The sequence below is a fragment of the Chlamydotis macqueenii genome, chromosome 18 (assembly GCF_036417535.1).
Source record: "Chlamydotis macqueenii isolate bChlMac1 chromosome 18, bChlMac1.mat, whole genome shotgun sequence".
NCBI classification, from domain to species: domain Eukaryota; kingdom Metazoa; phylum Chordata; class Aves; order Otidiformes; family Otididae; genus Chlamydotis; species Chlamydotis macqueenii.
In genome coordinates this window covers 1,732,555-2,018,426 of record NC_141573.1, presented here as the reverse complement: position 1 = coordinate 2,018,426, position 285,872 = coordinate 1,732,555, and the positions used below count along the sequence as shown (strand labels likewise).

Sequence of the window (285,872 nt, the reverse complement as noted above, 5' to 3'; positions counted from 1 at the left end):
CTGCGCTCCGTGCTGTCCGATCCTTCTCCTCTCCAGGATCAGCTCCCTTACTTGGAGCTTGGACCATGAGTCAGATCAGGAAACAGATCTGGGATTAGGAGGAAAGACTACCAAACCCAACCAAACAGAAAGTTGTTTGGGGTTTTTAGACAGCTCTGAGGTCCCTGTTCCAGGTGGGGACAGCCCCATCACAGCAGGCAGCCGAAGCGGCACGGGAGGCCAGCCTCACCGCTGAGCACGCTGCCTCGCGAAACCACGGCCTCCGTCTCCTCCATGCTGCTATGTTGCCAGGTTGCTGTTGTGGGAAGCGGCGGGGCCAGCAATTAGCTATTTGTATATGTTTTACAGATAAACACTGCACGTTCATCGGAGCACCCGCTGCCACAGACCTAGCGGGACCTTTAGCTCTGCCTGTGCGTACGAGGTAGATAAATTTAGAAGTGAGATAGTCTGTTTTGACTACCAATTAGGTGGCTCTGAAGACAGGAGGAGACGTAGGGGAGATGATTTTTCCCTCAGTGGCTGCTTGGCACTGTTACGCTAGCCTACGCACGCATGATTAATTGCCCCATCAGTCAAGTAGCTCTTTTTATTCTGGCCATTCACAATATTATTATTATGAGCTACTGTTTTTCCAAAGCCAATTACTGGAGGATTAAAACACAGCATCTGCCCTTGTATGTGTGTAGATGCATAAATAAGGAATCGGTAATCAAATAAAAGAAATACATTTAATTTTTTCTTTCCTTTTTTTTTTCCCCCTCTCTTTTTCCAGCCTTTCACATTCATATATAAAAGCCCTTGAAGGAAAAGGCTTGGATTTGAAAAAGCAATGGGAGAAAAGTTTGTAAGGGGAAAAATCAGTGGGACCCCATAGAACAAACATGTGTAAAGGCTTTGTTTCAAAGTGGACGAATGCGAAAGCCTGTTGGGGGTAATTTTTGGGCTTTGCCTATTTTTAAAGGGTTGAGGAGCAGTGGTAAAGTGAGAAAACAATTCTCCATAGGAAGCTGTAGCAGACTAAATGGAGCTTGTTGTTATTGGCAGAGGCATTGATGCTGAGGGCAGCAGCATCGTTACCGAAGCTGGAGGCAGCGGAGGTTTAAATAAATAAGGAGAGATCCATGAAGCAAGATAAAATGTGATCTAGCTGTGCAGGGTCCTCCCGTTCTCTGAAGCAAGGAGGTTTGGCGGAGTGTGAGTAAAGGGAGATGAATGAGGGTTATCAGATGGGAGACTCCGGAGAAAGGAGAGAATTATTTATCCTGGTTGGGGCATTATGAATTAGTCACAGTCTTCGTGAGGAATAGGGATTTTATCTGTCCATCTCTCCTGCACAGAGGCACACAACCGCATTGCCCCCAAAGACAGAATTAGAAAATGACGAAATCGGGAAGCTATTGGGCTCGCAACTGCTCGGTGCCCGAATCTGAAGCTCCCCTTGTTGAGGGAAGGCTTTCCATTTGGTTCCAGTGACTTAGGCTCAGGGAGAAAATCCAAAGCTTCCCACCTAGTTTTTCTCTTAGTAACAAGCTCGCATAAAGTTGTGGGGATTATTGCTGGCTAAGGCCAGCATTAACACAGGATTTGGCCCAACATCTCCCATGCAGCTAAGTAATATTTGTAACAATAAAAAGCCCCATGAAATATTTGCAAAACCGGTAGCCTGCAAGACTGTGCACAAAGTCAAGTCTTGCCTGGCAATCTGTGCAGGAAGGATGTGAAAGAACGTATTCCCTCATTCCAACCCGCGCCCAAGGAGAGGTTGGGGATGTCAAGGCCAGACGATAAGAGTTCACGCTGCCTGCATCGTGCGGCAAGATTACAACCAAACCTCGCAAAGAAACATTTTTGCAGAGCGCTGCTCGCTGGACCATCCTCCCACTCTCAGGGATCTGCGATGGTAAAATTCCCGACATAAAGTGTGAGAAAAGCAAGGAGGCAAGGACAGGAGATGTGATAGGAGGCACCAGCAAAGCCAAGCTCTCAGACCTCACGCCCCGACTGCGCTGGGATGAAAACACTGCAGCAGCTCAGTTGAAATGCATCCAGGCAAACATGTAGAAAATTCCCCTGTGATCACAATTTCCCCCGTCCGTAAGGGCAATACTGGTGCTTGGTTCAATGTCTGGTTCGTAGAGGTGGAGGTTAAGCAGGAAAAAGTGGTCGTAGTGCATCCATTGTAAATGTCATTTGTATGAGATGTTTGCATCCATCTGGAGATTTAGAAGTTTGAAAAGATGCCTCTACATTTTTGGCTTGGGGAACATTCCCTAAATTCTTTTTCCCTCACGTAAAGTTTGGGAAACAAGTAGAAAGAGTTAAGAAAATAATTCTTCTTATCCTGGTTTCCTCCTCCAGGCTTTGACACTGAAAATACATTTTGAAACAGTAAAAAGTAGAGACAAAATAGCAAAGAATGGCAGTCTCCTCTCCTTTTTCTGTTCCATTTTGGTGGGGGTTTTCTGTTTTGTTTTGGGTTTTTCAGCAATATTTCAAGTGGAAACCAAAATGAACTTTTTAGGAGCTGTATAGAAAAGTGAAAGTGCCTGCTCAGCGCTTTCAGAAGGGTGCTTTTTCTCATGGTTCTCTTTCCCAGGGCTCCTTTTGCTCTACTGACAGCTTGTGATGATTCAGTCGTACCAAAGAAACAAAGTACTCCCATCAGCGGACAGCCTTCTCCAGAGCCCATTAACCGTCCCGCGTCTCATATCTGCGTGACGCGTTGGCTGAACAGCAAAGCGGCCTTCCTTTTAGTGCTGTGCTGTGACTGCGGGGTTTCTAAGCTGCCGGTGAACCGTTCCACACTGTCATGCAGTGCTCAATGTGGGGGTTGTACCCACGCCTGAGTTAAATAAACTGCGTCCAGCTCTGGGGCCCCCAACAGAAGGAGGACATGGACCAGTTGGAGAGGGTCCAGAGGAGGCCACGAAGATGATGAGAGGGCTGGATCCCCTCTCCTGTGAGGCCAGGCTGAGAGAGCTGGGGCTGCTCAGCCTGGAGAAGAGGAGGCTCCGGGGAGACCTTAGAGCGGCCTTTGAATATTTAAAGGGGGCTACAGGAAAGATAGGGAGAAACTTTTGACAAGGGCAGGTAGTGATAGGACAAGGGGGAATGGCTTTAAACTGGAAGAGGGAAGATTTAGATTAGCTATAAGGAAGAAAGTCTTCACTACGAGGGTGGTGGGGCGCTGGCACAGGCTGCCCGGAGAAGCTGTGGGTGCCCCATCCCTGGCAGTGTTCAGGGCCAGCCTGGACGGGGCTCTGAGCGCCCTGGTCCAGTGGAAGGTGTCCCTGCCCAGGGCTGGGGGGTTGGGACGAGAGCTTTAAGGTCCCTTCCAACCCAAACCATCCTGTGATTCTATGAAACCAGTTACAGGTGAGATGCATCCCAAAAAACTACTTTGCCTCCCAGATCAACCAAGAACCGGGTACGGTTCTGCCACTGAAGGCCGACACAAACAAATCCATTTCTGGGTGCCCGAAACAAGTGAACAATGTTCGATGTCCAAGGAGAGGGACAGAGAGCTTTTCTCCCTCCCGAGGTTTTGTGCCCACATAGGCACGGTGACGGTTCAAACCAGAGCTCTCCGCCCCATAATGAGGGCAAACCCAGTACCGCACACCTGCTCCCCGCAGCCGAGTCAGCCGGGGCTGGGTGAATACTCAGGATTAAAGAGTCAGGAGCCTGTTTGTGATTTGTCTGTGTAAATAAGAGCAGCATTTGTGCACCGGAGGCTGTATAAAGGAGCCTTGGTTCAGCAGTAAAGGAGAAGTATTTTTACAGAAGCCAGTGAGAGAAGCTGGAGCCACCGATTTGGGATGATTACAATGGACAAAAAAAGTCAGACCTGGAACTGTTTATTTTAATTTAGCGCTTTTGGGGCCATGGCGAGCTGGTGGAGTGGGAAGATATTATTTTTATGGATTTAATCAGATGGACGGGATTTGTGGGCATTGCTGATTGAATGGAGAAAACTGAGAAAGCTATCTGCTTTGCCTTAAAGCTCTCCATTTCTTTTCTCTTTGCATTTGGGAGGCAGAAGAAAAGCAATTATACCACCTCACCTTGGCTAGGGAGGGCTAACAGGCCTTGAGAAATGGATACAAATAGACCCCATAAAGGTGTTTCACTCTGGAGGGGAGCCTTCAGTCTATCCCGGATTGAGCTGCTCATCGGAAGCAGCTCCGCCCCTGTTTACCCTGCTCCATGGCTTCAGGACTTTCAGAAGGATGCTCAGCGGATCTCGGTGCCCGGAATAGTCCGTGCAAAGCGTGTCTACTTTGTCCCTGGTGATTTTCATTGTTTACTGCCCCCCACACCAAAAAACAGCAACCGGGACCAAAAGAAAAAAAAAATCAAATTGCACATGGGTGAGCTGAGAATTTTTAAGGGTGTTTCTTTCCTTGGTGGTTTGGTTTGTTTGTAGCAGAGGGAATGGCAAACAAAGCAAGTGATGAAGAACAGCCCCGAAACTGCAGCTCCTGGAGTCTGCTCTGTGATGTCACAGAAAAAGCCATCGGGGTGTAAATATCCCACTCCGCACAGCCCGTGGTCCCCGTCGGGGCAAACGTGTCAACCTCACGTAGGAGGCAGGACTGAACAGCACGTTAGTTATGGTCCAAAAACATGATCTGCAAATATTTTCTATATCATAATTATACAAAATGAGTGGAAATTTCTCCCCCCTTCCCCAAGTCCGAAAAACATAGCCCATTATGAGCACAGAACCGTGCTGCCAAGTCTACAGGAACATAAATATCATTTAAGTCTTTTTGTACTGTGTAGTAGCTGGAAAGTGGAAAAATGATTGAGGGACAAGTGGTTTTTAAAATCCCCCCGAGGCCCGTAACTTACCTGTTTATTTCAAGAAGAGCTGCAACTGCCAAAAGGAAAGGAGTTACTTGAGTTGCTATCATGTTCTGTTTCCAGAGATTATTTCAAAATAAACACGGGTTGAATCTCTGCTTTTCTCTCTCGTTCAGCACACAGGGTGACTGCATGACCGAGGGCACGGGCTGCTCCAGCGCAGGCTCTCGTCCGCGGTGAGACCTGGGCGCAAGGGAGCTCTGGGTCACGGGCACGTCGCTACCAGGGCCCGCACCGCGGTGCTGTCTTCAGAGCCAGGAACAACCAAGGTGCTTCCCTCTGGCCTCAGGAGGGGCTCAACAATGACAGTATTTGGTGATGAGAAAAAGGCCGCGTTCAGAAACCCGGAGGGTGAGGAGCAGTAAGACAGGACCAGGCAGATAGCCGCACACATCAGTATGACTTCAGCTCCTAGGTATAAATTAAAATGATCCTCTTTTTACTGCATTGGAAGTGAAATTCTCAGGTCATTTAAAATCAGCTTTCAAAAATGAAAGGGAAAACTTGTAAAGTCATCAGGGTAGATAATACCTGACCTCACACAGATCAAAGAAAAATGACACTGGAAAGTGTATTGTAATTCTTTGATAGTCTTTGGGCAAGAAAGAGAAGAGAATTAGCTTAATCTTCTTGGTTTTTTTGTTGTGATTTATCCCCAGCTGGCAACTGAGCACCACGCAGCCGCTCACTCACTCTCCCCGGTGGGATGAGGGAGAGAATTGGAAGGGTAAAAGTGAGAAAATTTGTTGATTGATTTAAAGACAGTTTAATAGGTAAAGCAGAAGCTGCACATGCAAGCAAAGCAAAACAAGGAATTAATTCACTACTTCCCACCGGCAGGCAGGTGTGCAGCCAGCTCCACGAGAGCAGGGCTCCATCACGTGTAACGGTTCCTTGGGAAGACAAATGCTGTAACTCCAAACGTCTCCCCCTTCCTTCTTCTTCCCCCAGCTTTGTGTGCTGAGCATGGCGTCGTATTGTGTGGAATCCCCCTTTGGTCGGTGGGGTCAGCTGTCCCTGCCGTGTCCCTTCCCAACTTCTTGTGCACCACCAGCCACTCACTGGTGGGGTGGGGTGAAAAGCAGAAGAGGCCTTGACTCTGTGCAAGCCCTGCTCAGCAATAATGAGAACATCTCTGTATTATCAACTCTGTTTGCAGCACAGATCCAAAGCATAGCCCCACACTAGCTGCTGTGAAGGTAATCTATCTCAGCCAAACCAGCACATGTGTCAGTCTTTGTAGGAGCATCAATTCAGTGTTGAACGGTGAGAAAGTTCCACCAGGTTAAAAGAGGACAGGGCTAGCAGTTATTTAACAGCCAATTCCTTTTCCTTTATTGGTGCAAGTGATCCTGATGGAGTTGTGCGACCACACAGAGTGGCATCTGTCAGAAATGATGGTTAACAACAGGGAAAGTTACAGAGAAGGGACTGTGGGAAGTATGTCTGATACCAAATCGGGCGTTGAGCCAACCGTTAATGCTCCACTTCAAAGAAAAGATACGGCTGTATCACTGATCCATACTACCTGCGCCCGTTCTGTAACTCAGAGGACTGTGTATCTGCTGACTCTGCATCTTTCTGTCTGTTTGCGTTCAGATGCCACTCATTGCTGTGTTATTGAGCTATTTTTCCGTGGTCTTGCCCAACATAAGAAGGGCAGACGTATAGCGGGGTAGTGACCCTCCTGAGTACACTGCCATAGTCCGTGACAGCCATGGGAAGTCTGAACCCACCGATACAACGTACGACCCGGCCGTGAGCGGGATTTTGAGTGGATCCTGGTGCAGCGAGGGAGATGTAAAAGAAGGAGGAAAAAAAAAAAAAAGACTGCACAGAACATAGTGAATTACTGTAATGAAGTTTAATGTCAAATCACAGATGGACAAGGAGCTGCCAAATCAAATGCCATGTGCCCACTGTGAGGAGAAGAGGTTCTGCAATGCTATAAATAGCCTCAGGGAACGGCTCCCTGAAAACTCCCTGTGCCCAGAAAATCCACGGGTAACGCTGAGATCTCCGTGTTATTGCAGATGTTCTGTCTCCCATGTGCAAAGGCTTCTACCCGCACGGCTCCCCTGCCCTTGACTCCCCAGTTCTGCCAGTTTGTCCTCCGACTGTGAGGGCAGAGGAGGAATTATCCGTTGGTTTGTGTATGGCTGTGATAAAGACATGGTGCGGATGCGGTGCCCTTAAAGCAAAGGAAAACAAACCACACTGAAATGTGTCTGTACACACTAGAGCTGCTGTAAAGGTATAAAAATCCTGAAACTTCTGGGTGATCCTCACTCACACAGTGCACCCGTTCTGGGTCAGCACAGCCTGGCCGGACTGGCAGCAGTCTGCCCACGCAGACCCTGTTCTCACCAGGAAACCACGAGGCACCGCACGCAGGGGGTCTAGTGGCTGCCCCCAGAAAGCTGATTGTAATATACATAGAAAAAAGGATTTTACCGTGTCAAGGAAAGAAAACTGAACTTTGGTACCCCTCTTCTTCCAGGCAGGGAGGTTACTGGTGCAGGAAGGGCAGCAGCACTGGGCGCGATAGATCCTAATGCCGTCCTCTGCCCAGCTCCAAACTTTCCCTGTGACTTGAGTGACTAAATCTGCCTGGATTTTAGTTCATCCTCTCTCCAGTACAGGCAAAACAGCTCCCTTCTTCACAGAGTTAACACGTGGAGAAACATTTTAAAAGTTGCAAGGTTTTGTTTCAACATTTTTTCGTAAAAACAAATACATATGTTGGACCAGACTTGTTTAGAGCCACTGTATGACTGGTATCCATCACAGAGTACCTTTCTGTGAGTATCTGAGCAAATAGAAAATGACATTTTTCAAACACAGTCCAGGTGCCAGGCACAAATTACGAAATCTATCTAATATGGGTGATGATGACTGACACTGTAATTGCAGAAGATCCCTAGTTGTGAAAGAGATACTTGAGTTTTAAGAAAGCAAACATGATACCAGGAAAACAAAAGAGAAAAACATTCAGATTTAGCCACTTTCTTCTTCCTGAAATTACAGAGTAAGGTGTTCCAGATAAGCTGCCGCAATATTAAGAAAGCAAAGACCTAACTGGACGTTTGAAGTGTAATCACGTTTTCTTCTAGCCACACTTAACTCTATTGCCATTAAAAACCATCACCTGCAGATCGCTAGCGCGTCCAAATAACTTTCATCTGGCATCAACGGGAGCTGTAAAACAAGTTGATGCACAATTTGCACAGCCCAGGTGTCTGCAGTTTCCATTTACCCATCCACTCTGAACCCCCAGCCAGCTCCAGCTGACTGGCTTCGTACCTGCAGAGATGGCGGTAACGATATTCCGTTTAATAATCTCAACATCTTTGTGCCAACTGAGTTAAAGACTCACCAGATTCTCATCTAATGAACAAAATTAATGAATGACAAAAGATCCTTAAGAAAACAGAGGTACCAAGGAGAGGAATCCAGAGCCAGCTGAAGGCTTCTCCGCAGCTCAAGGAGATTTAAATTTTGCTGCCCTAGAAACAAGCCCAGGTTTTCCCAGCCTTCAGAAGGAAAAGGATGGATGGGAAAAAAAGGATCAGGACAACGAACTGGGGGATAGCTCCAAAACCTCAAGCTTCTTGCTGCCAAAAGAGTGAGAGAGACGGGGAGAGTGATAGTCTGTTTTCCCTTCGACCCGTCTGTTCGTAGCAGCTGTCTGGGCTTTCCAGGACTATCGAAAGGGTAAAGCAGAGAGCTGAGCCAGGGGTGATTTTCTTTCCAAGCAGTCTGTTGCCCTTGTCTGTGCCGAGAGCTGGTGATGGAGCGTGATGGAGCAGGCGGCGCTCCTCACAGCCCTGGCAAAGGGAGAGGAAAACTGACCTGGCTTGCGGCGGTCCAGGAGCAACACACCACCACTGGTCCCGTCACGGCCCTGCTTCTGCGCTAGCCTCAGCGTTCTTCAGTTTTGGTGGGCAGCAACTGTCAGAAAGCAAACTTTTCCATTTGTAGAGGACAGTTCACATCATGACTCTGAAAAGAGCCAGCAGAATTAGGCAGCCTTGGGTAAATGTTGAGTGAACAAAAGTAGAAATTGGTAACATTCTCAGCCAGGACAGAGACTTCTTCATCTCCTTCTATTGGAAACTCTCTTCATCTCAGCAGGGATTTGGCCTTTTTTCGGGCCATAGAATCTGCGCAGGACACTGGGATGAGTAAGTTACACAGTTGTTTCCCTCCAGTTCTGTTTTAATTATCCCCAGGCTCGTCGGCAGAAGTCGTGACAGAGTATTGGTGCTTCCATACAAGTTGTACTCAGCAGTTTTCTCACACCCCAGCTGCTGGAGTCATCTACGTACACAAGGGTCCAGGCATTCACTGAGAATGAAATAAGAGGTGTTTTTGAAGTTATCCTTGAAAGGCTAAAAAGAAAGTATTATCCCAGAGACAGATGAGTCAGGCACCATAAAAAAGAACTAAAAGATTTTCACTCTTTAATTCAGATCATCTCACGACACTTGTAGCTGGTTTGCAATCCTCAGTGCCCGAGTTTATAGACATTGCTGAAAATTCCTCCAATGGTTACCCTGTTCAACCTGGTTCCTTTTGGGATTTACAGGATCATCCCTTTTCTTTATCAGCAATCCCCATCCCCAAGTACTGCCAACCTTGGCCAAAGCTAGTTCTAAACGGGCTGCAGAAACGAGCTGATCTTCAAACTTCTGGGGGAAACCTGCTGCTGTACGTGCTAGGGGAAAGCTCGCACTGTCATTCACCTTTGGTCCCACCAGTCGCTACAGGAGGGCTGAAAGATCCAGGTCTGTCTAGCTCGTGTGTAGCCAAACAGCAGATGTTCACGGCAGTCAGCCTGGTAGGAGGTTAGATAGGTGCCATAGCCTGCTGAGCTCCATCTATCTCACCTGCGCCCAAAAGACACTGGAAGCCTGAAGCCTCTTTTTTAGGGCTAAAAATAAAATTTTGGCCTCCAGACTTTTCTATGAGCACATCCCTCTCTTGGGTTGTCCTGGACGTGCCACTGACTTGGAGCCTGCATTCCTGCTCAGCGTGGCTCTGTGCGTTTCAAAGGCAGTGGGAATTTTGTTTTGGAAACGCTGCCGGGAGTGCAAACAGGAAGCAGGAAGGACTTTGTCAGAGATGCAAGAATCTGGAGGGAGCGCAGTTTCCACTTTTTTGGATTCAGCCCATGAATTAGTTTTGCAACAATGGCAAGATATGAGTGGTGAGGTCAAGAGAAAAGCAAACACATAGCAGCCACAGAAAGTGACTTTCAAAATCGCCTGTTGGAACTCTGAGTCATTGAATGTGCTACACGCAGCCAGGATGCCTAGAAAAATAAAGACGGATGCTGAGCAGTCCCCGCAGCGCAGCTGTGTTAGTGACAGATGGGATTAAGTGGTAGGAGTGCTCGAAGTGGGATTTTTTTTTTTTTTATAAGCATATTGCCTTTGTTTATTGTAATTTTGATTTTTAGTTATTTCTGTTAAGGCATTTGGGGACCTCTTACCCTAGAGCATACAAATGAATGTTTATTGTTTCTGTTGTTGCTGTTATTTGATTTGGGCATGTTTCTGTGATTCAGCAGTAGCCTCAGGAGATCGCAGGGTGACGTGCTGCAACCCAGCTTGGTTGCTCAGCAGATCACAGGGGTAAGAAGCAGCAAAAGAGGATGACTTTTCTCCCTTTGCAGAAGGAACAGTAAGATCAAGGTTGTCATCCTGGCAGCAGTGATGCTCAGGTATGGGCTCAGAGGGTTCGTAGCCTGCAGGATGAGATCCTTCATCTGATTGCTGAAGCACCTTCCCAGGTGGACAGCAGCAGTAACCATGCACTGGAAGGGCTCAAAGGGGTTCTCCTCTCTTACCCTACAGATCCCCCAGCCCACCTTTCCGTCTGCTCCCTGGCCACGCTGCTGTAGGCCTTGATACGGTGTGTATTCCCCAGGACGTGCTGGAGCTTGTCTCCTGTTTCAGTAGCCCCAGATGTAGCTGGTTGTCAGGGACCAACCAGAGTGGGTGCACAGACAACCAGAGATGATGCTGGGGGTGTTGAAATTGCTGGTGTGTTGGTGCATCTGCCTGAACTTTTGGTTTCTCAATGAAAGCCTGACTCCGCAGAGCTCTCCACAAAAAAATTGACCGGCTCGTTTGTGTGCTTGTGCCTGTACTCTTTCATCCCTGCGCTTAGTTTGAGGCTCTCGGATTTGATATTCAGTGAGGCAATGTGGGGACTTTAACAGACAAAAGCAACGTCTTTCCTCAGGCTGGACTTGGAGTTAAAGAAACCTTGAGGGAAAAAACGATTAGAAGCTAAACAAGAAACTTCCTCATCTCTTCCAATCGTGTTTATCTTCTTACCCAACAACTGCACCAAAACATTCCCTTGGCCGGGTTTTTATAGCCGATAGATTAGAATTTTATCACACACAATTTAGCGAGATTGCTTAACTTTGGGAGGTGTAGCTGAGCCCTTGGCCTGCTCATTGGCTCAGGGGCGTCTTGCCATCGCCCGCCGCCCATCAGTCATCGCCAGCCACCAGTGTTTGCCTTTCAGGGATGCCGGAAGAATGGCAGGGAGATTAACAGAGGCACTCCTTGGTCTTTCAGAGTCAGTCAAATCCTTTCCCTTTCTGCCAGTCCTTTGTGATTGGCAAATTACAGAGTGAGCTTATCAAACACTGATAAACAATAGAGGACTTCCGCACTGGGGAAAAAATAAAATAACAGGCTTGGACAGGCCATTGCATTCCAGGTCTGTTTTTATTCTTCTCGGGGAAGATAGGTCTGTGTACCTTACGGGATTTCTCCAGTAGCATTGAGCGAGTGAGCTCAGGAGCGCAGCTGATGAGCAGATCTGTGAGGGAGTGCGCCTACTGGGAAGTGTCGCTCTGCTCGGGCGCCGAGGGGAGCCCACAGCCACGGCCTCCTCGTGCTGCGATGTGATGCGGAGGACTGCATCCTGCATCGCACCCAGCAGCCGTGTAGGCAGGGAGGAGAGGCCTTTTTCATCCTTCTGTTGCATGAACTGATTGAATTTGAGACTTTTTTCCAGCACTGGCACTTTACCAAGGCTCCTGAAAAGATGCAGTAATGGTTTTTTATCCTGTTCATAGCATACCTTGAGATGGGCTCATTTTTTAAGCCTGACAAGGTTTCTGTGTAGAATTCCCAGGCTCCGTTTGCTCTGGGGTCTGTCAAACCTTTCCTCTAGAGAAGATCAGGATTTGAGGCTGCTCTAGTGACATTATAGCAGGACTGTGGGTTTGTGCCCTTAGAAGACCTGTCTCTTTGCACAGATAGTGAAGATTTTAATTTTTTTTGCTTTCCAGTGGGATGCCAAGTATGAAGGGTTTTATCTAGCTGCTTGATATTCCCCGACAAGCAGAAAGACGTAAGTCTGTTATTGTCTACACTAGAAGTAGGGAAATTCTGCTTACCTGAGTGCGCCCATCACCGTACCCCGCACACCTTAGTCAGCATCACCATCCGCTTGCAGAATTCTGCTCTCAGTCCCCAGCCCTTTTGCTCTCCTCCTTGGCCGGAGGCTCTGCTCTCTGACTGTGGCACGCACTGGTCGTGTTGCTGCAGCAGCGAGGGAATTTCTTGACCATTTCTCAGTGTATTTCAAACTGTGAGGACTGTTCTTGGCTTCTGCCCTCTCTCCTAGGCCCAAACAAAATGTTTCTCAATGGTAAGCTGTCATTAGAGTTCAGAGAAGCAGAGAAAGCAGATCTGATTTCATATCTAATTCACTGTAAGATGAGAGGCAGGGAAGAGAGGAGTCCTTTTTAATTAGAAAAAGGGTTGCTGAGATACTTTAGCCAGCACAGTGTTTCTCTCCAGCGCAAGAGCTTTCATGCGTATAACCCAGCCCTCACTGTTCCAAAGAATGAAGCATTATAAATATTGCTCTCTGCTCTGTCTTTATTCCTGTTTCTCTTCCGAGTACCTTGGATCCCTGCCGTCCTCCAGATCGCCTGACAAGTGAGCGCTGAAGGGAAAGAGGAGCCCAGGGCCAAAGCCTCTCCTTCTGTCAGGTGCCAGTTACTGGAGGATGTGGAGAGAGGACAGAGGGACCGTTAGTTCCCACCAACATATCTTTTGCAGCGTGTGTTCCTATGTCGCACAACAAGCCTATTCAAGCATGGACTCCTTTTTTCCCAGATCGGCTTGGGACTGTGTGTACCTCTTGCAAAGTTTTGATGAAGCCAAGCAGCAGCCCGTGGGTATTTCTAAGCGTGGAAGGGCAAAATTAAACGAGTCCAAAAAGAGTCCAGCGCAGCAGAGAATGTTCTTTAAGGACTGATGTCTCTCATGGGGACAGTGAATGCCCGGTGTGGGTATCTGAGGCACATCCCATCCCATGTGTTACTGAAGAGCATTCATAGGCAGAGCAAAGCAGCCGGGGTGCCAGGGCTCTGCAGACCGCGTTCCTGTGCAAACACCGAAACGTCGCGGGCAGACTAACCGCCTGTCTTCAGGGTGAGGCCAGCCTTCATCGGTGCCAGGGCAGGCAAACCGTGGGCACCTGGGTCTTGTGTTGTGACACCAGTGTGTCTTCAATAAGCCTGCACTTAAGGGTCTGTCCACGGAAAAACAAACTAATAAAACGTACATTTGCAAGAAATTATCGCTGTTAAACCAGGCTACTTTTTCCTCCCACAAAACTGGGTCTCAATTAATGGAAATATTTATTTGGGTGACTTGCAGATTATGTCTCCGGCCAATTAGCTCCATCTCAATGTTCTATTTCTTGCCTTTGAATCAATAAACAGTTCAAGATTTCCTGGAGTCAGAAAATGAGCGGCAGTGCCAAGAACTGTGGGTGTATTAAAACCATACCTACAACAATAGCCTCGACGAGGGAGCTCTGCTAATCACTCCCTTGTTTGGCCGGGTGTCTGACAGAGGAGCTAGAAAGCTAAAAGTATATAACACCCCCAATGGAGGAAACCACAGCTTACAGAACCCATGAAAAACATTTACTAACCTCCAGGTACCCTTTGTTCTCTATCCCTCCTGACAAGCACTTTTCTTCAGCACTGCATACCTGGGATGCCTTCGCAATAAGATTTGATTGTGGGGCTTATAAGATGGATCAAGATGAGTGAGTCATTATCTGCCATTTATCTTTCATTTAAGGAGAGGGGGAAAAAATCACAAGAAAACAGGACATGGCGTTCTTTTCTATAATTTGGCCAAATTATTCCATGTTGCTTTCAAAACTGAACAAATCAGACCAAAACTCCTGTGTGTCCATGTGTGCCTGTGCACACAGCCACGTGTATGAGGGGTGCATGGGAAGAAGGAAGGAAAACCGCCTGGCATCTACCAGTTGGTGCTGGAGAGCGCGGCAAGGGCAGCACCTTTGCCCCACGCTAAGGGCCATACCTATGCTGGGAGGTCTGCCTCAGCTGAAACTGGATTAAAAAATGAGGAACAGCAACAAAAAATAGGTCTACCTTGCTCCGCGCTGACAGACCCAGGCTCCTCGGCAGCCCTACCCATGAAGCTGTTCCAACCTGGAACCTTTATGGCCACGTGAACATGGCACCTCTCCACGGGACGTATTAGTTTGGGCGAGGTGCCACGTTAATGCAGCTAGACGGCTGCTGGACTGGAGCTGGCTTGTATCTGGCCAGCTTGGAGAGCATGTAGGCATGCCCTTTCGCTCTGACATTGTTAGCTCAGTTACCACCCGGGCTGATAAATCTGAGGCTTGCATGCACCATGGAATGTTACACACCTGATCTAGACAGCTCCTTTAGAATAGTGACTGCAGGTCAGCAGGCTGCTGGGAACACACCAGGGTGACCCAAAAGCAAGGTGGGTTTGGAGGCCACATTCTCCTTTAGCTTCATGCATGGTCCTCCAAAAAGCCCTGTGCTGACATCTGTCAAGGCATCTCATTTTTGCAGGTCTGCTTAAATGAAAGCCAGCAACAGCCAGTGGTGGGGCAGCTCAGAGGGCTGGTGCTAACGGCATCTTGGGCTGGGATGTGATGTCTGCCATGGACCAGGAGTCCAAGATCTCTGCACACCAGACTGAGAGTGGACAAAGCCACTGTAGGTTAGGATGAACATACATTAGCTGAGCTGAGAACTTAGCACTGCAAAGGCGAGAGCTTCTGCAAATCAGGGATAGGTGTGTTACTGAGATCTAGTTGAGACCCAAAATATGAAATTAGGAGTTTTCTTGCAGGGATGGACTAAGAGAATCCAGGTGACCCCAGAAACACAGCAGCAGGGCAACATTACAGCTTGGCAACAGAGGAGTTAAGATGTACCAGAACAAATCTACTATATCACTGACTTGAGGCTGTCCTGCTTTATCATGCCTAGGAAAACAATATCCTTTAAAAAAATAAAAAATGCAGCAGCAAAGTCGGTCTTGCAGGGTGCTTCGGTCCACAAGCATGTGCTGGCTGGCTGCTGGCCTCTTCAGAGGCATTTCCCCATGCAGTAAGGTCAGCGTGTGTCATTTTCCACTTCCCACTGCCTCAAGCACCTCACCCCCACGCCGTGGCCGGAGCTGAGCTGCGTCCGTGGCCAGATCAATCACTGGTGGTTGCCAGGCATGTCCAGCATCCATCTTTGCCGTAATAGTGTGTCACAGCCATGCTGCCGGCCGCCAAGAGGAGAAACCCAAGATGGAGCACGGGAAGGTGATAGATGCGTGGGGGCCCGGCGCGTCCGTGGTACGCGGAGCTGGCGGCGCTGCGGTGGCGGCAGTCAGGATGGCCGGGGCTCTCATTTCTGCCAGGCCAGCTGCCGTTTTCAAGACGTAAATCACTACCATGCACCCTGTGGAAATCACTGCCAGTCACAGGAGATTTTGCAATCCGCAGAATGACTATATTTTAAATTCTTTGGGGGTTTTGTTTTGGTTTTTTTCCCTGGGAGTTGAAACTGAAATGGATTCTGTAAACAAAGCTGTTTTCTGTTTCTTCCCCTGTCACAGCTCTGCAGCCTCAGGCCGTGAGCAGATCGGATCGGCCGCGCTGAGCAAGAGATGAGCCGGTCAGCGCTTGGGTGGGCGGCCTCCCGCTAGAGTCCAGATGGGGGTGGGGATTAAATCAGCCTGTGAAAGGGCACCGAATTACTGTCCCCTCTTTTGGCACGGTGGGGCTGATAGTTACTTACAGCCTTCAGATACGATCGCTCCTGCTCAGGTCGCGGCCAGCCCTGGGCAATCCCGTTACGCTTCTGACAAGCCAGGGGTCCCAGCGTGGGTCCAGTTCTGAGCTGAAGCATTTTGCAGCCATTGAACGCCAGCGTGAGGGATGAGCCCGTGTGCAGAAGGCTATGGAGTCAGGCCTATCGTTTTTAGTTAGGAGCTGGCAGATCAGAGGAGGTGGCTGAGTCTGGCAAAGGCAGTTTGGATTGCTTCTGAAATCTTGTATTCCTTTTCCTTGCTTCACCTCTGTCTGCTGTAGAGACACACATCCTGACCTTTTTGTCCATTCACTCCTAGCAGTTTTGTCCAGATCCCAAAAATCAGGAGGGCCCCTTGGTGTGGAAGTGAGACGAGGAGGAGGAGGAGGAGGAAGGCTAGGGGAGCTCTCGCACATGCATCAAAACCGGGTTTTGTCCTCTTCCGTGCCGAAGCAAATGGATGAAAACCGGGCAGGCTGGAGCAGCCCGTCCAAGTTTTGGAGCATCGGCGCAGAAAGCCGAGCCAAGAAAGAACACATGGTGGTTGTGTGTTGCAGTGACACTTCAAGAAAAATCGCTTTGAGTCGTGAGCCTGATCACTTAACTGCAGCGGGCACCCTCCCAGATTTCCTGAGTCAAAAGTAAATTGCCTGAGGAAACGTCCCCCTCCTGCCCCTCGCCCCGGCACCGTTCCCCCAGCGCACACGTGCTCCCGCTGACTGCGCGCCCTATGTCTCAAAGCCATTTTACTGTGTTTACAAATTATGAAAATTCTGGTCAGTTAATTATGAAAATATTGGGAAGTCTGTGAGGCTGGCTCCCGGATGGAGCCGAAGCAGAGAGCAGGCTGGAAAGCCCTTGAAAAACGAGCCGCCTTCTCCCTGCTCCCGCTGCCAAGGGATGTTGTTGTTCTAGGGCACGACTCCGCCGCTCTGCAAAAGCCTCCTCACCAGCGGCAGCTCCCGAGGCCGGGCTGCGTGATTTACTCTGCCGGGCTCTCCGGCGTCAGCGGGAGGGAGCCGGACAAACAGAAGGGCGGCGGGGAGGATGCAGCCTGCTTTCTGTGAGCCCGGTGTAAATCTCCGCACTCGGGCCACAGCCGAATCTCCGGCTGTAGGATGCAGTGGGAGGGCTTCAGCTCACACCGGTGTAGTCACCGGTCCCAAATTAACTCCGGGCTCACCTAAATCGGGAGTATTTGTGTGCAATCAGACTGACTCTCATCCCCGAGAGGGGTTTTTGCTCTGGTCCAGTTCCCGTGACTCCACCAGGATAAATCTCGCTGTGCGCGTTGGTGTGAGCGTCGGGGGAATCGAGTTTGGTCTGCGTGGTTACTGCAGATCGTACCCCAGCGTGAGGGGAGGAATGGCAGCTCCTGCAGAGCCGGCTTCTGAAGCCAATGAAATTATTTTAGCAAAAAAAAATGACCCTTTACTCTGAACTCATTTTCTGTATTTAGCTGGTATAAATGAGAGGAAGAGAGATTTTCGTTCTCAGCCTGTTTTCAATACAACAGCATTTTTTTCATCAGCTGAGTAGCCAGGCAGTGATTTCAAAAGAATTACATCAGGGGACAAAGCTTACAGAGTTTTTCTGCCTCACTTCTTTTTTTATCTCCTCTAAAGAAAACAGGATTACTATTTTGTTTTTCAATATTAGTAGAGGGGAAAGAAACAGTGTAAATGTCTTATATCATTTCTTTACGTATACAGGTAAATAAAGGAGAATACTGTGTGTAAAGTGCAGCATATTCACAGTATGACAGAACTGATACATTTTCATTGCATTTGAGTTATATGTTGGGATGATACATTAAAATATAATGTGCAGTGCCACATACCTCGAAGAGTATGAATACTGATGGATTTTCTAATACGTAACACATGGTTTAGACACTTTTGAATATGTTAGAGATACATATGCTGTGTTCTTTACTAAGAAAAGAAAGAATTTGACTACAAATTTAGAATGTGTGTTACGTTTTGCTGGAACTGTAGGTATTCTAGCTGATTTATTTCACTAAGATAGTCTTTATATGTTAGATAGATACCAGTTCACGAATAGTGTTTGGATTTAGCGACGATAAACATGTATCTCAGCAGATCTGCGGTTCAATGTCACTCTCCAGGAAAGGCAGGGGTTGTCCTTGCGCCCCCTGAACTCTGCTGAAGGCGGCTCCCTCCCCTTGGTGCTCTGAGGAAATCGGGACGGCTCGTCTGCTGAATGGCAGCTCGATTGCAGGTTCCTGTTTAGAAATAACCAGAATTTAGGAGCCGGTGATGCAAATACAGCTGTGCTTAAATTTTGAAATAAAATTATTTTTCATCAAGTAATACAAATGTCCATGCAAAGAGACAATAGTCCTATTAAAAGGTATTTTAAGGTCTAGAGGGTTTCATAGACAACTAAATTACCTATCAAAAAGAATAATCATCTAATATGATGAGAACAGCTGACATTAACCTTTTCTAGGGAGAAAAAACTTAAGTAGTAAAAAAGTCATCCGCCTACAGTAATTTGGTTTACAGGGAAGTGCACTCGGAACTAGAGCTACGGTTTGGGAGACAAATTCCTGATCTAACTGACAGTGACTTCTGCTGCTGGAAGATGATGCTTGGGAGCAAATCCTTGCGATTCTAAGAACAGCCAATGCACACCACCCAAGAATTCATGGTCATCAGATGATATAATGATATAAGAAATCTTCCAAGTTAGTACATACAGTACATGCTGCAGTTAACGGAAACAGTTCATTTAGATTGCTTTAGAAACATTTTCTTTAGAGTTTCACTTACTTGCAGTATAGTTTGATTTTTTTTTTCAAATGGAAACTTATTTTGGACTTTTAAAGAAATCTCAAATTGAAATTTTCAATAATTTCTCTCTTTTCACAATGAGAAATTGATTCAGCTGATGTTTCCCATTAACATATCCAACCAATGTTAGACTGAACAGCTTCTGAACCACTTAATCCTTAAATAACTGTGACACCATGGGCAACCTGTGAACATTTCTGCTGAAGACCGATGGATCACGTTATGATAACTAAAACGTTAAACCACTGACGATCTTTTAGCCTGACAGAGTTAAAAGTAGAGTTCTGGCCTTCTTCTGTTCTTGTCAACAGCTCTGGAAAGCTCTTTCCATCAGTATTTTATAGAAAGCATAAGTGGCGTCTTCCTGCAAAAATTCCTTCCTCATCGTTTGTGAGGCTTGCTGGGCTGGGTGTATAGTATTTGCTGGCAGAATTGGTTATTAGGGGTTGCCTTTTTTTTTTTTGGTAATATATGTTTTTGCTGTGTTTTTGTAAAAGTGTCCAGATATTTTGTGGGTTGTTATTGTTATTATAAAGTATTACACTTGGGTGCATAATGTTCATTCCATTCCATGCACAGTTATCAATTTGCAATCTGTGTGGGATTAAGGGGAATTCTGCCTGCAAAGCCAGTTTAGCAGTGAATAAATCGACCTGGTGCTGTAATTGATGGCCAAACACTGCACGTTCCTGAACCTGGGTTGCAGTGGAGAGCACCTCCAGTATCACCGCGCTCCTGAAAGCGCTGTTCGGATACGGTGTCAAAAATACCAGCTTGGCCCCATTATTCGAAAGGTAAATTGATCCATATGATTGGAGTATTGCCCAGATATTTTTTTTTCAGACAATCATTTTGAAATTACCATTATCAATACACTAATGCATGTTGAAGGCTTGTTGGGTCTGACATAGGAAGTGATGTAATAAGGGAACGCTTAATACTCGCGGCCCTCAAACAGGAAACATTTTCCTCGAGGAATAGTATACTTGAAAACTGCAGATTACAATTTAATATTAACCAGATTTCTACATTAAACATGATTTCCGAGAACAATTTGATTTTTCTTTTTTTTCCCCTTTTTTCCCCTGCTTCTTCTCTAAATGATCAAAACTGCATCCAACCACAAGCGGCTCCTGGAATGAGCCCATGGCTGCCTGCAATTTAAATGTCAGCTTCGGCAATTGCAGAGTTACATCGGATCTCCCTTCCAGCCCTTGCCTGTCAATCTCGATCGGCTGTGGGTACCCACACGTGTCGGTGAGCCTCGTTTGGTCCGCCTTGCCTGGTTGGGTACGTTTTGCTTCAGGGGCGTGTGGGGGTGTCCCCCGGGTTTTGGTTGTATGGCCAGTTAATCCGTAGCACGTACCAGCTGATGAAGTAATGATAACACGGCAGCAATGAAATCCAGTTGTATTTTTGGAGACAAATGGCAGATTGCGTAATCCCCAGTGCAGCGTGAGGGACAGGATGAGGAGAATTAACAACTGCACAAATATTTCATTTTCTGGACTGACTGTCTACTTGATTCTTCAGCTGACCACTATATTTGTGTGTATTTGTTTATGGTCTGGGAGTCCTGTTCATGATGCCAGGCTGTTAACAAACACAGCAAACAAAAAAGTCATCTCTGTCTCAAAGAGCTTCCAACATGAGTGCCATCCTGCGCAACCCCCACTACCAACAAATGTGACTGACATCGCCGTTCCTGCCGTGTCTGGGTGGCTGTATGCTCCCAGGGAGAGGTGTCCTCACCGCTCCCTCAAAGGTCACTGCCAGGAAGCCCTTCAGGCCAAGCCAAACACAACTCATTTCACCATCGCCTTCCAAAGTCAAGGCAGGCCACACCACTGGTAGCAAGACATGTTTACCAGGTCTGCAGAAATGATGGGTCTAAAGATAGCACGTGTTGAAGTGGTCCTCACAGAGGGGAGGGCAACGGGATGGCATGGCCGGAAAGGTAATGCAGAAGCTCCTGGCCATAAACATTCTGACCTAACACAGTTTTTCTCTGCAGGTTTCTAATCACTTTCCAGAGGCTTGCTCCTTCAAAATAAAACGCTTCAAAGAGCCAAAGATTTCAAAACTAGGGAAATCTCTACAATATACCCACCTCCTGCATGCGAAGGGTATTTATGGAAGCAAAGGCAAAGAACAAGGAGAACATGGCTAGCTATGGAGAACTGCTTTTAAAAACTCACCTACTGAAAAATCCACTTTTTTCCAAAAAGGGTCTTCAGAGGTCAGAAACCACAAGGTGGCATTCTGCACTTTGCCTCTGGAATCTGCTGCTCTGCAGGCTGAGGAGCACAATGGTGGAGTGGGAAAGGAGAGGCACGCTTTTCTTGATGTGGACAAGAAAGGTCAGTCTCAAAGGTGAGCTCCCACACTTTGCGTTGGGAGTACTTGAAATGGGTCAACAAAAGATGGATAGCAGAGCGTTCCCTGAGCTGCTAAGGATAGGGAGGATCCACTAGAAATAGTCTCCTCCATGCTTTGAAGCGCAAGTGCTTTGTTCCTGGTTTGCAACGGTCTTCTCTGTTCTCATATGGAAGGATCAAGAATATTGTTTGCCAGCCAAGGCTGAAATGTAAACCAGGATCCCCAAAGAGCAGTTTGACAATGTAACACTAATCCATCCCGTTTCTGCTGATACGATGCACATGGAGAAGGAGGTTAACCACACTAGTGCCTCCTGCGGTGGGCAATCACTGTGATGTAAATTGCGACCTTCACACAATTGCTCGTTGGAAACATTTACATGGTGACTAAATCCCTCCCAGGTTGCATGATAGCACAAGCTTTGTTTCCTTAGGCTGTTGTTCCCCATTTGGCACACAGTTCAAAGCCATCCAGGGGCTCTGAAATCCGTGAAGGACAAGCTCGGACTACCCGCGTCCTGCCAGCAGAATTGACAAGCATGCAAGGAAACGGCTCCTTGGGCTGCCAAGTCGTGTAGCTTTTGAATGAACGAGCCTCCCCATGAAAGATCCTCGCTTTCTTGATCAGCACAATCCTGATCTGCCATGAAATTCTCTCACCTACGTTGGTCTTCAGAAAAGGAGCCCACACTGAGGCTCTGGCCAAGGACAACTCTTGTTCTGTGCCAAATTAAACCCATCCTGCAGCTCTTCTGCAGTGTGTGATACTGTAGGCACTGAGAGCTGGTAGAGGGCAGTGAGAAACCAGAGGTTAAAGATGTGTTGGAATCCCAAATACAGGTGGTGGTTGGTACCACGGAAGGGTAGTGGCCACTCTTGGCTGGCTTCTGGCCACAAAACGTTGTTAAGGACCTTTGAGGCAAGTGACTCCATTGCAAGCCACCAATGCCAGTCAGTCCTACTAGAAATGTACAGGAATATAGAAATAAATTGAAAAAGAAAGAAAAGGGCCACTTAGAGTGTTGTATTTCAAATTGTAGCCCTAGTGATCAAGAAAGAATAGTGGGTTTGAGACACTACGGTCAGAGCATCAGCTAAGATTCACCTGTGGTTCGGAGTTTACCAATGACAGGATAAATTTATTTCAGCCAATTACAATTCAAGATTTATTTTGAAATTCTGGTCGAAATCTGTACTATAATCCCAAATGATACATGGGAGTGTTCCCTGCCCTCCCCTCTCCAATTTAGTCCCCAAATTTGAAGGCTGAACACGTTTTGATCCATCTGTCCACAGATTTGATGCTCTCTTGTAGATGCAAGAATGAAACCTGAAATTCATAGAAGGAAATGAGAGTTTTCGTGGCTCCAGGGGACCTAGTGAGAATACTGCCCACATGTTGGGGCACACAAAAGACTCCCAGGAGAGCTTGGAAAAGTGGCTGATGCTGTTGGGTTTTTTTTTTCTCTAAATTTGATGCAATTTCATAATCCCGGTCTGTTCTGTTCTAGTTTTGGGTTTGTGGCTTTGGACAACCACCTATATGTGCCTATTTTCCTTCATTAGGTGTCAGGTAACAAGCTGTTCTGAAACGATGTGTACCAGCATGGGAACAGCAGGGTTACAAACCAGTGCCAGAAAGTTAGGACAAATTTCTTTATCCTTATCCTTGCAACAACATATTTGTTAAATTCAGCTAATTAGAGAAGGTTGATGGAACAAGTCCGCGAGTGTTGCAGTCTGGCTCAGCGGGTGCCGTGCATGTGTACTTTCTAGATTCAGAAGAGCTTGGGGAGTTTCTGTGTGTTTGATATGAGTCTCTCTTTATATTAAGCATTTCTTGAGCAAACACAAACCTCATGAGGGAAGTGCTTTTTTTAATTTTTCCTCTCCCCAGAACCTCAAGACAAAATTAAAAATGCCAGGACATGAAATATCACATTTGGCTCTCTTTCACCTAGTTACCAACAAAAATCCTGGTATCAGTTCCTCAGCTGGCATGAACTGCCGCCATTTCAACAGCATCCTTTGAACCATGCCAGTCCACCCAAATACAATCATGTTCCATGTGTATTTTTAGCCAATACTCTGTGGCATGTGTTACCGTCTTTCCAGAGCCATTTATAGTTGCTGCAGTATCATTTACTCCCATTTTCTCTAACGGTGTTTCCAAGAGAGCTGTAAAGGTACACTTTTCCTACAGGCACGGCATATAAATTAGAAAAGAAAGACGGAAGGAACATCAGACCTATAGATAAGTCACTATGCAGCAAAATAGTCAGGTTTCTGGGCAATTCCAGACCTTTCAATATCAGTTGTATTTGGCAACGCAGAGCTTAGGCATCCTGGCTTATTGTGGGGTAAGAAATTACTGCACACCAGCTCATGCGGAGTGAAAACCAGGGCGTGGCTTTGCTCACACGTGCCATGTTCCTTCGCGGTGTTTGTTCATGTGCTTCTGTTCTTGGAGTCATGAAGATGGGTACAGAAGATAGACGGGGAACCTGGTATTTGACACTATTATGCTACAATAACTCTACCAATGTCCGTGGAGAAGATTAATTAATATAATACATGGAAATTATCGAGTCACCTTTCTCATCACATTTTCTATTTTCTGCATCTTGTCATCTTCCTGATTCCAAGCTGGGTCTCAAAACGCTGCTAAAGGACACCGGTACAATTTTGTAACCACTCTGAACTCGCTTTCTGTCAGTATCAATGACTGCGCAAGGGAAGGAGCAACGGAGAACCAGCCTCATGAACTTTATTCAAGGTGACTGATTCTGTGGTTACTTAAATATGGATTTTAGTACGCCTTTGTGAGCGTGTAGCTTTTCACTGGATAACATGATCACAAAAGCCCAATCAATCAGGCTTATGGTTGTAATTATCAGAAACACATTTATGTAATGCAATAGAGAAAAGTTTAATCTTATGGTCTTAAATCTATGTATGGCTCTATATTCATCAAGAAAACATACTATAAGAAGGGGAAAATGATATTCCCTCCTCCCTCTTTAAAATCCCTGAAGGAAAAAGAAAGCAAATTTGTGAGGGAAACCTCAGCCCTAACGCAATCTTCAAATGATGGGAAATCCATGACTACAAAATCTGTGGAGAGTCAGAGGGACTTGCAGTTGGATGCTGTGTCCTGATTAGCTTGTGTGCTCGGAGAAAAAGCACAGTTTCTCAATACTAAATTTTGTTACGATGAACATAATTATTGTTTTCAGCAGATTAGTTGGTTATCACCAGTGGAAAGCGCTGAAATACTGATACCCCCAGCACTCCTGTCCAGAATGGAGCTGCTAAATCTAATTTCTCAGTCTGGGATTGCTCATTTTGCAAGTGATCCCAGCAGGAATTATCCAGATATATTTTATTTCTTTTTTTTTCCTTCCTAGGTATAATATGCTACTTTCTGGTCATGAGTGAAGATCCAAGAAATTGTCACTGCTTGCAGGGGAAATAAAAAAAAAAAAAAAAGGGAAAAAAAGAAAGAAAGCCTTCCTAATTCTAATAGTACTCTGGTGTCAATAACCCCATCCCAACTTTTAACGACTGAAAGATCCCGTGATTGCCCACAGCTGCATTACTCTGGGCTGGGTCCTCCTGCCAGGTGTTTGAAACTAAACAGGGCTTGCAGGAAATTAAATAGGCCAAGGTGGGCAAGGGGTGCAGTGCTCCAAGTCTGGCTCTGAGCAATGCTGCTCCTGGTTTGGGTGGTAAAGGGGTGTTTGTCCTCTGGAGCTCCAGTTTGTGCCATGGATAGAAGGTAAGAGGCTCTGTGTACTGTTCTGTTCTGTCTCCACATCACAATTCCACCTCTCTGATGAACTCCAGTTACTGTCTGTCCTGCAGGAGATGCTACCACAGCAGAGGTTTTCAGTTTTGGTGTGTGTTGGCTTGCAGCTGTGGTTTAACAGACACCTTGAGATGTGTGATGTGATTCTGGCTGTTCCTTCCAGCTTGCTCAGAGCCCTTCCCCAAACCCATCTCGGTCTGAACAAAAGCCGCTTGTTTGTTTTGGAGGAGCCTGTTTGGTGTGTGTGCTTGTGTTTTGAGGTGGCTGTACCTCAGGTGCTGCTTACAGCTTCCCACGTGAAGGTCCCCACCACCTGGATTGCACAGAAAATACTGGGGGAGGGGGGGGAAGTGCCTTTACACAAGAGAAGCTAAAGTTTCCCTAGCTGATTTTCAGGACCCAGTGGGACAAAGAGGAGTTTACTGATACCTGCAGTAAATGATTTCTGAACTGAACTTCTTAGTAAAATGTTTTGAGGACATTGAGGGGAAAGTCACTGCTTCAGTATAAATATCATTGACTTTGGAGCCAGCTGATTATTATTCATTGAGAAGTCAGGGGATGTCATCTCGAATAGCAATGTAACACTGACAAAAAAATTACCTGCTTTTTCCCCATTATGGTCAGATGCAATGTTTATGGTTTTTGTTCCTTTGTTCTCATCCTTTCTGAAAGTTAGTATCTGCATCTATGCCTGGTCTGGAAAAATTCTCTTTTTGCTGAAAACAGCCTTGGATGGTAAAGGATAATTCTGTCGTTGCTTGCTGCAGGAGGAGAGTCTTACTCTGAGGGCGCTCAGGGTTACTGCCTTTAATTCGCACAATGGGGGGAACATGAGTTTTGAGACTTGCCTGGGAGCTCGCCCACAGGCAGTGCCGCCGCTTGGACACGGAGCGGAGCGTTGGCACTGCTCGGAAAAGGTGGCCGTGCCATCTTGCATCGGTGACTGGTTTTTACAGTTTGATTGCATTTTCTTGTGCAGAGCATAGCTCTGCTGCTTGCCAAAGCAGATGGGTGACAGATTGGTCTGGGTGACCTTAGCGAACGGCATTGTTTATTCCTCCAAAGTTTCATGTAGTTTGGTGAAATGCTTCTCTTAACTACCTACGACAAAGCCAGAGCTCTTCCCCTCCTGCAGCTGTTCCTCTCCTGGCTCCATACAGTAAATCCCACCTACCACGTAGTTCAGCAGATGCTGATTTTTGTGAGACTCTCGGCAAGAGGCCGTTCACTGATGGAGAGCTGTAATGTAATGAATTTCAGAGATGCAAATGACAACTTGTTTTTGCTTCTTTTGTTTGCTTAGGGTATTTTTCCACTGTTTCTCTATTGATATATGAATCATCTGGTATTCTGTAGCATATTTTATCATTTGCTGACACTTACAAGGGAAGAAATAATTTCTTCTGAAAGTAGAATAGCTAAAATTATTCTTATTGTTTTATTGGCAAATAAAAATATAATTTATTAGCCAGTCAAGAGCAATAACCCTTAAGTGTACTACTTCGGTATAGCCTATTAAGAAATTTTTTTTTTATACTAATTTTGTCTGGACTTATATTACTTAATTTAATAAAAAAAAAAATGGGGCCTGGCTTTTCCAAAGTATTTAGGTGTCTGACCCCAAGTTATTTCAATAGAAATTGAGCAATTCAGTCCCTTTGAGGGTCTGGGCCTGAGCCCAAATTCTCTGCTGCTGTGCGCGCGTGCAGCTGCCTTGCTCTCAGTGAAGCCTGATCCGTTTGCTCGAGCGTGTGATGCTTTTTGAGGGAAAAGGGTGGATTTGGGCTCCAATGTATCCAGATTTGTACAAGGCTGTGGAATTCCCTCGGTAAGGAAGCGTGGGTGTGCAGCAAGGGGGTGATGGGGAGGCAAGAGAGGGCAAAGGGCTCAGGGAATTGTTTGTTCATGTGGTCCGGTCAAACCTCTGGTAGAAGCTGACAGCTGTGCAGGGGCGATCAATAAGGGATCTCCAGGGCGTTTGATTCTCTGGTTAAATATCCCTGTGTTGTGTAGCATGAGGACCAGTGCCTAGCTGTTCAGTAGAGTTATCTCTGTCTCTACCTGCTGCAAGTCAAACTCGTAATTTCTAAATAAACAGGCTGCCATCACCCTTTGTTCTCAATTTTAAGCCACTCAGGCTTGTCACACCAGTAAAACAGATTGTGAGAATATGTTGGATGGGAACTAACCCTGGTCTAAGATATTGAGGCTAGGAAAACAGCCATCTGTATGTCGGGAGTTAGAGCAGTGAGCTGTAGGTGAGCTCCGGTTGGGACTGGGCATAAACCTTCTGACCTAACACTGCCCAGCCACTGGAATTATTCCTGCTGCTCCCAGTTGACTCCTTCTCAGGCTGGTGCTGGCCAGTTCATTTGCTTGAATTCAACAGATTCTGGGAATGGTTTGCTCTGTTTAAGCTGAGGGGCATACAGCAATTGAATGCAGGCCAGAAGGGATTTTTTTTTTCTTTTCACTTTGTCTTTCTTGGTCTCCCTAAAAGTAAGAAAACAGTGAAAATAGTAAAACAAACAAGAAGAAATGATCTGCTGAGGTGGAGTTCTTCCTTTTTCCATCACAGAAATTTTTTAGCAAAACACCATGAAAATGTTTGACATCCATTTGTGGAATCTCTATTATTAGAATTAATAAAAGGACATGTCAAGCACACCTACCTTGCAAACCACTGATGGTTTTTTATTTGGTTGTTTTTTTTTTTTTCTCCTCCCTCTTTCAATGGCTTGGTGGGACTCATGAGTTTGGCTGTCTCCAGCCAGGTGGAGGTGGGAAAGTGGCGGTGATGATATCCTGGTTTGTTGCACAGGTAATGGGAGTGTAATGAATAACTCTGACAAGGGGGACCTTGCAAAACCTTCCCAGCTTCACTCAGGCATAGGAGGTAGGGCCTTTCATAAGGTCGTTGGGAAAAATGAAAAAGTGGGTTTGGATCTGGCAAACCTTCATGTTGATGCAGTGGTTGGGTGGTATCACGGTTTATCGATAGGCACAAAGTTCCACGTGGTGGGACCTCATGTGTGGTAAGTGCACTGCGTTACTCACGCAGATCAGATCTTTCATGGGGGATTATTTCTGCTCATCTCAGAGATAAGCAGAGCTGTCACACTACAGGATATTTATGATGTTCAAATTAAAAAGGCCTTATATACTTAATCTCCATCCCATTAAAACTGAAGAGCTTTTTTCAATTGTATCCATGTGTCCTGCAACAGCTCCTCAGACTCGGAGGGTGAGGTGTGTATTGACTTTCCCATCAAAATGTCATGTCTGAAGTAGCTCATAAAAGCTTTATATTCACAGACAGCCTAAAAGAAACACGATAAGAGGAAAAGCTACTGTCAAAAGCAACTCGGCAGTCCTCCTGTGGTAAATAAAGGAGGTAACTACAGGGAAAGAAAAGGAAATGTAAATAAATAGATGGAAAAAAAAAATAAAATAGCTCTTGACTTAATCATTTCGGTCTATAGAAACTTCAGAGGGTTCTTGAGTTGCCTTCTCCCAGCACTGCTCTCTTTGTCAGCACAGAAGGCTACCATGCCATATGTTTGTATGAAGAAAAAAAAAAGTTATAACCAAAGCTTTGTCTCAAAAATGGGCTATTTTTTTTTAGTGATTTATGGGGGGAAGATGGTGCAGCAATACGGGGACAAATCCATCCTTTTTGCGCACGCATGTGTGGGTGGAGCACGCTTCCCTCGCTGCAGCGCTGCTCGCGCAGAACAGCGACCTGGAATTCTCGCCACTTCCGAACCCAGGGATTCCTCCAGGCTTTTTTGAAACCTGACAAGCAACTGCCTCGCTACCCGGAGCACAGGTCTGCAACCCCAACGTGTGATAAATTAGACCTTTCACTCAAAGTTTTTCCTGGCAGGAGCACTAGAACAACCCTCTGAATAGCTACTACTGCTGAATTTTAAAATCTCTCTGGCTCTTTGCTCAGCCAAAACTTAAAGTTACAGTCAACTAGCGTTTGGCGAAGCGCGATGTCCTGTAACCTTATCTTTTTATAATAATCTTGTTTATTAGTATTATTCAGCACGTTATAGGGCCCCTCCATAGCGCCGAGGTGCCGTGCCTCCTGCAGCAGGATGTATAGCTTAGGTAATCACAACAGTTTTCAAACAGCTGTGAAACCAGCCTGGGCAGCGTGGTCCAGGGGCTGGAGAGCCCTGCTACCCCTCAGTCCAGTGCCCCGTGAGCAGTCTGCCTCTAATCCCCAGTCTCAAACACTGTGAAATAATCACACACTCCTTCAGGGACCTCACAGGGGAGCCCAGATTGTTTTCTTTAATGAAAGAGAAAATGAGAGTTAAACGCTGAAGTTCAGCATCTGCTTAACCCCTCAGATCATCACGAGTCCGTGCTCTTTCCCACCCAAATCCAATTCAGTTTAACGGCCGAACTTGGCCTGATGCATAGAATAAAAACCTAAATCTCAAACGTGCTTTAAACCGAGCGCTGCAAATAGTTTTCCACGTGTCCAGCCTGCAGATGCTGAGTCCAGGCCCCTGAGTTTCCACTAAAATGGCTAATAAAAGCCAACTAGCTAAAGGTGCTTGCAGTGATTTAGGAGTGAACAGCCCAGTTATCAGCTGTTCCAGGGATAAAACAGGGATCAGATTTTGCATCCTGGCAGTTAGAACTTTACAGACCAGAGTGAGGGCAAAGGACAAGATTTTGCTACCTTCTATTTCCCCAACCAGCTGATAGGAGACCTGCAAAGCTAACAACACAGGGGATTTCCTAGGATCCTGGCACCTCCACCTTAAACACCTGCAAACACCTTTAATCTGCTAATTGAGGGTGATTTGGTAGGTGCTCCAGAGGAGGAAGGAGATACTGCGGTTGACCGTGAGTCCAAAGTCTGCTGTCAGGCTGTAAGCCTGTAGGAAAGGATCTGCAGTGGCTCTTGCATTGGGAAGAGGGGTTGTTTCTGTTGGGATTTACAGCAAGTCTGGCTTGGGAAAGCAAAACTGGGTTGATTTTCCTGGGTAGCTGCTGCCTTTCTCGTAGCATTGTAGTGGAGTATCCATGCTTGGCACTTATTTTTCTTAAAATGAAAACTATTATCTTCAGCTCTGTGTTTGGACTGGACAAACCTTCCTTTTTTTTTCCTGACCTTTACCTCTATTTCAACTGGTTTTGCATCAAGCCACCAGTCTTGACTGAAATCTTTCCAAATCCGGGTGTCAGCTTAAATAATGGCATTGGGGAATTACTGTCTCCGTTACTGCTTTGTCAGATTTTCCTCACCCCGAGAGCACACATCCCCACGGGAGGAAGGAGGCAGCCCTTGGGTTTTGTGGAGACTTTGCCTCGAAACTGCATCAAGGTGTTGGTATCTTCTGAGCCACTGAAGGCAAGAAAGAGCTGATGCTTTGACTCACCAAGCCAGTTACTTCACTTTCTTCTTAGAAACTGATATGTTATCACTTCAATGATATTATTTATGAGGGTGTTTTCCTTATTTTTCAAGCATAGAAAAAAGTCTTGCCATGTTTTAGGAACAAAATGAGTATTTTACACACATACCAATAGCTCTCTGGAAAGCACTTAAATTTACAAGCTGTTCGTAAATTTACTGACAGTTGGCAACACTGCATCCAACACACAGGAACCCTTTTGGAAAATAGATCTATTGTAAATAATATATATTGCAGCTTAATCTGAGCGTGCTTTAGTTCAAAGTAGTTTTAACAAATGTGTTACCTAATATATTTTTTAAAAACCTATTTGACCTGGAAAGATGATTTCAGTATCTGAAAAATTTTATTTAAAAAAAAACCAAAATATTAGCCATCTCCTCTGAATGTTCCTCCACAGAACTCTCCTGAGGTTCCCTTTTTCTGGTATTAGAGCAGTTTGAGTGTTTTTCTATATCTTCTGCTGTAGTAACATGTGATAGCATCCCATACAGATGAGAATCTATTTGCCTTTCACTCGGGGCTGGTTCTGTAGAGCAATCACTGGTGTGTGTGTGGCTGCTTAGCTGTGTGCGTCGTTACGTGCTGTCTGGGTCGGAGGGAGCTTAGGTTTGTGTACATGCTGGGGTGGCACTTCATCAAGATAGTAAAAAATGTAATTCTGTTATACCTGATAAAGGGTTGTAATACTTGAATTACAGTGAATCTGATATAGAAAATGCGCTGCTGTTATCCTATATCCTTATTTCTGTGCCTGCAGTGGTGTTTACCTGAAAAACTGGTTTGAAATCACCTGCGTGTTAAGATTTTGTAGCAGAAAGAGCTGGTGCTGGAGAAGGAGGACAAGATCTTTCCCTACAAATTGCCTTCCACTTTGAATTCCACTTTAATTGGCAATTAAAAGCTATCAAAAAGTCTCCTGTGTGTTTTTATGAATCATACAAAAGAACATAGTCCATGTCCTCTTTGCTGGGGTAGAAAAGCCTTTTCTTGACAATGCTGCAAGTTCTTCTGACTCTGCCCTGAGTCTTGGAGCATGCTGAGGGTTTTCCTAAAGCCTCAGCCCATGGGGCTCAGTGGGAGACTAAACTTCTTCTTTCTGGTCCACGTTGGCTTGGGGGTTTTTTTTTGTGTGGTTTTTGGGTTTTTGGTTTTTTTTTTTTTTTTTGTGGAGGGGAGACAGGATGTCACCAACTGATAACACTGTCCCTATAGAAACACTTTTCTTTAATTAGTTCCCAATTTACAAATGCCAGTTATGTTTGAGGCTCATGACTTCTTCATCACTTCTCTGGTGGTAAAAATCCAAGTAAGCACTGTCTTTACCCCAGGCAGCCCCTAACAAGGGCAGTTCTGCAGGTACCCCTTCTCCCTGCAGCTGCTGCCTGCGCTCCCAGGCTGAGAGGCTCTGTGGGATCACAGGATGCTTTCCAAAGAGTGCAGGGAAGTGTTTGTAACAATTCCTTGTCAAGCTCTGAATGCAGAATGATGACTTTTTTTATCATCAGGCACATCCAGGTATTTGTTGCTCTGGAAATAGTGAATTGCTCATTTTGAAGAGGGGAAAAAATGACATCTCATCACTTTCTTAAGCAAACCGTGGGCAGCACAGTAAAGCAACAACATGAACAGTTGCTAAATAGTAGAGAAAATTACTTCAAAAAAAAAATCTTTAACAGCCACAAATGCCTTTAACTTCATCATTACCCATGCCTCCAACTGCCTTGGTGCCAGGCACCAAGCTCAGGGTTGCCAGCCCAGCCGGAGGGCTCTGGGGTCAGCCCCTCTGTGCTTGCCCCGTACAAATAGACAGGATCTGATCCGCAGCCTGCAGAGCTCGGAAACCCTGTGACTTATCCAGCCTTGTGCAGGGCCTGAAGTCAATGGGAGGCTTTCCGTGGATTTCATCAGGAGCTGCATCCATCCAGCAGTGAATTAGAAACAGAACCTACACCTCACGGCTCCCAGGCGTTTGCTGAAATCGCTGCTTTAGCAGGGCCAGAGGTGACCTAAGCGCCAGCCGGATTACACGATGGACAAAACAGTTTAATCCGGTTTCACTTGTGGTCAAAGACCGCAGGCTCTGCGGCCAGCCCAGCCTCCCTTCCCCGTGCCCGTGCCGTGATGCCTCTCACTCGCCGCCTCGCAGGAGAAGCGCAGCTTCCGCGGAACGCGGGGGGACGGATGCTCGGCAAGCTGCGTCCGACTTGTGGCAAGGCGCCGCATGGAAAGGGGTGGGAAACGTTGTACAGCTTTTGTCTAGCTGTAATGAAAATAAATGAGGGCTTCAATTTAAAGCAGTTACTAAAAATTTGTTCTTCCCTCTGCCCTAATTCCAAAACAGACTTGAGGCTAATTAGACAGAGGGGAGCATGCTGGTGCTGTGCTGTGCTAGTGTAAACAGCAGCCAGCTGAGTTTCATTACAGTAAGGAAATAAAATAAACAGAGAGCCAGCAAACAGTAGTTTGGGCATGGCTCATTACAGCACAATGCAGTTAATTTTTTTTTTTGTTGTCGAGGCAGTGGGATTGGGCTGGGTGTGAAGGGGACTCTCCATGTTTGTCCCGAATGTTTTACTCCCCAGTGCATCCCAGGGAAAAGCAAAGCTGCTGCTGCTCAGCTCCGGGCTCAGACACCCCTGCGGCCTGCGAATGGTGCTGGGCTGCAGAGCTGCCGTTATCCCCCTGCCCCGGGAAAGGCGCTCGAGGAAAGGTGGCATCCGCAGCGTGAGGTGAGACCTCGGGTCTGGGACGTGATGTGGCTCTGTGCTGCTCTTCGGATCAGTGAAAAGGGCCAAAGACAAGTCACAGTTTTTTTTTTCCTTTCCTTTCTCTTCTAATAATACTTTTGTGTTCAGAATTCCCTCACATGCTTCTCACGTGAAATCTTTAGTGTACAGCCACTGCTGTCTTCCACATTTTCTTGCTCCTGAGACCCCGAGCAGCTTCCTTGCGGAGGGGCTGGAAATGCCTGGGGAATATTGGAGAGCTGAACTGGAAAGCCGCAGGTGAGGAGCTAACTTTGTCCAAAGCGTTATCCTGCCTCGTGTGCACGATCTGGAAAATGCTCTCGTTCCCACTGGATTCCGAGTCGTGTTTCCAGAGCCTGGTCTGAGCTCGTCTGTGCTCAAGCTGTATCGATCTGGCCGAGCCCGTCCTTAAACGCAGCTCGGCCAGAGACCGCTAAGCCAGACTTTCCAGGGCGAAAGCAGTGCTGCTGCCGGAATCCGCGATGACATTAATCTATGAAAGCGGTCACCCACCCATAAAAGAAAAAAAGACAGCTTTTTTTTCTGCTGTGGAGGTTTATAAATTGAGTGTGTTTTTAAACAAAAGTCTGAGTATTACAATGCTGGATGCTGCCCTCCTTGTGTGGGCAGGGCCCAATTTATGACTTTGAAGCCTTTTTTTTTGAAGAATGCCCTGCATATAATAAAAATTAAAAAGCAGCGGGACTTGGGAAGGCTGTGTACTGGTGTTTGTGGGAGAATTTTAAGCCCAGTTTGTAAAATGGGGTTAGAAAAAAAAATATAAATTACTGATGGTGCGTCTATTTTCTCCCATCTAGTTAGAGCTAGCATCCCTCTGGGATTGGATACCTTAAGTTTAAGTTTTCAGTGGCAGCAGCAGAAAGGGATGAAAGCCCTTTCGGGCAGACGGGAGAGGACATGAACCAGTATCCTGCAGCCTCAGAGTGGGAGTGTCCAGTCTGGGCAATGGGCTCAAACCGCACAGCGGTGCGGCTCAGCAGGGCCCTGGCTTCCCAATGTCCGGATGCTTTTCCTCTTCCACAAACTTCAGGAGTTTCCGAGGCCTGCTTGGGAATACCTGCATGATGGTATTCCCAGTTACGGCTGGGAGACCTGTGCTGGATACCAGTCCAACGCAGCACCGAGCTCTTCCCAGCCGCGGCTCCATCCGACGCCTGCCATGTGGGTGCTCGGGGGGTGGCTGCAGAAACCTGCCAACCCCACCAGCGTGAAAATCGCCCTTTCCGTGGCGGTTCACGTGCGGTGGGGAGCGCGTCCGCGTGCCCCCGGCTGCAGCCGTTCACCCGGCACTCGGCAACCGGCGCTGGCACCGACACCTGGCCCCGGCTCAGGGCGATGTGTGGAGGGGCCAGTTGGCAGCTGACGCGCGCCAGCAAGGTGAGAGCCAAATCTCCCTCTGCTTCTCCCCCGCCTGAACCCGCAGTCGTGCCGTGGCGTGGACCCCATGGTGGGGAGCCCTCCAGATCCACACTGGCTGAACTGGGGGGCTGGCAGGGGAGAAGTGGGTGGGAAGGTGCTGTGGGGAAGTGTCTCCCAGCAGTGCAGCTCCAGTTTCAGCCTCATCTTCCCAAAGCGAGGAGGAGAGCGCGTGGGAGTTCTCTGGCAGGGACTGGGATGGAGAATCCTTCCTGGCGGGACGGGGCTGTGGAGCAGTTAATAGCTGCTGTTGTGAGCTGCTCTTTTATTTTCCTGTGTGTCATATTAATAAGGAGCACCTTGAAACAACAGCTCCAATTTATCCTCATCTCTTTCACCTCCTTTTACGAAAAGAAAAAGAAAAAATCAAGCATTTTCACCCCTGTTTGCTTTTCCAGTTTCTTTAATTTGGGTAATTGCTTAGTCAATTCTCAAAAATATATTTTCTGTCTTAAAAAAACAGCTGAAAATGACAGATCACCTTCCCTTCCATCCCGGCTTTGGCACGCGGGTCCCAGATTGTGCCTTCTCTCCCGGCGCCACACCAGCCTCCCGTACTTAATTAATTTCCCTTCGTTTGTGCAGCCTTGTGCTTAAAGAGACACTGTCCCATTTTGATGGTTTGGCTTTGGCGAGATTTCAAAAGTGTCACTTCTTAAATCTTTTTTTTTTTTTTTCTTAAATTTCTCAGTGTGCTGTATGGCAAAGAGTTGGCATTTTTAAGTTCCTGCCACTCCCACTCTTTCTCCCCCCTTCCCTGTCTCCCTGTTCTCTGGCACTCAAGATCCAGATCAGGCTGTTTGGAAAGAGCAGGATGCATGGAACCTCATTTCTTGGCTGTGCTTGTGGAAGGGCAGCACGATTTGCTCTAACCAGACTCCCAAGTGCTTGGATGTCCCAGAGCTACTGGAGCCCACCGGGTCTGGCTCTTCGTGTGACAATGCAGTTGGTCTAAGGCTGGTTTTCCTCTCTGGCAGCACGGTTATACCAGGCTCCTGTATTCCTGACCTCTGCCATCATTGATGATAGCAAAGGCTTTGATCCAAACACCCCAAAGCACGTGCGTGTTTGACTCTAGGGGCAAGCCTCATGCTTAGATTGGCTGTGGTGTTCAGGTTTAGAACATCCTTGTGGCTTGAGGAGGACTCTTTAAGAACAAGCTGATGTTTATTTTTTTCAAGCTCAAAGAGAACCTGCTGAGACCAAAGATGTTTTCTACTCTCTGCGCAAGGAGCCTCAAGAATTCAGAGATCTTCTAGCACCACATCCAGCTGTCTTGAACATCTAGGAATCACAGAATCATAGAATGGTTAGGGTTGGAAGGGACCTTCAAAGGTCATCTAGTCCAACCCCCCTGCAAGGAGCAGGGACATCCCTGACTAGGTGGCTCCCATGGACAAATGGACATTGCAGTTCCACTGCGTGGGCTCTGAGTCCCATGGAGACTAGGGACAAGTGTTTGCAAGCTCCAGTGTCCCATTTCCAGCAGAATAGACTGTCCACTTAAAAGAGCAGAACTTGGCAGGGGTCAAGCCTGGTGCCCAATGCTTGTAACCCCACTAAATTCAATCAAGCAAAATAGTCTCTAGTCAGAACTTATCTCCTCCAAAAATAAAACATACAGTAGAAGAAGAAACAAATTGCTTGACACCTCATTAGCAATTGTAAGTAGGCTCCATTTTCACTCCAGGGTCTCATTGGAGTGATTTGTGAGGCAGCTTTTCCCTGCCTCTGCCTATCCCCTTAATAGCCCGCATTTTGAAGGAGCTGGAGGCAACACAAGAACAACAGTGATTATTTGTGTTCTTCTGGGACACCCGTCCCACTGTCTGCTGCTGGAGTGCCCCTCTACCTGGTGTTGTTTCTGGAACCCGAAGCCACTTTCACGTTGCTTCTGTGCGTGTGTGGGGCTGATTGTTAGGAGGACGTGGTTGGCCTGGAACAAGATAACCAAAGCACGTGTGTCCTCTCAGAGCTAAAATGTCAATTAAGTAACCAGCTCACTGGATGCTCAATGGAGGAGTCCTGCTACTAAGCACAAATGCGTGGTGTTGGGTGGATGTTTTTGCTTCAGGGCTTGAGAAATGTTATTGGCTGACCGTGTTCTCATGCTACAGAAGAGCACAGCCCAAAAAGATGACAGAAAAGGAATAAAACACCCTCTTACATGGATCAATTTGTTCTTTCTTAATTAAACGTCCAGCCTCATCACAGTGTGATCCTACCACGCTTCCTCAACGGTTTTGCCTTCTCATCTTTGCTTGAAAAGCAATTTAACTTCAATTTCAAGACCTTCTTGTTTTGTTTTGTGGTTGGTGGGTTTTTTTGGTGGGGTTTTTTGTGGTTTTTTTTTTGGTTTTTTTTTTTTTTTCCTTCCCAAATCCACCATCCACCTACCCACCACAGCAGGACGTGTCTCTCAGGAAACCAGTTCCATGCTCAGTAATAATTTTTGCACTGTAAGCACATCAAAAAGGACTCTGACAAACACAGTAAGACTTTTGAGAGAGCCATTGGTTGTTGTGTTGGGATTTTTTTTTGATCTGCGTGCCCATTTTTCAAATCCACGCACACAAGCAGATAACTTATCGTGGGCAGCAGCAGCGCTGACCCTCAGAAATGAGCCAGGGGCAGGGATTTGGAAGCCCAGCCCCGAGGGGACGTTCCTGCTCTGAGGCAGCAGTCTAGGAGAAAGATTGCAATTGTTTCTGGGTTTTAACCTTTTTCTCAATTGCCAGGTAGCTGTCCTGCCAGGGAATAGAAATATGTTACTGAGTACTTTTGTCTTGATTTGACTTAAAGTCAAATGGATTAAACTGGGACTGAAAAAAAGAGGGGGAAAGAAATCTCATTTGTCTTCTAGTCTTTTCTTCTTTCACTGAATTCTCATTTTAAATTTTCCATACCATCTTTCAAAAGAAAAAAAAAAATTCCTCTACTTCCTACATCCCAAAATAAAAAGGTGCTTTTCTTGTTACAGTAGATACTGATGGTCTGTCAGTTAAACAATACACTTTTGTTTGAAGGACTAAAGTAATATTGAAATTGGTGTTTGTGATTACAGGTCATCATTCTCATGGAGCTATGAACTTGTAATGATCAAACTGTGATCTTGTTGCTCTTCAGCAACTTCTTAAGTTGTTTAAAGGTTTCTTTTTTAGCAGTGCATCCTGAGATTCTTCCCTGATAATTGATTTTTTTTTTTTCATTTCATTATACTGGATTTAATTCTTCCTCTCATCAAAACGTTCAAATGTTAGCCAGTTTAACCTTGCAAATAGGAAGGAATTTTGAATGTTTTTTTAAAAAAAAAAACCTAGAAAAAACAGGTGTTCATCTGTTTGAATTCCTTTTCCTTCATTCCTTTCATGTAACAATATTTCATCTTTTAGATGAGACTCCTAGCACTTGGCAATCTAAAAATGAGATGGAGCGTCTCACGTGTGTAAAGGACGATGAAATTAAAATGACCTCTAAAATTCTGTTTGAGAGGGGAAAACAGTAGTTATCAATTTTCTCCAACATTTTTTTTTTTTAATGGAAGAGGGAAGTGCAATTGATCCTGATAAAAGGGCGATTGTATGAGTAACTGGGTAAGAGAGCTGACCGAACAGCTACTCAGAGGCTGGGACAGCAGCAAAACCAGCGATGCTGTGAGTATATTATCCAGGGACCCAAGGCAAACGCGTGTCGTGTCGGATACACGCTGCTGAATGTAAATCCGTCGTGCTGAAATGCTGTGTATTTATTGTGCGAGCCAGAGCTGAGGACAGTTTCTGTTCGATGGGCTCCCGGCGGTGAATGGATGGCTTCATGCGGGTAAATGGACTGTCGGGAACAATGGCTGCACAGTACAGCTTCTCTCCCCGTCCCCAAAGGGCAGGAAAGCTCCGCAGCCAAAATAAAGTTGTATTTTTTTGTTAAGTCTAGTGAGATGGCAGGCTTGGGTAGAAAATCCAGAGGAATGGATACGGATAGTCTGACCTTAAAGAAGCCCACCTTTCTGAGCTAAACGCATCCGCGTTTTGGGCAGACCGGTTTCAAATTGAAGCGAGGTAAAGGTGCCTGCTCCGAGTGGCTGAGGCTACAGGACTGCACGAGTCCCTGTGGCTCTTCACCAGAATTGTCCTTAACTTTCCTTCCGTTGTAGCTCTGCACTCAATGGTGGGTTTATGTCCAGGCATTCAAAATGCTGCTCAGATGAAAATTCCTTTACATTTCAGATGCTCTTTCTCATTTAAACGTTGGGCTGGGTTTAATTTCATTCCAATTTTTAACAGATTCTCAAGCGGAAACATGCCGTGATGTCAGTCCTGAATGAAATCTTCTCACTGGAAATATTTTTAGAGGCAAAGTGCTTTCTCAAGAAGCGTTGAGGCAGAGCATCCCTGAGCCGGGTGTGTATACGGTGAGCATTGTGTTAAAACCTTTGAAGGGAAATAGAAAGCACATTGCAAACGGCCGGTGGTTTGATAGCTGCGGGAGAGAGAGGTTCCTGGAAGCAGCTTTTTGCAGTTAAGGATATAAGGGGCTGCGCTGTGTCATTTCCCAAAGATCTTTATTACTTAATAATCCCTTTCTGAAATAATTTCCTGGACGTATCTTTATCTAAGAGGAAAAATAAAATCTAAGAGCAATTTGGGGTTTTGCTTTCAAGGAACTGGTTTCTGAACGTGGTGTGCTAAGAGGGCTCTGTCAAAGGGATTTCTTCTCTTCTCAAACCACTGGGCTCATGTTCGCGGTGAGATAGACAGCGAACACCTCACCAGACAGTGAATTCCTGCATCGTGTGCAGGGCTTCCACCACGGCTCATTGTAACAGGGAAAGTTTTTTATTATGCTAACAAATTGCCAGTATATTTAGCAAATAATGTCAGACTACTTGTAATTTCTCAGTAAAATGGTTTGTTTACACCATTTGTCCAGAAAGCTGGGACGCTTAATTTATGACCTGGGATCCTCCCTGCCTCAAGACAAAACCTGCAGGACTGGCAGCGGGAATAATGACAGCTCTTCCTATTTCTGCTGTGCGTCCTTCAGCTGGATTTTGTCTTCTGCAAAATTAACACAAGCAAAACTCGATCTGTGAAAGCGCACAGAAAAAAAAGCCTGATTTGGATGCTCCTGGCTCGTGGGGTTTAACAGGCTTTCAGCTCTCGCATCCAGAGGTTTCACTGGCGCCGGCTGCTTCCGCGCCATCTCTGCTGGGGCTCTCACCCACTGGCAGTGACCTGGGACCAGTGAGTTTCCTCCCTCCCCCTCGCGCAGTAAGCTGGGTACGCCTCTCTCCTTTCTGCCTGGCTTTTAGAAAGGAGAGTTTCTGTTTGTTGACAGTCAGCAGCCCTGTTTTCTCCCTAGGTGTACAGCTGCTGAGGGGTTTCCGCACATCTGGGCGCCCAGTTGTGCTCTGTATCCCACGGGCTCGCCGGGGTTGAGGGAGGCGGAGGGAAGCTGGTGTGCCCATAAAACGGGGACGGAAAGCAGGCAGCTGATAACTGACTTCAGAGGAAAAACATGGCATTGATATATTACACATCTGGTCATGATGCAAATTTCAGTGGCAAAAATCAGTTTGGGGATTAAAAAACCACACCTTTTGGTTCTGTATGGTCTAAAAGCAATCTAGGGACTGCATGAGTTGTTATTAGGTGCCAATTAGTGTTAACTTGATGTTACTCAATGGGGCCCAGCTATTGGTAAGCTATTTCGGCGTGGGCTGACAGATTTGTTTGCCAAGTTGCTATCCTGCAGCCCGGAGAACGTACCCCACAGCGAGGCTGTATCCTCCCGGCTCCGTCACGCAAACGGGCTCACACAAACACCTCCAGCTCCAGGATGAGCCCAAGCGTGATGCTCAGCCCTGCCATCGCTGCTCCTGGACCACAGGGGAACTCACAGCATCCGGTTGCCATGCAAGAGACTGCGAAGGGTCCGTGAGCTCAAGGGAGAGGGACCTGAGCCCCCAGTTGCCTCCCAAGGTAACGTCATCGTAGAGTCCACTGCTGTAACTCACGGCTGCCTGACATGAGGCACGGGCAGGTACAAGCAGAGAGCTCTGTAGACTGGAAAATATGCACATCGCTGGGAATGCTTTTTGCTGCCAGCAGTTCGAGTTCCTGTTTGTGCCAGTCCAGCAGCCAGGCTGTGGTGGGACTTTTCGAGCTGTTCCTTTAAATCAAACATCGAGAAAGAGGGGTCAAGAAGAGAAATGAAGAAAGCAAACAAAGAAGGGCAGTTTCTAAGAAACCTGGGAGATTTATGGCCTCTCCACCTGATCCCATGCCAAGTTTATTTGATCTTCATCCACTGCTGCCGAAGGGGAGCGTCCGGATGGACCACGCTCCCACCTGACGTCTGCCCTGCTTGGTTTTTTCAAGCGTGGCTGAATCAGACCAGAAATTCAGGTCACACATGAGCTGGTGCTGCCTGTAAACATGCTGCTTCGCTAGTGATTTACTGAGCGTCGGGCTTCGCCCTGTCTGCTGTAGGAAAAGAAGAGACAGAAAAGCTGCAATGTGCAGGAGGATGTGAAGCGGATGGCTCTGGAATGGACATGGAGGCCCGCAGTGCCTTCAGCCTGTACTTTCAGAAATGAAGCACTCCCCAGCTGGGCCACTTGACCAGAGTGAATACGCTGCTTATAGAGGGATGCTGTGTAAGCAAACGCCACGTGGCTGAGCCAAGACAGACTGAGGACATCCTGGAGGTGGCTCTCCTTTGGTGGCATGCGATGCAAGGAGCAGACCACATTGCTTCAAACCAAAGTATGGTTGTACGACTTATCTCCAAAGCAGACTGGTTTTGTATAGTTACAGCCCCAGAAGCCTTCACCCTTCTGCTCCGTGTCCCAGAGGAGACACTTGTACTGAGCGGCTGGGGCAGCTGAAGCTGAGTGTGACGTTTCCAGCAGAGACATGAAAAAATCTGCCCGGAGTGCGGGGACCTGGCAAGGGAACGGGCTCGGGAGCTCGCCCAGAGCCATCGTATTCTTGATCAGGACGAGCTCTGTGTGTGCTACCAAAAACCCAAAACCTTGATGACGAGTGGTTTATGTTGTTTGAGTAAAGGACAGGGGCAAGTCCTACCTCTGTTTCAACTCTGTTTTCAGTTCTCAGCAGTCTGCGGTTCTTGCCGGCTCGTTTGGCTGAAGTTAGGGCTGACTCTACCAGGCAATATTTGTACTGAGTCTAAGAATGTCGCTGCTTGGCTTTCAGCTGTAATAATCCCATTTGTGTGTGTGTGTGTTTTGTGCCTATAACGCTTGCAGAACAAGAACAACTATCACAGGAGACTGTCTCAATTACAGTTATCACTTCAGTAAGGCACCGGGATCCAGTCCTCTTCAGGACCCTTCAGAGGTGATAGAGTTTGTTAAAAAAACTCTGGAGAAGAGTCCTGCTATTAAGAGTCATTACAGTTGTGTCAGCTGAGTTTTTGCATAACTGAAGTGGTGACGCAGGAAACTTCAGGGAAGATAGAAAATAAGGAAGCCCCAGAAGCCTTGCACTCAGAAACAGGCTGGGGAGGTTTGTGCGATACAGCACCCGCTTTCCGTTGCATAGCCAGGAGCCAGCAGTGCCTTCTCTACAATGATTCTTCAATTCAGAGCTGCTGTTTTCTGCCCAGGGCTTGATTCAATGTTGTACCCCTGTGTGAAAGAGCTGAGAGAATGCCTGTTTGTGTGTGCTGCTGTCTAAATATTTGCCTGTGATCTGCCCGACGATCCTGTACTCCAGGGAACCGAGGGGAGCTGCCCACTCCCCATACTCCAACCCTTTGCGAAAACCCACACAGCCGGTGTGGGACAGGCACATCGCCCAGGGTGACAAGTGCTGGAGGTAACGCTGTTCCCTCCATCATGGCCACAGGAGGGGCTTAACTGTCTTCTGGCTTCCAGAGGTGGTTCCTTCTCCCGTGACTGGAAAAAAATCCCTTAGCAAGCAGTGCTGAAGGTGAAGCAAACCATGGAGTGCCCACCCCGCTCCCTGGGGTCACAAGAGTGCCTGCAGCTTGCTTCGTAGCACTTCCAGAGCATCATGGTGGCAGCGGCATTTCATCGGTGGGAAGAGCAGAGCAAGGCAGACCTGGTCCTGTTCCTCTCCCATTCGTCCTATCCTCCACAATAAGAAGGGCTCCTCCATGCTGCAGGCTCAGGGTTTCTGTAGCAGATGTAGCTGCATGGCTCGCACATACGTAAGCGTGCTGCAGATGCTTTCACAGGCAGTTGGTTTGTTCGTTCTCCCTGGGGAGGCTGAGCAGGGAGCTGTGCTGATGCTTTGCTTCCCGGAAAAGAAAAAGCAAATCTCCAGTGAGCAAAGAGGAGACGGGAACCAGCATCCTGCGATGGCTTGGAAGGCTTTGCCCTCCAGAGAAAGTCTAAAACCTCTTGCCTCTGAGATACAAAGCTGAAAGATCTCTTGTTGGAGGAGACATCAGAGCCGTGGACAGGAGATGCCAGGAGAAGAGCTTTCTTGTGAAGGTGAAATCCTGGCAGAGGTGGTGCTGGCTGGCAGGGATGTGGGCTTTCTGGCTGCCACATGGGTGAAAAGCCCCTGAAGGGGAAGCTGAGCTGACCCAAGGTGGAAACAGCTCTTGCTCCCTGCTCTCTTGCACATGCACAGACAAATGCAGGTTCTCTCTCTCTCTTCCTGTCCTTGTTCTCTTGCTTTCTACACTCTGAAGTGGGACAGTCTGCAGCCCCCATTCACCTCCTCTCTCAGCTCCTGGTAGCCCAAAGGCTGCTGCCGACCCTTGATATGGAGCTGCAGAGCACAGGTGGGGTTTGGGCTGTCAGCGAGTCCCTCGAGGGCTGTCTCAGGTGGGACTGTGTCCCGTGGGGCTGTAACCTGTCCCTCCAGTCACCCGGCAGGACAAGCACCCCGGCTGCCAGTGGGAATGGGTGGGGGAATAAGTAGAAACTGAAGCCCTTTGAAAACCAGCCCTCCTGACATATAGCTAGTGGAAATATCCCTTCATCTGACCCTGAAGGACCACCCAGGGGTTACTTAATCCTACAGTCCATCTTCTGAAAACCCACTGTAACAAGGTGTGTTAACCTCTGAGGTAGATTTGCAATTGCGGCCAGGGCTAATGACTGCAAACTCATCTCCCTTGTGACCTTCCTCCTCACACACGGAGGCTTTCATAGGGCTCCTAATATATATCTTGCAGTTAAATGTCACTGGCATAAAGAGGAGGGACACCACCTCTCTAAAACAAAATAAATAGGTTGCATTGGCATCGTTTAGGTTTTTCCCCACCATTTTAAAATAAAATATTTTTTTGGAAAGCCTCTACCAGGATAATTCATGTCTTCATCAACAGAGCAAATTTGTCTTTAAGAAAGAGAGCACAGTGAGCAAGAAAAATATTGTGGTCCAGCAAATGACATAGGGGTTTGCAGGGTAATTACAGCACCTCTGGTCCTTGGGCTATTTGAGCGGAAAGGGGGATGCTTGTCGGAGTTCAACAACCTTAAGGTAGTTCCACTGAAATGCTTTTGCCTTGGTCTTTTCTTCTTGCTGGGACAGGACCGTGATTTGCCTTTTCACTTCTCCCCTCCCTGGTCTTGGAAGAAGCATCCTGAAGTGCAGCAAACATCTGATCTGCTCAAATTGTGGCACTTGGGTTAAGGAAGAACCAAAACCGGTTCCTTGTGGTGCATCAAAATGTCATCTTCGCTGGGTATTTCAGCTGCATTTTTACCTGCATCTAATTCCGCTCAAAAATCATTTGTGTTATGAAATCAGCCAGTTCTTGTCTCCCTGGACCAAAATTTCAGCGCCTTGGATGAATATTTCAGTTGGGGTAAATGTACCTCTGAAATGCTTGTGAACACTCTTAGAAATCTTATCTTGCTGCTGATGGCGGTGTTCTGCCCTGTGTGAAATTACACATACTTCCCATAATTTTTTCAAAGTTTTTTTTTTCAAGGCTTGTATTATGTTATCTTTACAATATCTAAAATGTGCTTGACCTGAAGCCTTTGGGCATATGCACAAATGTGACTTCAAGAGCAGTGTGTTCAGCTGTGTTTGCTTGTTTACACTCTCGTTGGAGTCTGAGCTCGGTAACATTAACTGTGGTTGGGGAAGAATAAGAGCAACCATTTCAGGAGGCACTGGCGAGGCCCCTGCCGCGTTGTATATCTGTTTCAGCCGCGCTCCGAGCTCTTTTGGTGTGGACCAAGCCAGCAAAACACAGATTTAAGCTAGGACACAAGCGTGTGTGTGTGTGCATCCCGTAGTTAACGACACGAGTTTAAAGGCGTAGCTGGAGTCATGTGAATGCAGCGTTGTCTGCAGAACGTGCCTAAGATTTCAGGAGCCAAGCGATGTGGGATTTTATAGATCCACATAAACACCTGAACACCAACTGGAAAGCCAGGCAGTGCTGGGATAATAGGAAGAATATGTTCTCTTCTATGGGCAGCTTTAAGGGAATAGGTGTCTTCCTCTGGTAGTTGGATCTCAGCAGCCTCTATAGCGAACATGTTCTAGTAAATAAATATTAGCAGGACAAATATCTGGAGGGAGGAGGTGTTGTCTTCCCTATTTCTGGCCAAATTCCAGTGGCCAAGGAGGTGTCTCTGCCCACCAGCTCCAGGATGCACATGTGATCCAGAAGCAAACTGAGCACACCCCTTTCCTTGATCCAACATGAAACAAATACAAAGGAGTGTCCCATCCCCTGGGTGATGCCTCTCTTGCAGTTGGTGGAACAGGTTTGCCCAAAGCGCTGTTGTCCCCATGTTATAAATGAGGAAAGCGGTGCGGGAAAGGCATCTGCCTCCTGCCTCAGCCAGTGGCTGGAGCTCAGTAGGACCCTAAATGTTTATGACCCTAATTAGCTCACATAAACCTCCCAAGGAGGAGACCTCACTGCTGCAACACACAGCTCATTATTTTGGAGCTCAGATGTTCACACCTAACCTGCTTCTCCTCTGCTGCAGCGGAGCCCGACGCCCCCCGTTCCTGCAGTGTGATGGGGATGACGCCCGCGCACCCACCCGATCTCACTGCCGCAGGGAGCTAGAAATGCCGGTTTGCGAGCAGCAGACTTGATCACGCTTTCTCTCTCTGTATTTTATTTTGCCACATCACCGCTCCCTACGAGGTGACCTTCAGGCTCTCTCTGCGACACCAGAGCCTTGACCCCAACCCTCCACCAGCTGGTACCCCAAGTCGCTCACAATAACGTCCGAGGTCTTTAACACACAGCCGTTCTCGGTTGGAAATATTTTGCACAGGAATCTCCGACAGAGTTTTGATGGCAGAGGTGGATCAGACCCCTTCTCTTTACCAGTAGTATTGGATTTTTAAGAACTGACCTGCTGCTAAATTTTGTGGAAGGAATGCAGTTGGAGGTAGGTTACCGCGAACCGTGGAGTCATCTTCTACTTATGCACAGAATGTGGCCAAGTATGAAAGGCGTTTCTAAGCCTTCTGCCAGCGGTGGCCCTCTGCTAAATATCCAGCCACATTTATGACACCTCTGCCCTGTGGGAATTGCCTGTCTGAGACCTTAAAGTCAATTTTCATCCAGCTATGATGCAAGTTTAATGCCTGCCAGAAGAAGAAATAATATTTGGAAATTAAGGATGGAGGGAGGGAATCTTCAGCTGATATAAACCTTATTGACTTCAAGAGAACCACACTGATCTACATCAGCTCTGCCGGTGGCCCAGGGTTTAAATAAACTGCAAAGGGCAGCTTAAATTCATTTTTAAGGAGGAAAGGGCTGTTGGGAATGTTGTGCTCTTATTTACATCGCTTTTACACTGCTTTGGGGTTCTGTCCCATTCTTTTGCTTCAAAAACTGAGGACCAGCAATGTTGTATTCTGGGGAATAGCAGCTCCCCAGTGTTTCTGTGCAATCCCAAAAAATGATGATACCTGCTGTCTTTCCACACCCTCACCCAACTGGAGTCAGCCTGTTGTGGTCACCGCCACTTTCCCTGAGCTTTATTCCCATTCTCTTCTGCAATATGAGGTTGGACCACAAGAAGCCGTCGTGCTGGAAGACAGAATAATCAGGGTGAGAGGAACTTCTCCGCATGCTGTAATGTGGCCTCAGGGTTTGTGGCGGACCATCATGCGCGGTCACCCATGGTGGCTTAGTCAACCCTTTGTGAGCAACTTTCAGGAATATGTGTTGGGTTGCCAGCAGATGCACCGGATGGCTGACGGATCTGTGGCAATGCTTTACTGGTGTGAAGCTGTCTGGTTTTTGTCTGACTTTCACTGATGCTGCGGACCAGGAGATCCCATGGACTTCAAGTCAGTGGCTGATCTGGAAAGAAGATTGCAAATACTTGCATTGCTTTAATCTGCTTATTCCTGAAACTTATGTCAAACCTTTCTGGAGCCAAATGGAAGGACAGATTTACACAAAACTCCTGCAACGCAATTGCAAAGAGCTCCCTGGCAGTAGCTGCTTGCTCCCTTCCCCCAGAGAAGAAATGTTTTATTCTGGAGCACAGTAAGGGCCCAGCAAAATGCAGATGTCAAACCTCCTTAGCTTTCACTGGCTCCAAAGAAGTTTAATCAGTGAAATAAAGTGAGGAGTTGTGAGTTCCTTGCAGTAAACAAGTGAAACGTTATTAAACACACACGTGTCTCTTTGAGGAGATGAATTGATTGTGTGTGTTTATTTTTATAGCATTATTTAACCGAGTAAGAAAAAAAGACTCAGAGCCGATGCCAAGATGATATAGCTGAAACAAAGCCCAAGAAAAGATTTTTCCACTGTGCTCATTTTTTTTCCTAATAACTGTCTCTCATATCTGCCAATCTTAGGTCAACAAACACAGGTTGATTGACAAGTTAAAATGTTTAGCTTAGCCTGCAACTCATATAAACCAATTTAAAATTTCTAGTGCGGGAGGGAGATGTAAGAGAAACAAACACTATCCCTTCCTTCCTAGCCTCTCTCTGGAGGGTCATCTAGCAATGTTTTTGTCATGGGCATCGGCTGACGGCGGGGGACGTCCCAGTGGTTGCGGTTCGGCAGGTGGGAGCTCCTCATCCCTCCGTGCTCACAGGCGTGGGTGGAGCAGGACGGTTTGAATGTGATGCGTTTCCATCCTCACTCTGAGATGCACCTCTATGAGGTTTCCTAAATAGTAGAACTGAAATGCTTCTGCATTGACAATGCTGCTTCCACCCTAATGGTCCTGCAATACTTTCATGGCGTGATGAAGTCTTTAAACAATATTTTACACGTGAGGAAATTCCAACAGGAGGAAACTGTGTTGGTCAAAAGCAAAAGTGTCTGGAAGGATGGTAACTCCCAGTCTCTTGTTATGAAGCAATGGGAAGAAAGAATGAACTGAAGCCAGCTACTGGAAATATTGCGTTTCAGCCATTCCTCTAAAATGGAGAACCAGACTTTCCTGGAGAAACTCTTTCTCCAGTCTCAAATGTAGCCATAGTGAAAGGAAACCTTCCTCGTCCTGTCCCTTACCCAAAGTAACGTGGATCTTGGTGGCTGAGGAGGTGACCTGGGACACGGCATGTGGCCTCCAGCAGGTCTTTGCATCACCCCGCTGCTTTCAGGAGATGGCTGCATGTCCTCAATCTCTCATTTTCAGCTTTTTACCTCAGGGAATTGTAAATAAATCTAATAAAATGTAAACTGTCCCAATAGAGATGGGAAATAGAGATCCCAGTCAGGACAGGGAAATAGAGCTGGAGCCTGGCGTGTTTTCCCACCCCATCGAGTTCTCACTAAAACTGCTTTCCCACCTTTCAGCATCCCCTCCAGCCTGTGGCCTGTTGCCTGCTCAGTACTTTTTCTCCTTGTGTTATTCTCTGAGGCCAAGGATTTGAAATCCCTCAGCAGCATTTAAACGAGCAGCACCCCGGACAAAGAGCTTTTGCAAGCCCTGGCATGACTTGCGATGGAAGCGAGCCCCGGATCCAAGCCCCAGAAGAAAACGTTGCTGCAGAGCAGATGCCATCTCGTTGACGAGACAGATATCAGGAGCTCAGCACGCTGATTTTTAAATTGATATCTTAAAGATTTCTTACAGCGGTTACTTGAGCGGCGCAGCATCCCCAGCTCCCTCTCGAGCCCCAGCTGCAGTGGGCTGCTCGGCTCAGGTCGTGTCCCCGTGGGTCCAGCTGCACAACCAGCCTGTCTGAACTGATCCTCTGAGCTTTTCCGACCACCTGGATGGCAAAAGCAACAGCCTCGTGTTTTGAAACAGCAGAGCAGTGAGTTCCCACCGCCCCTGCCATGTCTCAGCCCGCCGCTGAGGAGTGCGCTGGAGTTTTGCTCCTTTCCCTGTGACAACAGTGCTTTAGGAGCAGATTCTGATCTCTAAATCAACTTCATTACTGGGAGCTCTTCCTCCAGAATCTGAGCATCTCCATCTGCAGTTATAATCTTGAAGGGACCCATCTCTGCTTTTTTTAAAACTTACGTATCCACCTGCAAGTTTCCTGTGCTCCGACACGGAGACGTTAACCAGCTCCACCTCCCTCACGGTTGCATAGTCTGTGCCTGTTTCCTTATCTTCTGTAAATATTTAGCAGCAAAGTTGTGGGATTCTCAAGATGTTTCAAAGATAAATCTACGTCATAGTAGCCCTGTCTCCCAACTACATTCTCCTAAATTATATAGTAAAACAAATAACCCTTCCAACCAAGCTGGCTGGAAAACAATTGCTTGGCTTTGATGGTGTGAGTACAAATGCCGCTGCAGTTGACACCTTTGGTGATTGATGTTTTTTGATGCTATAGGTTTGTTTTGCTGCCTCACTGTTTGTTTTCCCACTGGGCTGACTTGGACGGGGAATGCCGTTCCTCCCCATGGAAGTGCATATTTGGGCAGCCGTGGACTTTGGGATCAAAGCAGCGAAAGATGCAGACGCAGCAGTTCGTCTGAGAGGTCAGGTGCCCTAGGCCTGGCCAGGGAAGGCAGAGGGAGGCCTCTCCTCCTTACAAATGTTGGTAAGGACATCCCAGAGTTGAAAGAGTAATGCACTTTGGATCAAAGAACTCTGATAAGAAGACTAATTAGTTAAGTTGGCCCTTTTAAAAAAAAAAAAAATTATCTATTAGTAAACTTCGGTGCAGTCAGGGTTGGGGATGCCAAGTCAAGCCAGAGACACTTTTTCTGCTCAACTTCCACGCTGCTTTTGCCGGTATGAAAGGTGCAAACTGTGGGACTCGATGTCTGCTGGAACTGTCTTCTCCATGATGTTCCTGCAGTAAGCCATTATAAATTTCATCTTACCTGTCTTTCAGCTGGAGAAAAGTGGTTACATAGCTTTGTGTGTTTGGGTCTTTTGTTCTTTAGCTCCTCAGAACCATTTAATGTGGGTCTGGATTCGGCGTGCGCGTGCCTCTGGCCAGATGCTTTGGTTTGCTCCTTGCTGCCATCTAACTTCTGAGCTCCCCATAGTGGAAGCTGCTCTGACAGCCTGGATTTTGCACGGCTTGGAAGCAAGGGAATAGGGAACTACAGAACTGGAATTAACCAGCTGATACTCAGCCAACCACCCAAGGAACCGGTCACATCGCTGGTGCTCACGTCAGTAAAGTTTCCAGACCTGATGTAGATTTTTCCTATCATTTTTTTTCTGAAAGGATATTGTTCATTTGCTCTAGAAGAGTTCGCCCTGATACAGAGGCCCCTAAAAAAGGTCCAAACAGGGGGAGAATCTGGGGGCGTATGTGGGAAGAAGGATTTACCGAGGTTTTTTGCCGCTCCCGTAGGCGTGTTGGGCAGGCATTGTGGTTTCTTCAGCCAAGCCAATGCAAGCAAGCGGTATACCATGGGTCACTTCATGGTATGCAATGAATCAGGCTTGCAGTGGACTGAGGCACGGCTTGGACAGGTCAGAGCCTACACCTACGGCCCGCTCCAGCCGCCGGCACTTTGGAGACCTTCGCGCGCACGCACGCCCTCGCACCACACACACACTGACAACCTTGTTTCTCTCGCCGCAGTCTGGTCAGGATGTACAAGTAATTGTTAGGATGTGACAGAAAACTGGTTTGAGCTGCGAGGGAGCTGCAGCTGTGTTAGAAACGCCGCTAAACAAAAGCGGACTGTCTCCTTCTGGGTGGATTTCCAGAGAAGGGCTTGCTTTTCATTTCCTTTGGATCTAACTTTTCGAGCTAACTTTTCCTTAACAAAGACCAGCTTTAAAATAAAGATGTATTACCATAGTATGGATGTTAAAATTACCGAGAATAAAAATTACTGAACGTATTGACAGCTAGATTTTGATATTTTTATTAAGGTCTGTCTCTGCTGTAAAAATGATCATTGTTGCTTGTGCCGCAGTTATAGAAAGCCTTTCAAGAACTGCCCCAGGTAGGCTTCTTTCATATGATTTTTGTGCCTATAAATCAAAGATATTATTGGAGTAAAAGCTGCATAAAGCAGAGCTGGCTGGTAATGACAAAATATCTTTAATGGGGTGGATTTTTTTTTTGAGGGGGGGTTTAAGCATCAAGGATGAAGATGTCTGCATACCGCAGCTTTTTGAGCTGTAGGACACCAAAAAGGAAATGAATTAGCAGTCGCAGAGTTATTGGGTGATGTTCAGCATAGTTTTAAAATCCTTAAGAGTGCTGTTAAATTCTTTCACTGTGCATGACACTGCTGCTGGGCTGGAAACCAGTGCTCTCCCTGCCTTCCCGTGCCCAGTTGCTCACGGCGAGCAGAGGGGAATGTCTTAGCAGCGTGGCGAGAGCATTGTCGTCGCTGCTTAATTCATTTGGTTTGAGGTTTACATCCTGCCTAACAAACATCTTGTTTGTGGCCTGACAACAGGAGTTGTTTAAAGCCATTTTCTTCTGCCAGCTGCTTTGTGGTCAGCTGGAGGGAACCCAGCCAGACAGCTACCCTGTAATCAGATCGCTTTCTGGTTGGGACGGCGGAGGAGATAGCGGCAGGCAGATCCCGTAAGCTGGTGCGTTTCAGAAAGCTCTTTGTTAAACAACTGTCTTCTGCCTTCATCCCAAGACAGCTCCATCGCTGTTCATTTCCTCTCCCTATTAAAGTGCTTATCTGCAGCAAGACACGAGCAGCTGGATAGAGACGGAGCGAAAATTGGAAAAGCTGGAGGCATTGCTCTTGTCTGAGGAGGCGGCAGCCAAGAGCCATGGCCCTGCAGAGCTGGAGCGTGGCCGGGGCCGCCCCGTGCAGGTGCGCGTTGCCCTCCTTGCAGCTGGGTCACAAACGGGACGGTCAAACAGATTGCGTGTCCTCTGGCACGGGAGGGACTGACTAGCACGAAAATTAACACTCAGCCTACAGCTTTCACTCAAAGCCCCCAGCCGTGGGCTGCCAGCGGGCAACCTCAGGCTTCCAGCGAAAAATGGAAGAGGAAACGGTCTTGTTTTTCTAACATTCAACATCAGAAAAAAAATTAGGAGAATCATCAGCTGCTGATGACTTTGCTTTGTTTTGTTCCAAGTTCTTTCACTAGCGTACGTTATGGAAATACCCACTCTGCCCTAAAGAACAAACCATCTAAATATGCAAGAGAGGAGGCTGCTCCAAGGACCAGTGTTTTTATTACAGCAACACGGGAGAGGAGTTTCCTGAATCACACAGCTGCTTTTATCTTTACCTTGAGTGTCTTGTCTACAAACAAGAGTCTGCAAAAGGCAAATTCCGACACCATCAAGCTTTTCAGCATTCACATTGATTTTCAAGTTTTTAAGCACATAGGAAAGCCAGGATGCGCACGGGGAAAATTCAGCCGTTTCTTGAGCTCGCCCAGGAGTTTCGAATCGGATTAATCCCCTTATCTGATCCGCACACTTTTTCTTGTGCCAGTAGTGGAGCAACAGGGGCTCTCAGCTTTGGAGCTGCCAATCTTTTTTATGAAATAGAAGTGCTATTTTTAATATTTTGTTACTTTCTAAGTGCATTGAGTGAGATTAAGCAAAATTAGCACCTTGCAGTTGTGAACTCCAATTTCACTGCAATGATTGCTATTCCCCTTCAGGATTCATTCCTTTCCCGGGTCAAGAGTGCACAGTAGCACTCTGGAAGTAATGGATTAAAGTGCTGATAGGAGATATTTCTCCTTTTATCTTCTCGAGAATCTGTCTGATGACTATTTTGGCCTGTTTAAAGATTGGCTCCAATTTCCTTAGCGCAGAGATTGTCCTGAATTTTACACATTTATTCTGTTGAGCTTAACGCCATTAGTTGCTTGAGAAGTGTTAAATGCTTGCAAACATTTTTAGCCGTGTCTCTACTTCTCCTTAACTGCATAGAGGTGAATTTCTGGGAATGCCATGACTGATTAAAAGGTATGCAATGCAAGTACGTTGGATTCCAGGCTTATACGAATCTTTAGTCTTGAAGCTATAGCACAGACAACCATCTCTGGTACTTGCTATGCAGCACTGAAAGCACAAAGTGAGGAAACAGAGCTTGAAAATAACCAAACCTCTGCAAGATAACTGTACAGTGGTTGAAACTTCTGGTTTCAAATACAAACTAAAAACAGAGGTTGGCAAAATACTGAGTGATTTCCTTCCCCTAGCACTAACTGAGACTTAGATGGCACACTTTGAGACCATTTGGACAGAAAATAATATTCACCAGTATATTTGTTCAAGGAACGCTACTCTTAGCGTTTTCAGAAATCAAATGCAATCCATCAGCTTAAAGGGAGATGGCGGCATTGTTTTGAATGTTCCTTTATCAATTTGCGCCGAGGGAAGTAGCCCCATGCTGTTATCTGCCCCTGTTTTCTTTTGATTCAAGGAGCCTGTTTGTGGATTATGTTGTGTTGCATTTTTGGCTTGCCAGGATACTACCATGGCTTCAGAAAGGTTTTCTTATAAGAACTGCCCAGTTTCTATTATTTGGGCTTGGTGCAAGGCCAGTGGTTGTTAGACATCTGCCTGCTGAGGCTGCTCGGGGGGACAAGGTCAGCGCGGCTCGGGGAGGCTCGAGGGCGCCCAGACTGAGCTACGGATCAGTTGGTGCCATTTGTACAGCTCGAGTCCCCTGCCCAGTTCATTTAATTATCATTCAAACTGGGACAGCCATTGTGTATAAATCATGGGAATTACAGTCCTTGCAAAGGCAGAGACAAAACATTGACAACTGCGAGCAAAACCAGCCTTATTCCACCTACAGTTCTGGGATGTACGCCTCCCCTCCTTCCCCAGCGTAGGCATGCCTCAAAACCAGAGACCTCAATTCCATCTTTTATTTAATCCACCAAGCATTTATAGTCGACTGTGTTCACAGTCATGCCGTGCTGAAGCCCATGGAAGCCAATGGAGGAACTGAGGATTGATTCCCTTCCGGCTGAGATCAGATCCTGAACAAAAACCGATGCCTACCCATAGCTTCTGCTCTCTGCAGCTGTCTTCCAAGCAGTTTCATCCACACACTGCAGGTCTTCCCATTTTCTTCCAGTTTGCTTTACAATTTGTCTTTTCACTTCACTATATTTGGTTTAGCCAGGAGCTTTCCCCACTGGTCTCCCTCCTTCTGCTGCTACAAAGCACGCGGCACAAAATTATTTTGTTTGAGACAATGCACTGGTTTTGTCAGCAAGTGTCCAATTAACATGTTCAGTGTCAAGGGAGAGGACTTGGGCAAGCAATTTTGATCAACAGGTAGCGAAAAAAAAACTAAGTAGGAGAATTTGTCCTATCGCTATCAGAAGTATAATGTTCATGCCGGCTGCGTGATTCTCTTTCCATCCACCTGGCAAGAAGCATTAAAGTTTCCCTCTAGGGCTGGCAAGGGACTCTTTTTCCATAGCACCGTTTGACCGTGGAGCAGCTGGCAGGGGGAGTTTGAAGAGTGATGTGGCTGTATCCTCTCTTTCAGACAGTCAAACATGTCTTCTCCAGCAGCAACTTTGGCAGGGAGTCCTCAAAGATGGGAAGCTGCAGGAGTGACCTACCACAGTGCTAAATCCCAGGTTTCTTCAGGAAAGCAACAAATTCAGGGAATTCCTGTTTAGAAACTACACATGCATACAAATTCGTTCCTTTTTGATATGCATTTCTGTTTGCAAACAGCAAGATCTTGAGCAAAATCGCTGCAGACTGGCATTGGCAACCTCCGCTAATGGAATCGTAAACAGTGGAGTAGGAAAAGGTCCCGTGGGCCGTCCCGCCTGAGCTCTGCGCTTTCCAGAGCGACTCAGTCATGCTCTGTGTAATCGCTCTTTGCTGGATCTCTGCAGTGATAAATTCTTGTGCATCCCCTGGGGAATATTATCCTGTTACCCCAAACTGCTCTTACTGTGAGCATATGTTTTGTAATTTCTAGCCTTGGCCTGACTCTCTTTTTCGCTCTTTCCTGTCTCACCATCAGCTCAGATGACAAATGATTCGCTGTAGCTATTACTATCCTGTAATTTATTTGTAGGAGTTAATGCTGTCTTCATCAGCCACCTTTTCTTAAATGATGCAAAAATCACTGCCTCCAAAATCTTTCTATCCTGACATATGTTAAATAAAACTTCAGTAAGACTTAAAAAAAAATTATGCTCGGATGGCAAACCAGGTGTGAATTAGTTGTTTTCAACATAATTTACACGACCAAACTAATGAAGAAAACAATTAATATGCTGACTAACACCACAACTGTCTGTTGGAAGTAATTGTGAAAATATCCTGAAACCCCAAATTCCAGGGTTATTCCAATACCGGAGTCGGATTTCTGTTGTGCCCGTTATTCAGCCGTGGTGAAGCCCACCTCCGTGACTCGCCACGCACCGCGGGTGGTTGCCATTTGAGGAGTGAAACCAGCCGTGCAACCAGCGGAGCGGGGAAATTCGCTCTGCAAGGGGTTAAATGCAAACCGATTGATGGAAAAGGCTGAGCCTAAAAGGCAAGCTGAATTCGGAATGGCAAAGTCAAGATGAGGTGACAACAAAGTGAGTAACCACATTGTCTTATTTTCCTTTCCTTTCACCTCATAGACATTATTTCCTTATTGCAGCAAGAATTTTTGTCTTTCTCCAGGTTTTTTTTTGTGAGGACCATAAACACATTACAAAGACATATGAAAACAATAATAACAAAATTTTGTTCCAAGAAGTCTTAACCATCCAAACCAGAAGCAGAAGCAGTGCCCTGTGGATCAGGTGATCACCACACACTGAGAAGGAAGGAGCAAATGGTCGAATCATACACATCGCATGCAATCTGGAGATGTTTCTTCCACTTTCTCAGTCAAACATCTATTAAAAAAATTAATATTGTAACAAAACCAGAGTCGGTTATGAACAATTCACAGACACTAAAAGAAAAAAAAAATCCTGAATTGTGAACAAATATTAACGGCAACAAATAAATCAACAAGCACCTAATTATTTATGTCTTCTCACTATAACAGCACATTAATCTGCCACGAAATAGTCATGGATGAATCACAGAATGTCCAACTTTCCAAATGCATATTGGATTCTTTAAAACTGGACCACAGATATGAAGAAAAAAAAAAAAGAGATTACTGGAAATGGTGAAATAAATTGTCCCGTGATAGTTTGTTTACACAGAACATTTTCTCTAGCTATAGTGAATGTAGCTATGGGGCAGGAGAAGGGTGGGAGAGAGCTTCTCTTATGGAAACTGAGGAGCTAAGAGCCATATTGAGTTGGGCTCACTCAATAGCCCAAGGAGGAAGACCAGCCTCTCTGGAGGGTCAAATAGCAGGAGTTTGGAGACAGCAACTTCACCTTTAGCCCAAGCATGGATGTGATTGTATCCTCCCTTCCCTCTTAATGGCTTAAACATCTTGCCACCCTCTTGAATTGGCAGTAGGGGGGGTATTTTGGTTTGAATACAAGGCTCATTCTTAAGACTTCTGGCTCTGCCACTGGTTTACTGGGTCCTTGGGCAAACCACTGGATCTCTCTGTACCTTCGGTAAGGCATGTCAAACACAAATAATTCCAGCGCTTTCGTCCTGTCATCCTTGGTCACAATGAAAAACCATGGGAAGGGGTTGAACTCATGGGGGTTAACACTTGGCCCCATTAAGAACAGTTGGTGCAAGCCTTATTGAAGTTAAACAGCAATAACCGTTCTGATGTTTCCTCTCCTGGAAAGCAGAAGGCTAGGCCAGTGCTGTGCAAAAGGCAGGAAGTAACTGGAGATGAGGGGGAAATATAATGGCAAAACTTTCCTAATATGATCCAGTGCTTCTCAAAATCCCTAAAGACGTGGTTCAAGTTTTACGCAAATGTTGTGAGATGCTTTTATTTTCTTTGAAAAGGAGTTTGCCAGCCCTCTGCGAGAGCCGCTCGTGACGGAGACAACGACACATGAGGCGAAACAGAAGTGTGAATACCTCTGCCGCCCTCGGGTTTGTATTTTCTCTTTCGCCCTTCTGTTCTCACCTAGGGAAAGATGAACATCTGCATTCAGAGCGCTCGCAGGACGCTGCTGCTTTGCCGACTGGCAGGAAGCGCCAATGTGGAGCGGGTGTAACCTTCTTCTCCTGCTTGCCCTCCGAAAGCACATGAAACACATCGGCCCTTGTTGCTTCCATAAGCTGAAAGGAGTTTGTGATTCCAAGTCTACTCTGCTCACAGCACGACATGCCCTGGGTCAGCCCCAGCAATAATGTTTTTAAACAATATTAGGTTATTCTTGGCAATCGATGATGACATTTTCTACCAATCGGGATATGAGAAAAACTTCTAATAATAAGAAGTGATAGAATAACAGAACTGGAGACCAAAATATTCTCAAAGGCAGAGGCTGGTTACGCTGTGGGGGCAGAGGGAAGCTGAGACAAGTCCCGGCTATGATTTGTCTTAAGAGTTTAACCTAAACATACTGTTAATTCCACACTTGGGGAGTCCAAGTCTAATTACTCTGTACTCAAGACCCGCACAGTAGTAGGCGAGGCAAATGCTGTGTTCGTATTTTTCTCTGCTCGTATGTGTGATCAAAAAATTAGGTACTTAACATAGAAATTGAAAGAATTTGCAAATCTGACACATGAATAACTTACTAAATTCTAAATCTGGGTTACTTTTCTGTATTGATGCCTCCACGTGGACTAGACTCACCTTTTCCTGGTGTGCCTAACATAATTTTTGAAGCGTGTGCTAACACAGAAATTAACTTTTTCCCCTCCTTCATACGCTGTTGAGGTGCTTTGTACAGTGCATGCAACAAGCCTGGTGGTAATGGCAATTCTCTTTGATGCCTACGGTGATAATATAACCCCAAAAATGTGCTCAGCAAAATTAAGGAGCGATGAAAGAAGTACGACTGGGGACAATGACTGCAAAGATGTGCGAGTTCGGGGTTTGATGCGCGCTTCCAATGTCCTTATATCCCCAATGGAAATCAGAGGGACGGTTCCAAGTTTGAAGGGCATCATACAAAGAAGTATAAAAAATACACAGTGGAGGTGAATATAGGGAACATACAGGAAAATAGGACTTAGAAGGAAAGAGCTGTGACAGAAAGCAAAAAGGACGTGACAAAAGAAACAAGGATGGTTGTACGCATAAAGATCTTCCAAACTAGGTCAGCCCTTAGGTCTACCTCGTCCAGTAACTTGGCTGCAGCTCTGTAATGGTGAAAAAATACTGAGTCTGAATGAGTCTGACAGTGTGGAGCACCCTGCCTCACTCTCTCAGCCACAGGTGTCTCAACATCAAGTGGATGTTGCTGTCACATAGAGGAGTTATAGGCAAAACGCACCAAGGCACTTGATGCTGAAAGTCTTTCAGAGGCACTGGTATCTCTGCCCTGGGCTCTTCTTTGAATTGTGATTTCAGTGGCTTTGTCTCCTTCAGATTGAACAATAATAAGCTATTCCTAAGGCACATCTTCAAAGAATTATTTCAGCAGCTGCTAGACAAATAACAAGACAAACCGGGACTGGGAAAAGGCACCATCTCAACGTTTCCTGCTGCTACTGCTCTACCAGCTCGCACGGTTCAGTTCCACTGCAGTCCCTTCAGGATTATTTTTTATGATGCAAACTGAACGCGACCCTCCCAATGAAAGCATTGTCTGTTTCTTCAGGGCAATTCCCAACAGACTTGTTTTACTAGAGTTTCACTTTTTTTTTTTTTTGTATTCATAAATACATCATACTCCATATCCCATCCTACTGAACTTACAACTCAGTTCTATTCAACTGTCCTCCATGAGTCCTTACTGGATGGGGTCTTACTCTGCGTTGTATTCAAGCCCCTCCTCATACACATGGTATGGAAGTCTCTGTGGGAACAAGAGCATCCTACAGCAGGAGCATGTTACCAGAACCAGCTTCTCTGCTAATATAAGAGATTGAATCGTGCCATAGGGATGAAATCCAGGTTAACAATTGTTTCTGCTCTGCCCTCACCCTCAGACTCTTTTATTTCACTCTGAGGCACACCAAGCTAGACCTTTTGCTCCGTGATGTTTCTTTGAGTAGTTTACATGCTTCCAGAGGCTGTCTTCAGAGAGTGTCCTTCAGGACCTTCCAACATAGCTGGGCTGACAGCTCTCCAACACTCAGCATTTGTAGCATCACATTACACGTGGCACTGCTGGAAAGGCTGAGGAAGGCATTGGCAACCCGGAAAGTCCTGCCCTGCACGACAGCTCCAGGATGGCCCAAGCAGCTCAGCAACGAGCCATGCAAACCAGCCAGGCAGTTCCCAACCTCCGCGTTTGGCTGCAGCTATGGACACAACACACCACCATTCCCTAAACTCCTCTTTTCCATCTCACAAGCTCCGATATGTTTTTTTCCCAGCCTCCTCCCCACCCTGGGACTGACTGATTGATAGTAGCAGTTGATCTTCATGCTTGCTCTCCCCCTCAGATGGGTGAGCAGCTGTCATTTCCAGAGAGGAAGCCTCCTTTCTTTTTTTCTCCCCATCCATCAACTCGAAAGCAATGCTGAGAGCAAATGGAGTCTCCCAGCTGGTTTGATTTATTTGGTTTAATGTTCCACCATGACCCCTTGGCTTGGCCTGGCCTTTCATCCAAGCACTGTAGGGGCCTAAGGCTACTTAACTTCCGTGATTAGATGAGTTCAGTGTATTCCAGCCTGTTTGGCCAAAATCCAAGCAATTCAGTTAACTACTGCCTCCATTTTGAAGAGGTTGAACTAAGGCATAGGGAGAGACATCCCAAGAAATTCTGCACAGCCCAAAAGCACATGGGGAGTCTGATGGAGCCACAGCATTCCCGAGTTTGCAGAGACTTATGCCAACTAACTCTTCGTTCTTTCCCGGAAAGACAAAGCCCTTCAGCAGTGCCAGCCATCCTGAATTTGCCACCCATGGAGGAGGAGAGCAGGTGGATCTTCTTCCTCTTCCCATCTCTCATGGCCTTTTCCCCATTGCATTTACTCTCAAATGTTTATTCAAAGAAAAACTCAATTTTCTGTGATGGCTGCCATGGTGGTTGACATGCAATATGTCAGGCAGAGAAGAAATAGCCCAAGAAACAACAAAAAAATTTCCAAATTTTCAAATGGATTAGTTTTCTTGTTCTGTGACACCTCTCCCTTTCTACTCTCGGGCTCTCTTTTGAGCAGAGTCCTAGATCATAAATTCATCAACTGGCAAAATGAGAAGGAGACACTTTCCTCCAGCGAAGGGACCTCCCTGGGCCAACTGCCTTAGCTCTGCCTTTTTATGTCAGAAATATCTGCTAATCCAGATAAATTGCCCAGTTTTTCTCCCCGCCGCTTGGGATCTGACAAGGACCTGACTGAACGAAGTGTTTTAATTCGGGTACAACAGTGGCCAAAAGTGGCATGTGAAAGTATTAGGAAGTGGCACACGTGGCGCTGGTCTACACACAGTGGCTTTTGTTCTGGTATAATTATGTTGGCTAAGGCTGTGATATTTTACCCATACAGTTATAGCAGCGTATCCTGTAGTGCGGACAGCATAAGGGTGCCTTATACCATCGAAGCTCAGTCCCTTTTCTCGTACAGGAATAAGCTGTATGAATATACGTGTTTTTATATTAGTAGAGCTTCACCCACATCAGGGAAATTATACAGTTTTAGCCATCCAAAGAAAAATAAACTTTTACATAGAAAATCCTTAAAGAGGTAGGCAGCGATAACCAAAATACTTCTTGACTGCCCAGGCTGACACAGCCAGATGGAGCTTAAAGATATTGAAGGAAGGGCTTTCCTATAAAGTCCAGAAATTGCTTGTGTATTTGACATCCCAAAACAGTCACGTCTGCCCTCTTTATGTCTAGGCCAGTGTAAAAGGCTCAGATTTGATACCCTAGGATTACAACGATAGGTTCCAACTGTGCTTCACAGTTTCAGTCCATCAGGTTGTCCAAAAGAAGAATTGTGAAAGCTTAGAAATAACCAGTATGGACAGAAACACGTTGCTGCTCTCTTTCTCCCCTGTAGCTCATCATGGTGGATGCTCTCAGAAGGACCACTAAGGCTTTGCAGAGCACGCTGACGCATTTCCACCCCTGAGCTGTCCTACAAGAGTCATCTACCAGCAATGACCATTTCCAGCCCCTGTCACCTATGTGCTCTTTGAAGATGTTTGCACCTTCACTAAAATAATTAATAAAAGGCTTTCAGAGATCATCACACATGGATCAGCACCTTCCTCCAGAAAAATGAAATAGCGTGCAGCAAGTTAGAGACATTATCTGATCCCATGAAGATGGCACAGTAGCTTTTCCTATCCATGGAAATGTTTCTGTTACTTCCACTTCAGAGTACTTGCATGGTCAAAGTTAAGCATATGTGTGAGTGTTTGGATAATGAGAGCCACGTGGGGTCTGATTTGAATACCGTGAAAGAACACCAATAGGCTATTCAATATTTAATTACACCTACTCCATTTCACACTCCAGTGCAGATTTTGTTGGTCTCGAAAGTAAATGATATTCTGTGTTTTAGACTTTCTGGATCCTCAGAGAACAGTTTGTCCTTCTAAACACTATCTGAAGCCGTTTCTGTCAAGAAGCATGAGTTTTGCCTGTGTCTTTCAAACACTTCTAGACCCTATGTTAATGTATGACCTAGCTCAAATGACTCCCTGAGATATTTCACGCAATTGCAATGTAATTAATAAAGGCAAATAAAATAACGTATTCAAAGAAATCTAATGAAACCAGTGCAGAGCATTTCAGGCGAAACAGCACCTTCCACAAAGCAAGGCCAGGTTTAAAAAGCTCAGAAACATTGCTATAGATGTTGGGAGAAAGATGGAAGGGCTGTTTCTCATCTCTTTCTTTGTTTTGTTTTTTTTTTATCAGCTGATTTTTAAAACACCTTTCCTGTACATAAACCGTCAGCACATGAGTTGGTTGTTTGGTCAGTGAGAAAACCGACCATGGCAGTCGGTCGTGGTGATGTATTTGACTAACGGAGGATACATTTCTCTACCTCTCTGTATCTTTGTCTTAGACAAGAAAGAGGAAAAACGTTCTGACTTCCAGACAGCCATGAAAACTAAATAAACATGCATGTAAATGAGAGGTTATTTGGAAAAGGGATTGTGGATATTGGCAAGAAGAACAGCACAACTTAAGATTTTTCTTTTTTTTTTTCCTCTCCCTCTCTTAATTTTTTTCCTCTTTTTTCCCCTCTCTCTCTTTTTAAGGCCAAAGGAGATTTTTTTAAGGCAAGAATTTATTTTTAGACCACATTGTTATGGCAAAATGGGGAAATGACCTTTTCATTTAGTCAGGAGGCATCGTGTGATTGGCAAGTGAAGAGATATGGGATATGTTCCATCCACATCTTAGGTCCTGCAGGGAGGTTTCTTGTCCCCATTGTCTTTGCTAATCTTCTAGATGGAGAGCCTACACCATCCAAGACTTTAAGGCTTGATATACAGACAGAATTAATGCCCGTCCTTGTCTTTCACCATCCAACAGTTTTTGTAAAGGGAAACCATGAGCTGAATGTTGATACCAGGCAAAGGCTCAGTCTGTTAGAATTTACAATTGAGAGTGAGATTAAACCCTTCACTCCCTGGGCCACAAGCCCTTTAAAATCCTCGTTCCAGCTGAACTGCTTAATTTCACACGTGAAATGAGTGTGGAACTTTCTCCTCATCCTCAAGGGGATAAAGGTGGCAGTTATTTACTTGATACCTAAATCCAGGTGAGCCAATGCCTTGCAGGAAATACCAGCACGTATAAATTAAGCCATGCATAACAGCTGTGGGTCTACAGGGGCTTTGGGAGAGAGATGTTGGTTTGTTATGCTCCCGAGGAGCCAGGGCTATGGGCACACCCAGCTCACTTCAAGTGCCTGCCATGTATCTACTTGAGCTGGAAGAAGTCCTTAGTGTGAGGCTACAGCTGGTAGGTGATGATGAGATTTTGTGTGTGTTTCTATTCTTTTACCCATAATAATAACTTCCCCTTAATCAGGCTCTTCCATGCTTGGTCTTTGAAAGAGCATCTGCAAGGATTTGAAAATGAAGTTATTCTCTTATGAGGGCTGTAGCTGCTGCTTCTAAGTTATTTATTTTCTTTTCATTTTATACTTTGACCAACTTTAACTGGCTTTTCTTTCTCCTTTTAACATCTGTGTACTTTCTGAATATAATCTCCAAAAGGTTTAATTCTAACTTTTCTTACAAATATACATATCCATATACTATCTGGCTCCTGCCCTGTCCCAACTTTCACACCATTTGAGTGTGGTGGGTGTGATAGCCCCACTGCTTCTGGAGCTTCTGTGGCCTGGAAGGGATCCCTGGATCTCTCTGGCAGGTGACCCATCTCATTTCATCTCGAGTGCCTCTCTTCTCCCTTGTCTGTAACTCTTAGCTTGCATTTTCCCCCTGCTGCTGAGTGTGACCAGTGTTCCATCCCTGGAAAGCCTCTTGGGGTGCTAGGCCAAGTTTTGTTAAAAGTGTGTTTGTACGTACATATGTGTGCGCATCTGTGTGCGTACGTGTGTGTAAGTCCCGGAGCAGGTATACATCTATCATTTCCGAAGGCAGTAGAAGATGCTTGTCAGAGGAGCTGATTTATTGCAGCACTTAATGAGATTCTTGTCAGAACCTGGTTTACTGGTGTAAATGCAAATGTCAGGTCAGTATAAATCACGGAGGTAGGGGACAGAGAAAGAAATGCTCCACTTCTCCCTAAGAGATAAACCAGCTCTGTGGTTAAAGTGGTCTCCTCCTCGATCTGCTGTGTGAGATAAGCTCACGTACAGCACCATTAAGTGCCCTCTCCAGCCTTAATTGCTGATGAACTGGAGGGGCAGGGCCCCAGCTGCGCAGATGTGAGGGGTTCGTCCCCCCAGGATGTGACAACCTCCCATCCCTGGACCCTCACCCAGCTGTGAGCTCCCTTCACTCCCACGTAACCGATATCCCTGATAGTCTCCTTTCTCCCTCCAGCCTCCGAGCTGAGGGTACATCGCACGCGGGTCTGCAGGCAAGCTCCCAGTCGGGTGCAGAGCAGCTTGGAAGCAGAAGCTGCTGTGAGCATTGCGTGGTGCTGCAGCAAGGAAATCCTGTGAGGGCTGCTGGGCTCAGGGGTGGGCAGAGCCCTCTCTGTGAGCAGCTCAGGTTCTTGTGCGTCGTGTCAGATGCAAAATGCCCTGTGTCCAGCACAGGCTGTGGCTGAGGATTTTCCCTCTGCCACAGGGAAAAAGTGGGGACTGCTGGGGATGCGGCCAGCAAACAAGGGTGAGGTTGCGGTTGCGTGTGTTAAATGTCTGCCCTGTTGTGCTCGCTTTGCGTGCTTGAGGTGGAAGCAGTCTTCCCATTTATACCCTGCCTTGCTCCCTAGTGCTAAACCATCACCTGCCTGGCCAGCAGCAAAAGCACCAGATCTCAGCAGCTGCTCCCCCACCGTTCCCTCCCTGAAGAAATGGGAGATGAACGCAGGTCTTCATCCCCTCCATCCCTGCTCCGGAGGACCCCACAGAACTGTGGCCATGTTCCTGAGCTGCTGGAAGGGGCTTTGCCCAGAGGGTCTCAGCCGAGGCCAGCTTTCTCCACAGCCACCTTGCTGTCTTGAAAGCGTGCGGGTTCCTCCCGAAGCTCAGGGCTCTCCTGGCTCTGCCGTCCAGCTGCTTGTCTGCATCGCCGGCCAGGCTGCTGCTTGCTTTTCCTTTCGAGGACGGCTGGGGAGAGGGTCAGGGAAGGCCAGACAGTGGTACTCTGCTTTCCTGCCTTAAAGCACGCAGCTTTCTTCCAAAATCGGTAGCATAGGCAGCTAGTAAAATCTATTAAAGATGCTGTTGGATGTACAAGCTGGCTCTTTTTTTTGTCCAGAATCATAAAAGCTCTTAAAGAGATCCAAACCGGAAAAACCAGGCACCAAATAGTGAAAACAAGGAAGGGGGAATAAAACTGGCACAAGGGTCCTGAATTTTTCCATGACTGATTTGAGCATTGCAAGCCACTGGCATGGAAAAGCAACACCCGTACCATCACAATAGCAATAAATAAAACGAGGAGAGGAGAGCCTCAGCTCCACTGTGGTCCAGCGGCCCCGGTGCCGAGGCCAGGCTGGTATCGGGCGCCCTGGCACTGCCTCTTTAGCAACCGGAGCAGCGGCACAACAATCGAGCTGGGATTGGGAACGGAGAGCAGTAGTTAATTAAGCCTGCGTCTTTTATTCTCCGGAGGCAATTCAGCCCGGCTTGAATAAGCTGGAGTGCCAGGACCTGGTGGGAATATCTCTCCCGGCGCAGGAGAAGCCAGTCCCATGGCCGCTCTATTAGCATAACAATATTGCCCAGGATGCACTTGCCGTGATGTAATGCCAAGAGTGAGCGAGGGGAGATGAAAGTTTTTTCCCGTGCAGGAGCTGGGAGCGTTTGCCGCTGACTGGGGCTGTGTCAGTGCATGAAATTTCTTTTCTTTCCCCCTCTTTCTCTCCTTATGGGATGTTTGCTAATTGAAGCAGCTCTGGAAAACAATAAGTTGTTACAGCCCCTTCCCCCCACCTTCTCTTTTAAATTCACATTATTCTGACTTACTGGCAAGGCAGGAGCCTTTTCTGCTCCTTAGAAAGTGGCCTCTGATTATTTGCATTTCCATGTGCAAATTGGGACGGATGGAGAAGAGGAGCACCATGTGTTGGGATGGGCAGATGGGAGGAGAGGGGACCTTTTTCTCCAGGAACAGATTTTTGACAACGAGGGTGTTGCATGGGGAACCAAAAAGTCTCATTTCCCTCTTCCTTCTCCAAGTAAACAATTTGTCCTGGGATGGTTCTGCCTTCAGCAGTGGACATCCAATTCTTTTTAGTGGGGAAAGCTCAGTGTTTGGAGATTCCTACAGGAGCAAAGTGAGGATTTCTCTTGCCCTGTATGTGAGCAGGTAACACCAAGGATGTGCTGGTTTATTGGCGTTTGCATATGTCCCTGCACCTGCTGTTCTGCTTGCTTTTGGCCACTGCTTGATCTGGTGAGGTGCAGAGATCAGCTCCATCAGGGATGGAGCACTGGCATGGATGCATAATTGGGGAGTTCTAGTGTTGTATGTATTGAACGATTTATTTTGTGTGTGAGTATTGAAAAAGCCCCTATCCTTTTTTTTCTTTCTGGGTAAGCCATCTATTGCAGCAAAGCAATGAGTTTGAATCAGGCTCCTGCTGATGGCTCTGCCTCTCTCGGCCCCCCCAGCTCATCCTGCTTGTCCCAGTTATTTCGGCATGGCTCTAGAATGGGAATGTCTCTGCCCGCGTGGGGGTGCTGGGCTGGTTCTTGTAGCCTCTGGACACTAGAGGCCTCTAGACACTCTGGTATGATTAATGCTAGTGGTGGCAGTCCTGTGTCATTAACATTCACTTGGAGCAAATGAGCGGAACTGATGATGTTCAGCTGATTTTTTTTTTTTTTTTTTTTGTCTCCTCTCCAAAGGTTGTCCATTAGCCAGTGCAGTTTCCATTAAGGTACAAGGTGAGCAGGCAGGTTACAGGACAGGAGCTGGGGAAGCTGGCTCAGCAGAGGTTCACATCCATCTCTGACCTCTCCATGCGTGTACAGGCGCACATGCAGCAGGCTTCATCTGGGGGTTGCTGTGTCTCTGGACACAGATCAAAAATCTGCTTTAAGAAAAAGTTATGAAACATGAAAAGGAGCATTTTATGTCTGTGCTATGGAAAAACATTAAAACCTGGACTGGCCCACCCAGTGTCGTGTTTCTGTCCTCTAACTCCTCAAGCCCATGCAAGGGCAAGGACTTCAAGGACAGTGCTGCCTAGAGCAGATGGGGTGGATTCCCCTCACCATTGGCTTTGCTTTTCATCCCAGCACTTCTTCTGGAGACTTCAGGATGAATTCCCTTAAAGACAGGAAAAGATTTCCCTCTTTTGAACTCCCAGCTGTGTTTTCTAGGAAGCCCTTCACGCTGCTGCCTGGCTGGGCTGGGGGAATCTGCTCCAAAGGGAAGTTTGCTGTCCCAGCACTGTCTGCTCCTTGGTTTTTGTCTCAATTGCCCTCCTCCCCCAGCATCCGAGCAGTCTGGCTTGGGCACACAGGAAGCTTGCAGACAGAGTGTTTCCCCAAGGGCTGAGGTTGCTGCTGGGAGCAATCTCTCTGCTACCCTTGATCAATGCAGATTGCCTGGCAATGATTCCTGTATTGCCTGATTTACAAGAGCCGATGTGTTTTCCAAAAGTGCTGTCCTACTGAGAACCCCAAACTGGCCTAGGACCTACCTGGGTAGTTTTGGTGCAGCAGCAATTCTGGTCACAGATGGATCTTTAAGCTGCCAGTCAAAGGTTGTTCTGGGACAGCCCTGTTCTTGATGTGTTAGTTACACAACTGGTGAGAGAGATTTGGGTGATGTGGGAGCCCTCAGGGAACTTCAGAGCTAACTAACTCCCTGTTAGTGATACTCCAGCAAACACAGCCACTGAGTTGTAGGGGAACCAGCCTGGTAAACTGAGGCACTGATAGGGACAGGAATTAAATGGTGGTGAGGTGTCTAAAGATGCAGGTGAAGAGCATCCCGCAGCCCAGCTGGCGCCAGTGCCTGTGGGGAGGGCTGAGCCTCTGCGCAGGCTGGGAGGTGAAGGGCACGAGCCCCTCCGACAGCCCCGAGCAAAACCACGCTGCTGCCTTTGGCCCCTGTGTCCTGAGAGGCTGTAAATGCCAGTTGCCAATAACTGCTGCAATTGGTGTGCAGCATGCTCCTGGCATTTCCTTTAGCAGAGGTCAGGGTGCTGTTGGGCTCCCGGCACCCCGAGAAGGATGGGCTGTAGCACCAAGGCTCAGAGCTGCTCTTCAAGACTCTGCCCTGCTCCTTTAAGTAGTAGCCAGAAAGTTTCTAAATATCATCATCTTACCAAAAGAGGGGGCAGGAAAAAAAGTGTTTTTGGCATGAGAACAATTTCTCCATTACCTCAATTAGTTCAAATGATCTGGAAAGGTTCTCTCTGGAGAAATCAAGCGAAAGCACGGCCAGAGAAGGGGCCGGTGGCCGGTTGGTTGCTGTAGGTGTTGATATGAGCATTAGTCAGCAATGTAGATTGCAGTGAAGTCAGTCAATATTGCTGTTGCTGCTGTCTGGCTACAGTCATAAATTAATTAATTATATCACTGCAGTAATTGGAGGCCCAATTCTCTCTAGGATTCTGGCTTTGGCACCTCCCTGCCTGTTTCTGAGGCTGTCCATCAATTCAGTGAGGTCTGGGTTTTTCAGGAAATAATGATCTCAGTAATACTCTAAAGTCTCTCCATAAAAAGGAAAGCTTTTTTTTTTTTTGCCCATCTTCATTCTTTTCCCTACTGCAGGCAGAGGAGGGAGAGCAGCAAGTTTGGGAAAGAAGCAGAAGAACAAGGATGAAATGTCCTGTTCCAGTGTTTTGGTGTGGTCCCTCTGCAAACAGGAATCAAAAGTATTCTCAGAGCCCCTGAAACAGTGATAGGGTTCTGTGGAGAGGCAGATTAATCGCTGTCAGTGCTCTGAACCAGCTCTGTTCCTACAGTAGGGCTGCCACAAACCCAAGCACTAGGTTGGGGTGAGATTGAGATAACCAAATACACCGAGAAAATTCATGGGCTGGCTCCCGCGCTGGTGTAAATCAGTGTCCCTGCACTGGCTCTGGTGGAGCAATGCCAAATTCCGCCAGCTGAGGGTCTGGATTGCATATTGTACCTATTAAAATGGTGTTTAGGATATCTTGGCAAAAGTAGGTATTTTTGCAACCCACTTCTAACTGGGCAGTGCTGTGTAGGGATGAAATCCAGTTACACTGGTGAGGAAAAAAAAAGAGTAAGGCTAAAAAAGTTATGCCATGAGCCTGTGGAGCAGAGCTTTTTTTGTATGACTACTTTATTATAAGGTATCTGGTAAAGGTTGCTGGACACACAGGGGTTCACACTGAACCACAGCGAAGGAGAGGGAGGAGCACCCTTATTTCCAGCACTTGTTATTGATTGCGAGCTTCCCAGCACGCCGTGTTATGATTGGAAGTCCCTGCTCTGAAAATAAGCAATAGTGGAAAGATTTTTGGCTTTCCCCATAAAAATAAGACTTATTTCTGGTCTTCATAATTATTCATAATGGTCCCAAAAATCTGAATTCCAGGTCCAAGGCTCACAAAGGTGTAGACTACTGGAGAGCATCGGATGTGCAAGCTCAGGATTCACTGCTCTGTTGTGAAAAATATCACTTACACTGCATTCATTTTCTTATTAAAGTTGGCAACTTTGATAAGAAAACTATATATAGCTTTATAAGGCATCTCTGAAACGTTTTCATCTTGCCTCCAAATGTGTGACATTGCTCAAGGCTGACATTACCAATGCATACAGCTGGCATTTTTTGAGTTTAAAAAAAAAAAGCAAGCCACTGTTTGGAATCACCAGTCATGTGTAGGAGAACATGCCATGTGTGCAGATGTTCAAGGGAGCCTTGTTTGGGGGACACTTGGGACTGAGCACATCTGGGGCTGGATATAAAGGCTTTTGTCATGTCTGGCAGTCAAATACAAAAAACTCTGGATCCCCCTGAGGTAAAGCCCAACTTGGTCACGGGTGAGCTGGGCTGGGAGAGGGGACCTGTCCTCTTCCCTTGCTTCCACATCCCAATCCCCATTTTGCAGCGAGTCACAGCGTGATTCGGTGTTTTTGGAAAGTAGACCTTCAAGGTGTGCAAGACCCTAGGAGCTATGGAATATTTTTGTATGCCTATAAACCTCTCAATTGGTTCCGTAAAGGAGGAAAATGCTCTTATTCTGGACATTGCCCAAGGCGTAATGCTTTTCTGCCGCTGCAGCAAGAAGCACTTTTAGCATTTGACTGATTTCAGAGGCAAGGGAAAGGAAGGCGTAGGGTTTTGTACCTGAACTCCGGTAAATTGTAACCAGCCATTTATGTAGGAGATCTCCTATAAAAAGGAGAGGAAGATTTTTTTTTTCATAGGATTCAACAAAAGACTTCAGGATAGCATCTGTGGGCTATTGATCTGTAGAGAAACAGGAGGGAGGATAGAGACAAGCTTTCACATGGTGATTGGGAAGCTGGTTTCAGGGACTGTGTGAGCATGTGGGAGCTGGTCCCACCAGACCCCCAATGGGGACAGCGGGAATGCCACCCTCCCAGCTCCTCTGGCACATGCAGCATCACTTGCCTGGGACCCTGGGGCTTGGGAAACCCTTGTGCCATGGCAGGCTTCCCAGCTCCAGCATGGATTCCCCTGGCAGGCTTCCCAGCTCCAGCATGGATGGCCCTGGCTGGGGGAATCGGTGGCCTCGCTTAGGGCTATTATTAAACTCTGGGTAATTGAGTAGGGATTCCTGGCTGTGCCCAGCTGGATGGTTTCAGGCAGAGCGAGCAGAAGGGAAGGGAGCATCCCACTGACACCAGCCTTTTGAAGTCCCTCTTCCTCCCCTGGGACCCCTGTTCCTCTGCCTGGTGTGGCCTCAGGCCTTTCCCCGAGCCATTTTTCGGATCGTTTTAACTGCTGGGAGAGGCAGGAGGGAGGCAGAGCCGGCAAGGATGACTCCAGGGCATAAGGCATTCCTCCAGCTTAGCTAGTGTTTCCAGGCCTTCCAGTGAAAAGCCTCAATTAACCAATAATCAGCCAAGCATGGCAACCCCAGAAGCAATAAGCCCTTCTTCTGGCTCCAGGGCCAAAGGCTAAAGTCTGCTGGAGGAGCTAAATCAGTCATCTAATTGGGATTTCTGTCTGTCCTTATCCCGCTCTGCGTGCTCACAAGAATGAGATCAGTGACAAATTCCCAGTTTTTCCCCCACCATCACCTTTCCTTAGCAACCCTGCCTAATGAGTGCTGTAACGCAGGAGGACCAGTCCGACCCTGGGTGCGAGGGTGGAATCTAGGCTTGAACTGTCTTCTCATCCAAACTGCTGCAGTCCCATGAGTTTGGCCAAATTGCACTGTTTAACACCAAGGAAGGGTTCAGTTCTCATCCTGCTCCAGGTAGGACATAGAGGGGATTTTATGGTGGGCTGCCCTTAGCATTTCTGCACTTTTGGCACATGGAAAGGGAGGGTGGCGCTGACATCTGCTCAGTATGTGTGGCAAGGTTTTGGTAACCTCTGCAGTCTTGGTTGTCCTCAGCCCACCTTTTGTTGTGGGAGTGCTCAACAGAAAAACAGAAACTGCTTTTCTTGGGTTTATTTTGCTTTAAAGGCAAAAGTGGAAATAGAGTGCCAGCATCTAACCCTCTCAAAAAAAAAAAAATTCTGCAAATGTCAGAGCAAGTATCTTCATGTTGGAGAGGATGTTTCATTCCAGACTCAGCGAGACTGTGTGTGTTTGAGAGCTGTCACAAGCAGAAGGAGACTGGATTTCCCTGCCCTGTGCCGCAGGTAGGCAGGAGGAGAGGATGCAGGGGCCAGAGTTGAAATTCTCCGTTCCTTGGAGGCATGAAAAATCCTGAACTGTAGGATGGGGAGTGACCCTCAGAGGTCATCCAGCCCGCTTCCCATGCCCTAAGGTAAAATTGGTGATAACTAAGCTGGTTCCTGATCAATTCTTGCCCAAAGTGTCATGAAGGTTGCTTGTGGGGTTGAACCCAAAGACTTGCAGCGCATCAGCTGTGCTGAGGATGGGGTGTCCTGCCGTGCTCTCCCTTGAGAGCTGTTACCAGGTCAAAGCAGCCTTTTTTTTTTTATGGTTGAAACTGCATCAAAAGGAATTGAACTCAGAGTTCTTAGAATAGCCTGTGGCATCTTCAGGCTTTGGGAAAAGTGACTGCTTTATCTCTGAGCTGATCAGGAAGAATGTCATCATCCTTGCTGGCTGTTTTTACTTAAATGGTAAAACATTTTTTAAAAATCTTTAGGAATCACAATGTATTGTCCAAAAGCTGAGAAGACTGAAGAAATTTGGGATTAAAAATACAGCATATTTTCTAGGACAGGAAAGATGTAATAAACATTAATGTGATCAAATCCCTAGCTTTCCATTTAAAGATTAAATTAATGCACCAGATTGGGAATAGCAATTCCCTATTTGCTATGCAAAAATACATAACACGTTTTCACTCTAAAAGCACTTAAAATTCTGTATTTAAACATATAGAAGTATAAATAAGCATAAACAGTAAAAAGCAGCGTTGCAGGCAAGCAGGGGAAGCACAGTGTCTTTTCTTTGAGAGACAACAGTAATTCTGGGAATAGATAACAGCCAGACCCTGGAGATGGGGGTGTGCACACTTCATCCCGTGTGCCCTAGAAAAGCGTTACCATCTCCCTGCCACGCAGATCCGTGTGAGCCCGGGGCGGGAAGGGCACTGTGTCCTGCTGGGACGGGGCTCTGCATCCACCCTGCCCTGCAGCACCCAGACAAAATCTGCCCCAGCGATATTTGTTAATTCAGTTACTAACACGGTTCTCTGTACCAGGCACTGGATTTGGTGACTGTTCCCATCTCTGACCCTGTGTCCCATCTGTCCGTATCAGCTTTGTACCCACAGACATTGGCTTATACCACGCTTTGCGTGATGGATGTTAAATACCCTGTCGGGCTAACAACAGAAATAGTGTTCCGCTGAAGGGCAGAGGAGGTGAACTAGATCCTGGTGCTTCCTGGTGAGGTAGATTGTACATGATGCTTTGGAAAACTGGGAGTGGTCCCTGATGTCAGTGGCGTTTATCTCCAGCTGAGCCTGATGTGGCTCCCGTGCATCTCGCTCATCTCAGCAAAGAGCCGTTTCCCCACCCTCTGAAAGTGGCTGCCTTGTCTGAAAGACCCCCTCAAGGTGAGGCCCATTCCCGCATCCCTCAGCTTCCCCCGGTCCCCTCTCCCCATCCCAGGCCTGATAAGACCCAGCCCTGCGGCCGCCGCCGGCAGCTACCGGCCTTCCCCAGGGCAGCTCCGCGCGCACGGCTTCTGAAGGGGGCTTTCTTAGTATTATTATTTTGTGGTCAAAAGGTTGCATACGCTATTTTTTTTCTGATGCAGAGGCTTAGAAAGAGTGGAAAGCAAAATATTTTGATAATTATTCAGGCCAGCGGGTTACATAAAAGGTTCCATAGCCCTCTGCATCAAACCTTAACAGTTCAAACCACAAATTCTGTTTTTGTAGCCATAAAACATTCAGGGAAAAAAAAAAAAGAAAAAAGATTTAAAAAAAAATAAAATAATAAAATCCATTTTCCATTTGCTTGAAACTTATAAAATTTTATGTGGTGAAAAATGACAGTTTACTCCCAGGAAGAAACTGCCCAGAGAGGCTTGTTTCATAGGCAGGGTGGGATCAAGAACTAGGCCTGGACTTGTGTCCTTAGTCACACAAAGTAAATGTTGAAAGATGCCACGGAGCAGCAGGCGAAAGCTGCAGCAGCGTGCGTCGTCCCAGTCTTGCTGGGGAGGGGTTGTTACTGGTGTGGAGATGGACTGGGGGCACGCAGGGCTGCTGTGTGTCCCACGGCTTGCATGGTGCTCTCAGTTTTGATCGGTGGTGCAGGGGTCTGAAAGCAAGGGGTGAAACCCTGGGGGGTGTTTGGGACCTTCAGCTTCCTCAGCCCCTTTGGTTTCAGGCTGTGATCCAGCACTTGCCAAACTGAAGCCGCACACTGAGCTGCTCAGCCAGACGAGCCGTAGGAACAAGGGCATCGCCGTAAGCATCCACGCCTGTGTGCTGATCCCAGCGTCAGCGCTTGGAAAAAGCATCTCTGGCTTGCGTTGCCATGGTTTAATTCTCTTCTTGAAGCAGAAACCTCAGTGGAGCTGTTGAGGTTTTCCTGGGCTTTGGGTGAAGCGTAAGCAGGACCAGACCCCACCATCGTGGCTGGGGACGAGGTGCTGCAATGGTGATGGAAAGCGCAAGAGCTCATCAGCTCTAGGAATTCAGTCTGAATTCCTAGCTGTGCGAAGTCAAACCCGTGTGGTCTGGGAGTCAGGTTCTCAAAGCACGGAGCAGACCTCCCTCTCCAGCCCCATGGCTTGGAGCGGTGCAGCTCTGGGCGTGAGCTGAGGAGCTTTTGCCCTTTGGTCACAGCGAGAGGTGGCATTGCCGCGCGGCACAGCCGGGAAGCAAAGACCCCGAGCGGAGCAGCTGGGTTGGTGTTAGGGTGTGCAGCCGCATCTTCTGGATGCCTACCCCCTGCCATAGTTGAAATAGATCTTTCACGCTACCTTTCCCACAAAGATGCTGCCCCAAGGATCTGCTATGAGATGTTTTTAGTTCACTGCTTATTTTCCAGCTCCATATGAAGGCGCAGGGACCAATATGTTCTGAGTTTCCTTTGCTGGAAAGGTTCAGCTGGGCAGTGTTGAAACCTCCCAAACCTCCAGCAAAGCCAGTGGTCTCTCTGAATGACCCAATGCTACAGACTTTCTGGAAATCACAGAAAATAGCGGATGCAGGGCATGCGCAGCCAGCCTGCCCCAGGGCCACGCTGTCCCCTCGCGCGCCTTGAAACCCCGGGCACTGACAGCGCACTGCTGAAATCCGACGCAAAGTATGGAAGGAGTTGAGTTCCGTGTAGAAATCTGTATCATCAGGTGTCTCGTTGTTAAATGAACATGAAGCTGTATATACAAAGAGTCCCAGTTATGTAATTACTCTTGCTTTCTACATGAAAGATATCCTCAAAATTATTGAGAAGAAGATGTACTTTCTCTATGGGTTTTCTACCCTGGAACATTAAAAAGTCATCTCATCTCCCGAAAATACAGGATGAAGAAATATGTTAAAAATGTCCCAATAGTCAGCCACAAAAACACAGGTTATTACCAGCTAAAAAACAACATTATTCCCCCTGCGTGTTAGAATTTGACACTTCTGGGTACTGGCAGCATTTTTCAAAAGAAAATTAAAAAATAGCTACACATAAATGAAAAAGGTCTCTTTACTTTTCCTTTTCCATTTGCAAAAGGAAAAAACAAAAAACTCACTTTATGTTCTTTTTACTTGGGGAACATTAAAAAGTCATCTAATCTCCTGAAACTAGCACCAATTAATGAGCAAACATGGGATCTGGGAAGAGAAATAAAGCTGGACCCTGGACTTTCTGTAGGGCAATTCACAGGCGTGAGACGTTTAAAGCCGTAACTGCGTTTTACTTGGTTCTGTCGGGTTTGTAATTAGCAACCTGAGAGGAAATCTATGCAGCAGTGAAACATGGGCCTTCCTTTTTTTTTTTTTTTTTTTTTTTTAAATACTTCAGCATTAGTGGTTTTCTTGGTGATGGGGATGCGTTAAACTGCGTTTGGAAGCTGAAGCTTGCCGTGTAGAGCCGGACCACAGTCTGCCTCTGTGGTCATTCCTGAATGATCTAGTCACTCCTCTACCAAAGCTCCTCAATTTTTTTTTTTTTTTTTTTTTTTTTTTTTTTTTTTTTTTTTTTTTTTTTTTTTTTTTTTTTTTTTTTTGGAGCTTTGTGCAACCCAATGAGCCTCCAACATTTTTGAATACCAACTTTGTACCTGGGAGATTAACTATTGACGTGACAGCATACTTTTTGAGACAAGCAGGCTTTAGTAAGGCCCCCACCAGAAGATAAGCAGCCAACATCGAGCTCTGCAAGGTCGCTTCGTCTTGCCGGCGTTTCAGACACAGATGGGGACCAATCTCCTCAAAGAGGCTATGCAACTCATGGGGAAGTCACAGAAGCTACGTGGTGCCTCCCAATGCCCCAACTGCTGAAAAAAATGCATGTTTTGCATTAACTGGAGCCCTGCACGTGCTAAGGGCGTCATCCCCAGGTGTGTCTACTGCTGTAGTCTCACACAGCAGGCCTATCATGCGAGAAACTGCATCCAGCTCGTTGTCTGCCGGGATGGGATGGAGTTTCCTAGCTGAGCAAAGACAGGAAAAGACATTCTCAGAAACAGTCCTGTGAAAGTTTGAAATAAGAAGGGCGTCCAGGAGAACGTCTACACCATGGACTGAATTGACCGACTGTGGTTGTGCAGCCTCAGCTGAAGGAGTTGTTATTTTCATGTCTGGTAATAAATAGAATAATGGACAAAAAGCCTAACTCCTTGCATGAAGTCTGAGTAAATGAGCCTGGTACAGGATTTGTGGTTTGGGACCTTCTCCCAAGCTGTGAATCAACACTCAAAGCAGATCCAGGGCCACTTGCATGGCTGTGAGGACTCACGGGGTCTTCTCTGTTCTGCCTCCACAAAATACCCTTCACTCGCTCGCAGATGCCCGTAGGGTGGTTGTTACCACGGGGTGGTCATCACCTTGACCTCCTCCTCCTCCGTAGGCGAGAACACGCACGACGTGCAAGAGCTGGGCTCCACCGCCGGCTCATCCCTCTGGATTTTGTTGTAATCTGATAAAGCCTCACTGTTCTCTGTTTGTTTTAAATCCTTGCTGGAAAGCCTCTTTCATAGTAACTCAGCCTCTGACAACAAGCACTTAGAAGAGCTGTCCTCCCAGTTTTGAGCTGTCAGCCGTAAGTCGGTGGCGGTACCGTTAACATAATCCAGGTGTCTTCACTCTCATTTCCAGACGTTAACCGCTGGGCAAGCTGCTCTCCCTGCAGACAAGCCGCAAGACAAAGTAGCTGCTCGAAGCAGCGTGATGGTACTTTGGGAAAAAAAAAATCATCCTTTGCAACATAGCGAAAGAAAAAGCAGTCCTCTGTCACTGGTGTTGGTGATCAGTCTCTTCTTCAGTCTTGGGACTATACTGGCATCCTTCTATAGATGACATGATGTGATACGATATAATATAATTGAATTGATATAATGTGATAGTTACTGATGCTCTAATATTGTGGTTACGCTGAGGGATATGAATATAGAATTTGACCTCTTTCCCTGCATCACAGCTTCTCTGAAAATATACTCCTCTTTTTTGTTACTGGTTTTTAATTCTCTCTGCCTTCAATGTGTAGTTAGTCTGCTAAGAAGCCCAGGTTTTCTCCTGAGCCAGCCCCGACTGTGCACAGAAGTCGCTGCTCCAGCTCCGTCACTGGCACAGGGCAGTCTGCATCGTTCTCCGCTTGGGGAGACGAGTAAGTTGCAGTGGAAAACTTTGATTTGTTTAATTTGTTTGTTTAATCATTCCCTTTCAAAGGTGGTTGGGGTTTGTTTGTTTTTTGTTTTTTTTTTTTTGAAGGGGGAGCAAGCTGCTTGCTCTGAGTGATCTGTTATATTTAGTTATTACTTTTATCTCTAAATTCCCAATCTATGATGTGCATACTAAATGAGATTGCCAGCCTAATGAGCTTCTGAAATTTAATTGAGTGCTATAGATATTACTAAATCTTTGCAGAAATCAGACCAAACTAAGATTGAGACAGAAATCATGAGATCATTCAGAAAATCTGTCCTTTCTCATTACCCCCTGTAGGTTTTTTTCCATTAGATATTATGTGGGCTTTAAAACCATCTGCTTCATTATTGACGAGAAAATTGAATTATTTTAATCTGTGTATTATTTTAAGGCTTTGACAAGCAGTCAAACCACCATGCTAATCCCTAATCCCCGGATAATCATCACCCAGCAATTTTAAACTGCGGTCTCAGAGAATTACAGGAGGAGCCAGGACTAAAGCAATCAGAGTCTGCACATCGGAGGACTTGCGTCGTTATTAGCATTGCTGGCATTATTATTAGCATTACTAGCATTACTGTTATTATTTGAAGTACACCTCTGGCCTGTCTCACAAAAACCTCTTCCCCATCTGCTCTGCAGAGAAAGTTTCAGGGAAGAGGCAAAGTCAATCACCCAAAGCAGAACAATATTAATTATTCCTTTAAAAAAAAAAAAATCACATCGTTTGCCACACATTTGAACTCACAGAAAGTATTGCATAACCCCTAACCGCCAAGCGAGCTAGGAATACTGTATCCCTTTATTCTCCAAGTTTAATAGTTATAATTAGAAACTTTCCTATATGGTTTCTATATCTACATGTAATTCTAAAAAAAATCCCTCTTGTCTTTCCCAATAAACGGAAGCATTCTTACAACAATTGAAGTGAGAAATTGAGACGCTGGGTTTTGAAGAGGGCTTTTTTTGTTAATTTTTTAAAATTTTTTTCTCCAGCTTGGAGTGTTCTCGCTGAGCATCGGTTTTGTCTTCGCGGCATTGCTGTCCACACGTGGGGAGCTGCTGGAGGAGCTGGTTCTGGAGAGCAGCGCACACGGGGAGCCAACGCACGGCAAAGCCCTGGTAAATTGTCACGTGCAATGAAAAAAGTGGAGAAATGGCCCTCATGATGGCAAAATAAGGCCTGATTTGGGGGAAAAAACAAATTTCCCAGGGGAAAGTCAGCCTCCTGAAAGCCAGACTATTGGGAAAGAGCAGGAGAAAGAGAGCCGTGGCCTTGCATGGCCCAGGGACACGGCAGCAGCAGCAGCAGGGGTGATGCAGCCTGGTTTCACATCTCCCAACGGAGGAGTTACACGGGCGGGAGATGTCTTTTAGCTCTGCTTAAAATAGCTTTAGGCGTATCGAGTCTCCTGGGATGAGGCATCTCACCTACCTCTCCCTAAAAAGGAAACCTCTCTCCTTGCTTAAAATCACTGAGGATGGTGAAGGTAAAAAATTATTTCTTGGACTTCTTCCTAAGCCAGAGGGACTCTGGTTATTAATGCCAAGGTACCAGAGCGCGTTCCTCATTTCAGCCGTAACTGCAGTGTAGCCTTATGGTTGCACACACCTTCCTGTGCACGTTAATACTTCAGAATTCTTTCTTTATAATCCTTTTTTTTTTTTTTAAATTGCAGCTTATTTTTCTTCCCTCTTGCTCTGCATGTCAAAAGATGATTGATACACGTAGAAGCGGGCCTTAAAAACACGAGTCGTTGCCCGAGGTTCTTCCTATAATCAAAGCACGTGCCCACCCACAGCTAATTAGACATCAGCCTGATGTCAGCTGATTGATTTAAGAGCAGTCCTGCAGCCCACCCGAAAAGGACACGGAGCCTTTGGTGGTGGGCGGTGGGAGAGCAGCACCTGAAGGAGGGGATGTTCTGCCTTTAGAGGTTTATTTCGTAAACCCTCTTTGTTTATATTTCTGTAAGGAAGATGCAAAGCAGTTTTTCCTCTTTAGTGTTTGTGTTAAACAAAAGGAGCTGGTTAGCAGGAAAGAAACGGTTGGAGTGCATTCCGGACAAATTTAGGAGGTTTAAGCTGTTGAAGATGTTACAAACAGTGGAGCATGCCACCATGACAAAACAACGCCTGGCCTCAGCCCCGGGCACTGGGGTGAGACTGGCTTTTTTGCTGGGTCCAGACTCACACTTTGCAGTAAGCTAGAATACATTTGGCTACGATTTAGATATAATTTTTCAAAATCCTTTGCATTTTTTTTCTTTTCCTTTATTTTTCCTCCTTCTTTTCCCTCCCCCTTCAATCCCCACCACCCTCCCCACTCTGGATTTATGTGTCAGGAACCCTCCAAGTTGTCCTGATGGATTAAGCAGAGACAAGTTGTATCAAGTAAATTAAAAATGAAATAGTTACAGCTGTTGGAACAGTCTCGGGGCCAGAAGAGGTAAAAGAGCTTCAGTCCTCAAGGGGCCTGGAAGTAATCTGTGAAGCACCAACTGCTGAAATAAAGACAGCCTGGGCGAGGGCTGGCGTCCTGAAGGATGGAGAGAGCATCCAGCGCCGTTGGGCTTGAGCGTGGTTTAAGGGAAACCAAGGGAGCAGCTACCCTCCAAGTGTCCCTGGGTCCCATAGCCAGGAGGGGCGAGCAGGACAGTGAACAGGGCATTTTGGGACAAGCAGTCTCAGGGATTTCATTTCTGTTCTTGTGAGTCTCTGCCATCAGTCATCGAACCATGGGGGGGTTAAAGCTGGGAGTTGTCTCGTGGTTTCCCAGGCACAAAGCAACGCTGGGAGCCCTGCGGAGCTGAAGGCACGCAGACTAAGGAGTAAGGAACCCGCCTTTCACCCCACCGAACGTCACCCAGGCTGACGGAACTTCGGGGCATTCCTTCACGGGTGGTGATGCTGCAGCTGACGCGGGTGAAGGTACCGGAGTTCTCCGTTCTGCTCAGCCTCATCGTCCTCTCTTTTGCCAAACTGCCTTGCTCCTTGGCTGCCTTTTCCCTTCCCAGCTCTCTGCTTTTTATAATCTGTTTATATGCTGTCTACGCTACTGTCTTGCTCTGGTTTTTGTGGGTATTTAGTTGTTTTGTTTTTTTTTTTTTTTTAGAGTAGCGTTGAGCCGAGCAGGGCAGTTCAATGAACCGGGGGCAGCAGCAGCTGCCGTAATACAAACACCCGCTCCCACGGCGCAGGGACGGCAGTGTCTCACCCGAGGGCCTGGTCCTGTTGGAGTCAGCTACCCACAAAGTCACAGCCTCTCCCTATGGATAATAAATCAGAGTCGTAATTTACCTCTTGGGAATTTGAAAGTTGTACAGAATGACCCTTTTTTAAGTCAAATAAAAGCACTCTGGAGTGCCTTGCTGCGGCGGGTGCTGGTGAGCCTTCCCCTGGACAGGCATGCTCGTAGAGAAGATGTTTGGGCCAGTCCTGGAGTTAATGGAGCAGAGACGACAGGGACGGCTGGGAATAATACACGGAGGAGTTTTTCATCCCAACTCCTCTTCAAGCAGTGCCCGTGAGGTGTCTCTGCTGTGCGCACAGCCACTCTCTGCTCCTAGCACCAGCGACAAGTTCTGCCTCTGAATTACTGCGCTCAAACGATGTTGAAGGTGGAATTTGTCTGCAGATGGGAGAAGCAGCAGAGCACAGTCCATGACGCAATATTCCCCTCAACCCAACAGCAGCTGGGGGAGGAGGAGGAGGAGGACACATCTCCAGCAGCAGAATCTGTGCAGCTTCACATTTCTCAGCTATAAACCTTTCAATGGCTGGAAGTAAATCCTTCAGCTTTCTGCTAGAGCTCAGCCTCTGCAGCTGCAAATTTACTCGGTGGGCAGAGAATCAGGCCAAAAGAAGTAAATGTGAGCGATGTGGCTGATAGCGCTGGAACATTATGCAAGCTCCCACGCGGCTGCGGCGGAGGGCAATTCCCTGGCTGCTGATTCCCTGCTGGAGATCTCCTACCAGGAGCTGGAGCCATCCTTCCCGGGATGCTGGGAAGGGTGGGGGATGCGCTGGCAGGAGGCAGAAGGTGTTTTTGGAGGAGGGGTCTGCAGAGCTCAGCTCTCGAGCAGTGGTTTTGGGATCCAGGGTGCTTCTGTGCCCCGCTCTGGTTTGTCATGCCACACACCCCTTGTCTCAGGTACAGGAGTACTATAAATCTATTTGAGATGACTGGAGTTGGGCTGGGTTTCGTAGTGATTAAGGACCAGCCAGTGTGTGGCACAGGCAACATCTCAGCAGTCGTGTTCACTGTGAGACTGTCAGAGCGAAGGCTTGAAAGCTTAAACACCTCATCACATAGCCAATGAGCATTTCTCCACGTGCATTACCCCCGAACCGTCCCCAATTAACACATGGTGCATTAAATAACTGCTCTGGGACGAGCCTCGCGGTTTCACCGTGCTCGGGCAGCTCCACCACAGAGCCCAAAGCCGCCGAGGGAAGCAGACAATGGGGACGTGGGTTTGCCCGGAGGGACTTGGCAGCAGCCGCGGGTGCGAAGGGTGGGGAGCAATCCCAGGTCACACATGCCAATGATGTGGAAAATCACTGGGGTTGCCCGGGTTAGGAGAGAGGAAGAGCTCTCTCTGCACAGCAGCCAGTGCTCCCGCAGCGCAGAGCGCAGCATCGCGGGCTGGGCGTTAAGGGGCTGTCCCTTAGGAGACCACCCCTGCCAGCCCATTTCAAAGGTTGGGTGGAAACCTCTATTTGTCTCTCTTCTCCATGCAAAAGCCAGTGAGATGATCTGTTTACCACTGCTTTCCAAGACATAGCCGTGGGAGGAAGGGTCCCCCAGCAGCGCCGGCCAGAAGCCAAGCGAGGCACATCAAGGCTGGCGGGAGGAACTGCCAGCAGTTGCTGCCACTTTTAGTACTCAACACATTGGAGAGCAAATTCCTCCCCCCCCAGCCTCCTGGTTCACCTGGCCGCTCCACCCCGCGCGTTGGAGACTGGTTTCCATTAACACCGTACAGCTAACACCGGAGGGACCAGGAGCACGCGGAGCGTGTGCACGCATGTTGCCTGCTAGTGAAGACAAGATGCTAGCTTGGCCTCTTTGCACGCACAAACACACACTTAAGGGAAGATTATTTCTTCCTTTAACCCTTAGGATGCCCAGCTCTCAAGCTTTAGAAAACTGCAGCTATCTGATGCCAGATGAGGCTCTTTCTGTTTAGCATTCCTTATTTTTTTTTTTTTTTATATTTAATTGATGGGTTATCCTTTTATTGCCGCTTTCATCTCCAGAGCAAAAGGTTAGCCAGCGCACAGAGCGGCACAGGAGAGAAGGGACTGGTTGACCAGTTGCAGCATCTCAGGAAGGCAAGATTACCTCTGCATTGCAAACGGCCAGGGTGTAACTGGGACAGGGGATGGTGGGGGGGGTGGCGGGGGTGGGGGTGGTGCGCGTTTTTCTTGGTTTATAAAGCTCCAGCTTTTGGAGTCATATAGATCTCACCTTTCACTTAAACCTGAGCTGTTTTTAATGCTCTCGTTACACAGAGATGAGAAACTGTGATCTGAAATACTCTTTAAGTTTTGAAAAAAATGAAAACCAGACGTGTAGGATCCTCATTGTCAAATAAACCTCTATTGTTTTCATTCATTTAGCCAAAAGAAAACCAATTTATTGAAAGACTGTGCTGGTAACACTGAAGGTGCTAGATTGCTCCTGGACGCGAAGAAACACCAGCGCTGTCTCAGGGACTGGCTGTTCCCATCCAGTGCTGCGGCAGGTCGGGCTCCGTAAGGCGGAATACGGTGGTGCCGCAGTGCTACCATTGCCGGCTGCTTTCCTGGGTACATCCACGCGCGTGCACCTTAGGGCTCCCAGGTACCCAGCAATAGCCCGGTCATGGGTGTCCTGAGCTGGCTGAGATCAACGCCATTATTTGTAGCAGTGGTGTTGCTGTTATCACAGCGCTTATTGCATCGACAGCTCCGTCCCCGTCACTGAGCGCGAACCCTCCATGCTGATGCTTAGAGACTTGAAATGAAATTGTGAGGATGCCCAAAAGAGTACAAGCTGACTAATGCTTTTCCTCCCCCTTACACATTGATGTTGCTTAATACTTTTGAACTCTTGCAGTAGTTCAGCTTTGTGTGATTTTTTTTTTTTTTTTTTTTTCTTTTTTTAGATCTTTTCTTGTACAGGGATCTCGTGGGCTGGGGTGGGGATGGTTTTGTTTTGTTTTGGCTTTGCTTTGATTTTGTAATGTAAAGTAACTTCTTGCCACTGTATTATAAAGGAGTCCAATCACCTTGCAGGCGCATTGAGAACACACAGAGTCTTCCTTTCTCATTTGAAAAGGACGCTGCGTGTGGTTGGGGTCTTTTCTGTTCATTTTCAATGCAGCAAAGTGAGCTTTGGATCCAGCTCCACCACGCAGTCACTTTTCCATTAAAAGAACTGGGGAGGTGGCATCTGTTCTGAATGCTGGGGCACTGAGACAGTGCTGGGCTTCAAAAATAAGCTTCCCTCTGCCTCGTTGGGGAATGACAGTGTGGAGTGTCTAGGCCTGGCCTTGAATTCCTTACAGTGTCTGTGCCACCGCCAGCACCCCAGGAGGCAATGCCCCCGAAAGGGGACGGTCCCCATAACCACTGCAGTGTGGGTCCCTCAGTGAAGGACCGTCCCTCTCCCAGCACACCCCCGGACTTCAGCCGCAGCACAGTAACTGGTTTTTGCAGCAGGACGCCCGGCGATGCCACAGACGTTACTCACGGCTGCATCCTGGAGCCCAGACGAGAACATTCATTTCACACCGCAGACTTCTTTTTTTATTCCCCCTCCCATGCTTTCTTTTATCGAGTTTCAATATAATAAACAAAGGGGATGATATTATTTCACTGGCAGAGACTCCCACTAATGCACAAACATTTTTCAATACTGGCACTCGGAGGGACTTTTTCACCGTCCAGTGGCCAGTCAGGCCCACATCAGCCCTAATGGCTCAGGGAGATGGAAACTCAGATCCCTTCTCACCTTGAAGAAAAGCTGCAATTCATATACTGCTTATACACACCCCCCTTTTTTTTTTTTATTTTATTGCTAGCACAGCAAAATGACTCATCACAGTGGTATCAAAGGAAACTTTTCCAAGCTGTTGACATACGGCACAGGGACATCTCGTACAACTCAGCATTTAATCGTCCCAAACCATGGCAGCGTCCGCAAGAGCGGGGCCCGGGCTTGCTCCGTGTGCACGCTTTGGGTCTCATAATGATTCTGGGCAAGCTGCTTCTCTCCTCTGGGCTTCTGCTGCCCTTTCAGACGGCCCAGTTAGATATAAACTCTTCCAGCTGAAAGCCATGAATTTAAGCCTCAGTCTTGGCTTGTGCTAAAGATGTTTCCAATAGACTACATCTAAATTGGTATCTAATTAAGCAGGACAAAGGGTCAGCCCCATCGCTCTTTCTGTCCTGTTGGCTTTTGCCACAGGTGCCCTCAACATGCTGGCCCCTGAGCTCCAACAGCCCCTTGCCTGGGTACAAATGCAGGCCATATTTCATGTATTTGATATGCTTATTCTGTAACGCTAGCTGTTGTTCATCTAACGACAGAGCATCAGCAGTGGGTAAAGCAGCCAAGCACTTTATTTTTTTTTTTTTTTTTTCAGAGTCAGCTTCTGAGCACTCCTGTCTGGAGCTGAACAGATACTGAAATTGTTAAAGGGAGCCTCTGTACAACTGATTTATGAACACTGAGGGTTTTGGGTTTTTGGTTATTTCTGTTGTCTTTTTTTTCCCCCACAACCCTGCAGTATGAGATCCAGAAGTACCTGCCAACTTTGACGGCGATGACAAACTGGAGTCCCCATCCCACCAGTACACCCACAGGGTATCACTGGGAGAGCACACTCAGAGAGGGACACGCGTGAAGTGATGTCACTAACGACCAAGCAAACCCAGGGGAAAAAAACAAACCCAGCACAACACAGCTGGGTAACTCCGCCAGGCAAAGCTCCCTACCCAGAACAAGCCAAGTTTCACTTCTGGCCAAAATTCCTGCGCTAACACTAACCGCTGCTTGATTAACTGATTTTTTCCTGAGATCACGATGCAAGTCATCGTCAGAGAAAGGGCTCAGGCAAGGCTGCCGCAGCGCCGATTCCCGGCTGACCGCGTGAGTCCGTCAGGGATCCAAGCCACCGCCCGCCCGTCAGGCCTGTCACCTGCAGCCCGCTCCCCCAGCGGAAAAAACACACCATTTTCCAAAGGTGAGGGAGTCTTGGGTTACTAGGAACACAAATCATTACAAGTAAAACTGCATTCCCAATTTATTGTATTTGTTTTATTTATAATTTTATTACTTATTCCACATTTTCCATGTGTTTCACATCATTCTTATCCATGCAGGCCTTTACATGGAAACTTGGGCTCTTCTCCACCGCCTCACGTGTCGAAAGCCTTATAAACAGCCTGGCTTCATTGTTTGCTCCGCAGGTTTCCATCCCACGAGCGTACGACTTAAGCTGTGCCCGGTACAAGGCTGAATGTTTTCACACTGTGGGACAGGACAGGGTGAGAAGGGAAGAAAAGCAACTATTAACGGGATAAGCTGCTGCAAATAAAGACCATCAAGTCGTTCAACTGGAGTTCTATCAGTTTGAGACCCCTCTGATTTGGGTTGCGTGGTTTTTTGGTGTGGTTTTTTTTTTTTTTTTTTCAGGTTAGGGTTTTAAGTCATCAAAGAGAGAGATTTTTTCCATGCACCGCAGCCCAGGCTGAAGACTGGTCAACGTGTTGCCCATGCACACCCAGCTTTCCCAGCAAACCAAAAAAACGCAGTTCACGGAACGTGGAGGAAACTCCTCCCGATGCTGCGGGTTCCATCCCTGCTCTGCACCTCTGGAGGGTTGTACCACACATCCGTGCGCACAGGTAACTCAGGACTTTCCTCTCTCCTGGATGTGTAAGCAAGCATTCTCTTTCATGCTCACGGACTGCAATCTGTGAGCAGATCAGGAGAGTTCAGCACTGCTGCTTTTAGCTGCACTTTCCAGGGTTTTTGTCAACAGCAACATGAGCTCAATTTGTGAACAGCCTTGGAAAAAATCTGGTGCAGCATCTCTACTGCTTAAATTCGGCACTGCCAGGCTAACAAGTTGTCATTCTGCTCTGCAGCACGTTTACACTCTCTCATCTATTTTTCATCAGTCTTGCACCCTTCCTGACGCCCTTATCAATTCGTGAGCGCGTTCATTCTGGTTCAGCGCAGTCCCACGAGTATGGAGTCACACATGAACCTGAATAATCTCTCGGATAGCAACACGATGCTCAGTTCCTGCAGAAAAACTCAACAAGTTTATTCTAGATTCTACAGTTAAGGTGACTTTTTTGTATCGTGAACTCAAGAAACAATGCACTGTTTGATGGCAGAGGAGGGGCAAGGAGATTGGATTAAAACATCTGGCGAGGTAATTAGATTCACTAAAAAGTTTACACTCCAAACTGCCGCTACATAATTGATGGGACTATTGTGATGTGTCACTTACACTTACTGGCGCGCGGCAGCCGCTCTCGCCTCGCCGCGCCCTGCGCTAACCTTCGGGGCTGACCTGCTGCGGTCCCCCTATTAAAGCCGCAATTAGGGGGTGACTCTTAATAGCGAGGTCTTGCTTCAGAGTGGGGAAAAATGTTTCTGTAGCTCACACGCGACAATTAAAGATAATTTAAAATGTAAGTAATTGCACTGGGTTTCTGGAAACTACTGTAGAGGTCTTGTCCCAGGCATCTGACAGGCATGGTGGTGTATTTTGACAAGTTTTGCACAGATTTCCATTAAATACCAACTAGCAGCTCTATTTTCTTTGGAGTCATTGGTCAGGAAATGGAGATTGTGAAAGGTCAGGCTTGGAAGACTTGGGAAGGGATGGAGGTGTTATTCGTGTTCTGATCCACGGGGATCCAGTTCCAACGTAAATCTTTCAGTCACTTGATTCTTGCTTTCTGCGTAGTCTTTGCACAGGAGAAAGGTAAGGACTGATCCACAGCGAAGAGCTTCTGTTGAGTTGTTTTCACTCCTGCAGAGATGCCAGGCAAGGTGGGACCTACAAAATGTTCATCTGCTCTCTGGAAACCTATAGAAACCTGGCGACTCAGGGTTGAGAGACCTGGCAATCACCAAAATTGTTGGTGGGATCTCCATCCCACCACAAGCATTGCACTAAACCTCTCAGCTAGCAAAACTAGATTTGAATCGGCAACTGCTCCGAGGCTTCTGCAAGGTCAGCAAAGTGTGAACATCACGCAGAATGCACCCAGATACTTTCAGAGGTTCAGCAGTCCCTGAAAGAGTTTTGTACCACGAGAACAAACTGTCAGATGAGTTTGGATTCTGCCACATGGTCCTAGCGATAATAAGCCATCTGCGTGCATCGTGCTGCGTGTGACATTTCCCCTCTCAATTTTGTCTCCATCACTTTTCTTCCAAGTCCTCTCTGATTTGACCTACATTTAAGCAACCCAACAAATGCCAGCAGTGCAGATAGCAGAGTTAAATATGCACTTGGTTACCGACACGCTAACGAAGAGTCATTCCGTCTATATGAGAGTGGAAAATAAGCACGTGAAAACAGGATGAGCCATAAAATGGCAAAGGACCCATCAGGAATATCACCACCTTCTGCCACATCTGACAGATTTAGGCTCCTATCTCAGTTAGTGGGACTTTTGCTCCTAAATCATTTGGGTAGGGTTTTAAAAGATGTTTGGTATCACAAGATGCAGCAAGAAAACTTTTAAATTTGAAAATTACACTTTTATTTCTTTTTTCAAAGCTAGATATCTAAATTGTGTTCAAAAGCTGGAGCATATACGTCTGTATTCTAGATGTATTCAGCTTGTGTGTGCTGGAGAATTAAATTAAATGTCTGTATAAGCAGATGCAGGGTCAGGATGTCTGAAAGCTTTACTCCTTGTATAATTTCATAGAGGACAAAATACATATAGGAAATAATCGCTAGGACAGACTTGCCCTCGTTATTGCTTTCAAGTGGCTGTCTTTCTGTCTGTAATGCATTGGTAACACCACGGCAGCTCACCACAAAACCAACATTGTGGGACGTCATAAAAACCAGAAAATGAAATTAAATATAAAAAAAAAGAAAGAAATGAAACACGTCTCTCAGGCAAATGCAGTGAAATGCAAGATTAAACTGCACAACTACAAAAAAAAAATTGCATCAAACTTTAAAATCATTTCTCTTCCTTCCTAAAATGAAATGATCCCAAATAAGAATATGCCTGAGGCCCTGGTCTTTGTATTTATTCAACTGTGGTGTTTTTAATGAGGGACTCAAAGATAAATTACTCCCGAAATGTAAAGAGAGCCGCAGTTCTTGTTTTATCATGACTTGAGTGTCACTTATGCGATGGCCAAATCCTTACGGATGAGCCAGAATGACAGGAACTGGTTTGGGGCTTGGGTTTTGTAACCCAGAATGGCTTCCTCTTTTTTTTTTTTTTTTAATGGAAGAGTCACCAATGTGCTCAGACACAACCCAACACATGGCAGAGTGACCCAGACAGAGGGAAAAGGTCCTGCGCCCTCCATAGAGCCGCGGCTGAGTGCGCCTGACAAATGCCACCGCGTGGCATCGAGCGGAGACAGGCGCTGCAAAAAGCATTCCTGGGCGCGTTCCCGGTGCCTCTCCGAGCTGCCGGAGGAGGTTTATGTTAACATCACACGGCTGTCTTCAGCCGCGTTTGTTAGCACAGCCCATTTGGAGATCTGGCCATCTTGGGCTGCATGGGGAACGGGGGTGGGGGGGGGCGGGAAGGCAAAAAAAAAAAAAGGAAAAAATATATCTAGGTATTTAACACCAGCATCTTCACTGGTAATGCTACCAAACGCAGCCTCCTCTGCCCTTGTCCACGCGAAACCTTTGTACAACACTTGGAAGGCAGCTTTTAAAAATGGTTTTGAAAACATAACACATAGGAAAATAACACACTACAGAAACTTGGCAATCAGCTTGCCTCAAGTAGCCAAGCTGGGCATGGAAAAAAACCCTCGACAATAAAAGGTCATTTCTAGCCAAGTTTTAAGGGAGTATACAATACATACCTTTTTTTTTCTCTGCTCTTTGCCTTAGTTATTGGCCAACTTGGCTAGGAGCTGATGGAAAACACTGAAATGGAATTATTCTAATTGCTTCTTTTCTCTTTTTGACCAGGCAAAATTCCTTATAAGCAATAATTTAATTATGGCAAAAGAGCAGCACAGACACAGTTTTAAGGCTGTATCATCAAAAAAACCCCTCTTTTCTACACCTTACATTAAACTAAGGCTAGTTTGTGAGCGCCAATGATCTACTCTACTGGTAGTTATGATTTTTTTTTAATTGTTTATTATAAAGTATGTCATAAAGCGGAAAATTACTGGTGCCAATCACATTTCCAAGCAGGCTCATTCAGAACCCCGTGCCGTAAGTCAATTAGGATAATAAACCCGCTGGAGTGAGGACAGGGGGCTTGCTTGGAATGAGCGTTTCCATCCTGGCACGCTGTAGCGCGGGGATCAAACGGGAGACGTTGAACAAGGGGCTGCTGAAGCCACCCTTCCGGCTCGCCCGTTGTGTGGCAGCTCTCCCCCGAGATGGCTCCAGTCTGTTCCAACACGTTCCCACCACCTCCTTCCTTGCCCCCAGGTATTCCAGGTGGAGGGTTGATTGAGAGCAAGCCCCGTGCTGACGTAGGTTGCGTATTTAACATCCTGCTCTGTTTCATACCTTCGTGTGCCTTGGGTTTATTTTCTTTTTTTTGGAAGGGTAGAGTTTAAAAAAAAATCAGTTTAAAAAAACAGGATTTTTTTTTTTCCCCCTGAGAGCTTAACTGGAGGCATCCTCCTCTGCTTTTGAAGGATGTGGGGTTTCTGTCTGGAGGATCAGAGTTGGTCTGAGATGTTTGACCTAGAAACACGGGTAATTCCAGCTTGCATCAGCCCAGGCGCATGCGTGGCCTGGACGAGATATTTCAGAAAAAGGTGCATGAGCAGCTCATGAACAGCAGTCTCTGTGGGGTGAAATACCCTGATGATGCTGGGATGTTCTGATGCAAGGACACTGACTCTGGGTGTAAGTATCGGTTTTGAAAAGCTGACCTACACGAGAAAGAAAAGGATGCAGGCGTGGCAATAAAAGGGAAAAATAAACCCCAAACAGGTTAGAAGATGAAAAGCAAAAAAAAAAAAAAAAACAGGGAGCACAAGCCTGAGATCCACAGGAGGTTTATAAGCTGCAGGTTTGGGCTGTGTTTTAATAAGAACAACAGTTTCCTCTCTGCCACTTGTCAATTAAATACGGCAATTCCTTTTCAAATAGAGCTGACCTTACATTTGCTCAGACTCTCTTGGAAACATCCTTCCAAGTTGAAGAATTTATTTTTTTTATTAAGTGAAGGTTTTGCCAGATGCATTTACCTCTTTGCAATTTTTTTTTTTGTTGTTTCACAAAATAAGAATCTAAAGTTAAAAAAAAAATATGTATTCCGTTTCTATTTATGCCACTGGAAAATGGGAGGAAGCTGCAGCAATGGAAAAAGCAAAATATTTTCAGTTTGGAGAGACCGATTTTTTAACAGAAAAAATTCATGGCCAAATAAATTGTGCAAAGAGAAGGGTATTTTCCCCCCAGTAATATTTCATAGCAGAGCACTACAAGGCGCCTCCAACCCCATGTTGGTTGCAACACGTACGCAGCGAGCGACTGGGCACGGGCTGTGAGCGGGGAGCGTGGCCCAGCTGGCTGTCACGGCTGCTGTGTGCCAACCCACAGGCAGGCGTCTCCAGCCCGGGAATTTGGCACCGGGCGACGCGCCGCAGCGACGAACAGCCAGCCCTCCGGGCAGACTTCGTTGCGAGCTGTTTACTGGTGCTACTGGGGGGCTTCGCAGCCCAACAAGCCTTGCCAAGCTCAACATGGGTAAGGAGGGTGGGGCCGTCTCTGATTATACCCCTTGGGAAGGACCTACATGACCTAACATATCTAGCACATAAGAAGTCCATTCCACGCCGTTTAGATGGCGTTTGGAGGCTGGCACTGGTTCCCACCACAATACCATCTTTTCTGTCCTTGGTCACTGCTATTCCCTTGTCTCTTTTCCTCAGCCTAGCCCAGACACTACCCACTCACTCATCTTTTGGGTTGGCAGGACATAAAGTCTCACTCAAGTGTGAGACCCTCAGAGCATCAGCAGCACATCCCACCTGGCCAAAGAATCTGGAGGCTTCTAGTGTGTACAAGTCATTGTCATCATCTCAAGCAACATTAGAAGGAAATTGCTTTAGGGCACTGGCATTACTGTTTGAGAGTATGTGTTGACAGTGCAATGGCTGCGCCATTTTTATGAACCTCAGGCTGGGTTAGATTTGAATGCAAGATCACCAGCTTTAGCACACACACGTTGGCCAGCTGAGCTGAAAAATGAAGGTCTCAGCATCACTAGGAACTGGCGGTTGCTGAAAAGTTACTGCCCATCTTTGTGCACAGTCTTTGCCAGCGACAAATGAAAAATGATAGGCATTAGTTGAGAACAAGATGTAATTAAATGCCTACATAGCACTGTAATTACAAAGAGGTAGGTGATTAAATACCATTCCTAATCTGGACCTAAACCTGTTAGCAGGAGACAATAGATTGCAAATAGATACACACTTTAGCCAATGAGTTACACAATCTTACACTCCCACAGTTACCAAGAACCTGCACATCTCCAGGTCTGGCTGGTGCTCGCCTGGCCTGATGGCATCACCAGGAGGGTGCTTACTTATCCCAGACAGTGAAAGTAGCATAGACTGGAAGTTTGCCATGCAGGAATGAGACTGACCCACGCGTCATCCAAAAGCCCTCTTCCACATATGTCATTGCAAGACGTGTCACTGGATTTAGCACTTACAGACGAACTTGCAAGCAGGCATCAGGATTTTACTAAAAATTAGGTGTGCATTAGCAAGGAGATGGCTGGATCATTTTCTCCCAGCTTTTCCTCCTTGACAGCTCACAAGATGCTAAGTCTGCACCTTCTTCACCCCAGGGATGAGCCTGGATTCAACGTGAGGAAAGCAAGATAAAGTGAGAAGGGAAGCTCCATTTTTCTTCTCCTCGATGAGTCCCACCACCAGTGATTTACAGCTAGCACCTTTCACTTCAAGAACCTGATGCCAACATGACCTTCTGCAGTAGCTTTTTGCCCTGGACACCAAAATCATACGCTATATATGGAAATGGAAAGTCTGTCATGCTGGGTGATCAGCACAGGGGCAACTATTTGTGTTTTACGACCTCAGCCTCCAGCATCCCAGTGGTGGCAAAGTCCATGGGAAATCTGAAGTCTGGATGGAGGAAAAAGGCAACAGACAGATGTCGTTATCATAATGAAAGTTAGCTCTCCTGTCCTTTTCCAGTTAGGGGCTATCTCATACTGGTGAAAGTTAGGGATGGTGGCCTTTTCAGGGTCGAGCTGTCATAGAGGAGCCAGGGTAGAAAAGCAATGAGAACATCCCTGTGGGGAAGGTATCATGACAGAGGGAGGTCCCCCGTGCAGGTAAAGATGAGGTGGACAGCACCAGCTCCCCTCTGAGGGTGTTCCCCATTCCTCACCTTGCAGGCAGCCCCACCAGCTCCTGGCTGCTGAGTCACCGTGATGCATAACCTCATCATCCTCTTAGCAGAAAGCTACTTCTGTCTCCCAAATACACACAGGAGAAGCCTTGGTCAGGCAGAATGCAAAATGGCTGTGTGGCCTCCCTAAAGGAAGCAAACGCAAGGAGGTGATCGTCAGCCCACTCTTACCATCTGATGGGGCTTAAACCCAATTTTGTCCCAAAGCTCTGGACAAACAGCAGTGCTCAAACCACAGGGTAACATGCTTAGAAAGGCTGGCTTAGATCCTAGTCTAGCTGAAAGCAACTTGAGACCTGGCCAGCCCAAGCTGAGTGTTTTGTTGTTGTTTTTTAAAAATGATATTCATTAAGACCAGGAGTCGGGCAAAGTTCCCCTCTTTTCATCAGGCCAATGCGCTCTTCTGCAATTGCTAATATTGAAAGAAAGAGATGGAGGGAAAAAGAAACCTCAGAAAATAAAACTTATTTGGCTTTGCTGATTAAAACCAGTTTGTGTTTCATTGTGAAAGGCTGCGTTTGCTCAAGGTTTATTCAGTTCTGGTCTCTTCCATCCACATAAGGTTTGTTTTAATGACCGCGGAGTTATATGAATCTATTAATTTTTTTTCCTGAAGGTTTCATAATAACAATGCCTGTTTTTTTCATATAGCACTTTACAGCCACGCGTCTGGAAATGCATTGCAAATGGGCAATTAGTGTCAGCCCTATTTTGAAGATGGAGAAACTCAAGCAGAGTCCAAGCAGGACAATTCCTAAATAGCAATGCCAAAAACAGGCATTTGTCTTGATCTTGAAAATATTGCAGCTAGAGCCTGAAAAAACTCTCGAAGACAGCTCAGCAAGGACAAATGCAAAGCATTTCATTGAGTGGAAGGAGAATGACTGACACGGGAATGACCGCTGATCACCGGGCAAGCCTAGCGAAGCTCACGTTGCAGTTAAGCAGGAGTTACCAGTCATGTTCCCTCATGAGAAAGGCAACCACTGGAGCAGGAGGTATAAATAGGTTTATGGCCCACAAAGCCCTTCAGAGATGCACTCTCCTGCCACCAGCTCTGGGATGCTGACCCAGCTCTCAGCACCCATCGCCTTGGAGGAGTGTGGTGGCCCAGGACAGACAGACAAGTGAACGATAGCAAGGGTGGATTGACACACATGGGTGCTTTAACCTAATGAAGAGGAGGAGGAAGAGGACTGTCTCACTAATGGCAGACTTCAAAGAGGCCACTGCACCACTTACCTCCCAAATCCAGCGCTGGGGGAACCCCCTCCAACGAAGGGCTGACGGTCACCAGTTTAGAGGCTTCTATTTTTTGACAAGGTTTTGTTTCTTTTCTCCCTCCAAATGTTTTAATGGGAAAATCTGGAAAGGCTAAAGCTCAGAGTAGAAAAACAGTGAGATAGTATTATTTGAGGCAAATCTCTAACGTTAACTGAGCTATGTGGGAGGCAAGAGAAAATGTTATATGCAGGGGAATATTAAATTATTAATATTATGTCTAGGTTGAGATTAATAAGATTCCAGAGACACACAATAGCCGCCTGCTGCCTCCTCAGGTATGGAAGTGTGGAGGCGTGCATTTAATGAGCGGACTTACACGAGGAGGACTGCCGCCGGCAGGGAAAGAGGTCCTGGGGCAGGACAGGCTGCCTTGTGCCGCAGGGCTGACTCCAGCCTAGCAGGGAAGAGCAGCAGTTGCACAACAGGTCCTTGTGCAGGGAGCTGGGCAAGCACGTGTGGTCCCACCAGCACTCACGGGGAGTGGGAGCAGGCTGAGCCAGGCTGTCCTCCCACCCTCCTGCGTGGATGGTGCAACTGCAACCTTGTCTTCCTTTCTTTTCTCCTCCAAGAGGAAAGGATGATGAAGAGATCTGCTACCAAATCTGGGCACCACCAGAGATGCTAACACCAAACCTGCGCCCTTCCCTGATGCACTCGGCTGGATGGGCTCCTGCAAACGAGGGGTTGTGGTTGTGCTCAGCCACAGCTGCCAATTTGCTGCCAGAAATATAATGGAAATACATTCAACCCTTCTGAGAGCTGCTGGATGAAACTCCATCACCTCTGCAAAAGTTCTGAACAGTCTTACCCCAGGGCACTGCGCAGACTCCCAACCTTTGTGGTCCAGCCCACGCAGGGCTGCAGCATCCCAGGATGCTCCTGAGCCACTGCTGGTGGATGGGCCACCCGAGAGGAGCACCCACAAGGCACATAGAAGTAATTGAGGCAGTGCCGGGGGCGTGGGCTGGGTGATGGTAGACAGCCGGGAGGAGCTGCTTGCAGGTAGGGGACGTGGGAGCGGGGCAACATTCGAGCTGGCTGGAGAGCCACCGCCGTATTTCACTTTCCTGCCGATCCCCAGAACCCTGCCTATAGATCATCCTGCCGGAGCAACACGTGGATCTAATTCTCTAATGCCAGGCCTCGCTGCGCCGTTATCCACATAAATCCCGAAGCCCTGACACCAGCCTTTTCATCATTTAACTGGAGTTTGTGGGGAAGAGGGAGTGGAGGGAGCGTCGGCTTGGAGGGGGAGATGGGTCTCGGCAGCAGGCACAGCCCCTCTTTCCTTGTGGCCTTTATCCTCCTTAATAATCCTCTATTTCATCTATCAGCTGATAACATGTGGGTCCCATTTCCCCCCCGCCCTCCCCACATCCGAACTAGATGGCAGACAAAGCCGTCCCGTGAGCTGAGGCATGTTTGCAACTGCTCTTGATTAAAAAAAGAAAAAAAAAAAAACCCCTTTCAATGTAACGAACGCAGGCTCAGGAGGGCTCCCATGCCATCGCAAAGTGTGCCGGTGACTTTGCTTTCAGGCTTCCTGGTGCATAGTCTTGGAGCTGATTCTCTCCTGCCAGCTTCTCACCTGGGGTTCACTGGTACAAGGGAAAATCTGCCTCTTAATGACTCTCCCAGCTCACTTGATCTACTTAAACAAATGTCAAATGCATTAAACAATTTCAGTGGCATTAGGAATAATTCCAGGCATTTGGGGGTAGGAGATTTTGAGAGGCAAAGAGTGTTTCATCCAAAATATTTTTCTATGTAAAAAATGAGAAAGTTTTTTGTTTAAAACCCAGAAAATCTGCAATTTAAAAATCAGAATGGAGGGATTAATGAAGCAAAAAATTCTCCCTCTTTTCCTTTTGGGGTGGGAATTAATAGAAGTTACTTGGGGTGTGGGGGTGGGATGCAGCAGAAAGAAAAAATGCCTGTTCAAGTGAAGCAACCAGGAAAGTATCAACCAAGCTGGGGACATTGTCACTGTCAGACATTTCTGCCTGCTATTCGCAATACGTTAATGTAAACAGTCTGAAATGGACCCTTAAGAAAATTTCTCGTTGTTCAGAATTTCCATCCTACCTGTTGTCAGCGTTGCTGGCAGGGAGTGTCATCCTCCAGGTTTACAACAAAGGAAGATGTTGAAATCCCACGGTTTGAAATAAGTTGGAAACTTGAGGAGGGGAGCAAAAGCAAGAGAGAAAGAGGACTCGCATCTCCCAAGACCTGGACAAACATTTAATGACCAAGAGCTCCCAACACTTCTAGGCAGCAATCAGTTTCTGTGAATCCTTGAGGTTTCTCCTTCCTGAAAAAACAGAGAAAGACGATTAATTCAGCACAGAGCTCAGGACCAGTTTTGTCCTGAAATCATCTCCCAGCACCATCGCGCATTCATTTATCTACCAATCCGTTTGAGCGGATGATGGTCTAAATTTCCATCCTTCCCCTTGCATTGCCACCCATCAACTGTGAATCTGGTCCTCCGCAGGTTTTCTGTGGTCCCAGCTGCTTTGCTGCCCCCTCCCAGCTTTGGGCTCAAACCGAGGGGGAGGGTGCTGCCACCCAGCCCTGTCCCAGGCTCTGGGGCTCATCCCCACGCCTTGGGTAGGTGCCTGTGCCCCCTCTGGAAGAGTAGCCCCTGCTAAGCCCTGCGGTGTGGAATGATCCTGCACCAGGCTGGGAAATCTCAGTTAATTCAATTAGAGAGCAGGCACTGCTCTTTGAAGCTGCCACACACAGGAGCTTACGAGAAGTGAAGAACGAAGGAAAATTTAGAAAAATACCGAAGAAGAAAAGATACAGAAGGGAAAGAGATGGCGAATGGCAAGAAGGGAGTTAATGAGAGCCAGAAACGCAAGTTGGAGAAATGTTGATTTTATTTAGCATTAATTGCAGGAAAGAGCCTATAAAGTGTGGTAAAAAATTATTAAGTACCACGATGCAATGCCAGCTTTGTGCCAGCCTTCCCAACGAGGCAGGTGTATTATTCCTAGTTCCCTAGGTATAAATAAATAATTGCTTTTCCACATCTTTTTTATGATGGCATTTCATTATTTTTTACTGCCATATTGTTATGGCTCCAATTCCTCCTGAACAGATTTGGAGATCAGCCGGTGGAGGAACGCGCGTACGTGTGTGCGTCCGGACGCGTACGTGGGTTGGCACATGTGAGCCGTGGGAGCTGGGGAAGCAGTGAGGTGTCCCAGACCACAGCATCCCGAGGGAACACGCAAAGCCTGGTCCCCCTGCCCATAGGATGAAATAAGTTCTCGTCTGTGCCCCAAGCTCTGACAACGATGTCCGGATGACTAGAGACAGGAAAATTACGGCCACAGTTACGAGACGATGTGCATCACGTCAGGGAACCGCTCAGCAAATTCAGAGGGAACATCTGTAACAAACGGGTCATCCAAGCCACCTTTCCTGAGAGAGCGGCTGCTCTGGGACAGGACATTTTGGAGGAGACCACTGCGGTTCAAGCTCCAGTATCATCTCAGCCTGTTTATCTTGATGTCAGGGACAGGTTTTCCTGGGATATCCCATCCATCTATGACTCCTGTTTGCATGTATTGAGATGAAAAAAAAAGGAAAATGAAGCCTGTATTCCACTCCACTTCTAATTTTCCACTCATGCTTTGCCCATATGCTCTCCCCAGCATTGTCACACGCAGGCTCGGATACTGCCTCAAGCTCAGAACAATGAGGGCAGGTCACATTTTTCTGAGCAATGTTTATACCAGCACTTCTGGGCTTGTTTTATCGAGTCGCTTACTTCTCAGAAGGAGACTCAGCAGGGAGATAAGCGCTGGATGTGTTTTCCTAGCAACGTCTCCTGCTTCAGATGCGGCCACCAAAGACGTTTGGGGGAACGGTAATGCCTCAGTCCAAGCTCTGACCTGGAACCGTGGGCTCTGCGAATTCGCATAAATCTTCAGCTCACGTCCAAATCACTGCAAGGTTCAGTGAAAACAGCAAAACTGCCAGTGAATCTAACCTAAGCTTTAATCCGGCTCCGGCGTGATTTATGACCTCAGGCGGAAACCATGAAACACGGTGGCTTCAGCCCCAAACCGGAGGATGGTCACCCCAGTGACCACCCCAGCCCCGAGGTGGTGGTGTTCAGTGCTGAAGAGTTGGGACAGCCTGAAGCTCAGATGAAATTGAAGAGCACAAACACACCCCAACAAAGTCTTCAAACCCCGTTCATCGTGTGTTGGATAAATGGAGCTGACACACAAATCAAGCCAGTGTCCTGCTCAAGTCAGAGTCAGGAAATTAAACAAATCAAAGAATAATAAGGGCAAGCAAGCAATAAAGTTACTTTTTCTGATTGAAAAGCAGCAATTCACCAGCTTCACCATTTGTGAACAGTGCTTCCCTAACTGCAGAATTCTGTAATAGTGCTGTGGTATTTTTGGTCATTTACAATGGCTTTTTAATATTTATTCCCCTATCAAAATATTATCATAGACAGTAGGAGTCAGAATTATTTTTTCCCACCTAAAAAAGAGGAAAGAAAGAGGGCTTCAGTCTCAGTGACCCAATTTTCTGGGGAAGAAGAGGTGTCACATCAGCAGGGAAAGATGCTTCTGGTGTTCTCTGCTGGCAAAGTGTCCCCCAGCCAAAAGCAGAAATTGTTATCTCTACAGAGCATTAACGAGGCAACTTCCTCTCCTTTCCCTGACCCTCATTATCTATCTACGTATTACCTTAGAAAAACTAACCACAGTAACAATTAGCATAGGATCCCAGGTGACATGACCAAGACGACACTTGACTGGTCTCCAAATCAACACTGCCTATCAGCAGTAACCTCCAAATAATCACTCTCCATCAACCAGCCCCTGAGTCTGGAGTCTCTTTCATAGTTTTACTGAGAAATAGGTGGATGGGAGGGGAAGGATGAGTGAGGGAGGGGATTTCTGCATCGTTGCTCTATTGAAAGGCAGCCACGAAGAGCTGCTCGGCTCCGAGCCCGCAGTTTATAGCCCACGTTGATGTGTGCTCATCGCTCTAACATCTGCATCCCATCCCGGTGCCCACTTTGTCTTTTTTCCGACATGCTGAGAGCATCCCCCGCCATGTGCATGTAAATCTCCGAAGGGAAACACTGCATCATCGTTTTTGAGCAGAAAGGCGATCCCAGGCAGTACGTTATAGCAACACCTGCAACGCGCCGCGGCTTTTCCAGCCCAGACTGTGCCATTACCGTGGCACAGGGCTTCCACTGCCTCCCGGGGCCCGCAGACGCCCTGAGCTAATAAACCGCAACGCAGACGGTTTACAACACCCCATAGGCTTTTGGGACACGGGGCAACGAGAAATGGGTCACCTAGCCAGCGACTTTGGGGGACTGGGGAAGGTGATGCTGTGCGTGCAACAGCCCCGCGCTGCAGCCGGGCCAGGCTCCGCGTGGCGGGGGGCTGGTGGAAAGGGCACACGCCACATCAAGACAGAGATGCCAAGAGCAATCGGGGTGCTGGGGAATGGGACAAACTGAATTTCTGCTTCCTGAACAGCACCCAGAATCACAAGCGCTCTCATTGCTACTTCCAAGCGTTTTGGTCACAGTTTTCTTCCATTTCTTTATGCCGAAGGTGAGCAACCACTGTTGTGACAGCAAAGCTGAAAAAATCAAGACTAACTGGACATGCTCAGGAAAACATCATGGGTTTAATTTGCTGCAGAAGTAAGAAATTAGTCACTTGACCTTTACACCACATCAGTTTCTTCAGGCAGACAAAACCGAAGGCAGTCTCCTGATTTTCCATAGCTATTTCTCATCCCTGAGATAGCAAGTGTGACTTCGAAACAGATGTCACAAAAAAGCCACCCGACCCCAGCTCCCTCTGTTAAAGCCCAACGCGCCTGTCCTAGTCTGATCAAGCTTTTTCTTGAGGGGGATGTCGGCAAAAACAGAATCCAGAGGGCTCGCTCCCTCCCTCTCTTTCAGTGCAAAGAGAGAGTCCCAGCTCTTCTCATAGGAAAAAACAAGCTTGCACCGAAAGGTTTCTGCAGGACCTACCTCGTAAACAAAATGAGATTAGTAACAAAGTTTTTGCCTTTTTTTTTTTTTTTTTTTAAATTTCAAGTGAAAGAAAGAGTGCAACAAGGAACCAGGAGTCTGTCTGCCATGGAATATTCCTGCAGTACTTGGGGCTGTGGTTTATTTTACTAGTGGTGACTAGTTCAAGCCACATTTAGTCAATAAATATGAGATATGAGGTCACTCCGCCATTGAGCTGTTACCCTGTCTACATATTTCACAGCTGGGTAGTAACCTTTTAACTAGCGTCTACCTCGGTGGGGAGTCTCCATAAAAAAAGAGCCAGGATCCATTGGTCGTGGTGGGGGATCAAGGCATAGGAGCACCATGGAGATTTCTGAGCAGGCTGATTGGGAGAAAGGGAATAGTCAGGGCTTCACTTTTCATGTTCTTTCCCCAATTTCCAGTGACACAGCACCCAGCAGAGGAGCCCTTCGAGCTGGCCCTGCATCACCATGCAGATAACAGGCGACGAAGCAGCACATCCCATATGCTGAGTTTTACAGAGAGTTTCTCCATCTTTCATATGGAAATGGGCCAAAAGATTAATTTTCTCCAGTTTCCAGATTTACAGAACAGATCTGAGTCAAATATTTCCAAGGGGTTAGTCTCTCCTTATATCCATGTCTTAGAGGACTTAACAGAAAGATTAACTGAAAGATTAATACGCCTTCATGTGAGTCCATAGGTTCTCCTCACTGCCTTTGATTTGCTTTGCTTTGGGATGAGGAGGACGTTTCCCTGGTTTCTCAGCTGGTAACTTGGGGCTAAGCCAGGTTAAGATGGAGCATCCCTAAGTCCACCATGAAACCGTGTGAACATCAGCACAATATTGCAATGAGAGCGAACGTTCTGTGATGGTCCCAAGTACAACCGGGAAGAGAAGCTGCATCCCTAGCCCTGCCCCTGCCCTGATTTGAAACCTCCAAGGTTTCAAGTAAGTGGATCTTCCGCCGCCATTCCTGTAATCCTGCTTTGTTTCCGTCCCACTCCATCGTTGGCATGGTCCCGCCAAGGGTTCAGTCCCAGAGATGGTGGCAGCAATCCATAAGAAAGCAGTGAGCATGAGAAGGGACCCAGGCCAAGCAACCTGGCCTGGCTCCAGAAAGGTGTTCAGGCATTGAACAGAAATGAAACGGATCAGTGGAGATGGTGAGAAGTGGGCAGGGAAGAGAAAGCAAACCCAAAAAATAAAAGAGGCCACGTTAGGGAAGCCGGCCGTGGACCAGACCATGGAGCTGTACGGCTTTACACCAGCTCTGCCCATCGCGCTGGTGTACGTGCGCTGCAGACGAACGGAGGCCCGGGACCTCAGCTGGCCTCATCCTTCCCTGCAAACTCCCATATCTGCAACGCAATCGCCAACAGCAAACCCAGGGAAGGGGGGGAGGTGGCATGCCCGCCCTGCCGAGCAAGGTGCTAGGAAGCCCTTTCCAAGCATTGCACACAGTCTCCAAGAGGCGAGCCAGGAAAGCAGGAGCTCGGCGCTGCTGGCAGGGCCACGGCGATGGCTGGGTTGAGCGCCTGGCTCCTGCCCTCCGGCACACTGGGAATCCCAGCCTGGCTCTCCCTCCCTGATGTCACGGCCGAGGCTCGGCACCAGCAGACGCGGCTCCGGCGCCGGGAGAGGAGGCCGGCTCCTCCCAGCTCAGCTGGAGCCTCCAAAATCAGAACCTCTTCTGTCAGCTGCCTTTTATAGGGCTATAAAACCACGAGTTCGCGTACAAGCCTGTCAGATGTTGGCCGGCATCAGCCTCTGCCACCTTCATCACCACCTTCCCGCCTCCCGCACGCACACAGTCTCAGCTCCCTCCATCATCTCCATCTCCAAAACCACCACTTGAGGACCAGTACCCCTCGGATGGACAAGCAGACGTAGAAAGATGGACTTGCAGCAACGCCAGCACAGATGGACGTGGCAAAACAGGGTATGAGCGAGGTAATGAAATGCCCTTTACCTGGAGCCTCCCCATCCTAACGATGCTCGGTGACATAAACATCCTCACGAGGCTGCGGCTGGAGACCCACCCACCAAATCCTCCCCACCGCCCACCACAGCAGCCCCCCAGCAGGTTGGGACGAGGCAGTGGTGCCACACACCATTATCAGACACCGCGAATAACGCGTACACTTGTAATGCTGGGCCCAGCGACAAGAATAACATGAAATAACACTGCACCCACCCACTGAGAACACCAAGTGTGTCACACTCCTCTGTGTCATGTGTTTAAAAATATCTCTACCGACAGCCTTTTTTCCCCCCTCCCCTTTTCTGTTCGTATTTATTTATATTTTTTGAACGCCTAACTTGGCCAGGTGGAAAAAGTTTGCATCAGAGCCGAAGCAGAGGATGGTGACGGGTGTCTGCTTGTTTTACGTTAAATGGGAGGAAAAGGAGAAAAAAAAATAAAAGTTTGCAATTACATGTTCTCTGCGGAGAGGTGTGGCCATTGGCACAGAGAGAGGTTTCAGCCTAAACCGCACGGACAGATGCTCTGGGAGGTGGCTTTCGTGGCCAGTGGAAATACACAAACAGGGGCAGCCTGCAGCCGAGATTTTATGGGAGCGAAGGGATTAGAAGCTCATTGAACGGCTGAGGAAGAATTTGGTTCTCCTAAGGGCTTCCGCTTTGTGTTAGTCGCTTGGCCCACATCTGCGTAAGAAGCTGCCAGCCCCGGGTGACAGCGCCCGCGTCCCCGTCCCGGCTCCCGCTGCAGCGGGGATGGCGGCTGTGGCCATCCCGAGCAGCAGGTCCCCATCGAGGGGCAAAGCCGCCCGAGCCTCAACTGGCCAAAACCGGCAGCACACCGCGGCCCCTATCCTGCCTAAACACTTTCCCTACCCTCTCACTGCCTGCAATCTTTCCCCCCCCCCCCACAAAAAAAAAAAATGTTGAGGTTATATTTAAATCTCCAATACACATAGTTAGCTTTCAACCCAAAGCATCCTCAAATGGAGGCATCTGGGAGCAAGGCGTATTTGGAGAGCAGCCAAAAGCAAACAAGTCAAATAATGGGTCAAATCACAGGCGTAAGGGGAATTTTGCCAGCTGAGAATCGGGGCTTTAAGGCAAGGCTGAAGGAATTGGCAGTCTGGGGAACAATGGAAGTACAGGAGACAGAAAAAAACCCAACTTGTTGGTAAAATAAAGGCTCTCTACGTTACCCTTGTCTGGCCTACCAGCCTTGCCAAAATGACTTTAAATTAAACCGAGGACGATTGCACTTGTAACAGGTACATCTTCACGCTGAAGACAGGATGAGCCAGCACCGCAAGCGCCTGCAGCTGGGGAGGCTTCATTTCTTTCCCCTTGAAATTCCTGGTGCCCTCTGGGGCAAACGGTTCCTTTCTAAACCAGCACAGAGTGGCTTGTGTCTCTCGATGTTGTATTTAATTGTCTTTTATAAACCTTCCCAGAATTAGTCAACCATTTTTTGTCTCTTCCTTTTGCACAGGTCTCTAGATTCCCAGAAATTCTGGACCTTCCTCCTTCCCAATCCCACATTGCAGCCATTTGGGGTTCACCCCATCACACAACCACTCCTGCAAACATTGATCTCCCAGGTACCAGAACGTCCTTTCTACTGCTGCTGCTGCTGCCCATCACAAGAAAACGTACTTGAAATGAAGGGCTGAAACAGCCCCAGCTTAAAGTATTAAATTGTGCTATGTTAGGTTTTGAGGTTTGTTTGGGTTTTTAATCAGACAAAAGCACAACCACACAACAGCCATCTAAAAGCACTTCAGTGATGCTGAAGCCCTCACGTCACCACACGGGACGTGCCAAGCCACGGAAGGTCTGATACGGCCATAGCTGCTCTCCCCATGGAAACCTGCTGGCAGAAAACCCATCCCCAACCCTCCGGAGCGGTGGCTGGAGCTCAGCTCACCAGAACACTTCAGTTCCCAAAGTCGACACCACTCTGTCTTGCCCAACGAGGCGTAAAAGCATCAAGAGCTCATCAGTGCTGCTCCTGTCATCTCTTCAGCCTAATTTAATCCTGGAGAGAAATGGATTTGGAGCTATTTTTTATTCTTTTTCCAGGATGGGAAAAGGATAAAAACAATGCCATGGGACACTCTGAGCTTAAAGTCTCTCCCCTTAATTTTTTTTTTTTTCCCTTCTTGCTTTCTTCCACAATAGCAGGCTGAGGCACCAAGTCAAATTGCTGGCCTCACGCACGGCTGCTGCAGGGTAGGAAAAACGCAATTGAGCGGTGCCTACAATTGCCGTGTTGTGGCTTTCGGGAGGCTCAGCTGCCGAGCTAATTTGGGGCAGTTTCCTGTTTTTCTAGAGCAGATAGAAGAGAGAAGGGAGATGCAGCTCAGCTGAGCGGCTCGAGCTTGCGGCTCTTGCGCTGCCGGGATGAAAAGCTCAGAGCAGCAGACCAGGAGCCTCAGCTCAAGCCTGTGGTTAATACCGAGCCCAAAGCAGCTCGTCTACCGTGCGGCAAGAGATACACGAGGCAGAAGCTGGCTCTTGCAACTGGAAGCCAAAGGATGGGGCTCAATTTGATTGCTCGGCAGCAGTTTGGTTTTGCAGCAGGGACCATGGCTGATCGGGCGGCTGGCAGCTCGCGCGAGCCCCTTCCAGCTCTGAGCGGTCACCGCTGACATCCCTCCGGCTCGGGAACCACTGCATCTGCAACGCGTAAGCCTGATACACCAGCATTAATTAACTTTGTCATTATTCTCCAAGTACAACGACGACATATCTTAACTAATTCCTCAAAGTCTCCGCAAAACATGCGCTAAACCAAGGGTGTATGCCTGTAAATACGTGTGCACACACCGCACATACGCACCAGCACTATATATTACCAGTCTAGAACATACTCAGACGTTGAGTGCGTTGTAAGGACAGCGATTGCCAGGGCACTACTGTATTTTAAGGAGCCAGCTGACAGGAACGCTCACTTGGCCCCGTGCTGAGCGGCAGAGCCGTGCCCAGCTCCTCAGACAGGCGTTAAAGCCCGTACCAGGCTCGGTGACAGCCATTCTCCAGCCAGTATTAACCAGGGGTGCTCATAGTTGCCCCCAAAATCTCCAAATCAAGGAAATGCCGCTTATAAACAAGCTGCTTTGGGGGAGCCTGCCTAAAGGGGCCTCGCTCAAACCTCCGCCCCACCTCCCTTCACCCAGCGCATCTGTGCAAATAAACAGGAGCCGCTTCAAGCGGCGGCCGCCCCTTCTGCGCGAGGCACGGGCTCACGCCTGCCCAGTAACAGTGAGAAGGCGGCGGGTGCCGCAGCCCCTTGTTCAAACATCTGCTGTCCCGAACAGGAACAGCCAAGTACGGCACATGCTGGTTCCCGACGCAGACAGCGATGGATGTATCTTAAAAATGCTTTTCATCATCCTCACCGGGGAAGGAGTTCACCACTGCCGGTCGGTCCCATCGCTAGCACAACATCCACCACCGCAGATTATGTGACACTGCAGCCGGCAACTTCAAAAAGGACAGGATTATTGTCTAATTGGATTTCTGGTCTCAATTAGGGCAGAAGGGAAACCAAATGCAAAGCTGACATGGAAAGCTTCAAACATCTGTAACAACAAGTGGCTAACGTACAACGGGCCCTCCTCGGAGCACGCAAGGGTGCAGAGGCTCCTGGCGAGGTGTGCAGGGACTCACCTGCTCCTACGTGAGCCCACGGATGCTTCAGATCAGTAGGGACCGGTTACCATCAAACGTCACCTCCCTTCCCCGCAGCCTCGTGACAGGGATGGTACCCGGAGGAGCGGGTTCAGCCAGACTCTGACTCCTTCCCCCGTCCAGACGCAGGCTCAGCGGTGGGAGACAAGCAGGAGCAAAGGGAGCAGTACCCCCGCAGCTCGTCTGAGAAACCTCAGGAAACTCAAATCGGTTTCACCTTGAAATCAAACAGAGATTAGGGCTTAACAAGCAGCTCAAGCAAAGTAATGGCCCAGGCCACATGTTGCAGATCAGATGCCATGTGAGGCTAATTATTGCAGCCCAAAGGTTAGAATGGCTGCTCAAGCATTTCCACATGGGCTTCGAGAGCCAGCCCGGGAAGCACCAACAAATAAATGAGTGAGTCAGTACAGAGGTACCAACAGCTGATGGCCAGGGACATCCCGCTGTGAGCAGGGACAGATAGAGCCCGGGCAGGGGTGAGCCGAGCCACCCCTGCATCACCGCAGCTACCGGTGTGGCCGTGCCACGCCACACCATGCCCCCCAGCACCGTCCATCAAAGGATCCCAGAGACCTTTAGGCTAAAGCCAGGCTCATCCTGCTCCTTTCTGTCCCTAAGGCAAAGCTGAATTGGCAGCAACCCCAGCTGCTGCATGCACAGGGCACATGCCCCCCCATTCCTCTTTGCTTCCCTCCCAGCGCAGGAGATGGGAGATGAGACTGGGACGTGTCCCAGATCACCCAGTTAACTGGCACTGGGCTCTGCCGACCAAAACGCCGGTGATGGCATCACCATCTCTCGCACAAGACGGCATCCGCTGAGCTGGGAGGCAAACAGCTTCCTTACAGTTGCTAAAATCCAACAGCAACTTCTAGCTTTCAAAACCCGTGCTCCTGGGAAATAAACCTTGGGAACTGCCATGCTCCCCACTCCGACTCTCCCTCTGCGAGCTGCTGGACCCTCGCTCCCGGGACCCCCACCCTGGCCGAGGCCACGCGCTGCATGAGGCCAAAAACCGAGGACGGATCTGCTCCATCAGTCCCACTCTGACCCTTCAGGCTGGGCTCCTCAAACACACAAGCACCCTCCGCATCCCCGCAGCAACACGGGGCAGCTCTCCCTCCCTGCTCCGCAAAGGGCGGTGTGCCCGGAGCCAGGGAACGAGCCCGCTTGTCCTTCCCACGGGAAGAGGCTCCGGGAGCCTGGGGCTCGCTCTGCTTTCCCCTCTGCACAGGGGAACCGGAGGTTTGCACAGCATTAACCTTTTCCTTCAGGGTTCCAGCTTACAGTGTCTAACTCTATCTTGCCAGCTGATAAAAAATTGGGGGTTGCATGCATTTGCATGGCACGTTTACATCCCCACGGGGCTAAATCCTGCTTTGTGAACGTGCCACAGATGCAGCAACCCAGTGGCTCCACGCAATCCCAATCCTACCTCGGCATCACAAGACTGAGGGCCATGCTTCCAGGGAAGGAGTAGAAATTACATCAACATTTGGGGCACAAACTCCTCCATCACGCTGCATACTGTGCTGATACAATGGAAAAATGCATGATGCTGCTCCCCCCCCCCACCCCAAAAAAAAAGGCCTGTTTTTCTCTGAGCCGTTCACCAGCATCCTCAGTCTCCCGGCCACGGTGCTGTGGCCAAGGGGTGCCCGGGCTCGGTGCCGCTGCAGCCGGGGGGAGCCTGGCCGTGGCACGCCGTGCGACCGCGTCTTATTTATGACACCAGTTCTAATGATCGGCTGCGGCCACGGAGGAACTCCCAGCAATTTCCACCCTCAGTAGACACAGGTTTTCAGCACCGGCTATTTTTGCTGCCCACAAGTATTTTTGTTCAGCTGGTTCAAAATCAGGGCTGTAAATGGAGCAGGCTGGATGCTGAGTGGGTGCGAGCAGCTCCTGCTCCATCGGAGTCCAAGGGAGATGCTGCCGCTCTCACCCACGCGGCATGAGATTACTGCCTGGCCCGACTCCAGAGGGGCTTCCAAGCTGGTTTTTCCTTTCTGCTGAGCAATCTGGAATTTTATTTTCCTCTGCTATGCGTTCTCCTCGGTGGCAAATGAGGGGGCTGAGTGTTCAGCACAACGTTGTCAATGCTGCTGCTGGAAGAGGGGCTGGAAGCAAGGCTCAGGTTTTGGAGAGCATCAGCGGCAGGACTGGGAAACGAGCCCCCGGCAGCCAGCAGCACTCTGTCCTATATGGAGGCTAAAAACAAAATGAAATCTCACAGAGGTGGCACAAATAGCAAACAGAGTGGAAAGAACAAATGCTGAGGAGAAAAAATAAAACAAACCACAAGAGCTGCAAGCAAAGTGGTTCTAGAAAATGGAGGCAGCTTAAGTGATTCAGAGAGTCTTGTCTGAGTGTCAGAGGTTCAATACCATTGCCTCCAATTTAAATCATTTTTAAAAGAAGTGCAAAAGAAAGGTGATGAAAGGGCCCTAACGTTGTTCCCTGGTCGGAAAAACACAGCCCACTTGTGCACTGTGGTAAAGTTTTGCATTTTGGCTAGACATCGCGTGCAGGGCTATGCTGGAGCCTCTGCTTATTTTTAAAAGTTGAAGTCACCAGTGATCCATGGAGGGAGAAAATGCTTTTGCCTTTGAGGAAGATATTGTAGGAGCAGCATCTTCCAGAGTAAGGGTGCACAGCTGCGCCTGGGGGGTCCAAGGGGGCCATTGCATGCATGCGGGCCTCCTAGTCGAAGAACGCGTGGCTGAAGACCAGACCTTGGACTGCCACCTCCTCCTGGCTAAGGCCTGCCATAGATCATGGGATGGTTTGGGTTGGAAGGGACCTTGAAGAACATGTAGTCCAGCCCACCCTGGGCTGGGGCGTCTTTCACCAGACCAGGTCACTCAAAGCCCCGTCCAGCCTGACCTTGAGCACTTCCAATGGTAAGGCATCCACAACTTCCCTGGGCAACCTGTTCCAGTGCATCGGCACTATCCTTGCAGAAAATTTTTTCCTTATATCCCACCTAAACCAAATCATAACCACCTCTCTCTGTGTTCCCGCTTTGGAGCGGTGCTCGAGGACACTGGAACTGCTGACAATGGCAGAGGTTTCCTCCTCCAGCGTGGAGAGCTGCAGCTCAGCCGCACCACTGCGGGGACTGGAGCATATGGACACTGGGATGGGGATGCATGGCCACATGCCACAGCTCTCACAGCACCCTGAGCTTGGGTAAAATCACTCAGTGGCAAGGCTATCCCCGCATCCCTGAGCACGCAGGATCCGAGCAACCCCAATCCTCACTCCCAGAGGCGCAGGCAGCGGGTTTTGACGTACCCACCCTGGCTGCCGGCCTCGCCCGGGATTCCTAGTAGGCAAGGCTGAACCCTGCGCCTTTTCCAAGATAAATACACTGGGCTTTAGGCAGTTTACTCTATGGAGGCCCTTTGCCGCGGCCCGTCTGCTCTGACCAGACGCTGGAAGAGCCGTGGCACCGCGTGCCAGCCCATCCCAAGCAAGCAGCGCGTCGGCCTTGGAAGCGTGGTCCTCCTTTTTTCCGCAGTATTCATGCACCCAGACATTCTGTGCACCAAGGTGGGCTTGATAACCTCACCCGAGAGCAGATCACTCCCGTCCCTGCATCGCATCACGGGTTTTAAGCTCAGAGGAGCTGTGACCATCGTCCATCTCCTTCGTAACCCAGGCCAGAGACTTTCGCTGCTGTGTCAAAACAATAACTTCTGGTTAAGCCTGCCAAAACACTTCTGTGTGGATGTTCTCTCTGTCTTTTAAAGGAGAGAAATGCACAATAAACACCCTGCCATTACAACAGCCTCGGGGATTTGGGGTGTCCGTGCGGGTATGGGCTTGTACTGAAAGATAAGTTTAACAATTGTGTGATTGCTCCTGCTTTTTTTTTTTTTTAAACTCCCCTCCTGCTTATGCAGTGAGTTACTAATATCCTGATTGGAACCAGATTTGCATGAATTAGAAGTCGAAATTGGAGCAGCAACTGCTGTGCAGAGGATGTAAAGGGAATAAAATGAATGGGGTATTAACCTTCAACCACTGAATATTAATCAGTGTTTCACAAAAAAGAAAATACAGAGGCTGCCACACTAAATATTTTTAGCATTTATTGACGGGCTTGATTTCCTCTCTCTTCTAGACCTTTTGCTTCCAATCACAGACCATAAAAAAAATCACATAGGAGATGGGAAGGGGGAAAGAGGGGGAAGGGGTGAAGAAAATACAAAGATCATCCGCTGGATGATACTTGTGCGTTATGCAACCCATCTAACAGACAGGGCACCTTATCCCACAAGCGATCGGTTCAAAGGCTCGTTTCTCCAGGTCCCAAACCAAACAGAAACCTACCCTGAAGCACAGCGAAGCCTTCGGAAATGAATGCACGATAAAGAAATAAACTTCTTAAAAGCTAAAATTCCCATGTGCTGAAAGGTAAAATGCAGTTGAAAATCAGCCTAATAAACGAATCAGCTCATTAAATGAAGATTTTTTTTTTTTTTCCTCCAGTGCAGTTCATCAAAGAGTCCCATGGAAAACAAAATTGAAAAGCTTACCAAAATGCCCCATCAAACGGTGACATCTCCATCACTTTGGCCTGAGAGCGATGGCCAGAGCACGGCCGGGTGCTGCATCCCCCAGATTCTCACTCAGTTCAGCTCGTCAACCTTCCACTGGAAAACAGATAAATTGGGATTTGTATTAGCAGCGATGGCCATGTTTCTCCTTGGGGTGCTACGGGGTGCCGGGGTGGGTTGGGCTGCAGGGAGGGGTGGGTGGGCAGGTGGGTGCGATGGGTGGTGGGGGACCGATGCTGGGACCAGGGGCTCCTCGGGAGGTGGGGGCTCGCTGGGCAGACAGCGCAGCCCCTCTTTTCCCGCCGGTGCCAAACAGCTGGCAGCGAAACCATGTCAGATTGTATTGACCAAACCATGTCATCCCGGCGTTTTCTCACAAACAACATCGAAAATAACAACAAAAATAAACCCCACACAAATGGAAAACTACAGAAACTCTTCTGTTGCCATTTCTCCCCTGCAAAATTTGGCACGGGGGGATTCCAAAGCTAGCTATCCCTTGGAATCTCTTTTCAGCAGAGACAATTCCCTCCGTGCCCAGCACTGCTGCCCTTCTCCTCAATGCACCTTCGTGAAACAGAATGCATTTGTTTTCATTGACTTCTTATCGAGTTACCTGGATTTGTTTCAATCCTCAGAACGTATTAGAGAGAGGGAGAGAGAGAAAACAGTGGTAGGTTTTCAGGAAATAGCAAGTTCTTTTTCACTGAGATAGAAATCATTTGGCAAGCCACAGTGAAATACTTCTAGGTTCCAGAAGAAAGCAAGGGAGGGGGGAAAGCAAGCAAGGAAAGGGAAGATGCTAATGAACTGCAGAGGAGAGAAAAATAAAGTTTAAAAGAAAATGAAAACAAAAGGGAAAAAAAAAAACCTCAATGCTGGTCCTACATCCGCATCCAGCTGATCCGTAGGGGAAACGGCAGCGTGTCTCTAAGTCATCAGATAAGGATCAGCCCTCCTTCCTGGGGAATGGCTGAGGATAGGTGGCGTTACAGTCCCAGAAATAGCCGGCATTTAGAGCCTTTTTGCCAAAAAACCCTAGGGACCATGGCAGCAAAAATTTTAGGGGCATGCTTCCCTTCTGCCTTAGTAAGAGGAGAGCCCAGCAGGTATCTGTGTCGGCATAACCAGCAACAAACGGGCCTGACTTCAGCACACGCTTAAGTGCCTTCCTGTTAAACGGCGATAGCTGTTGAGTTGTGTGAGACTCTTTCATCTAGGGCTCTGAAATCTCCCAACACACCAAAACTGCCTTTGCTTTAATTCCTGTCTTCCTGCAGCCAAGCATTAGACCAACGCAACCAAGAGTCAGGTCCAACTTAGGCGGGGATCAGTCCCAGAAGGCAGCTGGAGAAGGGGAAGTACCACAGCGTTTTTCCCAGGAGAGGCCTGGGACAGCCCAACATCTCCTCAGCCGCCTCCCAGCCCAGCACTAAGGACCAACCTTGCGCACACACCTTGGCTGATGTGCGTTTTCCAGCTCCAAGCTAAGTAGCAGAGCTGAGTTATTCCAGATTCTCAGCCTTTAGCCCTCTCTGCCTTCTTTCCTGGGGAAGAAAAGGGAATTTTTTTTTTTTTGCTTTTCTGCTTTCTTTGCACTCTCTCGGAAACAGGGCTGCATTCTAATTAGTTTGCATTTACAGGCTGCATAATGGAAAGCGATCCCTCCCCTAACCTTTATCATCTGTTTCTTATCTTCAGAGCTGCACAGTCTCCTTAACTCTTCGTGCACGGGGAGACACTTCTGCTCTGAGGAGAGCAGCAGCGAAACGGGAAGGAGGAAAAAGCAGCGGCCCCAACACACACGTGGATCGTGGGGGGAATGGGGACACGGCTCTCTCCTCCCACCCCCGGTTCTGCTGGTGCACCGTCCCCGGGAGATGAATGGGAAGATGCTGGCTGCCCTCTTCACATGGGTTGTGTGGCCGTGCCACCACAGGTACCACGGCAGCTCCTGCTTACCCTCGCTCAGCATCTCTGCACCGGCCATCAGCAGGACCGTGCAATGCATGCGGGGGCCCCAGGGGATGTCCTGGGTGGAGGAGAGGAGAACAGAAGTTACCATCTCTCAGATGCGCTTCGAATTCATCTCAGCAGCAGGAGGGAGCCTGCAGTCAACTCAGTCAACTCCCCTTGCAGTCGCTAACGCTGGTCCAGCCAAAGCCAGCGGTATCGCTCCCAGAGCAGTTTGGCAAGTGATGAGCGTTTCTGCAGAGCTAAAAGCTTAATCGCTTGTTTAGATCTTAAATAAGCTGTACGCCTGAAAAAAACATCTTTCCGCAGCAAGTGTCTTCGGTCAGACGTTTGTATATATAGCCCCTACGAGCCGCACGTTAATTGTAGGTTGCTATAAAAAAGTTTTTTCCCCTTGCACATTTTAAATCTGTCAGTGTTGATTTCCATCACATGCCACTAATGCAAAACGTCCTGGGGACTCTCTCGGCACAGAGCAGGGCTCATCCCGAGCAGTTCCTCCTGCGCTGGGAGGGGAGAAACCTCCTTTGAAGTCCTCCCGGTGATTCATGTCCCAGTCCTTCCTCTCCCCTCCCCAGGAGAGGTTTCCCGGCGCTGACCTGACCTCCTCTCCTCTCCACCTCCGCGGCAGACGCGGGGAAGATCAAGCGACCTTCCCAAATCCCAGGTCAAGGCGGAAAGCCCTCCCGCCCCGCTGAGCTTTCTGCAGCACAGCGACCCGGTTCTTCCAGTCCTGTACCAGAGCTGGATTGGATTTAAACGCACAGAGAGACAATCTGCTCCAGCCTTACAGATACTCTTCTTCTTTTTCATCTGGGAGGGATCTATTAGGATCTTTTTTCAGCACCAAGTTCAGGGAGTTTCATCAGTGATTACAGTGGTGAGACAAACAAAAGCCTTATTTGTTGGCTTCCGCAGATCTCCATGCTGCATCTTGCTTTGACAATAGAAGAGCGGCAGCTGGATTTTTATTTTTTAAAATTTTTTTTACTGTTTCTCTTTCTTCTTCTTTTTTTTTTTAAACAGTCTATTGCTTTTTAACCATTATCCTGTGCACGTGGTTCAGCTTTCTACAAAAACAAAACAAAACAAAAAATCCCTAGGTGTGAGAAGATTAAAGATTTTGAGATCTGGACATTTTCAAATCAGAAACACATGTTTAAAATAAATCGGGCTGGCGGACAGCCACCACTTTTAAAAGCCAGAGAGCTGTTGCATTAAGAGGATGCCCCAAAAGCCTGAGGAGAACAAGAGCATCAACCGTTCCCTCTACCCCACAGGCACAGCCAGGACCAGGACAACTCCACGGGGTTTTATCACGCATCTCCATGGTCTGTGCTGTCTCCTACCCACGTGAACATCACAAGCATTTTTCAACCAGCCCTCACGATTGCTGTGTGCACACTCTGTCCATCCATCCCTGAAACTTCAGCATGCTCAGTTTCCTCTGTGAAGACCTCAAAGCCCAACCTCTTTTCTGCATGTCCCACATCAGCTCCCACCAACATCTCCAGGGGAAATTCCAAGGACAAAAGTGACAAAAGCTGTGGTCTCACCTGAATTCATCAGGCAAACAAGACAACCACCCTACAAAGGTCAAGGGAATGGCCAGAGCCCTCTCTGCTCCCATAAAAAAAAAGAACCCATCCCTGCAGGGACATCAGGAAGAAGCAGCCAAAGCTGGAGAACAGCATTGATGGATCAAGGTCTCCTGGCTCTGCCAGGGAGCTGCAAATAGTCAGGAGGAGACAGGTACAAGCTGCCTCTTGTATCCCTTCCCAGCTGCTTTCTGCCTGCAATATCCGAGGTGTGCATCAGGACTCGGACTAGCTCATCTCCCAGCTGAGACCCAGACCATAAAACCATACAGCTAACAAACTAGAATTCGAGCCCAGTCCTCAGTTTAGGTCAAACATGCATGATCTCACAAGAAGCAACTGCTGTACAGTACTGAGGACCCTGAGCTGTCTGGAATTTTGCTGGCATGAGTGATGGGTAGAACATAGCACGACTGAAATGCCTGCCCAAGAGGGTCCATCACAGCTGGAATGGAGCTGCACACTGCCAGAGCACACAAAATAACCAGGTTTCTTCCCATATGACAAGGTAGATGCATTTCCAATCAACAGGAGAACATCCCAGGAAGAGCACCTGGCACTTTGCTCACCACCGCCCAATTTTCTTACTCCTGGCATTTTCCTAGTTTTTAGTGGGAGAAACATCCAGAGCAGGACTCTGGGTTTTGGGAACCTAATCAGTGAGGAGAAAAAAAAAGAATTAATGGAACCACCTCGCCATGATGTTCAGAACCTGGTTTACATGGAATAATATTCTTCGTCCTACAGTTGTTTATAGGGCATTTAACTCTTCCCTTTTCATAGGGGGGTTTCTGAAATCTGTTTTATTAGGGGAAAAAGATTTGAGTGTAGTAGGCAAAGTGCCAGTAGCCATGGTAACCTCGGATTTTTCCATCTTCATTACAAGTTCAAGTAAAACCTTCATATAAAATCTAAATGAAAGGGTACATTATAAGTCCATTTTGAAATGTTTGCCTGGAAGTAAAACTTTGGACTGCATCCTTTTTTCTCCGCTGAACATTCTGGTTCTATGCGGAACACATTTTTCAAGTCAGATTTTTGTTTTCTTTCAAATTTTATTCCGTTTGCTCATACAGGGTGGGTCGTCTAGTGGTTAGAGCAAGGCATCAAGGCAACTGGTTTCCAGTCTCAGTCTGTTCCTGATCGGTCAGGGAGTGTTCCCAATTTTATCCAGGTGACTTGGGCAAACTCTGTCAGCTCTAGGATGCTTTTTTTTTTTTTCTTTCTTACCTATAAAATAGTGACAATAATTACTGTCCTGAGGTTGCACCAGGATTCACTCATTAGCGTTGACAAAGAAGTCGCTCCGCAGAAGAGTAGCTCATCTCTTTCACCTCATTTTCTGCTGGGTCTGGAAGCCAGACTGAAACTTAAGGAGAGGCAGCAGTTAGAGGATGCCATGAATTGTTTTCTTTTCAGACTTGATTAGGAAATATGAAATTAGACAGCCTGGTGTAGATACCGACACAATGTTGTTCCAGGAGATACTTGTCATCCTTAGACAATCCTTTGGTGCCACTTGAGCAGATTAATTCCTGCACCGTATCATCTTAAAGTGCTCCGGTTTCATCCAGTCTTGGGAGGTGGCAAATTCTGCAGCTGCCTCTCATTTCTAGGCACCATCTCACCTGGGGCCAGAAAGCTACGATCGTTGCAAAGACTTCCTTCTCAAACAGACCCTCCCGTGTACAGAGCCGAGCAGCTTCTCCAAGGCAAAATCAGGAGAAATCTCCTCTCCAGCCCGTGCAATGCAGCGCATCCCTGGAGATCCTGTGGAGCACCTGATCCTTTGGTTTTCTGTGGGAAACATCTTGAGAACTTGTCCATGGCTACAGAAACATATGAAACAACCGTAGGGAAGAACTTCTAGGAAAGCTTTGTGCCAATCCCCGCGTATCTCAGCCCATAGAGCTGGCTTGGGCTCAGCCCCTGTGCAGTGGGCTGAGGGTCAGTCAAACTGGCATTTCAGTGCTTTGTCCTGGCCCTGGGCGAGCTGCAAATCTGGCTGAAAATGTCGGGGGCACGACTCCCACCCACCTATGCACAAAACAGCACTTTCCTCCTCAAAAAGGATTTTATCCAACGGGTCCCCTGCTATATGCGTTACAGAGGGCGCAGCACCTGCCCACGGTGGGGCACCTCGTACCCTAAAGGACCACCGGGTACGGCTCAGAGGGGCCGGGGCACGCTGGCACAGACGCCAGCAGCCAAGGCGAGCGGGAGGCACGCCATGCTGTGTGCCAAGAGCCGCGTACGGCAGAACGAGCCAAAGCGAGCCGGCACGGCCGCCCCTCGGGCACCCCTCGCCGGGCAGGGAGAGGGCACAACCCAGCCTTCAGTGCTTTTTGTCCTTCCTAACGATGCTGGAAAATGTTTTCCACATCTGCCATTAGGCTGAAAGGAGACCCCGCTCCTGTTGAATCCGATTTCCCTCCCGCTCTGTCACACGTCAAACCCCAACCTGCTGCCTCCTGGCCGCGTGCGTTTCGGGGAGGGCAGGAGGGGGCTTGCACGCGGCACGGGGGCTTTTTCTTTTTTCGATACATCCTTCCTTCCTCTCTTCGCAATCAATTAGTGGGCAAAGACTTCCGAAAAAGCTCTTTCCTCCCTAACCTTTCGCAGCCTGTTGCGATAATGACTCTGGAGAGCTCGACCCGGGCCTTTGCGTGGGGTTCGTTACCTTCCCGGGGCAGCGGAAGGTGACCTTCATCACTCCCTCCTCTTCCTTCCCTACCCCTGCAGCTCGGATGGTCTCAGGGAGGAGGAGGAGGGGTTGGAGCTGCCCCACTCCCAGCAGATAGAGTTTCTCTCCAATGTCATTTTTACAGTCAGAAGTCAGAGGGTGGCTCTAGAGATAACAGAGACCCCAGGGGGGTGCAGGGGGGCTGCCCATAAGAATAATGATTATAATTACGCATGCCTCGAATCAAGACATCAAGAGATGGAGGGAAAGGGGGCTTTCTGGTTTCAATTTGTAATTTTTTTCTCCCTCTCTCACAAGGCAAGCTGCTTTTCACACATCAAGCTCCAAGCTGCTGCAGCTTCCCCCCAAAAAACACAGCTGACAGCTGCAGCGACTCATCCTGCCCTCAGCAGCGGGGTTTTTTGGGTCCCTCCGTGATGCAAGCACGCAGGTAAGAGGTGCTGGCAGAAACTGTCCCTGCCACCCGCAGCCACGTTCACAGCCTGCCTGCCTGGGGACGGGGCACTGCGGGCTTCTCAAGCCACACCTCGTACAGGAGCATCCCAGCCCCACGGGGCAGCTCTGTGCTGGCTCCCGCACCGGGGGGAAGGATGGGAAGGACCACGGACACGGCCTGGGACCAGCACATCCCGCTCAGCACTTACACAAGGTCTTCCCCACAGCCCTGAGAGCACTCTCCAAATCTGGCAAGTGCCTCTCCCAATGCACCCCCATCACCACCGCCCTCATCCTCCACTGCTTCCAATATCCCGTTCCCAGGCGCTGCGGTCCCGCAGGTGACACTACAGTGGTTTACTGGCTCACGTCACCGTCCCCACAGAGGAAGCTTCCCGGATAATTTTCCCTTCTGTCACCAGCAGAATAAGTGAGGGAGCCACCTCCACAGCCGCACTGCTGCCCATGGAGCAGCTGCATGTGGGGAGATACAGCAAACACAGAAAAATAGCTGCCAAAAGCCATGACTGGGACCATGCAACCCACCGAACACAACGCTGTAAACATATCACCCCGGTGCAGTCACAGCCATGCAGTTCCCTCTTCAAATGCAAAGTAACTCAGGGAGGGAAAAAAAAAAAAAAAAAAAAAGGCTTTTTTTTTAAAAAAGGAACTGCCAGACTCAGGTGATGCAGAAGATGATGTTCTCCTCACCATCACCTGTACCAGGAGGATGCAAGCAGCCACCTGTGCCTCAGCTCCTCCGTGGCTCGGCATCGCCCCGTTTGCTGCCCACCACAAAGGCGCTGCACGTAACATCGCCCGCGGATGGCACGGCACCTAATGGAAACCATCCCGTCCAAACCCAGCCGAGAGCGACTGGAACCACTTTGAGGCGAGAAGCCTATTACTGAGTTACAAACCTCCCCATCCTCCACAGGAGCCTTTCACAGGGCCAGCCAGAAAAATAATAACCCAAAGCCACGTGGTGAGAGGGAGAGAATACGGTGTCTCCAGGTAACAAATATTTGCTTCTTTCGCTATTGTTCCAGCCATGGAGTGGATTTATTAAAAAAATCCAGAATTTGATTTCATTTGAATTAAACGTGAATGTGCCCCCTTGCTTCCCACTGTGTGTTGCTTAATATTTTTTAAGCTACAAAGTCACAGCTGAGTGCGTACGACACAGAAGGCTGGGCTCTCGCCGGCTAAAATCGCCCGGCTTCACCGGCACCGTGGGTTAGCAGTGATTTACATTAAGTACAGATGGTCCATATGGTACGTACGCGCCGGCAGAGCGGCAGCACGAACAGGTCTCGGCGCAGACAGATTTCCTCCTCCACCATCCCCCAAAACGCCGGCGTCTCGGTGTCCCTCAGCACATGGATTGCATCCCCACCGCTCCTTCGCGTCGGCTCTGCGCAGGGAGGGTAATAGGACAAATCAAACTTTTGGGCCACTACCATGAAACCAAGCCTTTTCCTCCTTATCATCTCTACTTCCAAAAAAATTCCCCAATTTTTGTTCCTGATAACTTTTCCCCTCCTTGAGGCAGAGGGGCTGTGGGAAGCTGTTGCCTGCCCCCCTGGACCACGCTGCCTGCCCTCCTTGGATTCCCAGAAAACACCTGAAATTTGCAAAATTCCACATTTTCACATAAAATTTCCACATTTCGCTTCCTCATCTACTCTGCTTGAACTGGCTCCACCGGCCTCCCACCCCACTCCAGCAACACCCTTTGGAGGGACAGGATTTCCTTTCACGTAACCATGCAGATTAAAAATTAAAAAATTTAACGGCAGCTGGTCATTAATAAGGCCATCACGGATCCTTGCAGGGTCATGGATCTGCCTGGGACTGAGATAACAGCTACAGCTCAGGAAAACTTCGTAACCTTAGAACAAAAAGTCCATCACTACACAGTCTTTTAGCATCATCGCTTTTCTTCTTCTCCCACAAAATCTCATCTCTGGCCACCAGAAGCAGAAGAGAAAGTCAAGAGACAAGCAGAGGACACGGTTCCTCCTGCTTTGCCCCCTCCTTCGCGCAAAATCTAATAAAGATTATTAAATTACATGTCTTTTCCTCCCATTGAAATCACCGCGCGCTGCTCGCATATTAGAGCTCAGGAAATAAGGCACGACAACTTCCCTCGTGAAACTTAAGAAGGCAGAGCAGGGGTCTGGAGCGACAGGCCTGCAGGACCGGGCTGCTCTAATTAAGAAATCACCCTGCTGAGCAGAACCTAATCTAAATAAAATAGAAAAAGGAACTTAGTTCAAAACGCTGCCTTGCGCTCGCCCCCCTTCCCGCCAGCCCACCTTCCCCCCCGTGAGGAACCCATCCAAGTCACAGGGAGTTTTTCTCCTCCGCTCTTTCTTGGAGGGTGAGGTAGGCTCACACAGAGCCCTGTGTGTGCTTGGGGTGGCCACCTTCCAAAGGAAAAATACACCCGCCATGCATGGCAAAAGGCTGCTATTTTTTTTTTTATTGGTGATTTTTTTTTTTTTTTAATGATACTTGACCTGCTGTTTGCTAAGGAGAGGTGAAAAAAAAAAAAACTACCCTCTGATGATTACATTGTTGGTATGGCTGGTCAAAACTGGTTTGGGACAGAAAATTGGAGGTTAGGTTACACTTCCCCCTCCCCTGAAAAAGTTTCTGCCTTTTGTGGAAAAATGTTGAAAAAATGAATAGTAAAACTAAAAAAACCATTATTTTTTTATTATAGAATTTAAAACCAAAATATTTAAGCCAAAAATCTCAGTTGATCTGATCATTCACCATCTCTTCTAAAAGAATGTCCTTACGTTCCCGTTTACCCCAACAGATCTGACTCCTCAGAAGACATAAATCCCCCATGAGCCAATACCCACCAGCGTCAAGGATCATCATCCCACCAGTCCCCCAGCCTGGAGCAGAGACTCCACCATCATCTCCTGCTTGTCCAGGTCTCCTCCAACCCCATTCTCCTCTTCTCCCCACCACCCCATTCCCCACGCCTCCGTGGTTTCTCTCCACTCTCCGATTTGGAGGTGGTGTCCCACTGCGCTTCAGCCGCTCGGCCCATCAGCTCCTCACATTCACGGATTTCACGAGCGTGAAGTTACCATGTGAATCACTATTTAAGAGCTCAGGCACAGGAAGATTTATAGCGATAAACAGAGGAGCACAGACATTCCCGTGTATGTTTTTAAAAAGCACTTACCTGCTTAAAAGGGAAAGTGCTGCTACTTGAAGGTTTCCTGGCCAGACCTGAAAAGTAAATCAAACAAACACTATTTGCATTTATTCATAATTCCCAGCAGATTGTTGTTCTAGGAGCTTTCGCCTTCAGTGGAGTTAGTCTGACTCGTGCCAGCACAGGACCACATTGGCTGAAGATGTCTCCTAAAGACGTCAGGGATGGGACAAGGCCAGAACACCAAAACCAAACACCCCAAGTCCATACAGTGCAGGGAGGCCCCAGCTGAACAGCCACGTGGATTGAGAAACCTGAACTAGAGGACATCTCCCTTCCTTCTCCACATGATCTGATGCAATGCTGTCAAATGTCATAGATGCAAGTAGACACAAGGGCTGCCATTGCCAGCATGTCATTTAACCTCTGAAAGATCCAGAGCTATGAAACAAAGAGGAGGTCAGAGACCCATGCAGCTCTCCCATGCATCACATGTGCAGCACTGTGTCCAGCCTTGGTCCCGCCTCGTACAAGATGGCATGGACATACTGGCTTGAGTCCAGCAGAAGAGACCAAGATGGTGGAGAGCTGAGGACAACCAGAGAGAACTGGGTTTGATCAGCCTCAGAAAGAAAGAGGGTGAATTTTATTGCTGTCTTCAACTGCCTGACTTGAGGGTACAGAGAAGATGGAGCCAGGCTGCTCTTGCACAGGACAAGAGACGGTGGTCACACGCAGGGACACAGAGCATTAGGACAAATTGTTCTCACCATCAGGGTGGTCAGATACTGGAACCCAGCGAGGCTGTGGGATCTCCATCCTTGGAGATCTTCAGACCTCGACAGGACATGCATCAAGCAACCCAACGTGGTTGGCCCTGCTTTGAGCGGGGCTGGACTAGAGACCCGCAGAGGTCCTTTCCAACCAAAATTATCTGCAGTTCTGCGTCTCTCCGCACGCACATCCCCCCAGTGCTCCCAAGTGTCCTTCCAGCCCACACTTGCTCCCAAGCCTGTGAAGGGGTGCTGCGCGCTCCCAGACCCTCCCAGACAGATTACTCTCGCAATTTCTTTTCAAACAGTAAAACCATTTCTCCATAACTCGGCTAAACCATTAACACTCCTGTTTCCGTTTCTTTTATGATAGCCCCGGGCTACTGCCAGCCCGGTTCCCCTCGCCACCCAGCCCACTCCGCAGCAACTCCAGCTCTCTCACAGAGCTGCGTGTTCTCCAATGGAAAAAAAAAAAAAAAATACACTACAGAAGAACAACGTTGGCGTTCTCAGCCAACAGAAAACGACAACAAGCCAGCACAAGTCCTCAGGTCCACACTGCACCCACTCCACATGCCAGACATGGGTCCAACGCCATGGAGCTGCTAGGGGTGCAAGACGGCTGATCAGGAGGACAGCAGGGCTCTGGGCTGGTTATCCATGGTGTCTGTGCCCGTTCTTCATCCCCTAGGCTATAACGGGGAAAAATAGGGACTGGAGGGGAGTCTGCTGGGTTTTCTCCCTTCCAGGGTCTCTCCCATTTTCCACGGGGCTTTGCACAAGTCCCGCAGCTGCTCCTCTGGCTCGGTTTCTTCCCTATAAACCAGAAAAAAAAAGTTGTTTTAACTTTACCGGGCATTGTGAGAATGAAACCCACGTGCAAAGTATCCGGTGAGGGATGGCCACTGCTGTATACAGGGACAAATAAACTCCTGCCAAGGTCTGCTCCTCGATGGGGAGCTGTTATCGTCCTCCCCCTGAGCGCACCTGGAAGCTGCGATACCCCGTGACACTGGTCTGAGATCGCTTTGCTGCTTCTATGAGGTGCGATGCGGTAACCAGCTGAGATGCACTGCGTGCGGGAAGGCGCACCGCACGGATAACGCATTCCTGCCCTGAGGAGCTTACGGCCCGAGTAGATTTTAAGTTCGGGAGTGTGATGACAGACGATTTCTCAGCCTAGTGCTGCATGTGGTATTTTATCAGATGTGGTGTCTGAGGCCCCCTTTGCATCTGTTTCTTTCTCTTTTTTTTTAATAAAACCAAGAGGAGACTTTCCCCTAACATTTATCAGTGACAAACTCATGGGAAATATTTTTTCCCTCCACTTCTGATTCATTCACCACGAATTTCTGTTCACTTCAGTGCTCAGAACAGATCCTTGATACTCAGGGCAGTGCAGATCCAGCGTGATTCCCTGGGATGCTCCAGTAACCACAGTTCCATCGCTACCATCTATGCAGGGTCAACGCTTGCCGCACAGACCCTGCCCTTCTTCCCACCTCACCATCACCAGCAGCATCACAATCACCACAATCAGCATCATTCTTATTGAACAGATGGGAAACTGAGTCCATAGTCACCCCCCTGCTCTCCTAACGAGCGCACACGTCTCTAAGCCCTTAACCTCACCCCGCGTCACAGAAACAGGCAGCACAAGAAAGCGCAGCGCTGGGAGGCATCACCACTGTGTAAACGCCAAGTAACACAAGCCAGAAGAAAAGAAAAGAAAAAAATATTCCAAATCTTCAAGGAGACACGTAAAAATTCCTGACGTCCTAAATGTTCTTTGCAATTTCACGTTTTCTTAGCCAAAAACATACGCACAGCCCAAAACTACAATAATCATAAATTTTGTGCTTGATATTACCTAAAAGCTCAGTATTTGCACAGCACATAGTATGCTCTGTTGTGTACCTGTAAACAGACAACAGCTGTTGATTTTACATTGTTAACCACGGGCGCTATTTTACTCATACCTTTTGTGAATGCCTGCTAAACTTCAAGAAATGAGTCAAAACCTCTAATAAAACAGAGCATGCCAGAGAGGAAAGCTCAGCCACCACCATTCCTCCCCCTGGACCACTGCAGCTCCGCTCCTCCGACCCTACGGCAACGCTGCTGAGACCCTGTACAGCTATACAGTCTCCTTACCTTCAAACAAGTTAAACTCTCAGCAGCAAAAAAAAAAAAAAAAAATATTTACTTTCAGTTTCAGCTTGGAGAAAGAAGGTGTGAAGAGTTTTCATATGGCCTGAACACATTATAGCCAGGCCAGGAACAGAGGGAGGGCACGTACGCTGTACTTACATACACGCATGCACGTACCTACGCATCCGAGGGTTTATGCGAAGCCATTGCGAAGTCACGCTTTTCACGTCTATGCTCTTTGTGGTGAGGGTCCCACAGCTCATCTGCAGACCACGGAGATCCAGCCTCCCCAGAGCAGCACGGGGCCATCACGACGACCACGTCCTTACCGTGCTATGGGCACGCTCATGCTCACGGGTGAATCTGCAGCCCCGAGAACGTTGCAGCGAGCTGGGCAAGCGCGACAAGCAGGTTCATGGCCAACACTCACACGCTCCTTGGTGATCAAGCACCCAAGGCGCTCACGTGGCCCAGCTCCAAGGACAAGTTGCCCCAAAGCCCACATTTAGGGCCTGCTTTCCTCTGCCTCTGCCCTTGAGTTTGCTTTCTGCAACGCCGGAGTTTCCTGGAGAGCAGGAACCACCGAGCCACAGCCCCGGCATCCCACCGTGCTGCAGCGGGGACGAGCGACAAGCTCCAATCTCATCTTTCATCCTGCTTGGTTTATAAGCCGTCAGCCCGTTTCGGGAGGCAGCGGTGGTGAGCGGGCACACACAAGGAATGGAGAAGATGATGGGTTTCAGCAAGAGCCCAAGGACACCTTTTCTGAGGCTTCATTCATAGCGGCGGGCACGGTACAACAGCCCAGCAATTGTTCTCTCGAATGTCACCTTCCCGGGGAGGCCTCAGTGCTGACACCACCCCCCCCGGCCCCCCGGCCACGGATGGGAGGGAGCACTCCATTATCTTTCTAAGCATTATTTTTTTTAACCGCACTATCCTGCAAATATCTCTGGAGAAATTCCACCAGGCACAGACAGGGATTATTTCCCCCTCCCATCTTTTTCACCTCTCCCCCCTGCATTATCCCTTTCTCTCCTTCTCCCTCTCCCTTCCCTTCTCCTCGCGGCTGGAACAATTTGGCTCTGTTCGCCCGCATTCCTGCGGGCCCGCTCCTCGGGCCGCCCGCGCCGGGCTCGCTCCGCGCACAGGGGACGCACAAGGTCTGCATTCAGGGAAGCGAATCTCGCGTACGCAGGGATTGTTGTGCCATCAACTCAATACCTGCGCGGGGAAAACAAAGGCGCTTCAGAGCGGCGACCTTCCACGCCTTGACCATTCCCCCAGCCCAGAGGAACCTAATAGATAACGAAGGCCGAAAGAAAAAGCACAAACATAATTAAAACTAGCCAAGCGATTTCTGGAGGTATTACGGATGATGATAGCCCAGAGGATAATAGTATTCCCGCTATTATTAACATCCACTGGCACAAATGGATAAGCGGTTTGTTTGGGTTTTGCAAGCTCCTCAGCGTTATTATTTTGGAGGGGGAGGAAAAGGTTCCTCCTTGGAAGGGAAACCTGGGTGCAGCTGGAGCCGGGAGTGGTGCCAGGCTGGGCTCCGCCGTGTTTTCTCCGTGCAGAGCTGCGGCCATGGGACGGGCATCCCGGGGGCACAGCTGACACCTCCTCCCTCCGGACCGCCGGGACCCGCGGGCTGGGCGTGCCCGGGCGGCGTCGAGGCTCCGCAGTGCCAGCTTGGGAACCCAAACCCATCAGGCGCAGCTCGGTGCTCTGTCCCGCGAGCCTGTTAAGTGAAAGGCACGGGTAACTCCTCTGCTTCAGCCGGTTTCTTCTTGCCCGCGGTGTCGTTCCTGCTGACGCAACCCCGGCCGAGGCAGAGTGAGGTTGAACGGAGCTGAACAGGTGCAAGGGATTAACGTCCCGGACGATCCTTTTGTCAATGTGAAACCATTTCAGGCTCTCGTTAATGAAGTCCAGAAGCAGGCCATTCATCTCTCTGCCCACAACAACGCTCTTCATCAGGCCAATTGATTCCCAAACCCGGGCTCACAGCATAGGAACCAGCATGCCCCCATCCCCACCAGCACATGCTGTAGGATGGGATGTCCCCGAGCACCACGTCACGGTGGCCGGGCAGATGCCAGCCCTAGCCTTCAGATGCTTTGCCAGCCCCCTTCCCACCTATATTACAGGCACGTTCTGTAGGGTTTAACTATTCACCCAAAGAAATACCGTCAGTTCCTCGGGGAAAGGGCTGACCCCCCAATTCTGGCCCACCGTACCTGCTCAAGCAAGCCAGGACCACGTGCCATGACCAAGCAGACCTCAGCTCTCACAAGCTGGGAGCTGGACTCAATGACCCTTATGGGTCCCTTCCATCTTGAGATACTCGATGATTCTAATTTGGGGCTTTCCCCCCATCACTGCTGCCGAGACTTCACATCGCTTTGAGCCTGGATTTGTTCGTCCTGTGATGCAAAGCAGCAGGTTGGGGAACGAGGTGGGAAAAACACCAGCGAGATCAAGCAGAAAAGGCTCCCCAGGCTGGGCCAAACGGGTCATTTCAGCAGGGTGGCTCGAAGCCAGACAACCACAACCACCCAGTCAAGGCCAGAAAATGGTGTCGGGAGCATCATGGCGGTGGAATTTTCCTGAGAAATCACAGAGACGTTTGCAAAGAGTTTTTCACCCCGGTATGTTGCTAGATAGAGCCAAATTCCATCCTATTCCTGTTGCGTAATATAATTAATAGTAACACAAGCTCTGCCATTATGCAAGAAAAGTGGGGGCACTTTCTGTTCCAGTTTCACCTCCCCTTCATCACGGTTTTCTTGCGTCGGAGTTAACACTGTTTCCTCGCTCTGCACTCAGTGTAACCTCATTAAGCAAAAGCATAAAGTCTGTGTTATTTATTTATTCCACATGATAAAACCAGGATATTACTCACTGCGATAACAGGAGTTAATTTTCAGTGAAGCCTCTCTTGGCAAACTTTTAATACAATGAATAACAGCCCTATCAGATCCGAGATAAAAGGCCGTCACCTCATAACCTCGTTTCAGCCTTTGGCCCAGTAACGCTACGCTTCAAGGTGCTGTAATTATATTCTGCTGATGTTTTTCTTAATTGTTACTCATAAAACCCAAAGGAAAACATGAAATTAGTTCAATGTTATTTAGCAGGAGCTTTGTCCAAAGCCAGAGCCCGCGTCAGGCCGGAATGGCTGAGTTAAACTCCACTTTCAACGCACCTCTCTGCTGGTCCTGGAGTTTGAAACTAGGTGGGTGGCGGTTGAGGTGAGTGGGATAAATATTGTCACCCATCTCCTTCTCAGTATTGCCACCCAGCCTGCGTGGGGGAGTGCAAGCAGGGCTGGGGGCAGCCCTTGGCCACGCGAACCCCCAAGGCTGCCCTCGGAATGGGTATCTGCATCCTTCTACGGACGGGAGGAACATGGAGGAGCAACCTGACAGCTCTTCATTTGAGCAATTTCTATTAAAATAAAAGAGGACGAAGCCATTACAATTTGGGGAAAAACTATCAGATGGTCAACAAATTAGAATTACCACTTCGACCCGCTCCAGCTGAAGTCTCATCGCAGCGCTTGACCCCAAACCCGAGCCTCTCCTCCCACGCGAGGCTGCTTTAGTCTCGCAGTGTCCAGCGCTGCTTCTGGGGCGAGCAGGAGCAATTCGGGCAGCGCAGTTAACAGTTTCTGAAAGGCTGGATCGGCCGCTTTGACCTCAGCTCACTTCTCCAGGCTTTACATTGCACCAGTGTAAGCAAGTAGAGAAACGGCCACAGGATTCAAGGGCAACGGGTTTATTTTAAAATTAGAAGAGGCTTCGAATAAGCTATTCCATGAATTTATTTTGCAAGTTTACCTTTTTCTTTTTGAATATCTAGGACAGCAACGCAGGGCAAACCTACGCCAGGGATGGCATGAAGCACGCTATTAAACCAGGGAAGCCTTCGCGAGGTGTCAGAGCCATGATAAGTCCTGTTTAAACTTTACCCAGAGCTAAACAGCGAGTGTCAACACGAGCCGCTGCCCAAACTCTCTGATCAGGCCAGGCAAACATCCAATCAGAAGTATAAATCAAAGCCGAGACACATCCAAGTGAGACTGGAGTGTTTAACTCTACAATTCCCATCTGACCAGGACTTTCCCAGCAGGTTACCCACAGCCAGGTCTCTCCCAAGACATTTATTTATATAAGAAACCCATCTGTATGCATTATGTTTGTGTTTATTTTCTCCTGGTAGGCACAGACACAAAGCAAATGCTCCGCAGGGTACACGGCGTACCAGCCCTGCGGCATCCGCGGGGACGGCCGGCAGATGCTGTATTTGCTTTTCCTCCCGCCCCATCGCCCCACCACCAACCCCACCGGCCCCGGGAACCGGCTCCTGTCGAACGACCCAAAAATGCAAATTACAGGAAAAAAAACACGCTCCTGATCTCATCAAGTGGGAAAGGAGAGGGAGGGTGACGCGTTAGCATGGAGCTCATCAGGCTCCCTCCACATCCCTCTTCCTCCCCCTAAAGCAGGGGTATGGCAGGGAGGTGTGCTCTGGGGTCTTTAAAGACCCCAGAACTCCCCTTTCTTAAACCTCCATCCCAGCCCCCCGTTATGTACAGGACCAGGCACCTACTGCCAAGGACGGCACGACATTCCGGCTGCACACACACCTTTGGGAGCCGTTGGCCACCGCCGTCGCCAACGGCTTGCTTCCAGGAGTGGATTTTGCCATTTTTCTCTCCCCATCCCGGCGCCGGGAGGAGAGGGGGGGACCCGCTCCCACAGCCACCCACACCGTCACCCCGCAGCCCCTGTCCCCACCCCGTGCCAGCATACCTTCACACACAAGCACATTTCGGGCTGGCAGTCCGTCTGCTGAGCTCACTGAGCTTCGGATTAGGCCTTCAAGTGATGTAACTGATAATTAAAAACCCATGTCGATATTCTGAGAACTCTTTTTTTTTTCCCCTCCAGATTGGAGAAAAGAAAGGTTAAAAACCTCCATCTGTTATGGTAAATTTTTTTCCATATTTCTCTGTCCTTTCCCTTGTTAAAGGGAAGTGGGGAGGGGAGAATGTTCATTTGAAGCTTGCAACATGTTTTATTAATTGATGGCAAATAGTCCTAAGATAAAGTGCACAATAAATTTTTTAATGAGAACATATGGTGGGGAAAACTGATAGGAGCGAGCCTTTGAAGATTTCCTTGTGAGCGCAGTTACAAGGGGAGCAGGCAGAGATCTGCACAGGGGAGCCCGAACTCCTCAGAGGGGGCCAGGGCGAGGGGCAGGCGGGGCGATCGCTGCCGTCGCCGGCCGGGTACCAAGGGCTCCGGCCAGACGTGGTCCTTGAAGCGACGCCCCAAAACTTGATGGTTTACAGCCCATCTGGACATGAAAGTGTTGAGCACTCTAAACTCTCCGTGACTTTGATCCGTGCCGAGTGCCCTGGTGCCAGCGGATCCAGGGATGCTCCTTGGCACCGGCTGGTGAGGAGCAGGCTTGAGCTGAACTGAAACGAGCTGGTCATAAAGAGCAAGTGGCTCAGGAGTTCCTGCGTGCTTGGCCACTTTAATCAAACAAGAGCGAGCTTGCACATGGATGCAAGCTTACCTCGGTCCGCTGTAAGGCTAGCGGAGCCCATCCTGGAATGACTTTGGTAAAATCAGGAAGAAAAAAATCTGATGTTTTCGCACTGCTTCCTGCTAAACCCCACAGATGACCTTTTGCTCCTCCAGAACCTATTCTCTGCAAAGCCATGCTACGCGGAGACGATGCATCAAGGACCTGGAACACCTGAGCCGTGCCCCGTGCCCGCCATCCTGCACAGCATCCCCTGCCCCTACTCACTCCCCTCGCCCTAAAACCGCCGCTAAACAGCGGCCGCTTCGGGCTCTGTCCTGAGAAAGGCAGCAAAGCCCGAGCCAAAAGGAAATGCCCAAAAGCACATCGGGAGCTGTCTACCGTGAAGTGTTTTTCCTTCATAATGTAATTCATTTATTTTAGATTTATTAGCAGCACCCAGCTGTGCTGCAGACACATTCACAAAGACGACGGGGGGGGCGGTATTTAAAGCACCATCTCTGACAAAAATAAATAAATAAAAATTGCCTCCCAGGAGCAACCTGATCCCCAAGCAGCCATACCCACATTAAATACGGGATTCTTCCAGAGATGAAGGGATTTAGGAGCACAGGCTCCCAGCTGATTTTTAGAGGACTTGTGCTCCCTCCAGCATCTCCGAATATCCCATCCTAACACACATCCATAAACAGTTCAAACCAAACACACCCCAGCCCTTCATCCCCCCGCTCCCCGAGGAGCCTGAGAACGCGCCCAAGTCTTGCAGGGTACGATGAGAACTAGCTCACGTAGCCCAGCACTCCCCACCACTCACCAGCATGTTTCGGCGCTCATGAACGAGTTCACCATCAGTGAAGCCTGACCCCTGCCCAGTGAGGTTCACTGCACGTGTTTTGGGAAGGAATTTCACCATGTGCCAGCAGCAGGGCACGGCCCTGGGTGATCCAAGACGTTGAGCATCCCCTCAAACCCCAGCGCAGGGTGCAGATGCACACACAGCCCCGAGGATCCGGGCTCAGGCTAGTGCCGCAGGGCTGGAGGCCATGCAAAGCAGATACTACAAGCAAGATGTGTCCCCAAACTTTATCAAACAGTCACTTTAAATTATCACTAAATCCCTTATTAAATGGAAATTTTAAAATAATGACATGAAAAGGGCGTCTGGCTTTCATATTGTTCATGTTCGCTCAGGAAGGTGGCTCTCCTCCACCAAAATTTAGCTTTCAGGTAGGAAAAGTCAGAATTCACGTGGTTCTGGGAGCTGGAGCTTTAAGGAAAATATCCTCAGCGTGGGGAGCCCGGTGCTTTTCCAGCCTGTCAATATTTCTTGGCCCCGTTCGATTCAGTCATGAGACCTGGCCGGGGCACCTCGGGTCAGCAGCTGGAAGTGCCAATTTGCATCTGTAACCCATTAACCACAGGCAGATACGGATATTGAAAGAACTTTGATTTAAAAACATAGGGCCCAAAAATAAGATGCCTTGCACCTGGCCTTCACAGCTTTTTGCCGCTCATTTGGGATTCCTGCCTAACGCTTTTAAGACCCTGATGAGATGGACAAACTTCTGGACCAAGAACACACCAGAGGCTTATAAACAAAGATATTTTTCAGTAGCGCACGATAGAGAGTGCTTCCAATTTCCACGCGACCAGCCCTATAGCCCTTCAGGGGAGTGGGGAAAACCAGATCTTTTGAGGATATAACCCCAAAACAGCCATCAACCCCCACCCGCCCTGGGTGCTCCCGCACGCTCCTGCCCTGGGCAGCGCAGGAGGACCCCCTGCTTCCCAGCCCTGGCTGATCCCGGTGGATTCCGGCAGGATTCCTTTCATTCCTCATGTGGACTTTCACCACTCAAACCAAACACGGGAGCAGAGCTGCCGGGTGGTGCGGGCAGGCGGCGGCGCCCACGGGAGGACGGGCAGGCTGGGCCAAGGCAACCGACTTTCCCACGCTTTCCGTGAGCCCTTTGTATCGGTGTTGTCGCAAGGGATGTCAAGGACTTCCTAACAGTGCCAAAGGTGTCTCTCTGGCCTGGCGGGGGGTGACACTGGGGAGGTTTTGCCTTCCTACATGGCGGCCCTCCTGGACACAGCGGCCGGATCCGGGGCAGCGCTGGGACCCGACACGCGGGAACACCTCGGTGCCATCCTCAGGAGCAAAATACTCCAAAAGAGCCCCAGAGCCAGCAGCACCCCATTATCATCCAACCCACTGGCACCAGCTCCTGCAAAACAGCCCCGGGGCAGAGAAAAAGGGCTGACAAAAAGGGAGGGGAAACAGCCAAAAAAAACCTGGTTGGACATCAAAAGGGGCTCAGTCCCCGGGAACGCCGCAGTACAGCCCCAGGGAGGAGCTAAGTGCCCAAAGACCTGGCACCTGCTTTAGGAGAAGGCTTTTCAGGAGGCCAGGATCGCTCTCGGTTTAACACAATATTCTGGGAGCAGCAGGGACGTCTCCCTGAGCCAGCCCCAGCAACCGGCACCCATCCTCCTCCTCCTCATCCTCCTCCATCACACCCCATCCTCCTCCTCTGCACACACAGCCCCTTCCCGTGACTGCACTCCCTTCTCCCTGGCTCATTCCTAGCGGGATTTCCAGCTTTCTGTGGCGGGTTTGGAAGGAGAAGATGTTTTGTCATTTTGCAAGTCAAAACTAAACACGCCTGGCCGGGGCAGGAGGATGGTGAGGGTTTGAGGAGGGGCACTTCTTGGAGGAAGGGAGGGTTATTTGCTGGGAGAGCCCTGTGCCCGTCGCTGCCCTTCCTCCCTGCCAGTTCCCCGCTCTTCACCAAAAGGCACAGATGGACACGTACGCGCACAACATTCACCGTTGTTCATGCACCCACTTCCAACAGCCTGCTCGTTAGCCCTGCCAGTTAAAAAAGTCCTGAGATGCAGGCAGGATAGAAAAAAAATATATTTTTTCCTATTGCAGCTCCTAAAATTAAGATATACAGAAAACAAAGGAAAACAAAAAAGGTAATCAACGGCATAAAACATTGCAATATTTATCTTAAACACCAGTGGAGCAAAAGGCAATCAGTAGCAAACTGAGCTCTTGCCTATAACTCTTGAAAACTGGCCAGTTCCGTTAACACAGTGAAGGCAATGTGCAAGTGTATGTATATATATATATATTTTTTTTTTTTTTACATTTATATATATATAATTTTTCCCACAGACCTTTGGACTAAGTGGAAAGTTGGGCCAGGAATCCTATGAGAAGAGCACAGGATTTCCCAGGAGATTTCCATCACTTCCTCCCTACCCTCCGGCTGGAAAGCCGGTGCTGTGAGAACTGTCCTTCTCCGGGCATTTTGGCCCATCCTCTTCCAGTGCCGAACAACCTGCGGCCAAACTGATGGGAAACATCAGATTATCTCTGTGTTTTTTATTTAAATAAATAAATAAATAAATATTGCTCAAGATTTAGATAAAAGTTCAGACTTGAGAAGGGATTTTCAAAGTGGGACTCTGCGATCAGACACGTGCAATAAATAATAGTAAATAATAATAAATAATAAAGCTCTCAGAGCCTGAGGTTGCTCCAAAGCAACACTGGGACACCCAAGCTGAAACGTCAAGCCACCAACACAACCCAGACTGGGTGTCCTCTGGCTTTGGAGCATGCCTTGTTGATATTTCTTCAACAATGGGGCATCCACCTTTGGCACTAAAATATTCTGTCGAAGGGAGAAAGAGTAGGATCGGCAGGATGCAGGCTTTCAAGAAAAACTCTTTCTCCCCTTCATGGCTCGATTCTCCCCAGCACCAAGGGGGCCAGGCCATTTCACCTGCATTCTTTGGGACAGAAATACTATATGACGTGAAACTTCTCCACTAAAAAAAAAAAATATATATATTTTCATTGGTTTTTAAGCTGGGCTAAAAATACTTTTCCTTATAGGCTGGTGTATCAAAGAAGAAACCATAAATCTTACCTAATTTTAAGAAAGCGAGGCTCTGTAAAGAAAATGGAAATGCAACATGCAGCCCTGTCGTATTTGGTTACTGTCCCCATCAGCAGCCTGTCCAAAGGGAGCCCCAGGAGGCCAACAATTCGCCCTACGCCAGAGAAATATTAATTTGTGACTTCAGAACCTCAGGCAGACTAGGAAATATGACGGATTTAATTTTTTGCAGATCTACAATAACGAACCACTTTCTCTTCACAGTCACCGGCAGAAACCTGCAGAAAACGCCTTGCCCATCTGCTCCCTCCCCACGGAGCAATGCAGTATCTGTAATGCTTTTTTACTGTCTAGAGATTAGATGGCAGGTCCTTGGGAATCGCTTTGCACCCTTACATGCATGAAAGAGGACAGGCAACAGCATCAAAAAATTTCAGTTTCCAAAGAGACAGAAAATAAGGATTAGGTACCAGGCTGAAAAGAAAGCTGAAAACAAAATGTTTGGGTGTCCCTCACCTCCATACATCCAGCACTACTACACAAATAAAACCCACCAAAACTACTCAACCTTGCAGCATGGACAAGGTTTCCCCAGATACGGTGTTTCCACCACCGCTTTTGCCCTGGTTAGCACCAAATGTCCAACTTATTTCTCTACAGTAGCTTTTTCTGGACCGCACTGTTCCCAAGCAGACACCAAATCCAGCCATACAGTCCCATCACCACCCAACGCCCACCTAGGGATTTACTGCGTACAAGTCCTTCCAATGGACAAAACACAAATCTTAGGGGGAAAAGCTCAGGAAGCATCTCAGAACCTGTACTGGGGCTTTTTCTGACTTCAGAACCTGGAGGTCTCACCTTTGTGAGGAAAAAGCAATGCGTACGCCCATCTCGGCACACAAAACCAGCCCTGTGCGCTCGACGGCCATAACTCACCCATGTTTCGGACAGTAATTAGCGCCGTGTGTCCCCCCCATCCCTGCCCGCGCTCAAGGAGGTCTCAGGTCAGTGGGGAGGAGGTGGGAAGGGAAAGGAGGGGTGTTTAGAGTGAATTTCAGACTTTCGCATCCCCTCTCCAGATGTGCCGGGTAAGCAGCCGGGAGTGGAATCTGACTCCGGAGGAAGGGATTTAAGACATGATTTAGCAGTTTACCTCCAACGTTTGTCCTGAATTTTTTACGGAGCGGTTCGAAGTCAAGCTGAGAAGTTTCTCAAGCCCTTGTCCAAGCCGGCGGGGCCGCCGTGCCGGTGCCAACCCTCTCCCTGTACCTCCCCACAGATTCTAGGAACTTCACCCAAGCAAGGGAGGAATTTTTCTGCAAACTGCCTACCTCGCCCTGTGCTTTTTGGCCGGGGCTGCGTAATACCGTTTGGCCTGTCCTGGCAGCCAAGTGCCAAGGTATATATGTACGTACCGACCAAAATGAATGGAGCTGCTGAATTAAGTGTTGGAGCAAAACCCTGCAGGACAATAAAATCCATTGATGGTGGAGCGGAGTCCAAGCCTCCGTTGCTCCGAGCCAGGGCTCCCACAGCAGAGCCCTCTTGGTCTGAGCCACCCCTGCTGTGGGATGGTCACCAGCCTCCCGGCCGGATTCCTCCTGAGGAAAAGCCACTTCTCTCTGGAAACACGATGGGCAGGCCTCTGCTGCCAGCTCAATGCGGGTTGAAGTCTTCTTTTGGGGCACCTACCACCTAGCTTGTAGCCCTCTCAAGGGCTGCCCAAACCAACGCACGCTGGAAGAGGGAGTCCACACACAGACAACGTCCTCCTGGTCACTCGGTCCACACAGATTGAGACAAGGCATGGTTGAGCATGCGTTGGTCTAAGCCAGGTCCAGCACGTGCCCTGGAAGCCCACGTGACTCGAAGCAGCAGTGCCTGCATGTCCCTTCGCTTCCCAATGTTTTCATTCTGCCGTGCAAAACAAAGAGTGAAAGCGGCTTCCAGCTGCCACGCCAAGTTTGGGAGGGAGAACTCGCACTGCGACCTGTAAACGGGGCAAATTCGATATGGACAGCCATCGACAAGGGAGAAATATTTTTCAAAAACTAGGATGTCAATTTTACAGTTGCTGTCTGGCACTTTTCTGACCATAACCACACTTTAAACACTAGTTTATGATGCAAACAGCCAGCAACCTACTGCTGGAAGCTTGCGGAATGAGCTACCCACTTCGCAGAGATAGCAACGGCCCAGGTAGACGCGGGCAAGCCAGCTCACTTGAAGGCTGAGCCAGGACAAGACGACTTGCTTGGCGCTGGGATGCAAACCACAGCTCTAAGCCATTGATGCTGGCCATCTGCATGTGAAAAAGCAAACACATAAATAAAAATTACTGTGAATGGCAGAAAACGACACTGGAGAATGTTCCCACTGGCTTGGCTTCTCCTTCACCCTGGAAGCAGAGCCGCACCACAGCCAGCACGCGGCCAGAGCCAGCCTGCAGTAGCTCGCCCACCGCCGTGCCCAGGCGTGCAGGCTGGGCTGCAAACCCTCTCCCACCCACGCTTGTTGGAACAAGGGAAAGGCTGTACGCTTGCAGCTTTGAAAAATTATTAATAAAAATGCCAATGGGTTGGTAAGAGATTAAAAAAAAAAAAAATTGGTTTTGAATGACACAAACCCTCCTGTATTGCAAAAACTCATCCACCACGGGTCAAGTTTTGGCAGCAGCGGAGTTTGCTTTCTGCAGAGGACTAATCCATGGTCTGCCCAGGTTTTGGGTGGGGATGGAGGTCGGAAAACTGATGAGGCTGCCTCAGGGATGGACCTCAAGAGCTCGTTTCAGCTCTCTCCCGTGGCAGCTTGTTTCTGCTGTTGAAGGCAGGGGAGGTTCACGCTCAATGGCTGCACCCTTGCCATAAAACTGGTTCCTGGGGTCACTGGTAGTGACACCCCAGTACACACACGGGGTACAAAGCGCAGCAAACGAGACGGGTCAGGTTCTGCGCCGCACTCCCCACGCGCACACGGCCGCTCTCCAGCAGCTCTTGAACACATTAACAGCCCCACTCTGTTTGCTGGATCTTAAAAAAAAAAAAAAAAAAAACAGATGAGCCAAGAAGCGTGCTGGATACCCCGCCTGAAAGCTGCCACCTATCTTATTTTCACTTCTTTTTCTCAAGGACAGTTATGCAGTTTCCCTCTGTGTCTGTGGATCTGTCAGTCTGAAAATCTCAAAAGTGATTTAGATAAACCGACCCTTTGGCCAGTTTCAAGCCCGTTTGGGAAAGGATGGAGCTCCTAAGGGATGGAGCTCTGTGGCAGAAGATGGTTAGGGGAGGAGAAGCCCATGGATGCGGTGACGGAGAAAGGACTGTGCTGTGGACACACGTCACATAGATGCACCAGACGCAAGAGAGAAAATTTACCCAGAGAAAGCTTTTGTGAACACGCCAGTAACGGGAAAAGCTTTCACCCACCTGCCCTGCTAACCGAATAAGGGTTTCTCCCACCTCCACTCCACCTTTGGGACAGGATTTACAGGACGGGAGCAATTTAGCATTAGCACTCCGGAGGCAGATGCGCGATAGCTGCACACCAGCACCGGAGCGCGGTCTCCTGCCGCACCCAGCACCCGGCTCTTCCGAAAAGCCCAGCCGTGACCTCTTCCACTTGCTGTTTGCCGCATTCCTGCAGCCTGTGCCCATGCTGCTGTGAAGGCTGGGACCCTCCAGCAGGAAAAGGATGCACAAATAGCCGTAAACGCCAGCAAGGTCCCACCGTGCCATTGATATGGGCTCACCAGCCCCTATGATTTTCTCCACCTCAGCAAACCCCACCACTGAAAGCAAACCCTACTGATCACCCTGCAGTTACCAGCAGATCTCTGTAACGCAATTCACCCTTCTGAAGATCGTAATTAAAAAAAAAAAAAAAAAAAAAAAAAAAAAAGAGAGAGACAGGTGGCACACCCTTAAATAGAGAGGTTTTCACAATGGTTAAACATTGGCCTGGGGCCAGACCGCAGCTCTGAACGGCTCAGGGGCAGGAGGAAGGGATGTAGGATCCCAACTCCAAATTTCACAACTGGCCCCATGCGTGCACGGGGAGCAGCCCAAACCCCCGCGTTCAGGAGGCTGAAGTCAGATCTCGATCTGAATTTGGTGGCTTGGGCCAGTTTCAAGAATCACAAATTACCTCCACTTATTATTATTATTAATAATAAAGTGTTATTTTATGCAGGAGCTTTGAGGTTCATTGTGATACGCAGACAAGCGGTTAGACCGGGGCGAAAGGCGCAGCTGGCAGGAGCAGGTGGGATTTGCATTGTCTCCAGCGGCTCCCAGCGCCGGGGCCGAACTCTGCCTGAACTCCGGGATGGGAATGTGCCACGTGCAGGTCTCGGCACTACCAGAGCTCCACGCGAGCCCCTGGCCCAGTGCTGCACGCGTTCTCCCCTCCCGGTTGCACAAAAGCCACTCAGCCTCTTGCACCTTCACCGTGAGCTCCACCGGCCGGGCTGGTCCCCAGCGGTGGCCACAAGCCCAGGGCTGGCTCTTGTTCTGCCAGGGAAGACACCTCACCAGCCTGAAGCAGGGCAAGGGCAGACGTCAAATCAGTTCGACACAACCCGCGCTAGCTCAGGTCTGCGTGTGGTCATTTCGTTGCACTTTGGGGAAAAAAATTGTGAATATGGTTGTCTAGTTCTTGTACCGCCCTGGTTTTGGAGTTTGCTTAGTAGCAGAAGAATGAAAATTGCAAAACAAAGATGTTTCTTCAACCCACAAAAGGAGGAGGGGGGCTGGAGCATGTCTCTCCAACCTGGCTTCCGACAGATTTCCAAGAGAGCTCAGCCTATGCTGCTGCAAACGTTCACACTGAGCCGAACCGAGCCAGCAACGCTCTCTGTGTTCCCTAGAAAACCAGCGTTGCCACTGACGCCAACTGCTCCACCAGCTCAGAACCCGGCCCCAGCCCCTCAGCGGACAGTTTTGCTTCTCCTCTGTCTTTCCTCGCAACACAAAGCCTCCCCCCGCCATCTCCGGCACGCGCAGCCGGGCGGGTGTCACCATCCCAGCCGCCCTCCGGCTGAGGCTGCTGGAAGAGCTGATTGCGTTCCTCAATCATGTTTGCAAACGAGCGCTCCTTTCCCGCCGGCCGGGCGAGCACGGGCACTTTATCCCCGCAAACCCTTGTCTTCGGCCAACGACACCAAACACCGAGCAGCCCTCGCTGCAGCCGCTCAACGTCGTCAGACTCAAGGAGCGCGTAATTAATATTGAAAGGTGTGATTGCAGCCAAGCAGGCTGGCTAATCAGCCACTGATTTCACTCTAATGTCCTAGATCATTTAGAAATATAATCTGGAGGCGGCAGGAGGGACAGGGGAGCAGTAACTGGAATTACCGTGGAAATGCAGTATCCCTTTCCACTTCTAAACACTGCACAATTACCGCGGTGACTTGGTTACCTCCTCACTCATCAGGCCAAGGCCAAAGTCCTAAGCTAAAGCACGTGGTGTATTTTTTCCTCCAGCCCGTTTCTGCACTGGGTTAAATGTGGCTCTGCAATACTGAGACACTTTCCAGGCTACTGCATTAGCAGCTGGTTTGGGGAAAAAAAAAAAAACTTCAGGGTCAGTTTGGTACCTCTGCCTCCCTTAAGCCATAAAACACAAACACCCATTTTCTGTTCCTACCCTGGGATAACACAGACCCATCCTACCCGCATGAACATCGGCGGATGGAGGTGATGCAGCCCTCGGCACAAGAGGAGGACACGCTATGGGTTGGAGATTTCTTGATCACAGATTACTGACTCCGTGGATCTTGTAAGGGATGGATTACTGCAACTACTTTCTGTTCAGAGATTCCACAACAAAACAGCTTCTTTAAAATTCTGTACAAATCAAACCCCGTGCTCCGCGTACAGGATATCTCGTAAGTAGATACGCTATGCTAATAGTTGGGGTCCTGTTTTGATGAGTTGGAGACACAAGGAACCATCCAGTGGATCTGGCCTCAGGGAAACATCAGCAGCCCATTGAAACTCAGAGCCTTGAGGTCACCTTAGCTGGGACCTCAGCAGAGTAGGTGGCTCTCAGGAATGACTCACTACACCGCTGAAACCCACTGCTGCCTCCCTCCATCACTCTGGTCTTCCTTATCCCCAGCAACATCTTTCACTAAACGGGTCACCCCGTGGCCCGCCAAGGGCACGGTCACTTAGCAAAGCACTGTAAACCTCCTCGGCCAAGCTCGCCATTTGCATGCCAGAACAATGCGGTGGAAAGCTGACACCGTGCTGAGAATTTCATCCTCTCTGCTCTGCAGACCTGTGAACCCATCACCAGGCACGGTGTGCCGGGACAGAAAACACTCCCCACGCCACAGCCACAGGCGTTGTCCCACCTTGTGCAAAGGAGGCCAGGACCTCGCACTACAAACAACAATGCTCTCCCTCCCCTTTTTAATTAAACGAAACAATCCCTCTGCAAAAATGTTTCTGGTTTTCCAAGCCGTGAGGGTTTCCACACCTTCCCCCTCCCGCCGTCGGAGGGGAGGACAGCCCCGGGATGTCAGCACGGTGAGAAAGCACGCGGACCTGCCCTCTCTTCACATGGGAACCATCTCCAGCGAGCCCGCATCCCGCGCAACGGCTGTTTGTTTTGGATGCGGAGCCCGGTGCGCTGGGTTAGATGTGAGTCAAACTGACCTTTCCTGTTTTCTGAGTCAACGGCCTCAGGTCGGGCACGTCAGGCGCAAGATGTTGAAAATTAATCAGCATCTGGGGCTGACAGGGAATGGCTCGGTTGGAGAAATGGCATGTGGTGGGAACAACCAGCCTCATTTTCTCAGCTGAAGAGAGGAACCCTGATGCTCTGCTAAAAACAAGTTCCCCTAAAACAGTCCAATAATTTCTGATCTTTGCCTCAAGTGCCTTACGCAGGCAGAGAGCTATCCTCACACATGGACACACACCAGTCACCTGGCTCCTGGCTTTTTCTTTCACAAATGCTGCCAGACCAGTAAGACTGGATTTGATTTTCTTTGGGGGATTATTTTTTTTTTCCTATCCCAAAATATATCCCTCCTAACACCCTGTAGGTGTTATCTGTGTAGTTTCAGGTAATTTTGGAGGCTTGTCACCTTCTCAGGGACTGTCTCAGACAAACAGACCTCTTGGAAATGACGTGGTTTGGAGACCAAACCTGGACCATTAGACCCCAAAAGATCTAGGATCTGATTCCGGACCTGAAAATCAGTCTTTGAGCCAACTTAGGACAAATGATATGACAAAGGACAAGCAAATAACTAATAAAAAGCCTAGAAGGAGTTGTATGGGCAGCAGAAGATGGGAGCCCACCTTCCTACAGACACTCCTCCGCATTTGTAGATTCTCTGAGGTCTAGTATAGGGAAAGCTTACATTGCCATAATTTTTCTGAGCAGTATTTTACTGTATCTTCACAAATTATCAAAATACCCAATCTCTTCAGCATCCTCTTTGTCAAATTTGGCTGAAATTGGAGCAGGAGTTCAGAAGGAGGACGCAGGACACTGATGAGGGAGGAGACGCACACATACATACACAGAGTCTGTTTGGTGGCAGCTCAGGCGCACAAAGGGGATGCGAAGAATCCTCACTAATAGGAGCACAGATTGGGGGGGAGGGTGAAAAAAAAAAAACAAACCCCACAGCTGTTTTATACAGAGCAAACATTCCCCACTGCCAGGCCTGGGGCGGGTGGTGCGAGGACGGTCTCGTCCCGGCACTGGCAGAGCAGCGCTGTCCCGGACATAGCTGATCCAAAATCCTCCTTTGTTTCTCAACTTGGCTCTTTAAGTTTTCTTTGCTTTTTTTTTTTTCTTCCCTCCTTTTTCTTTCTTCTTCCTTTTTTTTTTTTTTTAAGGTAACAATACCTCCTTTCAGGCACTGCCAAAGCCCTGCTCAAGCCCACTCAGATAAGAGCTGGCAGGGAAGGTAACTGCCATCAATATTTTGGTGGATGTTAACTACCTGAGGACAGGCTGGGTGGGGGATCACACCAGGCCGTTGCAAGCACCTGGGCTATGTTTAAAAACACCACATAAAAAAGTCCTTTCCCTCCCCGGATCTCCCAGTATTCCCAGTAAAGTCTCTCCAGGCTGTAAAAGACAGCGCTTGGCCCGCCGGGACTAGGTCGACAGTCGCGCTCCAACGAAGGTAGGTTTTCACGATGCTTCTTCTGCGGCCGTTTCATTTACTCCACTAAAATATTATTCTTCAGCCAGAGTTTATTTTGGATAAGTGCGGCAAGGAGAAGTTGTAGCCCTAAATTCTCCAGTGCAGGTTTCAGAATTAAAAGTTAAAAAATAAAATAAAAATAAAGTAAAAATTTGGGATATCTTTTGGGTTTCCCAGAGGCTATCGTTCCCTCACCCAGGCGATGGGAAAGCAGCATTTCATCTGCCTTCTCTGAAGGCAGCACCTGTTTTCATCCTTTTCTTCAAAGTCAAAAATCGTTTTGTACGTTACGAGTAGGAACCCAGGATTACGATAAAGAGTGGTTTCAGACTGACAGCAAATTAAACTGCAAGCCAAGGTATATATACACCGTTCGGAGACGGATTTATAATAGGTTTTTTCCTAAAACCAGAAAATATAATGATATTCTGTCATGGAGTCTGAGACTTTCTGTGTTATTATTAAGACACAGCAAACATTTCTAGGTAAAAAAAAAAACAGGAGCTGGATGGTGTTATTCTCAGAATAAGCTTTCCCCACTTAGCAGCAGGATGATTTTTTTTTCTCATGTTCATGCAAAAAAAAGTACGATTTTGCCAAGCTAAATGGCCAGTGCATATTTCCAATCTGTCACAGATAGGAGAGGCAGGTAGAGAGACAGACGCAGAAAAAACAGCACTCCCTGCCCTCCCCATTTCTGTTTTTCTATCATATTATGTTAAAATTAATATAGCAAAGCAGAGTAAGTGTTATGCTATTTTTTTCCTTTAACTGTAAGCACGCTGTTCCTGCGACTGCCGTTCCTTCTTCTTTGGTACATACAGAAAGCAAATGAAAATAGAAAGAAAATTGAATTAATGATACGCGTCTGTAAAGTTTCATTGTTAAATTAAAAAAAAAAAAAAGCAAACAAACCAATTCTGTTTACGGAGTAAATAGCGATTTAGAGAGAAATAAAAACGGCTGTTGGGCTGTCCTGCCCATTGGAGGCTCCAGGTCGGGATGGGTCCAGATGGAAACCCAGACCTGGGTCCAGCCCCAGGGCCGGTATCAAAAACCAGCCTTTCGTTTCAGCGCCTTTCGAACGAGGTCCACAGTCCCCACCCCGGCCCCTTTGGCCATCCGCCCCGGGATAAAGCCCTTAATTATCTGCAGGGGGTAAAAAAGGGAGGAGATGGGCGAAGCAACCAGGAATGTCTCAGGGATGCGGGGCTGGCAGGGGCATCCCGCCAGCCCCCAGGTACCACCAGCCAAAATGGGTGCCTCAAAAACACCTTGAAAGGCCTTTCCCATGGGAAAAGGAGCCCGGGAGCTGCTCCATGGGACAAGAGCATCTGTGGGGAGCAGCAAAATGACGTCCCACGCTCAGCAGCATCCTTGGGGCTAGGAAAGCGCCCAGGGCTCGCTCCCGGCCACATCCTGCTCCTAACTGACGGAGACACGGCCGCATCCAACGGCAGAGAGACCAGGGCAATAAAACACCCGAATTTAAGCGGAGTAGACCCACACGGCGGCGGTTCCAGCATCCCCCGCGGTGGGCATCCATCGGGCCTCGCACAAACCCAGATCCCAAGGGGCGAGGGAGCAGGGCGGCCCTGAGCGGACCCTTCACCCTTCCCCACTTCCAGCAGCCCCCAGGGAGAAATCCAGCACGAAACTCAAAAAAACTTTTAATCGAAATTCTTCGACACATCTTAAGATTTATGTTAGGTGTAAAATAAAATATTTATCCAGCGCTGGGGCACGCAGCTACGCACTGGGCAGCGAGGCGCAGAGATACACATTTTCAGTGTACGCAAGTGCATGCATACGTGAGTCTGTGTTTAGATCTATATAAAACTCAAACAAATCCCTGTTTATTACTCAGTAGAGAAAACTGCAGGTTTTTTACATAAATAATCCCAGTGTAAATAAACTCCCCACCCTGAGCAAACCAAAAGTGATCCCATAGCAGATTTCTCTATTTTTCAAATAAATCATCGTTCCACCCGAACATGGGCCTGGCAGCTAGAATTTCCAGCTCACTCAGGAGCAGCGGTGGGATGGGAGCTGGAAACAACCCAAACAAACAATTTTACAAGTTCCAGAAGCCGAACGTCCCCCCCTCGGCATCCACCATCCCCCTCTTTTTTTTTTTTTTTTTTTTTTAAATTTCTTTTTTTTTTTTTAATTTGAAGGGCGGGCGGGGTGGGCGCTGCCGCGGTCGCTGGCCCATAGGAAAGCGGTGACCCAGGGACATCTGCAAGCCATTAGGACGCAGACTTCAGGTAGCTCCCAGAAACACGTGCTGTCCACATTACACCCTCCAAGTATATTTCCACAACTTTACTTCTCCAAATAAACAGTCGGGCTCTCCCTGCGTTAGCGAGGAGCTGCACAAACAGGTAGAGAGAATGGCAGTTTTATTCCCCCTTCCAGTTCTGATGGATTTCTTGTAAGCTGTTGCCGGGCTGTGTAATTTGAACTATTGCTTGGAAAACATCATCGGGCCGGTTTAAAATTACGGCCATTTATTTATCTGTATGTGACTACGAAACATCATGTCCGATTTGCACGGCGCGCGAGCTCGCTTCCACGCCATACCCGAATTGCGTTTACAGGAGCGTGCTGTACAGAACAAATGCTCAAAAATAAAACTAAAAAAAAATTATATATTAAACCAGAATCCACCAGAGCTTGTAACAGGGTCGAGAGAATTTTTTTTTTTAATTTATAAGCACGTTTTATACCTTCCAAAGCAATCCTACCGGTCTTGCTAGCCTTCGTGATGCCACACACATCCCTGCACAGAGACACAAGCGGTGGCGGCTGAAGCCACAGGGAACACGGGCAGCGATACCGATGGCAGGGCACTCATTTGTTTATAAGGAAAAAAAAAAAAAAAAAAAAAAAAGGAAAAGTAGATGATGATGCTGACCGCTTGCTGCCAGCATCCCCTCTATGGCATTTGTCCTTTTCTGGAAAGCTCAGTATTGTCATCAATGAAAACTACGTCTTTTTGTCCTCATCACTGGAGCTTCACTTTTGGCTTTGATCGCTTTACCCTGAGCGATTGGAACCAGATTGATTTATCTCAGCAGCTGACGGGGAAGCACCTCCAGCTCCGCCTGACGTCCGCTCCGAGGGGACGGCCGGGGATGCTGCGGTGGGAAACCAGGCAAGTCCCCAGCCACCAGCACAGCCCTGGCCTCGCTGAGCAGGCCAAAAGCATTCACACAGGTTATAGGTGCGTTTTGAGGGGAGGAAAAAAAAATTAATATTAATAATTCTCCTCTTTTTCTCCTAGGAGAAAAACCCGGCGCTTTTGGGAGGGTGTTTCCATTCCACTTTAACTGAGCCTGATAAATTTTCCATTTACCTAAGTTTGCAGAGCTTCGAGCCAAACACGCTGTGAGCAAATAAATAAATAAATAAACCAACCCCAAAACCTATCGCTTTCATCTCCAGAAAAGAGCATTTGTGAAGCACAAGGTTGCGCGCAGTGGTTCCCAACTGTGGGAGAAGGAGCAGAAAGGATCGGCGGGGTGATGTCTATTTACCACGGCCGAGCCCGCGCCGGAGCCAGGGAGCGTTCAAACTGCTCCGGCGCTGCTCAGCTCCGAGATCCGGGCTCCAAAATGCGAGTGAGAATAAATCCGTGACTGGATTTTCCTGCGGGGGAGCAGCTCGGCAAACTGGGCAGCTGCTGATCAGCGCCAGTATTTCTTATTAGCAAAGTTTAAAATCCTGTCTTTCCCCCTCCTTTTCTCAGATTCTCATACTTTCAGCATTTCAAAAACTTTTTTTCCAGGGGGGAAAAGCCTTTCGCTGATCCAAAAGACCACAACGCCTCCACCGCCATCCCTGAGACTCAGCCCAACCCCGCGCCCCCCGGCAGGACCTGCCCCCGGGGGCTGCGCGCTCCCAGGATTATTTTTTAAGTGGTAAATCTCGACGCGATTTAAAGCGATGCTATTTCACCAGCCACAATGAGCGTGCAGTTATTTAATAGCTAAAACAGAGAGACGTGGTTGAATTAACACTGCACCCAGATCAGCCCCTGTAAATAATCAGAATAATTTCACTGCAGCGCTGAGTTTATTCTTCCAAACCCTCTGAATTTCTTTCACTATGTTCTATACAGCAAGCCCAGCAAGTCAGTGAATTAAAGCATCGTAAAAGCACATATCCTTCGAGCAAGCATCTTGGAGCCTTCAAGCTCCCTGCTACCTTACACACCAAAAAAAAAAGGGGGAAAAATTGCCAGTCCTCCAGCTTTCTCACTCATTCCCAGGTCGGCATTTGCCAAGCTCAAATCAACGCGCTGCGTTGGCTCCAGCTCAGCCCATAGCCGGTTTTGAGGGCGGTATATTGTCACAGCAGGCCAGAGAAATAGATAGAGCTTTAAAAATTAATACAATTATGTAAACACTCCACAGCAAGGAATTCTTCGCTAAATTTACAAAATGAACGACAATTCCACCCCCAGTATACCACCACTCAGCTACCGCTCGCTCCTTATTTTTTTTCAACTGTACGGTGACCTTCCGCTAAGGACGTGTCAGAGCGTGCCTGAGAAGCGTTGGGGCTTTTGAAAAAATAAATAGATAGAGCGGGAAAAGGAGGCCATGGCAGATGTGACCAACAGCCTGGGCACGACGTCACCTCTGGGCCAGCGCAAATCCGCTGCAGCATCCGGGGCCACCTCAGAAGGGGCTCAACACCGACCTTGTGTCCCGGGGACCGCGGCCGGCGTGTGGCTCTTGGGTCACCCTACGACTCGAAGCGCAAGCTCCGTTCCTGCCGCAGGAACGCTGGAAAGAAATACTTGTCGCTGAACGTGGTGACACCCAAGCTGGAAAGATGCAGGATGCCTGCTCTCGAGACCCGATCACGACAGAAAAAAAGGTGATGGAGAAAAAGTCAGCTGTGACCACGGGGACGAGCCTTCCCGGCTCGTGGCCCTTGTTCACCAGCAAGGAAAAACCCTGAGTGCGCAAATATTTTGTGCTCGGTGGGATGCAGCACAACTCTCGTTTTTAATAAAATGTCATGTTTAGGAGGGAGTGATTTTTATAGGAAAGCGTGATAATTACACCACAACTAACTGCACCGCAGCAGCCCCAAGACTTGCCGGCCAAAGGCCACCATCCGAAAAACCAGAGCAGCCAGTCCCAGACAAATCCAAAGGCGTGAGAGTTTCGTGCCATCGATCAATGAGCGATACGGTTTTGATACCCAAATTACAAGACCTGGTGCAGGAACGCCTTTGTTTTCAGAGAACACTCTAACCCAAACCTGGCCATTTTGCCCCCATTTCACCCCGTGGCAAACGCGAGCAGTGAGGCAGCGCCAGCTTCTCCTCGGGTTTCTCGCCGACCGGGGGAGACCGAGTTGTGCCGGCGCTCGGAAGCGCTGCGTGAGGTCAGAGGGGACGGGTGACATCACAGCCTGCGCCCGTCCCGTGGCCGGGGGTCCCGGCGAGGCACGCGGGCTGGAGGAAGGCACAAACTTAACCAGGCTCAAACAGGGAGCTGGACCAACTCGCCCCAGCTCCCAGCAAACGTCAGCAAAAGCGAACTGATTTCAGCACAACAGACCAGATGCATGCGCATCAACATCGCGTTTGTGAGGCTCGAGAGAAAATCCTCCCAAAATACCCCAGGCGGGTGCTGCTCCCTCCGCTGCCGAAACTCCTGCCTCCTCCAGTCTCTGCCCAGAGCCTTGCAAAGATTTGTTTCCTAAAAACCAGTGATTTGCTCTAGCACAAGGCAGAAACAAACATCAAACGAGGGCTATAATCCACGTACTTCTGCTAAAAATCTTCCCTCGTATTTGAGCTTGCCGCCTGCAATGCAACAATATTAAGAAAAGAAAACTTCCAGCCTGATGCAACACAGCTTGTCACTTTAAGGGAAACTTCTAACCTTGCAAAAACGACTGTGATTAATCAACTTGTCCTTAGTGTCTCAACAGTCCGTAGAACAGGAATTAAAAATAATAATTCAGAAATTATAAAATTACACGCGATAACGTAACTGGAAAGCTCTCTTCCATTTCCCTTTTGTTTATTGTTCAAACTTGTCAAACCACTTTCTTTTGTTAAAACAGATTCTTCTGTAGTGAAAAGGCAGAGTCCCTTTCAGCAGACGGACTTTCAGAATGAAAAATGTTCTAATTATTACACTTTTCATTAAATCAATTATCCTCCCAAATTGTTTCTGTGTGTTTATCTCTGCCAATCAGCAGTAAAGCCACGGAACAATCTGTTGCCACCGTATTTTTCTCCTCCAGGTACGTTTGGTCAGATTTTTGCTACAGCAGCTCCAGCTGAGATAAGAACAATCCACTGCCTGAGTTTTCTTTGATGTTCCTGTAACAAATACATACATTAAAAGAGATTTGTCGAGCTAAATTCCACTCATGCGCTAGCCCAGAGCTGAAATTGCCAAAGGAAAATATTTTACAATTATCTCCTTTAACGTTTGCTGCAAGTTTACCTTTTTCACTGCAAATAACGACACAAAATTCAGCATATCTTCTCTTGGACTACTGTACGCTTAGCAAAGCGAAGATACGGAACGCTGTGAAAACCGTCTTCGGCGTCGCAGGCATGAGAAACCCCAAACGCTCCTGAAGAAAAATCACCCTCTGCTCTCAGTCCCCCTGTTCTTGCAGACAAAGGCTCTGGAAAGAGGACACTTACCTTCAAACTCACTCAAAGAAAACTACTTTCCAAAAGTTTGCAAGTAAAAAAAAAAAAAAAAAAGAAAAAAGAAAAAATCTCAGGGAAAGATAGCGAAAGACAAGCAGGGTCTACCAGGGAGATTGCTTTCAAATGCATTTATTCAGAGCTCCTTCCCCCGCTGCCTTTTTCTTTTTTTTTTCTTTTTTTAAAACTTTTTTCATGTGTCATTTCCAATACCTTGAAAACGCACTTATTAACGTAAGGGGGGACAGGAGCGACAGGGGACCCACAGCAGGGCACGGCCGCTGCCCCGAGGACTGTCCGGCCGGACACGGCAAACCAAAGCAGCCGACTCCAGCCGCTCCCGCAAAGCTCCAACTTTACCGCTCGAGTCGAACTGAAAAATCACGTACGGCGTATTTTGTAAAGGGAGAACCGCTGGAAGGTCTCTGCCCCCCGAAACACGCTCGGGGAGGGACGCAGCTCGCCTCGCGCGCTGGGGCTGCCTTCGCACGCACCAGCGCTGAAATTTCGGTTCACACCAAATCCCCCCTTCTCCTTTAAACCCCAAAAGATGAGATCTGCTTTATTCCCGAACTAGAGAATGACTTCTCTCCCGCCAGCATCCCTGATATTTCATTCTCACGCGCACGGAAAAGCCGCTCGCTAATACAAACGCAGACGCTGCGCGGTTCGCTATAAAGGGAAATACTTGGATTTATCCAGAGATAACCCTGCAAAGCTCCCAACGCTTATTTGCTTGCTTTATTGGTTTTTTGTTTTGTTTTGTTTTGATGATAAGAATTGGCCAACTCGGTAAAACTTTGGGGGGAATGAAACCCCCATTTTCCGCTCGCAGAGCTCCAGCTCCGGCTGTCCCCACCCGCGGAGCGGAGCGCGGCCGTCACCCCGCAGAGGGGCAGCCTGGGCTGGACGGGACGGGGCCAGCGGGCTGGGGAAAAAAAAAAAAAAAAAAGGTAGGAAAGCGAAATTTTGAGAAAAGAGAGGAATACCGGGATTATCGCACAGCGGGACAGGCGCGGGGGGACGCGCTGGAGCGCACCCCCCCACGGGAGAAAAAAAAACGGATTTGGGGGTATTTCAGGTTCCACGCCCCCCCACTCCGTGACTGCCCCCACGCATAGCCCAGGGAGGGGAGGGGCGGTGCCGCGGAGGGGCGGGCGCGGATATCCCCCCCTCCCCCCCCCCCCCAGCCCCGCGGGCGCGCAGCGCTCCCCGCCCCCGCGCGGCGCCGCGCCGTTCCTGGGCCTTTGGCGCCCCCTCTGGACGGCGGCGCGCACCGCCCGCGGCGTCCCGGCCGCCGCCGCGCTCCTGCACCGCCGCTCCGCGCCCGCGGAGGTGGGGGAGGCGGCGGGAGCCGCCCGGCCTCCGGGAAACCCGCAGCGGGTCCCCCACCCCGCGCTCATTCCGCAGCTCCTGGAAAAGCAGAAAACACCTCGGCGGGCGCAACAGCGCCGAGAGGCGCGGGGTCCGCCACTGCCACCGCTCCGCACCCGCGCAAAAGGCTCGCAAGCCTGGGGTGGCCCCGTCCATCCGTCCGCCCTCCCGCAGCCGCCACCCCCCGCACCCGCACCCCCGCCTCCGCGGCGCTGAGCGACGCTACGCGCCCCTCGGCCCCGCCCAGGCGGCGGCGGAGCAGCCAATGGCGTGCGCGCCAGCCCCCGGGGGCCGGCCGCCCATTGGCGGAGCGCTGCCGAGCCGAAATCGCCGCGCAGAGTATTTATTCCCGCGGCGCGGCGCGGGCCGCAGAGCCGCGCTGGAGACCGGCGGGGCGAGCCCGGCCCCACGCCGCCCGCCCACGGCCACCCCGGCCCCGCGCTGCCCGCCCGGCCTCCCGCCACCGCCGCTCCGGTTTTGTTTTTAATTCCTCCTCGTCCTTTTTCTCCTGCAACTTGCAGAACTTTCCTCCTCCTCGCCCTGATTTTTTTTTTTTTTTTCACTTAGAGGGGTAGGGTAAAAGAATAATAAACTTTTGCAAACTTTTTTCCAGCTTTCTCCCCAGCCAGGTTTCACGCTGGTGGAGACTTCGTCTCTCCTAGTTTTACTTTTTTTTTAACCCTTCCCGACCCCCTTCACCACCTGATTTTTTTTTTCTTTTAAATTTTTTTCACCCCGTTTCCCCCCTCTGCCACTTTCTCGCATGAATCTCCTAGACCCCTTCATGAAAATGACAGAAGAACAGGACAAATGCATCTCCGACGCCCCCAGCCCCAGCATGTCGGATGACTCCGCCGGGTCCCCCTGTCCCTCTGGATCCGGCTCGGACACGGAGAACACCAGACCCCAAGAAAACACTTTCCCCAAGGCTGACCCGGACCTGAAGAAGGAGAGCGACGAGGACAAATTCCCGGTGTGCATCCGAGAGGCGGTGAGCCAAGTGCTCAAGGGCTACGACTGGACCCTGGTCCCCATGCCGGTCCGCGTGAACGGATCCAGCAAAAACAAACCCCACGTGAAGAGACCCATGAACGCCTTCATGGTGTGGGCGCAGGCGGCCCGCAGGAAACTGGCCGACCAGTACCCGCACCTGCACAACGCCGAGCTCAGCAAAACCCTGGGCAAGCTCTGGAGGTGGGTGCGGTGCCCGGGATGCGGGGGGATGCGGGGTGGGGGGGCTGCAAAGTCTCCTCTCGAGCCTGTACCAGCGCTCAGAGGAGGGGGAAGAGGAGGGAGAGGATGTTTTCCAGCTTGGAAAACTCCCGGAAAACTTTCGCATGTGCTGGCAAACTTGTTTGGTGGAGAAGCCAGAGTAGTGGGGGGGAAAGTTGGGGGGGGGGTGCTGCCCTGGCGTTGGTTGGTTTGTGCTCCCGACGGAGCAGAGGATGGTTTGCGGGATTGCATCAGCTCGGCCCGGGAGAGAAGGAAAAGGAGGGATGCGGGGCGGGGGGGGGTGGGGGGGGCAGAAGCCGGGCGGTGGCGGTGCCAAGCCCCTCGGGGAGCGAGGGGGGGGTGCGATGAGTGGTGAGTGGCTGGGTGCCCTCCGGCTTCCAAAATAAGGCAGGGAGGGGAGAAAACCAGAAGGAAAGTGAGTCACCTGGCCGCCTCGTACCCTGGGACTGCAGAAGGCAGCGGGAAGGGGGGGCGAATCCTAAATTTGCGGCTGGGTTTGTGGCAGGAGAAAGCAGGGAGCAAAGCTGGCCCTGGCAGGCAGCGAGGGGGCCGGCACCGAAAGCCCCCCGGAGACGGGACGTATGGCCCTTGCAGGGGTGGCGGGGGGGGACAAGGGCCAGACTGCCACCGCTCTTGTTCAGCCACCAAAGCAATCGGGGGGGGGGGGAGGGGGGCAAGAGAGGGGTGACAACCAGTGTGTGCCCCAGACAGGGGGCTCAACACTGGGGGGAGGCTTTGAGGGGATCCAGGGGAGAGGTTTGGGCTGGTGGCAATGCCAAAGTGGAGGGACCTGCTAATGCCCCCACCCCATGCCATGAGCTTCAGCCCGCTCACCCTCCATGTCCCCCCCAGGCTGCTGAACGAGAGCGAGAAGCGTCCCTTTGTGGAAGAGGCTGAGCGGCTGCGGGTGCAGCACAAGAAGGACCACCCCGACTACAAGTACCAGCCACGGCGGAGAAAGTCGGTGAAGAACGGGCAGTCGGAGCAGGAGGAGGGCTCCGAACAAACCCACATCTCCCCCAACGCCATCTTCAAGGCGCTGCAGGCAGACTCCCCGCAGTCGTCCTCCAGCATCAGCGAGGTGCACTCGCCCGGGGAGCACTCGGGTAGGTGCTCGCGGCCCCGCGGGGCGTTACGGGTGGGATAAGGCATGCTAAGAAAAGTTGCATCCCAAGCCAGGCTGAAATTGGGATTGGGTGAGGTGGGGCAGGGGGGAAGCAGAGACACCCAGACGCACAGCGAGAAGGGGGCGGCTGCGCCGGGAGAGGAGCAGAGCTGCCCCCCGGCCTCGCCTGTAGCACGGGCACATGAACGCTCGCCCACGTGCGCCAGCCCCTGCAGCCACTTCCACCCCCTCTGCCCATGAGAAACGCGAACCCGTACTTTAAAATAAAGAAAGAAAGTAATAAACCAAAAAGATGGCCCCGCTCTCGCGGCTCATCTCCAAGGCTCAGTTATTTTACCCGGCGCACTAGATCGGCGCCGATAGCACCCGCGTCTGCGCTCCTCGCACCTGGAGGTGTTTGCGTTACCCTACGCAACCGCTTTCAGAAGCGGCGCGCTCTTATCCGGCCGCCCCGCCGGTTAGCTATTAACGGTGTTATCACGTCTCGCCTCAGGGAGCGACACCCCCTTCACGCCGCCCGCGCTCTTCCCTTCCTTCCGCAGGGCAATCGCAGGGCCCCCCCACGCCCCCCACCACCCCCAAGACGGACGCGCAGCCGGGCAAGCAGGACCTGAAGCGGGAGGGCCGCCCTTTGCAAGAAGGCGGCCGGCAGCCGCCCCACATCGACTTCCGAGACGTGGACATCGGCGAGCTCAGCAGCGACGTCATCTCCAACATCGAGACTTTTGACGTCAACGAGTTCGACCAGTACCTCCCTCCCAACGGCCACCCGGGCGTCCCGGCCACCCACGGGCAGCCCGGCCAGGTCACCTACACCGGCAGCTACGGCATCAGCAGCACGTCGGGCTCGCAAGCCGGGGCCGGCCACGTCTGGATGTCAAAGCAGCAGCCGCAGCCGCCGCCGCAGCCCCCGGCGCAGCCGCCAGCGCAGCACGGGCTGCCGGCGCTGAGCGGGGAGCAGGGCCAGGCGCAGCAGCGGACGCACATCAAGACAGAGCAGCTCAGCCCCAGCCACTACAGCGAGCAGCAGCAGCACTCCCCGCAGCAGCTCAACTACGGCTCCTTCAACCTCCAGCACTACAGCTCGTCCTACCCCACCATCACCCGCTCCCAGTACGACTACACCGACCACCAGAACTCCAGCTCCTACTACAGCCACGCCGCCGGCCAGAGCGGCGGCCTCTACTCCACCTTCACCTACATGAACCCCACGCAGCGCCCCATGTACACCCCCATTGCAGACACTTCTGGGGTCCCCTCCATCCCCCAGACCCACAGCCCGCAGCACTGGGAACAGCCCGTCTACACACAGCTCACCAGACCCTAAAGCCATTTTAAAAATGAGAAGGAAAAAAAAAAATTTTAAAGAAAATCAAAAAGGCACGAAAGCAGCAACAAGAAAAACGGAGGACTTCCTCAGACTTTGCCCTTCTTTGACATTAAAACAATAAATAAAAAAAAAAGACTAAAATTAAAGCTAGCAGGGAGGAGAGAGCGCCTCGAGCCTTCTGCACTACAGCATCCTCCGGGAAGCGGCCAGAGCGCTCTGAGAACTGGCAAAACTCGGTACAGACTTTCCCAGGACTGGACTTTAACTCTGCTTCCAGGGCGCGGCGGGGAGATGAGATTTCTAACCAACCAGCTCAGCTGTCTGCTCTCTGGACTTTTGTAATGATTTTTTTTTTTTTTAGCAGAAATTAAAAAAAAAAAAAAAAACAAAAAAAAAAAACAAAAAAGAAAAAATGGGGGAAAAAAAAGAGAACTCAGAGTCCTCTGTGAGGAATACTCTCTATTTTAAATATTTTCTAGTATGTACTGTGTATGATTCGTTACCAATTTGAGGGGATTTATACATATTTTTTAGAGATTTTTTTAAAATGCTCTTATTTTTCCAACAGCTAAAAAAATGACACTTAGTGGAGCAGCCCTAGGTTTTCTTGCAGTCAGAGGTATTTTTGTATAGATAAGCGTCTTTTTCTCTAAAAACGAAAAAGCAAACCAGCGTGCTTCTAACTCGGAACAAAGCTCTGTTACGTGGCCGGCGTCGGGCGCAGCGAGCCAGCTCTGCAGCGCGGAGACGCCAGCTGAGATTGCGGGGGACGAGCACGGGAGAGGCTTTATTTTTCTAACTAATAGCAAAACCAGCCAGGAGGAGATTTTAACTTTATTTTTCAATAGCCTTGAGCCTTAAGAAAGAAAAACAAAGATTTTTTTTAAAAAAAGGACAGCGAAAAGTGCTGTTTGAAGCCTTAAGAGCAGCCCTGTGATAATCACTTGTCCCCAGCCTGCCCGTCCCGGGGGCTGCGCTCGACCCCTCCAGCCGCCCCCCATTGACCCCCCAGGCCTGATGCAGAACCCATTCGGGGGCCCCTCTCTGCTTGTGGGACATCACAGATACTTTAAATTATTTATTTTGTCAGAAGAGCGGTTTTTAATCACAATTTCTTTTTTTTTCTTTTTTTTTTTCCTATCTCCCTTCTATTTTAAGTCCTTTCAAAAGCGATTGCGTTTGTTGGAGCATTATTTGGAAGGTAACCGTGCCTGTTAAATTATGGTCTGAACTGTAACCAGTCCTTTATTTATCTCTCTAATTCTTTTTTATTATTATTATTATTATTATTCTTTTTTTTTTTTTGGAATCTGTGTCCTGGGTTTGTACAAACTTGTGCTCTTCCTTTTTTTTTTTTTTTCTTTTGTCTTAAGGATAAACTGGAAAAAAAAAAATTGTACAAACTAAAGATTGCAAATGTAGCGTATCACTGAATCATTTGCCTTGTTTTCTGCCTCAGCTCTCTGGGACACACGAGCTCGCGCGAGGACGAGACCCCACGCCCCGGCCGTGCCGCGGGGGCGGCACCCTTTTAGCCTTCCACCCCCAAAACTGGTTTGAGGTGGGGACACTGACTTTGGTGAAGCTGTGGCTGAACAGTTAAGGATTGCTTTTTAAAAAAGACAGCAAACTTTTTTTATTTAAAAAAATGATATATTTGTTAACATTTTTTTTTTTAGGGATTCAGTAGAAGAAAAAAATCTTAAAGCACTCTTATAATATGGCATCTTTCTATTTCTGTATAAAAGCAGATCTTTTTAAAGTATTTCTGTAACTTAAAAGACCTGTCATTTAAATCATATTTTGTCTTTAGGTAAGTTTGTTTTGTTTTGTTTTGTTTGCCAGATCCTTCTCTTTGTGAAACTTACCGTTTTGGTTTTTTTTTTTTTGTATATTATTGTTTGCAATAAATATACATTGTATTAAAAGTTCAACACTCTGCTGCTGCCCGATTTCTTAACGGCCTTCAGGCAAAGGCAGCGCCGCGCCGAAGCCCCAGGGTGGTTTTGGCTTTGCTGGGGGGTTTGGGGGTCTTTCCCCCCACCCTTTCATCAGCGCAGGTCCTGGGCCCAGCCGTCAGAGACAAACAGGAGGGAGGGGATGGGTGGGATGTGAGGGGAGCAGCAGGGTGCAGAGATGGGAAAAAAAACCCCATAATTTGGGGTCCCAGGCCACAATTTGGGGTCCCCAAGCCGCGCTGGCACTGGCGGGTTGTCTGCAGCGAGCTGCCCCGGTTGGGGAGGATGCTGACTCGGGGGAGAGGAGCTGCCAGGGGGGTTTTGGCTTTCAGGTTCCTCTCCCAAAAAACGTGGAAATTCTGCTGAAATCTGCCATACAACCAAGCGGGACATGTATCATCCCCAGAGAGCTGCGGTGCTGCTCACCCCTGAGTGCTGCTCCCCTACGGCCCCAGAGACACAGCGTGAGCACCCAGCACGGAAAGACCCCCGACCAGCCAGGCGCTGCTTTCCCTATCAAACCCATCCCAGATAAATCACTGCTCCAAACTCCCAGTCTCCCTAAGCACCCGTGGCTTTGCCACCTCACCCCACCTCAACCTGCGGCATCACTTGCCCGTGCCCCTGCCTTGGGGCACAGCTGCACTGAGCTTTGCAAGTCCTCTGCCCCACTGGCTTCCAACGCAGAGAAGCGTGCACCCATCGCTGGCATCATTGCAGAGGTTGCTGGTGACAGCAACGACTCTGTGTGTGTCCCCTCCCCTCCAAGGGCACCGTTATTCACGTACGAAAGCTTCGCAAAGACGTCATAACTTGACCCAAACTCAGTGCGGAAGACGCAGTTAGCACGGGGTGCAGCCGAGAGCACCACGGGACACCTCAGAGCACAGAGGCCGATCGGATAAAGCGTCACTTTGCCGACAGTTTATTCTCTCCAGACTCTTTCCCCAGCAGCGAGACCCGCACCCCGGAGCGGCCGGGCACAGGCACCTCGGGGCAGGGACCGCCCCGCAGAGCACGGAGAGCTCATCGCAGCAGTGCGAAATCCTCTGCGCCGTTGTGAAATATTTACTCTCACTACAAGTAACGCTTAAGCCAATTAACTGAAAGGGATTCATTTGCTTTGTGCATTAGCTCGGGTCAGCGTCGCTCTTCACCTGCGCCATCGGCCACGGCGGCTGGTGGGAACGCTTTGGTCCCAGCCGTTTTTCCGCAGCGCGTGGCGCGTTTCCCCTGCCCCGATCAGACTTTGCCCGCTGCGGGTTTTGGCTTGGCTGCTCCTTTGGAGAGCAGAACAAACGCAGCTACCGGCGCTACGGCGAAGAAGTGCCCGAGAGCCCCGGAGCGAGCTTGGCGGGCCCACGGCCCGCACGGCACAGCCAAGAGCCGCAACCGGCTGCGGACAAACAATTCAGCAAACCGGTTAATGCCTTTCTGATGCTCGTGTGAGTGGGTTGGGCTGTTACCCAGCCAAAAAGCTGGAAAACATCCCCAAAACAGGACAGCCTTTGCCTGCCTGCCGCTCCGGGGGTCTGCGCCAGCACGGACCCTCGACGTCCTCCCCAGTTGGCACTGGGAACAGCGAGAACTGGAGGGTGGAAGCGGGGCACAGCCAGGACGATGGCGAGCAGGCAGCACTGCAGCAAGCTGCAGCTCAGCCCCGGCTGCTCGCAGGGCCTGCGGCGGCATTTCCGTCCCGACACCGCCGCGCTCGCTCCCCTCTCGCCCCCTCCATCCGCCAGCTCCACCTTCCAGCCAGAAGAATCCCAGGGACACCGTCCTCGCGAGAAACCAAAAGAGCAAAGCTCACGACCCAACCCCGGACCTGTAATTTCTCCACTGTTTACTCATGGTGTGGGCTTTAACGCTCTTGGCCTCCGCTGGGGAAAGCCAAGCTGGACGCGGATCCCAGGGCGGCTCCCAGCTTCCTGCCCACCCGCTGCCAGGGCCGTGCCGGGGGGACACCGGGAGAGAGGAAAATGCTGGAAAAGCTGCAAAGCTTCAGGGCGCTTTGTGCTAGAAAGCAGAGTGGGAAGGGTGGGAGGATAAAAGAAAAAAAAAAAAAGAAAAAAATTAATGGAAGGGAACTCTGACAATGCTGCAGGGCAGGTTTGAGCGGGTGCAGATAAGAGCGGGCGCAGGGACAGATGCGCAGCGGGGCGGCTGCAATGCTGCACGGCGGGTTGGGGAGCGCCGGCTGTGAGCCGGGCAGGGTGGGGGGCACCGGCCGAGTCCCCCTAGAAAGCCACGGGGTTGGGACGGCAGTGGGCAGGGGCAGGCTGAGCCCTTTCACAGTGCCCAGTTTGCTTTTTTCATCAGTTCACAAAATTAAAGAAAAAATAAAATAAAATAAAATAAAATAGGGAGAAAGTTTCAAAGCAGCCTGGGGAGCCCCACGGCACAGCCCCTCTCCTCCGCCCGGGTCCCTGTAACGCCCCGTGGTGCCGGGCTCAGCGCCCGGCCGGCCGCAGCCGCACGCAGCTCTGCGTGCCAGCCGCCCGCAGCGGTGTCAGCCGCGCAGCAACGCAGCCCCGATTTGCATTTCCTCAGCCAGCTGTTCATGTTGACATCCTATTAAAGCCAGGGCTTTCTCCAAGAGAGGAGGCGAGATCGCAGCCAGCTGTGCGCCGGGATCCTGGGATCAGCTGCGGCTCCGGCCCAGCTGTGACATTTGGGACACATCACAGCGGAGCCGGGCTCGCTGTGAGGCCAGCAAGATTTCTCCTTGGGTTTCTCTTTTCCTTTTTCAGGGCCCGGTTCCAGGGACAGGTGGTTAAATGAGATGAAGATTTATACCGCAAAGCGAAAAGGGCAACCTGGGTTCCCCTGCATCTCGGCATCACCGCGCTCGGCAGCTGGGATTCCCCAGCCCCTGGCAGGGAACTGCCGCCACCACAGGAGAGGTGTCTGAGGAAGGGGGGACAAACGCCCCCCTTTTCTCTGCTGACACCAGCAAAATTAGACCAAGATGCTTGGATCCGACGCTGTAAAGACAAACCCATCTGGAGAAAGTAGGGGGAGAGGAGAGCTTAGAGACACAAAGTCCAAGCAAATCAGAGAGGATATTGGGAAAAAAAAAAATCCTCAAAACACATCTCCAGAACAAGCCTCCTGCCTTTCGGGCTCTCTGATCAGAACGGCGGTGGCCGGAGGACGCGGGTGCAGTTCATCATCGAGTGGCCATGTGCGGCTCAAGCAGCAAAGCCCGGTGTTGCCCACCCGTCCCAGCAAACCCAAAAATTCCCAGGAAGCCACTCCAGCCGCCCACCCCAGCGTGGGCGCAGACATGCCGTAAGCGCTACCGTAACAGAAACAATCCATCCTGCGGCGCCTCGGGGCCGTGAAACACTCGGTTGTTGGCTCCTTGGGTCAGAGCCGCCCTCCTCACTGCGTGTTTGTATGAGGACCGCTCTAACGGGGCGCTGAGCCGCCAATGGGGTCCCGAAGTGCCATTGCCGTACGAACGCTAATCACGCCAGCGCCGGTACACCAGCGGCCCCCGCGCCGAAGGCTCGTAAAGCAGGCGAGACTCTACTGAAAGTCAACGGGAGCTCGGCCCACACGCCGGGAGCTGGATCGGCGCGGCTCGGCCAACCCTGCGGCTGGGAAATTCCAGTTTAATGCTGCACATGTGTGTGTGCGCGTGTACACGCGTGCACACAGAGGCTGAGACCGTGAGCGGCGGGCAGCTTGAGCCTTGAGACGCTGGGGTTTTGTTTGTAGAGCTGGGGTGGGGGAGGGCAGCTATTCCTTCCTTAGAACAGAGTCACGTCTATAAGAGGCGCAATAAAATTATTTTGAAATAAGAAATAACAGCAACTATATGAAGGGCAGGGAAACAGGCCTCCAAATTCACATTTCTAATTAATTACCTGCCGGGGACCTGCTCTCAGTTTTCAGTGACTAAAACATTTTACAGGGGAAAAAAAAAAAGTCTGAGGGCTCAGTCTGTGCAGCTTACGAGCGCGGCACCCGCAGCGCTCCGGGAGCAGAGACGCAGTAACACGGCTCCTCAGCCCGACAGAGAGTGGCGGACCCGGCTCCACGGGCTGCCCAAGCCAGACAGATGAAGTTATTCAGCCTGGAAATCAGTAAATTTTTAACAGGGTCGCAGCTCCGACTTGAGGAAACCCACCGGGCGAATAACGCGTGGCCGTCCCGAGACGGCCGTGTGCAGAAAACACCCACGCGGAGTCAGAGCTGCGGAGGTACCGACGGGAGCCACCAGCACGGCGGCAACCTGGCCCCGTCCCCCGCAGCAGGTCAGCTCCAACCCCTGGACCTGGCATCACCTCCATCATCCATTCTCCTTAAAAATCCCATCGGGATCTCCGCCCTACATGCCCCAGATCCATGGTCCAACTTCCCAGCGTTTCAGGGGGCTGGTTTAGTCCCGGCCTGGAGTATCTTCCAATATAAAGAGAAATTTCTCACTACTGGCAAGGATTTAACCCCCAGCACTGGATGTGACTGCTCCGACACGGTCCCCCGGCTCAGCGTGGGAAGGACAGCCTCTTTCCACCCAGCAGCCCTCCCAGGTCCCCAGCGCACCCCGAGATGCGTCGGAGGGGAAGAGATGGGGAGAAAATAAGGCTTTACCTTGGATTTTCCTTCCCCCAACATGGGGATTAATTACACGCATTGTCTGGGCGCAAACCAACTATCACCAAGCAAAGTCTCACTCCATAAATTTTAAACTGCTAATAATAAGGCTGGACAGGAGTTTCAAAGCTCCGGTAGAGAGTTTACAATTAACCTACTCCTGTCAGCTGGAAAATCACCTTACAGTGTGATTCCAGTTCATGTCTGACTCACTTTGAGCTAGAAATGGCTTTTGAAACCCAGCAAACGCACCGCGCAGAGCCAGGAGGAAGGCGCGAGGGGCAGAGCTTCAGCCCAGGTCTGACATTAAGTTTTCCCGACGCTGGGGCAGATTTTTGCCAGGTGCCCCCGCAGCGCTGCCAGCCCAGCCTTTGGGAGCTGGAAACCAGCCTCCTCCAAGTTCTGAAGCTCTTTGGACTCATCTCAGTCAAGTTTTTATCGTCGGCTCCAAGGGGACAAAAACCTGGCTCAACACACCTTTGGTTTAGCACTTGCAATGCAAGTGAGGAAGATGAGGATGTAAATTTTGAAGCCCCAAGCTACCAGAGATGCATAGGGGAAGACAACCCAACGCCGTTGTGCCACGGAGCATAAGACGTGCCCACCACACCCAGCCCCATTGCCTTTCCAAGCTGTCCAAACTGGGAGGTGAAATCCATGAGTTGGAGCCACCATCCCAGCGGTCCCCTCCCGACGGAGCCACGCTAACCAGGTGACACATGGACATCACAACAGTGTGATGACGGGTTACAGCCCTACAACTCAGCTGCATTGGATGCCCTCTCCTCCCTCTTTCACCAGCTCACTCAGCTTTTTAAAGATTTAAAAAAAAAAAAATGTGCTATGAAGAAACTTTAGGGGAGCTTTGTCATCCCAGACAGCCTAGTTGGAGCCTACAACTTCACAGACCAAGACTTTGAGCCCTAGTCTTTGGCCACAGCCACACGGTGAAGCTTCAAAAAGGTCCCATCCGAAATATCTTTTAAAAAATACCCCGACAGTGAATTGCATTAGTGAGGAGTAAGTTGGGGGGGGGAGGAGACACCCAGTCATTTTCTGTGATTAAAAGGCAAATTTTATTCCTCTAGAAACTTGGAAGCAAATGTGGCGTTGCTATGGTTTCACACCCACCGGCTGGAAATGACAATATTAGCAGGGTGACCTGGTAATTAGAAACTGTGCCCCCAGGTCAGACCGCGGAGAAAATAAAGAGAGATTACGGAGCCCTAAAGACGCAGCATAATGCTGCGGGCTCCTGAGCTCCCTACCTTTTATAACCGGCCCATTTAAATGCAGATGATGACTTTCCACCTGGGGCTGCTAATCTGTCTCACAGCCAGATCAAACAATGCGGCATCTCTCCGCACTGTGGGGCCGGGCTGCTGTCGAGCCGGGTCTGTCATCGGGTCTGTCAGTCTGGCCATCCCCCTGTTCTCAGGGTAAAACCCAGAGGTTTTTTTTTTCATTCGCAGATGATTATTTTTTCACCCTGGATGTTTACGTCCTCCTCTCCCTCCTCCAAACCCCAACGATTTGGAGCAAACCAGGCTCAGGATTTCCTCTCAGCGATGCAATGTAAAACAAGAGGGAGCAATCAAGCTCATTAGCGTTGGGCTGGCATGCACTCAATGTAGGGAGGGAAGGATTATGCACTGGTACTGAGATACCAGGAGGGTGATTTCGAGGAAGCAGGTGGCTCCTCTCAGCCCAGCATCTCTATGACGGCATGAGGAAGACTCAAGGGCCCAGAGTCATTCCCAGCCCAGCAGATCCTACTGGCCTCAACTGGGTGGGCAGATGCATGTCACCCTGAAGAGTTTCTAGGGAGAAACTCTTCAGCAGGGCTTGTTGTGAAAGGACAAGGGGTAATGGTTTTAAAATAGAATGTAGATTGTTTAAAATTAGGGTGGTGGAGCACTGGCCCAGGTTGCCCAGAGAGGCGGTGGAGGCCCCATCCCTGGAAACATTCAAGGTCAGATTGGACGGGGCTCTGAGCAACCTGATCTGGTTGGAGATGTCCCTGCTCCTTGCGGGGGGGTTGCACTGGGTGGGCTTTACAGGTCCCTTCCCACCCAAACCATTCCATGATTCTATGATTCTATTCCTGCAGAAGCTTCCTGCCCCAGCACCTGGGCAATCCCACCACTCCAGCCCTTCCCCAATGAGATGTCTCACAGGAACAAGCAGCATCAGTGTCGACAGCATTTGGAGACCACATCTCATGCTGAAGGACAGAGAAGACCAACCCTGTGCATCTGAAGCAGGGTAGAGTAAGCGTGGTTCACCCCTGTCACGCTCAGCAGAAGGTTGCTGAGCCCAGGGTCTGGTGAGGAAAAAAGCAGCCCAGGTGTTTTCGGCTGCGTTTCCTTTGGTGGCAGCTGCTGGGTGGGGACTGTCCTCACCCAGGGCTTGCACAGTACACAAGGATGTGAGAAACAAACAAGGCAGCAGTCATTCCTGTAAGCTGGACATTAAAAACACATCCCCCCCTTTTAAACACCGACAAGGCGGGTAATGCCGGTATCATTAAAGCCAGATGACATCAACACCAGCAGACAGTGAAAGGTTTAAGCTCCTTAGACTCTGGCACCTGCCTCTGTAACGCTCTTCATTTTCACTGGGAGCGCATTTCAGTGATGGCTGGTAACCACCCCATGATGCCAGACCTAATGCCTGAAGACCCAGTTTGTCCTACCATGAGCCTGTGACAGACCCTGGTGCAAAATGTGGGGTTTCTAGGTCCTACTCCCTTCCTCAGATGAGTGGACATTCTCACAGTCACCATCTCTGTTGCTTTATGGACCTGGAAACCCAAGCTCAGACAGGTCCACCCATCACCAGTTTCAAACATTCCCTATTCCAGAGTCACCCCAACCATCTCAAAGCAGGAAAGAAAAAACAGAAAATAATGCCCAGAAGACTTGGGAGGACACAGTGGATGATGCTGTCTTCCTCCTTTATCCTACTCTTTGGAAAATGCTCTGCAAACCTAGGAAGGAAAAGCCAACGGAGCATCCTGGAAAGGAATCCCGTTGCCCTTGGGAAGATCAGCCTCCAAATGCAGCTGTGGGCAAAAACCTTCACTTCCAGCTGCCTTTTCTTCAGCTGTGAAACAGCGATTGCTCCTTGGAGCTATGCTAGAGCAATAAAACCAGTAGGACAAGTGAGCGCTGGAGCACAAGGCGCTGGGAACACGAGAAAAGCAAGACTGGGTCCCCCAGGCCTTCCCACGCACACCTCCGGCATCCAGGCAAACCTGAGCTCCTCCGCGCCTCGGTTCCTCCCCGCTTGCCCACCCGAGACCCAGCTGCACAGCCCTGCAAGAACAACTGTCACTTGGCACTGGGAAATCGGAGAGACCTGATTTTGCAGGAGACCATTGCAGATAGGTGACAGAAATCAGTTCTGCAGTGCTGCTTACTCCTGCGGGCAGCGGGAGCCACCGGGGCCCAGCACACGCATCTCTTACCGCTGAGAAAATATCCCAATAAAAAGCCAAAACTGAGCCTTATTAGCTTCATACTTGCCTTCCTCAGCCCCTCTGCTGCCTCCTGTCCCCTTTTCCTCGCCCCCAGTCCTCCTCCCTTTCCAAACTGTCATGGTTTATTTTGTTTGGGTGGATTTTCTTTTTCTTCCCTCCCCCGCCCCTCGCAAACAGATAGTTTTCCCATGGAGACCCAGCCCGCTCCCTGCCTATTAGCATCCTTGTGCATAATTAGAACCCAGGGCATTGTCATGCAAAGCAGCCTGGGATGACAACACTTCAGCCTGGACGACGCAGAAATGCTGCGAGGAAGTTTCTCACACTGGTTTTAGCCAAGGCAAACTGGGCTGCACGGGTTTGAGATTTTAATTAATCAACGGGTGCTGGGCTCCCTTCGCGGCCCCGCTGCCGCGTGAGGAAAGAGCCCCAGGCACCCACGGGCTCCCCTGCACCCATCCAACCATGGGCTTCACGTTTCTGTGCAATACTTTTAGCTCATTAAAATAAATTAAAAACCCCACCCCAGGCAGCCACGAAATCATTTTTCCCTCCGGCCATAAGGGACGACAGGGCTTAATCCACAACTCCATCACAGCAATGTCTCTGATGGGCTCTGTCCTCACTGCTCTCCCCAACAGCTCACGTGCAACCAAAAAGGCTCAAAAACCTTTTTCTGCTCCCAGGTCAACCTTTTCAGGGGTCATCTTCTGGCTCACCCCAGCTGGATACTGGTGGCATTCCTCGGGAGAGTTCACGCAGCACAACGGCATCATGATGGTTGGGGGAAGGATACGGGTGAGCCGGCCCAGGGTAACCCAACGGAGAAGATGGGCTCGATGATGAGCCCTGCTCAGCCAAACCCACCCGCTCCTGGAACCTTCCCCTTCTCGGCTGCCACCTCCCCTGTCCCTGGGCAGCGGATGTGAGCCGGTGGGTGCCTGTAAAAGGCACAAGGACAGAGGAACCACATTTTCCCAAGGGCCAGAAATGCCATAAATTAGGAGGAGCAGATTTCCCAAATACCTTCTGCAGAGCCAGGAGAAAACATCCCCATCTACCTACCCCACTGGGAACAGCCGTGTTCACCATATGGCAGAGCAAAAGATCAGCTCGTAAAGGGAGAATAAAAATAAAATTCTAAGCAGGGTCTAAGAAATACCCAAGTCCTGTTTCCACTTCATAACGGGCAAAGTCCCACTCCGTCACAGTGGGCTCTGCATGCCACGTGCAGCGGTCACTTTTACAAAGAGTTTAAGATCCTCCAGTTGCAGGATTTTGCTCCGAGGTAGAACGTTTAGAAGCATTTTATCACCCACCAAGACGTTCCCTGCAAAAACCGCGCCACGTCCGCTCCTTCCCGCCCCCCACCTCGCTGTAAAGGGTTGCTCTCCAGCACTTTGCAGGCAAACCCAACCTGCTTGCGGCTGCTGAGTTTTTAAACTTCCACCACCTCCAGGTTTGTTGCAGCTGGAGGGGGCTTTGCCCCACGGCACTGGGACCCCCTTGGCCAGTGGAGCCAAGAGCACCTGCATCGTTCCTGCCTCCCCAGCATGGTTTTGGCAGGTACCTCATGCACATCCCTTGCTGCCCCTCCTCAAACAGCAGCACGGGCAGGCACGCAGCCTCCCTGCCGCCAGCTCGCTGCTTGGGGTCCCCAAACAGCATGTCCCTGCGAGATTGATGGCCACCGCAGCGGCAGAGGCCGGAGGGGCTCCCCGCCAGACCCATCGAACAGAAAACCCGAAATCCTGCCTCCTGAAGCATAATTAACTTGCCCTTGTAGCTCCAGCGAGCTCTTGGCTCGCAGCGGGGCTGGGGGGGATGCAGTGTTGCAGCAGAGGCTGATCGGAGGCAGGGAAATGCATCCCAAACTGGGTTTCCCTTCTGCTTCCTCCGGATCCAATAAAAAGCCCCCAACAAGCGCCACCAAAAGGCGAAGAAGCGGCCGAGTTCAGAGCGGCTCTGGGCAGTGCGGTTGGGTAATTGAAATGTGCTGAAACCATTCGGGACACTCCTGGGAAGGTCAGGGATTAACCGGCCCGGCGGGTCCCATCCTTCCTCGAAGCAGCACCTTGCAAGTGCTTTCCGCCCCAAACTCCAGCTCCTCCACCAGCTGACGTGGATTTTGGCACCAAGGTCTCAACGCTTTTTCATACCCCTGACGTGCTTTGCCAGCATTTTCTGTAACAGTAACAAGAACGCTTTTGACACAGAAATTTCAAGAGAAAAATCTGTGGGAAACGGGGGCTGCGGGGAAGGACGGCATCTGCTTTGAACCGCTTTCAGTGATTATTTTTGCCATTTTTTGCCCTCCCTCACACAGATTCCTGCTCACTGAAGGACAGGGCTGCAAGCACCATGGGAAGCTTCCCAACGCGCAGCAATCAAGACCTTGCTCTGCCTGAGCATCCCAGAGCTTTCCACCCTTCCACAGCCCTGACGCAGGATCCTGCTGCGGCAGGTTGACTCACAGCGGCTGCGGTCTCCAGGGAGGCGGCTGGGACGTTTCTGAGGTGCCCTGGGTTTAACCGTTAACCTCCGAGCTCTGCTTTTTGGCTTCACCCTGGGAATTCGCCCTCCCTCAAAGCAGAGCCCGAAGCGGCGGCATTTAAACCATGGCTGCAGAAGGGAGCGGGCGGCGTGAGTCAGCGGGAGGAGGAAGGGGATGTCTCCTGACTGCATCCCTGGAGAATGCCAACACCCGACGCCTCCGGCTGGCCAACCGCCTCCCCCAGAGCCGTGCTGGTCACAAAACTAGTGATTTCGGCCAAAAATATATCTGATGGCCACCCTGTACATCAGCGGGTCGTTAGAGGATCTGGTACTCATTAACAGTCCCGCAGGGCTGCGTGCCTGCGTAACCTCTCCCTGCATGACCCTTCCCTGAAGGGAAATAGCGGAAAAAACTGCGGTGAAAGAGCCAGAGGTAGTACAAACACCCATGTGTGCCTCCCCATGTCCTCTCCTGCTCCCACCCACCCTAAAACAGCGAGAGCTTGGCCAAGGGGACACTGTGACTGCCCTAATCCCGACTGGTGAACGCTGCGGCGGATGGTGGGCGCGCATGTCGGACACCGCACTAGAGCAGGGCCGGGGAGACCACTTCAGCCTCGATGTGCCCAAAAACCAAGGTGGGTGCGCTTCGAAGGCGGCATCGTCTTGCTCGGCCATTTCCAGGGGCTTTTTGCTCTGCTCGCCACACACAGGCAGCCACCGAAGAGCCCACCGTGCCGGCGGGCCGCAGGAAACCCCCACCTCCGCGGATGCTGGGGGCCGGGGAGGTCAGGCATCACTCCCGGCTGGAGCTCCCTGGAGTGTTTGCTCTGCCTGCCCCCGGACCTTGCCACAGCAAGGCAGGCAGAGCCGGCAGCCGGGGCTGACCCGGCCGGTGACCCATAACCGGCCTGCCCAAGTCCCTGATTGCAACCTTCTGGAGGGGCCGGCGGGTTTAACGCGCTCCGCTGGGATGGGGAGCATGCCGAGGGGAGCCGCCGGCAGCGCTTCCCGGCCAGGTCGGGATGGTTTGGCTGGCAAGAACCTCCTGCAAACCCGAGCGGAGGGCAGTAGGGCGGTGTCCGGGTGCACATCTCAGAGGGTTTTCCGAGTGTGAGCTCAGCCAAGGTGGCAGCCCAGCCCCGGCAGGGGAGGACGAGGGCATCGCCAGCAGCTGGGCAACGATGGAGTGGGACACAGCCACACTGGGGGCTCGGGTCGCGCCTCTGCAGGGACGGACGCTGCAGGCAAGCCAGCAGCAGAGCCCCAGAGCAAACTCAGGCACCTGCTCCTCCAGGTCTTCACCAGACCACTGCTGCAGGGAGCTGGTGACCGGGAAAGCACCCTGGAAGTGTCTCCAGTTCACCGGGATGCTTTTCCAGTTCCCTGACAGGAGAAGAGATCACTGAGCCCTTTCCCAGCTCTTGTTATTTTAGCAGCTCTGTGCCAGCAAGTTCTTTGGTTTTCCTCCTGCCTGGGAAAGGATTTTGCAGGACAAGAGCTCACTGGGGTAGATCACACATGGCCATCCCACCACAGGACAGAAAGGGACTGGAAGGTAGAGTAGAACAATGCAAATTCCCCATATGCCCCTACTTCAGCTCTCTTCTCTATCCATTTTGGAAAGAAAACAAAATAACCCAGAGAAATTAAGTATTCCTTAGAGTTAAACCTCCAGCACACTTCAACTTCCAGCAGTTCAGAACATGACAACTCTTCGTTTAGACTTTCTCCTAATTCATATTTTATACCGGCCTCTCATAATCCATACTCCATCCATCTTCCTCCTTATTTGTTTTCTCTCTCCCCCTCCTTTTTTTTTCTTTTAACCTGTTTAATCTTTTTAAGTTCAAGGATTTGAAAAGCAAATACTATAAAAGATGAAAGGTGCGTTGGAGGAAATCAACTTTGATAAGAGGCTTTTATGGCTTGTAAACCTTATTCCGGCCCTTTGGCTTGAAAGGCAACACTAATTTTAAGAGCCTTATGCAAGCCTCACGTTGAGCTTAAAAAAAAAAATAAAATAAAATAAAATTGTACCAGCCTGGAAATGATGGGCACCTGGCTAAGGGTCTTCTCATCACAACGTGCTGAAGGCTTAATGAAAATTGGACAACCAACAGCAGGACAGCTCTGGGCTTTTCACGTTATTGTTTGCAAGAAAACAAGCAACAGTCAAAGGAATATTTTGAAGGAGAAAAAATAAACAAATAAAACATCCTCAATATTATGATTAGAAGCAAAAACCTAAATAAATGCCGCTGTGATACTGTCCTTAACGGCAAGGCTGCACAACACCACGCTGCACCCCCGACCAACCCCTCCGGAGCACGCAGCCAACGAGCGGCACGTCTCCCCGCCGCAGCCCCGTGCCGCAGGACCCCTGCCCGGGTGGACGCAGCACCCAAAGCGTTAAACAGCCTCGTCTCCGCTTCACGGGCCGGGCCGCAGCTCTCCCCATCGCCAGGACCCGGGTGCAATTAGATCACGGCTTGGCAGAGCTGCTCCCACTCGGGGCGGAAACGCGGAGAGCGCGGGTTGCGTAAGAGGAGAGTGTTTGGAGACGGAGATGTGTTGTTTGACAGTGTAAACACAGGACTGCATCAGTTGTTTGAACGCAGGCCACAAGACTGGAAGGGAAACGTCGGAGCCAGTGGAGCCCAGCTCAGGCCAACGCCTCTGCGCGGCAGACGTCCCGTTCCACTACCCAGCGCTCAGGTCGGGAGCCAAGAGCCACCACCCTCTCCTCCGGCCAGCCCTCGGCGCTGGGTACCACCAGCGATGCCGTTACCCCCCTTTATCGCTGGGTGACACGAAACGGAGTCGTTCCGACCCCATCCCCGGAGGCGACCAGCCACCACGCGAGTCAAAGGCCGGATGTCAGACCACGATTTACAGTCGCTCGCCTACTCCTCTCACCAGCAGGACAGCCTGCTCCTGCACCAGGTCCCGGCTGCAAACCTCTCCAAAATGGCTTGCTGCTGGGAGCTACCTAATTACGCCGGGAGAGCTTGCGGCTGCAATCATCATTACCTATAATGCTGCTTACACGGAGACAGGCTTGGCGCTAATTAGCATCACGTGGGAGGCGCATGCAAAGCATTATTATGAGGCAAATTAGCTGCAATCCTGACGAGAAATACCTACTACCAGGAGACCCGGGGACACTGCTCTTCCCAGAGGGGCAGGGAGGTTCAGCCGTGTCCGAGCATCACCGTGCTGGAGAAGGACCAGCCCGTTCGGCGCGGTGAGCGGAACTGGCTGAGCATCAGACGATCATCTTTCAGATACAGGGATGGAGACTCTTGTTAGTGACATTTACATGGATTCCCGCAGTCTCCGGAGCAGGCTATCCCCATGAGCCCGTACCACACGCGGTGCTGTGCTCCTGGCCATGTGCAGGTCTGGGCACATGGGACCATTCTGGGTCCCACCTCAGCTCAGGGTTTTCAGGCAAGTAATTAGTGTTAATACCACAACAAAAATATCCTCCTGCAGACATGTGCTCTTTCTGCATATCCCCAGAGCTGGAGAGGGGTTTGCTGATCAGCTGCTCTGAATTTTTAGTCTGAATTTGCATCAAGGGGATGCAAAATTACTCCCCACAAAAGGGGAGTAATAAAAGTTCTGCTCAGCCACCACAGTTTTTCCAACAAGCTGGGTCAAGTACTGCATTTTTGGGACTGCGTGGTGCAAGAAAGCACAAAATAAACAGGATCCTTTATCAGTGCAGAGCTAAGACCTCAAGTCCTCGATGTGGCAGTTCGGGGACAGTGCCACAAGCTCCAGCGTGCCGGCAGAGGAACGGCTCGATGGACCCAAACTGATGGGATCCATGGGGATTTTGGACATAAGCTCTGCTGCTGAGCAGCACGTTCAGCACGAGGAGGCTGAAATCCTGCTCTCCTCGACAGGGTACTGGAGGTACAAATGGGAAGCAACAAATAGTTTTAAACTTAAATATTTTCCAGTCTGAATAAGCAAAATGGATAAAGGGTGTGAGAAAACGTGGCAGGCAGAGAACGCAGACTTAGAGAGCTTAAGGGATTTATCCCAGCCGCTGAGTGGGGAGTGAAAGCTGGATTTCTGCATCCCGGCTCAATTTGATCCCAAACTCCCTCACACGCTGCTTCCCTGGCCGTCAGGAACCATTCCCACCCACAGGTGAATCCAACTGCAATTTTAATCCATCCCCTTGCAAGCACCAAACGGAATATCGTGACGAACACTGCACGGCGCCACTGCAAAGCCTCTGCTCGCCCCAGGGAGGAACAGGGAGCACCGGCGGCGTTGAGCTGCTGGAAGGGACACACAGTCCCTTCCTGAAGAACGGGCTTTTGGAGCTCAGTCTTGCCCATGGGGTTCTTGCATTTATTTCCTTTTTTTTTTTTACTGAAAAGCAAAAATGTTTGTAAATACTGTAACTGAGTATTTTTCACAACTGAAAAGTGCTTCCAGCAGAACCTGCTTTCACAACCAATCTTACATCTCCCGCAGATCTGCAAAGCCAGGAGGCATCTCGTTAGCATGCTGGACTGAAGCGGCACAGTGGGCTAGAAATTACAACAGAGAAACCCGCTCGGCTTTGTTCCATTATCCAGGCTGAAAACATGCCTGTAAATAATAACCATAATGAAAGTCGGGGGAAAATGGCTGAGGAGTTTCTCATAACCATATGGAGCAGAGTTGTGTTGGGAAAGACTTTCCATCTCAAGCCAGATATCAGGTGTTCACTAAGAATCTTTACCAGACCCAGGCTCAATTTTCAAGGTTTGTTTTGGTTTTGGGTTTGGATTTTTGGGAGGGTTTGGGGTTTTTTTGGCTAATTTTCACCTGGCAGGCCCTTTGAGTGAGTCAGGAGGTTGAGCTCAGAGCCATGCTCAGGGGGCTGAGGAGGAGGAAGAAACAGGTCACAGCACACGCCTTCTCCAACTCAAGGACCAGGACGGGATGCTGACACTTCGCTGCCACTTTCCACATCCCTCTTCCAACCAAGATGCCAAAACTCCAGGAGCCAACAAGCCACCCAGAGATGAGGTGGGAGAAAAGCATCCTCCACTTAAGCGATGCAAAACCTCAAACCTTTAATATACTAAAAAACTCTGTGGCCAATACGACGCCTTTGTACCCAAAATGCCATCCCACGGGGACTCCCGCCTGCCCCGCAGCAGTCCGGCTCTCCCTGCTCCGCAGCGCCAGCCATCAGCTAACATCACACAGGAGAAGGGGAGGCAGGCGCTGCAGCTGTTTTATTAAGCAGCCCCACACTGCAAATGCAATTTGCTAACCGTCGTTACAACGCGCCGGCAACATTTGGCCACCAGACTTGCCTCCTTCTTTGTTTTCAGAGGACGAAGGATTGCTCAACAGCTGTTGTGTAGGCCTGGTTAGCCAAAAAAAAAAAAAAATTATACCCTACCCTAAGCACATCTCCAGGGAGACCAAGTGGTTTTTCCACTTATTTATACACCACCAGTAGCACCAAGGGATTCTGACCAAGATCAAGCCCTCGGCATTCCAGCCCCACACGGAGGGAGAGGAGCCACCCAGCCCCATGGGAACGCAGGCTGTGGGGCAGGGAGCAAGGGGGAGGACGGACCATCATCGGGAGGTGCAGCACAGAGAAGCTAAAGAAGTCTCTTGGTGCCATGATGGGTGGCCACGGCTCAGCTGGACCTAAATTTCCAAAATCTGTGCCCAAAGCAGGAGAACATTTCCCCAGCTCAAAGGGCTGTTTCCAGTAAAAATGAGCATCCAGGAGGAGCAGCTGCCTGCACCTCCCCAGCTGCGGTCACGCTTCCCGGACCCGTCCGTTCAGCGGTGCAGGAAGCCATTGGGGCCAAACCAAGGAATGAGGTAAGGAGCCCAACAGCCTGGGAATCGCAGCACAGGCACTTGGATCACACGTGCATCCTGCACGAATCCTCAGCTGACACCAGCCCCATAGTCCAAGAGTTGGTTTGACTCATTTGAGACCTGGAAGGGACCCAGCAGCAGGAAAGCGCACACACAAGTTGTGCGACGGGACGGGCAAAGCTCCTTTGAACTTCACGAGCCCTCAAAACTTTCTGCTTCAAATATTGGGAGGAAGATCTTAATTATAGCTATTTTTCTTATATCTGAAGCAATTTACGTGCCCTTCCTACTTAAAGATTAAGTTGGAGAAACACAGCTGCCTACATACCTGCCTTCCAAGGGTCTTCATACCCCACAGCCCCACCAAACCAACACACTGGCCCCAGGAGACATTTCACCCAACAGATCAATGCCTTTTTGGGTAGGAAAAGAATCAGAAATGGGTCTCAGAATTTACTGTTTTCCATTGTGGCAAGAGAGGATGGCACGAGAACAAGTATCCCCACGCTTCTGCAAGAGCATCGCATCACAGAAACGTCATGGTTGTCACCTTAGTCAATAAACCAAATAACGAACTGAATACCTCCAGTGAGCTTCCAAACAGCTCTTCCCTAGGCTTGGGGAAGAGATTTGCATGTTCTGCAGATCAAACGCATGGCTCACAAGCACTTCCACTAACAGAGCCATGTCCAACACCTTCCTTCCTCTGCCAAGGACAGCTGGAGCTGCCTCACTCGGCAGAGAAGCCCGTCCACAAGTCACCGCGTGCACCCCCTGCTCGTCCTTCAGGACCCGGGCAGGTTTGCCCATCTGGCCCTGTTTCCTTCCCAGAAGCCAGCGCAGCGGCGCAGACACCACGCAGCGATCCAGCCCCTTGTTCCTATGCTCACTCCGAAGACAGCATGTGCCGAAGGTACCTCGTATCAACATCAACACCCACGTAATGGCAAAAAAAAAAATGTACAAGAAACTTCAAAGATTTTTATGAAGGAAATAACGAGCCTTTTCTCCTAAATTAAAATCCTTTTCTTCCCTTTCCCAGCACAGCAGGACTCGCACTACATCCCCAAGTCTGATAAATAAAGAGAGCTTTCAGGCCAAAAATGCTATGTATTTATGCAGGTATCGTGAGCAACCTTTAAAGTGTTCTTTTAATTAGCAGAAGTTTCCAAAGCCCAAATTTACATCCCAGCTTTCTTCATGTAGGTGCACTGTTGCCAAATTAGCAGCGGGAGCACCACGCTGATTTTTTTTTTTTTTACAGTACGTCCCAGAGGTGGTGAGTCTCCGCAAGCCTCCATGGGCTCCCAGCAGGACATAGTGCAGACCATGGCTTCACGTGGCGAGAAAGACAGGGATGAGGAGAAAGCAACCCCATCTTGTAGCAATCTTCCCTTCCCAGTCATTAATTGCATCCTGCTGGTGCAGCCCCCTCGCAGTCTGGTCCTAAAGCATGTCAAACACACTTCCCTCCTCCCAGCGCGTGTTAAAGAGGTTTTAACTTCTTCACTCCTGAGCCCAGAAGTCTGCTGAGTCAGAAAGAAGCTGGAGAAGAGGTCCAGGGGAGCAGCACTCAGAGGTCAACAGCCAGCGTGAACCTCAAGTGCCTAACTTCCTTCTTTTGCAAAACAAAAAATGGGGAGGCGAAGGGGGGCAGATGCCTTTGCTGGGATGAACACTGGTGGGAACCCACTCCTGCTTCTCAGCTTTGGGAGGATATGGTCCCGGTTGGGGGTCGTCTAAGATGAAAGAGCATTTGACATTTTCAGACCAAAGGGTCCTATTTTTATTTTATTTTTGAGGGCCACATGCAGTCAAATGCCTTTAATGGTGCTAGAAACAGATGGGCCACCGGTTTCTTTGCTCATAGAGGGCACCGGTCATAAAAATATCACTGAAAAATAAGGAGCAAAACCTTTTGTTTTTCTCATGTACTGTTTCTGCTCCGTTCTTGCTCCTGCAGACTGGCACTGAACAAGGAAAGTGGCTGGAGCGGTCAGCAACCGCCTAAGCCCAAGGTGTCTCCGAGGAAAGAATGACACCATGGAGGAGTCAGGAGATAGGAAATCAAGACAAACTGGGTTCAGTTCCCAGTTTTAAGACTTTTGCAATGTGCAGACTGCCTGGACCAGACTCTCTCCCCAGAAGTCTCCAGAGGAGCTGAAATGGCAGAGAGATCCGAACAACAACAGCTTTTTTTCCCCAAGACTACCTCCAGCCATCCCTGTTAAGAGGGAGGACTTAACCCTGCTCAGTATTCAAGATTGTTGAGCAAAACCAGAAGCAGCAACAGGTCAGTGCTGCTCTTCTGCACAGGAATCAGACTGCCAGCTCTTCACATGAGGGAATAGTTCTTATTTTCAATAAGAAACCAAATGAACATTTTCAAACCTTTTAAGCTTCTTGATTTTTGCGATTTCACCTCTCGGGATTGCTTTTCCCATTTTTCCTTCACTGGGATAACAGAAGGGAAAAAGGAATGGAGAAGTAACAGGAAAGCCACAGGGAAAGGCGAGGGATAGAGGAGAAACCATTTTCACAGCTGAAAACTAGAAAATTCAGTCTAAACTTTTCTCCACAAAAAGCAATTAGTTAGATTTTGGAAAAGGGAGGATCAAGCTTTGGCTGAAAAATTCCAACTAGGTCAGTTAAAATAACCTGCAAACCTTTTCCTCAGGGATGATCCCCAAGGTCCCGCAGTCACGCACCCGCGCAGCCCCGCGGGAGGGCGGCCCGAAAGCTCCGGCTCCACATGGACCAGGCACATCATCGTGTTTGGAAACGCGCAAGACCTCTCTTCTCTCTCCCTGCCTTCCTCCCGGAGCATTGTGTTACTACCATTTCTACACGAAGCGTGCAGCCAAAGCAAACACAGATTCCTGGAGCCAGCTCTCAGGAGAGCAGCTATGCAAAGCTGGCAGCCCGCGTCCTTCGAGAGCCCCTCTGCCATCATCCCCGTAGCCCACATGCACAGAAGCTCTCCCTCAGGAGCTGGGTTCTTGCTTGCACATAAACCCATCAGCCAGGCTCGCGCTCCCACAGCTGGAAATGCAAATCCAGCTCCTCCAGCACCAACACCCCCAGCCTCCCTCTGCCCCAGCTGCAGACCCTCATGGCATCGATGGAAATCTTAGTTCTTGCAACCTTAAGCTTCAATCTGTTATGAGCTCCCCAAACCCAAATATTACTTCCTCCTTCACTTTGTACCCAAAGGTTCTCTGTAATGGGCAGAAAACATCTGTGTTCTGTCCCAAAGATAAATTTCAGGGTAATACACTTGTGGCATGAAGTCCTCCTCAGACCTCTGGCCAAGCGAGTCATTTCCCGTCGTTTCTCCAGTGCACCAGAAGCCACTTGCCCAGCTCTCCAAAACAGACATCACAGCCTGGTTGCCCCCACTAGACTATGTTCCCATCCCAGATGCACGCAGGTTATCACACAGAGCTTCAGCTTCCCCTGAACCAGCCCTTTCTGAGAGCCCTTTCCGTCAGCCCGCTAAGGATGCACAGTGAAATTCCCAGGCAGAATAAAAAGCAAGATGGGGAAAAAAAAAAAAAAAAAAAAAAGCTCATGTATAGTTGGGATTGGGAAACCTTGGGTGGAGACAGCTCTTTGGAGTTACAGGCTTTGCCCTCAGCCTGCCTGTTCGTCCGTATGGATGGGTGCCCCCGGCCCTCGAAGGGCGGTCACAGGCTGGTGGGCAGATGGCTGCCTGGAAGGCTCCCGACGTCCCCCAAGGACAGTAACGTGCTGCCTCTCCCAAAGGACACCACCACCCCGTACGCACAGTCCCAGCAAGCTGGGCTGGGGACCTGCTGCCCCCCTGCCCGCAGGAAGGGAGCTGGGGAGGCACGCGGCGTTCGCCTGCGGGAACACATAGCACAGCCAGAATGAAAAATAACCCTTCTGTCAAAAAAAAAAAAAATTAAAATTGGGAAAAACTAATTAAAAATGGCTAAAAAGACCCCACCAAAGCACATTTTTAGCAACAGCTCCAGGGCTCCACACAAGGACCACCTTTCAGTCCCCAGGTTGGCACCCTCTGCCCCGGGGCTGGGCAACCACCACCCGGCCAGCACAGGCATCCTGCGTGGGCACGCATTTCTACCTGCGTGATTAGGACAACTATAGACGGATGTTTTTGCATTACCTTTGCAAAAACAATTTTGAAAACAAACCAGTTTAAGTTTTTCCCCCTGGAAGGACAGAAGGAAGATGGCCAGAAGCTGAGGCAGCATACGATGGAGCCACATGAGCAGAGAGAAACCAGCTCCTTCATCCCGACGCTTTTTCTACCGTTGTGGGAAACCGACTGATTTTCATCCGAAAAGTGAGGTGTAACCGAGCATTTCGGTTTCCAGCCCTGCTCTGACAGCGTCTGCAGAAAACAGTCGTAACAAGCGCTCCTTCCCGGGAACAGAAATAGGTTTTGGTCCAAGAGCTATTTGTATTCCCTCAAAAAAATATTTTTACAAAAACCATTTGCACCGTCTCTGACACTTCCTCTCACCAACAAGGTATTGAGAGAACAGATCCGCCCATGGTTTGAGGAGGAATTTGGGAAACAGCCATCTTTGGCAGAGGCAGAAAGCCCAAAGGGACGGAAAGCCACCACGCCAAGGGGGCAGCTATCACCCGGGGCTCCTTGAGCTCCTGAAAAGCAGCGATGAGCCCAGGCAGCCCGCAGCAGGGGGACGGGAGTAGCCTGGCTCAGGTAGAAAGCCAGTTTCCCCACACCACATCTGGGGGAAAACAGGGCTGAGAAAGAAGAGCCGTCTGCTCCACATTTCAGCCTGGGTTGCCAGTCCCACCACCACCTCCACACCGAGACCCCCCCAGACCAGCCCCAGGGCGCAGAGCACTGCAGCCCAAGTACACACAGTGGACGTGTCTCCAATCCACAGGGTCCCAAACTGTCCAGAGTATTAACGAAAGACCGAAAGGCACATTTGTAAGATGCCACAGGACAAAGCGATGGGGAGGACCAGGTCTCTCCGTCCTGAGCAAGCAGAGGACGCCCCAAAGCATGCGATGAATACAACGCTCGTGGTGTAACTCTGCGCTCCGGTTACCGTTCAGATGCCCTGGAGTCATCAGTGCACTTAATGACAAGTCACACCTTTCAGCTCACCTTTCTGCTTCCAGCGCTGCTCGCGTTCAACAATGACTTAGGTACCGAGGAGTGCCAGAGCCTGGTCCTATCCTGCCCCATACCTTGCGCACCCCAGACCAGGTAAAACTCCCCCCCAGGACAGAATGGTTAACGTGCTCTTTCCCCTTCCAGCACCTCGAGCAGCAGGGCAGAGGAAGGGCGCAGCTCCCCGTGCCCTCCCCTGCGAGAAATAAACGCTAAGAACAACTGGCCGGAGATGATGCAGGACCAGGGTCCGTGGTTTGGGCTTTGCAGGAAGAGCTCTGCCAGGCAGGGGTGAGTGTTGGGGTGCAAGGATGGAGTGGGTGCACTGGCAGGAAGGATGGATGAGGGGCTGTCTCACTGCAAATCGGTAGCAGGCTGCTAAAGCCCCCTCGCCAGCAAGAGCTAATCTCCTGGAAACCTCTTCCTGATGGTGCACAGCAGCTGCCTCCAGATCCTTCGCTGCAGCCAAGCAGATGCTCCACAGCATGGTGGGGAGCAATTTCATATCAATTCCTTTAGGGAAAAACCCAAGACTGGGATCCTCTTTAATGCTCCCCGCTTGGAAGTCCTTCCCTTACATGCTCTGCTGTGTTGTGCAGTTACAACATGGAAGAGAAAATACTCATTTGCTGCAGAAGCTCCTGGATCTTTGTGCCCTTCCCTGGGCACAGGGACCCCGTCAGCTCTGCAGATCAGGGGTTGCTCTGTGATGCTCTCTCAAAACACTGCCTGGTCTTCACCAGGAGGCAGCGTGGTGCTGGTGGATGGCGAGGTCAGAGGGATCACTCAAAATCCCAGTCCTTCAGCCACCTCACCTTAGCTTCCCACTCTTCCCTGCATATCTTCTGCTCTATCAACAGCCTAGCATCAATTTTCCAGGCCAGAACCTGCTCTCCTGGCCAGATTTCAGCTGGATCCAACCACCACAAAGGGCTCGTTCAAGCAGCAGCTTCCTGCCAGGCTCAGCAATGGCAAAGTCTGGGTGGGCAACTGGCACAACACCCAAAAAAACCCACCAAAAAACAACCCGGGGATCCACAGTACCATCGTACAGCCATCCTCCAAGACTCCCCCGACCCACGCAGCCAAGTGAGCTGAACCACGCGGTGGTTTGGAGACGTAGACTGATGGACACCAGGAAGTTAGGAAAGCAACCTGCCAAATACCACACGCTGGAAAAGCTCGGCGGTTTCAGTTGCCTCCACTGACGCTTTGCCAAGGACACCCTCTTTTCCCTTCCGTCCGTGGTATTTCACACCGAGCTGCAGATCTGGAAGCCAAACTGGAACCGCCTTAGCTTGCCTGGTTTGGGGTTGACTGCTCAAGATTTCCCAGCCCCCTCGCAGCTACGCTGAACAGCTTTCCTGAATTCTCGTAAATGTTTTTGCCATCCTGGTCTGAATTAAGGGCTTACAGAAAAACCTGAGTGTGGGTGCTGAGACTCAGAGTTGGCCACGACTCTGCTTTGAGCTAGTCCTGGTGGCTCTTGAAGTTGGAAGACTAAAAAGAAAAGAAAAAAAGGAAGCTGATGGAGCCAAGCAGGGAGAGATGAATCATGCCACTTTGGGTAAGTTGGGGTTGATGGGGCAGAAAGAGAAAAGAAAAAAAAAAGAAAAAAGAAAAAAAAAAAAAGGGATGTAGTTTAGTACGAGGTCACATCTCCAGCCAAAAAAATAACATACACTAACAGACGCATACCAAAATCCGTAATACATCAAATCCCTTTCAGCAACGCACTTGGGGGAAAATAAGAATTGCTCAGAAGCTGAGGTCTGAACGAGGTGTTAATCCATCTTCAGCCTGAAGCCTCCACCGCAGCCTCACCTGGGAAGCCAGACCCCCCGGGGGCATTGCTGCTCCCAAGCCTTTCTGGTCAGGGAGATCCTGGGGTGGGCTTGTCCTGCAGAAAACCCACCTCCCTTTGGAGGAGGAGAGACCCAGGAAGAACAAATCCCATGCCACAGCCATGCACAAGCGTGGCAGGGGGTGAACGTCACCATGGGAGATGATGGGGGGCACGGGACTGCCCCGCCAGCACGACGAGGACAAGGAGGGCTGACACCCCCTCCCCCTGGGCTCTGCCGGGATACAGCCACACTGCAGAGCACCAAGTTCATCCTCAGCCTAAATTCTCGCCTAACCTTTGCCTGCCCAGTGGCCATGCCAGGAGCCATCCCGGTGGTACCTCAGGATGCTCCTGCAGCCCCAGCGCCTGCCGTTCCCTTTCCCCTTCCCTCCACAGGCAGACCCTCGGTTTTTCCCCGCAGCGGGGGACGGCAGCCCATTAGACAAGGCCTGATTGCTCCTCCTCACCTCCCCCGTGACACAATCCAGTGCGCATACAAGGCAGAACAAAACAGTGACAATTGGTGACAAATGGACTGCACAGCATCCCGTGGCCTCGTCGCCACGGAGACCCTGGCCAAGCACAGGCGGCCGCGATTCGGGGACGGCGGAGGGGGCACAGGTGCTGGGAAACCGGTATGGACCCATCTGCTAATTGAACCCACCAGAGCTGAGGAGGGCAGAGCCGCCACGGGCGCACCCCACGGCAGCACCCAGCCCCGGCGCAGGAGAGGGGCCTGCAACCCGTCAGCTCTGCCCCTCCTGGGCCGTCCCCCTCTAATAAGGGTAATTTTCCAGAAGTATTTTCTCAGGTCAGAGCAGCCGTTTGACAACAAACAGAGACGGTGGAAAGGGTTTAACTGTCGCTCACGCTGGCCCAGCAAGCATCACCAAGCACATTTTCAATGCTAAATAACAGCTCTGTGCCGGACACTGTAGCACAATTCCTGCTTTGCCAAGGAAGGAACCGGGGCCAAGAGAGGGAGAATGACACTTGCTCTCAAGCCTTTTGCTGGCACAGCCAGAAATCTCTTCCGGGAACATCTTGGAGCGACTCAATGCCTTTTACTTTCAATGCAAGCGATGTAAATGCCCCGCAGCCAGCGTGGAAACACTTCACGCTCACCCAGGGCTGCAGACATCCTCCAATACTCAAAGTGTCCACAAAACTGGACATGCAGTTTCAAAAACTCAGCCTCCCCCCTCCAAGGCAGCAGCAAACATTGCCCTGGGTTGGGCTTGCTGGAGTTGTTTCTCGACAAATACCTGCAGCAGCCACCCAAAACAGCGACAGCCCCTGGAAAACGACTTTGCTTCTTCCCCGCACTGCCTCTGACAGAACTGCACACCTGCAGCTTCATCCTCTCCAGTCCCCGCTTCGCCATGGTCGCGCTCAGGAGAGGTGCCAGACGCGAAGCCGAGCATCCTTGCGTGGGCTACGTGCATTTCGGCTACGCGTCCTCCCCAGGACTCCCCGCTCCCCATCCCGCCGGGCCGTGCAGGTGGGCAAGAAAGAGTTAAAGCTGCAGCTGCCAGCCCCGGGTGCGGAGTTATGCTCAAACTGTTCCCACTGCCGCATGAAGTCAGCTGTCATTAGGGAACAAAGGCACCCCGGAGCAGCTCGAGTTGTGTCACACTCGGGAGGCGCAGAGACTGCTCCCTGATTAGGATTTCTAAATCAGTCCCATCGAGGCCCGGAGAATAAAGCCGCAGAACAATGAGCGGGGGCACATTCACACAAGCAACAGCCCACTCCGGCCCCCGCCGCCCTCCCCACCCCCTCGCACGCTTCTCCTCCCGCCCGAGCCCTCCAACACTTCACCTCCACGTCCCGCGGAGGACCACAGCATCCCTAGTCCAGAGGCGGCGGGCAGATCGCCTGCTGCTCCAGGGCCTGGCTCTCCATCCCCGCTCACCCTCCGCTTGGGGCATCTTCTGAGTCATCAGAGCAGAGCATCTCCTCAGTGGGGACTTCTGCCCCAGGAGCTGTCAGCCCTGTGGCCCGAGGTGCCCACCTTGGGGCAACGCATCAAGGCCGCGGGAGGTGGCAATGGCCGGAGCATCCATCGGGGCTCCCCTCAGCCGCTGACCATGGTAGTGGTGGCCACTGCAGCCACCTGCCCCGAGCCCGTCCCTACCAGCTCACCATCCCCAAGGACAGCCAGCCCCACCACGCCCCAGTGCTGCCAGCTGGGTTTAGCGTGGACCGGCAGACTGGCTGCTGCAAGCAGATCAATTTTTCTTTAGAAATAAGACGCTTTCCACACATAGAGCAAACCGCACCTGCAGCAAGACCTAACTACCCGCAAGGACAGGTCACCTCACTCAGTCCCGGGCTGTTGCACCATCGCCCCTTCGTTACAGAGGGGCTGACGCTTCCCAGATCCCCTCGCACTGACCCGGAGCATCACTCGCACCCTCATCCCTGTGCTTGCCCCACAGAGGTTTTTTCCTACTAACCAAGACGCTGCACATAGAAACAGATTGGAGGCTGCAGACCCGGTTGCTAAATTCATCTCAACTAAGGCAGACTTCCTCCACAAGCATGCAAGTTCTCACACTGCAGGCAGGCAGGAGACGTTGGTTTGGCTGGTGGGGTCTGTGAAAACCGTTTTCCTGGAGAAAGCAGGAATTCCAGCACAAAATGACGCAGCACAACTCAAAACCTGAAGGGAAACCAAGACGGTTGTGAATTTGGGACACTAAAAACACAGAGGCAGGAATTAAATGGTAGTAAATGCTGTTCTTGGCTCCAAATCCAACTCTGCTCATGACTTCGGCTTTACCGACTAAGAGCTCTCTGCCTCAGTTCTTCCCATGCGGAAGGAGGAGGTGGCCCTGTAAGCAGTCACTTCCCACAAGCACAAGTCCTTAACATCACGGTTTTCACAAGCAGCGACAAACACGGTGGGACTGTCCTCCCTCTGCGCCTGGCTTGTCCGGAGCCATGACCAGCTGGGGTACCTGGGGATCTCCACCAAGGTGGGGTTGGGGGTCAGGTTGTGTTCCTGCTCCCTTGGGGTCTCCAGGTGGAGAAGGACAAGCCGGCCAGCCCACAGCCCATGCCTGCCCGTGAACCATCAACCCAGAGCCAAGCCCATTCCCTCCACCCCAACCAAGCAACCCTTCCTTGGAGAGGTCCTGTCATCTCCATGCAGAGATGCTCGCATCGCACCGAGCCAAAGCAACAGCTCCTTTATCCCCCACTCCAGTTTTGGATTTGGGAAAACACAGGGGGATGGGAGACGGAAAAGGGTCAAGAATTTGCTTTGCTCCCCTGCCCCAAGGTTGGATCTTCAAAACCACAGGGAAAGGCCGGCGGGCAGCGGGAGGCTGGCAGCCAGCAGGTGCAATGAATAAATATCCCGGCAGAAATCAATATGGAGAGAGGGGGAAGGGAAGGAATATAGATATCGGGCATCCCGCCCCCCGCCTCCAGCCCCCCGGCAGGACACGCACGCAGACACACACACACTAATCCGGTGGATTTGGCCGTCATATGACATGCCCTGTCCGTCCGAGGGAGGGGATTTCAGGCACGCCTCTCCTTTCACGCCAGAAAAGGATTTTCATCTCTCGAGAGCACAATGAGGGGGGAAGGAAGGAGGAAAAAAAAAAAAAAAAAAAAAATAGAGAAAAAAAAAGCCAATCAAGCCAGGATCAGCTGTGGGCTGGGCTGCTGCAGGTCTGCGTGTCCCAGAGGGGGGTGCGGGGAGACATATTGGGCCGTGTGGGAAACCCACAGTCTCAGCTTCTCACACATTGTTCTCCAGCCCCGCTCCCCCCAGCCCCCAGCCAAAGCCGTTAATGCCACAAAAGATACTTCGCCCATTGTGCCGGGGACAGCTGAGAGGATAGAGTTAGCCTTCCACAGCTTTCCTGCCTCCCTCTCCCGCTGGAGAGGGGAAGAGGGGACAGAGCAATCAAAATGGAGAGTTTGATGCACGCCATACAAAGGAATTAAATCCACTTAGGCCCCCTTTCTCGCTAATCTCGGACTGTGGGGGGTTAAATATGGTTACATTTTCATTAGGTACTAATAGCAAAAGGGCAGCTAATGGTAGCACAGACCGCCGCATTGTCATGCAGATGGCTCCCAAAAGGGCTACCCAGCACCGCGATGGCATGCTCAGAGCGGGAAATGGTGTCACTCGGCATTGTCGGCGCTGAATTCCGTCAATGGGAAAAGTCATGTTTCCTCTGCTGAAAGGAAACAAGTTAAAGCACCCGGCGCGGGGCGGAGGTGCCAGGGACCCTCTTGCAAAACACGACCGCCACGGTGTGGAGCGATGCTGGGGGCAACTGGTTTTAGGTGGTCACTCACCGCACCATGAACTCGGTGGTCGTAAGCCATTAGAGCTGAAATATCACTGCCCCGTCACCCTTCATTTGGGACTCGGGGTGCGTGGGGCGGGTCCTCGCTGTGGGGCCACGGCGAGCTGCACCACCCACCCGCCACGCACTCGCAGTGAGTTTGGTCAAGGCAACAGGAGACCAAAAAGCGGTTTTCACCCTTTATCTGTTTAAGCACTTTGTTTGCTGCTAACTCGGCCTCACCACGGCTTTCTCTGCGCCCAACTTCCACTGAGCTGGAAACTGCAGATTGAAAAGGGCCCGGGGTGGGGGGAAGCGCCCTGCGAGTCCGAATCTCTGCCCGCATGACCCGGCTGCCCACGCAGCCGCTCGAGCTGCCTGTGATCACCGCCGCGATGTCAGTTCCCCCTTTTCATCCTCTCCCACGCCATCCCCAGCAGCTCGCCTGGCAGATAGAGCCATTCTTCTCCCTTCACCCCCCTCCCGTCACAAGTCGCGTCAAAGGACAGGGCTCAGATCGGCCCCCGCGCAGGCAGGGTGCTTGGCCATGGTGCACGCAGTGCTGGGGGTGTATCTCCAGGACAAGCAGCTTTCCCAGCAAAGGGCAGGCTCTACAGTCAGTGCAACGGGTGTCACCCCTTTGAGAGCCCCATGAAAGCGCCAGCACCCATAGGGTCACAGATTTCCAAACTTTCACCTTGCTAGACAGCCAGCCCCTACCATCCCTCATAGCATCAGGCGCTTGGCGATGGTGTCCAGGATGAAGATGAGTCATTTCAGCCACCAGCAGCTCCCAGTAGATCCTGGACCACTCAGGACAGTACTGCCTTGGAAGTGCCCACCAGAAACAGGAGAAAATCACTCATTTGGGTCCCTCAGCTAAATGTCTACACTAACACAGAGAAGTCAGGACCCACGCTGCCCTTGTACAGGATCCCATCTTATTTAACGCTGGCTCACTAATGCAATATGGACAAAAGTACCTGTCAGGGTGTATCTCATAAGGTGAGAGCACCCTCTGATACCTTTTTTTTTTTCTCAGGGCTTTAGAAGAGAGACCCACAACCCATACAAGTCAGTGAAGCTATGTCCCTTCCCCCAAACCAACTGGCACAAAGGTAAAAATCCATCACTCAGGAACACGCAGCAGCTGCAGTGAAAGCCAAGTTAAACAAGAACAAGGTCAGCATCGAGATGGTGCAGCCAGTAACTGCAAAGAGAAGGAAACTGGTAACACAGGCACCTACACCCCGGCCCCTCGCCAGCCAGCACAGCATCCCGGGGGGCTCAGAGGCTGGAGACCTGACTTCTCATCCCAGTTCTCCCACGGAGCAGTGCCGCGGCCATGAGCACATCCCTTCACCTCCCTGTGCCTCCTTCCCCTCCCCATCTGCACAGACCTCGTGCTCCTCGGGGCAGGCACCATCGCTTTCTCTCCGTTTGGAAAACGCATCTTGGGGAAGGGGCTGGAGGACCCGCAGCCTCTCTGCCAGGACTTTGAAACGCCACTCAGAGGAACAACCAGGAAAGGGCACGTTTCAATTACCAGAACTATTTCACTGGCCTACACAGCACTGTCAGAAGCCACTTGCCTGATGTGACTCGCTTTGCCCAGCGCCTGTCCTGTCACAGGCTCATACAGACCAAGGACAGACAAATTATCCATCTGCACAACACTCAAGTGCAGATTTCCTAACATGCTCCAACACCACGTCTATCTCGCCTGACTGCCAGAGACCAAAGCTGAGCCAAATCTCCTGCAAGCGTTGCTGAGTTTTGCAAGCTTTGAGTCCTCGGAGAGTCGCATTTTCATGCTTCTCTGTGTAACCTTGAGAGCCAGAGCTTGGGTTTTTATGAAAGCTGAGATTCTCAATGCTCTGGAGCCAAAGCTTTCAGGGAGAAAGCAGAAAGCGAGAGCAGGGGAACCCATGAAGATTGGCTTTCTGTGATTGGCACATCACACCTAGATTCGCTGATGTCCAGTAGACCTGAGCTGAAATAAGGTTGTACCCTTCCCTTCAGGGAGAGGTCAAATAGGACCTTCTCTTCTACCTTCATCCATATACACACAAGTTGCTGGAATGGGATGTATTTTGTACCAAATTTTCTTGACACTGCCCAGAAAGACTTAAAGGTTCTTGTTGGTGAGACAGACAGAGGGATGGACAGCACGTTTCAACCCTGCCTCCCCAGGAAAGCCCTCTGTGGAATAGCACGTTGTGCAACACCCACGATAACATCTTGACAGCTTGCACCGACATTTTTCTGGTTTTGGGGAGAGCTGTGGTGTTGCAATCCAGGCTGAGGGTTAAGAGCTGGAGTTCTGGAAAGCTCATCTCTACGAGGAGCGTCACAGAGAGGCATCACACGTCCAAGCGGCGCCCAGGCGGCTGGAGGGGCAGGAGCCTTCGCCGAGAGCAAAGCCCTGCAGCTCCGCTGGACCCTCTCCAACAGCTTACGCAGCTGATGATCTGTTCTGGCCCAAAATATTTATTGTTTCCCAGCAAAGTTGTACTAGAAGCACAACAACAAAAATATAATACAACAACACTCAAAGGTTAACACGTGTTATTTTTCACTATTGCGCCTCAGGACTTTCCAGCACGAATGTTAGCCAGGGCAACTCATTTGCTTCCTTCAACCTGATAGACCAAAAAAAAGGGGGGGGGGGGGGGGGCAGAAATCAAATCTCACCAGCAACAGGAACCACTTTCAAGGGGACGCTGCTTTCCGAAACCCAGCCGTGTCCAAAAGTTACAACCGGTCTTGGCAATTACGAGAAGTAAAACATTAAGAAGCATGAGGCAAAGTGCATTTGCATGCTAAAAGCTCCCCTTCAGCGAGGTTGAGAGGCTGTATCCAACAAAGCAGAGAACTTCCCTCTCCAAAAAGACATTAAACCCTGGTGTCATGTTCCCCTCCTGGCTTGCACCCCAAAGAGCGGAGGGTGCAGAGCTGGTGACGGGCATAGTCACAGCACCCTTGCACCAAACATCTTGGATCTGGACCCAGATGGATGCCTAAACTTGCTGGACAAGCCAGGCTGGAAGGGTTAATCCATGCTCAGTCATCCCCATCGAAGCACAGCCCCTGGGGCTCCGAGGGGAGGGAGGCGTTGGGAGGCTTCCTTGAACTGGAGGATTTGCTGGAAAACGGTGTTCCTGCAAACCAGCCTAGTTCCGCAGTCGCTGTTGCGAAAACAGGTTTGAGTTTGATTCAGAGGCCACAGGTGGGCAAGTTACCTGAAGGCCACGAGGAGGAAACTCCTACATCCGCTCCGAAAGTGCAAACCTTCGGTCGGCCAGGGAGGGAGGGGAACAGGAGAGCCTCCTCGGGTAGGGTTTCACCTGCAAACACAGCCTCACGCTCAAAACATGAGCTGAGGAGAGGCTCCGAGCCAAACCCTGGGCTGGGGAATGGGAGGGGGAAACTGAAAACCCCAGATTAGAGCTTTTTGAACCCCTAACAAGGGGCAGCTAGAGAGCAAGGGCTCTCCTTCTTGGTGACTCTGCAGAAATCAGGAGTCCGTCCCACCACCATTTCCCCATCCCAATCTCATCCATCACCACACCATGGGTCCTTGATGCTGTCATCCTGCCCTGCGCTGCCCTGTCTGTGCTCCTCCTCTTCTCCAAACCTCTCCCCCACAAACAGGGTTGCCCATGGGTTTAACTGGGAAGCAATCCAGTCTCAAAGGCACTGTAGGGATGAGGTATCTGGCTGATAAAGCCAGCAAGCCCTTTCTCTTTGTACTTGAGAAAGTAGTCAGGCACAGGACAGTGACCCTGGACATCCAACCTCCTAGTTTCAGGTATTGCAGAGCAGCAGTCAAGACCAAATGCATTAAAATCACCCAACAGCTCATTTTGAGAAGGCATCAAATCTCAGATTTCACAGCAGAAGTGGAGTTAAGTCAATAGTCGTGCTACCAACCTTGGCTCCAGGACACCTCACCAGTAGGGTGAGGCCTCCTTAGGTGTTTCTCTGCCTGCCAAGGCCCAGCCACACACAGTAACACTCTCCAAAATGGGCAACCTCTTAAAATGACACATGCAGAAAACTCTTAGCATAAAGAGATTCCTTCCTCGACTTCAGCTGCCAAATTATTTTCTGTTAGCAAAGCAGTGGATGGGAGCAAGTTGGGAATGAAGAGGGGAGACAACCCTCCAGAGACCAGCTTGGAAGACAGACAACAGAGCTGCAAAGTCTTCTGGTGTTGGAATGGGCAGGAACAACAACGCAATATGTAACACCAAAAACGCACACGTATATATTTTTATCAAGCAAGGGCATTTCTGCAATCAACACAAAAGAAGGGCTTTCCCAGAGGAAAGCTCATTAGAAATCCTCACCAGTCCAGTACCTTTCCCCTCAATAAAATTTAAAGAAAAAAAGCAGGGCATGTTCTTTTGAAGGTTGTTTTCTTTCATCCTTCCTCCACCCCCCGTTGATCTCCTCTTCGGCATTTGCGGCTGGCCTGTTACCTCCGGCTGAGAGAGCAGGCTGCAAGCCAGGAGAACCCGCTCCAGCAGCACTCCTGCCAGGGCCCCCGGACGCATCCCACGGCAGTCCAGCCCTCCTCCCGCTGCCTCCGTCCTGCCTTGCCCCAGCCCTGGTCCATCACCTCGGGGACATCTGGAGCCCCTGCCAGGCGAGAGGCCCTGGGAAATCAAGTCCACCCCAAACACAGCTCAAGTCTACTGCACGGCAATGGGGAGCAGCAGTGCTGGGACAGCTTGCCCCGGGGAAGACTTGGTAGGGATGGAGATTTCTGTCCAGGGAACACAAAGGAGAAGGCTTGGGAGGGTTTAGGTGGCTTTTTTTTTGTTTGCTTGGTTTTTTTGTGAGGTTTTCTTTTTTTTGTTTGTTTGTTTTTGGTTTTTTTTTTTAATTCTTTTTCTAAGGCTGTAGCTGTTGGTCCTCTACAAGGCACATGGTGCTCCATCACAACCTAAACTCTCGCTGACCCCCATGAATGAGAAATGAGGTGGGGTGGATGCTCAGATGGTTACTGTTGAAATCTCTGTCAATGCAGAGGTACAGAGAGTCTTTGCTTGCTCGCTGGGCTGAATTTTCACCCAGTCAGGCTCATCTGACAGCCAATCGCATCGTGGAGCCGCACCCTAGAGCTGGGTACCAACAGGAGGTGTTGGAGATGGATTCACCAGACAGGTGATGGGGTCTACAAAGCCTCTTCCATCCTACCTCCCCATTTAGCCCTGCCAGCAGTTGTGCCTTGACCCAGTTCATTCCCAGCTGTGATGCAGCCATGCCCCAGATCCAGGCGACCACATCCAGCCCTGCCCAGCCCCAGGAATCAGAAGCTGTGGGGGCTGATGAGTGAAATAACGCCTTCTCCTCACAAGGGCTCACCACCTAAAAGTCCCAGCACCAGCCCAGAGAGGGCATCCTTCATTTGTGTCACAGCAACACCAGCAGGACTCAGTCAGGCTGGGGATCCCGAAGTAGGCTCTGTAAAAACACACAGGAGCCATCAGCCTTTCCTACCTTCCCTGCACGAGAGCCGGAGCGGGCAAAGCCAAACTCATCGTGTCCTTCGCGGCTTTTACTGCTTTGAATGATGGGGCAAGGCGGGAAGCAGCTCGGAGCCAGGACAAGAGAGAACGACAATCCCTGCCCCCAGAGCGCTTATAAACCCCAGAGACAAGACGTAACACGAGGAGGAAGCAGGCAGGAGGCCGGAGGGGATGCCATAAAAATGGGATGTTTGAGAATGTCTTTGCTGTGGGCATAAATCACCGCTGATCTCTCCACCGATCTCGGAGGAACAGAGCAAGTCCTCGCCCAAAGCAAACCCACCGCCCCACAGCTTGTACTGGGGCAGCACAGCAAAAGCCATCCCTGGTGTAAACGAGATGGGCAAAAACAGGTGTTTGAGCCCCGGGTACCAGATGGGCGCGGAGCAAAGGGACTCAACCGTGCCTGGCCAGAGGGTGCAGTGGCAGAGCCGGGGATGGGCTCCCAGTCTCCCAAAGCTTTGATGAAGAGACCCTTCCTCTCCTGCACCCACCGCTACCTGTCAAGGAGGGTAAAATCCTCCTTACACCAGTAAGGCTTAAATAAATCCAGCTGCTCCCCTCAAAGCTCATTCCTCACTCTTCATCCCACCTTCCCCACTCCGCAGACAAATCTAGGTTGGCAAAGAATGGATTTTTTTTTTCTCTTCCCTAAGAAGGAAAGAGAGGAAGGGTTCGGGGGACTGGGCATCTTATTTCAAATAAACAAAGAAAATTTATTGCCGGACACATCCCTAAACCCTCGGCCCGGGCCGGCAAGCTGCAGCTGCGATGTAATAAGCACATAAATAAAGTTTACAGCTAAACCGGCCTGACCCAGCATTGCCCCGCGGTGCAGAAGCAGTGTCTTGTCATTAGTATGCAGAACACATCGCCGTGATGTCTGCTCATTTGTTCTCAGCCCACTCAGCTCTATAAATCTCTACAAAAGGGCAAGGCAGGGCTGCGGGGGAGAAGGGGGAGCAAGGCCGGGAGGGCCAGGGGGATGGGAATCGCCTACCGTCCCGCGGCCAGCCGGATGGGCTCGCCGGACCGAGAGCAATAGGGGCTTCACACTAATTCCTTCCTTCCATCCCTCCAAGCGAGGGCCACCAGAGCCCATCTGAGGAACGGGCAGCTGGGAATTGCCTGCACTTGCCTGCCAGAACAGAGGGAAATGGAATATAACCAGAATTTTTGTGTCAGCAGAGGTCCAAGTGCCACCTCGCTGGCTGCTCCCAGCTGCGGCAAAATCAGCGTTGAGATGGACACAAGCATAGCTTGTAAAAACAATTTTAAAAATTCAACAATATTTCCCTTTTTTGCATTGCTTTAAGCCATCGTCCAGCATTTCAGACCCTCCCTCCCTGCCCTTCCACCTGCAGCCAGCATCTGCCCACACCCCACACAGCACAGCCCTCCCCAAAATACACCTAGCACCCCCCCACCAGCAGCACCGGGTTGCAGGGCTGCCCCAGCCCCTGGGCTGCACACGAGGGACGTGGCACAGGCACCAAGAGAACGGGACGGTTTGGGGAAAACGCCTGCCCCAACGGTAGCACCAGGATCAGCACCGACAGCATCTCCCCTCCTCCAGCGCCCTGATCCAACGGCAGATGCCATCTCCCACGGGTTGTGGGAGAAGAGACCAAGCTCTCCGATTCACCGTCCCGCGTTATCCTGCCAGAAAGTAGCTGCATCGCCTCAGTGCTTCGCACTGCACAAAGCTGTTTTCTGTACCGGGAAGTATTAGCTACCCTGCTCTGTCATCAGCCTTGTTGGGATCTCCCCTACATGTTTGAAGAAAGCAAAACATGATTTATTGTCTAACAAAAAAAAAAAACAAAAACAAAAAAAAAAAACAAAAAAACACTGAGGCAAAGCAGCCACACAGCAGATCAAACATCAGCAGAGCACAAAATAAGGTATCGCGGGTGGAAGGCGCCAAGTTGGGGGGAAAAGTGTTGTCTTCAGGGGAATTTGATGGCTCAAGAATTGGAATTTAATTAGGTACAAATTTCAGGGAAATGAGGCAGTGTCCCCACATAAATCTCTGATGGAAATGGCAATTTCCCTTCCACAGCACTTGGCAAAGGCAGCCAAGGACTTCTCAAGAGACAGGAAAGCTTCAGGCTTTGAGCTGGCACAGCTGAGCCCTGCCAAACCACCAGACTCCTCAATTCGCCTCTTTCTGCAAAAAGCGCTCGTTACCGCACCCCGAGAGCGCACAGCACCCGGACCAGAAGCTCCTTACAGGAGGTCTTTGTACGCTTGTCCACCACAGTACAGTCACAATGCTCCACAGGTGACACAACAAACGAACACCAATGCAACGCAGTGCTTGCAGCGGCTTTCAGGGGTTTTCACGCAGAAAAACTTCGGAGCATTACCAAAGTATTTGAGTATTACACCCAAAAAATCCAGAACATCTGGGAGCTCAAGCACTTCCTCATGGGCAACACCTAGGGCAAATTCTGGGGAACTTGGCAAAGCAGCTGAGAAAAAAAACAGACGTAGAACCCATTCCCACTGACAGAGCCCCATCATGCAGCGCCGGGCCGCGAGCAACCTCTCCCAGGGCACGGCCTGGCCAACATCCTGTCAGGGAGAAGAACACTCGGTGTAACACCAAGTCTCCCACTCTCCACGTGGGAACGATCCACCACAGCCCTGACTGAGACACACACCCTGAACGTACAACCAATTATCTACCTGAAAAAAAGCAAAGGGACTTCCCTTCCCAGCTGGCCCCTCAGCCTGGGCTTGGCATCAGGGAAGCTCAGCACGAGGTTGTGAAACAGAAAAGCGGCTTAAGAGACACCAGAGCAGAGTCCAGGCTGGCTCAGTCGCTGATGGGTCCCACCTCAGCTGGCACACCTCCCTGCCAAGTCTGCGCAACTGGGAGATTATCCACAGACTTCCCGGTCAGAAAGGTGAAGTCAGCGACCAGTTGAACTTCTGATTCCCTCAGAGCTCGGCTCCTGCTCATTTCCAGTGCCTCCCAGTGCAAATGCAACCTGTGGGCTGAAGCCACTTTTAAGATGGATAAAGCCTCCTGAGAAAACCACATTGCCAGTGAATGCTTAGCACAGCAGCCCGCTACTTATTCAAAAGGCAAGATTTGAGTTGGAACCATGCACTTGGTCCCATCACACACTTTCTGTCCAGCAGCCACTGCTCGGGACGTGCTGGGCTTTGCAAAGAACTGGCAGAGGAGCTGGTCCAGGCTGCAGCTCCCTCAGCCATCGCCGCCTCCAGCCCTCAGCAGCAGCTCATCCGCATCGTGCGCCCGAGTCTCCTCCCTAGCGCGCGGGGTGTTCACCATTTGGAGGTCTCGGAGCGAAAGTGCCAGGCAAGTTAAGGAGATGGCTCATCTCTGTCCAGTTTTTGTCGGCCAGAGCAAACTCAGATGAGTTATTACAGGCATGGAATAACGCAAACCCAAACCCATGTTCCCTCCTACTTTTCTGCATATGGGTACTTAGAAAAACCTGAACTTTAGAAATCACAATTTTCCTAGTATGCACCAAGAAAATCAAAGCTATGTTCCCTTTTGGATTCCAAATACTTAATTTTTGTTACCTTTTAAACAAATACGTTTGCAGATACACTAAGTTCTCACACTTTGGAATTCTTTCAACATTTGAACAGAGATGAGATGTGGTGCTTCAGCCTGCAAGGCTCTGCAACAGCCTCCAAAACAAGAAGGAAATAAGGCATGTCCTGGGATAGGAGACTGAAGAATACGATTTGAACTGCAACCTCAGAGCTATAGATGATTTGCAAATTTAAGCCCAGGTGTTGTAATCCTGTTACCTGGCTGCCTCGCATGCATAGGGTGCCATTAGGTTTCCTTTCTAAGCAGCTGAATCAGCAAATCCCATTGGTTCCCACAGCCCTCACTGCAGGTCAGCGAGGAAGAGCTGGAATCCAGCACAGCTGCTCAGGATCAGGGTGAAGCCTGAGAACATTTCTGATGTCAGAAGCAACCAGGAGATGCTGGAAGGTTCCACAGAGAGACAAAAAACTGATTAAACTACTAGATATTTTGCGTCCCGTTACACTGGAGGACCTCACTTCATAACCTCACAGAAGGCGTCAAACACATTCTTGTTCAGAAGCGAGATCGTAGTTAAACACGGCAAGACCCACTGAACCTCCGCCGGTGGCAAGGCAGGTGACCTCCCTTACCGTCGGTGGGAAACCAGCACATCCGGCCTCTGATGCGTCTCTGCGATATGCCAGCTTGTCAGGTGATAACTGACACGCAATAAATCTGGTTTTTAACTCAGCTAATTACCAGCATTGCGCCCATGAGTAATACGATAGCATTTAAGGTGTGGCACATTTTCCATTACAGAGCCTCGGTTGCATGAGTTCCACGCAAAGTGTTTTCTGCTGGATGCAGCTCTGACAGGAGTCAGAGCCACGCTCCAGCCAAAGCTTTCTAACCCTAAGCCACCCCTCCAAACTGCGACAGCCTTCAGCAGAGGGGCTCTGTCTGCAGGGTAACACCGAGTCGCCTCGGTATACGCATCGCAGCGATGCTGTAGTTGACCTTGGACTCATTTCATCCCTCCCCAAATCCTTTGTACACCACCATGGCACTTGCATCAACAGTGCTGGCAACACCAGATGGATTGGAGGGTACCATGCCTAAAAAAATAAGGAAGGAAATAATGCAACCCGGCCAAAAGACTTAAGAAAAATGAAGTTCGAGGAACCGCACGCTCAAGCTCCCAGCTGCAGACTGCTCCGAAAGCGTGGGTCAGTTCAATGCAGCAGCAAACTGGAGGTTTTGGTAAAGGGAAAAACAGAGCCCCAACCGGAGGACATTCTCTGGGAGAGAGGACAGAGCAGCTTCTGAGAACACTTCAGATACAACAGCAAACTCAAAACATAACCTCGGTAATCCAGACCTCACACAGCTCGCACAACGTGTTGTGTTTTCAACTGAGCAGAACCACTGAACCAAACCTGTTTCTCATTCGAAGAGGCTGCTTTTCCACAACACCCTTTCGCAGGAGCACGGGGGCTCAGCAGAACCTGCACCAAGGCTCAGTACAGGGAAGTATTTGCTCAACAACAAGCCAGACGAAAAAAGCCCATATGGCCAAAAACTTCCATGAAGGGTTTTGCATGAACACATGGACAGGGCACAAGGAACAGTGGGAAAGCCCCACAGCTACAGTCCTGGAAGCCTACGCTCAGCTCCCTGATCCAACCCAAGGTCAACGGGAAGGAAACGCCAATAGACCAGCCCTGGTCTTACAGGAGGAGCAGCAGCCTGGGACCGCGGGTGTGAACCAGACAGGGTCGGAGCGAAGTCTGAGCTGCTGTCCCACAGGAGCCAGGAAAGCCCAGCCACTCCCACCACACTCCAACCACATATCAAAAATGCCGTTTTCAGCCCAATCTGCAAACATTTTGGAGTTGTTGGGAGCTCCGAGGCCGGAGCATAACACAGTTAGCGTCTCCTCACAGAGCTACAGTGCTTTACTCATCACATTGGAGCCTTTCACCTCCAGGACAACCCAGTGCAGCCACTGCCACCCAGATTTAGCCTGGGCTGCCTGAAACTGTGCTCCTGCTCTCCTGTAGATGAGTCCAATGCATCGTTACCCATGCACCGAGCCCCGTCTCTCCCCTGCTACCCCCTGCTTTTCAGCTGACAGCTTTGAGTCAGAAAAAAAAAAAAAATTAAAAAAAAAGATCCCTGCAGATTCTCATCTTCTTTCTCTAGTCTCCTCAAGCCATTGTTTTGCAGTACAAGTATTTCAGCTCTCACTGTACCAGGGAACAGGATTAAACAGGTCACTGCGGAATCAGATTACAGACTTTTACCTTTTTAACTTTTCTTCTCAGCACGTAGGCTGGCGAACTGACACCCGGCGAGGGAGCAGGCAAGGGACAGGCATGGGTGGAGGTGGCAGCGAAACGTCAGCGATTCGGAGAGATGTGCCAAGTCCTCGGACGTTCTCACGGTTCCGGGACCTAAAACAAAGAACCAGACGGGTTAAAATTAAAGGCTGCAGAAAGTAAGAGTTTTACCCAACCCGTGCAACAAATGGAGTAAAAATATCAAAAAGTGTCCTGCCAGAACTTTGTCCTAAAGGGTGTAATTTTACTCGCAATTCAGAATTGCATTTTCCCCTCTCAGCTCCAGGCCATTGCTGCAGCCAAAAAGCCCTTGGTACACAGCAGCGCGTGGCCTGTTTGTGCAGAGTTCTGGTATTTGGGGAGGTCTGGGACCTTACAGTGGGCCATCGTGGCCAGACCCCAAATCATGACATGAGTCCCATGGTTTCAGTGGTACAAATTTCCTTTTAACATGGGTTCCCTCGACCAGTGAGTACGTCTGTCCCGCCTCAGGCTCTCTTCTAATTTCTCCGCGTCTCAGCATCCTGCAACGCCTGCACCGAGCCCAGCAACTAGGGCTGAACACCACACACAGCAGGACAGTCCCAGGCTTCACTGGGAGACACCGAGAAATGGAGATGAAAAGCCCATTCCAAAGGATAACCACTCTGGTAAAAGCGTGTGTTGAGCTTGTTATGTCTGTTTGTAAATTAGAGCTATTAATGCTCGTTATGATCTTTTGTGATAGCACGAGATAGCTCCTGTTCACTTTCTCTATCGCAAACTGAGAACAATGCTGCCTGTTCCCACACCGCCTGCTCAGGAGCATCATGCAGATTAGTTAACAAATGTCCAAAGCATCTTAAATATGATTATTATTCACAACACCTATTTAAACTGAACCTTTGCACGGTAGTTAGCACTGTTCTACTATATATTGACTCTAAACAGGAACAGTATTCAACTTTCAGTGTAACATTTTTCCCCCCCCATAAGATACGCAAGTTACTGATTTTATTAAAGTAAGCCTCAAAACACAAAGAGCAAAAAGATTAAATGACTTGCCCAAATTTATACAAGATGGCCACGGTAGGGAACAATACAAACTTATTTGCCAAAGAATTAAACCAGTGCCCTAACCAACAAACCATTCTTCCCCTATTAACGCCTCAAATGACAGGGGAAAAGTAATTAATTACCAAATAAGATTATTTAACCAGCTTGGCTTTTTTTCTTGTTCACCAATTACCTTTGCATTTCTTAACCTTGCGACCCACCACCTCAGTATTCCAAGTCACAGGAATCCCCCAGGTGACACAAGACAGCCATCTCTACACCAGCACTGTGCCCCGCCTGAAGCCACCAACGCTGTCACGCACAGGGCACATGGGTCCTTAGGTGGACACAAAAGGCAATTCCCACCCTACACCTATATCCCAGCAGCACAAGTTGCCCATGAGCCCCGCAGAGCAGTTGGTAGCGATGGAGCACCAGGAAGTCTCCAGCCACAAGGCAGGCAAGGATGTGGTGTGAAACAACCACCATGAAACGCCCAAGACTTACGAGTTCAAACCACAAGGACAACTCTAGAACATGACCAAGAACTACCTACAGCAAATCCTGAGAAGCCAAGATGCCAAATTATTTAATTCCATTTCTCTGCTGCAGGGCGTTGCTCATGAGCAACATTACAGCATCCAGGGCGTGCCTCCCTCCCTTCCCAGCATCATGTCCATCTTGCAGGGGCTACAAACTTGAGGGGAAACACTGCTCCCTCACAAATCACAGGCTGCAAAAAAACGAAATCAGGGCAGATTTCCCTCAAATAACATCAACATTTAATGTCAATTTGGGGTCTAATCCCGAGGGGCATGTTGTACGATTTGATTTCTCACAAGTTCTGAAGAAGGTTCCGACACATGATTTCAGCTCTGAGTCATCGCCATTTGACCAACTCAACGAGTCTTTCCCAGTCAGAGGGGTAACGAAGGCAAACTGATGTAAATTGCACACCAGAAAAACAAAGCCACTAAGCTTAATCCCCAGTTGAGGAACCATGAGCTAAAACTCACGTTTCTTTAGTAGCGTTCTCACCGTATGTACAGTATATATACACTGAGTTTGTGATGGTTTCATCACATCCAAATAGGAGAAGCCTTGACTATTAATTCCCAGAGCTATACCGTCATTTCAAGTCATGTGGTTATTTTATGAGTCTTTCCTACACAGCACAGCCTCTGCAAGTCAACCACAGGCTTCCTCCTTCCCACCCCTCAGTGACACCCATGAACAGACAGAAACAAGAGAAACCAGCAGTTTTGAGCAGACACCAGAAGAGTAGACGCCTGTCATCCCAGATGAACTTCTGAAATGGAGGACATCAGCAAACCAATGACTGCAGCCATCTGCCACAAGTCCTGCTGCCAGGGCCACCCCTGGGCCAAGCCAGAGCCCTCCAACAGCCTTTGCCTCATCCAGGGCCCTGCACGGCTCAAGCACTGCTTCAGACGTTTCAGCACATCCCAAAACAGCCCAGAACATCTTTATTAATAAAGTTCCCAAGATAAAGACTAACGCAATCCCTTTCACAGGCTTCTGCAGGGTAATTACAAGTCTATCGCTTCTGAGTTAATTACACACAGCTAAAGACGTTCTTAAGCGTAGATGGAAAAAACCATCATACTGGAAACAAGTCCTTTCTGCCCTTGGCTGGCTGATAGCTAAAATATTTCCAGAGAAAAGGAAAGGTGGGCAGTCTCCCTTTAACTGGTGAGTATGGCGTTGTGCAACAGTTCTACTTTTGGAAAAGGGAGCGGGGAACTGGGATCAAGCACATCTCGCAGGGAAAGTACCACCTGAACCAGGAGACCTTTGAGACTCCACTCTTTGTATTTGGGCTCTCGACACAATGCTACAAGGCAGGCAGGGCTCTGAGAAGTCAGCAGCGATGAGCCGAGGGCTCTTGGAAGAAAATCCGTGGTCCTCCGTCATGCCAGCCCAGGAGTGGAGCCGTGTTAGATCAGAGCATCGTTTTCTCTAGAGCCTCACAAATTAGGCACTGGGGTGTCCCAAATGGTCATCTGAAGGCAGCCAGTGGCAAAAGCTGATTTTCTTTTAATGGTGACAGGGTCGGCTAGCACGTACAGGGAGCTATTAAGCAGTAACAAGTCTCAGCCCCTATCAATCTCAACTTCATTTTCAAGTGATAAGCAAAGATAAAAAGACATCATCACACGAACTCTGCGTGCAGCCCACCTCTTTCTTGTTTTGCAAGGGGGCAGGGGGTGGGCACCACTTGCATCCCTCCAAATTTCCAAAGACAGACAGTTTCCAAATAACATGTTCAGTACACGCACCCAAGGGCACGAGGAACATCACCTCCCCCCTTCCATCGCCGCTCTGTTATTTTAAGCAGATAATTTTGGAAAAAGCAAACGCAAGAAGCAGAAGGAGCTATGTCAAGCTGCAACAATTAATAAATGCCAAACAGATGCACACCATCCTCCATGGGATGATGTATGCGACAGGCTGGGGCAAACCCCAGCGAATGCATTTCCGAGCTCAGCGCCCGAGGGCTAGAACAGGTAACGACAGAGAGGAGGGGAAGGGAAGGAAAAAAAAAAAAAAAAAAAAGAAAAAAAAAAATCACAATTATAAAAAGTAACTGTCAGAGAAAACACTGAAAACAAGCAGGCGAGAGAAGTGACAGCACGGATGAACAACAGTGGCGGTGAAAGCAGTGGCAGATGCGGAGATGCTGTCAGGAGGCTGGGAAGGGCCGTGTTCCTGGAGAATGATAGCCGCGGCTAACGGTCCATCGCTGCAGCCCTACCACGGGCACGGGGCGTGATTTATCCCCCAGGACAGACCCCAGCCTCCCTGGGAGATGGTTGTCCATAGCTGCCGTGGCCAGCCATGGAAAGACTCGCTGCTTGCTTTCATTAAAGACTCCAAAGGAAGCAGAATTTCCTCTCCCCCTTCTCACAAGCTGATCCAGCATTTAATTAAGCTCCAAATAAAAACCCCACACACTTTTATTTCCCAGTGTAAAATTGGCCGATGGCTGCGTCCAGCCCTGGGTCTCTGTCTGTCTTTCCTGGCATTGGGAGCATTTGTGTATCCAGTGCCTTCTTGGAAAGGTGCATCACCTCATCTCTTACCACTCACCCCATTTAGGTGCTGCTTCTGTACTAAGTCAATCCCTAAAATATTTGCCATCAATATATCAGATATGTAAATTAGTATTTAAGTTCTGATACCAATTAAAGACTTAATCTCCAGCCATGCAGCCAAGACAACGCTGCCAAGGAGCAGTCGTTCCCAGCCTACGGTTCACGGTTGGTCCCTGCTACAGAAAAAGTCACCTTGTTCCAACAATCCCTGCTGAAAATCCCAGCTACTCCCTACGTGCAGCCACAGGGAAACCCCAGCTTTCCGCGTCTCGATCCAGCACTGATCTCGGCTGAGGTCAGTCCATCACCATCGCTGAAGGTCTGACCTGGCCGCGGCTGGGGCTTTCCCTCCACCAGCTCACCTCTCCAGGCAGGGAAGAGCTCCTACAGCAGCTCTGGGACATTTTTGCCTGTGACTACCCACGCTTGTCGACCAGGCCGGAGGAATGCAGCATGGTCAGTCCTGTTTGCTCCTGGAAACGTCTGGCTTCACTCTTAAACGCAGAACTGAAACCATTTGCAAGTCACTTGCTGACCCTCCACACCCATTCTGCAGTACAGGACGCCAATAATTATTTACCCAGCAATATATTAAATAGAGAGACAAAAAAAAAAAAAAAAAAAAAAAAAGGCTTTTAGGACAAGCAAGCAGAAATACTTATCATTTCCTTCAATCTAGGGTTGGGTTTTTGAGAGTCATTCACTTCCAGGTGACTGACAGCAGCGTTTTATGATGAAATACTGTTTGCAAAAACATCTTGCCTAAAAACGGTTCCACCAGAGCTAACAAATTCCATCAGCTAATCCGATGTTGCCACCCACAAGACGTATTGCTCATGGATACAGGCGTACAAGCCCCAGGACGCGGCATCAGTGGCGGGGTGGGGTGGGAAGCTGATCTAAATGATCTGCGCCAAGACTCTGCATCTTTGCAACGAGGAAAACCGAACACCAGTTTTATTGCAGCCTTCCCCTTGAGAGTCAGGAATCTTACCATGAATTACAACGCACAAGCAAGCAGTGTTTGGTCCATTCTTGGTCTCAAGCACCTTTGGGTGCCCTGGCTGCAAGCCCTCTGGGTGCCCAGTGGCACTGGGTACGCTCTCCTCCATGAGCTGGTTGCACTCAAACACCGCGCGCAAGACAAGCCCGAGCACGTTGTTTTCTCTTTGCGACGCGTTAGGACTCCGAGAAGCACTTATTTGGAGAGTGCCTTTATTGGAACTGCCCGGGACAACGATAACGCAAGTGCACAGAAAGGTTTACTCATTCCCCAAGTGCAGAAGTAGCATTAAATACATTTTTCAACCCGTGCTGGCGGGAGGGAGGCAACGTTCCCATTCCGCACAAGGGGAAACAGGGATACAGAGAGATGAAGTGATCAACCCAGGGTTTCTGAAGACCATCAGTAGCAGAGCAAAAATCAGGAGTCTCTGCATTCCCAGTGCACCACTAAAGTCTGCTACAACATTATATTTTTAAGACGGAAGCCCAAGAATATTTCAAAACTTAGATTAGCTTCAGAAAGCAGCACACAAGGACATCCCTGAAGTTAATGATCTATTTGACGGGCTTAGATTAAAGTTTAAGGAGATTATTTGAGAATTCTCAAATAACAGCAGGTCAGTAAAAAGCCCGCTCTAGCCCAACTGAAGTGACCCATAAGCCCAGTCCTACCACAACCAACATTTCCGAGGTTTGGTATTGTCTTCTTCACTCTTTAAAAAGCCCCTGGAATATTTAGAAAGTGCTCATCAAAAATGAGCGGAGAAGCACGGAAATAAAATGCAAACCCCTTCACCCCAGTGTCCCAAACACCGTCAGCTCCTCAGAGAGGAGCATCTCGCACCGGGCAGAGGAGTCATCCCCTCCTTGCTTCCCTCAGCAGCTAAAGGAGAGAGCTGGGAGCCTACATCCCATCCTGAAATAAAGGTCCAGGGCTGGGAGATTGACTTATCCCCTTAGATCAGCCTCTTCATTTCCAGATGACTAAATCAGTTGTGACACGTGTGGCCCAAGAGACATTCAAGCAGCCTCACGCAGAAGGCTTCCCAGATGTGGCTGCACTAACCTGGGTGATACAGGCAGTCAATTCAGAGGCCACCCGTTCTCATTAGGAAGCCCTTGGGCTGTCTGCACCAGCCAGGTCCCACCGTGCTCACACCCTGCCTCGGCACGCGCTGCGCTCAGTCCCTGCGAGACTCTCGGGCACAATAAGTTAAAAAAAAAAAAAAAATTGAAAAAAAAAAGTCAAAAACCCACACAAGGTAGAGATTTTCAAAAACACAAGGCAGGGAAGGTAATTAAACCAGCTGAGGTGTTCCCTGCACCTCGGGCTAGCATTGGGGAAAAAAAAAAAAAAAAAGAAAAAAACCCACATGCGCACAGGCAGAAAAAGGCAATAGCCCATAATATGCACCCTGGTGCTTCTCGGAGGCTTTTATCTAAACGTTGCCAGGGTGATGTGTACATAAGCCTGTCCTTGCTCTGAACCGCAATCACCAGCTTGACAGAAAACACCCAACTGGGATCCGCGGACAGGTAATCGTCAGGAGGCGTTTGGTTGGGGCTGTAACCCGGGACATCCCGCCGGCACCCGACAGCTCCCGCTCCCCCCGGCCCACGGGGATGCTGAAAACCACGGGAAGGAAGAGGCTGTGGGACAGCAGGGCTGATGCCACTCGGCTTTGCACAGACCCAAACCCATCCACGCTTGGGAGGAGAGGGGCACAGGAGGGCATGGCAGGGTGCACGGGCAGGGAAGGAATTTGGGGTTTTTTAAAAAGGAGTCTTTCCTAGTTCACAACATCAAACTCTTTTAGGAGGTGAGGAATCTCCCAGGAGCTCGTCCCAGGTGCTACTGGCAGGGACCGTAACTGCAGTGAGAGGTGGGACCAAGCCCTCTGGAGAGGAGAAGTTTGTGGGGTGGAGTTACTCCCGCAGAGAACAAGCCCCCACCAACTGCTGAAGGAGTAACGCACCCTTTCCCATGAAAGGGATGGAGCAACACGCTTGGAAAGCCACCAAGGCAGAACCAGATCAGTACTACACTGAAAAAAAAAAAAAAAAAAAAAAACAACCTAAAAAAAAAAAGCCAACAACAACAACAAAAATCCCACCCTTGACAACCTCCCCCCGTTTCGCACATGATGCTGGCTGCAGGAGGCAGATGGAGGGACCCAGCAAGCGCAGCCTCACCACTCCAGGATTTTCTGAAGCACTGTTGTTGAAACTGGCAACTTAACCAAAAAAAAAAAAATCCTCCAGTACAATTTAGAAAGAAACATTATTTCCAATTTAATGAGAAAAATATTTTAATTACAGTATTTAGCAAGTTATGACTATGCCAAAACATTCTCCTGGGAAGGCTGCGCATATTTTCCCTGAACTTCAAGCAAGGGAGAACGGAAGAGGGAAGGGGAGAAAGCACAGGAGGAAAACCGCAGAGAGGAAGACAAGCAGCTAGGAAAAGCTTTTGCAAAAGCAACAGCAATTTTTTCAAACGCCCGGTCAGCCAGTAGCTGATGTAAAACGAAGATGGACCAGGTACCAGCATTTCGGTGGCTCTGTTGTTACCAGCCTAAGGTTCCTCCAAAGCAGCAAGGTCTCTCCCTTTTGGGGACACCTTGGTCTTGCTCAGTGACCATCAGTCCCACTGCCACCGGACACCATAAGAACAGGACCAGTGTCAGGGAGGCAGCTTGATAGGCAGAATTGCCGTATCTGGCAGATGATTCATCGGTCCACAGGTTCTTGGGTCTTTGAATCACATCTGCTCATAAATACCAGAGGGTTTTTTCACACCTAATATTATTACAGCGAACAGCCAAAGGAGGACTCATTTCAGCTGCCTTAGAAAAATATTTCCTCCTCTTTTTGGCTTTCACAGGGTTACAGGAAGGGACCGGCAGCAGAGGCTCCCCAACAAACAATCATTCTGTCTGTTGGGACTTTGGGTTTCAGCTACTCCTGAAGTAATTAAAAGGTTAAATAATGAATGGGAGAAAGAAAAAGAGGACTAAAATAAAACCAGAGTCATTGTTTACTTCCCGGTGTTGGTTTTTAGATGATATCTAGCTCCTAACCAGGAACTCAAACAGCAGGGACTCACTTTGATAAAACACATCCTTCCTCTGTACCGCGGGCACTTGGGGAGCTTGCGATCCCCGCTCCCCTGGAATGAGAGGGACTGGGATTTTCCAGTCATGCAGGGATGCCGAGCACCCCGCCTCGGGCTGCCGGATCCCAGGACTTGCCAACAGGACGCTTGGAAAAATCACTGGCTGCCGGCTCGCTCACGGAGCTGAGACAATTCCCTTTTCTCCTCGTGAACCCCAAACCGTCAGAGCTCAAATTAAAACAGGAGCTGGGGTCACACTGGGGGGGGGGGGGGGGGGGTGGCACACACAGGGCTGCCTCCAGAGGCCAGGGGTGCAGGTTTGGGAGACCCAACTTGGGCCACGCGCCGCAGCCCGTCGAGGTGATTCACGCCATCGACGCGCGGGGCGAGTGCCGGCCCCGCGCTAAGCCACCTGTGTCATCTGTCAGTCCTCGAGAATACACTGTCAACCACAGCTTCAAATTTCCTGAAACTGGAGATAATTGTTGGTTTTGGCCCGGCTCTGAAACGTGCACAGTGCGCCAGGCTCAAAGGCTTCTTGGGAACGCGTGATTTAGTAGGAGACAAAAAAAACCCCGACTCCAGCAAAACTCCAGGCTGGAAGGAGGCTTCAGTATACCTCGACAAGCTGCATTATTGCTTTTTAAATGTTCCTCCTAAACCACGTCTCCCTCCTGCTTCAAACGCCCGCTGCCGTTAGACCAAAGCGCCAGACCAGAACCGGGAGCCACGACACAAAGCAGAGCCGTTGCTGCCGCCAGCGAAATCACGCATCGCCTCGCGCGCCTGCAGCCCGGCCTGCCTTTTCCCAGCTCTCACCCATCCCAGGCAAGCACTGGGTTTTGGAAACCAGCGCGTATATGTGGGGAAAACCTCGGGAACAGGGGCAGCTACAGCTTCAGCATCGCCGAACGCCCATTTGGGAAAACCTCCCAGGCAGAAGCCAGGTGCCCAAAGGATGGGACTGGGTCGCTCGACTTGGAGGACAAAAAAACCCAAAGGCGTTACAGAAAAAGTTTTTGCTTTTCTAAGAAGCTCCAAGGCAGCCAGCACTCGTGTGGTCAGCTCCACGCTGGATGTACACGGCCGCAAGAAAGATGCCTAATGCTCTCACGGGAGCTCAAAGCTGCAACAGAAAATGAGCCTCAGAGCCGGGTCTGCTTCCAGCGTGGTGGATTAAAACACGGCTCCGGCCTTTTGGTTTTTATTTCTTTTGTATTTACCAGGGAGCGCGGCTCTGTTCCGCAGGCTGGGTAGGCGCAGCTCCCTGCGAAGTCGGACCCAGACGGGCTGGGATGAAGCAAGCACGGCATTTCCCAGAAGAAAGCGAGTCATCCCACTGCACAGAGCCTTCCCCACGGGAGACGGCCCGCTTGCACCCCTTTGCTCAGCCCATCTTGGCAAAACGGAGACCCTAAGCCTCCCTCTTTCACTGCTGGCCACGCAACCTGGGAGATGCTCCCTTCGTTACGCGCCGCATCCAAGGGAAATATTTCGATGGCCCTTTCCCCAGACTGGTAGCACATCCAAGGTTTGCAGCACACCTCCACCCCGGCACTGGGTGATGGAGGTACCCATCCGTGCCACCGCTACCGGCACCATCTGCCGATCCAGCCCCCGGGAAGGTGGCACAGGGACACCATCACGTCCCTTCGCCATGGCCAGGCTCCGGGGACGGCGCAGAACTCCCTGCCAAAGCCCCGGAGCGCGAAGGAGTTAAAGCGGCCTCATTGCTGAGGGATTTCTCCGTAATCTGTACACATGTCATGGGGATCAGGACTGTGGGTGGTAGTGCTAGTCTGTGGCAGTCGTTCAGGCCCACGGCCCAGCACCTGACTTGCTCAGAAAGCCCTCTTATCCCAGCACTTTTCAAATTTAATTAAGAGGGACCTGTGACGGGCTTAACGCCGCCGCTGTGCCAGCCCGAAAGCGCTGGCCGGAGTTTTTGCACAAAAGGCAGGAGGGAGCGGTGACACAGCCGAGGGATCGCTCAGCCGGCACCGGGAGCCTCAGAAGGGCTTTGCGGTTTCACCCAAACCACAAAGCAACAGCAGGGAAGAGAGAGGGGAAGAAAAAAAAAAAAAAAAAAGAAAGAAAAAAAAAAAAAAGGAAAAAAGTGAAGGTGATGCTGAGAGCAAGGGGTCAGATTCTTTTCTGCAGAGGTAATAGTGGAACCAGAAGGAAATGCAGGTTAATAAAAAAACAGGCTCTGTTAGTTAAAGTTTGCCAGCCTGAGAGCACTGAGCATCTGCAGCACCCGGGGACGCAGCCAGAGCCCCCGCGTCGAGCCAGGTCCCACCCGCACGCGGCCGGCGAGGAGGGTGCTGCCGGAGGAAAGCAGGCAGAGCTGCCAGCAGCACCTGCTCCGCGGGGCAGAGAGGTTGGGCAGGGGAACAGGGAACGTCCACAGCGCTCTTGCGATGGGAAAGCTGCCGGTCACGGCAGTCCATCGCCCCTGAAGGAGGATGGCGCTCATCCCTCCTCGCCTCGGAAATGCATCCGTCCTGGGTGCCATTTGAGGAGGAGGCAGTCACGGAGCACAGCCACAGGCACTAATTTAATGTTTTTCAGGACAATTTGTCCCAGGAAAGTTAACTCCACTTAGGGCAGGGCCCATCGGTTTGGCAGCGTAACGGTGAGAATACCAGAGCACCGGTCCAGGAGGAAGATCCCCGGCTAACACAAACAAACTAAATAGAGACTCATTTCCTAAAATTAGTCCTAGGCCAAGATCCCAGGTGGAAGTTATGTCATTAACTGCTAATACAATTACCTGGATGACAGCAGCTATACGCCTCGACTTGAAATCTGAAGTCTTGGTTTGAGATTGGGACTGAAGGGTTTGGGTCCCCCCCTCCTATTTTTGGCTATTTGGCAAACTGGCTGAGAGCAGGAAATTCGGAAGAGAAACAGTTTCAGTGTCAATACTTCGCTGAGTCTATTTACCATGGGCTATTTGTGTTAGATAATCACACAGAAGTGTCTCACCTCCTCCACTCGTCAAGTGCCAAATGATGTCATGGAAGCGGCATCCAGAGCAGGAGCCAAAATGAACCAAGGTAACCTGGGCCCGGCAGGAACACCGCTCCGGAGCGCCCACAAACGCACCAAAACCAGCTCCCCTTCTCCTCCCTGGGCTGCCCATCGCCAGCACGGGGCCACGGAGGGGGAGCACAGCCCCTCACCCACCCCAGACAGACCCAGCTTGGAAAGAAGCCCAGGGCTGAAGTGCCACCATCCGAGCGCCTGAGCAAGTCCGGAGCCGACAAACACGACCGCACACAGGTAACTTTGTGAGTTGGGTCCTCTGCCTTCAGACGAGCCCAACCACGGTCACTAGTTCCCAATTTTTAAACTAGTCATGGCTCCGGCTGAGCTCTGTCTCCCTTTAACGCCTCTCAGCCAGCGACAGCCATCAGCACCCAACAGCCTCCGTAAAGCTAAAATTGTCAGATTCCTCCTGGCCGAGTCCCAGCCTTCTGCTCCGGGTGGGACTGTCACACCCTGCCTGTCTGTAATGGCATTTTCTCCACACTGTGCACAACTGCAGAGGGCTACGCTACATCTGTGTGGGACCCTCAGGACACCCCGGTGAGGCTCCTCACTCCCCATGAGGACCACCAAGAGCATCCTCCAAGCCAAAATACAGCCCCAAGTACCAGCAGGTTTCCAGTGCCTGCAGCTCTGTCTTGCATCTCAACCCACTCCTCCAATTTCTGAGCGCCAAGCCCCAGCTAAACCCCCTGACCCAAGCACGTCAGTGAGCACCGCGACTCGGCAGCACCTTAGCAGGGGGTGGCAGCAGGGGTGCGAGCCATGCGTGGGTGAGTAAGTGGCCACCTCCAAGCCATGACGAGCCACAGCATCTCGCCCAGGGCCACTCGGCTCCATTAGCTTTCACTCACTCCCACAGGAGGCAGCCACAGAAAAAAAAAAAAAAAAAAAAAAAAAATTAAAAAAATAAATAAAAAAACCCACAAAAACATACTCCTCGCTGCTGGGAGCATCCGAGGGGATGAACCGAAGGTGCCCGAGCGCAGACAGCAGCGTAGGTCCGTTCGGGTGGCTTCCGCCACGACCGGTCCCACACCCACTGGGGTCACCCACGGGGTGCTCCCACCCAGCTCTCCGCATTCCTGCGCCCTGGGAGCCGCTCGGATGCGGCCAGACGCAGGCCCTGGCACCGCGCTCCCAGCAGCCAGCCCCGCCTGCGCCACGAAATCCCTTAATCGGGGCGAGCAGCAGGGAACCGGGACAGAGCGTAACCGGCTGTCGCTGAACAACCGCCACTCCTGCCCACCCACGTCACACAAGCCCCGTGGGGCGCCAGCCTCTCCCGACAGCACCCCGGCTCCGGATTGACACCTCTGGCCCCATGGCAAGCAGGAAGGAAGAGCGGGATGGCAGCAGGAATGTCAATACACCCCGCACGTGTCCAAACACGTTTCCTCCGGGCGCGTCGCGGGGCCAGGGAGCTGCTGCCCAGCTGGGGGAACTGGGATGAGGATCGTTCTTGGGAAGAGCTCCCAAATCCCAGCCCAACCCACCAGCGAGGCTGCGGCCAGTGGGGCAGGGCAGGCACAGAGCAGCTGGGGGTCCGGGGCACCCGTGGGAGCACCCTGGACGGATTTCCAGACCCTTGCAGGGGAGGGGACCCACGCAAACCGAGGACAACCCACAAGCTGGCATCCCCTCCAGCTCCGTTCAGCTCTCCGCAGGCAGGCTCCAAAAACACATGCACAGGGGCCGCAGGGACAGGCCTGCAGGATCTTTCCTTGGCAGACCTCAAAAAGAACGATCTCACCATTTTATCCCACTATGTAAAAAAAAAAAAAAGCAAAGGGGGAGGCGAGGGGGCACATCGGGCGATTAAATATCCACGGCAGAGGATGACAGGAACACAGGGACCAAGGAGAAAAGAAGAAAAAAAAAAATTCTGCTTTTTATTATTAAACTATTATCTCAAATTTCTAATAAGCAGGTTGAAGTTTAAATTACAAGATCTCTAACAAAGTCAGGACCCAAACAGTTCAGGAGCCTTCAGATAACAATCGCCTTGCCCCAGCTCAGTTTCAAGTCATTTCTCCAGGCAGACAAAGCTCCCATTCAGCGCGGGGCAGAGGGACCCCGGGGGTTTTGTTACCCGCAGCGCTGCGGCCCCGAAGAGGCAGCGGCAGGGAGAGGAGCGGGCCCTGCTTTCCCAGTGATGCCGACAGCAACGCACCTGCGGCGGGACGGCACGGCGAGCCCACCACGGGACAACCGAGCCCAGCCCTGGCAGAGCCACCCGAGCCCAGCGCAGCCTTGCAGGTCTCCCAGATTTGGGGTAAAAAATAAAAAAGAGGGGACCCCTGTCAGAGCTGGTCCACACAGGGTGGAAACCACTGGAGAAGCCAGCTGTGGTCCCCGGGAAGGATAACGGCAGAGCCAAGTGATGTCCCACAGCTCACTAGTGATGGGACTAAACCTCAAAGCATGCCTTCTCCTGGTAATCCGGCAGGAAGGATACACCCAGCCTCTGATAAATGAGAGCTCTGCTGAAATTTAAGGGGAAGAGACATTTGATAGCCATTTGGGGAAGGTGAAACTAGGCGAGGAGAGCAAACCCTTCACCAGGTGATAAGCAGAGAGCTCCTGGAGCAAGGAGCAGTGCAGGCTCCATCTCCAGCACCAGAGCATTCCTCCCACAAGGCATCCTTAGTGCCTACTTCAAAAGCATCCTGAACTGGAAAAAGCCAACATTAAACAAACCCCCCAAGGGCAGGGGCTCCCAAACAGACTGAAGGACCTGCTGACGACCATCTGATTTCTTCTAGCTCCTGTGCCACCGGACCTCTGGGGCCCAGATGCCTGGCTGATACAGGGTGCTTTGCAAGTGTGGACACCCCAGCCCCCCTTTCACCTGTGGGTTTGGGGATGCTAACCCATTTTCAAGTCAAGCTCACTGGAAATGGCACCACAGGAGCCTTCAGAAGCTCCCTGCCCTGGTCCCACCAGCTGCTGGCCAGGTCTCTGGCCCACCTCCCCCAGGAGGTACCACTGCCTGGAGAGGCAACAGCTCTCAGCTAATTGGGGTTAATTAAACAGCTGCAATAGCACACTGCACCATGCCATGACAACCAGCTTGCGGGGAGCTGGCTGAGGGTCCCAGACACAGGCCTGGGGTTTGCATCCCCTGGGGACCAGCTGGCCAGCACAGCGCTTGCAGGAGATGGCAAGCAGAGCCACACCACCAGCCCCATCCTCAGCACAGGGAGGCAGGATTTGCCTGAAAATCTCACCTCTTCCATGGATTCGCCTGAAGACATCACCTCTTCCATCCCTCCCCTTGCCCCCAGCCTGCTCCCTTCTCATGGCAATGGAGGGCGGGGAGAATTGTCCTCCCCACACTGCCTTTCCCCATGGGTCTTCCCCTCTCTGCCAGCTCCCCCTCTTCTCCCCCTGGCTCGGCATTGAGGCCGATAATTACCGCTGAATAGCCTTCCAGATTCCCATGCTCGTCAGCCTGCCCTCCCCTCCCACCCGCCTCCGCCAGCGAGGAAGGAAGGATTAGCCACCGCTGACCGCAAAGCGGCCCGAGCTGGGGGCCGCGGGGCCGGCAGGGCCTTCGCCCCGGCTCAACGTGAGCGAGCAAGCTCCAGAGGATGATGTGCACCCACCAGCCCAGGAATTTCTGCTGCTCATCATCAGTGGAGGGCTGGATGCAGGAAACGAAGCTGGAGACCTTTCTGCTGAGCACAGGGACTCCAAGACACAGCTCCCCCCCCAATTTACATCCTCTCGTGCAAACCGTCGTGTACAAAATGCTCACAGCACCACTAACGGCTCTCCTCTTCTTCCGAGCGGAGTTGAGACAGCAATTCCACCCATTTTACCCAGCAAAGACACAGCAAAGCTGAGAACAAATCAACATTTCCTAAACCCTCTCTTCTGCTGGAGCCAGGAATGGAGACTCCTCCACATTTGGACCCTGTGGCGAGGGGCATGCCCCGGGCAGCTCCTGGAGATGACAGTCCCTCACACAGCCCCACCTCACCATGCCAGCCAAAAAAAAAAAAAGGGGGGATGAATGCCCTCAACAGGCACCTGAGGTGATTTCACTGGTGACACATCGAGCGCAGCACCTCGCACCCGTGCCCACGCACCCGCCACGGCTGAGAGCAGCCGAGGAGGGGGGAGGAACGCAGTTTAACTCCTGCACTACCAACAACCTGTACATCACACCAAAAACCTTCCCCTGCGCCTTCCCAGCCCAGCCTCCCTTGGCAACTCCTCTAATTAATTCAGGAGAAAATTAATTACAGCGGGATTTTCAGAAGCATGGCATCTAATGATCGACTCCCTGTGCTCCAAACCAGATAATCCCAGGCTCCTACGCGCGCTGCCAGACCTGGCCCTCCCGCCTCCCCCTGCCCACCCGGGCACAATGCCGCGCTCTAAATTGGGCAGGGAGAGAGCCGCTTGGCAAGAGCCAGTCCGAGGACTAAGGTCAGGCCTTGAAAAACAACAAAACTGCCTAAAGAAAAACCCAGCGTTAATCCCGTCATGCTTCCGCCAAAGATTCCCCTTTTCAAGTGTTTTCTTCCTGGTAAACAAAGTTCTCTCCGTTGGGCTGTGAATTTCAGGACACGGTTGCTTGGTAATACTGGGCTGAAAACCAGGAGGCTCGTCCTCCCCCTGCGCTCTCCCCAGAGCTCGCAGGACAGCATAGGGGTTATTAAAAACAAAAATTAAAAAGGCTATGGAAACCCAGAGGCAGGACAGAGCTGATTTACGCCGCAGTTACTCCTGCCTCGAGTGCAGTTCTGCATCCTGTAATTTGGATTTGCACGCAGTGGAGGTGCTCTCCCCATCCCTTCCCGGGAGCCAGCTCTGCCCATCTCCCCGCGCTCTTGGGGAAGCTCCCAAAAGCTCCTGACGCCAAGGGCGCAAAACCCAGGCTCCGCACGCCCCGCCCGAAGCAAGGGCTGCCCCAGGGTACAGCGCCGGACCCTACCCACAGGTCTGCCCTCCTCACCCACCTCCCGGAGCGATGCCGCGGGAAATCCCCGGGCTCTCCTGCCCTCCCTGCCTGTATTTCCACAACCTCGGCTTTCCTCAGGGTCAGCTGCACCATCTTGACGCCCTCCACATCCGCACTGGCACCCAGCCGTCACCCTTCCCCTGAAAGCCACCTGCTCTGGACCGTGCCAGCCGTGCAACAGCTCTGGGGCTCAACTCTTCCCCTGCCCCTGAGGCAGCTCCTCCTCCAAGCATCCTCCACCTCGCATGGGGGAGGGCAAGCTGGGGCACCAGGCCAGAGTGGGCAACGAAGGAAGAGCACGAGATGGAAGCACTGGAGCCATCCTGCTCCGTCCCTGAACATCCTCCACCTTCCTTGCGAGAAAGCCGCGAAACGCAGGTGAGAGAGTCCCTGAGGGCACCGCACTGCGATGCTCCATTGCAGCCATCGGTGAACGCAGGCTTGCACAAGCCTTGCTTTGCACAAACAGTGAGCAAAATACTCCCTCTGCCTGCCCTACTTAAACCTCAGAGACTGTTTCAGGACGCATGGATGCTCTTGGGCTCGGTACCACAAACGAGAGGCCCCTCCATGCCACGGGCTCCCAGCAGCACAGGCGCTGCGTCCGAAACGGCTCCTGACAGCCTGCCCGTAGCCAACAATAACCCTCAGCTTGGCCTGAAACAGGTCAGGAGCCTTTCAGTCCGCGGGCTGGCACAGCCTCTGCTTCCAAGGTCCAGATCCCACCGACTTCAATATAGCTCGGCGCCTTGGTACATCTTGCCCCAACCTCACAGCACCCTCCCAGACGCCCAGTCTGAGTGGCTCTGGTGATGCTCCCGGCCTGCCTGGAGACCGCGCATCTGCTTTCGCTTCCACCCGAGCACCGCAAACAGCATCCCGGGCGCCCACCCGCTCTCCCGAGCCCCCTCCTCGCTGCGTCTTGGCAGGGAGCAGCCCGAGCCTGGCACAGAGAGGGGAAGCTGCTCGGCTGCATCGCCGTCGCTCTCGGAGGAGCCTTTCGGATGAGCGTTCGCTCTGACTCCGGACTCGTTACGTCAGTCGCACTCAGCCGTTGTACAGTAAATTAAAAATGTAGTTGCCGGGGTGGCAAAAGAGGGCACTGCCAGCAGCCAGGGCTCACGAGAGGCAAAGGGTAAGACCACCCCAGCAGCAATGGTACATTTTTTTTTCTCGCCCTCCATCTATTAGCTAACAGGTGGCTGTCTCACAGCACAGGCAAGATTTTAGGAGATCAAAGCAGGCTTTCGCTTATTTCAGCTTAAAACTCCATTTAAAGATCTGACTGTGTGTAGGGTACACTTTCCTAGGGTAAGGAGACACCTTTCTCTCCAAAGCCGGCTCAGGTTCTTCACAAAGGCGTTCAGAGCATCCCCTGCACTGACCTCCCTCCCCCTGCACCACCGTTCCTCCCTCCGCAGCTCCCAGCAGCCAGAGGCTGGAGCAGAAGCTGCAGAGCGGAGCAGGAGGCTGAGCCCCCAGGACCTGAGCCTTCCATCCACACTCCGACTCCACGAGCTGCACCGGCGCGTGGCTGGGAATTAGCTGAGGAAACTCTGAGCAAAGTTTTCATTTGAGAAGAAACCAGTGGATACTTCGAAAGCTGCCATTAAAGTCGCTTGAAATTTTGGGACGTAGTTTGGTTTGGGTTTTCTTTTTTTAAAAAAAAACAAAAAAGACAAAGCAACTCTAACTCTTGCAAAACTCAGCTCTTCACCAAAACCATTCCTAAACCAAGATTTGAGTACAAAAGATAACAAGAGGACAAAGCTTTTTAGGTTATGTTAGGGAAAAACCTCTCTCCCTGACAAAATTAGCACAAACGATGCTTCCAGAGCAGTTTCTGCAGCTGGCAGCAGGACGGGGACCCCCACCCGCTGCGCTCTGCCCGCACACGGGTAAAACCTCTCCTGCTACGAGCAGCAAGCAGCTATTGCCATCAGGAGAGGGAAAGGCAGCCAGGGTGGCACAGAGCGGTGGTCCCAGTTAAGCGGTGGGTGCCAGAGGTGCAGCCCTGTTCGGAGCAGACCCAGGTGCCCCAGCACTTGGGTAAAACTGGGATTCAGCCTCACCGGCTGGCGATGCCACCGAGCCACGAGATTCACAGCACGCCAGCGATGCGTTTCATCTCCACGCCGCAAACAGCCCCTCTGCGGCTCCTCCTCTTGCTCCAAAAGCAAGAAACACGCAGCCACGGACGCGAGAGGGAGCGGATAAAGCCTCGATTGTGCATCCATCCCCGGGCCGCGGCAGCACCGCGTCACCTGCGTCATCCTCCAGACAGCAGCACCCACAAGGCCGAGGTCTATTTTCTGTTTGTTTTCCCAATTTCTCAGCAGCAAACCAGGCCAGTTGGAAAGAAAAGGAGTAAAAAAAAAAAAAAAAAACCAGAGGGGAAGGGAAGGGGAGGAGGGGGGAATTAACTCTTTGCAATCGAGTTGTCCATCTTCCTGAGATTTTCATCCTGCCGCGGCAAGGTCAGAGTTGAACCCTGGGGTAAAGGGCTTTGTTTTGTCCTGGGCAGCAGCGTGCAGGCGGCAGCAGACAATAGCGGGATGGGGACGGTGGGATGGGGACAGTGGGCTGGCGGCGGGCAGCGGCACAGCTCCGTTCCCGGCTGCTTTTAACACCCTTTTCAGACAGGCATCTCCAACCACCTCACCCTTGAAACCTCTGGACCACGTTTTCTTCTTTTAAATGGTTTTTTTTTTTTAACATTTTAAAGTTTCTTTGTAAACTTTCTCCTTCCAGTGAGACAGCAGCCAGGTTCTAAATAAGTCGTATTTCTGGGCTGGTGAAAGATGCAGGTTTTGTGCTATTTGAGACAAATACAGCTTTTCTGACTCCCTAGAGACACAGAGCACGGGCAAGGCTGCTCCCACCGATCCGACCCAAGGCTGCTTACGGTGTCAGCTCAGAGGTTTTGTTTGCAAGCGAGCATCCCTCCCGCCCCACAGCAGGTCTCAACACCTCACAGCTTTATTTTATTTTTTTTCAGAAAAGTAAACTCTTCAGTGTCATAATTCATGGCACACAAGTTGTTCCACTCAGTGTTAAAAAGTGGAATACACGTCGATGCTCCGCCCGGCCCCGTTGTCCGTGGGCAGGCAGCGCCCATCGCGTTTCCGTGGCAACGCCACATCCCGACGGGGCAGAGAAGAAAGGGATGGGCGGCGATGACGTCATCGGCATGGCAGCCAATGGGCGGCAGCGGTGGTGATGTCATGGCCTCGCCCCCAGCCCCAAGGCAGGGACCGTGGGGTGACCCCGGCATCCCCCCGTGGGTGTCACCCACTCGGGGCGGGGCGGGAAGGGTCCTTCATCCCTGCAAAAATGGGATGGGGGGACAAACCCACCCAAAGCTTCGTGGTTCTGTCCCACACCCGCAGCTGGTGGTCCTGCTGCAGGCCTGCAGTGAAGGAGCTCCAGCATCCTGAAAGGCTGGGGATAGGGGTTAAGGCCAAATTTTTTTTTTTTTTTTTTAAATACTGTTTGAGATGTTACCCAGAACTGGGATCAAGGCCCTGAGCCGAGCATCCCCAGTCAGCCCTCAGACCCCCGGCACAGGCCGATCTGCTCAGACACCCAGCGAGCCCACAGCCCACCAGTTTGTGGAAGCATCACCTGGGGAAGGTCCCAGCGCCAGGGCAAGAGCAGCCAGCACCCAGGCTCTTGGGCTCGGGCTGGCTGCTGGCTACGGCACTGCTGGAAAAGCAGATTAAGAGGGGAAAAAAGAGAGATGGCATTTCCAGTCAGCACAGATGTCTGCACTCGGAGCACACCAAGGAGATCAGCAGCAGGAGAACTCTGGAGCACGCGGCTCAGTCACATCTGAGGGCAGGCAGCGTCCCCTCTCCAGTCCCCCCACGGCACAGGAGCAGCGTGACTCAACGGGTGACTCACCCACCCCAAACCAAGCCAGGGACGAAGCACTCCATCATTCAATTAAGATTTAGATTAACCCAAGCTCCTACAAACCCACGCAACAAGAGGCACCATCCCCCACACCAGGCTCCGGACCCCAGCGCGTCCCCCGCAGTCCCGGGTGGCCCTGGCACGCTGCCGGTGGCAGCCGGCTGCATCTGAGTCACAGCCCGTGCTCGCTGGGGTTCACCTGCTCAAACACTCAGGCACGTCATTCCCCACCAGACGCTGTTGCCAAAACTGCGGCTCGGCCACTCCCAAGAGACAGGAGAAAAACCTGGCCAGGCACAGGAGACGGGTGCAGGGGGGGCCAAGCTCTGCTCAGGCCACTCAGCCCCTTCACCCATCCTGGGGGGGACAGGAAGGTGGCACTGGGAGCCATTTCTCACGGGGGACGTGGGACATCCCGACAGCGATGAAGGCAGATAGACGGGGTGCGTGGCCAGAAACATGCTGGGGTGCTTGGGGGAGAGATGCTGAGGGGAGGGAGAGACCCCGAGCCAAGGCCAGCGGCACCTCACAGAAAGCCACGCTAATCGGGGTGCTCAAGCAGCATGGGAATTTTATCACCTTAAGACAACTCCAGACAGGTTTCTCCTCGTTAGCCCCACTGTTTATTAAACACCAGCAAGGCACGGGCGAGTCCGCTCTCCTCCGGTTCACGTGGGGGTTTGGGTGATGGGTTTTTGTCCGCCCGAGCTGAAACACAGCTGTGCTGTGGCCAAACTCTCCCTCAGCTTCTTGATCAAGGAGAGCATCACCACATTTCCCCGAGCTCTGCAAACTCCATGCTGACAGCTACAGTGGATCGATAAGCACCAACACTAAGAATCAGCCCCGAGCCGGGCGTTTATTGCTGGCAGCAACCCGGGGGGGCAGGGGGGAAACCCATTTAGAGCCAGGCAGGTCCAAGCTCAAGGGACACTGAAGACCTTCCCCGAACATAAACCGGCACAGGCAGACACCTGGAGATGCACCTCGCCCCGCTCCGCGCCTGGAGCCAGACCCCCCGCATCCACTCCCTCCTGCACAGAGCGGCTTCCTCCAGCGAGGCTTGAGCAGCAGGCAACACAAATCACTTTCAAAACACAGTTTGTTCTGAAAACAAAGCATTCCTCGCCGTTCCTCGGCGCTACGGAGAGCCCCAGCACGAGGACTCCCTCCAGTTAAAACAAGGCGAGGGCCCGGTGCGCGCCAGCACCCAGCGCCAGCCGCCGGCACGTCCCTCCCTTGGCTCTCGCCCTCGCCTGCCGCTCAGAAAAGCCCGGGGAGGAAGAGGATTTGTGAGCCCCAGCCGGGCCCGTTCCCGTCCAACAGGTTTGCGCTCCCGTCCCACACGGTTACTGTTCCCATGCAGCCCCGTGGGCATCCTGGGGCACGTCCGGAAACGATTACCATCAGCTACAATAATGCTCGAGCGGCTCCAGAGCCCAGCCAATGCAGAAAAACACCCCGCTCCTTCATTTTATGAATGAGTAAACCCTTACGCTTTCTATAAATGTCAGGATAAATTACCTGTGGGCATTCCCCTCCCAGCACAAACAATCGCTGCGCTGCTGCAGCTTTGTAATGGAGACATCAACCCCAATCACTTTCTTTTCCTGCGGAGGTGGGATCGTGCCCAGAGCTCCGAAGGTTTGACCTTCCCCACCCCACCTGCAAGGAAAAGCCTGGCAGAGGTGCCCCGTTGGGGTCACAGGCAGGGTGTCCGGCTTCGGCAGTGCCCCCCCCGGGGGAAAAGCAGCCGGGAGAGCGGCAAAAAGCCAGGTCCTCCCCAGGGAGCACAGCTGGCGGCTTCATCGCTCCATGGCTCTGTGCCAGAGTGGAGAACCCCTCTTAGGTGGCTCCAGGACAACGCAAGCGCTCCACACCGGCCTCTCCCAGGTCTGCCATCCTACCAGCCACCACTCCAGGACTGGAGACAGGAAACTTTGGGAAAACCCTTAGCGCTGTTGCCTTCTTTCCCACAGCAGGAACCAGGCTGCCCAGCGTGCCGTGAGAGGCCACCATGTCCCAGTGAGGAACCACTGAACCAGGGGGAACAGGGCATCCTCCCCGTGGGCAGCCGGAGATGCTGCGTTCCCATGAGGGGTCGTTCCCTGCTGCTGCTTCCGTTCCCCTCCCCTGGAGCTCGGGTCTGTTTCCCAAAACACATTTGGAAGAGGAGCAGCTCCCTTTTCCAAACGTGATTCACCTTCTTTGGGCATTGATAAGGCATGCCTAAAAACACATGGAGATAACCATCTCCAAGACACAGGTGTTGGCCTTCCTGGCACAGCAAGAGAACAGGGAAATAACCAAATGTTGTGCTCAGTTACGTGAACGCACATTTTTTATTTGTGACCTGGGTATGGAAAGAAAGTCACAGACACCCCAGCACTCCCTGCCCAGGGGCTGCTGGTAGCCAACAGGACAGTAGCCGAGCTGGCCAAGCACGTCTTCAAGCCCTGCACCTCTCGGAGCCGGGGGTGAGGAAGAGCCAGGACACATTTCTGTGATGGCACTGTGTGCCGGTGTCCCCAAAGTCCCCTGGGTCTCGTGGTACAAGTCCCCATCACACCAGTACAGCAGCACATTCAGCAACAACACGGGTTTTGCATGCACAGGCACCGTATGGATGGATCCCCACGGACAATCCCAGCTGAGGGAAGGAAAAAAAAAAAAAAAAACACACCACAAACCAAAAAACCCCAGCAAACCCCCTCCAACTCCAGCTTCCTTCAGGCCCTGACTTGTCAGGCAGGCTTGCTTTGGTACTGCAGCTTATCCAAACATCTTCATCTCTTTCATAAATTCAATCCCTCCTTATCAGCCATCGGGAGGAAACGCAGGGGCTTTAGCGACTGAAGTGTGGGGACGAGCCCAGCTTTGATGAACCCGCTCACTCCCCGAAGGTCACCCGCAGTTCAGGCTTGTGGATTCACATGTTCTCCATCACGTACGTGGAAGCAAAGCTGGAGGCAAGAGCTTTCTCCGCATTAATGAGAGCGCAGGGGTAGGGAGGGAAGGGGCTGCAAATATTAATTTCAGAACTGCCAGTTCCCATGACTAACAGAAGGTTGTCAAAAACTAGCAGCTCTTCTTAACGCCTGAGCTCCTGGAGCCACGGGAATAAACAATAACCTCAACTTTAGGATTTGGGGTTTTTTTTTTAAAAAAAAAAAGAAAGACATTTCTGTAGCAACAGGCTGCCAGGAGTATTTTTTTCTGGGTGACTGGAACACGTCCTGAAAGGCTGACATTTGAAGGTAAATCAAAAACTCCAGGAGATCGCTTTTAAAATGAAATTGCATCATTTTTATGTGCCCATCGCGGATATATTAAAGTACACGGAGTTAGAACACTTTGTGGGGAAGTCATGTCTGCTTCTGCAGCTCAGCACAAGCAGTGCGGTATTTGCAAAGGGCACGTTTTCAGTCAGAAGCTCCCAAGGTTTTGATTTCCTACATCAGAGTCAACGTTTGCTCCCTGGTGTGCAGGAACCGCCGTGGGATGCGTGTCATTCACCAGGTGAGGTTTCAAAGTGCAAACCGCCCTTCGTAATCCAAGTAATGATTTGTGTTTGTGCAGTTCTCAACACGGGGCGACACAGATACCCACTGAAGAGACACAGGCAGGGAGAAAGGCTCTCCAAGGGGAAAAAAAATCCTGATTTTTGCTAAGACCACCTGGCAAAGCAGCCAGCCCCCTCCTACCGCAGCTCACAGGCACAGCAAATAGTCCGTATTTATCAACGCATTAACAGGCGGCAGCGCTGGCGCGCGGGGAGGGACATTTCCCACACCCAGGCATCCTGGCAGGGCTCGCCTCAACACCCAGCCTTCCAGGATGCGGCCAGAGAGGCAACCTGCCCAAGGTCAAACAGGAGCCCGGGGCAGTGGAAAGATCACGCTGGCATTTCCTTCATCACGGCACTTAACGGCGGGATCTCCCCTGGGGTAGCTTTGCCCTACGCATCAGCTGCTCCTATCTGCACATCCCCCGCATGAGCTGTGGGAGAATTCCCCACTCTGGATCATTCCCAGAAACAGCCAGTTTCCCATTTCCACCACCCTCAGCCTTGGAAGTTCACCTGTCCATACTGATGCACAGAGGAGGAAGTGGCAAGTTTTCCCAAAAAGTGGCCCTATCAGCCCAAGATATCAAAGAGACTGACATTCTTTCCGAAAACAGACTGGAACACAAAGCAGAGCCCCAGTAGCACGGCTGCGCAAGGTCCTCTCCAACTGAGCTCACTGCCGCACGCCGATCCCCACAGCTGGGGATGGAGCTGTTTGCAAAGGGACCACAATGGGACCCCATAGCGACAGCCGTAAAAAGACCACAGAAGCTCAGTGCAAGTGTACAGCTTCCCAACACGCATCAACAGCGGGGAAAGGCTCTTTTGAGGACTTTCCCCTGCTGCTTCTCAGTTTTCAGATGCTCTACCAGAACGTCACCAAGCCCAAAGCCATGTTTTCTGCTCCAGAACTTCTGAACTGAAGTATGCAACAATAAATGGTCAAAAAGCTAACAGAGGATGTCCCAAAATGCAAATTTCAACTGCCCAGTAGGAAGCAGAGGCATCCTGCAACCCATCTGCATGTCCAGGAAGAGCTGCTTGGCCTGCCAGCAATCACTCCCCAGTTCAACTCAAGAAGCTTCAGAAAAAGCAGCTGTGAAGGGAGGAGGAGGGACCCCGCTTTCAGATCATCCCCGGGCACATCAACTGAGCAGCAAGCTCTGAGCAAGGAGGAGCTGAGCCCTCTCTGCCAGGGCTGGCCAGTAAACCCAGCGCTGGGTGGAAACACTGCTGGGAGAATCATTAAGCAGCAGGCTGCAGACGAAACCAGCCTGCTTATTTCTACAAGCAGCTTTCTAACAGACCACAGAAAGATTTCTTTGGGGAACACAGAGCAAACGCATCACCTGAGGCACCTCAAACTGTACCGAAGGAGGAGACCTCAGAGAGCAGCAGCGCTGGGCTGGATTAGATTGCCAGATAGGTCTTTTCCCAGATTTAATCTTTTTAATTCATTGTCATTCCCACAATAATGCTCTGTTTTTAATTAAGTAAACCACAATATCATTTCAAGGAGACGCACGAACAAAGGGCTGGCTTGCTCTCAGCGGAGCTGACGTGCTGTTTCCAGCTCCCAGTTGGGTGGTGATGCTGGAGACAGGAATCACGGAAAACCTGGCAGGTAGCTTTTCCTCATTGCCCACGTACTCCAGCCCGCAACCTCCTCTGAACCAGCCCTGGGAAGAGACGAGGGCCATCAGCATCACCTCATGCTACTGAAGAGAGCTCCAAGACACATTGCCAGGCACGGAGGACGAGACACGCAAGACAAGAGACTCTGACCCACATCATCTCTAAATCCCCAAGATGGGCAACCTGAGAGCACCAGTGGCAAATACCACCATCCCCCTTCCGCCTTGCTCCCAATTTGGACAGCAGTTGGGAAGAACTGCACGTACTGGTTTCTTCGCCTGCCTGGGGCTTCCCTTCACCAGCTGATTCCTGGTTGTTTGGTTTTTTTTCCCCCTGTATCATGCCTTGAAAACTCCTGGCAGGGGAGACACTTCAGTAACTTTTGCTAGATCTTCACAGCAGTTTTTGCAAGGCAAGAGCCCGAAAAGCAGCCACATCTTTCTATTAGGTGGCCCTAGCAGCAGCAGTAGTAGAGGAAGGGAGAAAGGAAAAGCCCTCCCCCAACACTGGTAGCCAAGTCTTTTTTTACTCTTATTACAGACCAGATACTTCAGATACCGTGCAGCAGAACCATCTGATGGTTTCCCCATTGCTGTGCTCCGTGGAAAGAGGAGACAAAGGACATTAAGACCCAACTGTAATATTTTAGCATCTGCGTGCTGACCAGCACTCCCCTGCCTACATGACCCGAGTACAAATCCCATCAGCTCTCCCAAAAGATGGGAGACAACAGCTTTCTTCTCTCTAAAGTCCAGACCACAACTAGAAATAGAAGAAAGAGGGGCTGAAGGGAACGGTAAAAAGAAATCTTCGCTCAATGGTGCACATTCCTGAATAGCTTGCTTTAAAAGCAACACTCCCGTCAAACCTGTGAGCTCTGCACCATGGTAAAGGCTCTTTTCAGGTTGGTTGGCTTGCTTGCTTTTGAAAAAAAAAAAAAAAAAATCACCCTTGCTTAATTTAATGACTGAAAAAAAGTAAACAATGAGCCACAGAACTATAAAGCGGGCACCTGCAGGTCAAAGAGAAGCTCCCTGGGCAACCAGGTTGGCAGCCGCCAAGAGCATCAGCGTCACCACAGCAAGGAAGGAAAGCGGACAGTCCTCCGGGCTCCTCTGCCAGCCGGGAGCGAGGAGCGAACCGTGCATCCCAGCCCTGCGATGCTGCAGCATCTCCACCTTCTGCGCACACCACAGCTGCGGTCAGACGGACACCGAGAACCGCTCGTCCCGTCACATCCCTGGAACAGCCATAGCTTTCCCCAAAAAACCAGCCAGCCCCGGCACTCCTCATCCCAAACCCCTTCCGCCAGCCTATCGGGGGGGGGGGGGGGGGGCGGCAATCAAGTTTTCAAAATACCCATTTTTCTTTAAAAATCAGGGGTGGTGGTGGAAAAGAGTCCAGAAACATTTCTTCATTCTTCAGGAGTGATTAATTATCTGCCTTGGCGGAGTGTAAAATACCTCACGCGCGCTGCAGGCTGGGCTGAGTTATTGAGTGAGAGCTCTCAGAAAGCTCCCCCGCCCCTCGCTTACACAGCGCGGGCCGCAAGCCGAAATTAAACCGCACGTCGCCGAAAGGTAAGAGACACAACAGCCCTTGTGTAGGGAGAGGGGTCTGAGGACTGGCACTGCAACCAGGGGCCCGTTTCTTAAAATAAAAGCAGCTCTTAATAATCTGTAATTAAAGCAGACGGTGGCTGTGTCAGCAGAAACACCTTGCTGGAAACTGCGTTTGGTCCCACCTACGTCTCCCCAGGCACCAGCACGGAGTGGCTTTCCAGACCCAACCGGCACCCCAGGGATGCTCCAGCACCAGCTACCATCCCACCAGGAGAGGAGGACATTTCCCACCTCCCGGCGCACACGGAGGGGTGGGATAAGGGTGCTGCCCCTCAGCAAGATGTGAAAATGAGCATTTTTTAAATTAGAAACGCAAAACCTCGGTGGTCTGGGAGGCCAAGTTTGAACTGGGTCATGGCACTCGCGCTACTGCAGTGCTTCCCAAACAAGATGTGGCTTGACTCGTCAGAAAGACGGTGAGAAAGCTGGCCACAGCAGACCTCTCAGGCACGTGGTGGCGTGGCCCAAGGGCCACAGGAAACCCCGCTCCATTGCGCGCTCCAGCCTGTCCCCGAACAGCGACAGGCCAGCGCGGGAAGCCACAGCCAGCACACGGAAAGCAGAGAAGGAAACGTTGAGAGAAAAGCCACAGGGTGCAAGAAATGAACATTTCTCAGGAGAGGAGGAAAGAGGTTTCTCCATCAGGATCCATCAGCTGATGCTGTCCCCGTGGTGCAAAGCTCTTTCGTAAAGCCAGGATGCTCTCACTCCTCAAAAGAGAGGAGTAGGAAGCACAGGAGGCTGGGTTTTGCCTTTTTTTCTTCTTTTTTTCCAGATCTAAGTTGCTGAGGCAAGATTCTTTTTCAATCACTAAGGAAAATAGCCGTTCCAGTCCTCAGGAAACAAGCCTTCAAGGACCAAGAAGAGCCAGGCAAATTAGGTGAGAGGCATCCCCTGCGCTCCCGGGACAGAACCAGCAACGCTGCTCTACGCTGCACACCTGAGCCACCCCGGGAAAGGAGCGCAATTGCACGGAGAGGGGAAAAAAGTCCCCGAAACGGAGCCATTTCAAGCAAAACGTGCATGGGTAGCAACGCACACCAGTGTCCAAGCAAACAGCAGCTGGTGGAGAATACTCTGGCCCTGCCAGGACCACGTGGGCCAAGCGGAGACGATGCTCCAGAGCTGTCAAGCCACCACCTTCCACCAGATACTTCTGCGGGATTTACAGCCCCCTCCCACGCTCCCTGCCCTTCTCCAAGCTCTCCCTCGCCAGCCTTCACATGACCTGGCCTCAGCCTCTCCTCCGCCCTGGCTGGGTGCATTCCCCACCTTCCAAAGCCTCATACAGGGTGGGGGGTGACATTTCCACCGGGGTCCCACTGCTCCATCCTCCCTGCAGCCCCAGGAGCTGCAGAGCAGCAGGCTCCTGGGAGGGAGCAGGTGTGGGAATACCGGGAGACGGCAGGGATGGTTAATCTCTGACCCCCTGAAAGACACCGGTGCCACCAAGCAGCACATCCTTGTGCGCTGGCAGGAGAGGAGGCCACATTTGGGTAGATACAGACTGAAATTCATCAGCTGGGCAGCCAGCAGGTCATCACAGGGCACTCATAGGTAGATTGCAATTAATTACTGTGCTCTGGGAAGCCTTTATTCCCTCCGCCAGCCTAGAGCATCCTCCTCCCCATGGAAAGCTGGGACCCCACACCCCATACATGGGCAGATCGTACCCAGTGAACCCCAGGCACGCCTCTCCCTCCCCAAATCTGCCCCAGAGGGGTAACCACTACTCTCCCAACTGCCTATGCCTTCAACCTTATTTAAAGCCAGTCCCCTTTTGCCACCGAAACACCTCTAACCACCCATCTACGAGACATCTACAGTCACACAGGAGAGGGAAAGGAGACCTGTAGCCAAGGTGACTCTCCAGGCCAGCCGATGGGAACCATCCCTTGGACGGCAGCCGGTGACACCTCACCTGCAGCTGCCAGCGTATGGGACAGTTTCCTCCCCAGCGCAATGACCTTTCTCAGCTGTGAGAGGACACTTGTGAAGGAGGAAGCCGAGTGACGGTTGTGCCAAAAGCCCAAGGCAACCTGCTAAGCTCCAGGACAAGCATCCCAGAGGCCGTGTTTGCAAAGAGCAGCTTTGCCATTGGAGATGCACCCAAGCGCACGGTTCGAGCCACCGTGGCAGGGAGCGTTAGCGCCCAGAGAGGTCCTTTGCTCCACAGACACAGAGCAAGCTCCAGGAGCCAGGACCCATTTGTACCTCAACTTCTTAAGACATCTGGAGCTATTCTTATATTTTTTTTTCCAGATTATTTACTGGAAGCAGCTTTTATTTAAGCTTAATGATGTGTAATCACCTCCACACTGTGCAGCTGCTTCCGACCAGCCCCAAGCTCACTGGCCTCCTTGGGACCCAAGACAAGTCACTTCCAACTAAACCATCTCTTCACCTGGATCCCACCACCTCCACAACGGCACACGATGGGAAGCAGAGCACTCCCAAGCAGTGAACAGCTGAGGATCCCCATCCCTCCCCCATCCCCAGGCCCCACCACCCCGGGTCTCCCCACACCGCCGCCGGACCCCGGCGCGGCCCGCGCCTGGTGCTGCCCTAAGCCCGTCATGTGCGGCAGGCGCTCATGCCAGCGGCAGCCGCTGCGCCGCCTCCCCTCTCCAAATCAGATTAAACCCACCGAGCCGCTGGGGCCATGCAGGTTGTGTCATTGTAATTAAATCAGATTTACTCCCCCTCTCCCCTTTCCCAAAAGGAATTCTAATGACCGCGCAAGGCTGGGCAGGGGGAAGGGCTGCTAGCATCGCACCGGCCTGCTGAAAGGAGAGAAATCAGGAAATGCAACGCTTAATTCTCTGCCTCTAATAATCCTCTATGGGGGCTGAGAACGCCCAGCCAGGTTCGGGACTCGCGGTGCCGTTCACCCACCGACGCAGGCAGCAGCGGCTCTTGCCAAGCCGGGGTTTCACGCTGGGTCTGATGCCAGCGGAGCCCTGAGCATCCGCGGGTTTACTTTGGGATACAGGGTAATGCGGAGCCGAGAAGGAGGTCCTGCTCCACGTACACCATCCACCCATCCCTGCCGCTGCCGGCAGCGTTCCCGGCTCTGCAGCCCGGCGGCGTGCAGCGCTTTTCAAGCCTTTGTGGCCAATTCACACCCAGTTCAAATTGCTCAAGACCAAAGGCAATTACAGGCTTGGTTTTGTTGTTTTCTGATGGCGGGTTAGATGGATCACGTTCCAGAAACCACCAGCGCTGCTTTTCCAAAGCAAACGTTGGTACGGGGCAGGAGAGCTGGAACGGCAGACGCGGCTGGCGAGGACACAGGCGCTCCTGCTGCAGGAGATGTTTCCCAAGCACACCCCTCCGCACTAAGGGCCCAAGCCAGGCTTCTGCCAGCATCGCCGAATGACCGTAAAGACGGTGGGTTTCTTTTTATTTCCCAGGATGAGGAAACACAAAGGCGGGAGCCCTCCAGGACCACAGGGAGCCAAGATCCTGCTGCCTCATTTATCTCCAGCAGAGTTTTGGACTCGCTCTCTCTACAACTACCCAAGACGTGGACAGAGCTGGGGCCAACAGCTCCCGCAAGAGAGCAGAGGCATCAGTACTGCGGGAGCAGCCCTGCCCCATCCCATAACCTCACCAATGGGTCCAAAAAACCCAGCCCTGCTGAGCACCAAGAGCCGCGTCTCCTCCTTCTCTCCGCTCCTCACCAACACAGCCGTGCTGGCAAAGCCTGGGGGCAGATCAGACCCTGGGCCTCCAGCGTCCCACAGCTCCGGCTCCTTTGGGGACGATGGCAAGGCGGCAGCGCTGCCCTCCTACAAGGGCACGAGCCACAAGCCTCTCCTCAGCCCGGGCTACTCCAAATCCAGCTCTTTCAGGTGGTCAAAGCTCTTTTTGGAGATGGAAGGCACTAAACCGGGCAGGGAGGAGAACAAAGCATGCTCCGAACCGCCAGGTTTGGGTTTGCCTGGGGAGGTGGTGGTGGTGAATTATACTAATTAACATTTAAATACCCATTTGGCTGTATTTTTAGCCTACAACAAGGAGATACCAATGATGGGGAGATGTGTTTTGTTTTCTCATTGTTCTTTTAGCTCATGAATCCAAACCCACAACACAAACCGGTCATCACCACGATAACCGCAGGAGCATCCTCCTCTCACCGCAGGGGCTCGGCGGGGGAACATTCCTCCGCTCCGCGCATTTCCACACCAGCAGCACACACCCACGTCCCCAGGAGTGGGAAGCCAGCCTTCAAATTACAGCAATTAACATTATGTATATTAATAAGTGAGACTGGTTTTCCCAACAGGATAACCTGCAGGGGCTTGTTGGCGGAACCGAGAGGCCTGAGCCCGTTTTCGCAGCGGGCGGGTGAATCCTCGGGGTTGTAGGATGAGATCGCAGAGGGCTCCGGAGGTCCTGGGAGCGCATCCTGCCCTGGCACATGGAGAGGTGGAAGGGACCACCAGTCTCTTCCCCCACCCCAGAGCATCCAGGAGGCACCAGCTCCTGCAGAGCCCCAAACCCAGGGAGATGCAGCTCCGTTTCCAACCAGCAGATACCTGCGGGGACTTCTGAAGCCACTCGTGCTTCCATCTCCCCAGCCAAACCAGGGGCCACCCCAATCCCCAGCCGCCTCACACGCTCCCAATGGGGACCAAGCACCAGGAGGAGGGGAGGCAGCCGGGTAATATTTGTAATAACTAAACCTGAATCAGCAGGCCACACACCCCTGTTTTGCCCTCCTCCTGGGGCCAGGACCAGCTCCTCTTCCCACCCCAGGCTGGGAACATTTTGCCTGCTTTTTCTTTTCAAGGCGCGGGGTGGATGCAGGTACAAAAGGGAGCCATTTACGGCAAGCCCTGCCCTTCCTCATGCCCTTCCAAACACTTCCCAGCCTGTTTTCCTTTGTTAATCAAGAAAGAAACCATTCGGGGAGCAAGACTAGACACAGGGAGAGGAAGCAGCAGTTTACTTCACCACCCAAGGCAAACTGTGCCACCTCTTATGCAAGCCATCCGTTCCCATTGCCGACTGCACGCGAACTACGGGGTAATTTCCCCTGCCCCGGAGCAGAAACCCATCCTCGCGCCGCAGCCCCGCGGGCAGCCTCTTCGCAAGGTTGCAGACCTCTACCCCACCACGGGGCACTGGGGCAGGAGTTCAAGGGAAGACCCAAAATCCATCGCAAAGGAGTTTTCCCAGTAACCCGCCATCACACCAGCAAGCATCCCCGTTGGGATTCCCAGTCTAATCCCTCGAGCCACCTCCGACCTGCCGCCCACGCCGGCCCCCTCCGCTTTGCAGGCTCCCAGCTCCTGCTGCTCCCCAGAGCGCAGACGATAACATCGCATTTTATATGGAAAACACTAAAATGGGCTCACACCTTTTAAAAAGATATTTCCACCTCGCTGCCTACAGCCAGGCTCTGCTTCTCCCTCCCCCTCCCCACCAGACCTGACTATCAGGCCTCTAAGCCTGTTTAATTGAAAAAATGTGATTTAGGCTAATTGACAGCAGATGAGTTACACTGCTAGAGAGAGGGAACATTTGGTCAGTGTGATTTACAGCAGCAGGGAACCAACCATCCCTGGTCTTTGCACCCCACTGCCAAAACAGTTCAGCTGGCCAAAAAAAAAAAGTAATTAGTGTTTAATTTCTTAACAATTTTTTTTAACCTTCCTTTTAATTGCCCTACATAAACCTGTCCTAGAACTTTACAGCCACCAAAGCGGCGTCCTGGTCCAGGTCTCTTTGCTGGTTTTAATTAGGGTGGGACGCGGCTGGCACGTTAACGTAAAGAGGAGGGGGAGGATGCCAGACCATGCTCTGGGAAGGCTCTGCCATTACAAGCAACCAGCTAAATGTCCACAGGCACCGCAGGAGCTGGGGGCAGCCGGGCCAGCCCCCCCAGAGCACAGGAACAGAACTGCATCCTGCTCCCGACAGGAAAAGTTTGACTTCTGTGCACCAGAAAACTGGTCTGCTAGGAGGAGCAGAGATATCTCCAAAGAATTTCCTCTCCTTGAGAGCAATCGAAACACGAAGCTTAGAGGGGAAAGCTAGCTTAGCCTCCAGCGTTTGCTACCAAGCGGCTTTTGGGCTAAGAGGCATTCCTGCGGGATTGGGGCTGGAGGCATCCCAACGCCACTGCTCCTTCCACAGAGGGGGTTTAGGGAGACGCACGGCCCCATGCACCAAACCCATGCAGAACAGCCCCAAAACACCCCAAAAACCAGAGGGGAGCGCATAGAGAGAAGCCAGGCTGCCGTGGGGACCAGGCAAGGAACCAGAGGGGCGGGCTGGGCTGAAGCCCACCTGGTCCCACAGCGTCCCAGAGGAACGGGGTACGGATGGGATTGCAAGCTCAGCTCTGTCTCCCAGTCTGCAGCCAACCACCAGCTCGGTGGGAGCAGGACACAAGGCACCACCCAGAAAAGGGTCGAGGCCACCAGCAGCCACCTTCCCTCTTCTCTCTGGTGGTCCAAGAGCTGAGCACACGCTGCTCCACTCCAAGTCAAGTCTCCAGTCGGACCAACATTTCCCATCTACCAGCAAAGGGAAGCCAAATAAAACACCAGAGGGGATGATCTGTCCCATATTCCCACTCAGTTCACAGGTTGCCCCCATATTTACGTCCCTTTGCCCCAGCCATCCCAGCAGAGCCATACAGCAGGCAGGGACACACCAGCCCGGGCAGCTCCCAGTCCCATACCTCATCCTAGCTTGAGAAAGATATTATTACGGGTTTCAAGAAAGTCTTCAGCAAGGTAGAGGTGATAGACTCAAAACATCAGCTCGCCCCTTGTAGGACACCAGACCATCCCAGAGGAGTTTCTGTGCAGAAGGCGGAAAGGAGGAGGGAAGCACATGTGGACAAGCAAGAGGGAGAAATAACTGAGGAAATAGCTGAGAAATACCTGATGTAATGGGAAAAGGACATGTTTTCCTCCATTTTCTAAGCTTGGCTCTACTTTGAAAATCTTGGGATTCCCAGAAAGGATTTTTCCAGGGGAAAACAAAGGATTAGTCCCTTAATGAACAGACAGCAGGCTTGGATTTGCTCAGCTGTGTTGTCTGAAGAACCAGAACGAATAATCACTTATTTCATCCCCAGGTTTGGCTCTCTCCACATGCCAAACCACTTGGTGACATCACACCAACGCAACAGCTGAGGCAGGTAACCCCCAGCCCCATGCATCCGCAGCTTACACAGACCTCAGCCAGGTCCAGGAGCTCAGCACAACGTGCAAAAAGCAGGAGAAGAGGTTCAGCCTCACCTCCCTCCTCCAACACCCTCCTGAGTGCCAAGGAAACCGCTCAGGGTCCCCGTATCGACCCGCCGCTTCTCCTGTACAGCCCCATCCCACAGACAGGGCTCAGCCCCATCCCACAGACAGGGCTCAGCCCCTGCAGGGAGCCTGTAACCAGTACCAGAATTAGGGACACCTGGGTGGGCTCTGAGACTCACTAAGAAATATGGGAAACAGTTTGGGGTCAAAAATTACCCCCAGGTGCTCAGCGGTGTGGTTCATTACAAGAAAGAATTAAACAAGCGAGAAAAAGCTGCGCACAACCCAAAAATGCATCTTGCACAGGGTGAAGCTGCTGCTCCACAGAGGGCCCCTGGGACGAGGGCTTGTTTCAAACACATACAGCAACCACAAATATTCCCGTCCATCACTAACATTTGCACAGCATGACTGCAGGTACCCAGTATAACCAGTCCTAAGCAAGCACAGGCGGCACGGAGCCTCCAGCCCAAAGAGTTTCCATATCCCCACACAACACTTCCAGCTATTCTAGCAGGACTGAGCTTGAAAAACAAACCAAAACCCTTTTCCCATCTTTCTCATGGACCATGAAAGGCGCCATACACCATTCACCCCCCCTTAAAATATATATATTTTTTTTTTAATAAAAGAATGTCCGATTATAAGCTAACTTTGAACCTTTGCACAGCAGTGGCAAGGGGAGACAAGTCCCCATCCCAGCAAAACATGACAGAGCATTCCCTCCAAGGAGGTGAGGGAAGCCCAGCATTGCCAGACCAAGACCCACAGACTCACACGCATCCCACCTTCCAGGGGGCTTCAGCCTAAGTTTAACCCCCAGTTTGCACCAGCACCCTTCTCTCCTCACAAGGAGACAAACCACACGCTCTCCCCTTCTACTCGCAGCTAAAATAATGACAAAACTCAGCATTTAAGAAAAAATAGAAAAATAACAAGCTAAACCAACTCACCAGCCAGGACATCCCAGGAGCAGCCCCTCTCCCAAACAAGCCCCACCTGCCGCTCCCACCCCATTTAAAGGGCAACTCCCCCCCCCCGCCCACCCCCGTGCCCCCGGCTGCTAAGAGGCGCAGCTGAGCCGCATCCTGAGGCTGAAGGCTGGGGATGCTGAGGGGTCCCTGTTTCCAGGGAAGCCTTGAGGAACAGGTCCTGTCTGACACACAAGCACGCTTGGACAACCATATAGGAAATGAGAGCTCTTATTTCCAGCTGCTGTTGTGCAGGTTTCTGATGTTTTGCAAGTGTTTTGCTATTGCAGGGAAAGATGAGCAAGAAAATCTGAGAGGAAAAAAAAAAGAGAAATGGGAAAAACTGCATCTCCAGAAGAGCCCAACCACCCACGCTCCATCCACGATGGTGTTTGCTAGGTGCTGGGTCCCTGTCCATGTGTTCCCGCAGCATCCTGGCCGGGACGCATCCTGCACACACCTGCAGCCGTGGCCCGGCACCACTACGCTGTCAAAACAAACCCGGGAACAGAGCGCGTGTGGCCTCCGAATCCGCACACCATTGGTTCCGGGACCCAGGCAGGGCCTGGAAATTCCCCCCAAGCTGGCCGGCAGCTGCAGCAGATGGGTTTTGCAAGCCCCGCAGGAAAAATAACATCTAGAGGAGCATCTCTAACTGCCTGGAAATAGACACCAGATGATGCAGGGGCAGAGTCAGGGATGAGAATGGAAAACTGCAAGCAGAGGGGGGTGGCTGGGTTTCGCCTGTGCTCCTTGCCCCATCTGCTCACCTGGCTTCCTCCTCCTCCTCCCTGCAATGGCTTCTGGCTTCTAACTTTCTATTTATGCAACCTGAAGCAAACAAAATTAACTGCCTGCTGTCCCCCAGCCCTCCCCATCCCAGCTGGACTCTGCTTTCCCTTTTTCCCAAGCAGCAGGATGAAAAAAAAGCAAGGGGCCTCCCAGCCACTGAGCCTCCCATGGAACAGGGTCCCCACGTTAGCAACCCGAGGAAAAACAAATCCGGCTTCCCCAGACCATCGCTCACACCCAGCGGCATCGCTGCCGGCCTGGATACCCCGAGCTCCGGGGCGCATCCCAGCCCTGAGCCATCCCTGCTCCTGACAGCATCCACACCTGGGTCCGCGCCCAGTGCGACGGTGGGGGGTCTTTTCCGGAGACGGAGCTGGCCCAGGCTCGGGGCTTATCCTGCGGGGAACCATTGAGCTGCAGGTTGGGTTTTCCAGCGAAGGAGCCGGCTGCAAAGCCCCGCTCTGCCTCTGCTGCGCCCGGGATGGAGGTGGCTGTAACTGGGCTCTGGGCAATGCTCAGGATGAGCAAAAGCAAAGCAGGCGCTGGGGAGGGGAGAGCTGGGGAGGGGAAAGCAGCGGCCATTTGGCACTGGGGGTAGCAAAAAGGGGCTCTTTAAAGCTGGACTTTTGTGGTTACAGATAAAAGCCAAGCTGGATCAGAAGCTCAACTTGCTGCTTTCACTGCAGCGGTAAAAGGGGCCATCACGGCCAGGGCAGGACCATGAGTTACCCTTACAGAGAAAATAAGCACAGGGAGCTTTCGCCTGCTCCAGGCTGACCCTACAAATCCCAACTCCAGCTGAAAGCCATCCCAGGGCATGCGGCGGGTCGGGGCACGCGGTGGGGAGATGCTGCAGGACAGAGCTGGGGAGGCTGGAGCAGGACGAACCCAGCCAGTGCTCCATCCCGCATCCCTGCCAGGCGCTCAGCCCGTGGCAGAATCAGGCCTGAGCACAAAGAAGACAGAAGTAGTTCAAAAGAAACTCCCTGAGCACAGCCGGCTAAGCGCAGAGCACGCCCTTATCAGCACCCATAGGCGCCAGGCGCTGCAGTGCACACAAAAAGCGAAAGGCAGCCCTTGGGCCGAACCGACCAGTCTTAATATTTGCGTTGGGTAAAGCAAACTAATAAATCCCCGTGAGTTTATCCGTACTTCCAGTTTGTATTTATTAGGAAGAGTGACAAGCAGGTTTTCCTCCCGGTTACACAGGTAAATAGCAGTACAGCTCCCACACCCTTCCCCTTTTTAACCGCCTGCCTTTCTGTTTGCTCGCCCGCTCTAAACAAGCCGGGACGACACGGCTCACCGACACTAAAGGCGACCGGCCTTTGAAGTAAATGTTGGTTATGGACTCCAAAAGGTGCACGTCTCAGCGCTGCGCTTCCCCTCTCCATCCCCAGAGCGGGGTCTGCAGCCGCGGGGCTGGGGGCCAGGCAGCACCGGGGTCCAGGCAGGCTGGGATTACCGGAGAGGCAGCTCCCAGGTGGGGAAGAGCTTTGAAAAAAAGGATGCTACGGTGCGAGCATCGCCAGCGTGCACCCAGGGTAGCAGGTCCGAGTGACCCAAAGCCTCTGCTTTCCCTGTGGGAATTCAGCCCCCTCCCACCCCAGCTCTCCCACACGGACACGGCGGCGATTCACACACCTAGCTGAAAACTGACTTTGGCCAAACACAAGGGAATACCGTACGTGGCAGCACCATGTCAACCGGCACCGCTTCTCACACGCTCCCTGGGGAGGTAACCGCAGGACCATCACTTGAGGCATCTCCCCGCAGCCGGTCTGCATTTCCAGCTCCCCAGCAAGCCCAGACAAAGGAGTCTCGCAGCTCTCCCAAAAATCCAGCCTTGACTCACGGGTGGGAACCCTATAATTTGCCGGAGGACTGCTCCTACGCGCTGCTGCTGTCTGGGGCACGGCCCCGGCTTCACCGCCGCTCTCAGACCTGGGAGGAGAAACTACCAAAGAGAGAACCGAGGGGCGCCCAGTAACACCAGTCCTACTCCTACCCTGGTTTGCTTGCAAAGAGTCCGCTGCTCGCAGAGGAGCAAAGGCACCACGTACACACGGTCAGGGCACGGTAACCACATCCAACAGCCCCTGAACCTCCTCTGCACCCACAGGATCCACCTTGCACCCAGAGAAGAGGCAGAGCAGAGCCACCCTCTGCTTTGGATTACCTTGGCACGAGCAGCGCCGAAGGGCAGACCATCACCTCCGTCCCACCACGTGCCCGTGCACACCATCGGGGCTGCGCCGGCACCCAGGTACCAGCCTCAGCTGCCGGCTGCTCACCTGCACCTCCAGGGTCATTTAATTGATGTAAATGAGCCCGACATCGCCTTTTGTTAGGGCATCCCAAAACCCATCACTCCCACACCAAACATCAAGTGACCCTTCGTGCATCTCCAGGCTTCTCTGTTCTCTCAGTTTTGCCCAAGGCCATAACATGGTCCTTAAACTCCCCAAGGATCTTCTGAGTAATTGGTTTCAAAGGAAAGGACCCCAAATTCTGTGTTTCTGGTTAAGTTTCTGCAAGTTTGTCCCAGTGAGGGACTCACCGTGCAGAGAAACGCGGTCGGGGCTACGCAGAGATCCTACCAGTCACACCAGTGAATCTGACACCAACTCACTGTGGCTGCACACCAAACACAGCGATATTGAACGCACACTCATGAGGCGACTGTGCTTTTTAGATTAAATTACACCTTTTTTTTTTAATAATAGTCTAAATATTTTTAAAAAAAAATAATAAAAGGATCTTTCCATTACATAAATATCCACGCAAGGGGCAGCCCACCTGGCTGTGCAGCCGGGCTGTCATGGTCAAGGGTTGCAGAACGGGAAGGGGGAAAGGCCAGGGAAGGATTTTTCTGCAAAGCAAAGTCATCAAACTCTTGGCCTGGCTTCGCTAGAGCAGAGCAGTTTGCCAAAGCGCTGGTTTCCTGTACAATCAAACGCATCCCCTCGGCCGCCCCGCGATAGGGCCATGATGTAAGTGTGGCTGAGCCAAGGCAAACGGAAAAGCACACCAAGCACTCACAGAGGCAAGGGGTTTTATTAAGAAGTTTAATTGTTTCTGAGGGTGACACTTTCCCCCGACTGACGTTCCCCTCGCTGCGGTTTGGCGTCCCCTGCACCCCAGCCCCACCTGGGCTGAGCTCCACGTGAGTGCGACGGGGCCAAGAGTGCTCAGCACCCGCAGCAGAAGGACCCCCCTCGAGGCCACCCAGCACCCTGGCACAAGACGAGGCTCTTCCCGACAGTTTTAAACTCCAGGGCACCACGATCGCCAGCTTGGCTTCCACCCCATGGCTCCTCCAAAGGCTTTCGCCCTGCCAGCTCCCACCACAGGCATCAGCACTTTGTGAGCGTCACGTGCTTCAGCTGGGTCCAGCCATCCTCGTGAAAAGCCCAACACCCCGAAAGGCATCAAAAAGAACAGCAGAGGGGTAAAAAATAGGAAAAAAAAATCCACAGCTTGTTCCTTGGAACCGGGCAAGCACTTGGTCCTTCAGAGGGAAAAGCATGGAGCTACCGTTTGACACAAGAACACTTCACCATCCATCGCCAGCACTTCCCAGCCAAGAGGATAATTCCCAAAGCCCAGCGGAGAGCAGCTAATTAACTCCTTTCGGCTCTGCGTGGGAGTCAGGAGCGAGGTCAGCGCCGGGAGGAAACCCCCCCTTGCCAGGCTGGGGACGTGGAGCCAGTGCACGGGGGCTGGCTGGCGGGGAAGGTGTTTTTGGCGGTGGGTGGAGGAGCTCATCGCAACCCCGGATGCTCCATCTCTCCCGGCGAACTGCTGGTCCCTGCTGTCCCTCTCTCCGTGCTCGCAGACAAAGTGCCCACCCTCAGGCATGTTTTGGCCACGATCAGTGCTGCAGCACCTTGGCTGTCTCCTCTCAGGTCCCCGCACCCCGAGCCTTCACCAAGGACCCTGCGAAGGAAAAACACGCCGTTAATGGAAGGCCCGGGCTGGTTGTGATGAAGCTAATTGGGATTCCTCTTCGTCACCGAATTCAACGCTTGGAGCAACGTGTAAAAGAGGAGACACACAGCAGCTCCAAAGCCTCCCGTAAGGCACCTTCAGCACCGGTGCCTTCAAGCTCACCCTACGCTCCGCAGCGCCAAGGGAGCCGGAGCCCTTCCCATGCCCTGGGAATGGTGGGAATCCATTGTGGCTGCACAGTCCACATCCCGGCTGGGATGAGCTCTCCATCCACAGCAGCTCTCTGTGGCAGCCGAGCCACTGGCGCTTCAAACAGCAAGAGCGGAGGATGTGCTGGCAACACCCATGGGAAAACCCGTGTTCCTCAGCCATGTCGCCCCAGCGAGCCCAAAAGCAGCGGCAGCCCCACGGCTGAGCTCCCAGCGGATGAGGAGACATCGGATCGGGGTGCAGGATAGCTCGAGGGTGGATAAGAGACACAGGGCTGATGGAAGAAAATCAAATGGCCGTTTCCGTGCAGCCAAAAAAACAATGGCATCTGGGAATGCAGAGGAAGAGAAAGTCGGCAGAAAGGGGCTCCTTTTCCCAAGCTGCCACAGACGCTTGGAAGGAGACAGAGGGAGGAAAACACAGCCGGACAGCAGAGTGGGAACGCATCCCATTTATCCCTCTCTGTTCATGGGCTTCCCACCCACGAGCTCTCAAACCGGCTGCGGCACAGCGGATCCAAACTCCGCCGCTAAGCGTGGCACAAGCAGCTCCCCTTTGGCTCTGACGAGCTCTTGGCCCGTTTGGGGAGATTAATCATTCGCTCTCCTCTGATTCACAGCCGGTTCACTCCATAAGATCACTGAACAGCTTTTCTCCCCAGCAAACCCTCCCCGGCCCCCCGTCCCGCTCCAGCATTAACTAGGGGCACGCAAAGAAGGGGAGAGGTTCCTACCCATTTATCATCCAGCACTTATGATCTGTTTGCTTTGGACTTCACAAGGAATACGCGAGCAAGATTGGCACCTCCTGGCCAAGACATCACACCCTGAGCAATACGGGGGGGAGGTGTGAACCAGCCCCCACGCCCCGTCCCCAGGGGAGAGCCTGACCATCAGCTCTGGGTTTTTTGGGGAAAGAAAGAGCGCAGCGTCTCCGCGTTTGTAAAAAGCTGTGCGCAAGTGTCCCTGGCTCTTGTAAATGTGTGAAAAAATAAAACCCTTTAAGAGCTTCCAGATGTTCTGTTTATGTTGCGGTGTTACCCAGCTCCGTCCTCCCGAGGCCACCAATACACAGCCTCAACGAAACGGCAGCAGCCAAGGGGGACACGAAGGGAGGAGGGGAGGAGGTCCCAACCCTTTTCCTCCTCTTTCCCCCAACTTCCCCTGTTAACTCCCACGCTGCTGGCGAAGGCGCCGAGAGCGGCTGGACATCCTCCCTCCCGCTCTGAGCATCTCCCTGCCTCACAGGCACCGCTGGGCTCCGCAAGGCACTAACCCCAGACGGCCAGGCCCTGGGGACCGCTGCGCAGCGGGGACTGGGGCAGAGCAGGGAGCTAAGACATCGACGGTGGCACCCCAGAGGCACCCAGTGCCCACCAGCACGCGTGGAGCAAGAAGGTCCAGAGGGTCCAAGCCCACTGCTCTCAGTGCAGGCATCCACCCGGGCTCTACCAAAAACTGCCCGCTGCCTGGTGTAAAGATGTGACAGGGCGAAAAGCCTCGTCAGCCAGCCCTTGGGCGTATCCGCACACGCAGAAAGGCGGGCTGGGGACTCTTTGCACAGGGCGGTGCAGGTCCAGCGCACTGCTTTTGAAGTTGCCTTCAGCGAGCTGCATGGTTGGGAGCAATCAAAGCTCCATAAAGGAGCGATACGGCAGCTACGCGCGCAGGCTCTGATGTGTTATCTCCCCTCCCCGCCGCGGGAGGAGGCCGGTCATTGCTGCGGCTCATTTGAAAACACCTTAGCGTCCAGAGATCAAAGGCGCTTCCTGATGCGCTCCACCCCGGCGAAGCCTTTGGGCCCGCGCGGTCGCTCCCGGGGCCGGGATGCTCGTCGGGAGCACGCTGCCGGTGCGGGAACGGCCACGCAGCCACAAGGATGGAGACACGGGGGCAACGCGGCTGGCCCGCTGCAGGATGTCCCCCTGCCCACAGCGGGGACGTTAGCACGCGCTTGCTGCACGGGTGCCATTCGCTGTCAGCCTTCGGGCGGAGAAACGGAGCCCAGGCAGGTTCGATGGCACGTGGGTGCCTCAGTTTAACCACACGCCGTACGGCAGAGCGCTTTGCTTTGTCCCAGAGATCCCCCCCAATGAAGGGCCATCCTCCCCGCACCGCAGTGACCTGAACAAACCCCACTCAGGACAAACCTCCCTCCTTCCCCACCATCTGCACACCCCCCAGCGCTAAACCGACACGGAGAGCAACATCCCAGGTGCCATTTATTTTTTCCTCAGGCCGCTTGCCTCCCACAAACCCCAGGCTCCCCAGCGAGCCGTCATCTGCTTGCCCACGCCCTGGACCGCTCCGGCCCCACGGCCAGGCCACACACCGTGAGCATCCCGGCCACCAGTGCCTCCTGGACGCCGGCCCTACGCCGCAGTTGTTCTCCTCTCCGCCAGCCCACCACACCGCGACGCCCCGGGGAGAGCAGGGGGGGACGCGGCAGGCGTTGGAACAAGGGCACGAGCTGCCTCCGCGCTCAGCAGCAGCCCGGGAAGAGGAGCGCAGCCGTCCAGAGCAAACATCGTTCTGCGCGTCTGGGGATCTGCCTCCTGCCCTGTCCCCCGAACACGTGCTGGCACGGAGTGGAGCGAAGCACAGGAATAGAAACGGGACTTTTGGCTACAGAGGCGGGGAGCATCGCGTCTCCAGACAGCGTGAGCACAAACTGCGTGGGTAGCAAAGCCAAACAGGAAAGGAAACCAACAGGCAGGGGAACGGCTCTGGCAGCGCTCACGCTATGGCTCGCTCGGTGCTCGCGCCTCGCTGTCCCTCCCTCAGACCCCTCTCCCTGCTCAGACATGCCCCAGTCCCACTTTTACTGCAAAACGCTTCCCCCATCCCAAGGGTTGGGTTTAGAAAAATGCAGCTGGAGAGCTAGAGCCAGTTTGCAGGAACCGGTCCCAGCACAGTCACGTTAGCACCTCGGCGTGTCAGCCCTGCACGCGTGCCCCAGCCCCAAACCCCTGCAAAGGGAAGGGAAGCCCTGACGTGTCCGGCTCTGCGGGTCCGGATGCGTTAGAGGACCCGCAAAGGGATGGGGCTTCAGAGCTGCACACCCTGCCTGGCCTCACCCCTCCCAAACTTCCAAACCGGGGAGGTGGGGGAGGACGGAGGCGAGGGGCGGCGGGAGGGACACAGGGTCGGGCCGTACCCTTCACATCCCGACCAGTGACTTGGACACCGGCTTTAAGCGATTTACAGCCTAGAGATGCAGGTTTATTCACATGCCCCAACGTGCTTAATGACCAAAGCGCTCTCCAGTGAACCCAGTGATGGATTGTAAAATAAAGTCAATGAGGCAAGTGGATTAAAGAAAAAAAAAAAAAAAAAAAAAAAAAAAAAGGCAAAAGATCTGAGAGAGATGAAACGGGCCCGTTGAGTCACAGCCTGCGCCTGCCAACGCGCGGTGCCGTCCCGAGCCTCGGCATGCCCCTGCGCAGGGCACAGCCAGACCTCCTGCAAAGGGACGCCTGCCACCACCGTGCCCCCACGCAAGGAGCCCCCCAGGCAGGGTCCATCGGGGACCCATCCATCACGCAGCCGCTGCCTGGGGGTGCTGGCTCAGCATCGCTGCAGAATGATTCCCAGCAGCGCGCCGTGGGCACACACCTCGGCGGGGTCCTTCCAGCTCCACCGCCACGGCACAGCAGAGGTGACAACCCTGGGGCTGGGACCCTGGGAAAAAAAAACTCTTGGCTCCATCACCAGCGCTGCGAGATGTGCCGCATCCCAGTGTGGCACATGGTGGGACGTCCAGTACCGCTGTGTGAAACCGCTGCCTCTGGCGAGAGCAGTGGCAGGGCGGCCACTGGGCTCCACGGGGGGCTCAGGCTGGCCCTCGGGACCCTGAAGCCCTGATGGCATCTCACAGCTTCTTCTGGTGGAAGCAGCAAGCTCCAGCCACGGACCACCAGGGACCCCTGCTACGGGGTCCCACAGAGACCCTCAGGGGGTGGAGGAAAGGAACCCAGCAGTGACCAGCCGGTGCGACCCCGTCCCACGCTGTCCCCACCCTGCCAGTGAACACGAGAGCTCAGCACGCAGAGCCACGTGAAAGCCACGCTCAGGAGGGATCATTCCCGTAAGAAAGCTGAGCAATCCAGAGGAAAATGCAGCGGGGGGTAGGGGGGAGCCTAGCCTGCCCCCGCCCTGCCCAGCCCCAGCAGACGCCTTCTCCCCATCCTGCCTCCTCAGACACATCTTTGGAGCCATGCCTCGCTCAACCTGGCTTTAAACCGGCTGGAAAGGAGCCCCCAGGCTCGGCGCAACCCTTCGACACCGCTGCGGATGCAAATGAGCCTGCTCCTTAAACCACCAGCCTCTGTCGCAAGAGCCAAGCTAACTCCCGGAGTTTCAGCCCAAAGAGATTATCTCCGTTTGCTAACCCAAGCATGCGATACAGCCCGCCCTGCCAAAACCCCAGCCAGCCGCAGAAGCGATGTCATTAAAGCTCCTTCAGCGAGAGGAAGCGAAGCAAGTGTTTTGTTCCCATGCCGCCCTTTCTGGTAACGTGTTAATAAATAACCGCGGCCCAGACAGGTGCTGTCAGCTTGGCTGCCGTGAGTCACCGACCTGCCACGGTGCAAACCGCCGTGAGTCACCGAGAGACGAGCCCCTTAACCCAGCGCACGTCCGCGCGCCCGCCGAGCCCCGCGGGCTGAGTGGGGATGCTCAGTGCTGGACCGCTGAGGGGTAGATGGCGTGAGACCCCCCCCTCCCAGTCCTGGCTCTTCAACCCCAAGGTAGCAAAGGGTGCTTAAGATGTAACAGCCCAGGAAAACTCGCGAGGTTGAGATGCAGCAGGAGAATTCGCAGAAAGGGCACCGCGTCTGCTCCCAGCGTCACAGCAGCTTCCTGCTCTCCGGAGAAATGAAAGGGACCGGCTGCGATCCCAACACACCCCAGCTGCATCCCAGAGGATGAGGGTCCAGTGGAGCCGCTGCTGTTTGCCAGCCGGGCACGGAGGTGGCCCACGGGCTGGCGCTGCAGGGGCTCAGCCCCCTCGGGATGCGCTGTGAGCCCAGCATCTGCTGCAGCCCAAACCAGCGTTCCCAGCAGCAGGCGCAGGTTTCCTCCTCAAATACCAGCCCCGATCATCCCACGGAGACATAAAGCACAGGCACTCACCCTGGAATAAATTAGACTAAAAATAGAGTTTTCAGCCCCCGCAAGAGAAGCCCCCCCGATGGCTCCAGCCTGTTCTGCGTGTGGGACCGGGCTGTCCCCTTCTCCAGCTCCTTCTAGCAATTTCTCCCCCTCCTTCCCAGCACGGAAAGGTCGCTCTCTCTTTAAAGCAACGTGTCACGCCGAGACTGACAGGCAGGTGAAAGAATGAAGAAAGTCCCATTCTCCTTCATTTTTGCAGGCAGGCGATAAGCGCAGAGGGATGTCAGGGCTCGGCCAGACGAGCTCGCGGGAGGGGCTGCAGGCAGGTTTCGGGCAGGCTCCAGCACCCCATGGCAGTCCTGGCTCCTTTATAAACAGCATCCCAAAGCGATAACCCCCTGACAGACTGATGGATGGGCCTAAGCAGCAAAATTATGTTCCCTGAGCATTAACTTTTTTTGCTTCTCCTTCCCAGACTCCAGCCATCCCCCTCACCGCGGGAGCCGAGCAGCTCCCCTGGGTTTCTGCCATCAGCGGGAGCCCGGGATGATCCGTCTGATCCCTAGGCTCTCCCAAATGGGCCAGAGGGCTTTTTCCCGCTCCTCCTGTCACCAAGAGAGAGAGCAAACCCCGGAGCCCCCCGGGGAAAGGGGATGCCCCAACCGCATAGCCCGTCGCAGGCTGCAGGTGCCATCCACCTCCTTGGCCACCTCCCCGCATCCTCACCCCATTTGGGCACTTTGACCCCCGGCGGGAAAGGCTGCAGCTGGCTTTGCAGGCAGGGGACGGGCGGATCCGCTGGGAATCTCTCACTTTCCCACAGCCGCCTGCTACCGCAGCGGAGCCGCTCTCCAGGCTTCCCGGAGCGGCTCCTTGCCATCCTCCAGGCTCGACCTTCCCATCCCCGGGCTGCCACAGCAAAAGAGCCACAGATGCCAGCGCGGCATCACACGAAGGCACAAAGCCGTCTCGGCTCTCCGCCACCACAGTATCTGCCCATATTTTGGGGTGTTTAAACCCAGAGAAAAAGAGCAGGGCATGCTCCGATCCTGCCTTTGGGCTCCTCCTGAGCACCTCAGGGTCTCCTCAGAGCAAGACCTCCACCCGCCACCTGCTCCAGCGGAGGCAGAGGAGGGCAGAGGAGCTCCTGGGTGGGACAGGACAGCACTGCAAAACCAGCCCGGGTGCATTAATCCCAGGTTTAGATCCCCCATTCCCGAGGCAGCTTGCGGCTGCTGAGCCGTCCCTGTGCCCTGCCAGAGCCCTTTTGGGGATGTTCAAAGTTCTCGCATCCATCACATTCCAAGTTTTCTGGAAAGCTTGGAATGAGGGAGGGAAGCCAGGCAAGGGTGCAAAAGCCCCTGCGCTGCAGTCCTGCCCTGGCTGAAGGCAGGATTGCTGCCGCCACCCCCTGCCCTCGGATCGGCCCCGCCGGGGAGGGCAGGAGAGAGGAGAAACCATCTGGCTGCACGTTCATTCTGCAGCTTTGAGCTGATTTCTGTCCCGGGGATTACAAATTTAAGCAGTGTTTTTTCCTGTTCTGACCCTAAGCTGATTAATTCTCTGCACCCCCCTTCTCCCTCCCATTCTCCCCCTTTACTTTTCCATGAAAAAATGAGGATATGAGATGCTGGCAAATCACACCAAGGCAGAGCAGGACCACGGCTGCCCAGCATGCTGGCAAGCCCCACGACACGTCAGGGAACCGGGGAGGCTCGGGGACCGGGAGGATGCGGAAGCTGCAGCTCTGGAGGAGCCTCCAGGGTGGTGGCTTTGCTGAGGCGACATGGGAGCTCGGGGACAGGCTCCGATGGGACAAGCCGTGTCCCGTCACCCGCCAGCACCACTACTGCAAAGGCTCCTCACCCACGCAGCACTAACAGACACAGAAAAGCCATTCTGTTTGCAGGATCTCTCCACGAGAGCCTGGTCCCTTACAGGAGACAGCTCCGGTCTCCCCTCTCCCCAAAATCCCGGGGGAAGCCCAGCTTCCTCTCCCGGAGCTGATCCATCACACCCAGCTCACCGAGCCAGATTAACCCTTGGCCGTCTCAGGGCAGCTCTGTAGCCACCTCCATGCTTCCACAGCCCTCGCATCTGGATCCCATCCCACGGGAGCCACCGCACGCTGGCCCACTCACCGCTCCTCTTCCCACGGTACCACATCCACAGCATCCTCGGCTCCAGCGAGCCCGCGCTACCCATGGGGATCTCGAACAGAAAATAACCCCGGTGAATTGCCTAAAATCACAGAGCAGACCCAGGCGTGCCAGCACATCTCTCACACGCAGACACGGGCACAGCCGGCTCTGCCGAACGGCAGGAAAGCCTGGAACGCGCTCATCCCTATAAAAAGATAATTGTACGATCTGCAGCGGTAAATTAGTGCAGCAACACCGGGTAATTCTCACGACAGACCTCAACGCTGGATCAAGAGGTAAAATTACCTCTCGTCTGCAGCGAGATGGATGCCCGGGTCAGGATTAGGGCTTAGTGCTGTGCAGGGTGGGAAGCCTCAGCGACTGCCCTCACCCCGAATTTGGCCTTTGGAGAGGAGCGAAGCTGGGCTCTTTGTGCCTTCTGGATGCTGGAAGCTGGAGAACAACAAAAATCCTTTATGTGCACACAGCAAGGCAGAAGTCTGAACCACAGACACACCGGTCTTTTGATTTCAAAAGGCAGGGCATAAAAATTGGGGATCTTTTTTAAAAATTACCACATTTAAATAATTTCCCTTCAAATGGAACAAAAAAGATGTCTAATACAACTGAGCCTCACGGTTGGTCCAGTCCAACCCAAGGACACACTGCCGAAAGAACAAAATAACCCCCCTTCAAATGAGCACACGACTCAAAACCGTCCTCGTCCGAGAGGTGCGGGGGCAGAGCCCCACGTCCCAAACGGGTGGGACCGGGAGCCCTGCCCCAGGCCCTCCTCATCGCCTGCCATCTCCGACCGAAACCGACGGCGACCAGAGATACAGAAAGGAATCGCCCACCTCCCGCCCGACGGGGCTTGACGGGAAAGGGAAAAAGCGGCAGGAAAAGGGCTTTGTTTAATTCAAATTTGCTGAAATGGGGAATGCTGGGGGGGAAAGCAAGTTTTTCCGAAATAATTTTAATGGTCTTTAAAAAAAAAATAATGTTTTTACTATGCCCTCACTAACACAAATCTATTGCTCATCCTTCTGCCAAGCGAAACGTAACCGTGAGTGACCGCGCTGGGGACTCTTTGGGCCTGGCATCGCCCGGTGACGCCGTGGCGCGTTTCCCGTGGGTAGTCGGATGCCGTAGCTTCCATCCGCGGCCCTCAGCACAGAGACAACGCCGGGTTTCTGCACGGCCGTGCCAGGCAGCAGGGCTCCAAAATTCAGTCCTGGGATGGGGCAGGTTCAAGGTGAGGGTTCGGTGACCCCTGAAAGTCCCATGGGACCGTTCCCAGCAGGAAGGAAAGCAAACAGCACCGGCCGGCCGTGTGGGTGACCTCGGCAGAGGGCATGCAGAAATGTACTTCCAGCCCAGCGTTTCCTAGAATTAGTCAGAATTTTTTTTTTTTTTTTTTTTTTTTTTGAAACTGTTACTGGCTGAGAAATGCCAGTTGGTTGAAACCTAAACTTGATGCAGGAATATAAAAATGTAGGTCAGGAAAAAAGCATCCGAGTGAAAAGCTCCTTGTTCCTCAGCGCGACCGACCGGCATTGCGGTGCCGTCCCCAGGCGAAAAGCTTGGGGACGGCTGGATGCGATGCGCACCTGGAAAGCGGCTCAAACCTCAGGGTTGGTCCAGGGCAAGGCACGGTTTCTGCGGCGCCGGCGGACGGAGGGCATCGCCGTGCCGCGGCGGGGTTTGTGCTGCCAGGGCACGCTCGGCCTGCCCGCCGTCAGCCACAGGGCAGACACTGATTCTGTACAATTTTACATCTTTCCCAGTTTTTCCAGGCACTCTGCTGTGCAGTTTAAAGCACAGACTGCAGCAGAGCAGTAAATGCCTGCTCCCATCATCGGGACGAAATCAGCCCGGCGTTTCCAGCATGCTCTGGGGCAAAGCAGGGAGGGGAAAGCCGAAGGGCAGCGATTTCCCCACACGATTTTAAATGCAACCAGGGCAGCGGTACCACCCCTCGAACAGCATCCTGAGGTTTGATCCCAAAAACCCACTAGCTGGGGTGTAAAGGCAGCGAGTTTCACGTGCCCCCTTAAAAAGCTCAAAGCACCCCAGAGCCAAACGGGGTTTGCTTCGGACGGAGACGCCCGGGTATTCGTCACCCAAAGCCTGAGAGCAAACCGCAGCGATGCTGCGCCGACCTCTGGGACAACCACTGCCGCTCGATCCACCTGGCTCCACAAGCGCCTTCTTCCCCTCAGCGATGCCCAACGTAAGATCTTTTTTCAGAGAAAATTCGCTTTTAGAAAAAAATGGATGGTTGTCCCAGCGATCGCAGGGCACCCCCAGCCCTCTCCCCTCCCGAGCCCAGGAACAGCTGATCCCTTTTCAACACTTCCAGGTATCGCTGCTGTAATTTACGGAGTTCATTTAACCACGCACCGCCGCGCCTGCGCCCAACGCCAGCCACCGAGCTCGGCTCTCCGCGGCACGCTGCAACAGCCGCCTCCTGCAATTGGATTTTTGTTTGCTTTAATTGAGAAAAGAAAAATAAAAACAGAAGGGAAAAAAAAACCCCACCCTCTCCCAACCCCTCGGTTTCATTTTTCAGGTGCCTTGATTTATTGATTGGCCTATTCCCTTTCAATAGGCTCTTCTCGCCGGAGCCGGGGTGTTTCCCGCGGGAAGGCTGCGTGGATGGATCGGGGGGTCCTGCCACGTGCAGCACAGGTTAGGGCCCCTCCTGCCCCCAGCAAGGAGACCTGCTCCCCAGCATCATCACCTTCATTGGAGGAGGAAGAAAGCTGGGCGCAGCTGCATCCCCTCCGGGCACCGCAGCCTCCATCCCTCCGTGGCGAGCGGGTCGCGGTCCAGCCCTGCTCGTCCCCAGAGCCAGGTCTGCCCCCGCGCAGGCACCTTTCAGGTCTCTGCTCCCAGTTCCCAGCGCTCAGACAACGAAAGCAAGTGTACGGCACAGAAAGCTTCCAGGAAAGATATTGTCATGTGATAATGAAAGGATGGCAGGCACAAAATATCTTTTTTTTCAAGGCTACACCCACTCCCATGTCGTTTTAAAATCCATCCCCTTTCCTCAGAGACAAAGCACTGCCAGTGCTCCAAGAAACCCAGTTACTTGTCTCGCAGCAGACTGGTAACCCCCACCCCACGCTCACAAGCATCATGATGACAAACCCCATGGCATGGCACACCAAGGCGATGAGCCCTGAACGTCCAAGGCAGCCGAGTAAAAGCGAGGTACCGGGAAGTTTGCAAGAGATGCTTTGAATTTATGTATGTATGTGAACTTCCTCGAATTCACTTCGCTGTGGAATACAAACACGCGCTTCTGCATATAACACAGAAAACGGTGCAGGATGCAGCGAGCCTCTCACCCCGTAAGGTTACCCCCTTCCTCCTGGGTGGGGTTTTGCAGTTGAAGCCACCAAGCTGGGATTTGGGAGGGGACCCCCAAGGGCAAATAGCTTCATCTCAGCCCCAGCCTTAGGGGAGGTGAGGAGAGAAACCTCGCCAGCGCTGGAGGAAGGCGAGAGGAGCCCAGCACTGCCCAGCCTTCCTCCCATCGCCCTCCTCCTCCCTCAGCTCCCTTTGTTGCCTTGGGCATGATCCAGGGCACGGTGCCCACAAGGAGAATTCCCAGCGGATGAGATCTACATCTCATTTAATTAAATTTTTCCTTTCAGATCAAATAAGAGGACTCTGCCCAGCCAAGGGCTGGATGAGTAGAGCCGGCCAGCCGCCAAGTCCCGCACCCGCTGGGTTTTCCCTCCCAGGTTGGACGCAGAAGCTGGAGGAGAGGCTGACCCAGCACCTAGGAGGGTGCTCAGAGGAGCTGGAGACCTTTGGATAGGTGGCCAGGGAGGATGGGGGAAAAACACGTCCTTTACTGATGGTGATCCACGTCCAACCCAGCTAACCCTGTCCCACACGTTGGGTTGCTAAGGGCAGGGAAGGACCCGATGAAACGAGTCATGTGGGGGACAGCCCCTGTGGTTTTCCAGCTTTTCACCAACTTTATGGCCTTTCTTCTGCAGGTTGTCCCCAATTCCAGACCTGGACCAGGCTGTCACAGATCCCCACTCCATTAAGAGAAGGTAGAAGCCACACAGCAACACGTGGGACCTCAAGCAATGACAGCGAGGGGAAAACTGGAAATCTACCCCTACCTGCACCCCTTCACCTGCCCATGTGCCGAGGGGGCACCCACCAGCCCCAGCCTCCAGCCACTCCAGGCTCCTCAACCCATCTCACCCAGGACAGCGATGCTAAACCTGCTCCCACACCCCGCAGAGGAGCGGCTGTATCCCCCAGCTCCCGCCTGCCCGCTGGCACAGCTCCACCAGTTCAGACTGGGTAAAGCCGCTCGAAGCCACGTTTTTCATCGGTGCAGCAAGCAGGCTTGGCCTCTCAACAACCAGAGCTTTTTTAAATTTTATATATATATATATACATCTCCGTCTAGCTGCACTGCTGGCCGAGCCCCAGGTGACTGCAACCGGGGCCAATCCCCAGGATAAACACAGCCTACCTGGGTTTATAAGTGCCAGAAGCATGTAGGCACCGTGCACGATCCCTTATATAAACAGCCCTGCAAAAACAGCCCTGAGCGCCGCAGGAACACTTGTAGTACGCAGCGTACAGGAGATGGAGTGTTTGGGAACACTACTGCAAGGGAGCCCGGGGGGAGATGCTTTCCCTGCCTCCTGCATCAGCCTTAAAGGCAACCCGGAGCATGAGGCTCGGTCCGAGGAGGAGGATGGTGCGCTGACGCTGAAGATGCTCGCAGCCATCCGGGGGTCTGGGACGAGCGGCTGGAGAAGCCCCCGCGCTGCTTACGCCCACCGAGGCAAGGGTGGATGGTGCAAGCGACGCTGGCCAGCCAGCGAAGCAAGGGGCTGGGATGCAGCGCAGCGGGTAAAGCGACCCAGCCCTCCGGACAGGTGGAAAAGGAGCTGCAGAAAAAGCCGTGCGATGCCCGAGAGTTGCGTGAAGTCCAGGGCCGAGGTCTCACACACGCTGGCCCTGCATGAGGTGCAGTCACTCTGGCGCGGGACAAACAGTCCCAGCTTCGCCATCACCGAGTGGTCCCCACAATAACACCTCACCCTGCAGAGTGAGCAAGGAAAGTTTCCCGCCCCCAAAATCTCCACAAGCAGGTGCCACAGTTTGGGCTGTGCCAATCTTTCCAAAGCTATTTCAAAGATTTGTGCTCCTTCACCCTTCGTCTACCTGCGCTCGCCCTCTAACCCTTCATTTCGAAGCCAGCGGGCAGCTTTGGGAGGGTTAAAAAGGTGCGTGCACCCGCGGGGCTGGGCTCCCCTCCCCTCTCTTCCCGGCATGGACTTGGAGACCGGAGGCTTTCCAGATTTAATCTCCAAGACAAACATACCGTAGCTGGAGCCTGCTCCATCTGCACTTCGACCACAGATATTAAACAGCAGCGGCCAGGCTGCCGGCTCTGCCCCCCTCACCCCCAGCAGCGCTGCATCCCCCCCTCGCCCCTTCCACGCACGTGGTGACAGTGAATTGGCACTTTGCAATGAAGCTCTGAGGGACGGCTTGGAGCTGGGAGAAGAAACGCGCACCGCAGGAGCCGCCGTCTCTCTGGGTGGGTCTTTGCGGAAGGCAAGCGGCCGGAGCTCGCACCGCATCCCCTCTGCCCGAGCCACCGGCGCGGCCGGATGGATGCAGGAAGGAGGGGAAGAGCAGCATCAAAGCATAGAATGTGGCCACCGGTGCGGCTCAAGGTTTTGCAGAACCAAGGCCCTGAGAAGCTGGTTCATCTCAGAGAAGCCACCATTGCATCGCCTTTTCTCCCGAGATCCTGGCGCGGTAGCCGACAACATCAGGTTGGGGGTTGGACTAGATGACCTTTGAAGGTCCCTTCCAACCCTAACCATTCTATGATCAGCTCCCCCCGGCAAACATCAGGAGCAGGAGCAATGGAAGCTGCTGGAAGGCAACTGACACCAGTCAAACCAGCGGTTTGTCCGTTGGTCAAGGTGGTTGTTACTGTGATACAGGTAAAAATCTCACACCAGACCAGAACGCGCTAAGAACTGCATCTCACAGAGATGCTGCTCACACCTGGGCAGTCTCGTTGGGAGGAGGAGGAAGGAAATGATCTCCAGGCTCTTTGGCAACAGGAGCCTTCCAGCAAACACTTACCTCCCGTCTCACATTTCAGTCAGAAGTCGGGAGATCTGGTTCATTTTCCACAGCGGGTGGGAGAGGCGAGGCTGCCCGCAGAGCGCGGAGCCGCCGGGCTGAGCCCCAGAGCCGCGCTACGGCAAGGGCCCGACCAGGCGACGCGAGAGGCACCTTCTGTCCTTAAAACCCACCGGCAAAATCCTGGAGCGCATGAAGTCAGTCTGATTCACCCCACACACCAGCCTGCTGCTCATTTAACTTATTTCAGCACCGAGAAATATATTTTCACGTAACATTGAGGGACTTCTAGGAGAGGAAAGCCCTCCCAGCCATGCTCAAAGCCCCCGCCACAGCCTGGCAAACAGGAGCTCCAATTAGCTCCATATGGGGTGAAAAGCTCGGGATCGGTGCGGAGCTGGCACGGAGAGCGCGGCGAAGGGCCTGCCGGTGGGCGGGATCCCAACCGCCGCGTGCCGCTGCCCTAAACCCAGCCGTAAAACCGCTTTCTGAAGATGCTGCACGGATTAATTACACACACATACACTGATGTTTTCATGAAAAAGGCTATTCTGTAAAAATTGTGGGAGCAATAAAAATATAAATAGTCCTCCAGGCACCACAAAACGATGCCATTTTAAGTGCATTTATTTTTTCCTTGAAATCTGCGGGGTGGTATTTAAAGATGAAGGGAGGAGGAGGGATACGCGCTGCCCTGTCCCCACGCCAAACGCCCCACGGAGCTGCGGTGGTCTCCCAAAGCCAGCCAGGGCCTCCAGATCCCTGGTTTAATGACCTCTCCACACCTTTTATGTGCCACCCCACCGAGACACATCAAGCATTTCGCCCTGGCTACCAGCGCCCGAGGAACACCCGGCCCCGCTCCCCCCACCCAGAAGGGTTTCTCAATATTTGCCTTTGCGATATCAAAAGGCGGCCACAGCCCGATTCCCGCGGCGCTCGGCATCGCGCTGGTGGTCCCTCAACGAGCAGCCAGGTGATCTCCCAGCAAACATCCTCCGGCCCTCGCGGGCAGCCCTGGCGCAGACCACGGAAACCTTCAAACGAGCGCTGCGAACAGGGCAGGCACAGTTCCTCCCAGCCACCCTCCCTCGCCAGCCGGGTCCGCCCAGGGGGACAGGGCTCAAAGGAAACTCAGTGTTCTTGGGGTTTACCCAAAATACGAGCCGGGCAGGACAGACCGACACTGGAAAAGGCAAGCAGGAGGGAGAGAAGGAAAAGCCACAAGCCCTGCTGCTCCATCCAAGTCACGAGTCCGGTGAGTTCCCTGCGGTTCGGTGAAGGGGAAGAGGATTTTTCCTGGATGGTACAATTCCCTGCTCACATCTCCTCCCGAGACCAGGGCAGGCAGACAAAGATGACAGTGTCCCTTCACCCCCACCTCTCCAGGAAAGGAGGGGACAGACCAAATGCTTCCGAGACCCCCACAGCAGGCAGGGTCACCCAGGGAAAGGGGGGTCCCCCATTCAGGGAGCTGTTGCTTCACAGACCGAGAAGCTCCTGTGTGTTTTCCATCCTCTTTGGGACTGCGCCACATCCACAGGCTCCAGGAGGGATGGATTTGGGAAAAGGAAAGGAACTGTGACCATAAGAAGCCGCCACCGATGTGCCGGGATGTCCTTGCATCGGGTCCGCGAGCTGGGTACCACCAGCCAGGATGATGGAGCGTGCGTGGAAACTGCTGTACAGCCCAGAAATGGCAAAAGCCCTCAGGCTTTTACTGTGTCCCAGTCAATTACTGCTGGAAAAGTCAGCAGCAGCCCCTGCAAGTCGTTCATCTCTGTTTATGCTGGCGCGCGGGTCACCCTGGGCTGTGGCGGCCGGGGCCACCGCACCACACTGCAACCTCTGCGCACGGGAGCGGCACGAGGAGCACGGAAACCCCACAGCAACGTCCGTCTCTGTGTCGGGGAGAGCACGGTGAAGGGTCTGCTCTCTCCTCCACCCCAGGAGTGGAGAACATCTCAGGGTGGCGTTTTGCCCTTTGCATCCTTGGCTGGGAGCAGCGCGCGGGCGGGAGGCGGCTAAGGCTCCCCGAGCCGTCAGTTATTGGTGGTCTCTCAGAAATAACTGAATACCAGCCCAGCAGCTGTCATGCTTTAAGAGGTGGTACAACAAAAATCCTCTCTTGCCCATGGGTTTGTTTTCTTCCAAAACATTCAATCCAGTTTCTTTTTTTTCTTCCTTCACACCTTCCTCCACCATCACTGACTTTCCCAGGTTTTCACTCAGGCAAGGGACAAAACTCCAGCTCCTCTCTCTGCTTGACAAAGCAGCAGCATCACTGTCCCTGTCACACAGATGGGAAACTGAGGCACGGGGAGACGGTCGACTCCGGAGCACCTGCCCTAGACCCACAAAGGCTGCCCAGGGTTGCGGGGCCATTGGCTCACCCTTCATCTGCCATTGGCCACGCTCACCGTGCTGCCAGCGTGATGGGTTCGTCGCACCCTAACTCCCACGGGTGGGCCAGGAGAGCCCTCCTTACACAAAGACACCACCACCAACATCCATCTATTACTCGGATGCAGCAGCACTTCTCTGCCACTTTGTTAGAGCTCATCCGAGAGCGGCGCCGGCTCCACGCACGCCCCAAGGTGCCCTCCGCGCTCCCCCTCCGCCGCTGCACTTTCTGTCCGACTGGTTCCGCTCTCTATTTTTCTTTCAAGAGGATTATTGCCCCGGCGATCTCCAGCTGATGGGTGGCAGGACACCCCCCTCCCACCCAGGGCAAGCGCGTGGCCAGGAGCAGGGCTGGGGCGGTTGTCCCAGGTCCCGCGTGGGATCGGCCAAGGAACAAAACCACCTCTTGCAAACGGAGGGCATTTACCAGCAGCGAAGAATTTCCCGAGGCCAAGACAACAACAGATCAAGCTGCTTTTTTTCATGTGAAGCCTGGGGAAGCGCTGATGAAGGCAGGCAGAGCTCCCGCGCTGGACAGAGGGGACAGCTCTGCGGTTGTTAAACATCTGGTTTGCACACCCCGGAGCCCGGTTTGGCCGCCAGCCCCACGGTGGGAGCACAGGGGGTCTTAAAGGCGCTGCAGCTGCTGGGGAGAGCCCGGCCGGGCTGCCGGCACCCCCTGCCACCCCGAGCTGCGGCGCACGGCAAATCTGCACAGGGAGCCCAGGGTACCACCGCAGTCGGTTCCCACCCCCCGGGCCGGGACAGCTTTTCTTGCCTGCGTTTACCGGCAGAAGAGTGATGGATGGTAAGAGCTCCCCACAGTCAGAGCCTTCTCGCCATCACTGCCAGAGCACAGAGCCTCCCGTGCCCCGAGCTGATGTTCAGACACTGCAATGCACCATCACCGCTTGAAATGTAGAAGAAACTCCAGCCCACAAGGTAGAAGGACACCCAAAAACCAAATAACCCCAGGACCTCACACCGTCCCGCGTCCCTCAGGCTTACAGATTTCAGACCTGCTCCTTCCTGGCCTGGGGACAGAGCGGAGACAGCTCTGCAGATCCAGGCACTTTCCTTCCTCACCTCAGGGAACGCGCATGAATTTTAAAATTTCCTGCCAAGTATCAATTGTGCAGATGTTGAATTCTTGGCCGGGACCTCGCCTGCGCTCCCTGAGGTGCTAAGGAAAACTCTCCCGAGCGCAGGCAGCCCCTGCTTGCAACGCTCCCCGGATTTAGGAACTGCAGGGAAGGGAAGGGGAGAGGTGCTCTGTGGTAAGGCAGCCTGCTTGGCCGGTTGACTTAGCTTGCACGAGTACAGCTTGTTTTCCTGGAAAATCAGCACAAAAACCAAGAGGAGAAGCTGCACACGAATAAGAGAGCAGAGGCATGGAGAGACGGCTGGGCTGGGGAGGGGAACGAGCCTGCCACAATGCCGGGTGCCCTGCCCAGGGCGCATCCCGCAAGGCGCAGCGATGCCTGCGATGCTCTCCCAGACCCAGCACACCCCGGAGATCACCGCAGCCCCACGCAGCCGTCGGAAGGGCAGAAAATGATCCTCTCATTATGTCAAGCTCTTGGCAAGCTCGCCTCGACGCATCCTGTTCGCCGCTTCGTATCCGGCTTGGGAATTCCAGGAACATCTGCACGCCTCCCTCGCCCAACCGCACATCTGCGTGTCCGTACCTGCAGCGCGGGCCGCGCTCCCGTCCCGCCGGCGTGGTGCTTGCCCCGTGGTGCCCACCCACGCCTGCACCCTTCCTGCTCCATAGGGGCGGAAAAAGCAGCAAGCCCTTCTAAGCATCATGCCGACTCCCCCTGGAGCCAGTGTTTTGCCCCTGGCCAGTTCCCTTGGGTAAATAAATAAATGGGCTAAGCCGAAACCATCGCTCCTCGTGAACTGCAGTGCAACATCTGGAGAGGCAGGAGAGGAGCCCCTGCACGCTGGGGTGGCTCGCACCGCACACGGCCACGGTGTTTTCCCATCGCCTGCATGGACCGTGTCCCCACCAGCAGCATGACTAGCAAAAGACGGGCATCATCCCCACTCGCTGGCGAGGACGGGGCAGGGATGATGCGACTGGGGACACGGTGCACCCACGCGAGCCTCTCCACCACTCCAGGACCAACTGGGAAAATACTCTGCTCCGCTCACCGGGAAGTGATGGCTCCTGCCCTGCTCCTCTCCTTAGCTGGGAAAAAGCTCCCCGTGCTGGCACTGGTGGAAAATGGGCCTGGCCAGGGCAAAGGAACAGCTCTCCTCCTTCCCCAGCGCTCGCCTCCCCTCGCCCGGAGCAGACCGACCTGGCAGGGCCGTGTTTTCCTAGCGCCTGCCTGAGTTTTATGGAGGAGCGGCGCTGATCTGGCATCTGCAGCCTGAATAATAAAGCCTTTTAGCAGCAGGCCGGGTGTGTGGGACGGCGGGGAGGCAGATCCCCAACCCACACGCTCCAGTGATTTACATGCGGCCAAGCGGCATGGCGGCCGCCGTGCAGACGCTGCCGGGGCTGCCCTGTGGTGAGGTTTGGCACCCCACCCCGGTCCTGTTCGGACCTCGGAGTTGGACTCTCCCAGTCTTCCCTCTGACCCAGCCCAGTCGGACCCAGGTAGCTCCACACAGGACCCAGCTGGGAGGACAGGAAAGTCTGGACCCACAGTCGTAAGCTGTGTTCCTTCATTTTCCATGGGCATCCCAATGCCCTTCCTCTCTGTGGAGGTTCTCCATCCTTAGGGAAAACTTTATCCCAACACCCTGCCCATTTGCCATCCTCTATTCCTGGTGTCCCAGCCCATGCCCAGCATCAAACCCTTCCAACCCCTTTGTCCTTCCTTTGCTGATGCACGTTCCCCCAGCTTGCCCGCTGGCCCCGCGCCTTCGGGATTCCCACCGTGCTCCCACACGCATCGCTCCGTCCCCGCTTTTGGCAGGAACAGCCCAAATTGCAGAGGCTCCCCTCTCCTTCCACACCCTCCCCAAGGGTTTGTACTCCAAGCCCACATCCAGTCTGTCGACATTAAACAGCACATCCATCCCCCCTCCCCAGAGCCAGAGGGCAACGAGGAGCTTGAGGGCAACCTGGAGTCCCCTTGGGGGGGACACGAGGGAGAAAAATGTCCATGTGAGATGTTGCAGACTGCAAGAGCGGCCCCATCTCTTCTGAAAGCCAAAACATGAATTTCTTGTCCCAGCACACAGCAGCTGCAGGACCTGCCCCTTCCCCGCAGCGGCACACGGGTGCTGGGACCAGCCCAGCACGGCCCTGGCAAGCGAAGGGTGCGCTTTGGCACCGAGACCCACAACCTGGAGCTGGTCTGAACGGGGCTAAAAACAGCTGGTGCAAAAAAAAAAAAAAAAAGTGTATTAAAAAAAAATTAACTCCCCAAATTCTGTGGGGGAAGAGCTGTGAGCCAGGATATCAGCGACGGCGTGCGAGCAGCTGCCTGCAGCGCCAACACCTGCGGGCGCGTATGGAGCCGCTGTCCCCGCGCCGGGACAGTGCCCCGCTGCAGACACACTGTCGTACCTCTGAGGCACATGCCTGCCCAAAAAATTCTGACACCACTTTTTCGAGTCTCTTTACAGAGCAGCTGAGCGCGGTTCCATGCGAGCGGCAGTTACCCGCTGTTTATTTTAGCGCTGTAGCAAAGCTCGGTTTTAAAACGACGGAGTGTTTTTGGTGGCTCTGACTTGAAATTTTCTTTAACAGAAAAGAAGCGAGGGGGTGGGTAAATGAGGCAAGAAGGGAAACAAAAAAAAAGTTTGGGTGAAATTTAAGCAATTCCATAAACTTTGCTGAGTCCCTTGCAGAGCCATGCTCCCACCGGAGCCTGCTTGGAAGGAGAAGTCGGGTGGGCTCATCAGGGCTGACACAAGGACAGCAACCAGCCCAGGGCACGGCACAGGTTAAACGCCTCCGAGCTCCTTCCCAATCCTGTTTTTACAGTTTTACACTTCTTTGCTCCCATCACCCATGGGCAGGGACGAACCGCGCTCGGCAGAGGAGCAGGGGGGCTGCCGGCAGGCTGTCCATCCGCATCCCCTCAACGCAGACCAGTACCAGGGACGGGCACGGAAAGCTGGGTTGGGGTTCCCAAGCAGGAAAGGAGGGTTCGGCACGCGGGACGCCTGCCACGAGGAACAAGGCCTCTCATTTCAGAGCTCGTTGGGCTGCCGCGGGTAAATGAAGGGGAACGGAGAGATAAGAGGGCAGGGAGACGCAGCCCCGCTCCGCCCCAGCCACCGCCGCGGCGCAGGGGAGGCGACGCACGCTCCTGAGCTTCAGGACTGAGATGAGGGGGGGAAAAGACAAAAGGGACGCTTTGTGGAGAGGCTAAATTAATTCAATCTCATGCAAAAGGAAACTGGTTCCCTCTGCCAGAAAGAAAAAAAATTAAAATGGAGCGAGCGGCGCAAAGGAGCGGCTCGGCACAGCTGCCCGCAGCACCTCGATGGCAAATCGAGCCCTCGTGCCGATGGGGCCAGCGCTGACGCTGTGCACCCCGCCGAAGCCACCCGTGTCCCCCCCACCCCAGACCAGGGAGCAGCACCTCCAATTAGGGTGCCAGGGGACGGGGAATGAAAGGCAAGAGAAACTCTGCTTAATTGAGAAACTGCAGCCAGGCCGTGCTTGCCTAAGATTATCCAGAGGAATGCAAGTCTCCTTTACAGCGGGTTCATTCGCCTGAAACAAAAATGAATAGAGCGGACTCCAGGCGGGAGAGGAAAAGAAAAATAAAAGATTCATATGACCTGGATTTAGGGTTGGGACAAGATCCGGTGACTGCCGGAGGAGAGCTGCCCCACCGCAGCCCCATTCGGTGTCCTCCTCCAAAAGCCTCGACCCTGGCCACAAAACCCGCTGTCAGGAGCGGCCGACCTGCCAGGGACCTCCGAGCCACCCAGGAGAAGACCATCTAGCTTTCTCCTGGCCCACTAGCCCAGACAGTCACCAGCTGGACTCAGTTTTCCCGTTGGAAAGCCAAGAGCCCTCAACCATCTTGCACCTCCACGTGCTGCCCCAATAGCCCAGAAGCCGCTCGTTTATTCCCACATCCATCTAATTTCTGCTGGTTTACTCCCACAGTGAAAAACTCATCCTTGGCATGGACAGGACATAGAGCATCTTAGGAAGAGACAGCTGCTTACTGCTGGCCAACAGCCACCTCACACCCCAAAGCCAGATCCGCAAAAACAAAAAGGCTCCCGGCTCCTCCTTCAGCCTGTGAGCTCCCAAGGAGGTCAGCCCAAATACCCTGCTGTGGGTCTCGGGTGAAGGGATGTCACTCTGGCCCCGACTTGGCAGGCACAAGGCGGCCGTTTGCCGTGCTGGGGTGAGGAGGGCAGCCCCACGGCAGCACCCATCCCCACAGCCCCCCAGCCCCGTGCCATCAGCCACCTCCCGCCTCCGCGGCGGTGACCCCACGCTGATTCTGTATTTGCACCAAATCACACCGTGTATTTGCACTTCCAAATATTCCTTTTGGTCTGGGACATCCCACCCCTAAACCAGGCAGGTCCGGCAAAGCTGCCGGCAAAGCTGCCTGCGGAGACCGGCCCAGGGCACTGGGGCGATGCCTTGGAGGAGGGAAGCAAAACACGCTGAAGGACTGCGTTTTCCCCAGCCTTCGCCTGCCCTCTACACCATTAAAAACCATTTTGTTCTGTATCAGCAGCTCTGCAAAGCTTCCCCTCCCCATAAACCGCCTCGCCACCAGCAAGACTCCAGTGCCAGGGACAGCATCCGATGTTATCCACAATCCTTCTGCCCTTCCTCAGATTTCAAACCCACCAGACGTGTTTTTACCTTCAGGAAAAAAATAAATTGATCTTCAGAGAGCGAGGACAACCCCAGCCGTGCACTCCAGCAGCGGCAGGGAGGGAGCAGCACGTGAGAGCACACCAAGGAACCGCGGCACCAGAATCTTGCAAAACCACATTTCAGGGAAACGTTGGGAGGGCTCTTTGGGTGCCAGCTGCGGAAACGCAACGCACAGCGAGCCTGCATCACAGGCAAGGCCACGAGCACCTGGCACTTGCAGAGACTGGCTGTCCTGTGGTGAAAATAGACTTTTTTTTCTTTTATTCTGCAAGTCTTACCTTCTCTAGAGGGAGCAGGAAAGCACATGTCACAACATCCCATCCCCACCAGTACTACGGACACAGACATCGCCGCGCAGGACGAACCCGGTCTCCCCCCTTCACCAACCCGTTCCCCCTTTCCAGTAACGCTCGCGGGATGGGAACAGCAGCAAGATCACTTTTCAGGGCAGTTTTCTGCGTGGCTTCAAACTCCCACTAATGATGCAGCAGCAATTAGGGCTCTCACGGGAGAATACCGAGCTGCTTCTACACTTGTAGGTGTAACAGCAAACTATTTCAGGAGCATCAGCAACTTTTGCTATGAAAAGTGGTCCCCTCCCATCCCTCCTCCTCTGCAAAAAAAAAAAAAAAGGCAGAATTATCCTTAAAAACGGCTATTGCCCGGCTGCATCTCAGGGCACGGCGTGCCTACAGCAGAGGGAAGTCAGCCGCGCGCAGCAGCCTTGCCCTCCCCTTGGCCGCATCTCGCGTTAACGCCACCTGCGCCGGGATAAAGGCGCTTTGTGTAAGGCCCATCTCTCAACGCGTTCCCATATGGAATCTGATCAAATTGGACTTAACTCAGCAGAGCTTTGAAATCCCCCCCCGCTCCTTCCCTCCTGACACAACCGCAGGTGGTGGCTATGGCATGAAAGGGAGATCGGCACACCGGCCGCAGAAAACGATCAGGACCCGGGTTTGGGGTGGGCACGCTCGGGGCCGCGCTGGCCTCATGGCTCCTGACCTGCAGACAAGCATCTTCCCTTCAAAGGATCTCAAAATATCATCCTCCTCATTGTCCCTTCCCAAAGCTCCTCCTGTTCCTCCTTCTCCTCCGCAGGGACCGGGAAGTGAACCTGCTTGGCGGAGTTCTGCAGGTCCTCCCAGCGAAAGCGGTGGCTGAAAGATTCACCCAGATCCAACTTAAAGAAACGAGCAGAGAGAAAGGAATCGTGAGTCTATCCAAGAGCAACATCATTTGGCAACTTTCTTTGGAAAAATTAATAATTCCGCAACATTTCAAGAGGAGAGAAGTGGATGGAGAGAGGGAAAGAAAAGGCAGTCTAGAAATCCAGAAACTCCCATCAGCTTTCTATCTGCAATCAAAAGCGAGGCTGGGAAATAAGGAGAAACACAACATGTTATTGATGACTTTTCCATTAAACACGCACGTTTAAACCCCCTCTTTGTATTCCAGCCTTTGCTTGCAGCCTCAGCAGGCTCCACTTCTTTTTTTTTTTCCCCTCCCTCCTTTTTAATAATAATAAAAAAAAAGTTATATGACTTTAATTAAATGCACTTATTAAAAGGGTGAAATATTTGGAGAGGCTGTTTTTACGCTGGAGGCACATTTTCCAGCATGCTGCAGAGTGTCTGCATCCGCCCGCCCCAGGCAATTTTTAATGCACAAATAAATCCCCACCTGAAGTGCTGACAGGTTATTATGCAGCGTGGCAGCCAACTAAAGTAAACACCGGGGCAAAGTTTTAACCTCTTGCAGTCGCGGAGCCTCTACCCCGCCGGGCCAGGCTCAGGTGGAAGTGACCAGCAGCAAAAGCATCTTCCCCAGGTCCTGCCCGCGGCCCCGGCTCCCTGAGCCCCCAGCATCAGCCTGACCATCCCGCACGCGCTCGCCTCCTCAAGCTCTTACAGCTGGCACACCGACTGACAGTAATCAGTAAATAATAGTAAATTAAATAGAGATGAATCAAGTAAGAGGAAAGGGCTGCCTGTCTTGGCCAGCATGCAATGCTGGAGAGCGATGGAAAAACACGGGGATGAGCGAAGAGCAGCATTTCCCACCGAGTCTCGCTGCGGTGTTCCCGCATCAGCATCCAGAATGAAGAAGTTCAGCTCACCCAAGCTCTCCCAGAACAGAGAAAACATTAAACAAACCGGAGCTCAGCAAGCAGCCGGGGCACGGCTGACTCCCAGTGATACGGGGTAAGCTGCAGGGATTTGGGGACAGCAAAGGGAACTCCACTGAACTGCTTTCCTTACGCTCAGTGCCAGGGAGGCGAGGATGGCCGATTCCCACGGCTCCCAGTACCACCATCACCGGCCCCGTGCTCGCCGCAGCGGGGCTGGAGCGCCCGGGATGCCAGGCTGCGGGTAGACCTGGCCTCCCACACAGCGGAGACGACATCTTCGTTAACCACGCGCGATTTGCATCCGCGTTTCAAAAGCCGAGCCCGGGGTTTGCATATGCCTTGATCAGCAGTGGAGCAAAGATGGAGCAGATAATTGACAAACTACAAACAAATAACCTACAAACAAATACAGAGGGGGAAGGAACCAAACCTACAAAAGCTGCTGCTTTATTTCGAGAAGACACGGGGGGGCCATGTGGCAGCTCCCCCATTCCCGTGCCGGAAAGCAGCCCTGCCAACCCAGCAAACACGGGAGTTTCACCAGGGCTCCCACATTGGGAAAAAGCAGCTTTTTAATCCCACGCATCCACGTCCAGGCATCAAACGTGCTCAACTCCCAAACCTCCTGCTGCAATTAACAGCGACTAATAACTCTGCACGCTCAGGCCCCATGAAAGCCTGAAAGTACGGGTGTCGTCACAGCTCAGCTGCCAAAACCAGCAACTCCCAACGCCAGCCGCCACCTCTTCCAGTTTGAAGTTGACGCATTAAGTTCTTCTTTCCCGGGGCTGAAACGATGCTGCAGCGATCTCTCCTTTCAAGGAGAGAGGAGACCCTGGTACAAGGAGCCACAGCCCAGCCCCTCGCACATTGTTCTACGAGGAATTCTCTTCTATTCACACAGAAGAGCTGGCGGAGGCAGGTGGGCCCCCTTTCCCCACAGCCACATGCAGCCCAAGAGCCACAGCTCGTCCTCCTTGGATGGGACAAGTGACCTCGGCCCCCTCCAGCCCGCGGGCGCTGCGCGGGTCGCTCAGCCAGCACGCGGCCAAGACAGGCTCGAACAGAAACATCTCTCCTGTCTTAAAAAATTAAGGCCTCCACTTCACTTCCACATCTGACAAGACGCCGCATGCTTTGCTAATCCTTGGAGGAGATTAACTTTTTATTTAGAATTCCTTCCTCTAAATGTGGCAATTAGGAAGGGTGGTTTTTTTTTTTTTTTTCTTTGAGCTCTTGGCAAGGAGAACACTTTCTCCAAGTTGGCGGAAAAGGGTTAGTTAAAAGTGGATCTCAGGTCTTATTGCCACTCTGGGATCAAACCCAAGGAGCCTCTTGCACAAGGGGATGCCCCTCATCTCGTAACCCCCGCCTGGCATCGTGCGGGTGAAAATCTGAAGCTACGGTCCATTTTTTGTAAGAGGGAGGGAGAAGCTGTCCCAATCCTGCTGGGAGAAAATCCGGTCCCCAAATCTCACGCTACGGAACAGATGCGCTGCCAGCAGATCCTCAAAGGCATTTTAATCACTCCTCCTCCACTGCGCCCAGGAACCAGCAAAGTGCCATGTTTCACCCCAGAATGGCAGCAGCTGCCTGGTGGAAGAAGCCAGGCCTGGAGCATCCACGGGGAGACAAAAAGGCATCGTCTGCTCCAGGGAATCCCCCAAACCAGAGGCGTTCGGTTACCTCTGCCAACACCAGGAGGGACTGGTCCTGCCGAGCGGTCCCTGGGGACAGCCGCAGCCCTCCCTTCTCCCACCTCCGCCCGCGTGCTCCGAAGCCGGATGGCCGCTGCTGACGGATGCTAACTCCTGCCCCTTGGGCTTGACCATCCTGGGATCTGCCGCTGGAAGCAGCGGCAACCTGCTCACCACTGAGGATGCAGGGATGAGCTGGGAAACACACATTTTATGACCCATATATATTAAAATACGTATGATCTCTCTACTCTCACTTCTCACCGGTGGTTTTCAGGGCTTAACATCACAAGAGCTGAATTGGAGTGCAACACCACTAACGCAGACCCACGGTCATGATGTGACATGAGCCGTGGTCAACCAGCTTGGCTGCCCAGCACCGATGCGAAGGAGACCGCTGGGCACAGGGAGCATTCGGGTCTCGCTGCTCCGGACTCAGCCAGCACATCATGCTCACAAACCCAAAATTCAGCCCAAACTAAGACATATATATATGCATATAAATCTCAAAATATGACGACAATATTTTTGCACACAAGCTCTGAGCCCGCTCCCACGCAGACGCCGGACCCCACGCCCGCAGCCGCGCTGAAGGGCAGCTGAAGGCCAGCGACTGCCACAGCGGTGGAGCGGTTTGTATGAAACCCGAGGAAGGATGCCCGAACAGAGCAAAAGGAAACCCTTACTGTATGCTAAGGAAAAAAAAAAATAAAATAAAAAATTGTATCAAGTGCCTGTAGCTGTCAGAAAGCATTTCTGCAGCTTTGGCAAGACAGACATAACGAATTTAGCGGTGCCTCGCTGAGGTATATTAAGCTGTCAGTCTGGATGATATGAATTTAATCACTGGGAGCAGATCAAAGCTCCGCAGTGCTATTGGTGGTGGGATGGACACACCGGGATAAAGCTGAGGATGGACGTGCGTGGAGTGCGAGGAGCAGGAAAAGCCCATACGACGTGCAACAGCCCCAGCGTGTTCCCGGGACGTCACCTGCCCACAGGGATTGTCTCTCCGCAGGATGCCGGATCTCTGCCGTGCAACGTGCCAAGAGGAGCTGGAGCTGAGCAGTCCCTGCCTGCAACCTGAAGCTGTCAGCTGGGCTTAGGGCTGGCCCTGAGGAATGAGGATGATCCACCATCGCTCCCAAGGGCGAAGACTCAGGGCTGCTGAGACCTCTGCACCCCAACTCTGCCATCAGAGCGTGGGGGTCCTGGTTCCGACCAGCCTCTGCTCCCTCAGCCACCATGATGCTCCAAGCCGCAGAGGGAGAGGTGCGCGCCACCGGCCTGGCCGCTGCTCCCACCCATCATTAACAGGGGCCTCAACGGTCACCACAGCCACCAGCTTCTGCTCCTCTGGGGTACAACCTGGGAAGGGAGCGGTTGGATGCTGCCACAATCAAAGCCACCTCCCAGTCAAACCTTACCGTGTGAGCGTCCACCAAGAGGAGGGCAGGCAACGGTAGCATCCTCACCAGACCTGCTGTTTCCAGACATGTCCCGATACAAACCCTGGGGTTCCCAGCAAGCCCCCATCCTGACCCCAGGGGCTCGTAGGATGCTGAGGGGCAGACCCCTGCCCACTGCACCGCACTGTTGCAGGCTTGGCACACAGGACACACCTCGCTGTGTCCACTTTGCCATTGCATTTAGCAAAAACTACCAGTTGCACAAAGGTTGTGGGTTTTTTTTTCTCTCCCTCCCTCCAGTGCCCCAAAACACGTCCCGAAGAGCAATCCTCAACCACAGCCCATCGCAATCTCCATCCTACACCTCTCTGCAGGAGCAGCAGCCTCTTGCCATAGATCCCACCGAGCTCTCACGGGGCCAGCTACATCCCCCTGTCACCACGATGCCAACGACGTCCCTTTGCGCCACCCTCACCACTGCTGGCAGAGGAAGGAAGAGCCAGGAAAGCAACGGGAAAAATTCCCAATTTGATAGCAGCTGGAAGGAAAGTCTCCCATTGCTGCAGGGATTTAATCTACATTTCCCTGGGATGGATTAGCCTCTGACTACTCCATTAATTTTTACTGAGGCTGGCTGGGCGGCTTTTACTAGGGTTTGTTCAGCAGGAGGGAGCGGGTGGCTGGGCCATCCAGATGCTGCATGCTGCCTACCCAGCTGGGAAACTGTAAGAGCGCCAACAGACCCGGGAAACAAAGCATCTCCCACGGGAATCTGCCCACATCTGGGAATCTGCCCACATCTGGGGCCCTGGCAAAGCCCAGATCTCGCTCACGGGCAGCGGCCGAACCGCAGTCTGCGACATGAGGGGTCCCGCTGCGGCTGGCTGCTGTGCGGTGTGGCAGAATGCAGAACCGCATGGATGCGGTTGGTCCATGGATGGAACTGGATGGCCACTTCGGCTAACCCCGCAAGAGGAGGAGACACCGGCAGGACAACCCCCTCCTGACACCGCTTCACCCCCCCAGGTGACACCAACCCCTGCACGGTTGGGCAGAGGATGCTCAGCGACGCTGAGCGGGGCCAGCACGGCCAGGGAGCAGCACCAGCCTCTGCTCTGCCAAGGTGCCAAGGAAAAGGCATCTGCAGTGCAAGACAAAGTCGGAGACATCTCCGCTCTCAGCAACAAGTAGAGAACAACGGCAGTCTGATTGCACAGCACGCATTTCTCCACACTGAAGGAGCAATGCTTTATTTTAAATTGCAGTTCAGCCCAGACTTCAGCAGCTCCAGTGGCCACCAGAGACCCCAGCGTGCTTTCCAATTAACCAGCGCAGCCGCCCCGGCTCTCCCCCCTCGCCGATTAGAGAACGCCATGCGAGCCCGTTACATAAACCTAATTAGCAGGGCTCCACTTTCAGCATGGCAAATGGCTACGCTAATCCGGGATTTGTTCTCCTAGAAACTAATTTAATCATACAGTGCCAGCCAGGCTGTTCACGTGGCTGAGGGCGAGAGCAAACCCAAAATCCCTCTGCCCCCAGCACTGAGCCAGTAGAGGTAAGCCAGCCTCACACGCTGCCTCCCTGTCCCACAGCACAGCAACACGCACTCGGGGACCTTAATCCTCCAAAACAGCCCCGGACAGAGTCTACTACTTCAAAAAAAAAAAAAAGATAATAAAATCTTGAGAGATTTGAGGAGAAAAGCCAGGCTGTGATTAGAGGGGAGCAGCCTGCCCCAATGCTGCCCCCTCAGCGAGCAAGCGCCCCGGCTCCTGCTTGGGACGGTGAAGGGGTTACAGCCACCTCTGATGTCCCGTTGTTAAACACCTGCATTTTCTCAGACACAGACCCGTCCTGCCCAAGGCACTCTGGCCACGCGACTGCGACCAGGCTGGCCCCTACACGCATCGGCCCGAGCACAGGGGCAGCGATGCCCCCATCTCCCTGAGGATCAGGCTCTGCATCCAGCTGCATCTCACAGCGCCGGAGTGCAGCCTGGCCATCTGCCCAGGAAGACTTCTGCCGTCTTCTTGGGGGTTAAACGAGAGCCCTTCGCCCCCCGCACTCTCCTTCCTTCCCTCACCAAGGGACTTCGAGCCACAGAGCAGAGCGCGGGGTCTTTGGCAGCCAGGCCACGGAACAGCTTCCAGGGTGCTGGCCCAACACCCACCGTGTTTAGTTTCCTCCTCTCATTTTTCCATAGCGTCTACTGAGCCTCCCCGGCAGAGAGCCTTTGAGCCAGCTCAAGGGGCAGCACAAGCTTCAGGAAGGAGAGAGAAAAAGGAAGCCCATACAGCCAGCAACTTCATGTCAAGGGTAGGGGCAGGGGGAGCTGGGGGGGTCACTGGAGCCCTTTACAGGTATCGAACGGCTCAGGAAAAACAGGAACCGCTGGTGGAGCTCCTGCCTGCAGCGGTGGGACGCACCGTGCCGAGCTGGGCTTTCATCCCACAGAGCTGCCGTTTACCCAGGGCGTTCATTTTCCCAGGAGCAGAGCTATATGAGCAAAGCCCCGCCACCCAGGCTCCGACACGCAATACACCTGACTACAGGCTTATCTTACAGGAGGAGTATGAGGGCTGGTCAACCTCTGAATTCTCCGCAGCTTGCAGGAGGGCCAAGGGAGCAGGGCGTCCGTGCTTCGCTCAATCTGCTGCACGGCTCCTTTCCAAACGGGAGAGGAAACCTGCCGTCAGGGGCGTCGAGGAAAGCCCCATCGCTCTAGCATCACAGGAGAGACCTCGGCAACGTAGCATAGCAACAGACTTTGACTGGAAAAAACTAAGAGCTGGGGAGAGATGGGTGGTCTCGCTAACGGTGGAGGAAGTGACAGGACATCCAGCGCCACCTTCAATTCGCTCCTCAGCCAGCAGCATCCAGCGCCACAGGAGCGGCCAAGAACGGCAGCTCCAGCCGGGGGCAAAGCCCCCCGCAGCAGATTCAGCATCACCCTGCCACCCGTCCCGAGCGCGGGGCCAGCTCAGGCACCAGCCAGGAGCAGCCAGGTCTGCGCTAGAAGCAAGTCCCAGCTCCGGGGCCAGCCCGGCTCCTTGCATCAAGCCCGCACGGAGCCCAGCCTGAGTGAGCAGAGCAGGGCCAGGCTGGGGGACCTGGCTACGTGATGGGTTTCACAGGGCACCAGCTCAGTATTTTACTGTTTACGCTCTTTTCTCTGGCCAAGTGTAAACGGTTTTTCCCCTCGACTGTGGAAAGGTGAAGCAAGGACATCTGCAGCCAAGCAGCATCCAGACTTTGAGAGCTCTGGCAGCAGCCTTCAGTTCTGCAGCGATTTTAATTTATAACTGTGCTCATGGTAACCTTGGAGAAATGCAGAAATTGGATTCCTCATCCTTAAAATTAAAGAGTACCCAGAAATCATGACAGGGGAGTTTTCTTCCTTCTGAGCTTTCCACTAGAGGACTTTCTTCCTGGTTTAAGGCAGTTGGCTTTTGCAGGCAGCCTTCAGCATTAAATCCAACACTGACATACGGCTCACCATCCCAGAGGATCCCAAAGCGCTCTGCAAGGGAAACTCCACCTCCTGGACCATGTGGACCAAGTTCAGAGCTCTTGGGATTTAAAACCCCACTTGCCTGTTCACTTAGAAGTAGTTTTGGGTCTCTAAACCTCTCCGTGCTGTCCAAGCACGAGGGTCTCTGGCACCGAGGTCTCCAAAACAGAGCCACGGGCACCCAAACCAGCGCTGCAAGGCAGCCCCCCCCGGCAATGGGACGATGCGACAGGTGAAGCAGTGGTGCCACCAGCCTGCCTCCCCAAAGCCAAGTCTCATCACCCGGCAGCACGGCAAACAAGCGATAAAGCAGAGCCCGGGGTTCGCGTGGCTGGTGGGTGACAGCTGTGGTCCATCACCGCTGGTCTCTGCGGGTGCGCTCCAGATGGGGCGGCTCGCTTTCATCCCCAGGCACCATGTTTAGCTTAAACTCTGGCAAAGACTTGAGTGTGACAATAAAAAAATCAGGACAGACTTTCAGGCTAATGAGGTCCTTGGTAAATTTTCTTCCCCAGCATTCATCCATTGGGCACAGGAAGGCAAGCTGGGCTCTTCTGGCACACACATCACATCCGCGGCACCATCCCAAGGGATTAAGGATGGCTCCGTGAGAGCCTCATCACCATTTCACAATGGAAGGATCTGGCCCATGTCCCCAGCGTACAGTTTCTGTGGGCACTGGGCAGGTGGGAGGGGGAGAGCCCAACCCATGCGCTGGCTGTGGGACCGTTTCACATCGACCTTCACCACACAGCAGAGATCCGGCTGGGAGGAACCAGCATCCACAGGGGAGCACGCGTTCACCGGACGTGGCAGCTTCCGGCCTTCCTGCTCCAACCCCAGCACACAGCTCTAGGATGTGCAGCAGAGCCCAGGACCTCCCAGCCTCACTGGCGATGAAGGTTGGGTCTCCGCTTCCTCCATCCAGAACCATGGGTTGTCTCCACTCCCAGCCCAGCGCGGGCAGGGGGACAGCAGGGACACCAGCATCTACTAAAAGCCTCAAGCTTCCACAAAAATAAAATTTAAACAGCCGCTTACAACAGGCAAGGAAAAAAAAAAACCAGAAAAAAAATGGGAAATAAAAATACAAAAAGTGGAATCTTCTTTCATGGCTAGACCTTTGCTTTGGCCAAGGCTTCTGAAGACACAGCAGCTCTGGTATTTAACTGATCAGGCCATAGCAGAAGCACATCCAACGGGCAGAGGTTGCTCCAGACACGTCCCCATCAAGCACCGGCTGAGGTGCCGGCTGCGCCCCACGGGAAGAGCCCTGCACCACAGCCAGATGTCACACAAGCGTCACCCCGCGGCCCGGTGACTTGCCCCATCCAGGCACAAGCTGCCCACGTCCTTGGTCTGCCGCGAGCAAACACTCTGTTATCTCCCCTCAGCAAACAACAGGGCCATTAAGGGACAAACTGGGACAATATTTAATTACTCTGATCGTGGGAAGGGGGCAGCCAGGGGGAGGCAGAAACTGCGGGGGAAATTCCACAACCGGAGATTAAACGGAGCTGCAGAGCAGCGCTGACAGGTTAACAGACAGGTAATATCCCAGCGGCGTTTGCTTCACCAGCCGAGCTCCCCGGCAGCCCGCAGGAAGGGTGCAGGTTGTACCCGAAACGCCAGGAGAGAGCACCCAAACCGGCACAGGAGAGCCAGACACGTCTCCTCTGGCAGGCAGGGAGCCGCGCAGGGCCAGGTCTCATCTCCCAGGAGCTGGGAGCTGACCCAGGACGGAGCAGGCTCCATTTCTGCATCATCTGATGGATCCCCACCTCAGCGGGGCCAGCCCAGAAGACCTGCCCTTCGAGGTGTGCGTTGACACCCTAAAACCTCTCCCAGCAGCCCCTCCATCCCCAGCTCCTGGGGAAGAGCAGAGCGCGGGGAGGGCACAGCGCCCAGAGCCCCCCTGCTCCTCAGGCATCACATCCAGCCTCCCACCAGCCCTCGCCGGGTCCCCCCGAGGAGTTCGGAAATCCTGGCACAGCAGGCGAGGTGCGCGGGCTGCTGAGCGCCATCCAAGCCGCGTTCGGCAGCGGGAGCTAACGAGTGATTAATAGAGGTTACAAGGCTGCATCAGACAGACAGGAATGCGTTATGAAGGGCAAGGAGCACATCAGCGAAAGGTGTTAAAGAGCCCGACAGGTTGTTTATAACCCTCTGTGAACAACCGATTAACCATTAATCCTCTGTTAGCACCGCTCTTTATGAGCGGGGGCTCCCCACAGCAGAAGAGCCCGCCAGGCCCGCGGAGAAGCAGAGGCACTTGGGCAAGAAATGCTGAACCGTGCACAAACTCATCACCCAGCGAGGCTCAAGGGTCATGTGCCATTTTTGAGGTCAGACCACAGGTAATCAGAGGGATTTAAAAAAAAAAAAAAAAAAAAAAAAAGCAAGCAAACCAAGTCACCTGGTGTTTGTCATGTAGCTCCCACTCAGGGATGGAGATGGACCATGTCCCAAGGAGGAACCCACAACAGAGTCCTGCTCTAAGGGGATTTCCTGGTGAAATCCCTTTTCACACCCCCATGATCCTGACCTTGAGCTTTCCAGCATCACCGCTCCGTGAACGGCACGCATGAGGTGAGGCAGCTCCTTCCCAGCAGCCAGTTCTAGCCCGGCCTCAGGCTGGCACGGAGACCTACACGGCCCCTCTCCACCAGCATCCTAACAAGGATGCTCTCGGCAGGCATCAACACATTCTAAGAAGAAGAAGGGGTCACTTGTCACGTGCGTTACCGAAACATCGCCCTCTGCCCTCATTCTGGGCTCCAGGGAAGCAGCACACAACCAAGCTCCCTTCTGCAAACAGGGACAGGGTTGAGGGAGCTGCTGGGCAGGACTGGTGAGAGAACCGAGGGCTTCACACGGAGCCATCTCCCAGCTACCACCCTCCAGACACTGCTCCCTGTTGTCTTGCAAATGTTCACACCTCCCAAAACCAGCCAAAGCCTCTTGGAACAAGTTTCAGGAGCTGGAGAAAGCAGGTTTTATGAGCATCCGGATAAGTCCTGGCCAAGAAAGGGAGGTCAGAAGAGAGCTCACTCTACCTGTACTGACATCACATCATACCTCTTCCAAGTGCTGGTAGGGATGCCAAAAAACATTGAAACAAAATACAGCTCTTATGCAGACAGCTCTACCCGAACGCTGGAGCAGGAGATGCCCTGGCAGGAGCACGCAACACGGCTGCGCAGCATTAGCAGCGCCGGTTTCTCATCCTCCGCTCCGCAGGCTACCATGCCCCTGCCCCTTTCGGTTTTCAACTGTATAAACTGGAGTTATTTGTCAGATATTCAGCTTCATTGCTGCCAGCAACAGCTGTTTCCTCTCACCCAGTCCCAAAAGAGTACAGAAGAAGCGGCCAAACCCTCCCACCTCCGAAAGGACAAGTTGGACCATTCCCACCCTCGGTGCCCCCAAAGCAAAGCACTTCCCAGGACCGTAGGGAAGCTATCCCCACACAGCACTGCCCGTGCCTGGATGCCTGGCTCCATGGCCAGCTATTCCCAGATCCCAGCTGGACAAAGCCCACGCTAAAAACTGATTTGGGGTTTACTTTGTGATAAAAGTTGCGTAGACAGCTCTCATGTCTTGACTCAATGGGGCAGTCTGAACACAAACCAGCTGTAAGAAATAGCCTACAGCAGTCCTGAAGGCAAAAATCTGCTCATAAAAAAGTGCAAGGGGATACAAAAATAGCACCTACAAAAAGCAGGCCTTCCGTGAGAAGAACTGAGGAGTGCAACGGCTACAGCACAGCGAGGAGCGGCTGCGCAGGCAAGGGAGGGTGCTGCCCAGAGCTCCCCCGCGCACAGAGAATGCTAGCGCTGCTGCCTTCACCTTCACACGCTGCATCCCCAGGGAGGGCAACCCGCTCTCTCTGCTCAGTAATATATTTGCCTGAACTTTGTTTGCAAACATTTGCTTATCACCCCCATCCAGCGGCATTCCCCCCCACCTCCTGCCAAGCCCTCCCACCCCATCCCAGCTCAGTCACAGGGTAAACATCAGGGGGGAAAGAAAAAAAATAAATAAATAAATAAATGGAAATAAATGGAAACTTCATTAGCTGAAAGTCAAGGCGGAAAAAGCTCTGTTCTGAAAATGTCTTAATGGATTTGCAGTTGTTGTGGTGCCTTCCTGCTCCTGAAGAGTTTGGATGTACTGGCCCATCAAAGACTCAAGTTCAACATCCTGCTCCAGCCAGAAATTTTACACATGGGCTCTTGAGTCACTGAAGTGACTTGCAAGTCCTAGTCTTCTTAACCAACAGGCTTTAGAAAATCCCAGCCCTAATCCTTCTGCGCTGTATTAGCCGCCCTTCCCCTCTGTAAAAGGGGATAATATCTTCCTGCCCCAGAGGAATATCGCCAACGCCGCTTCCGAGCCGCTCAGACGCTGCCGAGGTAAGAGCCTCGCAACAGGCTGAGTGCCGAGCTCCGTGAGGAACCGCTCCCCGAGCGCAGCTCCAGCAGTGCCCTTCCTTTGGGAAGGGGTCCCCTCCGCCCCAGAAGCTACAGCGCTCACGGAAAGAGGAAAACTCATCCAGAGATACCTGCACGTCTTGCTCAGGGTCACCGCTCTGTCCTAAACACAGCACGGGGCAAAGCCACCAGCTCAGCCACCCTAAGACCACAGCTGCAACCTCCACGGGGCTCTGGGCTTTGCCACCATCTCCCTGAGTGACTCCATCTTTCAGAGCCTCAGTTTCCCCTGCCGCAAATTGAACCGGACGCAAACGCTGCTTCACCTGCCTGCCCGGAGGTGTTACTGGCCCCAGTCCGTCAGTGATTTACAAAATGCCTGGAAACCACAGCAGGGAAAGCGTGAGAAAAGCCCGAGACACCATGGTTGTTTTTATGATTAAGAAATTCGGGCTGAGTCACAGAGTCAAAGCTGTGTGTTCCCAGAGGCAGGGAGCACGCACCAAACACTCAAATGGGTTTCTGAAAAAGGGATTTCTGTGTCCGTCCCAGAAGGGACTGAGCACCAGCACACGGCTACCGGGGACCCCGCGTCTCAAGGTTCCCCTCAGCCTGCCCTGGGTGGGAGGGGTGCTTCGGGCCCTCGCTCGCAGGGGAGGTGGGATGCTCAGGGGGTGCACGCCACATCCACGCACATCACAGCTTCACAGATGAGCGTTTCCAACCACATACCCGAAATGGGTTACTTTATCACACAGGTGCCTCCTGCAAAAGACAACGTAAAAGCTTGACTTGTCTCTGCAAAGAGCCTTGCCCACAGGGAACGCAGAGTTTTCTTTGCCCTTTAAATCACTCTTCTCCCTCCCTCCTGCCCACACCCACTCATTCAGCGATATTTATTATCGCTACCGATTTCCTAATCTCCAGCACATGATGCAAGAACAGAACTCAGAACAAAGTTACACACTAAAACCAGCCACACAGATGTGGGAAAGCTCCTCGCTGCACAATAAAGTAACCAGGAGAAGCGGGATCGATCGGGGCAGCAGCTCGTCTCCCTGGGCAGGAGCAGCGGCAGCAGGCACAGCCCAGGCTGCCTGCCTAGCAAAGAATGTCAGAGGTAAAAAATCCAAGTTGCTTTTCCCCTGGGGACCATCTCAAGTGAGTCACTGTCTCATGACAGAGCGAGTGGCCAAGGCTTTCCAAGGCAAGCTGATGGCTTCTGTCCTTTCACAGACAGGATTTTTACTGGTGACAAAGTCAAGAGGATGCTGGGGCAGACAGGGGAGGTCTCACCGTGTACGCGTGGGAGCAGCTCTGCAGCAGACTCCATCTCAGACAGCATCCCTGCACTGTGGGACACAGAGGCCGTTGCACCCTCCATCCTTTTACCGCATGTGCTACGTTTGGTCCAAATGCTGGCCTGCCATTTCCCCCAGGGAAAGGTGAATCCCCCTGCAGCTGGTCCAGCCAAAGCTCCTTCCCGAGAGCAGGGAAAAGCCTGGAAGTAAAGGAACTGCAGAAGAGCAGGTCAATAAAAGCCTTCAGAGCCTTGACACAGTTCGGCTGCAGATGCAGTGAAGCCTTCAAAGGGAAAAGCAAGCGCCAGAGTTTGGTGGCCAAGAGATGCCACCACCAGCCATGGAAAGAGCCAAGCATGGCAGACGAAGGAAAACAAAGCAGGAAGAACAGGGAGGGAAGGAAGGGGTGAGGGGGGCAGACAAGGAGGGCAAGGGATGGAAAAAAGAGGGTAGGAACTGCTCAAAGCAGGATCTACAGCCTGTTCCTGAAACTTCCCGCTTGTCTGCCAGGCACTCCTGAATACTAATCAGAGCTGAAAAAATACCAAACAATTAGGAAGGAAAGTCTCTTGGAGATGTCAGGCGGGTTTTGTTTATGAGCTAGAGGAAGTGGTAACCGCTCCTGTTTGTTCTGCTGAAGAAAAGAGAAAGCGCCAGTGTTCTAATTTCTCCGCTGAAAACCCTGGAGATTTTGCCTTAAATGGGTCAGAATGGCTGATCTGGATTCACCCTCAGCCTTTTGTTACAAGAAAATATTTTAGTCGTTTTCTCCCTCCCCTTCTGCGTGGGGAAAGAAAGGGGCAGTGGATACAAAGCAGGCATTTTTTGTTCCCAGAAAATATCGATGAAAAGAGCATTCCAGAGGACGAGGGCGCAGCACAGCTCCGGGAGCAGAGATGTCCTTGCGGAGCGGCTGGGCAGATGCACCCGGGGAAGGGCAACCACGTAAACCCAAACCCCCTCTCATCCATTAAAGGCACACGAGGGAACGCACGGGAAGCACAGAAAGTTTTCAAGCCAGTTTTTCACCTCGCAGCCGGCACACGCAAGGCTGGGAGGGAGTCCAGTGCCGTGGGGGCTGCGCGGTGGGGTGGGCACGCTCCCACCCCTGTCCTTGTCGGTGCAACCCGCCCCTCAGCCAACGCAAAGCCCCTGTGCAAACATTTCGCTTGGTTTTAAAGCGAATCTTGTCGGGAGGGCTCGAACCAGCACGTTGGCAAATTAAACCTGGTTTATAGCAGCAAGTGGAAGGCACAGGCACGCGTGGAAGGAGCGCGGTGCAGCACTGGTCCTGGCATGAGAAAAACCCAGGTCCCAGGACAGACCCATAGCTCAGCCTCAGCCAGCAGCCCAGGGGCAGAGGGGTGCGTGGAGTCCACAGCAGCCTGAGAACAAAGCTCCCCATCCCCAAGGCATCGGCTGTCGGGGCCCTTGAAGCATCTCTCCCCCCAAAGGCAGCAGCCAGGGCAAGCCAGAGGACCTCCTTCGGCAAAGTAAGAGAGAGACAGGTAAACCATGACACTTGTGGGAAAAAAAAAAATTTTCCAAAAGCTCTTGCCTTTTAGGTGCAGAACCAAAACTCATTCACCATGGAAACCCGTCTCTGGGGCTGGTAGCACTGGTGGAATTTGCAGTTGGCTCCAGCTATGGAGGAGGCAGCCTGGACAGTGAAACCTTTCAGCATGAATGGTGCCGACCAAGTAGTCTGTAACTGCTCTGAAGTGCTTTTCAAGGCAGGCAAACACACTGGTTTATCCAGCAAATAATTCACCCCACTTCCAGACGGAGCGATGTGGAAGCAGAGCCAGACAGCACTTCCCAACCCCTCTTTTCCGGGGGGAGTTGGAGAAGGGATGGTGAGGACAATAAGAAAGGGAGAGGCAGAGCAGGAGGTTTCCAACCTCCCCCTTCTTTGGGGGAAGACAGCACACTGAACCTTCCCCGTGTCAGCTGTGTGGCTCCAGGAATGCTCAGAGCGTGCTGGAGCCAGGCGGGGCCAGCAGATTCCTCCGCATCGCGCCCCCGATGCCATCACCACCCAAGCATCAGCCTCTGTCTCCCAGCATCCTCCTGCCCCTGCACACACCAGCCCCAGTACCCAGGGTGATGCCCCAGAGTTAGTGTGCGAGGTGTCCTCAAGGCCAGCACCCACGTTTCCAGGTCACACTCATGGATCAGCAGCTTTTTTAATACAGCTTAACAGTTTTCCTAAGTGTCAAGTGCTTTTGGCTAAACCCAGGTCCACAGGTGCCACATTTATAGCCCCAGCTCTGCTCCCTCCCATCCCTTATCACCTCGACATCCTGGTCTCCGCGTACTTGCTTTTGGGGATGTACCTCCACGAGCATCCCAGGAAACCAGGAACCGCTAGTCACCCCAAAAGCTCAAAGAAATGAGGCACAGAGACACAGCCCCAGAGTGGGCTATTTGGGTGCCCCCATCACGGAGGATGCTCTCATAACAGATTTAATTCGGGTCTCAAAACACCAGCGAGTGCCCCCAGCAGCAGGTCAGCCACCAACCAAGCACATCCTGGGAGCTACCACCCTACATGCTCTACTCCAGCCGGCACAGGGACATTCCCAACCCAGAGTTACCTTCCCCTGCCCACAAAAGCCACTCTCCACTTCTCTGCAGCCGCATCCCAAGAGCGGCCAGACCCTGAGCGCAGCTTTGCCACCCACGCCCTGGAGCCCACCCTTGGCAGGGACATCACCACAAATGCACGGGCTGCGCTCAGCGTTTTGGGGAGCGGGAAGGGAAGCGGATACCTCACCGCCTGCTTCGCACGGTCCAGCCCGCACTGAAGCCCCACAGCAGCAGCACCCACTCCCATCCACGGGGGTCGGATCCCTCTCCCATGCAGGCCAGTATATGGGGGGAGTGAGGGGGGGAAGGGGCAGGCAACAAAAGCCACCAGTGAAGTCAAGCACAGAGGGGGTGCCTGGGGGATGCCGAGGGATGGATGCAGGCCAGGTGGATGCAAGAGGGGACGCCACGGGGTGCTGGGTCGGGGAGGGATGCGGGGAGCCGGCGCGGAGCGATGCGGGCCGGGGATGTCGCGGAGCACCGCTGCCATCCAGCGGCCGCGGAGCCGGGGCTCCGAGCAGCACCCGCCTCATCCGGAGCCTCCGCCTCCCGGTACGCCCAGAAGTGACCATCATTCCTCCCTCCAATTTTTCCATAGCAAACACCGGTTTAATTATTTTCCCCCCCTATAACCCACTTAATTGTCTGGATGGAGCAGCCCTGCCCTGTTCAGCTTCTGCTCTCCAGGGAAGCCGGTCACTCCACAGCCTTCTCCGCACTTTTTTCCCTGAGCTTTTTTAGCTCCAAGTTTTCCCCCCCCCCCCCCCCCAGCTTTTTTTCCAGCATGTGGGGATGAGCACAGGCACAGGAGCCGCAGGTTTGTGTTGATTTTTCCTCTCCTAGTAATCCCCCACCTCCCCGACTGCCTCCTGCTTTTGAGAACAACCTAAGAGTTCAGGCTCCTTCTGACCAGCAACCTGAATTGGTTGGAGATGTCCCTGCTCCTTGCAGGGGGGGTTGGATTAGATGACCTTAAAGGTCCCTTCCAATCCAAACAGCTCTCCGCTTGCTGGCTTTTGGGAAAGCAAGCAACCGTTGGGTAGCTGAACCAGGCCAGCGCTCAGAGCTGTGAGGAGAGATGAAGAGGAAGGGGAGAACTTCTCCCACCCATCAGTCAAAGCACCCATTGAGCATCAGGAACAAGAGCACACTGGTCATACTTTCTCCCAGTCTCAGTTGTTTCCTTCTGAGCAGAGATTCACCTTGGAAATCGGCTGAAAAACACAACAAATCTGTTCTGCTGCTCCCTCACATTGGTCACACGCACAGTTTGCAAGCGCAGCGTGCTCCCTGCAGCCACCTCCTCTCCTCTCCCACCCTCTGAAACGTCTAAAAATGGCTTTTCATCCTAAACCGGCTAGGAACCCCTCAGAGCGGTACCCCCACCAGCAAGCAGCACCTCCTTCCCCATCCTCCCAGTCTGCAGCAGGTGGGGATCCCCTGCCTGACCCCCGCAGTCCGGACCAGGGAACCGCGGCTGCGAGGGGGCCCCCACTCGCGGGGTGGGGAGGGGGCAGCATTTGGGGCCGTTCCCCAGGAATGCGTGGGGCAAAATTTGGCTTTTTCCAGGCCCGGGACAGCGCTGCCCCCTCGCCGCCCCCCGCGCTGCCGGCCCTCGCCCGCCCCCTGCCGGCCCCGCCCCGCGCTCCCCACCCGCCGCGACCGGTAGGTGTCAGCGCGCACCCGGGAGCGCTCCCCGAGGTGCCGGGCCGAGGGGTTGAGCAGGGTTGATGAGTCCTTAAAGGTTTTTTTTTTATTATTATTTATTCTTTTTTTGGCGAATCGCAGGTGGTTTTGTCCGGGTCCGAAGCTTCACCGGCCACCCAGCAGCACTGGGATTCCCCGGAGCGTCCCTCGGTCCGGTTGTACTGGACACTGTACACCAGGACCTCTGGCAGGGGACATCCCCTGCTCCGTGGTTTTCCAGGGGAATCGCTCCCCCCGGGCAGTTAAAAGTGAGAAAGAGCCCCTGACAGGCCAGGACGGGACCATCTCAGCCAGCCGAGCACCACCCCCAGCAGAGCACGCCAGGCTCAGGGCAATAAGCCATGCGCCCACGCAGAGAGCATCCCTCAGAAAACAGCTACGGGTAGAACATCAAAAAAACAAAAACAAACTCCAAGTGCCATCCTGGCTCCTTAGAGAAGCTGCCAAGCGGGCCTGAGCTGCGCGGCGTCATTCACAGGGGGAATCCCTCTGACTCGCTTCGACCCAGCGCTCCAGAAGCTGCTGTGCTACCGGCAAGAGGACATGCATGAACTCATCCCTCCCCGCTGCGGCGCAGAGGACAGGAAGCCAAGAGACTCACGTTGCAAAGTGCTTGGTACGTTCAGATCCTCAACGGAAAACTACAGTCCCAAGAGATCAAGCTATAACAGACACCGAGAAGGGAGGGAAGTGAGAGCATCCCAGCTCTGTTCAGATGCTGCAAGTCTGCAGCACGGAAGGACAGAAATCACGTGAGCCTCAGCCACTTGGCCCTTCAGAATGGCATTTGCCACCTCCATCCCTGCTGGCAGAGCTCCCTGGGGAGGGTGCACACCACATCCTCCCAGATCTGCATCCAGTAAAGGGGAAGAACGGCAGCTTCCCAGCTCTTTCCAGTTTCCCTCAAACCATACTGGCCCAGTCCCCTGATCAGCTGCTGCAGAACATGTCCACAGCCACCCTGCTCCCAAACAGATGCTAGCAAAGACCTCGCATTCCTGCCAGCCTGTATCAGGCTTCTTGGACTGATCGATCACCAAACAAGGGCTGATGAGCTCTAACCAGAACCAAAAATGTACTATTAAAAATAAAAAAAAAAAGCCAAATCTCTCCCAGCAGCAGTTTTCCCTTTATTCACCACATTTCTCAGCCTTGTTCCCCCAGAGGAAAATTCATTAAAAAACCACACGTGAGAAATCTGTCTGGGCAGGGTGACCGGCAGCACCTTCCCAAGCAAAAGAATCAGTTCTGCTCCGTGCCCCAAAACCAAGCTGGACCCAGCCCAGCCCAGAGCAAAGGGCCCCAGCAGCTGCAGGCTCAGAACCTGCACAGGGAACGGGGCTTGACAGGGACCATCACCAAAACACGAGGACCACGAAAGCCAGGAGTCTCCAGCAGAGCAGTCCCAGAGGCAAGCCAAGGCAGGGCTGTCGTGTTTACCTCCAGCCAGGACAGCAGAGGGCTGGTGAGGGCAAACCCCACCTTCGCCAGCACAGGACCCACCAGCTCATTCCCCACCCAAGCACAAACCCCCACGTTTAATCCTCCTTCTCCCAGGCCATGCACCCTCACACACCCATGGCTGCTCCTGCAAAGCCCCTTAGGCACATCCCCCAGCATCACACCCCAACACTGACACAAGTCCCCTCAAAATCCAAAATAATTTTCTAGCAGTCCCCCGTCTTCCCCAGGAAAGTGGATTTCCCATTGCAAGGAGGCTTTTACCACACACCCCTCCGCAGGGAGCCTTTCGGCTCGTCCCCTGCACCCATACCCCCGAGACAAGCCACACATTGTTCCCACCCAGCCTAACAAGCAACAGGCTCGCCCCGCAGCCACCACCGATCGCTTCCGTACGTCTTAAAGCATGGAAAGCCAGCAGGGTTCCCCCTCACCACGGCAAGAAAGCCATGAACCTGCCTGGGGGCTGCCTCCCTTTAACTCCTTTGTCCATTACTCGGCAATATAACTCCAGGAAGAAACTCTTATTAGGGATTTCAGGCTCACGTGGTGCTAAAAAGTTAGTGCTTTGATTAAATCGTGGGGGGGAAGCCACTTCAGCTTTCAGAAACAAGCCTATCTCCTCTCCTGTTCCCCCTGGAGCAGCAGGGGGGGCATTTTTCCCTCAAGCAGGTAAAATACCATTTTCTAAGAAGCCAGTCTCGCAGGAAGGTTGTTGGGTTTTTTGGGTTGTTTTTGTTTTTAAAAAAAAAAAAAGGAAGAAAAGTACATATTCTCGACTCACCCAAGACCAGCAGGATTTGTCCTACACGCGTGCATGGACTGCCTCCTCCTCCAGAGCCGCGATGCTCCGAGCAGCCCAGGAAGAGGGGACTGCAGCACCGGGCTGTAACCGCTGCTTTTTCACTTCTGTCAACTGGGAGACTTTGTGTAACGAAGCCAGTTCCACCAGATCAGTAAAAAAACCACAGCACTAGCAGGATAATGCCAGAAGAAGTAATCCACCAGATTCTGAGGTAAGCAGGTGCCTGCAGCCTTCTGGCCGTGGCATTCCCAGCTCCAGACAGAAGGGAGCATCCAAAACCCACACCAGTCCATGAGAGCTTCTCACTCCAGAGAGAAACCATCTGGAGACAAATCCTCTTGGCTCAGGAGCAGCGCCTTGGTGGGAGGTGAGAAGTCCCAAGCCCTGTGCATGGTCAGACTCGTCTCCTCCATCCTAGATACGAGGACAGTCAGACAGGATTGTTGCTGACTGCATCCCCTCCTTTCAGCAACCACAAGCTACCAAATCCTGTAGAGAAACAAGCGCCAGGAACGAGGGAACAGCAGTGACCCTTGGCCACTACGGCACAGCCAGAGCAGCACCTCCTTCTCCAGGTCCGCTGTCACATCCCACCTGTGGAGCCCCAGCTGTGAAACATTCCCAAACTCAGCGGTAAGAAGCCAGGACTGTGCAGAGATGAAGGATCACAAAGCAGGTTTTTTTCTGCCACAGCTCAGCGGAGGTGCTGGCCATGCTGGTGGACACGTCCCGGGGAGCTGGCAGCACTGGCCAATTCCTCGCTTGGACGTTACTGTCCCAGTTGTTTGGTCAGTACTGGTCACGCTGGTTTCTGACACACAGGGCTACAGTTTAAATCCATCCACAGACAAGAGACAATTTTTTCTTTGCAGTGCAGCACGTCTCCCCCACGCAGCAGCGGTGACAAACACAGCAAACGCAGCCACAAAGCTCACAAAAATGCGATGATCCACACCAACAGCAGCAAGGGTGTGCGGCACGGTGACCTCCCATGGCAAGGGGCTGAATCCTCCTCTGGCAAGAGCTTCCCGATGAAATCAGCATCTGCAGCAGAGCCCAGCCACACTGAGCCCTCCCAAAGGTCCGGCCAGTCTGCTGAAGATGTGGCCGAGCACAGACCCCCACGCCGTCCCTTCCCTTTGGTGACAACCTCAGCAGAGCGCCCAGGACAGAACCAGCCTCTTCCTCCCCGCGTCCCTCTCCGAAAGCAAACCCGCAGGAACCACCGATGAGCGGTCACAGTTGTTGGCTCTGCCTCGAACGCAGCGGGCACGCAGGATGGCCAGCACTTGCCTGGAGGGGTTTTGATTTATTGCTCGCCTGGCAGCTCCGCGCGCACACCATCACGTGTGCACGCACACACAGTTTTATTAGAGATACATTGGTACGCGCACTGCCCCGCTTCGTTAGGGCGCTGCTGCTCTCCAGCACAAAGTCCGTATTTGTTTCCCCGCAGGGGTGGAAATAAAGGGGGTTTTGTATTTTCTTCCTCTTCTCTTTGCAGGCTGGAGTGAGTTTATTTGACACTCTAGCACTCTTTGTGAGCTGAGTGCCCGAGGATAAATGCTACCCTTAAGAGTTACTTGGCGTTAGACAGAGGGACCCTCTTCAGAGGAGAATGGGGGCTTGTTGGGATGGGGTGGGAGGGGGCGCGGGGAGGGGGCCTCCGAAGAGCGCCTATGCAGCCCTCATAGAGGGGTCTCTGTCCTGGGCTCACAATAGAGTGAATTCTTAAAGATACCGGGAGCTGAAAGGAAGGAAGGAACTTTCCTCCTTTTAAAAAGGATTTTCAGGAACAATTGGAGAAGCTGTAAAAAAGGGGATCATTATTTCCCAACCAGTCTGCTGGGCTGGGACGCTCCCCCCATCCCCCTCCCGAGCCCTCGGCTGGGGGGTTTGACACATACCGCCCGGACACACGCAAGAGGTGGGACAACAGCCACCAGCCAGGTTCCCTTTGCCGCAGGAGCTGCCCAGATGCTGGGGAGGGAGGAGGACACCTCCTGCTCACAAGACAGGTACCAGTTACCTGAGCCACCCTCTCCCACCCAGGACTGGCCACTCCGCTGCCTGGAGCCTGCTGCAGAGATGGGAATTGCCCAGGAAAGGTGTTTGACTGCCGTCCACTGATGGACCAGGATGCTTCCATCCCCCAGTGATCCCCTCAGAGACGTGAGCCCACGTAGAGAGACACGCAGCCTGCTCACACAGACAGAGAGAGACCTGCCAGTGAGCTCCAAACTGTGATGGAGAGTTTCCTGCAGGCACCCTCAGTCTCACCCTCAGCCAAGGCCACAGCAGCCTGGCTGGTGAGCTCCAGCTCAGCACCAACAGCCACCCACTGCTCTCCGAGCGACTGCTATCCGCTCTCGGGGATGCAGCAGTTCTGGCATCTCACACAGCAGCAGCCACAGCCCAGCTGCTGCTATTTCCCCACCCCTGAACTGAGCCCTCCTCATCACATCACCCCAGAGGTGTGTAAGGGTCTCACCAGGACATCACCCCACCAGGCTCCCTCACCTCCAGCCTCCCGAGGAGATGCTGGAACCACATGTGCAAAAATGAGGTACACAGCAGGGCTCTAGCTGGACATGAAGAAAACTGCTAGAGCCCACACACAACCCCTCCCCAGGACCTCTTCTCCATAGTCTTGGAAGTGTAGAGAAGCTCCCGGCAGCTTTAATTCCCAGAGTTTACTTCCAAGTTCACTGCAACAGCGATAGGCACTCAGCCATCCAGCTGGGTCCGACTGCCTCTTGGTGTCACTGGCACCCCAGGTCCCAGTTGCTGGCAGCAGGTTCCTGGCCTGGACAGGGGCCCGTCGGAGCACTGAGCTTATCTGTGGAGGAGAATGGCCCTGACAGAGAAACACCATGATCATTCAACCTCCAAATCCTAAAGAGACCTTCTCCGCACCTTTCTGGCACAAGCCTATGCACCAGAAATGTGTTTTACCATACCAACTTAGGAAAAAACTTCCAAAATTCAGAAGCCACTCCTCAAACATGCCAGCCTGACAGTGCAGGTTGAAGACCACCAGCAGGAGCTGAAGAGAACTTGGTGACAGCAGTGAAGGCCCCATCCACCCCAGACTGGAGAGGTGTGACCCTGAGGTCCATAGCATCCTGCCTCCGTCTGACCCAGCACAGGACACATCCGACAGTCCCATCAGAGCTTCCAAGCCAGTCCAAAGTTCCCACACAACACTGTGCACAAACCTTCTGGCCCTTGCGACCAAGTCATGCTGCTCAGGAGGGTTGCCTTAGGCTGAGCTTTACTCAGAGCAGAACCATTGCTGTTAGTTTCCTCCTTCACAGGACCGCGACAGGCTTTGCTGCAGCTGTACCAGGCAGAAGACAGCTCTGATCCCCTCCCAGAGAAAAAAGGCAATAAAAACCCAGAGGAAGAAGCTTTAAGAGCCTGGCTAGATAAAATTTGCTCCTGATATGAAACCTATTCTTGGGCTTTATTTTTTTTTTTTGCAGGAAAGCTGCACAACCACCCAGGGATCAAACACATTTATTTAAAGGCTTTGGTTTTAGCCCTCAAAAAACATCTGTGGCTTGGCAGAGCACACCAGCCAATTGTAGGAAAAACGTTCCCTTCCTAGGGTACGGGTACAGCACAACCCCGGGGCCGAGGTCTTCACACCTCGTCAGCTCCGTGCGGGGAAAGGACGAACACAGGCGGACCAGCAGCGAGAACAACCTCCCAAACCACATCCATTCCGGTTTTCCTCTTAGGTGCTGGTCCAGGAAAGCGCTGCCTGCAATTCAGACGCTGCCACAGGGAGGAAAAAAACCCAAAAATAAGAAAGAGGGAAGCCTTGAAGCTCTGAAACCAGAGCAGGACACGAAGCCACGCTGAACACGGGCTCTGTCTCCGGGGACTAATAAGGCGACGCACTAAACCCTAATCCCGCGTTAAGAGCTTTCATCAAAAAGGAATGGTATTTATTAGGGAGTTATAGGCGGTAATAAAAGTGTTTTCATGCAGTGTTTATACTAACATGGAGGACTTTATGCTAGCATTCGCCCCTTCATTTCTGTTTTAAATACATCTTTCTGATGAAATAAGCCATTCGGAACAAGGCCGCCCTTTGTCATGCGGTTATAACTTTCTGGCCGGCCTTGGTAACCGGCGAAACACTGCGCTTTTCTTGCCCTCTCTTTTGTCGCTTCGCTTTTCTGTTCAAAGTTCAAACAAACAAAAACCCCCCAGCAAGCCGCATTGTGCTCCTCGCATTATCCCCCCATTGTCCAGGGCTCCCAGAGCCAGAGCGAGGGGAGCGGGTGTGGCCCAAGACATCTGATCTCCTAAAATTTAAGGCGCTCTGATCATTTCTTACACAGAAGAACCCTCAGATAGAAGAGCTTGAGTCCAAAACAGTCTAGATCTGAGCCAGTTGCTACTCAAAAATACCCATCACCAAGGAGAAGTGATGCTACTATATCACGTATTCAAAACCAAGCACAAGGAGAATGCACACCAAAAGCCAGGCCTTGGAAGAGGCAGGTTGGAGCCCAGAGCTTCCAGATTTCACAGCTGAGCTTTGCTGCAGGCAGAAGCATTCTGTTCTGGTCCCAGCATCCCTGAATTCCTCTCTGCTCTGCGCCCTGTAACATACCAAGCCCAGCAAGTGTAGAGGAGATGGCACCTCTGTCCAGCTGAGAGGCTACTGAAACCCTCAGAATATCAGTTTAATTTCTAGCTGGTCCTCAAAGGGTTCGTGATGTCCACTGCAAGTGGCAGTGTGACCATCAGTTCTCCCAGTCTGTTGTAGGGCACCCCTCTTCCAGTCCAGGTTACTGCTCCAGCACAGCCTTTTCCAGGAGAAGCTGCCCAGGAGCGGCCCCGCTTCAGCGCTTCTGAACTGGGTCCTGACAGAGTCCTATAGATTTGGGGTGGAGACCATTGGGGTTGCATTCCGGCCCTGTGGCAGGCAGGAGGACACATCCTGGACTCCGCTGGCCCTGATTTATTGCCTCAGCAGAGGCGGCTGGGCAGGGACACGCACTCCTGGGCAGAAGTGGCTGCAGCACCAGCATCTCCGGCCACCATAACTGAATCTGCCAGAGCGCAGCACCTGAGCCCCACAGAGAAACCCACCCACGACTGCTGCCCATGGAAGCCAGCATCTCCAGGCTTCCCCACGCTCCACAGCGGGATTCTGCCGTGCAAACAGACACCAGCCCACAGCACAGCCCAGGAGAGACCACGAAGAGAACACTCCTGGCCGGGAGAGAGAGCTTGTTTCCTCCTGCCAGGGCAAGAAGTGGATTGTGTTTCTCCTCACATACGCTGTGCTGCAAAGCGCCTTCATGCCGGAGTCACGCACGCTCTTCCATCAGAGCGCTGCACATTCCCACAGCGAGCAACCCCACCACCATTCAGCAGCACCCCAAAAAAGGCTGTCACCAGCACATCAAGCTTGAGGGGTGCCAGGTCTCAGACTGGCTTTTGTCCGAGACACCTGCGCATGGAAAACAGCAGCTTTCTAAAAAGAGCAAATCCAAGCAGTTCTGGCTCTTTCTGCAGCAGAGGCTTTGAAAAAGGAGAGCACAAAAACATCACGGCACCCTTCTGCCCCACTATGTCTCCCTGTCAGGAGATTCAAACTCACCACACATGTTGTATCCCACACCTGTGGGGAGGACTGAGACAAACAAACTGGGGACACCTGGGAAGATTTTTCCACCCACTCCTAATTTTACAGGGCAATGAGAAAGCTAAATGGTCCTGAAAACATCACCTGGCTGACGGTGGAGAAGGAAAGCATCCTCACATACACTGCTCCAGCCTCCCGACTGGAATCTCCCCTTCCCTGTGCCAGGCAGACTGGGACGCAGCTCCTTCCTGAGGCCTGAGTCACCACACACCAGCCCTCTCCCCCCGCTCCCATCCCACCAGCTGTGACCGTGATTATAAAAAGATGTCTCAATTAGCAAGAGAGCCGAGCCATTCCTCCAGCCTCCAAACCCTTCAGAGGAAACACATTCCAAGCCAAAGAGCAACACCAACAATGTCCGGGCAATAAAAGCTTCTCTTGTTTATATCAAAGTAACCTCAAACATCCTTTCCCCAAACAAGCATCCCTCGCCCTCCGTACGGAGCGGCGGGCTCGCACGCCGCTGTTCTCCCACACGCGCCGGGTCCCTGGGAGCAGACAGCGCTCATTTTCATGTGTGTTATTGGTTGCAGGTCTAGACTGGTGTGGTCTTTTTGTTGCAGCAAGCAAAATAAGGGAGTCATTCATATTTTTCCAGAATTCGCACAAAAGTGCTCTTGTGTGTCACAGATACCTCGCATCACCGACCCCCATCGAGTGTTCCTCACCGCCGGGCTCACTCCAGACAGCACCGAGAGCCAGGGAGACCCCGGGTCCCCCAAGGGAGCAGGGGAAGGGGCTGCAGAGGGGCTGCACCTTGCCTATCACCTCACCCAGGGCACACGCAGCCCTTGCCAGCCTTTCCTACACCGGTTTCCCACAGGAGAAGGGGAAAAGTGTGCCGCACCCCGCCAAAAAAAAAAAAAAATACTCAAGAAAAAATAAAACCCAGACGATTTTTCTTAGACAGAAGAAGAACACTTCCCTCTCTCCGCTAGCCGGGACCGGACCGCGACCCCCGGACGAGGAGCATCCCCGGGCCAGAGCCCCTCACCCGCCGGGGGGGAGCCAGCGAGACACAAAGGCGAACGGTGCGGGGAGGGAACCGACATGGGGCGGGGGGGGGGGCACTGGGGGGACTCTGCGGGGCTCAGCTCCCCCCGCTCCGGGGCCCCTGAGACGCACCGACCCCCCACCTCGGGGGCTACACGGAGTAACGCGACCAGCAGCGGCTGGGGGGCCGATTCCCCCACCCCCTTCCCCCCGGTACCTACCTCCGGTGGGGACCGCTCCCCGAAACACTCCCGGGGCTCCGAGCCCCCCGGCGCCGGGTCCAGCATCCTCCTCATCCTCCTCCATATCCACATCCCCCTCCGAGTTAGACCCCGCTCCCACCTCCCCGCCGCCGGGAAGGTCTCCCGGTGCAGGAACCGGCCCCAGGGCTCGCAGGTGACCGGAGAGAGGACAACACCACAACAACCGAAGATGCTCCAACTACAGCAAGCAGGCCATTTCCCCCCTTATATAGCCCCGCTCCGGCGGGCGGGCGGCGCGGCTTCACGGGACTTGTAGTTCCTCCCCCTCCCCGGCCGGGAGCCGCCCCCCTCCCTCCGATCCTCCCTCCGGCCGGCCGGCCCCGGGCCGCGGGGAGGGGCCGGTCCTGGGGCGGTGGGGGAGGCCTCGGGGCGCTGGCAGGGGTTTGCTCCTCGCCTGGACCCCGCTGCTCCCCGAGGTCCCCATCCCGAGGTGGGGTGTGGGGAAAAGCCAAGGGTGGGGGGTTCGGCTTGGAAAAGCCCCGCGGTTCTCGGGACTCCGGGAGTCACATCCCCGCACAGCCGGCCCGGTGGAAACCGGCCGGGAATCCATCCCATAACCTGCTGGGTAAATGAGTAACCCCACCAAATACTGAGCACGAAGCCCGATTACTCCAATTGTCCCGTGTATTGGTTATTGTTTAGTTTAATTATTGTCCCAATTATTAATTTAACTTAATTATTAACCCATCTGTGGAATGAATGAGCAATTAACCGTGCTGCTGATTTAGGGGCTAATTTAAGGCCCATTCTTGCAAGCAAGCAAAGTCACCCGCGCGTCCTCGCGGGACGGGGCCGTGTCCCGTACAGTTCCCTGCTGCCCCGCAAACCCCACGCGCTCGGCTCAGTCCGGGACTTCGTACAGGGAAATGCCCTAAAGGGGACATGAGCCAGAAGGCAAGCGGCCACAGCAGGGCCACCGCCACGGCCAACGCCACTGCACCCGCCGCTCTCTCCGGACACAGCCCCTCTGCCAGAGCAACACTGCATTTTGGGCAGGGGAGAGGGCGGAGGGTGCAGAAGGTGCTGGCCAGGGGCGATGAGCCCGCACGCCCCTCGCCCAGCTCGCCAGCGGGCTCAGCTCCGCGTGGGTCACGTCCCACCCCGTCGGCCACACAGGGGCAGGGACCCGGATCCGGCGTCCTCCCACCTGCGCCGGGTCAGGATTTACCCTCACGCGCTCGGGAGAGCCGCCGAAGTGAAACCGCAGAATTTTTCCAGGACAAGTGAGCACGGGAGGCTGGGGGAGAAAGGGGGAGAGGGAAGGGGAAGGGAAAAAAACCCTCCTGGCAGGTTTTCAGGGCCCAAAGCTGGAGTGGAAATGCTTCCCTTCCCTTAATTGCTTCGAGACCAGATGAATTTCTTGAAGAAACCGCAACTGAAATGCTGCACAAATCACATTGTTGTACTTGTGCTGGCTGCTTTCTTAAGGAGGTAAAAGGTCATCGTTTATGGTCTATTAAAAAGAAAAAAAAATAAAGTTTTAGCGCTGTGGAGGAGGGGGTTGTGTTGCTTTTTCATACCCACGCTCTGGAAATTAAAACCTGTTTGGCGAGCACCAGAGCGAAGAGCAGAGCTGGGAAAAGGCGCCGACGCGGGGCTCTGTCGCCTGTCCCCCCTCGGCCGCCTGTCCCCCCTCGGCCGCCCCGTCCTGTGCCCATCCCTCAGCTGGCGAGGCGATGCCCGTGGGGTTGGTGGGCCCACGGGGGCTGTGTGTGCCCGCCCAGCGCTGCGCCTCCGCAAGCCCCTGCAGCTTCAGGGCCTGAGAGGGTGCAGAGCCGGCTGCCTGACGGTGCCTCGCTGTTGGGAAGCGGCAGGAAAGTCCTGATTCCAGCCTCCCAGAGCTCCGCTGCTTTTATTCCAGCGCAGAAACTTGGCTGCTCCCTTTTTTTCCCTTCTCTCGCCGGTCAGGAAAATGATGGAGCCGATTTTCCTCCAGCTGGCTGGCTCCGGCTTCCTTTTGCTTTTAGGAATTCTTCACCCGTAAGATTTTGCACCTTCCCAAATGCGGCCGGGCTTGAACCGGCACGAGGAACACGGCAGGCAGCCTGCCCCGGGCACCAGGTGGGACACCTCAGAGGCGGCTAACGAGCATGGGAAATAATTGCACCAGCGCCGAAAATGGCAGAGGCTAATTTGGTGTTTGCAGCAGGGAGGGAGGCGCTGGACGTGCCGAGGTTCGGGCACGCTGTCCCTCACCTGCCTCAGCCGGGAGCTCACCCCGAAAGCGCCTCAGACCGTGAACCCGGGAGCGGGTTGCAGATGGACAGACGGACACAGGGATGCAGAATGGGGCCAGCTGCTTGGCACCAGAGACCCGTGGTGCTGGGTGGGGTGGGAGCACTTGGCCTTGCGATGCTCCCGGGTCAGACGAGACCCACAGCTTGCTGGAGCCAACGGGAAGGGTCTCCGAGCTGGGTTTCCAAAGGGCTCCCATGGGCTGGGCACAGGCTGGAAGCACAGAGCTGGGTGGCCTGGGACTTTGGAAGGCAAATTACCATTTTTATCACTTAATTAAGAAGCTTTGCTCCCTT

The 285,872-nt window shown here is 51.6% G+C and overlaps 1 protein-coding gene and 2 long non-coding RNA genes across 5 annotated transcripts; 1 reads left to right on the top strand and 2 right to left on the bottom strand.

Annotated features, from left to right (window-relative positions):
• Positions 1 to 85,296: 85,296 nt before the first annotated feature.
• LOC147598450 (uncharacterized) lies at positions 85,297 to 193,619 on the bottom strand. Of its 3 annotated transcripts, none has more exons than XR_015260557.1 (7): positions 193,483 to 193,619; positions 120,128 to 120,174; positions 110,188 to 110,304; positions 96,018 to 96,243; positions 93,891 to 94,028; positions 92,628 to 92,774; positions 85,297 to 85,531 (listed from the first exon to the last, which is right to left on the bottom strand). It is a non-coding gene; the product is annotated as an uncharacterized LOC147598450 (long non-coding RNA). The 3 variants fall into 3 exon arrangements; XR_015260555.1 differs by having other exon boundaries at positions 93,891 to 94,022; XR_015260556.1 differs by lacking the exons at positions 110,188 to 110,304; positions 120,128 to 120,174; positions 193,483 to 193,619 and adding exons at positions 105,620 to 105,857; positions 107,079 to 107,229 and having other exon boundaries at positions 93,891 to 94,022.
• SOX9 (SRY-box transcription factor 9) lies at positions 149,146 to 154,367 on the top strand. Its single transcript, XM_086762351.1, has 3 exons — positions 149,146 to 149,938; positions 150,830 to 151,083; positions 151,646 to 154,367. The coding sequence occupies exons 1-3, from the start codon at positions 149,508 to 149,510 to the stop codon at positions 152,428 to 152,430; spliced, it is 1,470 nt and encodes a 489-aa protein (XP_086618477.1). The 5' UTR covers positions 149,146 to 149,507; the 3' UTR covers positions 152,431 to 154,367.
• A 39,005-nt stretch (positions 193,620 to 232,624) lies between the features above and the next one.
• On the bottom strand, positions 232,625 to 283,491 carry LOC147598449 (uncharacterized). Its single transcript, XR_015260554.1, has 2 exons — positions 283,300 to 283,491; positions 232,625 to 233,525 (listed from the first exon to the last, which is right to left on the bottom strand). It is a non-coding gene; the product is annotated as an uncharacterized LOC147598449 (long non-coding RNA).
• Between the last annotated feature and the right edge of the window lie 2,381 nt (positions 283,492 to 285,872).

Excerpts from the sequence above, each read along its gene's own strand:
- SOX9 (XM_086762351.1), top strand. The coding sequence starts at position 149,508 with ATGAATCTCCTAGACCCCTTCATGAAAATGACAGAAGAACAGGACAAA. Across the intron at positions 149,939-150,829 it reads ACCCTGGGCAAGCTCTGGAG|GCTGCTGAACGAGAGCGAGA; the intron begins GTGGGTGCGGTG and ends TGTCCCCCCCAG. Across the intron at positions 151,084-151,645 it reads CTCGCCCGGGGAGCACTCGG|GGCAATCGCAGGGCCCCCCC; the intron begins GTAGGTGCTCGC and ends TTCCTTCCGCAG.